The 288,358-nt window shown below is 36.6% G+C and overlaps 2 protein-coding genes across 3 annotated transcripts; one reads left to right on the forward strand and one right to left on the reverse strand.

Annotated features, from left to right (window-relative positions):
* The first annotated feature begins 8,181 nt into the window (after positions 1–8,181).
* On the forward strand, positions 8,182–9,487 carry LOC149553197 (uncharacterized). The gene is made up of 2 exons (XM_089789555.1): positions 8,182–8,799; positions 8,897–9,487. The coding sequence occupies exons 1-2, from the start codon at positions 8,458–8,460 to the stop codon at positions 9,485–9,487; spliced, it is 933 nt and encodes a 310-aa protein (XP_089645681.1). The 5' UTR covers positions 8,182–8,457.
* Positions 9,488–15,849: 6,362 nt separating this feature from the next.
* LCBK2 (Diacylglycerol kinase family protein) lies at positions 15,850–234,259 on the reverse strand. Of its 2 annotated transcripts, XM_089788686.1 has the most exons (12): positions 233,846–234,259; positions 233,642–233,718; positions 159,943–159,996; positions 159,695–159,754; positions 68,148–68,225; positions 67,918–67,964; positions 67,746–67,786; positions 67,518–67,602; positions 67,275–67,389; positions 66,996–67,118; positions 66,631–66,731; positions 15,850–16,578 (listed from the first exon to the last, which is right to left on the reverse strand). In XM_089788686.1, the coding sequence occupies exons 1-12, from the start codon at positions 233,958–233,960 to the stop codon at positions 16,434–16,436; spliced, it is 1,041 nt and encodes a 346-aa protein (XP_089644812.1). In that variant the 5' UTR covers positions 233,961–234,259; the 3' UTR covers positions 15,850–16,433. The 2 variants fall into 2 exon arrangements, with proteins under 2 accessions (XP_089644812.1, XP_089644814.1); XM_089788688.1 differs by lacking the exons at positions 159,695–159,754; positions 159,943–159,996 and having other exon boundaries at positions 233,846–234,234.
* Between the last annotated feature and the right edge of the window lie 54,099 nt (positions 234,260–288,358).

Consider the following 288,358-nt stretch of genomic DNA (forward strand, 5'->3'; position numbering starts at 1 on the left):
GCTAAGGATTAAGGATTATTGTCGAATGTGTCTCACATTGCCTAAAGCAATCCTAGATATACAGATTTCCTAAGGCCTAGAAGAAAGATGTCAAATGTATTGGGTCCTCTTTGCAATAGAGACAAGATATATAAAAGAGTGGTCACTAATTTCAAGGTGGATAAGCCAAAAAATGATGACATCCAATTCCAGGCCTAACAAGTAAAAGAATTGACAAAAGGGTGGTTTACTAAACCATTCCCTCTAGATCCACTATTGATTAGACAATCATTAGTTTCACCTTACCAGCCTAAGAAGGGGAAGGGAATTAAAGTAATCATTCCAACATGGAAGCTACTACATCAATCAAGCTCGGGACAGTTTTCAGACATGATAGAGAGGTTGCCTATGAACATTAAATGAAAAAGGGCAAAGAGAAGAAAAGAAAGTCTTTTACAATAGAGGAACCATCTATCTAGGAGCAAGTCACCCCCAAGAGACTAGTGTGAAAGAGGAAGTAAGTGGTCCCTATAATCACGAATCCATTAGGGCCCGTTTGGTTCGTGGATATCAACAGGAATTAGAATTGCGAATTCTTAAAAAATTCTAATCCACTGTTTGGGTTGACGAAATGAGAATTGGAATACGAAAAAATTAGAATCCCGTATCCTCATTTATCCCCCAATTCGAGGATTTGGTCTTCCTTCCAAATAGTTGGTATTGCTCAAATACCCGTTTTAATTCCAATTATGGAAAAAACAAGGATTGCAAGTTAATGAAAAGGAAACTTTCTTTCATGTCCGCAGACCTAATTTTTTTGGCGCTCAAACTTTTTGGCTACCAAAATATATTGCCGTTTGCTCATTTTTCTCGCCATTTTATCTCTGGTTTCTCTGTTGCTCCGCAGACAGGTATGGTTGCATTTTGGGTTTGCTATGGTTTATGTTTTTTACACATTTTGGTGTCTCATTGCAAGTTTTTCATGCCAGCAGCGATAGAGTTTCTTGGCTTCTTTTGTTTCGTGACTGCAACCAACGGTGGAAAGGTATGTTTTAAATGTGATTTCAGCTGTGTGTTTTGCCAAGTGCTGTGGTTTCTAATCTACATTTTTTTGTGGCGTGGGTTTCTACTCTGTGTTTGACTATCAGCAATACATTTGCGTGACTTGTACGCTTTGCTTGTCTTGAGTGGTGACTTTTCCTAAAAACTTCTTTTCAATTGCAAAGTTCGTTGTTTCTTTGCAGTGCCCGATAATTTTCTCACCCTCAAATAATCATTTTCTGTGTACTTTTTTTTATATATGCTGGTGTCAATATACACAGTGTGGCCCTAAATATGAGTAGGTGACTACACGACCATACTCCCTCGTAATTCATAGTATCATTTTGCCCTTGAATGGTTTGGACCAATAATGAGGTATGAATGGATTATATTCGCCTTCTTCAAGTTTTGAGCAATAAACACTGGAACATTGTGTTTTGAAATACGTATCCATTACTTGGAAGAGAACAAAAAAAATCTCCAAATTGCAGACATACGTAGACAAGCAATGGGTATCCGTCTAGATGCCTGCCTTCGCAATGGAATAGGGTGAAGCCCTATTGACCCCGAGAGGGTTACGGTGACTGCGACCAACCCCTCCTGCTCTTGTCCCACCTCTGAGTCCTCCTCTGCCTCTTTCGCCATTGAACTGTTGCTGCTGCTTATTGTTCTTTATCAGCTCGTCTAATGACATATACAAAGGAGTTTCCATCAAGAACCGATCTCTGATCTGGTGCTTAAAACGTAAATTAGAGCTTAGAGGATCCTTTACTGAGAGAAGTGAGAAGCTTGAAGATAATTATGATGCGTTGAAACTAAATACAGGAAGCAAGTGTTCAAAGATAGGGATTCCTATTAACCTAGTTTTAACCTACCTAAAAAAATGTTTTGGGTATTTCTCTGTTTTCAACATATCTGAGGCTGGTTTATAAGTTGGTTCCTCACATTCAAAGAGTCATTATTTCATCTTTCACTCCACTGTAATATCTGTATTGTCTCAAACCAAACATTTGACATTTAAGAAAAAGGATTCAGAGCCTTGATTCCTACGTGAGCATAACATCTCCTCATCTATTTCTCCTTTGAAATTAAAATCAAAAGAGATTCCAAGAATCAAACATTTATATCAACTTTGAGCAAATGAAAACTTAATTTTTTGCAATCTATCACCTGAATCAGTCGATGCTTGAAATTTCATTAACAAAGTGAAAATGATATCTCCAATAATTGCCAATTTAACACATTTCTTTGCAAACACAGCTGATTTAGTGGAATTTACTACAATCAAACATACGACCAAGCATACAGGACACATTCAAATGGCGATGAAGACTGCATCAAGCTTAACGTAACATATGAAAACCCTAATGCTAAGTAGTCTAATAAACATCAATGCAACAGGAACTTGATAGCTCCAAAAAAGAAATAAGAAAATAGCAAACCATCACCCCGTTCAGCATTATAATGACTAATTTCCAGTAGTCCTGTTTCAGAAACAGTGATTAAGACAGGAGCAACTACATAGTGCAAAGTTAAAATTTCAGTTGAAGAGATAAGGTGAGAATATTCTTATATTTAGCTATAATAACCAATTTTGTTAGTTATATATCAAATAGCAAACCATAAGAAAATAGCAAACCATCACCCCATTCAGCATTATAATGACTAATTTCCAGCAATCCTGTTTCAGAAACAGTGATTAAGACAGGAGCAACTACATAGTGCAAAGTTAAAATTTTAGTTGAAGAGATAAAGTGAGAATATTCTTATATTTAGCTATAATAACCGATTTTGTTAGTTATATATCAAACAACAAACCATAAGAAAACTGCAAACCATCACCCCGTTCAGCATTATAATGACTAATTTCCAACAATCCTGTTTCAGAAACAGTGATTAAGACAGGAGCAACTACATAGTGCAAAGTTAAAATTTCAGTTGAAGAGATAAGGTGAGAATATTCTTATATTTAGCTATAATAACAGATTTTGTTAGTTATATATCAAAAGCAGTGATAGCAACTACATAGTGTAAAAAAAATTCCACTTCATTTGAAACGTGTTTCAAATTACACAGCTTAATCAGAAATTCTCAAGTACTGTCACAAATCATACGGATCTTTCCAACATCCATAGTTGATTTTCTACATAAAAAGTTATAATCGAGCAGTTATACATTAGGCCCCTCCAGGGAGATTAAAAATTAAAGTTTTAAGTCTGACTGGAAATTCATGTTTACTTCTGGAAATGACTGGATTTTTAAACCGTGTTCATTATTCTCCTTTGAACGTATTTCAGGGTTGTTGCTAACTTGGACATACTAAGAATTAAGTCGAGCGACTCACACATGTTACAAACCCATTCATTCACCATTGTGGATAGGCAATATGAAAACTTAGCAATTAAGCTACTTTATTTCTAATCTTTCAAAAGTTGTGATATATAGATCTTATTCTGACTTCCATTGCTTTTTGTAACTATTTAGTGAGTGGAATCATTAAACAATTTAAATATTATGTATTAACATATTATTAGAGTGTTAAATAGTCAAAATTTCAATTCTAACATAAATTAATTTCAAATTTAGAAAAGATAAACCAACTTATATACCTAATGATAAACAAATCCCATGAGGCCCAAGTAAGGTACTCAGTTGTAGTGCAAATTTCATTATTTTCATCAAGCAAGATAATACAAGTGGCCAAGTAAATCCCAAGATTATTTTCAAATATGAAAAAAAATTTTGTTTTTTACATTCTTAAATAGATAGAAGATCACTTCAGTTAGATTCTGATTGCTGTAATACTCCTACAGCAGTGAATGATGCTCTTACCCAGTCCAAACTTCTAATTGCAATCTGTGACCTTCAAATGTTGTTTGCAACATGGTCTGGTAAATTTCTCTCCAACCACATTTCCTATAGAGCTATACTTATTACAATTTGATTGCAATTATACATGATCTTGAATAATATGATGCTGGATAATAGTATGATTTGTTCTTCTATATTGCTATTTTGAATCTTTTACATTTGTATGCAAGTTTAATTATCATAAAGTAAACTCATGGGTTTGTTTTGTGCAAGTTCCAAAACTTGCATTAAACTATTCAAACATTATGTTCATTTGGCTCTGTTAGACGTTCATAAGGTAGATTTCTTACCAGACCAGACCACAATTCCTCAATGTTTGAGCATTTAAAGGCTTTCTTTTTGTTAAAACCTTAGATATAACTCATTGTAAAGATGATGGGGGAATTGAAATGGGAAGTTTCCAAATTATCAACCAGTTATAGGGTCCCAGCTTCTTGGATAATTATTCAATGTTATCCTTTGGGTTATGCAGGTCAGCAACCTTATCTGTCAGTTCAATGATACTCTGGTAAATGCTAAATGTTGTGATTACATATTTGTGAACCTAGATGTCTCTTACTTTTGATGGGTAGATCTGATTTGGTTAATATCTTAATTGCTTCTTGCCTTTGTCACTATTTCTAATTTTTGTTGTCTGCTCTTATTCATTGTATAGGTCTTTATCATCTTTTTAGATCTGCTTATGTTTCTTCTAATGAATAGACATATTCAGAAACTTGTTTATCATCATATTTTTCCAAATCCATGGATCTAATGAAACATGTCTTTACATTGGTTTTAGGTTACTGATGGATCTAATGAAAGATAAAAACATTCTAGGGCACATTGCTAGGAAGAGAAGAGTCATTTGTGCTCTTGTAGTTGGTCTTGCAGCCTTTGCTGCATCTATTGCAGCGACCGCACAAGAAAGTAGAAGAGCAATATGTAAGCGCAAAAGAGGCGAGATTCCATTTTATAAACGTATTATCTATTCGAATGAGACTGATTGTCATGATCAAATTCGAATGAGTAAACAAGCCTTCTTTCATCTAGCTGATATTCTTAGGCAAGAAGGAAGCATCAAAAATACGATGCACTTATCGCTAGAAGAACAATTGGTGATGTTTCTCCATACTCTTGGCCACAATTTGAGGAATCGTAAGATTGCTCATAACTTCGGTCACTCAGGGGAGACAATTAGCTGATATTTTCACAAAGTTTTGACAGCAATCTTGGCACTTCATGGAAAATATTTTTTGCCACCTGGTCCAAACACTCCTCCAGAAATTAGTGGGAAGGACCGTTTTGATCCGTACTTCAAGGTACATACCCCTTTGGTACAATTTTTTTTCCTTGACTTTAGTTAGTTTATTCCATCCCTTTGATTATAAATTTTCCCAATGTAGGATTGTGTGGGAGCAATTGATGGAACTCATATTCCAGTCACAGTTGATGTCGACATGCAAGCTCCATATCGTGATAGAAAAGGCAATTTATCTCAAAATGTTATGGGTGTGGCTTCATTTGATTATAAGTTTCATTATGTCCTTGCTGGATGGGAAGGGTCCGCTGCAGATAGTCGTGTTCTATCTTCGGCCCTGTCAAGATCCGATCAATTGGTAGTTCCCCCTGGTATGTCTAGTATGTTTATATACTAATACATGTGACTTTCTTAAAAAGTTATATTAATAAACTTTTATTCTTATGTAGGAAAATATTATTTAGTGGATGCTGGATATCCCAATGTACCTGGATTTCTTGCGCCTTATCATTGCACACGTTACCACCTAAAAGAGTTCTCAAGGGCAAACCCAATAAACAACCCACAAGAGTTGTTTAACCACCGCCACTCATCCTTGAGGAATGCAATTGAACGTACCTTTGGCATTTTGAAGCAGCGCTTTCCTATCCTGAGACATGCGACATCATATCAAATCATGACCCAAATAAAGATTGTGTTGGCATGTTGCATACTACACAACTTCATTACCATAGAAGACGGCATTCCACCTGAAGTTGATGTAGAAGAGGAAGATGATCGTGAGGGGATAGATGTACCAATACTCGAGACATATGGGATGACTCAACGTGATAAAGATGACTGGGCAAAATTTAGAGATGATATAGCCAAAAGGATGTGGGATGATTATAGAACTCGATCTTAGTTGTTATTTGGCAATATGATGTTACAAATTATGGCCAATGATATGGAAAGATGATTCAAATGTTTTGTAGTTAATGCCATATGGAAAACATTGCTTTTGTCAAATGTTATTTCATGCCATATTTGTCTACATTTATTTAAGAGACAAACAAATTTGTTTTACATAATATGAAATCTTCCTTGCCAACAGTAATGTTTGGTTCAAATTCTCATTTGCTGGAAAATGTTTATCTATTCAAAAATAAATTGTACCTCTTCAGTTAATCTTTTGGTTAAATTTTGCTTACTTTTTAAATAGTTTTTTTTTGTATTAGATATCATAGGTTCAAATACATCAGGTAATTCTGATTTTGTCACTTCAACATATTAACTATAAACCTAACTTCAAAAATTATTCTTAAAAACCTGTTATTAACTATAGCAATGGAGCAGCACCAAAATGAATCAAACAGCTTATCTAGTCTTGAGCAGCAAAATTCCTTTTCACCAGCATAATAACCAAAATATATTAACACCCCAACAGAAATGGAATATCAGCTACAAGAACAGAACAATGCATGCTTAATGTGAGTATTTTTCTCTCTTTCTATGACTGTTCGGGACTTTTGGTAAAAAAATCTATTTTCATATTTGAGGAACTCTTTCTTCCTTTTGTAAATGCCACAATCTTGAGCATCATCATATTAAGAGCTGATTTCTATGGTTGCAGTTGTTGTCAGACCTGCTGCAGTAATGAGAGTGTAAGTAATAATTGATTTGAAGATCAAGATCAAATACATGCCCTGCTGAATCAATTGTTTGAAAATTAAGACCAGGAATACTGATATCTTCTATGCAACTGATAATGTCATTTTAAGTTTCCCAATTGAGAGGATTAGTAAGATGAGATTTGATAAGGTTGATTTATCCCCAAGACAACTGTGAGGTTTGAGCAAGGGCTTTTAGGGTGAGCATCAGCATATTGCATCATAGAAATAATTTTCTACATTTTGAGATGAGATTGCTAGATGTTCTGTTTGATCTAGTAAAAGGCCAAATATATAGTGAACCTTCATAATTTTTAGATTAATTTGTATTATAATTTTATACGGCTAATCAACTTTTAAGATTTTCTTATTTTGATTTCTTTTTCTATATATAATATAGATATCTTGTTGAAACTATAACTAATTACTGCAGAAAATTAATTGTGTATGGCTTGATTGGTTTGTTGCTTCCTGCAAAGAGCTTTCGATTTCTCAATGCAGATTTGAAGACAAAAGAAGGCACAATTATTAAAATGTTGTTGCAGATATCAGAAAAAAAAATGATACAGTTAAATGATCTGGGTAAAATTGTAACCTCCAATAAGACTATACATGTCAAGTGGAACCTTGTAAAGTATATGCTGATTTTAGTGCTGGTTGACTCATTGTAACTCAAGTCCTATAGAAGCTCTTTCATATTAATTCTGACTTGTTAATATTTGATTTAGATTTTTTCAAAGTTTTAGACTATGGGACATCATTTTACTGTAGGGAAGCTTTCAAATCTGTCACCCATTCTTTTTGTTTCCCGATTAGAGCTAGTTCAATTCTTATTTAAGCATGTCTTGCTATGAACTTTGGTAATGGCAGCCCAACATTGGTGGGTCTGCTAATTGCTTTTTGTCTTTATCCATTTCTCTTTACATTCTATGCGTAAAACAGATTGAGATCTTTTTAAACATGTTGCATGTGTTGGTAGTTTTCTTTTTGCCTGGGTTGTAATTTCCTAACGTAATTTTTCTGTTGATTTCTGTACTGTTGTTTGGCTTGGACACAAAGCGTTCTGCAAGATTGGTATCTGTATGCATTTTGGGGATTTGCCACAATACTCTGTCAAGTGAATTTGGCTGCTTATAGGCTAGATTTATCATATAAGAGTTAAATTTTATTTATATATTAATTTTGTCAACTGTTCCTATGGTAGGCATGGTTGTGTGCAGGACGTGAATATTACTACATGAGGTCTTTTCCACTATAATTGAAGGATCTAAGTTCATCACTTTAGATCAAGAGTTAATTTTAACATTGATCTATATTATCATCATTTTTGAAGATTTCTCCATTACATATCTTAGTCAATGCTTCAATAGCCAACCTAATTCATTCTTGCCAACGCCACCAACGGGCCCCATGAACTTTAACCTCAATATTACTTTGATGGGCATTAGCCTCTCTGGTTCGTGATTGATTTGAAATTATTTTTCTGTTCTCAGCATCCTTTTCAAGCTCTGATTCAGCTGAAACTAGATTTTCTTGCACCTTAGACAGAATGACCAGAGCCTAATTTGCAAGTATCCTCCTGTTACTTTCTACTAATATTTCAATTCTTTTACAATTGTAGATTGAAGTGCCTATTTTTGTTTAAACAGATCCTTGTCATACACAACGCTCTTGACCATGGACACTGCTGATGTTCAAGTTGTTGATACACCTTCTTCCAAGAAGGTATTTTGGAAGCCATGCATGGAGAGAAAGTTTTTAGACTTGCTGCATGAACAAGTTACTCTAGGCAGAAAAGGTGAGGGAGGGTTCAAAAAAGAGGCCTGGACAGCCATTGAACGGAAGTTCAATTTAGAGATGAACATGACCTTGACTAAGGATAATTTCAAGAACAAACTGAAAACTTGGAAACAGGGATATAGAATAATGAAAGAGCTAAAGAATACTAGTGGCTTTGCGTGGAATGAATCAACGCAATCAATGGATGCTGATGATACTGTTTGGGATGAGCTATTGAAGGTAACATGGCAATTCAAATGTTTAGTATTTATTTAACAAGTTATTAAGTCAGCAACGATAGTCAAATGAGTAATCCAATTTTTATGTCAACATGCAGAGGAGAGAATTCAAAAATGCCAAAGTGTTTAAAAGACAGTCATTTCAATACTATAATGACTTGGCTTTGATTGTGGGAAATGACATGGCAGATGGTGTCACATCTACAACAGCACAAGACACAGAAGAAGGGCATAATATGGATGTGACTGCAGATATTGATGATGACTATGAAGACATTCATACACCAATTTGGGCTGCTATTGATTTAGATGATGAAGATATGAGTATTCCCACGTCCAATCAGTGCAGTGCAGCAAGTGGAAAACATGGTCGTTCAGCATCATCAAATAAGAGGCAAAAGAGGAAGAAGGCTAGTATGGCTAGTTCTATGGACGGGATGTCTCATTCAATTGATAGGCTAAATGATACCCTTCTTAAGCCTCAAACTATTGAATTGGGTGAAGAACGTAAGCTAAAAGATCTACAAGAGGTCTATACTGCACTAAAAGCCACTGGTGAACTTAATATTAGTGCTTTGATTGGGGCATTTGACACCTTTGTATCTGATCTTGATAGAGCCAAAGGGTTCTTGATAATGAATGAAGAGGAGAGAGCAGAATATGTTCGGATAAAGTTTCTAGGGCTTTAGTAACTTTATTGTTGTTCACATACTTTTAAGATCGATTTTATAACTATTACATGTTTAATTTTGGTTGACCACATCCCATTTGGTGGATATGGGAAAGGATTTTCAGATGAATATTGCAGTAATATATAGTCACTAATATCAATCTGAAATTTATATAGTGGTTGTTTTTTATAATCTCCTACATATCTATATAAATTTGTTTTGTGTGACTGGCTGTATAAAATCATACAATTATTTTTTGTGTGGTTGATGTTTATTTGTTTCTACAATTCTGAATTGCATTTTATAAGAAGCTGGTTGTACAGATGAGGGCATGCGAAAGCCTACAGTCTAGATGAGGGTGCTTTGTGAACAGAAAAGCTGTCCAATGAGAAGCAACCAGACAGTAATTTTTTGTACTTTTGGAGTGCATTGTAATGCAATGCTGCCAGTAATATAGGAGTAGTGAGAAGAATGTGATTAGATTGAGGGGAGTAAATAGAATGAGTAGGCTAACAAACTTCAAGCCTAATAAATTGAGCAAGGAGGAAAAGAGGCTCACCAACAAATGGTTGAGCCTTATTATTGTTTCATTTTTGAGGAATATTTTAAAGAAATACCAAACCAATTGTTATTTCTTGCCGCATTTAATCTTATAACCAAAATAGACCATTTGATTATGTTGGTTATGTTGCTGAATAAATTTGCAAGGCTTTGATTATTGTAAAAAGGGATCTTGGTAGAGTATATTAAAAGTTGTACTCTTTGTTGTTATATGTCCTTTTTAATTCTGCTTTGAAAGTGTGGATACATCAATCTTTTTCATTTCAATACACAACAATAAGACTTGCTACAATAATTTTGAATTGGTGCATAGTGTTATACCTTAGATTGCTATAGCAGGTCTTTTTGAAAACCTTATGCAGTTAAAGTTTCATACAATAGCCAATTGCATATGCATACAAATTATTTTTAAATCCAAAACTTGAAATTTCAGATTTTTTACTAACTACAGGTTCAAAACAGTTTTTGAGGAACATTTATGTTAGCATCAATGATTTGATTACAATGGAGGGCAATCATGACAATGTTTTCTTGGAGCTTTTGTCTAGTTTTGTTTAAAACCTATTTGGTTTTCTATACTATGACATTTGATATGTTTTATGCTTTGTTCTTTGTCCAGTGCACTTGATACACTTTTTGCTTATGCTTGTCATTGTTTTTTGTTGTTTGCATGTATTTACTATTGTGTTGTAGATAGTTGATAAGATGACACAAATATTCTTGCATGTCATTCTGATAAGTTTTCACTTTACATTGTTTTTTGATATAGGATTCATGGCTTTGACAGATGTGGCAATTCATAATTGCCCATGTGGTGCTGGGTTGTGCCATTTAAAAGTGTCACGCACGAAGAAAAATCCTGGGCGCCAGTTTTGGTGTTGTCCCGAGGGGAAAAAGGTTATTAATGACATGCTTTATATTGAATGTTTTGTATTAATGACATATAATCTCTTTACTAATGTATATTTTGTATTGTAGGGGAATGATGGCTGTGGATATTTCATGTGGGTTGATGTTTTCTCTACAACTGCACATAATGAAGGAGATGAGTGGAAAATGTGTAAGACACGAGAGGTGGTCAGGGCTGACATTGGTTCAATGATGAAAGCTAAAAAATATGAAGGACATGAGTGTCAAATGTGTAAGGCACAACATGAGTGTAAAATGTATAAGGCGCAAGAGGCTGAAATAGTCTTTTTGCGTTGCCTTGTATGCTGCCTTCTCTGTGTAATTATTGGCATCCTATTCTGCATTGTATATCTGAACCTTATGCAACAATGAGCTCAATAAAGACAAAAGTTTACTACATGTTTTATGATTTACCTCGATATCATAATTTTGTATACAGAGATTTGACAAGTTTTAAGTAAATGTCACAACAATTTATAAATTAATGAAGTTTTTGGAGTACATATTTTCCATGTGTAGCATTGTTTTAGCGACAATAAATAAAATGACTCTAAAATCATGTCAAGTGCAAGATACATTTTTATCACATTTTAAATCATGCTAAAGTGATGGATAAAAAACATATTTCATTTATATTGAAATTTAAAAATTAAAAAAAATTGCTTATTCTAGTCGGTATTCCAATTCCAGAAATGTGCAACCAAACGGTGAAAATGTGTATTCTCATAATGAATTCTTGGTGAACCAAACGGTCCCAAATCAAATCCTCAAAATAGTAATCTGGATTTCAAGTTCCAGAATCCCAAATCAAGGTTTCAGAATGCCAATTCTCGAATCATATTCCAGCAACCAAACGGGCCCTTAGGGGGAGAGTATATAGAAGGAAGAAAGGGAGTTTCATTCCATCTTCTACAATAATTATTAATGTTAGAGAAGAAGAAGAGGATCCTGAGGACAATGTGCCTCTGATAAAAATAACTCAGACAAGTATAGCTACCAACAAGGACAGAATAAGAAAGAGCCAAATCCAAACTCCTCCCACTACCCTAGAGAAGCCTACACATATAGAAGAGTTAACGAGCCATGAAGATGGTAAAACTTTGAATGAGTGAATTTTCAAACGTATTCAATATAGAGGATTTCAATTTCATGACTAAGAAGCACGCAGAAGTAGATAGTAGTGTCCTTAGGGAGACCCCATTGGCAAGACAAAGAAGACTCGATGTTGTTGAGGAAGGAGAAATAAGGGTAAAATAGTTCACAGAGGAGCCTAAGGGTGATGATTCTTGTTAGAAGTTGTAATCTTTCCTTGGTGTATTTATAAACCAAGGTTAGAACTCCTTTATTTATTATTATAATATATTAGGATATAAGCCAAGGTATCCTAATATATTTCTTTTTTGTCCTTTTTCCACTACATCTTATTTTGTCATCTAGTGGAATATGTGAGGATAAATATGTATTGTAATTTCTAATTTTAGATTATTCCTCCTTAAGAGGAATCTCACACTTGGCCTCACACACATATGAATGGTGGCATTCATAGACATGGGAGTTACATTCTAACTCCTCTCTCTCATCTCTATTTAAGAGATGACCCTCTTCTCTCATTCAACAATGAGGTTTCTTCCTCTTCTCAAATATTGTATGAGCATTGCTCTCTATCTCTCTCTCTCTTCCTTCTTAGGCTTTTCATGCCTCATTCATAATGTCACAAGGGGTTTTCTTTGCTTTCCCCTTTCCAAATATCTTGTCTCATGGTGTTGGAGCTTGAAGCTTTCTCTCTCCTATTTTATGGTAATATCTTTTCATGCATTTACTCACTTAGATTCTTTCCTGGTATTGCTTATTTACAGATTTCTTTTTCCATTTCTAACAATTCTCATAATATTCTATCTACTGTAGAGAAATTGTAGCCTCCTCCCGAACAACAAATGGAAGTACCTCTGCCACCCCCCAACAAGCCAAATATTCCATTAACTCCTCTTATAGAGCATGTAGAGATAAGTCTGCCTCAACCTCCTATGGGTGAACAAGATCAAACAGTGGACAAAGGGGAGGCAAGTACTGAACCAACAACACAAATTCCACTTGAGTTTTAGATTCCTAATGTGTCATTACCACCTTCTTCACCCAAGTAGACAAAAGATGTATCAATGTTTATGACAGAATAACAAGAAGTTGAGGTGACTACTAAACAAATTATTGGGAGAGGAAAGGAAGCTACAACAACCTCTCTCACTTCGTTGAAATACCTACAATCTTTGTGGTTATCCAAGGCAATTCAACCAAGGAAAAGAAACTATACCACAATTGAGGATGTTGATGCAATTATTGTCCAAGAGACATTCCAAGTGCTAATCACCGCAATGGAACTTCAGTAGATGGTATTTGTGACTAGAGATTGATAGGACAATTGGAAAGCATAGATAGTTGTTCCTCCCAAACAAGGAGATGCATCCAACTTGACCCTAGAAGATCACAAAATTGAGGAAATTCACCTCAATATGCCCACCAGAGAGGGTGGAAAAGCATTGACTATGCTTGGTATAAGGCATTTGTTTCAAGAATTTGATAAAAATGAGGCGAAAATACAACCCTTAAGAAAATAAAGGAGGGAATTGAAAGAATTTGTAAATAAGATAGATGGTCCCATCGACCCTACTAATCCTGAGGTTGCATTGCAAATTGCACTCAAAAAGAGAGCCCCAACCTCAATTCATAATGATTGTTTCTTAGATGCATGCTATATATGGAAGCATAGTTTTGTAGAGCTAGGTGGTGAGTCTATAGAAGAGATCATGAGGTTATTACATTCTATTTTTCATAATGGAGCCAAATTAGCAAGCATGGCCAAAGGACCCAACAAGATAGTGGATCAAACTGATGATTGGATGATTGGCAAGCTTTGAGGTCGGTACTATGAAAAATAAAGAAGCAAAGTTATTAATTGTTGCTAACATTTTTTTATGGAGTCAAAATTGACAAGTTCGATGAATGGATTTTGAAGATTGGCACCAAGAGTAAAAGGAGGCTGGAAATTTTCATAGAAATCTAGAATATCATAGAAAGTGTGACCAACAAAATTAAAGTCCGACAAATATTTTAGTAGAGCAAGTCTGGAGATCTGAGGGATGAGTGCAAAAGGATTTATGCCCAGTCCCAATGGTGTGCTACAATTACACACCTCATTAGTGTCTATATCTATTGAGGATGACGTGAGAAGAGCATTTAATGGCAACGAAGCATTTGGGAGGTACGTAGAGAATTTTGAAGGAAAGTAGAGAATGAGTTAAGGCACTTGACATGTCGAATTCCTTTGGCATTATAGGGATTGTTGAAAGATTCAAATCAAAGTATGCGAGCAATGGATAACAAAAACCCAGATCTCCATCTTCTCAACTTTCAACATAGAAAGGTTGTTACAATTTTGACCTAGTTCTAGTCCACAGTTTTAAAAGTCAATGGATAGGTCTGCAAGTTTTGTTCACTCCACAGCTCTGTTCAATCCTATATAAACTTCCGACAATTTTGGGCTCCGTCGAAGAGTTTGCTTGTTTTTACTATTAGTACCTAATTTATAGGGTTTCTAAATGTGATTTCTCGTTTTTCGACTTTTCTAGGAGCTAACTACATGGTGTTCCACCAAAGTGACAAAGGATTGTATTTGTATAGGTTATTTTCTTGAAGGAGCAGTTCAAAAAGCAAATTCAAAGTCTATTTTAGCTAGAGTGTCTTTTTCTCTTTATCTTTTTCTACAGATTATCATGTCATGTTAAGGTCCATGCACATAAAATTAATGAAAAATACAAGTGTAGACCTAGCTAGCATCAAGTTGGGACATAATGCTTTAAGATAAAACATAATGCTTCATTAGTGTAGACCTAGCTAGTCAAAATTCTCAAATAATTCTTCAGACTACTTGGTATGATAAGCGGCAGTGTACAACTAGTAGTTCATTCTGTATTTCACATGATCCATGTAATATAATTAATTATATTAGCTATAGTCTTAAATCAAGACTGGAACAAAGCTTAGAAAATTAATCTCAAAACTACACACCCATCACAACAAACGACGTCCTGAAGATCCATTTGGCCCACGGGACATTTATGTTTATCTTAAAGCAAGCCTGCCTCTTCAAAATGAAAAAGTAATTAATCAAGGGAATGCAGTCAAAATTATGAATCAATTTTCAGTCATCCATTACAAATCATAAAGAGCAATAATATTTCTCAACTAATTATTCATAGACTACTTGGTATAATAAGCGGCAGTGTACGCCCAGTTGTTCATTTTGTATTTCACATGATATGTGTAATTTAGTAAATAATAAAATATATTAGCTCTAATCAAGAGTGGAACAAAGCTTAGAAATTAATTATAAAACTACCACACCCATCAGAACAATCTTTTCAACAAATGACGTCCTGAAGATCCATTTGGCCCACAGGACATTCAATTTCTCTATTTCTTCTCGACTGCTTTGAAAAGTACTTTCATAAAATAGACTTCAATTAAAGGTATATAGAATCAAGAGGACATTTTCTTCACTCAAAACAGACATTCCACAAAATTGAGCTTGATTACGTACTATCAAGGAAATCTGACAATGCATTTGTGCCAGAAATCCAATGCAATACACTGTAAAGTACAGGTCTGCAGTTCTTTTACTGTAGTTTGTCTGAGAACAAAAGAAACTTCTAATGCAGATTTCATGGATTACAAAATGTATACTAGAGTTGCCTTCAGTTTCTTTCTAGTTAACTTTTTTCTTCTGCTCCAAACATTTTTAAGTACCTACAATGTCTGATCTTAAATATAGATAGTAAAACCTAGCTTAGAAAATTTATCATAGAACTACACACCCATCGAAACAATCTTTTCAACAATTGAAGTTCTGAAGACAATTTGGCTTAGAGGGCATTCAATTTCTCTATTTCTTCTCAAACGTTTTCAAAGGGCCTTGCATAAGATGAGCTTCCCTAGAAGTTGTATAAAACCAAGAGGATATTTTCTTCACTCAAAAGAGAGAATCTACAAAATTGAGCTTGATTACATAGCAAACCTGTCAAAGCATTTGTGGCAGAAATCCAATACAATACACCATCAAGTGGAGGTGTCCAATTTTTTTTTACTTAATTCTTCTGTAAACCAAAGGAACTTTTAACACAGATTTGATGGATTACAAAATTTATACTAGAGCCAGCTCCAATTTCTTTCTAGTAAAGTTTAACACTGCAACCTGGCATAAAGAACATACACCAATGGCACGGTATTGATTTAGCCCTGTTAACATCTGTAAGAAAATCATCATCAAACCTCTGCAAGCACTCGTGGCAATATCTCTTACTTGTTGAAGAGGATGCTAGAATTATTATATGTTTATATTTGGCATTGTGACTCATTTGGATGGCTAGCTTGAAGCAGCTGTGAAGCTGAAAATTGTAGAAGCAAGGCATAAAAAGCACAACATTCATCTGGCTTAACAAATTCACATCAAAAAGTCAATGGCACCAGGTAAAATGGAAAATTTTCTTGGGAGGAATCCCTGGTGTTCACCATCAGCTTGAACGTAGATGTTATCTTTTGTATTATTTGCATGCTTGCTTAGCTCTTCCACTTCAATGTAACTAACACTACATAATGAAAATTCGGATATAGGTCAAAATCAAGCTAAACTTTATTCAAACTCATATATATATATAAATAAAATTTGAAGCACCAGATGACAAAATACCATGCCAAAAAAAATCAAGTGTGGATTACAAACTTTAAAAAAATGCCAAGTACAATATTTTTAAAGCTTCTTTGAAATTATTTAATTGTTTCCTCCAATGATAAATGCAAGTACAAAAAGAACTCTAGTCACTGAGAGCATCGAATCCACTACAGCCTATAACATATCCTGTTGACTTGATCCCTCTTCAAAACAAAGACCAACTTCGCAACTGATTAACAGTGAAAGACCCTACTGTTGATAATCCTATAATTCAGATAGTCATAATGCAACAATTCAAAATATTTGTAGATGGCTGTGCATTTATTGTCTATAAACAGTAACGTAAAGTACATAATTCAAAGTGAAGTGTTTTAATTCAACACATTTGTGGTTCAACAGACATGGTTAAGCATATAGATTAAAATATCACTTAAAATATCACCTAAAAACTCAATGCTTGAGTCTTCACAAGACAAATCATCTCCCAAAAAATTCATTGACAAACCATGTGTCCTATCTGAAGTCCACCAGTCATTTATCCACAAATTGCAACTAGTTCCGTTGTCAAAGTGTTTCATTATATGTCTGCCCGAAACCACAACCACATATGTAAATGGCTACCCCACGGCTGTAAGATGCCCTCATGACTACAAATAAATTATAGAACACTCATTATTACCACTAAAAAAACCCTTGTGAGTGCAAATAGAAGTGTTGCTGCAGTATTGTGACTCCACCATATATTTGGTGCACAAATGTGACAACTCCACCATGCTTTTGAGCTTGAGGGAAATTCTCAGTGATCTAGAAATCTGTTACTACGATCTGACTTGTGTATGGAATCAATGTTTCACTGTCAGAAATGAACAATAGGATAGAAAACTTACGTAAAGCAGCGCTTTCTATAATTTAGATATTGTGCTTATTTGCATAAAACATCAGTTAGGTTTTTGTGCTTTAAGTTAAAAACTTAAATGGTCAGAAATTTAGCCAGGTTTTGATGATTTTTTTTCTGAGTCAGCAGGTCCAAGTCAAATTTGGGCCTGCCGAATTTTGCCCACTTATAACTTTAGTCTTTTTCAACTATAGTCAAGCATGTGATGGCGAATTATCTTGGCCATGTAAAATGCTTGCAACCTATTTAACTCAAAATAATAAAATACTAAGAACTACACTAGTGCATAAATAAGTCGTAGAAAAATGTTTTAACTTCTATAAATCAATGTCTAAAACCTGTGGTTACATTAGAAAAGGAAGACAGAATTTCTGCCAAGAATTCTGCATAAAATTAAAAAGGTTGAGAACTGTAGTGCTTTAAGTGCCTTCTGCAATTCAAGTCACTAAGCTCTGTAAATAATTTGACAGCCTATAACCACCCTCAGGAATTCATTCAAATGAACTGTGACAAGTATGTTGATAATAGTAAACAGGAAAACTTCAAGAATCTAGTCCAAGGGATTTTAAAAGTATTTCGCACTGTATACTTGAATTTTGAACATTTACAGCTGTTAGAATGCCATATTAGATCTAAGAAATAGCTGCTAGCTTGCTAATTTGCACAACATTTTCTCTTGTAGAGCAGTATGTCGATATCCAAATCTCATAATGATAAGTGGGGGTCTAGCCCTGAGTGATTTGTTTTGTTGCTGTTCAACTCATAATTCTTCTATATATTTGCTGTAATTGTCCAGTTGTGGACCTCTGGTGACTGCAAAACTGTACGAATATTGTCTGTAGTCCTTTCTTATTTCAAGAAATGTTATTTATTTTCATGTTTCCATTATCACAACGATCTACTCTGAAATTTAGCTTTTCATTAGTCATACGACTATTCTAGGGTTACCCGAGGAAGTAGGGGAGTCCAGAAGTATTGGAAGAAAGGAAGCATTGGAGGTGGAGAGAGAAACTTAGTCATCTTGGAAATTTGGTGTTAAGTATAGGATGTGAATGACAGGGGAACACATCAGGACAGTGTGAAAGGATGACAATGTGGCCAATTTAGGCCATGCAATAGAATTCAACATGATGTAAGGAGATGGAAAGAAAAAATTGACTTTTGTAAGGTAAACAGTCAGAAGTGAAATCTTTGAAATATTGTGCCATGTCTGATGTGTGGCTGTAATAATAAAAGTAAAAGGGGGTGAGGAAATCACATCAGTGAAAGGACGTGCAGGTAGAAAATATTGGGTTGAGCTGTGTTAATGGTGGATATTTTTGTGAAAAGGAAACAAAGATTAGACTTTGATTGTCCCTTTGGTTTCTTGTGAAGAAACAATCCTTTGTAGATTGTACAATTCTACTTGAGGGGCATTTATTCATTGAGCATTCATCGGGTTATGAGCAATTGTAATGTATGACCTTGATGGTGTTAACTCAGAGCTCCAATGTCTCATCAACTTCAGTAGAGGCTTGTTTTGCTCAATTGTCTAACAATGAATTCAATTACCACCTTGTTAGCAAGTAATTTGTCACTGTGCTTTGTTCACCAAATCTGCCCAATGGAAATGACAAATTCTTGCAACATTGGGATAAATCACCATGAACAGGTGATTCTCCTCTTCTTGAAAAGGGGGCAACCCCTGGCCCGTTTGGTTCATGGAAGATGACAGGAATTGGATTTTTCATATTCCAGATTTGAAAAATTTTGCCTTTGTTTCAAAATTGGCAAAATGGAATTAGAATACCAGACTTCTAATTCTGTCTCAAAACCAGATTATCAAACTTCCCACTAGCAACTAGGAATGGAAAATCAAAACCTAGTTATGCTTTTTGAGGAGTGTAAAAAAATTAGATTGGACTATTTTTTGGAACCTATCTCTGACTTCAAGCTTATGTTAGAGTAATAAGATATCGCCTTATTAATCAAATCATTTTGATTTACTTATTAAGTCACTTATTATCTCTAGTTTACTTAAGCTAAACTTTATGCATATAATAATTAATTCTTTTATTAATTATTATCATGCAACCTAGGTTTTTCCTGTTAGGGTTTTGATCTCCTTTTATAAGGATTGATCTCTTTGTAATAACTCATTCATTCACTTTTCATAATAGCAATCTCTCTTTTTGCTCATCAAAAATCTCTCATTTGTGGATCTGGGAATTCCAGCCTCCGTAACTTTTGCTTATCTCTTTCTGTGACAGGTATTTGCATGTAGGTGATTCTTGGGAGCTGTGAGGTTGATCTTTCATCAACTTCAACATGGTATCAGAGCTCTAGATCTTCATGCCCATGTTTTATTTATGAAAGGTTTGGCATGGATTTCTTATCTGTGTTTTTCCTTTCACAGGGTTTCATTTTTCAAAGTTTTTTTGTATTGGATTTGGGGGTCACCTTTTTTAGGTACAATTTGAGCCCAAACGCGAACCTCACCATTAAGCTCAAAGCACCTAGTAACCCTTATTTTCATATAAAATTTGTCCAATTTGGACACAATTGGAATTTGAGGCTAAAAAATATTGCTCCTAGATGGGGCATGTTTCCCGATGCGGCAATTTTATGATTTTGGCATGAAAATCAAGATTTTTGGTACAAAAAATTGTGCTTTTGTGCATTTCCCAATGCAATTTTGGTACAAATCCTACACGCTTCATAAGACGATTTTGGAATAGAGCTTGCACGTTCCCTGAAATAGTTTATTGTATGAACTAGTGTGCTTCTCAAGTTAATTCCTTGTACAGGTGGGGATGAATTTTTTTTTTGCCCTTCTTACTCTTTTTTGACCTACCTATGGTTCTTTTGTTGTAACTTGCTTGTGTCTGGACTTTGTTTTTTGTAAACCAGATATCATCAGAAAGTTGATTCCGAGCATGTCATGATGGTCCAGTTTATTTGAAATTTTGATTCCGTTTGGTTGTCAATTTACGCATTCAAAGTCAGAGGTTCTATTTTGCACTCCGGAAGACATATCTTGAGACATTCGATTTTCCGGATTCTGCTCCAAGCACATCCCATTTAGTTTTTTTATTTTTTGCATTCTAGTGGATATCTCGATTTTTTCAGGTCCGAAGATCGATTTTGTTGCTTAAAAAGATTCATCATGGGTTGTACTATTTGTTGTATGAGCCTTATACCTTTTTTTATTCTTGTTGACATTCCTTTGTAGCATTTATGCAAACACACCAAGATAAAGTGTCACTCTATTGCATTTTTGGGATTAGCACATCTTTGTGTTTTGTTGTACTAGCACTACATTATAAAGTGTCTTGGGGGGTTTCATATTGGTCATATTCACCATCTTCCTTTGTCAAGTGAGTGTTCCTTCCACAACATTAGCCTCATGATGTGTTGATAACATGTGTCATTATAGATGTTTGTACTTCTTTTGCACTCGATGTTCCTAGTACTTCTTTTGCACTCAATGTTCCTAGTTCTTCTTTTTGCAAGAGATATTGCATTCAATTTCAGTGTTCATGTCTTACCTCTCAGCATTATAGGGGGGTTATGATGGTACTATTGCTTTCTTGGTTCGATGGAGTAAGCTATGTATTCAATATTTGATCCTATGTACTATGTGATTGCAGTGGTTGGATACCTATGCATTTTAATGAGATGGATCATTTACCATATAGACATTCTTTCATTCTTGCTTTTTGAGGCCATGAAGATACCTTCCATCTTTGATTGATCAGCTCTTTAGACTTTGTTTTCTCTACCTGGTTATGTTCTATACAATGGAGGTTCTTCAGATCAATAGTTTGACAATGTTTGCAGCTTCATGCTTCAGTGGTGTTCTTCATGATCATCTTTTGTTCCCATCTTCTAGGACATTTCCTAGTTTGGAGGCTTCTTTGTTCCTTCACTAGTTCTTTCAGCATTATTTCCATCTCTTTTTGGAGTAGGGTTTTTCCCATGTGGTTTTCTTTATTTCTCCTCTTATTGGAGACTGTACTTTGGTTCTTCATCAGGGTTTGTTGTCGGAACCCAAATTTATTTTCATTAGTAGTTTCAAAGTTCTTAGCTACTCCCTAAGTTTATCTTAGGGGGGGTGTTAGAGTAATAAGATATTGCTTTGTTAAATAATTCATTTTGATTTTATTATTAAGTCACTTATTATCTCTAGTTTACATTATTATCATGCAACCTAGGTTTTTCTTGTTAGGGTTTTGATCTCCTTTTATAAGGATTGATCTCTTTGTAATAATTCATTCATTCACTTTTGATAATAGCAATCTCTCTTTTTGCTTATCAAGAATGTCTCATCTGTGGATCTAGGAATTCTAGCCTCCATAGCTTTTGCTTCTCTCTTTCTGTAATAGGTGTTTGCATGCAGGTGATTCTTGGGAGCTGTGAAGTTGATCTTTCATCAACTTCAACAGCTTACGCATAAAAATGTATCTTTCCACACATCTTTCGAGTGAAACAAATGGTACAAGTAAAATCCCAAAAATAAGAATGAAGATTTGTAAAACCTTGATTTGGCTGAATCGAGATTTGTACAAATCTCAATTTCTACAATTCCACCAACCAAAAGGATACTTAATTCTTGATTTATTTATATTTGAAATAATTCTAAGTTTCCCTCTCCCTTGGATATTTGTAACCAAAATGAACTGTAATTGATTATCAATAGAACAAGGTGTCTATTAATTAATAATTTAATAGAGGAAATACATAGTGAATAGGTCTTTGCTGATAAAAAATAAGACTATATTTAGCACGCAGGCTATGTATATTCTTTCGTATCTGCAGATAATTAAGAAATATTGAAAGCGCAAAGATTAACAATACTCTTAAACCTACAAGTAAATAATTGAAAAAATATTGATGACACATAAACCACCATTAGCCCTCCAAAATAATGACACGTGGATCATTTTCATTCCAATAGCACACAGACCATTGAATGAAATAAATTCATGTGGAGAAAAAAAATTAAAAATACTCTCTATTTACCAACTCTTTATAGTAAATAAAATCTTTGAATTTTGGTTACAAAATTTTGTGTAGGAGGGAAGCCTTCAGCAAATAAGATTTCTCCCTTTTTAAAGAGTTCACCTTCAAGTAGTTCGTAACTAGCATAACACTTTTTCACCAAACTCATTTTTACTTCAATAAATTTTCTCCCAAATTTGATTCCCCAGTTGTAACTCCCTTTTACCCAAAATCTATACAGTTAAATGTAGTGTTACATGACTGATTTTATGTAGTTAAATGTACCTCCCTTTCACGCTTCTTGTCCAATGCTTATGCCATTGTGAAAGGATGATTTTATGAGGGTCTTGGACTAATTGAAGGAAAATTTTATTGTAGCAGCACTGTAGCACGGCATTATTCATATTACTATAGCAGCAAGATAGGAAGTCATTACTAGAAAATTATGTTATAATGTTGGAGTAATTAGTAAGTTGAAAAGTCTGCTATGTATTTGATTTTATTAGTTGAAAATTAATATTATTTTGGCAGTGGTTCAATCTTCAGTTTGCATATTATTATAAATTCCTTCTTGTTCATGTTATATGGCTTCAAATCTATGCAAAGACATAAAAACAAACAAACATTTTATTTCCGGAGGCATAAAAGGGTTTAAACATTTAATGGAGAAATTAAGAGTTTGATGCAAATTATTTGACTAAATTCCTATCAGCAGTTGGTTCAGTTTTTGGGCAATTCTAGGGTGTCCATTATAGTGGTATCAGAGCTTTAAGTCCTACCATCTTGTGAAAGCCTTACAAAGAATTTGGAACAGCCAAATAGAGGGAAAAGTGTTTGACGAAATGTCAAAACACTAAAATCAGAAATAAAACAATTTAAGAATGTATATTTGAGCATTCAACAGAGGCCATTTACTTCTACCATACAAGACCAATACAACAAAGATTCGGACTCACCAAGCGAGCAATCTAGCTCATCCGTGCAGGTGGACATAGAATCTAGTCATATAGACACAGAGGAGATATTCTTTGAACAAGACAACAGTTTGGGTGACCGAGATGACAGGAATACAAGACCAGGCAGAGGCAAGAATGTTGGTCCAGATCAGGAGGTCATGTTCAAACGATTTTTGGGTACGTTAGAAGAGGGGCAACGTATGCAACAGGAGCAAAATAAGTGAATGGATATGATGTTTCAGCTTATGGCTTGACAGATGTAATGTTCCCAATTTTAATTAATTTGGGCCCAAGTTATTAATGTTTGTAATTAGGGGTTCCGATTGATTTAGTATATCTTGGACCTATTTTTATTTAATTGTTCCGTAAGTGTTGGCCGTCAGCCATTTTTGTAAACCCTCGGGATGTTTATCCGAAGGGTATTTAAGCACGGCTTGTAAGTAGTAGTAGGTATGCTTTTGGATTATTTTCTATGTACTACGAATTCCTATTGGGATTCTTTGTTGTTCGCCATTTCGAAAGTGAAAGATCTTCCTATTTGGCTCTTACAGTTTCGGTGGGAATCAACCCTCACCCTATTCCGCCTGTGTATTACTGGACTCAGATTTGGCAAATTGGAGTGCCATTATTGTTTGCAAATATTTACATCTATATCAATCAGTAATTCTTATTCTATACGTGTATTGGTTATATTGATATCTCTGGCAAAGGCGATCGAACTTAATAGTGATTGTATTGAATTCATTCACCCGATTTCATTCGTACCACATCTCATCGGCTCCAGCCACCAAATACTACATGGCTCAACCAGCACCGTACGGCTCTCTGCAATCATCCATACAACCGGCTCATACTCACCGTATGGCCCTCTGATATCCTCCGTACGAGCCTACTGAATCAACCGTACAGCTTGTCCAAATACCATCCATACGGCCATCAAAACACTCCCTCAGCACAGTACGGACTACCCATTCACGTGTACGGTCATTCTCTTGTAAGAAAACACCATTATTTCATTGTTTGTTTATCTCAGAGGTGGAAAGGAACATTACAGTGGTATCAGAGCCTTTGGGCCGAGATTGCCTTCGAGTCGAGATCCCCTTCGAGTCAAAATCCCCTTTGGACCGAGATTCCCTTCAAGCCGAGATTGCCTTCGGATCCAAATCCCCTTCGGCCGAGATTGCCTTCGAGTTGAGATCCACTTCGGGCTGAGATTGCCTTCGAGTCGAGATCCCCTTCAGGCCGAGATTGCCTTCGAGCCGAGATTGCCTTCGAGCCGAGATTGCCTTCGGGTCAAGATTTTCGAGATCCACTTCGGGCCGAGATTGCCTTTGGGTCAAGATCCCCTTCAAACCGAGATTGCCTTCGGGTCAAGATCCCCTTCGGACCGAGATCACCTTCGGGCCGAGATCCCCTTCCAGTTGAGATGGCCTTCGGGTCGAGATCCCATTTGGACCAAGATTGCCTTCAGGTTGAGATCCCCTTCGAGCCAAGATCCCCTTCGGGCCAAGATTGCCTTCGGGTCGAGATCCCCTTCGGACCGAGATTGCTCTCGGGTCGAGATCCCCTTCGAGCCAAGATTGCCTTCAGGGCAAGATCCCCCTTCAAGCCAAGATCCCCTTCGAGCTGAGATCCACTTTGGGCCAAGTTTGCCTTCGGAACTTTACAATGGTATCAAAGCAGAAATCATCAGGAGCATTTCCGAAACCATTCAGGAAAGTGGTCACGCAACATAGGTTGTGACCGCGCAGCACAGGAACATCTCTGAAACCGTTCGAGAACATTACAACAGATGGGTGTCAATATTAATCCAGGTGATGCGAACAATAATAATGGAGGCGGAGGCAACAACAATGGTCTTGAGAATACCATTAATGGTAATAATAATGAACATGGCAACAAAAGGAATAAGGCTGATAACTCTAGATAGGTTGTACGCCCAACTCGGACAGCAAGCTTGAGACCTCTTCTACCCACCTTTCCACCCAGAGATCTAGTTCAACCAGTAAATGAATTGCAGATTACCAAGTTACAGGATCATCAAGAGGGATTGGGAGGCTAGTGGACAAAAGTTTCAAGTGGATATTTCCCTCAGAGATTATATGGACGTGAGGAATCAAAACTTTGAGTTGAGAAAGAAAGTTGGAAAACTTTCTCTACCTTATTATGATGCTTCAAGGAAGATGACTGCACGAGCTTGGGTGCAGAAGAGCGATACATACTTCCAGCTGAATCCTATGCTTGAGGAGAAGGCTATCAAGTATGCGGCTATTCATTTGGATGGTCCAGCGCATGAGTGGTGGCAACATGGCATGGTAAGCTTGGGCATAATCAGATCACATCTTATGAGGAGTTCACTAAGAAACTCAGAGAGATTTGATACCAAAGATCCCAAGTTACAATTTAAGGAGTTGGCACAGCTCAAGCAGTAGGGATCAGTTGAGACATACATCAGTGAATTTCAGAGGTTAGTTGTGTTGGTTACAGATATTTTAGAGAGAAGAATGGATGGACTCTCAAATCCCTTGAGGGGTTGGGTCAAAGGGCATGACTCGGCTACATTATAGGAGGCCACTAAGAAGGTCGTGACTTAGCACCTTCTTCTTTTAAAAGCAGATTTCAGCCTAGGGATTCACATATGAAGAAGGATAAGGATAAGGACAAAAAACTTTTTTACTAGGATGCACAACCAAAAGGGGATAATAGGAAGTTGGATAATGACACCCTAAATGAGTTGAGGAGGAAGTTGTGATTTCATTGTAGAGAGCCTTGGGACTTATCTCATAAGTGCCCTCTCAAGGCTAAGGCAAATCAAATGGAGTATTTTTCAGCGGAGGAGTCACAGTTAGAGGGGGAGGATCAGCACTTTGATTCGGATGAGTAGCACTCTAGAGGAGAATATCATTCCTAAGGATGATAGGTCGTTGGCACAATTGATAGGGGCTCAAAAGGCGATCAAGGTCAAGGGTACTATCTAGGAGCAGAAAGTGATCTCTCTCACTGACACTGCGGCTACACATAACTTCATAGATGCATGACTGGTAGCCATGAGAGGTTTTCAGACTGATGAACATGTTCGGTTTAGAGTCATGGTAGCTAATGGTGACAAATCATTATACACTCAAAAGATACCTAATCTTCACATCAGATTTGGAGATGGCTATGAGTTGGAGGATAAGTTTTATGTAGTAGACATGGGAGACTATGATGTCATCCTCGGAATGACATGGATGGCCTCGCTAATTGAGTTCACACTCAACCCAGCAAAATTGGAGATGAGATTGCAGCATGAGGGAAGAACTGTTGTACTTAGAGGACTTTCGGATGGGAGTTGCAGAGTAGTCTCCCTAAGGAGAATGCAGAGACTTATTCAGCATAACAACATAGTGTGGCCAGCAAAATGTTTCATTAAGCCAGCTCCACAAGAGCCGCAGGTAAAGAGTCATCTACCAAATATCTAGGAGATACTTGACAAGCATGCTAAAGTATATGGCGATATCCAACACTAGGTTCCTCCTGACAGGGAAATAGAGCATGTTATTGAGCTCGAGGAGGGAGCCAAACCGGTCATGATTACCCCCTATCATCCTAGGAAACACAAGGATGAAATAGAGAAGGCAATTAAGGAGCTATTGGAGAGGGGGCACATAAGGTCCAGCAAAAGCCCTTTTGCTTCAGCAGTACTTCTAGTGAAGAAGGATGGGACGATGCGCATGTGCATCGATTATAGGGCATTGAATAAAATAAAAATAAAAAACAAATATCCCATTCCTCGGATTGATGAGTTGATTGATGAGTTGCATGGTGCACGCTTCTTCACGAAAATCGATTTACAATCCAGATACCACCAAATCAAGATGAGAGCAAAGGACATCGAGAAGAGAGCCTTCCAATATCACTGTGGCCACTTTGAGTTTATGGTTATGCCATTTGGGCCAACCAATGCACCTACCACATTTCAAAGTTGTATGAACCAGGTGTTCAGGGGGCAATTAAAGAGATTCGTCTTGGTCTTCTTTGATGAGATCTTGGTCTTCAACAAGACCTGGAAGGAGCACTTGCAGCATCTAGAGGAGGTGTTATCTATTCTGGATAGAGAGTCATTGTATGCCAAGGAATCAAAAGTTGAGTTTGGCATGACCGAGCTCCTTTAGTGCCGATGGTGTTCAAGTTGATCCTGAAAATATTAGAGCTATTGTGGATTGGTCTACTCCCACAAACCTCACACATCTTAAGGGGTTCTTTGGTTTATCTAGTTTTTACATGAGGTTCATTAAGGGATTCTCACAGATTGCCACACCTTTGACAAATCTTACCAAAAAAGGAGCCTTCACATGGACAGAAGCAGCACAGAGATGTTTTGACCACTTCAAACAGGTGATGTCATCTTGTCCGATTCTAGCTCTACCTAATTTCACGAAGCCATTTGAGCTTCAATGTGATGCTTCAGGAGACGGGATAGGAGCAGTATTGATACAAGAGAGACACCCCATTGCATTTGAGAGTAGGATGCTTCGAGGAGTTAAGAGGAGTTATTCTATCTACGACAGGGAAATGTTGGCCATAATGCATGCATTGGCCAAAATCCGATCATATTTGGTAGGTAGGCATTTTGTAATCAAAACTGATCACAATAGTATTAAATACTTCATGAGCTAGCATGATCTTAATGACCAGCAACAAAAATGGGTTACTAAATCGCAAGCTTATGACTTTGATATAGAGTTCGTCAAAAGTAAGAAAAATGTGGTGGTTGATGCATTATCTCGGAGACCTCACTTATGTGCTCTAGCAGAGATTTCAGGAGATTGGAGAGATCAAATTCCAGTGGAGTATGTAGAAGATGATTAGGCTTTTGGCATAGTGGCGGGCACCATTCAGGATGACAAGTATGCGTTATTGGATGGGTTGATCAAATTTCAGGACACGGTTTATTTGATGCCTACATCACAGTTTAGAGAGGAGATTTTGAGGGCATTTCATGATTCACCTACAGCTAGGCATCTAGGGGTCTTCAAGACCTATAAGTAGATCCGACAGTGGTTCTCATAGAGAGGGCTCAAGGATGATGTTCAGAAGTATGTTAAGGAGTGTGTAGTTTGTCAGCAGAATAAGGGAGAGCACACGTTTCCTAGAGGTTTACTATAGCCCTTACCCATTCCGGACAGGAAATGGGAAAGTATTTCTATGGACTTCATCACTGGTTTACCACAAGTGCAGGGAAGAGAATTTACTTATGTAGTGGTAGACAGATTGACAAAATTTGCTCACTTCTTTGCTATTCCTTCTACTTATACAGCAGCTCAAGTGGCAGATTTATTCTTCAGATAGGTTTTCAGGTTGCATGGGATATCGAGATTTATTGTTAGTGACAGGGATAGCAAGTACATGAGCACCTTTTGGCAAGAGATGTTCAGGTTGTGTGGTACAGATTTTACACCTAGTATGAGTTACCACCCTTAGACAGATGGGCAGACGGAGATAGTAAATAAATGGGTGGAAGGCTATTTTGCGGAACTATGTGATTGCGTAGCAGAGCGTGGGTCAAGTGGTTATACATGAGGGAATATTGTTATAATACCACATATCACATGACCATCGGGATGACTCCATTTATGGCATTGTATGGGTATGAAGCACCCAGTTTCATGAATTTAGTTTTGGGGAATAGCCAAGTGCCCAAAGCTAAAGACCTGTTGCAGGATAGTCAAGATATCCTAAGAGTGCTCAAGGAGAACATACAACAAGCACAAAATCAGGTGAAGTTGTATGCTGATCAGCATAGGATAGAGCGCAGTTTCGAGATAGGGGATATGGTGTATTTGAGGCTACAACCATATTGGTAGTCATCACTCAAGAAGAGTGGAGCAGAGAAGCTGAAGCCTAAATTTTATGATCCCTACAGGGTGATTCGCACAGTGGGTGAAGTCGCCTATGAGCTTGAGCTTCTAGAGGGTGATCGGGTGCACAATGTATTTCATGTGTCGAGGCTTAAGAAAGCCATTGGTCAGAGTGTAGTTCCTTCTACAGATTTACCCCCTTCGGACAAGGAGGGAAAGCTCGTGTTAGTACCTGAGGCTATTCTAGACACCCGAGAAAGGAAACTCAGAACCAAGGTAGTGAAGGAGTATTTGGTCAGATGGAAAGACTTGTTGAATGAGGGTGCTACATGGGAGAGTGAGCAAGTTATTCAGTAGGCTGAACTGAGATTGCTTGAGGACAAGCAATTTCAAGGGGGGCGGATTGTAATGTCCCCACTTTAGCAATCGACCAAGTGTGTGTGCGTTAGCCTAGTTCTACATGGTCTCGAGGGCTAACGAAGGGTTTAAAAGGATCTTATAGTGTTTTGGCCTAGTCATCTCCAGTTTGGGCCAAAATGGAGTTGATTTATTCAGTTTTAGGCATACTTACTATTTATAGTAAGTCAGCAGGACTCAGGGGAGGCTATTTTTGGTGATTAAAATTGGTACTCCTCAGCGAGAGCTTTCTGACGAGCTATCACTCGTGTTGTTTGGAGTGCAATAGCTAATATATTTTTATGCTTGAAATATTATTAAAGTAACATTTAATTTAGTTGTAAAATATTAAAATGTTACTTTAATATTAAATTTTATGGGAATGTGTGCAAATCAAAGGGGGCACCTAAGGGAGACATAAGTGATTATTTTAATATGTTTTATATTGCACATCTTTTATCCCACATTACTCATCTGAGTTGAACCCTTGGAGAAAAAATAAAAGGGAGCATTAGTGGCTACATTCGGCAAGTGGAATATGAGAAGAAAATTGATGTGTGAGTTGCAGATCAGTTTTTGGCATTAGAGGACATCTATCCTCTCTTGTAACATTCTAGATGTCATTGCCTTGGGGTTTGACCTTTGGAATTCATTGCTATCAGCTTCATTAACAAGCAGATTGAGTGCATTTCCAGCTATAGGCAGATTGGGTGCTTGTTCATATCATTCACACTTCTTGTTCGATGCTTGTGCCATTGTGAAGGGATGATTTTATTAGGGTCTTGGACTGATTGAAGGCAGATTTTACTGTAGAAGCACTATAGCATGACACTATTCATATTATTGTAGCAGCAAGATGGGAAGTCATTACGGAAAAATTATGTTATAATGCTGGAGTAATTAGTGAGTTGAAACGTCTGCTATGTATTTGATTTTATTAGCTGAAAATTAGTATTATTTCAGCAGTAGTTCAATCTTCAGTTTGCATATTATTATAAATTCCTTCTTGTTCATGTTATGTGATTTCAAATCTATGCAAAGACATAAAAACAAACATTTTATTTCTCAAGATAAAAGGGTTTAGACATTTAATGAAGAAATTAAGAGTTGGATGCGAATTATTTGACTAAATTCTCATCAATAGTTAGTTCAATTTTTGGGCAATTCTAGGGTGTCCATTACAGCAAAGAAGGCAATTTATCCAAATGCAGAGGAAGAAAAGAAGAGGTTGCAACAAGCACATACGAAGTTGGAAAAACAAATGGAAGCCAAAACATTACAAACAAAAGATACTGTCGGCACCTCAAAGAGGAACCTCGCAGAAGAAAATATTATAAGGCAGGTAATGCAAATGGAAGTTCCTATGAAACTAAATGACCTTATAATGCCTCAGTTACAAACAGCGATACTACAGCAGACCTAATGCTACTGGCACTCACAACACGAAGAGATCCTGCAGTAGTAGAGATGGGTATCCTGGGAACCATACTCATGGACACAATCGTAAATGGAGGGTTAGGAGTAAACATACTACTAGAGGATATATGGAAAAAGTTGGGACAACCTACATTGTAGCCACCTACATTTCAACTACTCACTGCCGATCAGCACGGGATCAAGCCTTTAGGGACCCTAATGGTGCAACTTGTAACCATTGGAACGTAGCCATTCTTATTGGATTTCGTGGTCATCCCCTTAAAAAGAAAAGGGTATGATGCCATTCTCAGATAGGGTTGGCTGGTATAGGCCAAAGTGAAACATGATTGAAAACAGAATACCCTGTCCATAGAAGGCAAAGGCCAGAGATTTGTAATCGACTTACACACACAGATGGTAGGTGAGGAGGCAACATCGTCGGATTCTGAAGGCAAAGGCAGAGGGGAAGACAAGGGGAAGAAAAGAATGGAACCTAATGAAGAGGGAGTATTGAGATTGAAAGGAGGGTCTAACGATGATGACTTGGACTCGGTGAATGGCCTACTCCATTGGCAGATGGAGGACTACAAACTTTTTCCGAGTTGTAACATGTTAAGGGTTGAAGATGGAAAAAAGAATGAATTTCTAAAGGCGTATAGAGAAGTGAAGGAGGGGGAAGCACAGATCGATGTAACACCAGTGTATAAGTTTAGTAAAGACAAACCAATTAAGTACGAAGAGCCTACAGTAAAAACAATGAACTTAGGAGATGAAGCCAATCCAAAATATATATTTGTGGGAGATGAGTGGAATCCAGCTCTGAAGGCAACAGTGTTTATAAATATTCATGAAATATAAGGACGTATTTGTGTGGACGTATAAGGACATGCAAGGGGTGTCGCCAGAGTTATGTATCCACCGGATACCACTAATGGTGCAGTACCCGTCTGGAAGCAACCGTAATGGATGAACAAAAATTATGCCGCATGGGTCATTGATGAGATCGACCGAATGTTGGAAGCAAGAATTATTTTTAGGGTGCAAACGAGTGAGGGGGTATCACCGATTGTGATATCTCTGAAGGACACCACTCAGATAAGAATATGTGTGGACTTTTGATGACTAAATGTTGTAACAATCAAAGATCCGTTCCCAATACCATTTACCAATAGCATTCTGGAATAAGTTGTGAGGCACGAAATTTATTCATTTATGGATGGATTCTCCGGATACAACCAGATATCCATCGCCGAAGAAGATAGGCTTAAAACAATGTTCATTGTTGAAGATGTGGTCTATGTCGACAACAGGAGGATGTTCGGACTATGTAATGCTCCGCAACATTCCAAAGAATTATCTTGCACATATTTGATAAAATGTCAGTCGGGAATTTTAAGGCATTTCTAGACGATTGGTCAATTCTTAGCGCGGAGGACAGGCATATAACTGCACTCAAAGAATGCATGGAAAGATGCAGATGGGCAAGACTAGAACTGAATCCGAAGAAGTGTAGGTTCATGGTACCACAGGCAAAGCTAGTATGCAAAGCAGGGCTGAAGACGGATCCTAACATAGTTTGGGTAATCTTGGAAATGCCACCGCCAACAGATGTGACATAGGTAAAATCATTCATTGGACATATTGGATATTACTGAAGGTTCATTAAGGGCTTTGCGAAAGTATCCTACCCACTAGACAAACTAACCTGCAAAGGAGAACCGTATAAATGGGATGCAGAGCAGAATGAAGCCTTCGAAGGACTGAAAACCCAACTAGCTACAACACCTATCTTGGCTTATCTGAATTGGGATAAGGAGTTTAATGTTCATGTGGATGCATCGAACTATGCAATTGGAGCAACATTGGCACAGACAAGTGATCATGGACTGGATCATCCAATATACTTTGCGAGTAGATTGTTATCTAAAGCAGATAAAAATTACAGTACAACGAAGCGCAAGGCACTCGGAATGGTGTACGCAGTACAAAAACTTAGACATTATCTACTGGCGACGCCATTTGTATTTTATGTAGACCATCAAGCACTATTGTATATCGTAAACAAGTTGATCATTTAGGGAAGGATAAGCAGATCGCTATTACTATTGCAGGAATTTACATTCAAAATTCTAGTACGACCAAGAAAGAGTCATGTAAGTGTGGATCACTTATTAAGGATAAAATCAGGAGAGTCTCAACGATGATTTTCCTAATGCAAAGCTATTTCAGATTGTCGTACTACCATCCCAGTACACATGTATCGCAGAATATCTTTCGATGGGACAATTTTCCAGGGAGATGCCGCAAAATGAGAGAAGGAAACTAGTGCTAAGGAGTCGGATGTTTCGGTTGATTAACGGGTTACTATACAAGATGGGACCCGATCAAATTTTAAGACGGTGCGTTCTAGAAGAGGAAATCCCAAAGGTGTTGAAGGAAGTGCATGGAACAATAGGACACATGGGATCAGATACAACCGCCCAGAAGATACTTCTAGCAAGTTTGTGGTGGCCACTGTGCACAATGACACCAGGAAGTGGGTCGTGGCATGCGATACATGTCAGAGAGCTAGGAAACCACTGAAGAGGGACTTCATGCCTCTCAACCCTTCACAGGCACAGGAGCTATTTGAACGATGGGGGTTGGACTTTGTCAGACCCCTTAAGGTAAGTAAAACTAGAAGATGGAGGTACATCGTGGTAGCGATGGAGTGCCTTACCAAGTGGGTAGAGGCACGGGCCCTACCAGACAACTCTGCGGTAAGCACAACAAAATTTATCTATTAGCAAATAATCATAAGGTACGAGAACCTGATATAGTTGACAAGCAACCATGGGAGACACTTTGTCAATCACGTCATCCAACTGTTGACCACAGAGTTCAAGATTTACCATTCCCTGTCGAGCTCGTACTATCCGAGAGCCAACGGACAAGCAGAAGCTACGAATAAGATCCTAGTCATAGTGATTTATAAATCTTGTGCAGTTGAGAGAGAAGATTGGGAAGAAAGGCTACCATCAGTATTATGGGTGTACTGTACTTCATATAAGATAACCACAGGACACACCTAATTTCAATTGATGTATGGGTAGGAGGTCGTGGTATCGACGAAATTCATGGTACCAAGTTTAAGGATTGTGGTCGAAAACAAACTCGGAGATATGGAAAGTCTGAGGGAAAGATTGTATAATTTAAATAAACCTGATGAGTGACAATTGTAGGCACAATGGGCCATGGAGGTTACAAAGAACAAGTGGACAACATGGCATGATAAGCACTTGAAGTTGAACAAATTTCAACTAGGCCAATTAGTTTTAAAGTATAATGGGTGTAACAAGATCAGACCAAGAAAATTTAAAGTGAAATGAGTTGAGCCATACAAAATTCACGAAGTTGGCGATAATGGAGCAATAAAATTATGGCGCTAGACGGGAAGTGCCCAATGCAGTGAATGGGTCAAAGCTGGAAGCCTATCATAAGAGAAGTAACGCGCCCCTGGGGACCACCAACTAAGAGACAATATAAAAATAATAAGTATTGGTGTATATATGTAAAATAAGTGTAAATAATAATAAAGAATAAAAGATTTCATAGTAGACAAAATCAAGAATATAAAAGAATGCTCATAAAGCAATGACAAAAGGCACCATACAGCCATTGATAGCCTCGTATTGCCATACTGTACGGCCTAGAGAAGCCTGTGAATACCATACAGTCAACAACAAAAGGAAGAAGATACCATATGGCCAACATTAGAAGGAAGAAGATATCGTACGGACGGGAAACTGAAAGGGGAACATGGAGCTATAAGACCACCATATGGCTAAACACATAGCAGAGTGCAAGACCGTACGGCTTAATAAAATACGTGTGAGCACTCTAGATACAGTACAGCCTAGAGGCCATTAGAGGAAAAGTATTGTACGGTAACAATGAAGTCATAAAAGAGGCACGAAAACACCAATATACAGTCGACAATACAGGTGATAAGAAGCTGAATATCGTATGAATATTGTCATACAGGAGATTAGACCATATGGCTATTAGGTTAAAAGCAGATAAAATTCAAGATTGCACACTGTACGGCTTAGTAATTGCTACCGTATGGCCTTTGGATAGACAGGAGATAGGAGACCATGGCTTGAGGCAAATACTACCATATCGTACAACCATCTTTTGGAAGAATAAGCCACCCATATGGCCGTACAACTAAACATATAGAGAAGAACAAGAATAAATTTATAACACTGTAAGAACTTCTTGAAGGGAAGCATTCCGTACGGTCAAGAGCAATATAACATGAGGACGAAGAGTAAGACCATACGACCAGCACAAGTTACCGAGCATTACCTATACAGACCATACAAGTAACGAATGAGATTGAGGCTATCACCATACGGCCAAATAGAATAAACATAAGGAAGCTACATAATGCTACCATACATTGTACGAATGTAGCATTGAGGTCTAAGTCCAGAGGAGAAGTGCAGTCATTTGGATGATTTAATAAGTGAAGAGAGGCCAATATACATTTTAGAGGGGTATAAAAGGTATAAAACACATCTAGCCGTATTGCCAAATAGAGCAGGGACAAACTTAGCATTGAAGGGAGAAGTTGTACAGATCTGTATGGATGCCAACTTCAAAGTAAATTATACGGAGGGAAAATTACAACTAACCTAACCATTTGATTGTCTTCTTCAAGCAAAACGACAAGAGAGGTGACAGTTATGCATTCAGCCAAAAAGAGGGCTTGGAAAAAGAAATTGGAAGAAGATACAGCAAACACTGCAGCCATAAACGAAAGACTTTGTTGTCTGAAGTACATGTAGTAGGAGGAACAAGTGCAGGAACAAGCATAAAGAAAGGGAAGCAACCAACTACAATTGATAATCAAACAACACAAAATGTTTCATTTGAAGGGTTGAATGGAGCACAATGCAGGAAGTGGTGGAAAGAGACACTTGATAACCATCTGATGAAGGCCAACATTAGGAAGGCACAGGTTGAATGGGCAATATAAATGCCTATATTCTACATTCGAGACTATGAAGGGTTTTTGCGCATAATGATAGAAATGTATGATAGGTTCTCTCGAACCATACATTTGCCTATCTTGGATGCAACTTGGTAATATCATTCAGACCGGTAGACTTCACACTAGTATTCAGAATGCCTGGTCATCCACAAAGGGGAAGGAAAATCAACAACAAACCGAAAAAGTTGAGTCGAGAGGTAAAGGCACAACTGATACAGTTGGTATGTGGGGGTTTGACACAAATAGAGCAAGAGGCCCTCACGGACACATCGAAGGGTAGAGCACTGAAGAAGTCCAATGTTCAGGAAGGGCACTAGCGTTGTCTGATGGACATAGCAAAAAGTTGCCTCACAGGATCCAACTGCACTACAAACATTTCATTTCCACAAGTGGCAATGATGAACGGGATCTTATATGAAAGAGTGTACGATTGGGTTGCATAGTTGGCATAAAGGATGTACAAATTTATGACACTGCAGCATAAGACATTCTACATGCCGCACTATGCAATCGGGTTGTTCTTGGAGGCAACCACGTAGGTGATTCCCCACGATAGGCTGGAGGCTAAGCCTGTGCCACTCACTCCAGGCGAACTGCCCATCATGGAGTGGAGACACCTCAATACACTTGGCAATAGGACCATGGTCGAACAGAAATGATTGAGACCGGATAGAGGAGATACAGATAGTGGTCTCTAGGAGACTTCTTCGAAGGAGAGTGAGATCGACAGGGAGGACGAAGAAGAGGATGAGGAGGTGGAAGTGATTACGACAACATTAAGATTTCCACGTCCTACACTCTCGGCAATGACACACTTGGTTCCAGTGGGTACACACGTCATTCCAGGGTTTGATCAGTTCAGACCACCAGTGGTGATGACTCCAACCACAATTGCGATTCAGCTAGCTACAGAGGCACTACCCATTCCAACGGCATTAGCAGTGAGAGGGACAAAGACACATCCATCACCGACGATGACAACCATTCCGGAGGTAATGCTGGAGCTTGCTCCAGAGATTTTGCCAGCCATACCAGAGGCTAGGGTTGAGGTACTTGTACCTGATGAGACGGACACTCAGGAAGGAGTGATGGAGATACTGGCAGGCGAGGGTTTGAGGACGTCAAGTGTTCATTTGGATGTAATGGGTTCAAATGGTTATAGTAGATACAACATTGTTAGCATTGCCTGAGGACCCAGATAGGGAGAGTTGAGCTTAGAGGTTAAGCACATACTTGAGTACGAGGTTTCACTATACCAGCACCTTGAGCAACATGCCTTCTCACCTACACAAGAAGTAGCTCTGGAAGAAGATCCTCTACAGACATAGGTGGAGGAGAGTCACCCAACACAAACTGATGGGCTACCACATCGCGTTGTTGAGCGGATAGCGGAAGCAGTAGAGATAGCTATGGGTGCCCAGCAGCAGCCTCTGGTGGAATCAGAAACAACAATGAGAGAGGTTATGGAGACATTCTTCACTAATGTAGCGACTCGAGCTCACCAAGTGGTGGCCTCTACAAAGATGAATGCCTTGGATTCAGCAGTGAAGGAGTTGGAGAACGTTATATCTTTCATGGAGTGGGATGTCCAGTGGCCTTTACAGTTTGTTTTAAGAAGCGTGGATGGCCAAGTACAGAGACTGTCGAGATGCGCAACGATTGGGCCTCTACGAGAGAGACAGGTATGGAGACCCGCATTGAGGCTTTGACTCGAGATAGTCAGGATACACAGGGATGCTTATTATACGCTTAGGAGGAGCCAAGTAGATCGGGTAATGGTAGAGAGGGCTCGAGAGGAGTCAACTACCAGGGTAACAGCGATGAAGGCAACCTAGAAGTCAGAGAGAGCAGCCTGGGAATCTGAGAGGGCAGCATTGTTAGCCCGCAAAGTCAGCTATAGAAGATGGTAGCAGAGAAGGAACAATTGGCAGCAGAGGAGCAAGTGGCAGAGGGAAAGGAGAAAGAGCTTGGAGAGATTGCTGAAATGATGTAGTCAACATTGGAGCTTCAGATGGAGGCTGAAGCAAATTTGAAAGCACGAACAATGCAAGTGCATAAGCTACGAGCAGAGTTGAACGAGCTTAGAGCACAGACGGCTACTACACCAAGGACGCATCCCTCTTTGTAGTGTCAAAATCTTGATGTAATTAATTGTTGTTTTGTTGTAAGGATTGCTTTTATTTTGTCATCTAGAGACGACTTTACTTTTTGGGGGGGATGATGTTAGTAAATTCTATATTGTAGCCGACATGTAGAATTGTATCTGAAAGGGCACGTGACGGTTGAGTCACCCCTTTGGGAAAGTATATGTATATTGTCCATAGGGACTATTGAAACATAATAATCATTATCATTGTAAGCGTTGTACTTGGAGATCATATTGTGTATATGAATAAAGTATCTATTCTGTGTTACATCTTAATCTATTGAATGCGATAAGTATCCTTTTACCTTGTACGGTAAACAATTGTAAGCAACAAATTGCATGTATCTTCCTCTCATACTCTCTATCTCATCTCTTTACCAATATATCTTACCATCTATATCTCTTCATCTTTATGTCTCCCTCTCTATGACATCCTCTATTATCTCTTCATATATTTTTATCTCCTGATATAATTTCCTCCCATCCTCAAACTCTATATTCATCTCTATACTTCTAAATCTCTATATCTCCATATTTCTTCCATCATCTCCATCTCTATCTCTATCTGGTCATCTCTCTATCCCTCTTTATCCCTATATATCTGCTCAATTATACCACTCTATATCACTTTCTACCTCTCTCATTCTCTATTCTTTATATGTTTATATCTTCCATCTCTACTCACTCCCTCTATCTCACATTTTCTCTTCATATTGCTCTTTTTCTAAATCTCTATTTTCGTACCTCTCTCTATCTCACTTTTTCTTGCTCTTCCCTCTACACCTTCCCCTCTTTCTATCACTATATCTCCCTCTCTTCCTCCATATCTTTTTTCTTTGCAAAATCTCTCTCTCTTTCTCTCTCTCACACACACACACACAATCTATCCATCTTTCTCCATCTCTATAACCCTCCTTCACTCTCTCTCTCTCTCTATATATCACTTCCTATCTCTATTTTCATCTCTCTTTACTACCTCTATTTAACCCTTACCCCTCTCTTTATCACTCTTTTCTTTTCTCCATATCCCTCTTTTATATACATTCATATTCATACCTACCAAACATATGAATTCATTATACATGTCACTACTACAACATGATATACATATCAAGAAGTCATTATATAATTATATTATACAATAATAAAATTGGATTCAAAGGCTCATTAGAGGAAGAATTTAAAAAAAGACCTAAGTCATAATCATAAATTATTACAATGAGTTTAGCTCTTTGAACAAACAAAATGAAGAGAAATCTTTAAATGCTCAAAGTGTGAAAATAGCTAATAGCAAATCTAAAACCTAATAATGTTTCAAATGACAAATCGCATGAAATTACATGGAGATACACTTTTGCTCCGCTAAGAAAAATAAAACTAATAAAATGCGGCAAACCCAATTATCAATATTATGAGAAGACAATGATCAATATTATCTTCATGAAGTAAAAGTAGGTCATGATAAAATCCCTTTAGTGCTTTCATTTGGTTCAAATATTATAAACTTGTCTGGCTAAAAAGCATCCAAAAGTATGCATCATGTCTTGTAACACTTTGATCATCCTTATCCAATATAGATTAAATCCTTGCAGTATTCTCTTTCAATACACAGAAACCCCAAGTTTTGGACCTGTTTTGATTCAGTTGAAAAAATTCCACTAAATCAGCATACATAAGGTGGTCAATACACCATTGGATCCATATTACACCATATCTGCCTACTTCACTAATACAATTAAAAAAACATGACCTTTTATGCCTTTGTTTTGGAATGCTTGTCAATCTTCAAATTTTCTCGACGACTCTCCAGAAAGTGTGAAATTGGCTCTACCAGCTTGACCTCGTGAAAATGGATGAGAAGAAGATGCGCCTTGACATGAGATTCTTCTTATCTCCAGAATTAAAATGATGGCATGTGATGTTCAAAATCAAGCAAATCTAAAGCATACAATCGTTCATTTGTACTTGGTCCCCTAATATATCCTCTACATGTTTGCTAGCCACTTCTACGCTATTTCCATTCTCATCGGCTCATTCAACAACCTCTTGTGGCACCCCCATTCTTCTATTGTAATTATGGAGACACTTCCAACACCAACTCCAAAATCGATGGCACTTAGATGGGCTTCATCTCTTCGCATTCTTTGGTTAATTTGCACATCCTTGTGGTCATGAACGTCTCCATAGCCTCCCAAGATGCCATCTATAGGTGCTTCCACATTTACCCAATACCCAACTCCTTTCTTATACCATTTTTTTTTTTTTCGCCTCTGGTCTCCATTTGCCGCATTTCCATTGCAATACGATCCAGTGAACTCCAGAGTCTCGACATTACCAACTTCAATCCAGCGTTCATACATCTCATTTGATTGTCATAGCAAGTACTCCTTTTGGTTTTTTTTTTTTGCAGTGGATAGTAAAGGGGAAGAGTTTAAAAAAGGTTTGCATTTTGAGGCAGTCTTCTTGTAGTGACTTTGCTTTATTATGCAAAAATATAGTTGAGCATATGATTGTTGTTAAAGATGTCCAACTACAAGTATGGGAAACAGTGAGGGAGTGGACGCACATGTTGCGCTTTCACCGGATGCCAAATTTTGTTCAAACGGAGGTTTCCCTAATTCATTGCAATAGGAAGAAATTAGATGTGGATACTGGCCGTTTGTTTCATCCCCACTTACGTTTCTCTGTTCACACTTCAACTTCATAATGGATATCGTGAACAGTAATCATCAAGTTGTCTTGACAGCTGCCGATCCACGCTTTTCTAAAAAATAATACCGTGAACAACAATTTGAATGGGTTGGATGATTTCAATGGTTGTCCACCATTATCAAGCATTATTAACTCTCCATCATCCAAATAAGCTCCAGCATCTCATATAAGGAAATGCCTACGGTGTTAAAAATAGAATCTTCCTAACTAAATTATTTATATTATTCTTGACCATTAACTATAGAGACATTAGTCTAATGCATCTTGAGGCACAAGCTCGGATATTAGTCGTCCTTCGATGTGGAGGTGTTGTGAGGTTTTCACACCATCGCCCCAAAAATTTTGGGGACCCCCTTTTTTTCCGATCACCTTCGCAAAATTTTTGAAGTCCAAAATTTCTGATTTTAAAAAATTTTATATCTTGGACGCCTTCAGGCCAGAGAGGAGACGGTTAGATTTATTTTCACCCAGTTTCAACTTAATTTTCCTGAATGATCAATTTCATCTTTAGGTCGAACAAATTTCAAAGAACAACACTTGGTAGGATAAAATTGTAAATTTTGTACTTGGACGATTTTTTTATGAAAATTTGGATATAATTGTATAAACTTGAGTAATTTTCAAAAAATGAAATTTTTGTTAGAATTGGGTTTTTTGGAAAATCTTGAATTTTTTCGGTGAAAAAATAAATTAATTTTGTGATGGTAAAATCAAATTGCAAAATCGATTTTGGACTCTACAGATGATTTATTTCTGTTAAAAAATTAAAATCGCATAGCAAAATCGATTTGGATTAAATTGCAAAAAATGGCATTAAATGAATTAAATCTGCCTTAAAGATTTTAAAATATTTAAAGAAATTAGTAATTTAAAATTGAAAAAATCAATTTTGGCTGGCCAAAATCCAATTTTTAATGATATATTAATTACTAAATCATCATTAAATGAAAATATTTAGCATCTTCAAGGCTTTATTTACTTCATTTTTGCAATCTTGGTCTAACCGGCAATTTAAGAAAGTAAATTCCATCTTGGCAAAATTAATTTTTGGCTAAGCATTTAATTGGGGGCCAGATTTGTGTTCTAATTAATATTTTTTTTGCTCCCATGGTCCCAGTCGGCCAGCTAAGGAGGACAAGCAAATGGGGTATAAGAGGAAGCCCTTTCCCCTTATCTCCTCATTCCTCATTATCCTCTTCATGGTGTTTGGCGATTTAGACTAAGGAGCAAATTTCTTCTTCCTTGGATGATTTTTTTTTGCAAGAGCAGATCTGCACTTTTCTTACTTGGTGAATTTTGTGGGACCTGAATTTTGAGGGAGCCGAAATGTGTGGAAGACAAAATTCTGATTTTCAAGAGGGGCTGCAATTTTTCTCCTAGAGATAGGACGATTTTGTTGGTGAAGAAAACAAGTGAAAGTCTGATTTTTTTGGCACATGCATGGGCAATTTCAAGTGGGCCAAATTCTGATTTTTCTAGCTAAGGCATCAAGATTTGCAAGGGCTTTGAAATTCTTAAGTTTGATCCTAAATTCCAAAAGAAGACCCAGCCATTGGTAAAGGTAAGTTCAAATCATTTAGAGTTGAAAGGGGTCCTTAAGCGGATTTCTCTCTTTCATTCTTGTCTAGTTTTGTTTCTCTTGGTTCTTGCATTCATCATCCACCACTTCATCATCCCATCCTAGGTTGATAATTAGAGATTGATAAGAGTAGAATCCATGATAGGACATTTGAAGAGGCAGAAAAAAGCTAGACCACCCTAAGTTGAAGTTGGGATATATAAGTGTAGTCCATCCTAAGGTAATGGCGAGGCAGAAATAAGTGTTAGTCTCATCTTACGTTGAAGATTGGAGATTGATAAGTGTAGTGATAGGACTTGGCGAGGCAGAAATAAGTGTAGAATCCATCGATAGAAAGAAGGTTGGAGATCGATAAGGGTAGTCCATATCACTTAGAACGAAGGGGCAGAAATAAGTGTTTAGGATGGTAGATGTTAGTACAAGCAAGAACCCTAAGGGAACAAATACTAAGAAAGACAAATAGGATATAATGCCCAAAACAACTTTCTTCTCGAAAATGAGGCGAATAACTGATACCAATGTAGGTACAATAAATATGATACAAGTAAAGGATAGACTAAAAGAAGGACAATTCCCTGTGGCAAAGATCTACAAAGGCAGGATTGGCTACACAAAGGCAAGAGAGGAGTCACTAGGTCATCAAGGCTCACCGTGGCAGATTTCAAATCAGAGTATGGAGATCTCATTCCGCTTCTCAGCCAAATCATAGGCTTAGCTCAAGTATGCAATTTGAAAACTAGATGTACTTCTTTATTGATGAAATTGAAAAGGGAAAAGAAGATTTGATTGGGCTAGGATCATAAGCAAGAACCTAAAATTGCAACTTAGGACCATACAAAATCAAAAGCAATTCTACATGGGGTCCTACCTCTTTCATTTGATTTAGAGGCGATAAAAATTGAAAAGTGAATCTCAAAGAAGAGTGAATTTGAAGGAGAGCAAATTTGGACAAAGTGATTTGAAAATATTTGGGGCTAGAGGCCAAAGAGGTTAATTCAAGTGGACAAGAGGAGAACGTCAATGAGGCAGAATTTGGGTCAAGATTGGATGAGTTGGGGAAGGTTGCCATCAAGAAGAAACATTTGGGCACCCTTGCCTTCCTCGATGCCTTTATCGGATGTGCAAAAGAATATGAGAAGGATCATGAGAAGACATTGCAAGCAGCAAACAACATCATGAATTCAGCTGAGCTCAAGATGAAGTATACGCTTTGCCCTCCCATGAAGGAAGTCAACGACAAGCTAGCCAAGTTCATTGCTTCGGCTAAAAAGATGAAAGAAAGGGGTAGAACTATATTATAAGTGTTGTCCTGCATTTTGTCACCACAAAATGTTGGTAACAGCACGAAACTTTTCCAAGCCAGTTTCGTGTCTCTCTAAGCTTGAATTTGATATTCAATTGCTTAATGTTGATCGATTGATCCATTTCAATTCGAATATCAAATTGTTTTACTGAAGGCCTTCGTCAAGTCATTTTTGTTTTTCTTTCTGTCGAGCCTTTGCTTGATTTTTGAAGCCTTCAGAGTCCGTTCTTTGCTTTTGAGTTTGTGTTTGCTTGTTTTTGGTCCTTTGAATTCGCTCATCTTATGCCTTTCATTTTCCCCTTCAATTCGGTCTAACCTAGAGGTCAATCGGAGTTGTCAGTCAAGAGATATGGTCATTTTAGTGCCTCAAAAGTGGACATTTTAGGTGCAACAGCACAAATTAAAAATATGATGTTATATTTTCATTTTGACATTCACTTTTTGAAAATATAACATTTTATTCACTTTTTGTTATGTTTTGAAGTTACTTTTCATTTAAATTTATAACTTAAAGTGACTATAGTGCACTTTATGTTATAATTTTAAGTTGAGTTACTTTTAAATTTTTCACTTAAAGTGACTATAGAACTATATAGTTACTTTTTAAATTTTTTATTTTTAAATCAAATACTTATATAAATGTCACTTTAACTTAATGTTTATGACTTATATTGATTATTATAATACATAAATGTTATTTTTGACCCATATTGTTGACATTTTTATAAAAATAAGTGAAATGCATAACTTAAAAGTCTAAAAGTGGACATTTTATATGCATATGCATGTAAAAAAATTATGAAAAGTGGAAACTTTTCATGCTAATGCATATAAAAATCCATTTGAGGACCTTTTTCAAGTCATTACATCAAAAGCTTCTAAAAGTGAACCTTTTTTATGCAATGACATGAAAAGTTGAGTTTTCATGCTTGTGCATGAAAAAGGTGAGATATGTTTTTAAAATATGTAAGTGACTCCAAAAAGTGAGATTTTGGAGACTTGCACATTTTAAAATATGTAATGGGCTTCAAAAAGTGAGATTATAACCAAAGACATATTTTAAAACATGCAATTGCATCAAAAAGTTCCTATTTTACCTTATTACATGTTTTAAAATATGCAATGAACACAAAAATGTCCTATTATGTGAAGAAAACATGTTCTTCCTCCAAAAACCTCCTATTTTGATCATAACTTTTGATTCTCTTCATGGATTTGAATGAAATCAATTGCATTCATCATGTTTTGGAGAGGTGATCATTTTGCTCTCATCAAAAATCGAGTTATTGCACCCAAAAACATGTTTGAAACTTCAAGCTAGGGCACGTTTTTTGCATAAAAATCCATAAATCTGCCAAGTTTGATCACGTTTTTGCATAAGATCAAGTCGTTTTTACCTTTTTAGGTGATTACATTGGTTGAGGATCATTATTTTGGTGTTAAATCATCAAAATACTTTCCTTTGAAGATCACCTTTTTTGCTTGTTTTGATAAAAACGGCTCAAGAACTTTCAAATCTTTAAAACGTGGCAATGAGGAGCTAATTTAGGGCACGTTTTGTGATCTTGCATAATAATCTCCTTGTTTGCTGCCCTCTATCATTCAGATTTTGGAAATTCGACAAATTCTCATCATTTTTGAAGAAAATTTCAAAGAAAGAGCATATTTTCCTTCATTTTTGGCACATATTCATCAAGTAAGTGGACTTCTTCTTTCTTATGTTTTAATTCATGCTTATCCTTGCTGATTTGATGCTTGAAATCGTTGGATGGATGCCATTTGTGAAAATCTTTGCCTTAGAATGTGCATTTTTTCTTTAAATATGAAATTTTTTCTTCATTTTGATGTCTTTGGTTCTTCCCCAAATTCCAAATTCGAATTTCATCTTTGGGAATGCATTACATCTTGGCATGTTTTGAGTTATTTTCAAAAGTATGTTTTTCTCTTGTTTTGTTTTTGTGTGCTTGTTGCTGGTTTTTCTCCATTTTGGAGAAGTTGCAAGTTTTTTCCCAAAAACTTGTTTTTCCTTCACTACATGCGAAAGCATTATCATTTCATTTCACATTTCGTTTCCATGTCATTACATCTCACATTTCATCTAACAAATGCGATTACATGTTTTTCACTTCATTCGCCATCCGCACATGCATGTAATCCCATTTTCTGTTTCCATTTTCATCCATCTCATTTTTCGCTTTCATTCGCACGACACAATTACACAAAATGCTTTACGTGTAATTGCATCTAAAAGGTCCGATTTTGATCAAAAGTCATATTATGAAAAGACAATAAAGATGTTATTTTCACTTTCCATGAATTTTGACTTCTTTCTTTCTCCAAAAGTGACTATATAATTCATTATCTCACCTCCATTGTTTCATTTCCATCTTCATATACGCATTTGCAATTACATGAATAAATACATGTTTCCACCTCATAACATATTTTACATGTTACCCTCCATCCGCATCCGCATATACATATAAAGTATATACTTACACCTCTTTTCATTTTTTTTCACCTTCCGTTACATATTGCATTTACATATATGCATGCTTCATTCAATAAAGCTTTGAAAACATTTAAGTCGCTTTTGAAATCAGCAACTTTCACTTTGCACGCATTTCCATACGTTTCACCTTCACGTATTTTCATTCCATTCCATTTCACTTCACATTCCGTTGCATATGCATACGCTTCCTTTTCAAAAGTCACTCATTTTCGAATCTTCACTGCTGCTCTGGAATTTACTTACATGGAGATTCCTTTTGACGATGTATTTGTGTTTTGGAATTTTTGTGTTACAGTACAAGCACAAAAAATGTCCTCACCTTCCAAATCCAAGGGCAAGATGAAATACCAATATGATAAAGAATTGGCTCATGCAGTTCCTTCTTCAGTTACATCTATTCTGGATAACATACTAGACACCAAGATTGGTCACGTAGATGTAGCCGATTTTTTACAAAAGATTGAAACTCCAGCTACACATGAGATGAAACGTATTAAAAGAAGCAACATCCATTTGGTTTCTACATTTCCCATGGTGGCCATAGAACCTAATTTTGTCTACGGATGTGCTCGGCGCTTCACTTTTAAGACAAGGAATATCAAAGATGCTGGCGGCAAGGTTATTATTAGCCTTGACCCTAAAGTGATTGAACAAGTCTTCAAAGTTCCTCATAAGTCAGAATGTGTTGATTTGACCAAAGATTCCTCATTGGCTTGTTGGAATGAACAAAAAAGCAACTATCAGAAGTATGTCAACCTTTACTGGTTAGACAACAAAAGAAGTAATTTTTCCAGGTGGCCAAAGACTCTTCATCGGTCCAATTTTAAACAGGAATACAAAAACCTCATCATCCTTCTTAGCAGAATCTGTGGTCTTAAGGATTCTTCCGACTTTGAGCCATGGATGTACAAATTTATGTTTCAAATCATAGAGAACAAAGAACATATCTTTTGGGGAGAGCTTATTAGTATTGCACTCTGTCAGCAGATATGCAATGTAGGAACATCAGTACCTTTTTACATGAATTCATTTTTAGTTTACATTGCTGCTGCTATGGGGTCTTTTTTGGGGCTATCCACCAAAGGTGATCGTCTTCAAGTACCTGTTTGGGAATACTATGACCAAATTACTTTGGCTAACAGTAAGGATCATTACAGAAGAGTCCAAGATGCTTTCTTTGGACTATACAGGTGTCTGTTCGACAAACAATTGTGTATCAAAAGAGTATCTAATGCAGCATGGGAAAAGGTAAACCAGTACGGCTGCATTTTTCTTCAATTTCCCACTTTCACATACTTGAGAGTTGAGTATTTCAAAGGAGAGCCGTATACCTTACCTAGGTATGCTACAGATCGAATTATTCTAATAGAGTTAGCAAGACAACTCATGGACGTGCAGAATGATCAGCATGCATCACATAGGCCTGGATTTGGCATCACCTCAGCTAAGCCTTCATCTATTGGCAATTATTCAATTGTTTCTGTACCTAAAGCGAAGAATATGGAAGTAGAGTTGCAATTGATTACATTGAAGAGGTTCAAGGCTAGATTTGACTTTGATTATCGAGAGATGAACTCTCAGAGAAAGAGGGCTTATACTCATGTTCATCACATTGAAGATATTTGGATTGACATGAGAACAAAGCTTAATATTATGAAGATGGATTATTGCAGGTTAACCTTGCAACAAATAATCGATCTTAATATGTTGGAAATCCCTCCAGATTTCCAAGTTGAAGATGACGGCAACATCCTTGATCCGGAATTTCATCAAGCCGGTTTTGATAAAACGTGTCCTTTTCTTATTCAATGGCAACAAAAAGAAGATACATCTATTATGGACAGGTTTCAATCCATCTTAGCAAACACTAACAAGTGGTTGAAAAGTAAAGGCCTAGAAAGAGTAAATCCTAAAATGGGTTTGGATTGTGGAAGCTTTGGTCCTCCTGGCAGGAAGTCACAACTGGAAATTACAGGGAAAGATGGTGCTTCATCTTCAAATGTCAAGAATACTCTCAAAATCAAATTAAAGGGCAGAAAAGGGACTAAATCATCCCAAGTTCCTGAACCAATTCAAGAATCAGTGACAGAATCAGAAGAAGAATTGGAAACAGAATCCGAAAAAGAAGATTCAGATGAAGAAGGAGAAATAAGAATCATATCTCCTCCTAAGCCTACACAAGCTTATACATCTTCTCCACATGAAGTCCTTTTTGCATGAGGTTGATGATGATGTAGATTCATTTTCTACTATTTTCACTCACTCTATTCCCGTCTCAGAAATTAATACCATGGCTTTTCCAATTTCATCTGCTGCTCCTCGTGTTCCTACACATGATCAATTTGAACACTTAGCAAATGTGTTTGAAGATTTTCCGACTCTTACTAGTGGTCAAGTTTCCCAACTTGATACATCTTTGACAGGATTTGAACTTTTCATGGCAGAATCTTCACAACATGTTCCTATGCCTACAGCAGTGCAAACTGAATCTTGTTCAGTCACTACAGATATACAATCTGGATCAATGCCAATGGTCTCCACTATGCTTGCTTCTACAGATGAAAGTTTCAGCCTACCTGCATGGTTGAGTAGAATAACAACGAAGAGAAGGAAGGTGGTTGTTCCTCCTAACAATTTTCCTGTGAAGAAGACTAAATCCAAATCTCTGAAGGACAAGATTGTTTCTAGAATTTTGGTTGATTCTGACAAAACCAAGTATGTTGAGGTTGATGAGCCTTTAGTAGATAAACCTGTTGAAGAACTCACTAGCTCTGATTATAAATTTACTAAGGTTGAAGTTGGAAGGCAATCTCGTTTGAGTTCTTTGCAAGATGCTCATGATGCATTGGCAAATGTATCAAAAAGCAGTCATGAGCTTTGGGAAAAGAAGAATCAATTGAAACAGAAAATAGCTCGTTTGAATGAGATCATTCAGAAGCAATCTTCTCAGAATGTTGTTGCATCACAAACATCTAAAGAAAGAAGGGTGATTGAAGCAACTAAGTCTTGGATACAGGAAATCATTGTTGAAGGAGTTCGAGCTATCACAGAAACACTTGCACTTCTAAAGCGTATCAAAGAGATGAACAAAATGGAACTAAGCTTAATTTCTTCTTTGACTCAAGAAGCAGATAACCTGAAGGAAATCCTTGAGGATTGGGATGAATGATAAAATTTGATCTAAATGCTATGGTCTCATATGACGTTCTTCCGTCATGTGAAATGTTCTTCAGATTTCAAGGACTCATTGGTTACAAGGAAGAGACCTTAAGAAAGTTGATCACAAAATTGCAAGTGGCTCTTGAAGATTGTCAAGCAGTTGAAACAAGCCTTACTTGTGATTTGGAGCAATTGGGATGCCATGTTATTGATAATCTTGGTAATCTTTTGGCTGCAGAGAGAGTGAATTCAGAATATACAATCAGAATCAATGCTGATGTAGATTCTGAAAAATTTGGTTCGCACACAATGAACAAGTTCGTTTTGTACAAATCCTTGACAAAACACTTGTTGGATAATACAATAGCAAATTCTAAAGTTGTTCAATCAGCATATGAGAATGCAGTGAGGATCGAAGCCATATCAAAGACAATGGAGATTGCTGATCTTCCTACAGTGCGTGACGTCATTGTGAAATTCAAAGCATTAAGAAGCAATCTTTAAGATTGTTATGTAATTTCTACTTCATAGTTGTTTTAGATGCATTACATGATAAAGTGTAATTGCATGTAATGTGAATTGCATGTATGTAAAAGGTGTAATGCGAGTTGCATGTGCAGTTGCATGTAACCCTTTTAGTTTTTGTAGTTAGACTTGGTCAAAGTTGGTTGAGTTGCTCCCACTTTTTCCTCCCCCTTTTTCTCGACTTCTTTGCCTATATAAAGGAGTGCCCCCCTCATTGTAAAATCATCATTATCTTTATACAAGAGAGCTTTGGAGAAATTGTGCCAGCAGAACTTTGTTTGTGTAGCACTATTTAGTGAATACAAAAGAGCATTTGAGACTTAACTTTGATTAAGTGAAATTGTTATTTGTGTGCATTGTAAGCTGTGTCTATAATTCATTCAAGTTACCTTTGATGCGTATTATCTTTTGTTATTGATATTGTATCTTGTGATTGATAGAAAAGAGTTAAGAAACAATTGAATCTCAAGCTTTGACCAGGAACACTTGTGAAAATCCATAGCTAGAAGCTTTGTCTGTAGCTTGTATTTTCATCTTGATTCGCAAAATAGTTAGATTGTTGTTACTTTTAGGAGTCTTTGTGCCCTAATTGTAAACATTTTACCACATAGAAGTACAACAGGACTTAGAGCCAAACTGGTACATTTTGGCTAGCCTTTGAGTTAGTTAAAATTTATCGGTATCACTATTTCCAGCTCGTGATAGAAGTGTAATTAGAGATTCACCTTGCCCATTATTCGCCTTACAAATAAGTGGATCCTTTCTTGAAAGTTAAGAAGAAAGGATGATAGTAACACCCATTTTATAAATCTCTTAATTTCTTGCTTACCTTGAGTTGATCCAAGGAACAATGAGAAGGGGGAGCCTTCCCTTTAAGGTAGGAGAGACTCTGTCTCACACGTTGTGGTTGGTCATCCTATTTTGCGACTGAATTTTTACCCAAAACTGTCGGTTGCAAAATATCCACCCAACAATAAGATCATTTGATGTAAGCCCAAATGGCAATTTCTCTTTCTTCTAGGGTAGGACAAGTGTCTAATTTTGATTGGCTACTATTTTGGTGCCTTCTCATTGGTTGCCACTTTTTCTTTTTTTTCATTGGTCCATCGATGAGGTGGCATCTTCTCATTGGCCGAGGGGGTGGCAACCCTAATTAGGGTTCCTAGGATCTAATCTGGATCATTGATTTTGCTTTTGATCTCTACCGTCGGTTGTACATTTTGACCTCTATATAAGGCCATTTGCTCTCATTTGTAATGGTCTGAGAAAATTGTTGCAAAGATAATGCCAAAATCCGCTATTTCTTTCTCATTGTTGTGACTTGCATGGTGATTGAGAGCCTTTGGTATTACTGCACGGTTTCTACTTCCAAATAGTTATAGTAAAATTTCTTTTCAAGTTGTTAAAGTTGGTTGCATTTCAAGTTGTTAAAGTTGGTTGCATTTCAAGTTGTTAAGTAAGAGTAAAGTAGATGAATAGTTGCATGGTAGCATTAGTAGATGTTTGATAGGGATCAATAACTAGGCCACTAGCATCCTAGCGGCTTGTTGGGAAGCCTTGTGTGATAAACTAGTTTATTTTCCTTTGAATCATTGCATCTATGGAGGTGGAGCCACTGGTTAACTTTCATTAGATTCGATCCCCATCCATTGGCTAATCTTTCCATTCATAGGAGGAGTAAAATAGCAAGTAGTTGATTAATCGAGGTTTTGAAGAAGGTGGTTAAGAAAGCATAAGCCATTCGAACACTCATCCTCCATCACCATCAACATCATCTGGCACCTGTACTGAATCACCATTACCATCATCCCAAAATCCAAGTTGTCCTTGAAGGAATAACATAAGCCCACCTACGTGATTACCAGCAAATCACATTGATATACTGAGTTAGTATCCACAGGTGTAAGGGACATTGGAGTTATTGCTTATGTCTTTATACGTATTAACTTCTCAAGAGAGGAATTGTGTGTTTGATACTCTATATCAAGTATTCAATTGCTAATATGTTATTAGTGGTACAAAAACTGACATCAATAGGAGGGAAAAATCTCCCCTATAACTAGTTGTTGAACTGTTGCAATGTAGTATATATGTATCCAAGAGAAAATGTTGGCCTGTAGAATGGAAGCAATCAGCAGGACATTTAATAGCCATTTGGAAACCTATCTTATATAGTATTCTCAAGATCATCATCTTTGTGATCCCTAATATGAATATTCTTCAAACTTTTAGCCTACAAAGTAACAAAAGCAATTAAACAATTTGACAGATCTCCATTACATGAGGGTAATGAGTAGACGACATTTAACATAATAAATCTTAAACCTTCTCATAATAATTTCCATTCTCATCTCAGCTCCACAGGTACAAGATCAACAGATGAGTAACAACATAAGGGATGTCCTTTGGTTATATTCAAAGATGTGTTACACATTGCAATGAAAAACAATTGTGTTCATTGCTCATTGCTATGTAGACTCATATACAGACATTCACATCTGATGAAAGCTTCTATTAAAATAAGTTGTAAGGACTTTCACATCAAACGAATGTTTGTGTTACAATATGTTGTAGAGGAGATTGGTCTCATGCTGGTAAAACAAGTTTGTTGCTGACTCCTGCCTAGCGTTATTTAGTTATTTGTAGCACTGATAAAAACTACCCTTGGAATTTATGCATGTGCAAGCCATTTTATGAATACATCAATCAATTTTGCATACATGGCCTTAATCCCAAATATATGTTAAGTTTGTAGTTACTGTTAGATTGATATGATCATGAGATTCATTATTGATGGTAAATCATCATATTATATATATATATATATATGGTTATTTATATTATTAATATACTAACTAATGATGATTAACTATAGAACATGTATCTTCATGACACTTCTTTTCTTCTCATATTTATCAATCCTCAAATCTGCATTTGCAAAATACCAATAACAATGGCAGCATAGTTGAAAAACTCAATTTCAGCAATATCTCAGCTAGGCCAAATTTTATGAAAATATCGGAATTACCAAAAACTCGGCGAAAATTTCAGCAATAAATTGGCACTTTTATCGAACATTTGAAAATATACAATTTATTAAAATATGCTTAAAAACACATGCACACTAAATTTGTAGAACATATAATAATTTGAGATATTCACCATATGTTAATCAAAGTTTTAGTTAAATAGTATTCATTAGTTTAAGAAAATTTCATACCATATTTGTTAATTTAAAATTTTCAATAAATACAATTAATAAAATTTATAATTAGCAACTAATTGTATATTAAATATTTAGCAGTATAATTATAAATTAAATTCATTAATATAATAAAATTTCATATTATGATATTAATATAATTAATATAATTAATAAAAAATTATAAAAATCATAGTATTTACTAAATATTTAATAATTACTAATATACAATTACAAAATTACATGTATAAAATAAACAATATAAAATTATAAATTTTATAAATTGTATTTATTGAATTAAGAAATATTAAACATAGTATAAAATTTTATTAAATTAAACACATTATAAAAATTTATTAAATATTAAACACCTTAACACTATAATTTTCTATTAAATATTAAAGACAGTATGTATAAAATTTAATACGCATGCTATTCTCCAGGGTACTATGCCTAAAATATTGTTCTTCACAAAATGGTAATACAAATTCCAGAATACTTGGCAACCTGCGCTTGCAACCTGGTGACTGCAAAAATCTCGAATTTGGCAACCTATGTTCAATATTTTCCTTTGTGCTATGGTCAACTTGCTATTTCCCTTTGTGCAGCAAGGTTCATAAAATATGTTAAAAACAGAAATGATAAAAGATAAAACCTAATACTTCCGGAACAGACAGCTTCGGTGGATGAAAACCCTTCTTCACCAAATAGCGCGACTGTCGAAAACAGTGTGTGTTGAAAATAGCACGGGTGTTGGAAACAGCGCAGGTGTTGAAAATAGCGCAGGTGTTAAAAACAGCACAGGCATTGGAAACAGCGCAGGTGTGCAGAACAGCGCGGGTGTGAACAGTGTGGGTGTGCTGAACCGCATGGGTTTGCAGAACAGCGCGAGTATTTAGAATAGCGCGGGTGTGCAAAACAACGCGGGAGTGCAAAACAACGCAGGTACACAACAAAACCCACATCTAGTAATAATGGCAGGACCAAAAGAAAAGTTGCCTAAATTTGATGGTGAAGGAACCGCCGATCCGATTCGACATTATAAAACATGTGAAACGATCTAGAGGGCGAATGGCATAACAAATACAAACGAATGGGTCCGACAATTCCCCGCCACCCTACGGGGTGTTGCGATTGATTGGTTTACTGATACAGATCCACAAAAGTTAAACAGTTGGGATAACATTAAGGAGTTTATCGCAAAATTTCAAACATTGCGTGACGATAATGAGATTGTAGCAGAGATATTCAATACTAAACAGGGGAAGAATGAAACAGTCTGAGTCTTCGCCAAGAAGTTGAAGGACTTGATCAATAAGATGGAGAATAAGCCGGCTGACAGGTTACAGAAAAGATGGTTCATTGAAGGCCTTCAACCGAAGCTGCGAAAGAAGATGAAAATCGTGCCGCCATCGACATACACTAAAGCATACAACCGGGCAATAAACTTAGAAAGTGAACAGAAGACCAAAAAGAAAAAGAAGAATAGTTCATCCGATTCAGATGACGACACAACTTCAGGAGAAGAAAGAACCGACGATGAAGGCAACAGCAAGAAGGTCTGTGCCCTCCAAAAAGACATGATTCGGATGATGGAGTTCAAGAACATGCACAAGGAGATTAAGGGCAATGAGCTATGGTGCACGAAGTGCAAGAAAGAAGGCCATACGAAGGGATCCTGCCCAAAAGATCAATTTTGTGAGATTTGTCAAATTTTGGGACATTCGATAAAGGAATGCCCTTTGAACCTGAAAACAAGAGCACCCCAGCAAGTGTTCTTAACACAAGAGGCATCCGCATCAGGAGGGAGTGGGAACACCAGTACGGAGGGTGCCACGTCAGGAGGATACCGAAATAACCAACACAGTCAAAACAACAACAGCGGCAACAATAATAATGGTGGGAGGAGTTGAATTCAGTACGATGTGAACGGTCGGCCGATAGTTCAATGCTGCGCATGCAATCTATGGGGTCACTTCGCCTAAGAGTGCACAACTGCAAACACACTGAAGTCGTTATGCCAATGGTGTGGACCTGGCGATCATGACAATGTTAAGTGCCCAAAGTTTGGAGTAAACTTGATTACTGTCGGGACAGATGAGGAAGAGATTTTGGCAATCACTCGAAAGCAAGCAAAAGTGTATCCCGACCCGACGGAGGAAAAGAAGAGACTGGAGGAAGCGCGGGCAAAGATCCACAAAGCAACACAGGTAGAAATGGCACACCTGAAGGACACGCCTGGTACCTCCGTACGAAACTGTGCAGAACAGAACATTGTATGGCAAATATTGCAAACTGAGGTACCAGTCAAGATAAATGATCTATTACTCACTATGCCTCAACTCCGTACAGCACTCACGAATATAGCCCCAATTGCTAAGCAACCAGCAAAGCAAGGAAGGGAGAAAGAAGGTGGCACAAGTGCAGAAGATCCGATGCTATTAGCCCTTTCATCCGGACGCCATCCGACAGTCGTCGAAATGGGAATTCTCAGGATTGTGTTGACGGAAACAATTGTGGACAGAGGGTTCAGTGTCAATGTGCTACCAGAAGACACCTAGAAAAGGTTAGGACAGCCAACATTGTGGCCACCTACATTCCAACTGCTAACGGCCGATCAACATGGAATCAAGCCATTGGGAGTCCTGACAGTGCAACCAGAACACAATCGTTCCTGTTGGACTTTGTCGTAATCCCACTGAAGCGGAAAGGATACGATGCTATTCTAGGTCGGGGGTGGCTGATACAAGCCAAGGCGAAGCATGATTCGAAGAAAAATACCTTATCACTTGAAAGCAAAGGGTGGAAGTACATCATCGATCTACACACTCAAATGGTCGGGGAAGAAGCTCTGTCGTTAGATTCTAAAGAAGAGGATGAAAAGAAGCAACGTATGGAACCAGATCAAAGGGAGTCCTATGATTGGAAGGAGATGACGATTTGGATTCAGTGAATGGTCTTTACCATTGGCAGATAGAGGACTATCAACTGTTTCAAAGTTGCAACGTACTGACGATAGAGGAAGGACATAGCGCTAATGAATTTCCAAGGGAATTCACCGAGATAAAGGAAGGAGATGCGCCACTGGATGTGACACCCACACACACATTCACTGAAGGAGAACCCATCAAATATAATGAAGCCACGCTACAAACTATGAATTTGGGGGACGACGTCGAACCACGCAACATACTAGTGGTTGATAACTGGGATCCAGAATTGAAGACCGCAGCATTCAAGATATTTTTGGAATATAAGGATGTGTTTGCATGGACATACAAGGACCTGAAAGGAGTACCCCCAGAGTTGTGTGTGCACCGCATCTCGTTGATCGAAGGAGCAGTACCTGTACGGAAGCGGCCCTACAGGATGAACAAAAACTACGCGAAACGGGTTACGGAAGAAATCAATAGGATGCTACAGGTCGGCATTATTTTCAAGGTGCAGACCAGTGAATGGGTGTCACCAATAGTAATCTCACTAAAGAACTTCACCCAGATCCGGATATGCGTCGATTTCAGATGCCTGAATGCAGTCACCATCAAAGATCTGTTTCCAATTCCATTCACGGACAGCATTCTGGAGGTCGCGAGACATGAGATCTACTCATTCATGGATGGATTTTCCGGATACAATCAGATTTCAATTGCAAAGGAGGATAAACTAAAGACGACATTTGTCGTAGAAGATGGAGTATACGCATATAACCGGATGTCGTTCGGCTTGTGCAATGCGCCTGTGACATTCCAGCAGATCATACTGCACATCTTCGACAAGATTCCATCGAAAACTTTAAGTCACTTCTGGATGATTGGTCGGTCTTCAATGCTGAGGACAAACATCTGGCAGCTCTAGGTGAGTATGGAGAGATGCTGACGCGTGCGCCTAGCCTTGAACCTGAAGAAGTGCAGGTTTATGGTTCCGCAAGGACAGTTGCTCAGACACAGTTTGTAAGGAGGGATTTAAGACAAATCCGGATAAGGTGAGTCATAATGGAGATGCAGCCGTCCACCAATGTATTGGAGGTCAAATCTTTCCTCGGGCATATAGGCTATTACAAACACTTCATCAAAAATTTTGCCAAGATAGCATACCCATTGGACAAGTTAATGTGCAAAGGAGAATCATTCCGTTGGGAGAAGGAATAGGATGAAGCATTTGAAGGACTCAAAGTACGATTGGCTACAGCACCCATTCTGGCGTATCCAGATTGAAGCAAAGAATTTCATGTACATGTCGATGTGTCCAACTATGCGATCAGAGCAACTCTCGTGCAGACAGGAAGCCACGTGTTGGTTCACTCGATCTACTTTGCCAGTCGCCTGCTATCAAAAGCCGAACAAAATTACAGTACAACCGAATGGGAAGCGTTGGGCATGGTCTACGCCGTGCAGAAATTTCGTCATTACTTGCTGGCCACTCTGTTCGTGTTCTATGTCGACCATCAGGCTCTATTGTATATGATTAATAAACCGGTTATCCAAGGAAGAATTAGCCGCTGGTTACTTCTATTGCAGGAGTTTACCTTCAAGATTATTGTCTGGTCGGGGAAGAAACATGTCAACGCATACCACCTGTCGAGAACCAAAACAGGGGAAACGGCAAATGGAGTGAACGACGACTTTCCTAATGTGTAGTTGTTTCAGATCGCAGTATTGCCAGAATGGTACAAAAGCATTAGAGAGTACCTTTCGACAGGCCAGTTCCCGAGTGAAATGCAACCAAATGAAAGGCGTAAGTTAATAATCAGGAGTCGTACCTTCTAGTTGATCAACGGATTACTCTACAAAATGGGGCCGGATCACATTCTTCGACGGTGTGTGTTAGAGGAAGAAATACCATGGGTACTGAAGGAAGCACATGAGGGTCCAGCAGGACACATGGGACCTGATACCACGGCGCAGAAGATATTGCTTGCAGGACTATGGTGGCCAACAGTGTACAACGACGCACGGGAATGGGTCGTCAGGTGTGACACTTGCCAACGAGTCGGGAAACTGCTCAAGAGAGACTTCATGCCACTGTACCTGTCCCATGCTCACGAACTTTTTGAAAGATGGGGGTTGGATTTCATCAGACCTCTGAAGGCGAGCAAAACCAAAAAGTGTCGATACATCATCGTAACAATAGAGTACCTGACCAAATGGGTGGAGGCATGCGCAGCAAAATTTATTTACAAGCAAATTATTACCAGGTACGGTATTCCGTTGCAGTTAACAAGTGATAGAGGTGGACATTTTGTAAACCATGTTATCCGACTGCTCACCACAGAGTTCAAGATTTATCATTCGTTATCAAGCCTGTACTACCCAAGAACGAACAGATAGGCCGAGGCTACCAACAAAATCCTAGTGTCCATTATCTACAAATCTTGTGCTATCGAAGGCGAGGATTGGGAGGAAAAATTGCCCTTTGCCCTTTTGGCTTACCGCACGGCATATAAGGTCACAACAAGACACCATTTCAACTAATGTTCGGATAGGAGGCCGTAGTACCAGCGAAATTCATGATTCCGAGCCTAAGGATAGCACTAGAAAACAAGTTGGGCAACATGGCAAGCCTAAGGGAGCAGTTGTATAAATTGAACAAGCTCGAGGAGAAGCGATTGTTAGTGCAGTGGGCGACAGAGGTAAAACAAAATAGGCGTAAGGCGTAGCATGATAAACATCTAAAACTGAACAGGTTCCAACCAGGTCAGTGGGTGTTGAAATATGACGGAAAGAACGAAGTCAAGCCAGGCAAATTCAAAGTCAGATGGGTCGGGCCATACCAAATTCGGGAGGTAGGCGACAATGGTGCAATAAAATTGTGGACCTTGGACGAACAAGAAGTGCCTCAGGCAGTCAACGGGTCAAAGCTGAAGATGTACCATGCAAGGAAGAGCTCGTCGTCATTACAGAATGACCCAGCCCGACCATCTCCCTCACCGTCACAGGTTGGCGAAGTCGAGAGGGAAAACTGAGCAATTCTATTTATTTGTTCCAAAAAAATTGATTGTAAAAAAAAAAAATTGAAAAAATTGAAATAAAAAAAAAAGGTCACAAAGTTACCGTACGGTTTTTTTAGGCAGACACCGTACGGCTTTTTAATGGATGTCATCGTATGGGTTTTAAAAGGCTGTCACCGTACGACTTTGAAGGTCAGTAGCCGTACAGGCTTATAAGTTCATTTGTAGAGCACCAAATACTTAAACAACATACGGATTTGGAATTTCATTGCAAGCTGGTGTACAGATTTTGGGAGCCCGATCACCGTATGGTTTTTTTGAAGTCACCATACATGTTATAAAATCTGATTACTGTATGGCGTATGGATTTTGGAGGCCATTTGGGTTACAATTAACTGTATGGGTTTGAACTTCAAGTGCAAAACTGACGTACGAAAATTACAAAGCAGGATGCAGTGTACGGATTTTGAAGTCTAGATTGTGATGTACGGATTCCATAAGTGTATGAAGGGTCTAGTTCACCATACGGATTCTTATGATTCTAGTTCACCGTACGGATTTATAAGATTCATCTTGGCGTATGGATTTTAACATTGGCATACGGATTTGAGAAGACTGTCTGTAATTTGCGAATTACCATATGGCTTTTCCATACAATGCATGGTGTACGGATTTTATGGTCTTCATTAGATCCATCAAGGGGATATTGAGGCTATACGATTTCCATTGGTTATCAGGTTGCCGAGAGTGTCTTGAACAGTGAATCACTATCCATTGTCGTACGGATTCCAAGTTGCATTTGAAGGTTTCACTGTATGGAATTTGGAAGGTCATTTAATTGAAGGTTAATCCGTTGATTGAAGGTTAAGTTTGATTATTGGTGTGTACGGATTCAACTGTTGTACGTAAGAGAATAATTTTGCTGGACATTTGCCGTACGGATCCGTAAGCTTGCACGAACCCGTCCCCCTGCCTAGTATCTTGATTCTGGTTTGAGGTCAAATTTTGTTGTATTGTCGTCCAGAGACAACTATTCTTTTTGGGGGGGATGATGTAGTCGGTAAATAATTGTAAATGAGCCGACGGGTAGATTAGTATGCATTATTTGTTATGTAGCCAACTTGTGCCCGACAGGTTCCTTCGGGAACCTTCCAAAAGGCCCTTCGCTAAGTATAAATACCCCCTTCGGGAAGCATTGTATTCATCATTGAAGCATAATGTAATGTTTTGGCATACGCGAATAAAGGAAGAAGTTCTGTTGTTCTCATCTATTGTATGTATGCATTAATTTCTTTACCCAGTACGGTAAACACTCAACAATTTATTCTAGTAGAAAGTTGGAATTAAAAGAAGCTTGGGGATCAAGAAAAGTCCAGCTAATGTGTGGAAAGAAAAGTTTTCTGCCAATAAAGTAACCCAGCCTTTGTAGACAAGGATGTTGCTAAAGTTGACCACTTCCTTTGGAAATCCCAAAGCTCATCACAAGGAAACGGCCATGGGATTTCAGATTTCCTGCGCAAAGAATGAGTTGTGCATGCCAACATCTCCAATTGTCACTGCATAAGTCTGTGGCAATATATGCTGGAATGCATTTTCAGAAAGTACACGTGCACACAGATTTTTTTAATTGAATGGTCATCCTTGTCTTGTTTTTCTTACAATTTATAGCGAGACAAACCTCCAAAACAATCAAGGTTGTTAATGTTTATACCAGGGTCTAGAAATGAAGATAAGTAGCAGAAACAAAATAAATAACAACAAGAAACAGCAAATTATCCTAGGAAAACCCTCCAACTTGAGGGATAAAAATCCAGCCACAAATATATCACTTATATATTTAATGAAATAGCAAACGATTGCTTTACAATTTGCCCAAACACTAGCTAAACTGAAGTGATGATCACAGCACCTATCAATAAGTAGACAATAATAAATTATTGCTAAGTATCTACTATCAATCTCTCAAAAAACAAAAGATATCAATCTATAGTATCTACGAATTCGTCCCAAAAGAATGCATAAAATTGTCTTGACCCTTCATTCTCTTGATGTTACAAAGAGAAGACCATCCTCTTGACCCCTTATTGCCTTGACGTTACAAAAATAAGCATCACATCACTTGAGTTGGCCCTATAATTTATTTAATTATTTCAAATTTAGGAGGGAAGGAGAATTCCTAACGCTATAATATCAACACTCCCTCTTAGCTAGGGAGTTATCTTTCAAGATATCCATGTCATGGAGTCTCTCAAAATGACGCCCACAATGGCTACACCAATTTGTGGTAAATATTTTATCATGGAATCTCTCAACGTGATAACATCGAGCAGTCACTCAACATGACACAATGACTACAATCCATTTGAAAACTTATCACAGAATCTCTCATCGTGATAATGTCATGGAGTCACTTGACATCCACCACGTCTACTCCCATGTGTGGAAAGAAACATCTGCACAAGTACTCATCACGGAGTCACTCAACATGATGTCGTCATAGAATCTCTCAACATAACATCCACCATGGCTACTCCCATGTGTGGAAAGAAACATGTGCACAGGTTTTCATCACGTACTCACTCAACATAATGTCATCATGGAGCCTCTCAACATGGCGTCCATCATGGCTACTCCCAAGTGTGGAAACAAAAACATCTCAAAGGGCATTTACCTCATGTTTCTTTGTCTCAGAGAATAAGCATTTTAGCAAGTAGCAAGGATCATTGATTCTGAGACTCCCTCACACCAAGGGAAGCATTCTTTACAAAACCAAGCTTATCTCAAAAATGTGCATATTTCACTCTAATTCATTTCTATTGTTGGTGCACTCTTCCACCATTCTGAATTTTTCTCAAACACTTGCCATGCAACAACAATTAGTATCAATATATCATACATTTGAACAAGCCCATTAACCATGAACAAGGGAAGGGTCTCCCCAATTAATGCCCCAATGGCATGATCGTCCATGCAGAGTGGCAATTGATTAGTTCGTTGTCGCTCACTACACTATCCCCAACAGGGTGGGGGGAATGGTAGGGCACCCTTTGCATGCACCACATATGCTCTAAAGCTCATGATCGAATGAATAGGATTCTGCCGATTAGGCTCCCCATTCATCATCGTATGAGCATTCTGCCCCATAGCATACGATTCCCCTCTAAAGAGTATCCAATAGCCTTCCAGTGAACCCATGCACGGTTCTCTTCTCTCACTCTTTCTACCCCCTATCATAATATGCGTACATGGGTCAACCATTCTTCTCCATTCGAGTATCATGCATGTTGGGCATTGCTATGGTTCAGTCCAATCAATTAGGACAGTAGAGATCAAGGTCGTCATCATCTCTGCTCATACACGCAGGACCTCCTCTCGCAATAATAAGCACAAATTTTATTCTCTATATAGCTGGGGGAGGGCAAGCATTCGGCCAACAAGTGAACCCCATCCATTGGTCCACTTGAGTGGATTTCTTTTCGAACCCTAGGTCCCCATAGAATTGTAGGGCCATAATAGTTTTGTTCACCGTAGAGCTGATAGAAAGCTTGCCCCTCGCCCCTTACCTATTGTGGGGGTAGAGTGCCTAAAGAACCTGATCAGAGAACCTTGTACGAGTATGCGGCTTCTCATCCCTATTGCTTCTTTCTTCGAACGATAAATTCCACTTCCTCTCTTCAGCTTTTCTTTATTCTTCATCTGACTCTGGCATACTTCTGGCATGTAGTAGTGCCCTCTATTCTATTATATTCTTCCTCCAGTGGTTGAACTAGCATTGAAATCACCACCATCAAACAATTTTCCGGATATTTCTGCAATAAATTCTATCTGAAAAACAGCATCCTCATTTATACTTTCCATTTACAATAGCTCCTGAGGACCAACTTCACATGGTCAAAATTGATTAATCAACCCAAGATCATCATGGATATATCTAACCTCACATCAAAGATGGGTGTTGTCAACTTGAACCCTTGACATAGAACCATCTTTTTGGAGACCATTTATTTGGGTTGCCTGAACCCAAACACGCAAACCCTGTCTCTATCGCATGGGAATCAAGTAAAGTGTTTATGGGTTTGGCACAATGGAACAACCCCAACTCCTTCAAAATCTATAAGAGCTAACAACATTATCTTCCTTGAAGCTTAAGAGTAGCACTGCATCCAATTTTCTCCATGTGAGATCATTATTCACATCCCCTGTTCTCTACGTCAATTCACAAGAAGCTAAAACATTGTCTTAAGTTGTCTTGCTCCTAGCTTCCTCTTATGAATGCCAACCATATAAGTATTAATTACCAACGTCCAACACAAAGCGCCTCTTCATCTTCCTTGCATCATGTTGCACCTCTCTGGTCCCCTAAATCGTGTTGTGTGTCTAGTTTTCAACTTGTGTTGCAAGTTAGAGAATTTTGAAAACTAGTGCACTTCTATTCATAGAGCCCAACTCAAGATGATGCCTGACAACTTCTCCAGCATTAAAAGACACCATCCCCATGTAATATAACATTCCTCATATATAAATTGGAGATATGAACAAAAATACTACACGATGCTTCAAAATCACAGAGAGCATAAGCAATGTGAAGTTTTGCATAACCGTCTGGTTTCTCAACACCACCTAGCACGTGGTCACTCTTGCTTCTCTCATGCCTCAAGCGCGACAAGGACTGCCCCGGTAAAGATGGAGGTGATGAGAAGTTGTGTCAAATGCTTGACAGTAGGTTGTAGACATACATTTTTGTATCTTCTTTTCTTATGCACTTAACTTTGTTTCCTTTGGCTCCCTTAATCTTATTGAGCCTAAAGAAATCCTCCATCTCTAGCTCATCAAGCTCCCCTTTTATGTCGATATAGGAATCAGTTACAGATAACACTTGAATCCTCCAAGTGTGTCGCTTAACTTAGTTTTATAACCGCCAAGACCATTTCATGACTCAATTGTGTGGCTGATTATCCACATGAATATCTGCAATATACTCGAATTACATTCTATTGATAACACAATTTCCAAAAAAATCAAGGATGAATCTGTAATATTCTGTAAAAACCCCAAACTGGCTCCTCCTGTACAATTAATTGTTCTTTTGCAATTTTCCAATTTGCTATTTGTTTTTTAATTACAAATATCTATTTCAATTGGTTTATATTGAGATAATAAACTATCAAGGAAAAGATTGCAGAAATCCACAGCTTCAAAGTAACATATGGCAATTCATTCATCTGAGATAAGAGCAAATGCATACATATATTTCTAAATACAATTCCAATTAGCAAACTGAACCTGGCTTGACTGGTGTGGCAATGGTCGTCCCTCCTTGTATATGCTCACGGCTGAGAATGTGGGTGCACAATCACCTACAGCAGAAGGGTGATGTCTCCAACTGTTATTTCAATCAGCTGCTGTCAACTCCAGGCAAGGTGCAATAATTATATTCTGACTGCCACAATTCAACACAACGGTGTAAAGGTTGTCAACTCCACCAGGATGTCGTCTTCTTTACACTCTACTGATTATTACCACCCACGTCTATTTGTTGGATGTAATTGCAGTAACCACCAATCAGCAAGGAATGTCCAGAATGCATCCAAGTGACTCCAATATTCAGTGGCAGCTACCTTAACTCATAACGCCAGCAGAAACCCCAACGTCCAATGCTTAGTTAGATGAATCCGGCCCCAATAGTAACATCAGCAAGAGGAATTGACGTCTGATGTCAATTATGTTGCGCAAGCTTACTCACGTGATTCCTAGATGTATACTCGGTCTTTGCTGGCCGTAATTGCTGATCAGACCACTTGCATTATTTATTCAGTATTCAATCTGAAAATTCAGACCACTTGCATTATTTATTCAGTATTCAATCTGAAAATTCAATACTCCACGTGTTTTCAGAATACACCTTCAATTGTCACAATCACTAAATCGATCCCTCCTCAATTGCCCAACAATAGCAATTGATTAACCTCTAGGATGTTCGTCTCCTTAGCCACAATGAACACAATTGGAGAAAAACAACTAATCCAATATACTTCAGCAGTGGAATGAAAACACTTCTCGGGTACAGTGATGAACAGTAGAGAAGTTCGGCAATCTTAGCTATACATCAGTAGCTAAATTGCAAGTGCAATTCTTAGAATTACCAACCCTTATACAACAACAAGGGCATACAGTTATAAACCCAGGAAAAAGCCACAAAGGCACATAATCAAATGTATAATCAAGCGTGTTTTTCCCGATGAATGAGCTCTTATTTATAAGCTTTTCGTTGACCAAAGTTTCCTTAAAACTCCACTTTAGAAATTGTGAAAGCTTCCCAAAGAACTCAACACTAAAAACTTTCCAACTCACTTTTTAGAAACATCTCTTAAACTCATTATTATAATAATATAAACATTATTATGATAATGCAACTTAATGATTAATAAACAAATAAGAGCTCATGCAATTATTAACCTGATTAACTGCAGGTGACGACCAATTGTCAAGCCACCCACTATACTGCCAAAAATAACAACTACTAAAAATAGACTTGCTAAAAATAGTAAATCCACAACTGAGACCCCAAAATGTCATGTTAGCTCATGAGGGTCACTATGGTGAACTAACTTGGCCAACTATAGGAACCTACTAAAAATGGGGACATTACATATTCTTCCTGTTCTGAATTCTTCAGTTAATATTCAACCTGGCTCTGATACCATGTTAATGTTTATGCCAGAAATGAAGATAAGCAGCAGAACAAAATAACAAACAAATATACAACAAATTGTTAGCCGACTGGATGGGTCCGGCGGTGTTTCTGTAGCCGACGGATTGACTATCGTCGGTGTTTTGTATTTTGTAGCCGATGGGTAAATAGTTTTTAGCGGATGTAATGTTGTGGCCAACGGACTCCTTCAGGAAGGCTCGGCGGTAGTATTTATATTCCGTTTGGAATCATTGTAAATAATCAATAATCTACTATTGCAAATCTTAGGAAGCATAATGTATGTCTGGCGTATGCGAATATAATTCTGTCATTTTGTTCCATTGTCTGTACACGCTGATTTCTTTACCTGTACGGTAAACACAAATTACATTGGGACAAGCCTCAAACTTGAGGGAGAAAAACCCAGCCACACATATATCACATATACATTTAATGAAAGTGCAGAAGACCAGGTTAAAGTAAAGAGATGATCATAGCACCTGTCATTAAACAGATAATAATAAATTATTCCTTAGTATCAATCTCTCAGAAAATGAAAGATACAAAGAAATAGCAAAATTAATTGCATCTACTCATAGACATGAAGAAAACACTGAGAAAACAATTCAAAAATTTTAACTAGATTTCAGTTTGAATTTTAGATAGTACTACCTTATTCTAGAGACATTTCTCTCTGATAAATGTGTTCCCTTGTATAGCTTCTGAAGTTTCAAGATAAAGTCATTCCATTTGAAATCTTGAAGAATCACAACCTGAAAAATGAGTAACACACTTGTAAGTTACTAGGTGCTTCGATGGTCCTGATGACTCTAAAATATTGGCCAATATTTGAAACAAATTTTTCAGTCCAAACAAAACCTTTTAAATTTACATGGATTTGAGCAACATTAGTACATCGCTTTTGATTTCAATCAATTTCATTCTCCTTGGAAATAACAATCAGGACTCCAGCTCAAAAAAAAACATGCATATCATCAATAGGATAGAAAGCAACATGGTAGTTCTCTATCCTTCACCTCGAGCTTCCCACTCCATGGATCTGCTGTTGGAGTAATCTTCATTCCGCCACCAAAGTATTTTGCATTTCCTATACAGAGAGCTGTAACTTTAGGTAGATTTATCCAATCTTCTTTGTCTATCTGAGAAGAATGTAAATCTAGTAAAGTTAGATACATTAATATATATCACAGACAATTGCCAAAAAAAATTACAACGAATAAGAATCCTATGTGGCCATACAGGAAAACAGAGCTGACAGGTTAAAAAAACTCTATTGGGATGCTAATGTAGTTGACCTTGATCTTCATGTCCTGATTCCGATGGGTAAGAAATGCCTGTAAGGTACCAATAACATAGCATAGTTTTCCAAATCTCTTGAACTTGGAAGCATAGAACCCAGCCTTTGCACTTCTGTGAAGTTGTACAGATCAAACATTAAGTAATCCAATATATATATGATGCATGTTTTCAGAACCTAATGTGCCCTGAGAAGCCTAAATGTAAACAAAAGATTTAAATCAATGGTGTTTTATACTTACAAGTGAACATCTGCAACATTCAAAAAATAGTGCAACTCGTAATCCTCACCAGCCATGACACCAACATCAATCCTCTGTCTCTGCCCTGTTCAGTACCATCATAAGAGCACACATCCATATCCTATGAGGCAAACAAAATTTTCAAATTTGGGAACTGAGAAAATGTAATACACCAACAAACAAACAGAAATTATTTCCTCGTAGTGAAGAAAAGAGAAAGGAAATAACCTTTAGCTATTCGTTCAATGGCCTCATATGGATCATTCTTCCTACAATAACAAAAGATTTTTAAAAAGAATTTATTAATTTGTATTGAAGGTTATTCTTTGTGCAATCTATAATCATGGGTCATTCTAGATCTCCAATTGCATTTAGAAAGGCAAAATGAGTTTACACGAACCAGCCAAATGTTCTTGCAAAATCTGAGCCAGTCCCCAAAGGAATCAGCTGCAAACAAAATGGTCTTTACATTTCTGTCTATGCTTAAATTCTTAATACAGTTAATGCTAGCGGAAACAAAAAGAAATATATCTATAGAGACTCAACTTGTAGCTAGATAATGTTGTTTGAATTTTCTTAGATTTTTTTAAGGCAAATACATCCAACGGTGGAATATTTCCAGATGCTTACTCCAAGTGCTGTCATATTTGTAGCCCCTTTATCCTCAGCCTGAACAGGTTTTCCAGCTTCAAAGAAACCATTAACGACCTGTAAGGAAAATGGTGAGAAACTGGAAACAACAAATGAACATTTTAAAAGCAGAAAGCATATACAACTTGCAAATATTGATCTAACAGAAAGCAGGAAATGAACACCTAGTGGCTATGAAGCATGAAATTAAAATATAAATCAAAATTAACCCAACATTTACCCTTACTGATACATTTCTTGGAACTCGAAAACTGGTGTCTTAATATCTTATTTTCCTTAATGGATTGTGATGAATTTTACAATACAAACATCTAAAGGAAAACATCTTATAAATATTTGTGAACTTTCCATCAGATATTGTTCAGAAACTTTTCAATTATCATATTAACTTGGTACAGAGATTAAGCAACCAGATATACCTCATGAAAATGTAAGATATTTATGAAATTTTGCTGAAGTTCTAACCTCAAAGGATATGGGATGCTTAGGAGAGCGACATCAGCATTTACATATGGCTTGCACTGCTCCATCAGCAGCTCGGTCATCTATCACCTTCAGAATACAGGGTGGTATAACAACAGCCCTACTACTCTCCAAATCTGGCCGACAAATCTGATGGTATTTATTCTGGTATTCCTGTCCTACACAGACATTTCCAATGCCACTCCTAAATAATGACAGCATAGAATATCCTAATAAGAATTCAACAAAGCAGCAGACAGCATTGTAATTGTCACACCATCCATCATTCTTCTAAATGTACATTGAGCACCATTTGGTCTAACAAAACGTCTGTGAGTCAGTCAATCTGTGGTAAAACAGGATGATAGCTTAGGCATTCAGATATCTGATCTCAGATCTTTTACAGAACTATTGCATGATACAATTTTGCATATTACAGTTCTCATTGCAGTGTGTAGTTGTTCTGTTATTCATCTTAAACTTACTTTCTGCATTCTGATATAGTTCTCAACTTCTGTTATTCAAAGTATGCTTTGCCTATCACATTTAATCTGCCATCTGTCCTACAACTATCATCCTAGACCCTGAACCAATGGTGTCACATAACACATACTTCAAGTCATATCTAGTGGTATTTAAGTTCAGATCTACATCATGTTTCAGTTTATATGACCATGTATATAAGGCCAGATTATAAGCTAGGGCCCGAGAATTGTGGCCCTTTCACATATCTTCCAATCCAATAACCAATGATTGCAAACAAAGCTTCATACTCCATAGTACTATGGATATGCCCTAGAGAATAATAGTAGATAGGTTGATATGGTAGCATGAAGATTATGAACAGCAATGCACACATGATAGACGGTCAACAGTCACTCTACAAAACTTCTTGAGCATATGTAGCATCCTCTGAAGAGCTCAAACTTCAACAAACCCTTCAATAGTTGCACTCCATTAAAGGTACAAGTCAATCTAGACATACAAAAACATATGAAGTGTCATGCTGAAGCTCCAGGTCCTTTGTGTGAAAAGAAAAGAAGTGTCATGCTGAAGCTCCAGGTCGTTTGTGTGAAGATGAAGCTAGGAATCAATTTGCATTAAGGAAATTATGAAAGCAAAAAGATTAAAACGAACTCTTCCTTCTCCTTGCATTTTGTGAATTTGGTGAATTGTGTGTTATGTATGTGCCAAGAGTTTCAGTAATTGGGAGCTGGAAGAATTGAGAATTCTTTGAAGTCTATGCACTTTGAATTGGTTGTCTTTTGCGAGAAAATTATGCTAAATGGATGGCTTCATTTAGAGTCTATGTTTAGACTTAATAGGTGTAATTTGGAGCAGACATTCAATGTTTTATCTCTGCAATTTTTGCAAGTTTGGGTCTCAGAGTATTAGCAGGCTGCAACATTAATTTAAACTCTAGAGGTTGCAAATTATTCCTATTGGCTGCCGTGGCTTCCATCCAGGGTTCCACTTCACATTTTGGTGGCTGCAATATAATACCATGGCCAACATTTGAATGTAGAGGGCTTATTTTTGCTCTATGTGTGCTTGTGTTTCCAGATCCAGCACCCATGTCACAGAAATTTGCATTTCCAGGCAGCTGCAATCACTTATATGGAAATTATTGTAATAAGATGTGCAATTTTCTTTTGAATTTTAAATGTTGTTATTTCAATTTCATTATTATTCAGAAATTCAAAAAAAAGCACATCTCTCAAAAAACTCAAAAAACCAAAATACAAAACTCCAAAAAGCGAAAACATTGAACAGCAGTGGTCAGAGTTCAAATCCACAGAGGATTCTTACAGTGGTATCAGAGCAGTTTCCTTCCATCCTGCAGGGAATTGGGTTTATATCAAAGTAACAAGAATCGGAATCGGATCGGAATCGGCAAGGCCGAATCAAATCGTGAATCGGCCATGAATCGGAATCGAATCGGCCATGAATCGGAAAATTTAAAAAACCCTTGAAATTTAGTGAGTAACTTATTTCATAAACCCTTTATCACTGATTCGATTCACCGATTCACAAAAAATCGTTTGGCTTGAATCGAATCGCCGAATCGCGTGAATCGCATGAATCGCCGTGATTCTTGGAACTATGGTTTATATGCAACCACAAATATTCGCACCAGACAGATAGCACACACACAAAAATACAGCTCCACAGGGTTAAGAACCACCAGTCGATAATATGGGTGACAGGAGAGGGAGTAGCCCTCCTAGAAATACAGGGAATGAGGACAGGGAAGCAATGGATATATCAAGGGGACTGGCAACTGGACGGCAACCAGTGACCAATGTTCTACAGCAGCTTGCTACAGCCATTGAGTGAATACCACTTAGTGAGTGTCCAGTTCCATAAGTTGCTCACTTTTCTTACACTTTGTTCCATGTCTGAGGAGGATGCCATCAGATTTGTGTTAAATTTTATGAACCAGGATAACATAACAGATCACAGATGAAATAAGAACACAAACACACCAGATATTATCCTGGGAAAACCTCCCTACTCGAGGGAAAAACCCAGCCACACTCGAGATATATCCTTTATTGATAATCATAATATACAATACAGTGCTTCACAAGCTAGGTCCAATCAATGACTTCTTCACACAGGTATGCACAGGATCTTCAGAACTACAAGCATCTCACAGATACTTCTATCATAGAGAATGAATTGCACAAGCAAAATTTATCAAATACAGATCATACATAAATCTTTATCTAGTGGAGTACTTGCTGCAGAGCAGCAAAATCACATTCTTTAGAGACACAAAGTATGCACTAGTCACCTACAATAATTCACCAGAAATCATGATACAATCATCTCTACTTTTCTGGTTTTCCAAGCACTACATAATCTCCCACTTGAACAAATAACCTTTGTTGTCGATAAAATTATAAAACAGCCGACGGGTAGATTAGCATGTAGTAGGTGATTGTTATGTAGCCGACGGGCCCCTTCGGGAAGGTTCTTCGGAATAGTATATGTACAACTTCGGATTATCATTGTAATCATCATCGAAAGCACTATGTAATCTCTTCGGCATATATGCGAATAATAAAAGGAGCACTGTTGTTCTTGTTTATTGTCTGTATGCATTAAATTATTTACCCCACACGATAAACATTTGGCATCATTGCCCAATGGACCTAGAACGAAGGCAGAGGAATGAAGACTAATGCCGAATCAGCTTAACAAGGATAGAAATAAGATAAAAGGAAAAGATGGAATACACACCGCACAAGAAATTTTAATTTTGGCACAACAAGCCGAGCACAAACGGAGGTTTCAGCAGATTGCCGACAGACAACAAAGCACCGAGGAATGTTGGAAGAGAATCAACAACAGTTGGATTCGGTGGAAGAAACAAGAAAGGAATTTCTAAACCTATATATGTCGAGAGAAGAGAATCCAAATGGAAGGGAATCAACTCGCACAGCTCAAAGTACCGAGGGAGCACAAGCGTGGAGTGAACTCTTCGTCCGCGATACACTTCCAGAATGAGGAAAACCCTTTTTCACCAAGTAACACTGCTGTTGGACATAAGACGACTATCCGAAACAACACGGTTGTTCAGAACAGAGCAGGTGTGCAGAACAACATGAGTACACAAGTACCTCCAATTCGAATAGTAATGGCTAGACCAAAGGAAAAATTGTCAAAGTTTGATGGTGATGTAACGGCCGATCCAATCAGACACTATAAGACATGCAAAACAATTTGGACGGCAAATGGCATAACTGACACAGATGAATGGGTTCGACAATTTCCAGCAACCCTAAGGGGTGTAGCTGTTGATTGGTTTGCCGATGCCAATCCCCAAAAATTAACTACAGGGGTGGGAGTTAAAAAGGAGTTTATCACCGAGTTTCAATTGTTGTGAGATGACAATGAGATAGTAGCAGAAATCTACACCACAAAGTAGGGGAAAAATGAAACGGTCTGTGTATATGCCAGGAAACTAAAATAATTAATAAATGAAATAGAAAGTAAGCTCGCAGATGGGCTGAAAAAGCGATGGTTCATTGAAGGACTATGCCCGAAGTTAAGGAACAAAATGAAGATTGTGCTGCCATCATCATACACCGAAGCATACAATCGGGCGATGGACTTAGAGTGAATAGAAAACGAAAAAGAAGAAGAAAAGTAGCTCATCCGACTCAGATGATGTGTCTTCGGAAGAGGATAGCAATGGTGACAAAAAGGGCAGCAAGAAGGTTCGAGCTCTTCAGAAGGATATGATCAGAATGATGAAGAAATTTAAGAATATGCAAAAAGAGACGAAGGCAAACGAGCTATGGTGCACAGAATGCAAGACAAAAGGTCACACGAAGGGATCCTATCCGAAAAACTAGTTTTGTGAGATCTGCCAAATTATGGGACATTCCACAAAAAAATGCCCCTTCAATATGAAAACAAGACCTAAACAAGTGCTCCTGACACAGGAGGCTTCCACGTCAAGAGGGAGCGGAAATACCAGCAATGATGTTGCCACTTTGGGTGGGTACAGAAATAACAGAAGAGGGCCAAACAACAATACTAGCAATAATACCAACAATAATAATGGGGGTCGTAGCCGAATTTAGTACAATGCAAACGGACGCCCGATGGTTCAATACAGAGCATGCAATTTGTGGGGCCACTTTGCACAAAACTGTACATTAGCGAATACACCAAAGTTGTTATGTCGATGGTGTGGTCATGGAGATCATGAAGATGCCAAATGCCCAAAATCAGGAGTGAATCTAATCACCATTGGTGCGGACAAAGAAGAAATCTTAGCAATCACCCGTAAACAAGCAAAACTGTACCCCGACCCGACGGAAGAAAAGAAGAGATTGGAAGAAGCACGGGCAAAAATTGAGAAAGCAATGCAAGCAGAGAAATCACAATTGAAGGAAACTACCGGCACCTCAACGAGGAACTGCGCAGAACAAAACATCATACGGCAAATATTACAAATTGAAGTACCGGTAAAAATAAACAATCTGCTGCTCACAATGCCTCAACTTCGATCAACACTCACAAACATCGCTTCAACTGCCAAACCACAAGGAGAACATGGAAGAAAAAATGAAAGCGGAGCAAGTACAGTAGCCCCAATGCTGCTAGCCCTCACATCCAGATGGCATTTGGCGGTCATAGAGATGAGCATATTAAGAACGGTCCTTTCAAACACAATTGTGGACAAAGGATTAGGGGTAAACGACCTACCAGAAGATACCTGGAAGAAGTTGGGACAGCCGACATTGTGGCCACCTATGTTCCAATTACTAACGGCAGACCAACACAGCATTAAACCTCTCAGAGTCCTAATGGCAGAACCAGTGACTATTGAAACACAGCCATTCCTACTCAATTTCGTCGTTATCCCGCTGGAGAGGAGAGGATATGACATCATTCTAGGCCGAGGATGGCTCGTACAAGCAAAGCTTAAGCATGACTGGAAGAAGAATACTCACTAGAAAGCAAAGAATGGAAATTCATTATTGATTTACACACCCAAATGGTGGGCGAAGAAGCCCTATCATCTGATTCCAAAGAAGAGGATGAAGGAAAGCAGCAAATGGAACCAGATTAGGAGGGAGTCCTACGGTTGGAAGGTGGATCGACAGACGATAATTTAGATTCGGTAAATGGATTATTTCACTGGCAGATGGAGGATTATGAGCTATTCCAGAGCTGCAACATACTAACAATAGAGGAAGGGCACAACGGAGAAGAATTTTCAAAAGAATTCAGGGAAATAAAACAAGGGGATGCACTGCTAGATGGAACACCTGCACATGAATTCGATGAGAGAAAGCCGATAAAATATGACGAAGCTACACTACAGACCATGAATTTGGGAGCCGAGGCCGAACCAAAAAACATACTGGTGGGGGATAACAAGAATCCAGTACTAAAAGCAGCGGCATTTAAAATATTTTTGGAATACAAAGATGTATTCGCTTGGACATATAAGGATTTGAAAGGAGTACCGCCAGAGCTGTGTGTTCACCGCATTCCGTTGGTCGAAGATGCAGTGCCTGTACGAAAGTGACCTTATAGGATGAATAAAAACTACGTGGCATGGGTTACAGAAGAAATTAATCGAATGTTGGAGGCCAGTATTATTTTTAAGGTTCAAACAAGTGAATGGGTGTCGCTCATAGTAATATCCGTGAAGGATACCACCCAAATTAGGATGTGTCAACTTCAGATGTCTCAACGTAGTAACAATCAAGGACCCCTTCCCGATACCCTTCACAGATAATATATTGGAGGAAGTAGCTGGACATGAGATTTATTCATTTATGGACGGGTTTTCAAGATATAATCAAATTTGCATAGCAAAAGAGGACAAACTTAAAATGACATTTGTGGTAGAAGGCAAGGTGTATGCATCCAACCGAATACCATTCAACCTGTGCAATGCACCGGCTACGTTCCAAAGAATCATCTTGCACATATTATACAAAATGTCTGTCAAAAATTTCAAAACATTCTTGGATGATTGGTCTATATTCAGCACTGAAGACAAGCATCTGGCGGCGTCGGGCAAATGCATGGAAAGATGTCAAAGGGCGCAACTAGCCTTAAATCCAAAGAAATGCAGATTCATGGTTCTGCAAGGAAAATTACTGGGACATATAGTCTGTAAAGAGGGATTGAAAACAGATCCAGACAGAGTCAGAGTGATAATGGAAATGCAGCCATCTACAAATGTAATGGAGATAAAGTCATTCCTAGGACACACAGGATATTATAGAAGATTCATCAAGAATTTCGCCAAATTATCATACCCACTAGACAAATTGACATGCAAGGGGAACCGTTCAAATGGGAGAAAGAATAGGATGAGTCATTTGAAGGGTTGAAGGTACGATTGGCAACAGCACCTATATTGGCGTACCCAGATTGGAACGAGAAATTTCATGTTCACGTGGACACATCCAATTATGCAATAGGAGCAACTTTGGCACAAACAAGTAACCACGAGTTAGATCATCTGGTATATTTTGCCAGCCGACTACTGTCAAAAGCAGAACAGAACTACAGTACAACAAAATGGGAAGCCCTAGAAATGGTCTACACAGTGCAGAAGTTTCAACATTACTTGCTAGCAACACCGTTCGTGTTTTATGTAGACCATCAAGCTCTATTGTACCTAGTGAATAAACCTATCATCCAAGGCAGAATCAGCCGGTGGCTACTTTTTTTGCAGGAATTCACCTTCAAGATCATTGTATGGCCCGGGAAGAATCATGTCAACACAGACCACCTATCGAGAATTAAAATAGGTGAACCGATGGACGAAATGAATGATGATTTTCCTGATGCACAATTATTTCAAATTGCAGTATTGCCAAAATGGTACATGAGTATTGGGGAGTACCTTTCCACGGGACAGCCACCGAAGGAGATGCCACAAAATGAAAGGTGGAAATTAGCAATTAGGAGCCATGCATTTCAATTAATTAATGGATTACTGTACAAAATGGAGCCTAATCACATCCTACAACGGTGTGTGTTAGAGGAGGAAATACCGAAAGTGTTGAAAGAAGCACATGAGAGTCCAGCAGGAGGACACATGGGACCTGATACCACAGCGCAGAAAATATTGCTTGTAGGACTGTGGTGGCCAACAGTGTACAATGACGCACGCAAATGGGTCGTCCGGTGTGACACTTGCCAAAGGGCTGGAAAGCCACTAAAGAGAGACTTTATACTGCTTAACCCCTCACATGCACTAGAATCATTCGAACGATGGGGATTGGATTTCATGGGACCTTTGAAAGTAAGCCGAATGCACCGATGCCGATATATAGTCATCGCTATGGAATACTTAACAAAGTGGGTGGAAGCACGGGCTCTACCAGATAACTCAGTGGACAATACAGCAAAATTTATTTATGAACAAATAATCACTCGATACGGGATTCCACTTCAGATAACGAGTGATCGTGGAGGGCATTTTGTCAATCACATCATTAAACTATTAATGAAATTCAAGATATATCATTCCTTATCAAGCCTGTACTACCCACGAGCAAATGGACAGGCTGAGGCTACGAACAAGATCTTAGTAGTAATCATCTACAAGTAATGTGCGGTCGCAGGTGAAGACTAGGAGGAAAAATTGCCCTCTGCCCTCTGGGCATACCACACAGCATACAAGGTGACAACGGGACACACACCGTTCCAATTGATGTGTGGACAGGAGGCAGTGGTACCAATAGAATTTATGATACCGAGTTTGAGGACCGCGCTGGAGAATAAGTTGGGTGACATGGAAAGCCTAAGGGAAAGGTTGCATAATCTGAACAAACTCGAGGAGAAGCGGCTATTGGCACAATGGGCCACGGAGGTGACACAGAACAGGCGCAAAGCATGGCATAATAAACACCTGAAACTAAACAAGTTCCAACTAGGAAAGCTAGTGTTGAAATATGACAAACGGAACGAAATCAAACTGGGGAAGTTTAAAGTCAAATGGGTTGGGCCATACTAGATCCGGGAAGTAGGTGATAATGGAGCAATAAAATTATGGACATTGGACGAGCAGGATATTCCGAAAACGGTGAACGGTTCCAAGTTGAAAATATATCATGCGCAACATCTTCTGTCGTCCATGAATATCGAGCAATAAAATTCAGTTAAAAAAGAAGGGAAAAAAAACAAAACAAAAAAACGAGAAATTTTTTTAAAAGGGAAAAAAAAAATTTAAATAAATTGTTAAAAGTCGTGTTTTATATAGACCATCAAGCTCTGTTGTACCTAGTGAATAAACCTATCATCCAAGGCAGAATCATCCGGTGGCTACTTTTGTTGCAGGAATTCACCTTCAAGATCATTGTACGGCCCGGAAAGAATCATGTCAACGCAAACCACCTATCGCAAATTAAAATAGGTGAACTGATGGACGAAGTGAATGATGATTTTCCTAATGCACAATTATTTCAAATTGCAGTATTGCCAAAATGGTACACGAGTATTGGGGAGTACCTTTCCACGGGACAGCCACCGAAGGAGATGCCACAAAATGAAAGGCAGAAATTAGCAATTAGGAGCCGTGCATTTCAATTAATAATGGATTACTATACAAAATGGAGCCTAATCACATCCTACAACGGTGTGTGTTAGAGGAGGAAATACTGAAAGTGTTGAAAGAAGCACATGAGAGTCCAGCAAGAGTACACATGGGACCTGATACCACAGCGCGAAAAATATTGCTGGTAGGATGTGGTGGCCAACAGTGTACAACGATGCACGCGAATGGGTCCTCTAGTGTGACACTTGCCAAAGGGCTGGAAAGCCACTAAAGAGAGACTTTATGCCGCTTAACCCCTCACATGCACTAGAATTATTTGAACAATGGGGATTGGATTTCATGGGACCTCTGAAAGTAAGCCGAATGCACCGATGCCGATATATAGTCTTTGCTATGGAATACTTAACAAAGTGGGTGGAAGCACGGGCTCTACCGGATAACTCAGCGGTCAGTACAGCAAAATTTATTTATGAACAAATAATCACTCGGTACGAGATTCCACTTCAGATAACGAGTGATCGTGGAGGGCATTTTGTCAATCACATCATTAAACTGTTAACGGAATTCAAGATATATCGTTCCTTATCAAGCCTATACTACCCACGAGCAAACGGACAGGCTGAGGCTACGAACAAGATCCTAGTAGCAATCATCTACAAGTAATGTGCGGTCGAAGGTGAAGACTGGGAGGAAAAATTGCCCTCTGCCCTCTGGGCATACCACACGGCATACAAGGTGATAACGGGACACACACCGTTCCAGTTGATGTTTGGACAAGAGGCAATGGTACCAACAGAATTTATGATACCGAGTTTGACGATCACACTGGAGAATAAGTTGGGTGACATGGAAAGCCTAAGGGAAAATTTGCATAATTTGAACAAACTCAAGAAGCGGCTATTGGCACAATGGGCCACAAAGGTGACACAGAACAGGCGCAAAGCGTGGCATGATAAACACCTGAAACTGAACGAGTTCCAACCAGGACAGCTAGTGTTGAAGTATGACGGATGGAACGAAATCAAACCGCGGAAGTTTAAAGTCAAATGGGTCGGGCCATACTAGATCCGAGAAGTAGGTGATAACAGAGCAATAAAATTATGGACATTGGACGCGCAGGGAATTCCGGAAATGGTGAACGGTTCCAAGTTGAAAATATATCATGCGCAACCTGTTCCATCGTAGACGAATATCGAGTAGTAAAATTCAGTAAAAAAAGAAGGGAAAAAAAATAAAAATAAAAAAAGATTTTTTAAAAAGGGAAAAAAAAATTTTAAATAAATTATTAAAGGTCGTGTTTTATGTAGACCATCAAGCTCTATTGTAACTAGTGAATAAACCTATCATCCAAGGCAGAATCAGCAATCATCTACAAGTAATGTGCGGTCAAAGGTGAAGACTAGGAGGAAAAATTGCCCTCTGCCCTCTGGGCATACCACAAAGCATACAAGGTGACAACGAGACACACACCGTTCCAGTTGATGTTTGGACAAGAGGCAGTGGTACCAACAAAATTTATGATACCGAGTTTAAGGATCGCACTAGAGAATAAGTTGGGTGACATGGAAAGCCTAAGGGAAAGGTTGCATAATCTGAACAAACTCGAGGAGAAGCGGCTATTGGCACAATGGGCCACGGAGGTGACACAGAACAGGCACAAAGCGTGGCATGATAAACACCTAAAATTGAACAAGTTCCAACCAGGACAGCTAGTGTTGAAGTATGACGAACGGAACAAAATCAAACCGAGGAAGTTTAAAGTCAAATGGGCCAGGCCATACTAGATCCGAGAAGTAGGTGATAACGGAGCAATAAAATTATGGATATTGGACGGGCAGGAAATTCCAAAAACGGTGAATGGTTCCAAGTTGAAAATATATCATGCGCAACCTATTCCATCGTTGATGAATATCAAGCAGTAAAATCCAGTTAAAAAAGAAGGGAAAAAAAAACAAAAACAAAAAAAGAGAAATTTTTTTAAAAGGGAAAAAAAAATTTAAAATAAATTATTAAAGGTCGTCGTACGGCATCTTCAGCAGGTTAATGACCACCATATGAAAGAAGCAGTAGTGCTTTAAATATATGCACCGTACAACCCCTTTTATGTGCCCCCACTATAATCGTACAGCAAGGAGGAGTCGACACAAAATTTTGCCTTGTGGATTTTATATTGCCCCCATACGGCAATTGCTAAGGTGCATGTCTTATAAACACCATACAACCCCTGCATAGTAATGGCACCGTACGGCTTCTCTCAGGGAGATTAGTCCAAAGTAAATGAAAAAAACGGTACACTGTATGGAAATCTAAGGCACTCATAAAGAACTGTACGGCCCTCTTAGTGTTTTACTGTACGGAAAATTGGGAGAAAAACAGGTGAAAAAACATATGGTGGGAAAATGGATGGAAATATATTGCGTGAGCAATGAAAAATGTAATTATGCGGGCACAGGGAGACCTATGAATAAAAATATTTGGTAGAATTAATGGCCAGCATTTGACACAACTTTACGCTACACTTACTCCGTTCCTTTCATAATTTGGCCCTTCTATTTTCCCTCCAACGAACACTTTCAGGGCTCGATCAATTGCAAAATGCTTGAGGAGAGCATTTTAGATCCGTGCAAAGCTTCTTAGATCTGCTCGTAGGGGTGGAGAGGAAGATTGGCCAAGTGAAGCTTTGCAGAGGATTTTGAGGTTAATTTGTTGCATGTTGTGGAAGCTGGATTCGAACCCCAGGAGGTTCGTACCTGCATTCTTGTTTTGTTGAGCTTGTTTCGAGAGCGCGGCAAGGGATTTGAAGTGGTGAATACAAGTAGCACTTTCAACACATTCATGGCAACGACTTCCTCCTGAATTGCATCCTCGACAATGACGCCAAATGTTTACCATATGGGATAAATAGTTTAATGCATACAAACAATAAACAAGAACAGCAGTACTCATTTTATTATTCACATCATTTATTGTATGGGGTAAATAGTTTATTGCATACAGACAATAGACAAGAACATGTAACACAGCACTACTCCTGTTATTATTCGCATATATGCCGAAGAGATTACATAGTGATTAGAATGATGATTATAATGATAATCCAAAGTTGTACATATACTATTCTGAAGAACCTTCCCGAAGGGGCCCGTCGGCTACATAACAATTACCTACTACATGCTAATCTACCCGTCAGCTGTTTTATAATTTTACAGACATCATCCCCCCAAAAAGAAAAGTTGTCTCTGGACGACAATTACAAAACTCAACGGTAATGGCACCAAATGTTTACCGTACGAGGTAAATAGTTTATTGCATACAAACAATAAACAAGAACATGTAACACAACAGTACTCCTGTTATTATTCACATATATGCCGAAGAGATTACATAGTGCTTACAATGATGATTACAATGATAATCCAAAGTTGTACATATACTATTCCGAAGAACCTTCCCGAAGGGGCCCATCGGCTACATAACAATTACCTACTACATGCTAATCTACCCGTCGGCTATTTTATAATTTTACCGACAACCTTTCAAGGAATACGAGACATGCCCAATGTCATAATGAACCGCCAACTGTTTTTACATGCCACACGCATCAATGCAAAATATTAATGCATGCAATAGAGAGAAATGAAAAACAGGATGTCATGGCATCCGTACACTTAGTTGTTACCAAGGATGAGTCAACAATAGCAATGAGAAGACAGTAGGAATCCCCAAGCTATTTACCACATGCACCCCAACATGAAAGAGGAAGCCCATAATACCTGCACAACATGTCCACCTGATCTAAATGCTTATTGACACCAGTGCAATGTCTTTACTAAGGTGGTGCATTAGTAGTTACAGAAGAATACAAAACATCTCCATATGCGTAGGCTATTGAATGATATCTCTCACAGCTACATAAACATTAACAGTTTGCAGTTTTACATCTGGAAGTGCTAGCTCAAGATTGATGGTATCATGGTTTAGTTCCCCTACAGCATGATGGTACTACTTCCTACCAGGAGATTGTGGACAAGTTGCTTGAGCAATTTGATAGGAGAGACCCTAAGTTGTACATCAAGTACTTAGCTCAACTGAAGCGGACAAGTAGCCTAGAGACTTGCATCAGTGAGTTTCAGAAGATCTCAGTTATGGCTACAAAAATTTTATAGAGCTCGTTGGTTGTCTTCCTCAAGCTATTGTACATACCTGATATAGAGAGTGTCAATCCACACAATACTGGCTATACTAAGAGGGGGATGAATCAGTATAATACCAATCAATTCTATATTTTAACTTTTGCCAGTTTGTGGCAGTCTTGCCAGTTGGTTAAGCATTCATTAGATACACAACATAATCATGCAGGGCAGAAAGGTAATCACACATGACATTGATATATCTCATGGAAACCCGATTTGGGTGAAAACCACAATGTGAGGTGATGCTCACAAAGCTTACACCCTTCTAGAGTGTGCCTAGTCAAGAGCTTATCCTTGTTAGAAGATTACAAAGACACTGTCAAGTGCCATCGGGTTAAGGGATTTGAGAAAGACTTGTAAGAGTCTTTACCTAGTTAGAGGTAGCCTGATTAAATGACCTAGAACACAAGTGAAGATGTTACCCAATTAAGGGATCTTATACAAAAGACCTGTTCGAGTCCACCCTCAATGGGAATTGTTGTGGTACGTGTAAGAGAACAACATGAAAATTGACTTGTGGAAGATAGCTACTTATTTTAGCTTGATTCAGATCACTACGATGCTCATACACCAGTCTGCAACTTGCTCAACTCTCCTTGGCTCTACAACTCAGACTTCACCTCTTTTGTGCTCAACACCTCTTTGTTTCAGCAATTCTACTCACTATGTGTTAGGCTCCCCTAGCTTGATTCAACACACTTCATCTCCACTCTTGACACCTTCTCTTTTCTCTTCTTTCATATGATTGCAATAGCCTAGCACTTTGGCGTTCCAGCTTCTCAACTGTGCAATTCTATTGTTCATTAAAAAATTAACGACTATATACAATTCTTATTCAATCATTTCAAACAGTAATGCGAGAATTCAAATTTTGAATTCTCCTGCCTCTGTCATGTGTCGTTTTAACAAGTTGTGTCAGGTACTCTGACCCAAAAAGGAAAGTCATAGGTTTTGAGTGACTTCTCAAATTTACTCACTAACAAGATTTCAAATTTGAATTCTCCCACCTATCTTCCCATTGGAGCTTGATGTGACAGCTCCTTCATTCTTCGAGATGTCAAATGAATTACACCTACCCTTGTGACATATCCAGTCACGTGTTTCGTCCCTTTTCCCTTTGACCATGATGTTGCCTTAATCTCATCAATCATCCTTGAGGACTTCATTTCATCTTGTCTTGTTTGGCGACCAGTCTCCATTACCTGTCCATCTGTCCAGACTTCTGCCCATTGTTAACTTTGACTTAGCTCATTTTGTCTAAGTATGTTGTGAAGATCACTTATCTTCACCTATCTATATTTACCATACTCTCTGACTCGGATGCACTAGTGTTTTTCCCTGTCTCACTAGTTCCTTTCCCATACCGGTTGATACTTCAAGTTTTCCTTGAAATCAATGACAATAATATTATGACTAGTCTTTACCGATAAGCTCCTTCGGTCTCTATTCTTTACTCTGTTGACAGTTATGGCAACAATCTCCCCCTTGGCATTGATGTCAACCTCAACACCATTTATACTATTTAATGCCTTAGCACAATCTTCACAATGTCTAGTGGCAATTCTTTGACTACTACATGCTTAGAAAATAATAGCATGTTTCATTACCTTGCTCTTCTAGTCATGTTCTTGTTTAACATCTCTCCCTAAGATAGTTGACTTCTTTTGGTGCTCCATCACATTTCTTCTCTCTCTCTCTCTCTCTCTCTCTCTCTCTCTCTCTCTCATGTTTCTCCCCCTTTCTCTGCTCAAGGTGCATACTGCACATGGTGCTCTTCTTACTTCTCCCCTTTCTCGGCTCACTTCTTGGTTCTCATTTTCCCACTGGTCTTATTCCTCTTTCTTCTTTACCCATGGTGCTCACACATTTTCTTTGCTCTCCTTGTTGCTCCTTTTTCTCTAGTCACGGTGCTTACTGCTTACTTCTCCCCCTTTGAACTTTTGAGCATCAATCTAGTGTAAGTTGTAATCTTGAAAGATCATGGATTGATGTCCGATCTTTTGCTTTAGTTCGGGCATGATAGGGGTATGGCCCCTGACTTCCCGCTAAGATACTAAAATGTATCCTTTTGAAGAGTTTTGTAAAGATATGTAAAGATATCTACTAGATGTTCTTTAGTTGGAACATATTCCAACCTGGCATCTTTCTCTTGTACTTGCTCTCTCAGGAAGTCATACTTAATGGAAATGTGCTTTGCCTTTGAGTGCATTATCGAGTTCTTTGATATGTTAATGGCACTTGTATTATCACAATTTATTATCATCGGTTCGATTACCTTTTCCTGAATACTTTCTAGTAGTTGTTTGATCCATATTATCTATGTGCAGTTTATTGCTGCAACGACATATGCAGCTTTTGCAATTGATTGAGAAATGCAATTTCGCTTCTTGTTGGCCCATGCTACCAGTCTTCCTCCAAGAAAGAATGCACCACCAGTTGTGCTCTTTCTATCATCTACATTTCCTGCCCAATCAGCATGTGTGAAGACACTGAGTTCAAAGGTTCCTTTGTGAGGATACCATATCCATATTCTTCAGTACCATTCAAATATTTGAAGGTTCTTTCTACAGAAACCATGTGTGTTTCTTTAGGATCCTTTGTGAGGATACCATATCCATATTCTTCAGTGCCATTCAAATATTTGAAGGTTCTTTTTACAGAAACCATGTGTGTTTCTTTAGGATTGGCAGAGAATCTTACCACTATCCCTACTTGTAACAAACGGTTTTTTCATAACAAAAACATAGACAGATTATAAAGAGATTCATTGAACAGTTAACTGAATTCCATTTCATATGACATTAACTATTTTAACTATCAACAATTAACTGAATTATCCATGTTCAACTGAGATAACCATTTCAATGATCAACTGAAATAACTAGATTACCGTTTAACTGAAAATAACTAGATTAACGATTAACTGAAAATAGTTGTATCTATGATCGACTGAAAGTAACTAGATTAACGATTAATCGAAAATAACTGTCTCTAGGATCAACTGAAAATAACTAGATTTAATGATTAACTATCTTTTCTACATACAAGTAAGTAAATGCTTATCATGGAAAGAACAAAAGAAACATACAAGAATCATTCAGTGGGTCTTTAGCTGGTTGTGCAACCCTTGGCTTTCGGTAAGAGGAGAAGCATCGACTTAGGCTTAATCTCCCAACCTCGGACTATACTTATCCCCACACAATCGATTGAATTAGAAAGGCCCTCCCTACCTCAAGATCGGGCTTGGGATATTCTTAGTCCAGCTACCTGAGCATCCTAGTGTTTAGAATGTCCGCACAGTTATGGACGAACATGTCTACATAAACTAGTACCACTGACATCACCTTCTAACTACCTTGGCCAAGGTTTTCTGATGGGTTCACTGATCTAATCACCATCGCTCGACTTGAAAAAAGGAACATTAATAGGGACTAGCATGAGCTATTTAATAAAATGTTTTTAATTCATTATATCTTACTTTTATTCTTTGTCGTTGCAGGTTTCATGTCCACCTCTTCACCTTTTCCATGGCTATATAGCCGGTGAGTCCTAGGTGCTAAATCTTAGAGCAATATGCTCTGTCCATTGATTCTCAACTGTTTCATGAGTGATATATTCTTAAAGATTGCAAAAATTATTGTTTAATTCTAATCTCCAGTGGCATAATGATGTATGGATACATACTATGGTTACTTGGCTTTCACTTGCCATGAACAAAGCTAAATTAGAAAGAGGATCAAATCTGTAATATCAAACAAGATATCAACAAGATAACATCATGATAAATACTATAGCTTACTGCCATGAAATTCGATGTTATTGCACCTTTTGTTCAAGATAATCAAATTGGAAATATCGGTTTCGAGTGTTCCACATAACCTGGACAATTTGGAGATGATAACTTGCTGAACGTTCAGCTACTTGCCATACCTTTACTTGCAAAAAATCACATAGCTAACATAACAGTACTACATGATTTCTGGTAGAATATCTAGATGGGCATGAAATCGTGGGAAGGATTTATTAAAAGGGTATAGACTGGTATTAGCAGAGATATCGGCACTAAGAAGAATGAAACCAGGTGTTATGGAGAAGGCAGAAATGATTTCTGAAAAATCGTAAGCACAAACAAGGTAATCAGGTGTATGGAAAAAGATGTTTGCCTTCCTCTCACAACTTCAATAAAAAGGAAATGATGTGACTCCTTGGCTTCTGTAACATAAGAATATTTGTCAATTTAAAATGCCAAGTGTTTAATCGGTTACAAACAAGGAAGAAAATAAAAGATGGAAAAATAGTTGGAAGGTTATAATTCGAATATTATTATAATTTATATTTATATACATACATGTAAATATATTAGTGAGGTGGCGTAATTTTATTATAAGAAAATAATATGATGGCGTCACTTCATTTTTATATTTATGTCTACGTACATAAATATATATTATAATAATAAGGTGAAAGATCATTTGAGGTACGTATTGGATTTTAATTAAGTTATTTTATGTTTTTTGAATTATTTATTTAATAGCCCATGCGGGTCCTACAGATGTACAAGTCATTAGGTCCTTACCAAATAAGTTTTAAGGTCATACCTGCCAATCCTGTTGACTAGACTAAGCAAGTATCCCAGTCCGATGATCTTGTTTAGCAATGCTTCCCCCTTCATCTTCTCCTGCAATTACCTGTGAAAACACTTCCACCATAATAACAGTTCCATAATAATTTTCATATAAACATTTAAAAGATTTTAAATTATTAACCATAATTCCAAAATCAAGCAACTACTAAGCATCATATAACAAATAATGGTTAATGACCACCTCAATTGACAGTTAATACAACGGATATAAATAACTACCTACTTCACATGATCATGAAAGAAAAATCTGTTAAATCCAACGGCTATGAGCAATTTTAAAACTAGGTAAAAATTTGGGATGTAACAATACTGCCTGCGCAATGTTTGGTTTGTTGTACACCACATACTGTAGTTTACCGATCATAGACCAGTAAAGTGTTTCATTCACTTCTGGGCTCACATCTTCTTTTGAAAGTTTGCAACCAGTCCCCATTAGGGTGCCCACCGGTTTGGACTCCTCTAGTCCAAAGGTCTTCAAAATCTCCCTTACATACTTTGTTTGACTTATGAAGGTTCCACCTTTTAATTGAGACACTTGCAGTCCAGTGAAGAATTTTATCTCTCCAATAATGGACATCTCAAGTTCTTTCTTCATCTCCTCAGCAAAATCCTTGCTCATATTATCATCACCTCTCAAGATGATATCGTCTACAAATATTTTTTCTATTAGCACCCAACTCATTTTTTTTCTTCAAATAGATGTTACTATGGTCCCTTGTCCTCAGAAACCTATTTTTAATCAGTTATGAGTGGTTTCTCATACCATGCACAGGGTGCATGTTTCAGTCCATATAGGACTTTCTTCATCTTGCATTCTTTGTCCTTTCCATCTTCTGATACAAATCCATCAGGTTGATCTATGCACACCTCTTTTTCTAGGACTCCATTCAGAATGCAAACTTTACATTTATTTCATATACCTTGAATTTCTTGTACGCTGTGAATGCTAGAGTATCCCGACTCCTAGTCTGTCTACAGGTGCAAATGTTTCTCCATAATCAATTTTTTCTTGTGCATACCCTTGCAGACAAGTCCGGTCTTGTTCCTTATCACTTCCCCATCCCTGTTCATTTTGTTTCTATATACCCATTTTGGGCCAATCACATTTTTGTCCTTTGACCAGGGAACTAAGATCAGTGTCTCATTTTTCTCTATTTGCCCAGTTTCTTCCTCCATGGCCTCTAACAAATCTTCATCTTTTCAGGCTTCTCTTGTATGTAGCCTTGGGCTCAACTTGTGAGAGTAAAAAAGTACTCTCTCTTGCCTTTCTCCTTATCATCACTCCAACATCATTATCTCCAATGATTTGATCAGCTGACTGGTATCTCCTTAACGTATTTTGCTAGCACCAAATCTTCTCCAAGTGCTTCATTCACTGGCTCTTCAAGTTGAACTACTTCTTCCTGTACTTGTTCCTGTGCAACTTTTTCAGGTTCTACTATTGGTGCAATGAGAGGTATGTACATAAACTGCTTGTAGGCTTCTGGTTCTTTGTTTCTTCCTTTATCATTTTGCTCAAAGAACTCATCTGCTCTTACATTTGCAGACTTCGCTATTTTGTTTGTTTTAGTGTTCAAGCACAGGTAAGCTTTTCTCTTTGTGGAGTATCCTAAGAAGATTCCCTCATCACTCTTAGGTTCAAAATTTCCTTGGTACTCATCCCTTTTGATGTAGCATTTGCTTGCAAAAACTTTAAAACAACTCACCGATGGTGAGTGTCCAGACCATAGTTAGTAAGGAGTTTTGTGTGTACCTTTCTTTATCTGTACCCTATTCAAGGTATATATAGTGTTGTGCTCGCTGCTTCTCCCAGTAGACTTGTGTAATATTCTTCTATATCATGAGTTTTAGCACAATCTATGATTGTTCGATTTCTTCTATCAGCAACACCATTATGTTTCAGTGTTCTAGGTGCAAACATCTACCTTTTGATGTCATATTCTTAACAATAGCTTACAAAATCTTGTGACGTGAACTCACCTCCCTTGTCTGATCTCAGGCACTTCAAAGCCTTGCTTGTTACTCTTTCCACTTTCGCCTTGAACACCTTCAAAATGAAGAATGCCTTACACTTTTCTTTCAAGTAGACAACCCAGATCATTCTATGAGTAGCATAAAATATCTATCATAGGATACACACTTAGTCCTCATGCGACCAGAAAAATCAAAGTGCACTATCTCTAGAATGTGTTTAGAAGAAAAAGATTTACAAGAAAAACTTGATCTGGCTAGCTTACCCAGTTAACAATCTTTGCACATCGCATTATCAAGTTTAGTGATCACGGGCTGGCCTCTCACACATTTATTTCTATCATCCTTTACAATGCTCTCAAAATTTACATGGCATAGCCTTTTATGCCAGGGCCAACAACTTTCAGATTGGGCTACTAAGCAACTATTTATAGTAAAGTTAAGGTAAAACAAGTTACCTCTACTTTGCTCACCAATTGCTAACACGTTACTTATCTTGTCTAATATCTTGCAAGACCCTTTATCAAATTCAAATTTATAACCTTTGTTACTAAGTTGAGCTACGCTCAATAGGTTACACTATAGACCTTCCACCAAATATACATCATCACAATTGGTGGAATCATTTAGGGCTATAGAACCCTTACCTATTATAGCACATGGAGCATTTTTTGTCGAATGTAATTGTTCCTCCATCACCTTCCTCCAATTCAAGAAACTTGCTCTGGTCTCCACTCATATGATGAGAGCAGTCGTTTTCAATGATCTAATTTTTATTATGGCTTGTGCTCGACACCAGAGCTCTTTCTACCCGTTCTTCCTTCACTGCATGGAAGGCTATCTCCTCATCATCATCTGAATTGGTTGACTCTGCATAGTTGGCAAGATGGCAAAGTTTCTTGCCTTGGTCTTTGTAACTTTTCTACTTCTTGCTCTTCTCTTTCCTATCACTGTCGAGACATTTTGAAGCTATATGTCCTATCTTGCTACAATTGAAAATTTTCAAAGGACTTTACCTTTGTACTTACCTTTACCTCAAGGTATTCTCCTTACTAGCAACGCGTCTAGCTCTTCTTGTTTAACTTCTTTAGAGAAGAGACCTTCAAGATCTCTATTGGTTCTATAAGTGCTCTCCACTTCACTTCCTTTTCTAGGTGCATCATGTGCAACAGATGCTTTGAATGCAGATTCTCCCTTAGGAAGGTTGTTTACATAGTTGCTCAGCTCAAATGTTGTGAGCTTCCCTATCAAGGCATCAAGAGAGACCTCGCTTTTCTCTAGTGATCTGAGTTCTTGAATGGTTGATACCCTTATGGCATATTGTAGTTACAATGTCCTCAATATCTTGCTTACCACATCATCTTCCTCCAGTGTGCCTCTAGCACCTCTCATGCCAACCACTACATCTTTTATCCTCTTGTTGTACTGTTCAATGTCATGTCCCTCTTGCATCTTCATTTCATCATACTTTCCTCTTAAGCTATCAGCCTTTGCATTTTGGACATGCTTAGAGGTAGCCTAATTAGAGGACTTAGAACACAAGTCAATGCGTTACCCAGTTAGGGCACTTTATACAAAAGACTTGCCCTCAATGGGATTTATTGTTGCAATTGTAAGAGAGCAATAGGAGATTGACCTATGGAAGATAGCTACTTATCTTAGCTTGATTTAGATCACTACAGTGCTCATACACCAGTCTACAACTTGCTCGGCTCTACAACTCAGACTTCACCTCTTCTATGCTCAGCACTTTTGTCTGTTGTGTGTTTGGTTCCTTTTGTCATTCAATACAATTCACAGGTTTTGTGTGACCTCTCAAGTCTACTCGCTCATGAGAATTCAAATTTGAATTTGCCCGCCTATCTTTCCACTAGAGCATGATGTGCTAGCTCCTCCATTCTCCAAGATGTCAAATGAATTACACCTACATTTGCCCTTTGACCTTTGACCTTGATTTTGCCTTAATCTCAGCAATCGTCCTTGAGGACTTCATTTCATCCTATCTTATTTGGCAACCAATCTCCATTACCTGTCCATTTGTCTAGACTTCTGCCTGTTGTCAACTTGTACTTAGCTCATTTTGTCTAAGTATGTTGTGAAGACCACTTATCTTTACCTGTCCATTTTTACCATATTCTAGTCCTTCTCACTGGGATGCACTATAGTCCTTCCTTGTCTCCCCAGTTCCTTTCCCATATCAATTGACACTTCAACTTTTTTCTTGACATTAATCACAACTATATTATGACTAGTCTTTATCAATAAGCTCCACCGGTCTCTAATCTTTACTCTCTTGACAATTATGCCAATAGAGAAATGTATTATATATAATAATTTATGGTTTTACTTATAGACTAGATGTGCATTGTTGCTAAAGGAATGAATTGGTAATATTATTGAACATCCATTTAGACTTGAATGTCTTTCTTTATATTTTTCCATGGTGCGTCTCTTCCCCTTCTGTTGGTTCCCAAAACCGCAGATTGAAATCCTACGAGTCTTGCCAAGTCAATGCTGGGATATCTAACCGGTTATGGCCAACTTGACGAGATTGATCAATACGATCCAAATGCCCTGCACTTCTGGCTCTACAAAACCAAGGCGGTATTACAATAATAGATAAGTCGTCTATTATTAGTTAATGGTTACCTATTGTAAATATCTAATAAGCTTTAGTTTGCTTTAGTTTGCTTTCTTTTTTGCTTTATCTAGAATAGAATGTTTCTATTCTTTATGATCGTTTCCTAAGGAAACATCATCTCATTCTTTTGTCTAAATTAACCGTCTAGTCTTTGTTAATAATAAGCAAGTATTTTACTAATTACTTTTGGAATATGGTATCAAAGCTAATACTTAAATTTTTCGGAAAAATTTATAATTTCTTTTTGAAATTATTTTGTTTAAATTTTTTCAAAAATATTTCAGTTTATTTCTCTAAAACCCGCCTAGGGTTTTTTGCCTAGAGAAATCCAAATCAGATCACAATCTCGAGCTAGAGTTTCTGAGACTAGGTTTCTAGCAAGCACACGTTTTACATGTTTCAAACTCGTTTGAAAATCATGGATTCGTGACTAGAAAATTGTGTTTTCTTGGGGTCTATTTTTTGTCTGCAAAATCACGATTTTCGGCCGTGATTTCTTCTACCAAAACCGCAATTTCTCCCTCTGGATGGTCGGCCTACATCTGCAATTCAAAGGCATCATTCGAAACCTTCAAAAATCCTTGAAAAAACTTGTACATTTTGCGAACTCGCATTTTTTTAGAGGTCTAGCATCCATTATTTCTAGTCTAGAAACTTGCATTTTTGCATCCAAACATCATCTTTCAAGCCGCCTCAAATCAATGCTTCTCTCTGTTAAAAAAAAATCCATTTTTTACCTCCAAAACTCCATTATTCTACAAATCCAAGTTTTCATTGCTGTCAACTGTATTCTTTTTGAAAACCCTAATTTTTGGGTTCCAAAAAAAATTTTGATTGCAGATTCTTGGTGGATTGTCCATTTTTCTAGGTGCCTCAATTTTCATACCTCGATTTTTGAGCCAGTGGATTCAAAAACCCATAACATATTCCTTCTGGGTTTTTTGAGCTCTCATTTAGGTCACTCGCTGATTCTTCTAGGTCTTCCGTATTTTTGCCTCGAAAAATGTGTCTTCACAGTTTTTCATTGAAAAACGTGCCATGCAATCACTAATAAACATTATGCTCAAGCATAACTCCAAATTCAATAGTCAAAATTATAGCACGTGGAAGCAACGGAACATCACAATTTTTGAATATCGGAACACCGATCAACTTGTTCTGGGTGTTACGAAGTGTCCTACTTCTTTGGATCCTGATCAAGATATATGGGATCTGAATAATCGAGAGGCAGTGATGCTTCTCAAATTATCCGTGGCTGACGATCAGCTTTCTCGGATTCCATCCGACAAGACAGCTGCTAAGATGTGGACACATCTCAAAGGTCTTCATGAGACTTTTGACAAAAGTTGAGCGTTCTTTCTAAAAACCACTCTATTTTCTATTGTCATGGATGAGTGTACCTCGCTCTAGGCACACTTGAATCGCATTCAGGAAATCCGTGATCAATTACTTGCCATCGATCGCAAGATGAAGGAAGAGGATATTATGGTTATCACTCTTCAGAGTTTATCAAAATCCTATGAGCATTTTATCGAGACTCTCAACATCACATCTCGTGTTGATTTGAAGTTCACTGATCTCTGCACACTGCTGCTTCAGCAAGATCAGTGGAAACAACAGTTCGGTAGCAGCTCCAGTTCCACCTCCACAGAGCAAGCCTTCGCTACAAAATCCTTTCACAAGGATAAAGGCAAGTTTCAACAGCCATCTCAGCAGAAGTCTTCTACTCCAGCATCAGATGGTTCCAAAAAGAAGAACATTCAGTGCAACTACTGCCACAAGTTTGGACACATGAAGGTTGAATGTCGAAAATGCTTAGCTGCACAGTCTAAGCAATCAAGTTCGCAACCCAAAGCGAACAGTGCAGAGCATACTGAGCAAGTGGAATCTTCCTTTTACGCTTTCATGGATAAAAGATCTACAAATAATGTGAAGTCGTCTGCCTGGTACATTGATTCAGCTGCCTCTCATTTCACTCACTGCAGAGACTGATTTACTGACTACCAGCCTTATTCAAACTCTGTCATTTTTGGTGGCGAAGAAGAGTACATGGTTGTTGGTAAAGGCAACAATCAGCTTCAGTCTAGAGGAATCTCATATTCCTTGATGTGTACTACATTCCAAAAATGGAACTAAATTTACTCTCAGTCAGTCAGTTGCTGCAACATTCTCCACACTTGGCAGTCACCTTGAGTAAACATCAGTGCACCATCACTAATCAGGCGATTAAGTCTACTCTTGCAGTGGGTCTTGAGGATCGTAGTCTTTTCAAACTTACTGATTCTAGAGATTCTCAGGACTTAGCTATGACTGCTTGATGGTCTTTTGCTAGCACACTCTAGCATCAGCGATATGAGCAGTTAAATGTGCATTATCTCTCACTGCTTGCTTAGGATGAGCTTGTTCTTGGGTTTGCCAGAGATTCAGACTCAACACCTTGGAGTTTGTGACACATGTTAGGCTAGGAAGCAACATCGCACACCTTTCACCAATGGCGATTCATGGCGAGCTTCTCAAGTACTTCAGCTTGTTCATGCCGATATCTGTGGCCCTATGGCCACTCCTGTTCTTAGGTCCAAGTATTTTCTATTGTTTGTTAATGATTTTAGTAGAAAAATGTGGGTATATTTTCTTAAAAAGAAATCAGATGCATTTCCTGTATTTCAAAAGTTTAAACCTTTAGTTGAAGAAGAGTCTGGGAAATCTATTATTACTCTTAGATCAGACAATGGGGGTGAATTTTGTTCTAATGCTTTCTCCAACTTCTTGGATACACATGGCATCAAACGCCAGTTAACCACACCCCACACGCCACAATAGAACAGTGTAGTTGAACATTGGAACAAGACAATCACCGAGATGGCCTGTTCCATGCTCAAACAAAAACATGTTCCGCAGCAGTTTTGGGTAGAAGCAGTTAACACTGCAGTTTATCTGTTGAACTGGTCACCCACAGTGGCTGTAGAAGGTAAAACTCTGGAACAGGCCTGCTCAGGTGGCAAGCCCAGAATCAATCACCTAAAGGTTTTTGGCTCTCTTGCTTTTGTTTGGATCCCTAATGCATCACACACCAAGTTAGATGCCAAGAGTCAGAAACTCATGCTTGTTGGATATAGCAGTCTTCACAAAGCCTACCGCCTAATTGATGTTGAGACATCTCATCTCATCTACAATCGTGATGTAGTCTTTGATGCGCAGCGAGGACCGTTCATGCCTATTTCTCCTATTCATGATCCAGCAAACCAACCTATGCAGGCTCATGATTTGGGAGTTCGGCATCCATTATGTCCACCTGATGGAAGGGCTCCAGTATCTCCTGCAGCTCCAATTATACCAATGATACCTGTTTAGACACCTCCAGCTTCTCCTGCAAGATCACCTCGTTTTGTAGATGTTTTACCTGAGTTTGATCCAAATGCTTCTAATGAGGATCCTGCTAATCAAGCATCTTCTAGTACTATTGTTGGTCATTCTCCTATCCGGCCTAAGTGGTGGGCTAAGACACTTGTTGATCTTCATGATGATGAGCTCATTGATGGGAGAATTGCTCAAAAAAAGAGCAAAACTACAGATTCTGTTAACTTTGCTCTCATGGCCAACATTCACAATGTGTTTGAACATCAAACATATTCTGAGGCTAAAGGAATTCCAAAGTGAGAACAAGCCATGACATCTGAACACTAGAGCCTGCTGAAGAACAACACCTAGGTCCTTTCTGATCTTCCACTAGGGAAGAAACCCATTGGCTGCAAGTGGATCTATAAAATCATATACAAATCGGATGGTACTTTGGATAAGTATAAAGCTCGTTTAGTGGCGAAGGGCTTTTCTCAACGTCAAGGCATTGATTATGAGGAGACCTTTGCTCCTACTGCAAAGATGAGCACCATCAAATGGACATCAAGAGTGCTTTCCTGAATGGTGATCTCCATGAAGAAGTCTACATGATGCAGCCTCCTAGTTCCGAGGTTGCTGGTAAAGACCACCAGGTTCTCAGATTGGTAAAAGCTCTCTATGGTAAAGACCATCAAGTTCAAGAGGAGTTCTTCAAACTCATATCTGTACATCAAGACTACTGACAGTGACATCATCCTTCTGGTTATTATGTGGATAATCTGATCATCACTAGCAGTTCACCATCTTTGATTCAAGGAATCAAACAGAATTTATGCCAGTCTTTAGATATGACTAACCTTGGGCTCATGCATTATTGCCTAGGTATTCAAGTTTGGCAACCGTCTTCTGGTATATTCATCTCTCAGTCCAGATATGTCAGGGCCCTGTTAGACAAATTCCGAATGCAGGATTTCAAACCTGCATCTACACCTATGGAGAACGGTCTCAAGTTTTCAGCAAATTCTAATTCTCCTTCCGTTGATGATACTACATATAGGCAACTAGTAGGTAGCCTCATCTACCTCTCTACTACTAGGCCTAATATCAACTTCGCAGTCAGCTATATTTCACACTGTATGATAGCTCCTAAGGCTGATCATTGGATGGCAGCAAAGTGTGTGCTTCGTTATGTGAAGGGCACTTCAAATTATGGACTTCTGTACTCTCAAAGTTCTAATCCTAAACTCAATGGGTTCACAGATTCAAATTGGGGAGACTCTATTGATGATAAAATGTCAACATCTGGATATGTGTTTAATTTGGGATCCAGTGTAGTCACATGGACCAGTAAGAAGCAACAGGCAATTTATCTCCCTTCTACAGAGGTCGAATACAAAGGGACTGTTAAGGCAAGATGTGAAGTTGTTTGGCTTCGTCAGATGCTTGGGGATATGCAGATGTCACCAACAAGACCGACTACTCTGTTAGTTGATAACAAAGGCATTATCAAGTTAGCACGAAATCCAAACATCCGTGAAAGAACCAAGCATGTAGATGTTCACTGTCATTACATACGACAACTAGTTGAAGACAGGACTATAGAATTGCAATATGTTCCTACCGCAAATTAGACTGCAGACATTCTCACCAAGCCTCTTGGTCCTGATAAGTTTGTCAAATTCAAAGGACAACTTGGTGTGTTAGATTAACTATTAAGGGAGGGTATTACAATAATAGATAAGTCATCTATTATTAGTTAATGGTTATCTATTGTAAATATCTAATAAGCTTTAGTTTGCTTTCGTTTTTTGCTTTCTCTAAAATAGAATGTTTCTATTCTGTACGATTGTTTCCTAAGGAAACATCGTCTCATTCTTTTGTATAAATTGACCATCTGGTCTCTATTAATAATAAGCAAGTATTTTACCAATTACTTTTGTAATAGGCAGGTGAACCTAATCCTAAAAAACACACTTAAGCCCGGGATGCTTATAGGAGATCAATTAGAATGGGATGTGATGAAAGTTTTCCTAATGGCAAGAAATACAGAAAACTTTAAACTTGCAAATAATGAATTAAGAATAACAAATAAATGATTGTATAAATTGTTTTGAAATAAGGATAAGTATGAATTAATGCAACAAATGAACATATTAATCTTCAAAGGAAAGATATGAAATAATTGCTAGTAAATGGATTGTGAATTATGAAAAATATAAAGACCAATGTCAAAGGGCGATAGAGTCAGTATTATAAGTTTAAAACATACAACTTTATAAAATTCTACGCACATATATTATAAACAATTTAGTAATCAAGATGCGACAGATCAAATATATAGACACAATTTTGAAACAGTCCGGAATGTACTTTAACTCTTGTGGTTCGAAGACAAACCAGACAAAGATTCGGAAATAATTAAATATTTCACATTGTCTATGATGTTCAATTTTAAACTGCTATTATTGATCTTTATCTATCATATAAATTATTTATAAAATTAAAATAGTAATTATAAAGGATGAAACTATATAATATTTTAACTCTAAAGCTTCATGCAAATAAAATAAATATTTCTTACTAATCATGCAAGAAATAAAATTGCATTGGAGACACTCCTTACGGATGATCTATCCAATATAATTTCACTCCAGAATCGCATATGAATTTTCTGAGTAATCCAGAATCTACGAGCTTAGTTCAAAAATTCATTCCTATACCAATGAAAGAATAAAATATATCATAGAGCATATATATAACTTGGGTATATAAAAATTTGTAGGAATATCAATTTGTATGATTTTACATCTTATATTTATAAATGTGAAAAGGTGCATGGGTGAATAGACACACCCATTCGGCACCAAATCTTTTCAAAATGATGTAACTCTTCATGACTAAAAACTAATCGAGAATTCTCCCTATTATGGTGTGCAAACTAGGTGAATACATACAGATTATGTATTCTCTAACATGTTTTAAAACCATAAGCCTTTAGGCTTCTTTTAATACCATATCCATCTCCAAGAAGGGACCCCATACTTTCACGGGTATTCTCCTAGGCTTTGTGTTGCAATTTTGTAACAATGTGGAAGACATTAGCACTGAAAGGGAACATCCTCAATGCCCTTAAAAACCACCTTTTCCAAACTTAGTTCTTGCCAATTTGTTGATCATCATTTGTTGCACATATTCCCGTGTTCATCTCTTATTTTTCTCTCTGCTTAGCATCACACAAGTGTGAAATGACCTTTAGCTGCTTTGAAGCATATTGTTTGATATTCCTCACACACATTCGAGGCCTTCCCTTCTATAAGTAGTGGGTAAGGTCTAAACATTTCATCTTTTCCAAGGTGCTTGGGACTCTAAATTTTGCCAAAATTTAGAGTTCCATCACCTTCATTGTTGACTCCTTATATCCATTTCATTTAAGGTATGCACCCTTTGCAAGTGTGGTCACATCTATTCGAACTAGTGGTATTAACGTCAGAAGAGGATCAATAAATAAATAAAATACAATTTATTAAACAACCACATATTATTGATGGTTCTGAATGATGTGATTAATCATTGTTTTGATGTTAGTCTTTGATGGAATAGTGTCTATGTGGAGGAGAAGTCGTCAACTTTGAATGATGGTATTCAAAGATATGTTGTAGTTTACGAGAGCCAATGTTGTATAGAATACATTAATTTATTGACTTTGTTTTATTAACGACTATGAGTGATAGATATATCATTGATATATACAACTTATTAATATTTATTGTAATTATATATTAATCAATTGACAATTATTTATTTTAATGACCAGTATATAAATTATTATGCAATTATATTTTTAATTGATATATTCAATTGATACATACATACATATATATATAATTAATTTTTTTGTTACCCCCACTTGATGATGAAGGTAAACTCATCCTAGTTTTACATGTCTTAATAATAAATTAACAAAAATTATATAAATTAATTGAATATATCAATTAAATAAATATTGAATAATAATTTATATGTTGATCATTAAAATAAATAAATAATTAGCAATTAATAATATATAATTATAATAAATTTTAACAAGTCAAATATATCAACAATCCAATCATAGGCAAGTGTGAATTAAACGAAGTCAACAAATTAATGCATTGGATGGAGCATTGGTTGTTGTCAACTACAACATACCTTTGAATATCACCACTCCAGGTCGACGGCTAACCCGCCATGTAAACACCGTTCCGTTAATTACTAACATCAAAACAATGATTAATTGCATTCTTTGGAAGCATCACTAATACGTGGTTGTTTAATAAATTGTATTTATTTTATTTAGTTGATTAAATGAATGAGTAATTCTTTTACTTTGTTTGAAATGCTATATCTTGTCCATTTAGCTTAGGTCATAAATATCAGATTTATGTTAAATCGATAATAAGTAAGTCTAAAGCCACCAAATGTCACTGCAATTGGTATCAAAGCCTCTTTCCTTCCATCTTGTGCAAAGTAGTTAATGCAAACTAGCCAAAGGGCATTGCAAAGAGAAAGGAGGAAAATAGTAACAAAATCTAACTCAAAATCAAAAAATAAATGGGAGAACCAACCGGTGAAAGGATGAGGTCTTTCACAGAAATAACTATAGAGCACTTTATGTTATATTTTCATGTTGAGTTGCTTTTTTAAATTTTTTGCTTAAGTGACTTTATTAGTTATATAGTTTAATTCATTTTTGAGTTACTTTATGTTTTATTTAAAACATCTAAGTTAAATAAAAAATTTTGAAATGATATTTGCACATAATATATTAATTATAGTGTAAATGTTATTTTTTACCCAATTAAGTGATATTTCCTCAAAAATTAATTAGACATGTGCTTAATTTATCACTTAAGTTGTGCATATACATATTTTTCAATCCATTTACATGTTTATATGCCATGGAGCTTGAAGAGTGTGTTTTGCACTAAAAATGCATGCAATGGATTTCCTAGAGTGCATTTTGCATAAAAAACCTCATTTACATATAATCCACTTTACATGTAATTGCATCTAGAGTCCACATTTTTGTCTTCCAAGGTCAAATTTGTCAAATGGATGTTACATGTTAAATATTTTTTAAATATGTAATGAGGGTCCAAGAGTGTGTTTTGCATAGGGTAGCACTTACATGCATTTTAAAACATGTATTTTTGCCTCTTGCCTCCATATACATGTTATTTAAAACATGCAAAAACACTTGGAGAGTGTGTTTTCATAAAGGAGCAAATAACTTACATTCTAGAACATGCAAAGCCTCTTATAGAGTGTGTTTTTGCATTCCATCTCATGCATTTGTTCCTTGAAACCACATTTTTGCTCCAAGAACACAAAAAATATTAAGTTTGTGAATAATGTAAAATCTTATGCATGATTTGCCATATGAATAAGTTTAAGTTTGTGAATAATGTCAAATCTTATGCTACCAAGTGTGCAGCCCACTAGTGTTGTTTGTAGATCTCTCTCTACCAAAAGATATTTGCCATTATGTTTTGATGACATTCATGGTTTCCCAAATGTTGTTTGATATGATCTTAGAGAGCATTTGCCAAAGTTTGGTGGGAAACATTTTGATTCAGCCAATCATCATATTCAGTTGTTTAGTGATTTGATGGGTGACTTTGAGATTACTCATGAGGATGTTCACATGAAATTTGTTCAATCTTTGGAGGATGATTGTAGGGACTGGTTTTCTTTTTTACTAACATGTTCTATCTCGTCTTGGAATGAGTTATATTAGCCTTCATGGAGCAATTTAGAGAAAGAGTAAGCATATCTAATTGTTTTGGTAAATTGTTGAAGAATCATATTAAAAATGGTGAACTTGTTCCTGATTTTACTATCAGATTTGCAAAAGCTTTGAATGAGATCCTTGAGAATTGTAGACCCGATGATCAAGTGTGTTTAGTTGTTTGCTTTGATGCATTTGATGGGAAAATAAACTACTTATTGAGGGATAAAGAACCTAAAACATTGCATCAAGCATTCATGACTGCAATGAAGACTGAAAACAACATGAAGTATGGGTTGACTAAATGTCACTTTTCTAGAAGTGTTTGCAGCAAGATGCATTTCAGATTGGAAATCAATATTATTCTGATGTTTCAAATCTAGGTCAACATGTGGGTGCCCCTGCTGTAGCGACTAATCAAGTTGTAAATCCAGATTTAAGTGTATGTGTGATAAGGACGCCTTGCTTCAAAATAAGGTTGTTTCTAGTGTTGAGGAAGATGCATAGATTCAAAATATTACAACAGTAAAAAGTGTTTCCAATCCTTATATGTATGACCCACATAATGAGTTTCGAATGCACGAAGTGGTTGCAGCAGTTGTTTCTCCATCTAATAATTATAATTATATTGAGGTAGTTTACAGCATATACATCACAGTCCCATGTGGTTGAAGAAGCTAAAAGCTACTTTCAAGTGATAAAAATAAGCATACCAATCCATTATGGCATGAGGAAGTATCATGTGAAGAAAGGAGTGACTCACATGTTTCACAATCTTATGATGAAGAGGAGGCTGAAACTCGCCATTCAAGTGAGATTGATGACATAGATGGTGCTGATTTGTCTTCACATGAGTTGGATGCAATGTGGGAAGAAGAAAGTAATGACGAGAGTGAATGTTCCTTTATAAGAGAAGATATGGACTGTTCTCCCAAATCTGAAAAAAAATTTCAATCTTTGCATTCCACAAATCAGTTTGACTGTGAAGATCTTGAGAGTGGAAGATAAGGAAATAATAACTCAATGCATTACTTATGAAGTTGAGTGTAAAGATCAGAATGAAGAATTGGAGAGTGGGCTCACATTAAATTGTGAAGTTGCAGCATATAGTGATAAGTCTAATTATAATTGGTGATCTTTTCCCATTTGTCACATTAAGCAAGATAATGAAAAAATTATTGATATGAATGCTATATGTTTGATAGACGAAGTAGACAATGCATCTTCATGTAGTTATGATTTTGCATCATATGTTGAAAGTTTCCATGATAGTAGGATGGGTAGAGAGTTTAAAGTGTTCCATAACACTTTATATGATGAGGATTTTGATACTGATCAGCCCATTCTTTGTTATAACATTCATAGGTGAGCATTGCATGGAATTATTAACCTACTCTTTGAGGAGCACGTTGAAGTTTCAGATTTGGTTAATCTTGATTTTAATGATGATACATTGTCATACTGTTGTAAAAAATCAGATTGCTCTTCTTCCAAGATTGACAGTGACAATGATGATGTTGCATTCTGTGCACTTCGTAATGAAGTATTTGAAAAAGTTGTTCTTGTGGATCAGCCAGCTCTTTGCAATAACTTGTATGATGAACATTTTCATGATGTTTCTAATCAGTTGTTATGGTGTGAAGATTCATTGGAGCACATTGAGGTGGTTTCAGATTTTGATGCTGATGGTATTTGTGAGTACAAATCAGATTGCTTATTCAAATGCCAGCCAGTTACACAAGAAATTTTACAGGCTCATGGTATGTCTAATTTCATTCATGAAGTTGAGAATGAATCGTTTTCTTTTCAATTGGGTAGCATGCATGAATCATATGAAGAAGACGAGTTTCAGATTGGTTTTGAAATTCACAAGCATGCTGATCTATTCTTTCATAGTGAGCAAGATTTTGGAGTTATTTCTAGTTTGTCCATGCACCATGAAAGTGAAAATGAAGAGGCTGTTTTTTTTTGCCTAATGGAGTGATTGAAAGTGCTAATGTTATTGATGAAACTAATGAGATTGACACTTTCAACTTACCTCAAGAAGAAAGGAATGAAAATCAGATCTATGACAGAGGTAAGAAGTTTCATTGAAGTTTTGGTGGCCCAGAGCCATCATTTGTACAGTTAGTAGTGTTTCTTGCTTTCAATAAAGTGATGTTCATGGAGTGGTCTGCTTCTTTCACAGATTTGAATTCTTGCCATGCCCGCAAAGATAATACATCCCTAGCCAGAGCCACTCTTGGGACTCACAATTGGAAGTGGATTTTGAATACCATATTAGAAAACTTTGCTAGAAATAACCCTATAAATGCTTTTTGTGCCTATGTGACCGATTGTCGTTTTGAGTCTCATGATGTGTTCCAGGTATTCCACACCTTGCATTCAAGGTATTCATCCACCTCAGGTCATTAGTTTGAAGTTTTGAGTCATTTGGTGAGGTGGTGTTTTGAGCACTCATCAAATGTGCATTTTTTTTCTAAGTGTCAAATAGTGGTTGAAAGACTAGTTTGCATTTGAATATCTATCTTGCACCAAGTTCTATCATGACTCACCACTTTGGGAATGTTTAGCATGCATATTGGAGAGCCTATGTTTGAGATTTAGAGCCATTTCAACAAGATTTGATAAGATTTTGAATTGCCTAAAGTTGGTTGTTAATCTATATCTCGCTGATGTATTTTACCCAAAAAATTAGGGAAGCCTTGTTTGACCAGTTATAACTTTGACCCAATTGACCATAATGAGAAATTTTCTTTACCTCTGCATTCTAGGAGTTAGAGACATGCTATGTTCCATTTTTAAGCTTATGACAAATCCATTTCACTAGTTTTCAAATGCAATTTCTAAGGCTTTACTAGTAATCAAATGTGCAGATTGATTGGAAGCCCTATTTGTGATAATATAACTTTGAATCCATGATAGATGACCTAACCTGATTGTACCATTGTGTTCCATATTGAAAATACTCCAAGTGTGTCAACTCTCAAATCTTGACAAATCCATTTGCCCACTTTCCCAAATCCATTCCGTATGCAAAAATCACTATTTTATCAGCATACCCAGCTCTACAAACTTTGGAACCCAACTTTGCATGCTTGCCAATTGCGCCCACATTATTGTCATGAGCCAAAAATGCACCCTCATATTCTCCAAATAGAAGTTTACAAATGCCCCAAGTTGCAGATTTCCATATGACTGTTTGACTTGTTTTTGAAGTCAAATCCATATGGGATTTCTCATTTCTAACAAGTTGGTTGTAGGATGTATTTCAGAGAGGCAATTTCAGAGGCTAATATTTTTTGATCCAGAAATCGACATGAGATGAAATCTAGTAGGGTGAGAATATTCGGACCAGAGAACCAATGTGTCAAATGGCAGGGTCATATCAGGTGTTTTCATCAATTTTACAGTCGGTTTTTAGGCCTCTCAGCATAAAGGTGACACTTGCAGAAAGTAAAAATGGGCTTTTAATAAATGAACCAATGATCAATTTTGGTTTCAGTTAGTGTAAGGATGTCAGTGGATCAATTTTCTGAGATGGATTGGAAATGGTTAGTTCGAGATGGTATCAAAGGAGTATTGATGCAAGGCCTAAAAAAATTTCAGAGATATTAGAATGATGGACTAATATGCATAAGAATGTAGTGGATACATTGAATAACCCTTTAAAATATGATTTTTTATAAGCTTTTGACCACATGTCAGAGTGAGACTTGATTAAATCTTTCAAGAGGCCCAATCACCGCCAGATATTGGGATATGTTTCAAAGAGGTTTTGGTTTTATGTCTGATGCGGAAAAGTTTGAATCATAACGATGACTACTAAATTATAGCATCAAACAAGAGTGTCTTGTGGCGTTGAATTTTGGAATTGGGAGTTATTTGTTTCAACATGCATGTGTTTTTGGAGCATTTATTTGCAAAGGGCCTGCAATCACAGGCAACTTCGTATGGAATCATGCAATTGGTCAAGTCTCCTTTTACATGTTGAGAAGGGTGAATGGAAGTGGCTTTTACATTTTGAGATCCATGTTAGACTCTCTCTGTGAAATGAGCAGTCAAAGTGAAATGATGCACCAAAGTTAAGAGCTCCCATCATTGAGTTATTTTCCGAACATGCATGCAAGCATGAGAGAACAAATGATTGTTTCAACTCTCATCCACTATATTGTTCGAGGCAGCCCTGCACAAATTTCGCCTAATGCCACGCAAGTGTTACGAATTTTGATATTTTGGTTGTGAGGGGTGTTATTCTAATGTCATGCACGAGTATATCCGTTTTATTTGCTAGCAAGAAGGCCAAAATCTTCCATGCGCAGGAAGACCGCCAAATTGGATGTGTGAGAAGTCACAAATCAAAGATAAATGCAATGGATTTGAAATCGCTGTTTTAAAATTCTCTCCCGCAATGTGCGCTGTGAGTTCTTTGCCAGCGAATGAAGTGACGTTCATTGGAGATATATGCATTCCCCTTATCAATGACTACCACCAATGTTAAATGACTCCATCATTTGCATCCTCTTCCAGATTGCTCACAAAGAAACGTAAGGAAGCAAAAGATTGCTTCAACCATTCTCCACAATATCGGCCAAGCGATGAAATTTTTAGGAATAACCACCATATCGTTTCAAATGCATAGCATGGTTCAAACACATAACAAATTTTAACACAGGGGTCGATGTCTTGACCAAGCATGGACTAATCATGTTCAGAGTTTTGCGTGGGGGAATGGACTTGCACATCATTATCATGGGGAGTTTTAAGGGCGAATGTCTTGGATGCACCGTTCTGCAAACAAATGTGTTGGAACACTAATCATGAGTGTTGTCTTGTTCTGCAACAGGAGGGAGCTACGCAATATAGAAGCTCTGATTTGGGTTTGATTTTGCAAACAAGTAGCAGCAAATAGACCCGTTTTTGGCCTGCACAGATGGCATGTGTTTACAAAGGCTTGGAGATCCACCATTGACAAGCACCTGTGCAAAAAAGGTCCAAATTATTATCCCAAGTTGCTTGTGTGTCAGAATCTAAAGTTGTTTGTATATCAAAGCACTCAAAGAGAATGTCTTAAATGCTTTGAAGCATGCTTTTAGCACAGGCTTTTTAAACTTTGAAAATTGGCCCAATGGGAAGAATCTCTAAATCATCCTGGTGTTTTAGTTAATTTTTACTACTAATGATGATTTTATAGATTGTGACTTGTGAAGAAGACAGTGTTTTAGGGATATGTCGAACCTGAACTTTGAACCTCGAAGTTTAGAGGTTCAAGTTCAAAGTTCAAAATTGAGAATGCAGATTCAGAATTGCAAGTATGTAAGTACCAATTCAAATCCAATGATTTGAAGTTCAAGGATTGAAATGCAGAAGCAAAGTTCTAGATTCAGAATTCAACATGCAAATCATCTTTCCAAGTGCAAGCTCCCTAGTGTAGATTCAATTCAAAATGGTAATGTTCGGTGGTCAAGTTCCAATTTTGGTGTTCAAAACATTGGTATGAGAGTCCAAATCAAGTTTTCAAAGTGTGAAGCCCACAAGGTTTATTTCAACTTCAGATTCAAATACACAAATAGCCCCTAAATACAACTTCAAGATTCAAAGTTCCGAGGTTCAAATACCTACTTAAGAACTTCAATAGTTGGATGGTTTAAGTTTTGTATGATCAAAGGCTCAAGGCCAAATATTCAGCATTTCAAAACCGGTGATTGATTCATATTCAGGGACTCGAAAGGCATGAGTTAAAATGTTAAAAGTTCAAAGCTATACCAATTCATCTACGAGCGGGATTATTTACAACCCTCATAAAGCCGATTCTCATAAGGGGGGCACTCTATCGCTTTAGCTCAAGTTGGAATTGGAGAAGTAAAGGTTGGTCTATAATCTCCCTCACTGAGGAATTCAACGCCAATCACGAAGTTAGAAGCTATCCTAGCCACAAATTGACTCATGGACCAACGGTGCAATGTCTTGTTTTTCATTGACCTATGAAGAGAAGGAACGAGAGTTAAGAAGAAAATGGGCGCGATTGCTAATTCAAGACCCAAAGTGAAACAATGGCAACTCGATACATGTAAGTGCTATATGAAAAAGCTCGAGCCATGTAAAGAACATGTCGGGTTATGAACCTCAAGAAATAGGTACCCGATGGCAGAATAGAGGAGTTATCTCACAACTTTTTGACAAAATTATTAAAGGTATTTCCAATATGCAGAGACATAATGATCGGCACAGGCATGAATTAAGACAAAAACATTGGGTAACCCGACCACATGACAATCTTCTAGTTGTTTGGCAATTTAAAACATTCGGCATGAATGAAGGATAAGGAACAGTGGAAAGTATCTTGACTCAAGGAACCGCACTAATTGTTTGACAGAATGCTCGCAACCGGCTCTATAGTAATGAATTTGAAATATCGAGCACACACAATGATCTTGGGCGATAGTCATTTGATAAATAGTTGGAAATCTTGTAAACTCCACATTATACTTGGCGACATGAAAGTTGGAGAAGCCTTCGATGTAATTCTTGAATGCAAATGTCATCAAAGCATTGTGTCAAAGAAGCCTCCTCGATGTCGCCCAGAAGTCACAGGTAAGGAACCAACTATAATTTCACGTCATTGGCAATATAAGCTTGAACCATTACCAAGACAAATGAGAAATTCAAAGCTGAGAAAGATGAAGTAATGTTGCTATTGCCGATTATGACTCCAAATCTAGATTGGAACCTTCTAATGAATAATACCCTTGTCAAAACAAAAAATCCACCATGTTCATGATAGAAGAGCCTGTTTTAGGATGCATTCACTTCAAATATTGGTGGTGTGTAGGAGATAGCTTGGTAACATGTATCATCTTAATGACACTAGTTAGAATTTGAGTATCATTACTAACTTATATTCTTAGAAGGTATTAAGTCCAATGTTTATAAAGGAAAAAGTTAATTTCTTTATACGGGGACTTTGGCCTACAATACAAAGCTTTGATTTATCAAAGAAGAAAGGGTATATACACTTTTCCAAGAATTAGTTTTAATAACTGAAAGGGAAGACGGATTGGGCAAGGTAAAGATAAATATGGGAAAAAAGAGATGTGAAAGGTTCTTCTTTCTGGTCTGCAAATCTTGAGGGTGCCACAAGGAAGAAAGATTTTCCAACTATAATAGTGGTTAGGGGATTAATTTTATTTTTTGTAGTTCATTTGTAATCGCAGGGACAAAATAATCTTTTGATTTTTCTTGTTATATATTCAAAATGAATAGAAATTTGTATTTGCCAGATCCTATGGTTTGAAAACCCATTTCTTGGGCTAAAGTCAATCATACGATTACTTCTTTCACGTTTTGAATGCAGTCCTATGGTTATTCACAATTTTTGAATAAAACAATCTTCTTCTATATTTTCTCTATGATGTGAAGTGGATTGAATAAATGGTCTTATGGCTATTAGTTGTTCCTTCCCTCATTATGTTAGTTTTAATCTTCATAATCGCATTCGTCCCATGGTGATGAGCGAATGTTAGAAAACCCTTCGTGCCTTCAGCTTAAAGACATAATCAGTTTATCATATTCATTGAATATCTTTATGAGGGAGTTGTACCTCTTAATTCAGAGGAGAGTTATCAATCAATGATAACTCATCCAACTTTTAGTACACTTTGTTCTTCTTTTCGAGCATATCGAGTCATTGTTTACATTTCTTTGCAAAGGACAAATTTGTTCACTAACACACTCCATGTTTAAAGACAAGCTGAAACCTACGCATAGGGCCCATGGGGTCAAATTGGTGATAATCTATAAATTTTGACCAACACAAACTCAGCAAACAACTAATGATGATGCGGATGGTGACGTGGAACCCGGATGGGCAAATGGAAAACCGACACGTGGCACATATTTTGAGACGACCAAGTTAAAGCAAAGCGACATGTGACAAATCCAAAATTTAGTTGCGACGTTGCGACAAGCTGACAAGTGGCAAAGCGGTTCCAGAGAAGATGCAAGGAGATATCAACATGTGGCACCAGATGGATGGTCATCGCTATGTCGCAAAGGGAAAGTGCTCAGTAGTTAACCATTGCGACATCGTGACAAATTGACACGTGTCTGCGGGCTCGGGTGACAGAGCAACAATGAGGTGGCCAGATCGAGCAAATCAGAATCTGCCACGTGGTAGTGAGGTGGCAAGCGCTTGGGTGAGTAGTGAGTGGTCAATGATGAGGATAGGACAAGCTAATGGGAGATTGCTATGTATCATCAGGTAGTTGACCCAGTTTGACCATGAGCATGAGAGTTGGAGGGAAGATAAATGAGATTTCAAATTTCATAGTGGCAAGTTGAACGTCCAAGTAAAAGTAAAGAACGGGCTTACATTTTTTGAAGTTTGCATTTTAGGATAAAGTGAAATATTTTCAAAGTTTTAGGAGAGTATCTTCTGTATAATGATCTACAACTTAAGATGGACGCCTAGGGCATGTTTTTGATCCAAATATAGGACTATCATATACCAATAGAAAGGTCTTGGAGCGAACTTTCCAATTTAGAAATCAAATCAAGTGCAGGTGTTAATGGGTAATAGGTATTCTAAGATTGTTACCACTGGGGTCTCAACTATTTATCTTCTTAGCAGTTTCATGGTTTCCTGTGGAAGTTGGAGACAATATCAACCAAAAACTTCAATTGGGTTGTCTCCAAATTTCAAAAGGAAGGTGTCATCACCATTATTTTACCATTTGATCTATTTGGTGGGCATTTTGGTGTGATTTTTATCATGAGATTGATCTTCTCTCAAAAGGGTTTTTTTCTCATCATTTCATTTGAGAGATATTTGCAAGAGTTTGTTATGCCAAATGATGGGATTTGATTTGGTTTTCAGTAGGGGAGAGATAAGAGAGGCTTTGCACCAGCAGCAGATGGAAAGTGGAAGTGACATTTGGCATCCAAAGATCAGATACAACCAGATTCATCTTCCTATATCTTCCTCTCTCTTCTTATTGTACAGGGTTGGTTCCCAGCTGTTTGACCAAGTGCTAAACCTGGTTTTCAACCATTCTTCAACATTTCCTTGTTTGGAAAAGTCTATTGTACATTTCTTTCAGCAGATTTATCGATCTATGTTGAATCTATGTTAGTTTTTAGTTTATTGAACCATTTTCTTGCATTGTATACCAGAGATAGCAAAGAGATTAATGGAAATAAAGTTTTGTTTGAGATCTCTCCTATGTGTTTTTTATTTTATTTCAAGTGGATGAACCAACGGTTTAGCCCATTTGTTGTCTTCTTGTGAGATACGCACATTCTATTTATGCTTTGATTCAATGAATCAATTAATGTTTTTAATAGGAGTTGTAGATAAATCAGGCTTGCACAAGGATTTTGATAAGAAGGTTAATTCAAGATATCTAATGTGGGAATGTTGCAAAGGAATCTTTCTTAGAATTGGGTTATTTGATAAAATCTGATATGCTATGTGAAGGGTTTCATGACTTAGTGGCCCAATGTGCATAAGGCATTGATCTCAGCTAGTAGTTTACATGTTCATGTTGTTTTACATCTGGTCCTTTTTGAATCTTTATAATCAAAATCCATTTCCCTTTCTATTTAGGAGGTGAAAGGATAACCCCCACTTAGCTTGTGGGTTTCTAGTTTGTGTAATTAGCTACTACACATCTAGTTTGTTGCATAAGTGTACAAGATTAAAGGGTTTTATCTACTTTGTTAGGATTCTAAGAACATGTTTTAGCATTGCTTATGTTTGTGAGAATCCAGGGTCTACTCAACTAGGTTTTGCAGAGCCTGAAGTGTAGAAGGATAGTTGCCTTATAGTTGGCCCAAGTTCTTTTCATGTGTGTTCATCATCGGAAACAACTACCCTTAGATGCATTTTGTTTCAGCTACCTAGTTATTCAAACACTGCTAAATCAAGAGCCACCAAAAAGTTATTCTGAGTTTATATTTGGACACCATCAAGAAGGTTTTCAAAGTATCAAAGACTCCAAAATGTGCAAATCTACAAAGGAGAATTCATGACAACTTGAACGAGAAAAAGCTCGATCATATTAAGTTTTCAAATGACAACGAGCAATTCATCAAAGGGAGTCAGAGGTTATCAAAAGACGCAACACCATGATTATCAAGGTAAATGCAATGGCACGAAATACAGGATTCCCCGATCCCCCAAGCATCGCCATGTACAAGGCCCTTCAAAACAATCCCTAGGATTGTTTGAACTCTCTTTCGTCTACTTCCTTCTTTAGTTTTCATGTTTGTAGTTGAGAGAATGAATTGCATGAAAATATGTAATTACATGTAATTCGATTGCATATACTTATGACATATAATCCAATAATTTCTGTCACTTAGTTTGACCGGGTCAAAGTTGGTTGAGTTGCTCCCACTTTTTTCTCAACTCCTTTGCCTATATAAAGGAATGCCCTCTTGTTGTAAAAATCATCTTATGTTGTATGCAAGAAAGCTCTACCAAACTTGTGCAAGCATAACTTTGATTGTGTAATACAAATTTGGGAGAAAAGTGATTATAACAAGCAATTGGATTCGAAGCTTTGACTGGAAGCAATTGTAATAGAGAAAATTAGAAGCTTTGACTATAGTTTGTGCCTATTGTCTTTCATTGATTTTATTATTGTGTGTTCAATAATAGAGCATAGTGAGTAAAGAAGCAATTGGAGCCAAGGCTAACTGGAAGTGGTTGTGGTAATACATAGACTAGCAGCTTTCACTGTAGCTTGTGTTACCATCTCAAATTCATAACAAATAGTTAGAATTTCTCTAACTCTAGAAGTCTATGGTAGAGGTTTTCCTGATAGAATAGAATAAAACTAAAAATAAGTTATAGAATAGAGATATCTACTCCTAGAAGTCTTTGAGTCCGAATGGTAGTGATTTTTCTTATAAATTAGACAAACAAGACTTAGAGCCAAATTGGTACGCCTTTGAGTTAGTGTTGGTTTATCAGTATCACCATTCACAACTTTAGATAAAAGTGCGGTTAGAGATTTCATCTTCCCCATTGCTCTCTCCATGGGTAAGTGGGTTCTTTTCTAAAAGATAAACAGGAAAGAATACTGGTAATGCCCTTTCAAATCTCTCAACTTCTTGCTTACCTTGAGTTGATACAAGGAACGGTGAGAAGGGGGAGCCTTCCTTTTCAGGTAGGAGAGATTGTCTCACACACTGTGACTAGTCTACCTATTTTGTGACAAAAATTTATCCAAACTGTTGGTTTCAAAATATCCGCCCTCTGCCCAACAAAACACAATCCAAAAATTATGCTTCGAATCCCTGCATGTTTGGTTGTCGGTTCCCTGTAATGTTGGCCACTAATCTATATCAAATCGCAGAACATAGTAATTATCATTGCAGCCGCTTATAAGTATGTCACCTCCTAAATTCCCAATAACATGCACAAATCATGCACACCTAGGCCAAAAAAACCCTGTTGTCACTCCCAATTCTTATCATAGGTAGATTGGTAGACCTTAGCCCTCCAAATATGAATCAAGTGCTAAATAGATCACATCCAACCCTCTAGAATGACATCCAAGCTTTGGCTATTGGTTGCAGACATTTATAGAGCCAAAACGAGGCTCCTCCAATGAGCACAATGAACAGGAATGCATTATCAGACCTCAAGAGTGAAATCTCGGGTGGATGAGAGAAATTTGAAACGAAAACCCTTCACACTTCCACTGACAATCTCCAATGGCAAAACTTCTTCATAGCAACAGGAAAAAATATAGGAGACAAAAACTTCCTAACTAATCAGCACAATAAATACATAAGGGAAAAAATAACAATTGCAATACGTCAACTGCAATTACACTGGTGAATCAAAGAGAATCAATCTCCCAGCCAGATCACAAACCCTTATACCTCAGCAAGGGCACAAAATAGAATAACTCAGAAAAGTCACAAAGACACAAAAGAAAAAAATACTCAACCGATGCTTTTTCCAAAGAAATGAGCTCATATTTATAATCCCTTGTTGGCAAAAATTTCCCAAGATAACTCCAGAAACTGCAAAGCTTACCAAAAGAACTCCACTCCTAAAACTTTCGAACACAACTCTTTTAGTAATATCTCTTTATGACATTATTGTAATAGAAAATTATTATTATTATAACATGACTTCAATAATTAACTTATAAATAAGAGCTCACGCAAATAATAACCACATCCAATGCAAGTGACAACCAACTGCTAGAGCCACCTACTGCACTAACAAAAATGACGACTACCAACAAAGCACATCCTAAAAATAGCAAGTCCGCAACTAGGACCCCCTAATCACCCTGTCAGCTCACAAGGGTCGTTGTAATGAATTGGCTCAATCATCTGTAGAACATCACCAAAAATGGGGACATTATGGTCCTCCCTCCCCAACATTGCTTGTCCTCAAGCAATCCGTCATCACATTGTAACCTATGCTAAGCATATAACCTGATAATCTCTAGGTCTGGAAGTGCAGGTCGCACTTAATTTCTCATTCTAAATGTCTACAAATGGCTTTATATACACTCCTTGTTTTCCTATTGTGAGGCGGCAACTTTCTAGATTGATTTGGTATTAACACTAACCTAACACAATGTGTTAGTGACTGATTATAATTAACTTGAAATCGCTGATTCATGAGAAGGTATAATAAAGCCGACTAAGGAAAGGGGTATGCCCTTTGAGGGTGACGTCTTTTGGTCTAGATATTTAGAGCAATGGTGATGCAGTTTTAAAGGACACACAAACACAATTCACTCTGCTCCTTCAAGCATTTATATCCAGTGATAATATTGCAGAGAAACTCCCATTTAATATCAGATCAAGATTGATTATTCCTTGTTATATTAGAGTTAGAGAAGTACAGTCTTAACCTCCTAAGATAGTTGATAAAGTCTGATCAAAGCATAGAATTTGCAAATTATTTACATGGTATCAGAGCTTTGGTAGTCGAACCTAGGCTCTGCAAAATTCAATTCTCAGACTTCATATACATCTAGCAACTATCTCCTATCTTCAATGGCATACACAATCAGACCCGAGGAAAAGTTTGATGGGAACGAACACTTTGAAGCCTAGAAATTCAGAATCATGATGATTCTTGAAGAGAATGATGTAAAACAATTCGTTGACAAAGCATCCAAACAACCATCAGTTGAACCTCATAAATCGATCTAGAGCAGAGGAAATAGAAAAGCAAAATGATATAGTACCTATGCTTACAAAATATCAAACTGCCTTTGATAAAGAAAGAAGAATCGATAAATTCTTACTTCCTAAGAGTTGTCGGCATTAGAGATGAACTATCAACTATAGGAACCACTATTAGTGATACAGAATTAACACTAATGGCTATATATGGATTGCCAGATTCATGGGACACATTTGCACAAGGAATAAGTGCCAGAGATAATCTTCTGGACTTTAACAGACTCAAGAACGATTGCCTTCAAGAGGAATCCAGAAAACTAAAGAAAGGAGGGAAACCGAAAACAGAAGATGAAGAACTACATGTTCTTAATACAAACTCCTATAAGGGCAAGAAGAGGCATTTCAAGAAGAAAAAGGGAAATCAAAAGAATGGAAAACTCAAGAAAGATCTATCTAAAATAAAGTGTTTCAAATGTGAAAAATTTGGACACTACAGATCTAATTGTCCTGAAAATTCCACACAACAAGCAAACTGTACTAATGTTACTAGAGAAGAAGATGCCTATGATCCTGAGAATCGGGTATTGTACTCATCACTATCAAATGAAATTTCAAGTAAAGCGTGGGTAATTGATAGTGGATGTTCTAGACATATAACAGGATACAAAGAAACACTAGACTCTTTATCAAAAAAGGTAAACGGTGAAGTTACCATTGGTGATAATTCAGCACACTCCATTGAAGGAATTGGAAATTGCACTTTGAAACTAAAAACAGGAAATACTCTTCTTCTCAAAGGTGTACTCTACGTACCAGGGATTAAAAGAAATCTAATCTCAATTACAGCACTTCAAGATGATGGGCATAATGTTACATTCGTGGATGGCAAAGTATTAACTTGAGAAAAGAACTCCTCAATCAAGAAAGCGAAGTTGATTTGTCAAAGAAAAGGATTCTTGTATGAATTGAATATAGAATCTAGTCGACCTATTCAAGCCTTAGTTCATGAAGCTGCAGACGTAAATGAAATATAGCACAGAAGATTAGGGAATCTAAATTTCAAAACCTTATCAACTATGGAGAAGATGGTTATTGGATTACCTAAACTAAATAAAGACCACTCAAGCATATGTAAAGGGTGCGCTCTGGGTAAGAATACCAGAAGTCCATATCATGATAGCACTAAGAAAACAAATAATGTTTTGGAATTAATTCATTTAGATTTATGTGGACCTATGTCTGTTTATTCTCTTGGAGGATTTTGGTATTATATTTTGTTCACAAATGACTTCTCTAGGAAAACATGGATTTACTTCTTAAAATGCAAAGAATCAGAAGAAATCCTAAAGAGGTTTAAAGAATTCAAAACATTAACTAAAAATCTTTCAAGACATAAAATTAAAACTCTTAGAACTGATAACGGAGGAGAATATACCTCAGACTTGTTTAAAAGGTTTTGTAAAGAATCAGGGATTAAGAGGGAGTACATTGTTCCTTATAATCCAGAACAAAACGGGGTGGCAGAAAGAAAGAATAGGACTATTATAAAAGCTGCTAGCGCTATGATTTTTGATCAAAATCTAGAATATTATCTTTGGGCAGAAGCCTCTTGTACTGCTGTATATATTCAAAATAGAAGCCCTTACTCTTACCCTAGAGATAAAACTCCTAAAGAAGTATTTACCAAGGTCAAACCCAATATAAGTCATCTTAGGATTTTTGGGTGCCCCATATATATCCATATTCCAAAAGAAAAGAGAACCAAGTTGGAACCCTCTAAGAGGAAACATATTTTTGTAGGGTATAGTGAAACATCTAAGGCATATAGAATTTTCATACCTAGACAGAAAAGTATTGAACTGAGTAGGGATGTGATTTTTGAAAAAGATCATGCCTTCAAAAGAGCCCTAAGTTTTGAAGAACCTTCCCTTTGTCTAGTTATGAAAGAAATAGTGAATCTGGGTCACAGAGGGAGAACTTAGAAGAAATTGAGGATGAAATTCAAAATCTAAATCTAAAAGAAACTCAAAATTCAAAGAAAAGACCACTTTGGGCCACTAAAATAGTCGAGGCAACTCAAGACTTTGTTGCACCTTCTAGAACAGTCAAAGAAAGCAAAAGACCTAAAAGATTCTATAGTCATACAGCAAACATGAGTGATTTATCCAAAATAAAACCAACCAATTCTTTTGATGCTATTAAACATACAACTTGGAAAGAAGCTATGACAGAAGAATACGAATCTATTATAAAAAATGATCTTTGGGAAATTCTTCCAAGACCTAATGGAAAATCTATCGTTTCTTCCAAGTGGATATATAAAATAAAGCATGCTGCTGATGGTAGTATTGAGAAGTATAAAGCTAGATTTGTAGCCAGAGGATTTTCTCAGAAAGAAGGGATTGATTATGAAAAAACCTTTTCTCATGTTTCCAGATATACCTCTGTAAGAGTAGTCTTAGCAATTGTCACATCAAAGGGATGGAAGGTACATCAGATGGATGTAAAAACAGCATTTCTAAATGGAAAGATTTCAAAAGAAGAATATATGGAGCAACCTAAAGGATTTGAAACTGATGATCCTAAAGCTTTTGTTTTCAAGCTCAAGAAAGCTCTCTATGGGCTTAAACAGGTTCCCAGGGCCCGGTATGAAAGAATTGATAAGTATCTCACCAGCTTAGGATTCTCCAAGAATGAAGCTGATCCAAATTTATATTATAAAAGAGATAAAGATGATATAGTAATTTTGATAATGTATTTCAATGATTTACTAATATCAGGTGATAATTATCTCATAGATCAATACAAGAAAGATCTAACTAGAGAATTCAAGATGAAAGATTTGGGACTCCTTCATTACTTCCTAAGACTGGAAGTATGGCAGAATTATAACAGTATCATACTTAATCAAGGGAAGTATACATCAAACATTTTAAAGAGGTTTGGAATGTGGAATTGCAAACCTATGTCTTCTCCAATGGAGACTAGTCTACATAAACTTAAGGAAGCAGCAGTAGAATCACCTTACATAGATTCTAGTCACTACAGACAGATGATTGGGTCCCTTATGTACTTAGTAAATACAAAACCAGATATTTGCTATGCAGTTAATGCCTTAAGTCAGTTTATGTGTGAACCAAAAGAGATTCACGTAGTTGTGATTAAACACATTATGAGATACTTACAAGGCACTCTAAATTTTGGACTCAAATATGAGAAGGTTGATTTAGATTTGCATGGACTCACTGACTCAGATTGGGGTGGAAGTGTTAAAGACAGAAAAAAGTACTTCAAGATGTTTTTTCAGTTTGGGATCAGCTATGATATCTTGGATATGCAAAAAGCAGTCTTCGGTAACCCAGAGCTCCACAGAAGCCGAATACATTGCAGCAACGATGGCCTCTCGAGAAGCAATCTAGCTAAGGAAGTTATTTGTAGGGTTATTTGGACAAGCCATGAATCCTACGATTATTCATTGTGATAATCAGAGTTCCATCAAGCTTTCAGTGAATCCAGTTTTCCATGACAGGTCCAAGCATATTGAAATTCCTTTCCATTATGTAAGAGATAGACAGGAATTCTGTAAAATTAGAATACATTTGTAAAATTAGAATACATTTGCACTGTAGATCAGACAACAAATATTCTTACCAAACCTCTATCTAGAGTAAAGATAGACCACTTCAAGAGAAGACTTGGTATGGTTGAATTGTAATTCATTTGTATTATTCAAATCATTAATAAAATAATTTTGTTTGTCAAGTTATTGACTATTATGGGCTCCACCATTTGTATTCATTATTTTAGAGGTGACGATCTCTAAAATAATGAACACTTATGTAAAAACATTATGAGAGGTGACAATCTCTTAGATAATGTGCTAAAACAGTAGAGTTCTATTGTAAGATCTACATGAGTTTAAGATCATACTGTGATGTAGACATTGCTATGTCTATGAGTCACAATTTGGATAAAGGAAAAATTTTAGTATTCTTCGGGTTTATCCTGTATTCTGGTAGATCGTAAACTCAGGATCTTGTTGTGATATAGAAATACTAGCTTCTATGAGTCACAACTTGGATAAATGAAGAAATTAAATTACTCTTCATATTTATCCTGTATCTTATCACTAGTAGTAGTGATTTGTCATATCATAGGTTTGGTAATATGACATCATATTATGTGTTCTATGATACCACATACTAAGAAGATTCAAACAAATATAGAGTATTAATTCTTGCTTATTCGTCTGTATTGATGTTGCTAGATATAATATCTCTCTATATGATTATCAAGTTAAGAGGGAGTGTTAAGTATATAACCTGATAATCTCCAGGTTTGGAAGTGCAGGTCGCACTTAATCTTCTCATTCTAAATCTCTACAAATGGCTTTATATACACTCCTTGTTTTCCTATTGTGAGGCGGCAACTTTCCAGATTGATTTGGTATTAACTCTAACCTAACACGATGTGTTAGTTAGTGACTGATTATAATTAACTTGAAATCGCTGATTCATTAGAAGGTATAATAAAGCCAACTAAGGAAAGGGACATCCCCTTTGAGGGTGACGTCTTTTGGTCTAGATATTTAGAGGGATGGTGATGCAATTTTGAAGGACACACAAACATAATTCACTCTGCTCCTTCAAGCATTTATATCCAGCGATAATATGGCAGAGAGACTCCCATTTACTATTAGATCAAGATTGATTATTCCCTGTTATATCAGAGTTAGAGAAGTACAATCAAAACCTCCTCAGATAGTTGATAAAGTCTGATCAAAGCATAGAATTTGCAGATTATTTACAACCTCCACCAGGATCCCATAAGAAGCATGTGACATGCCTAACATTACTGAACCAATTGCATGCCAAAACTATCATCAGAGCCAATAACATGACATGCATTATAACACCTAACACTTGCACTAATGATGTTGAAATCAGGACATCACTAGATGACAAGCCCAAAGGAGATCTCAACACACACTTCACCATTGTACCAACCCAATCATCCTGCAGACAATCCAGGTTAAGCACAAACCAACTCTACACTTGATGCAAATCCTGAACATTTGAGTCAAACACAAGACGGTACACACTCATCATAGTATAAACTCTACTACCACTATGATCATCCCCATCATCATCTTCATGTTGTTGTAATGACCCATCCTCAACCACATCACTATGGACCCACTTCCCACAGTTTTCTGCCCCTTTCAACCTCAACACGCAAGTATGATCTAGAGAAAGGCCCCTTGCACCAATAGAAAAGTTGTCTCCTCCTCAGATCCTCTCTAGAAGTATCATCAGACTTCCCCACTGATTTACCCTTGTTCTCAACAATTAAAGGGGACTCCTCATCAATAGGCGGAGGGACAAAAGATTTCAAAGCAACCTTGTTTCAAGAAGATAACTCTGAGTCTCGTGCCTTCCTCATCGCTACCTACAAAGAAGATGGGTCCAATGACTTCACCCATCCATGGAGTGACTCGATCAATCCCTACATTAATAGCATCACTCCTCTATGCCCTAAAATATTGTAAACCATGACTGAGAACCTCTAAAACTTACTAATGTATCCCTCTAAACCACCAAATCATTTCAACTAAGCCAACTCACAGAAGTACACCTTTTGATCCTTCCTATCAAATATCTCAATCAAGCAATCCACAAACTCCTAATAGGAAGTGATCTAATCGTGTTGCAAAGAAACTACCCCATGGTACCACGAGTCATGGGAAACTCCATCCAAACATAACACTCCAAACCTGATACTGTCCACCTCAAACATAAGACACAAAGCTAAATATATGGCGAGCTTATGGATCTAAGCTCGAGCTGCAACTCTCCTGTTATAACTGTGATCAAGTTATGGGAACTATCTCCTAAAATGTCCGGATAATATGAGTACTATAAATAATTGAGGAAGCACTATAATGTCCCCATTTTTGGCAAGTTTTTGCAGATGATTGAGTCAGTTCATTAGAGCGACCCTCGTGGGCTGACACGGTGATTAGAGGGTCCTAGCTACAGACTTTCTATTTTTAGTAAGTCTATTTTTTGTCATTGTCATTTTCACAGTGTAGTACGTGGCTCTAGCAATTGGTTGTCACCCACAGTAGATGTGGTTATTGTGTAAGCTCTTATTTGTTAATTAATTATTAAAGTTGCATTATTATAATAATAATTTATTATTATAAGAATGTCATTAAGAGATACTACTAAAAGAGTTGTATTGGAAAGTTTCACGAGTTGAGTTCTTTTGGGAAACTTTGCAATTTCTAGAGTTGAGTTCTTTTGGGAAATTTTGCAATTTCTGGATTCAAGTTCTTTTGGGAAACTTTTGCCTACAAGGGATTATAAATATAAGCTCATTTCTTTGGAAAAAGCATTGATTGAACATTATTTGTTTTTTTGTCTTTGTGACTTTTCTAAGATACTAGATTTTGTGCCCTTGCTAAGCTATAAGGGTTTATGGTTTGGCCACGAGACTGATTCTCCATGATTCACCAGTGCAATTGCAGCTGAAGTATTGCAATTGTTATTTTTTACATTTTGTATTTACTGTGGTTGGGGATATTTGATTGGTTAGGACTATATTGTTCCTCTTGCTATGGAGAAGTTTTTCCATTGGAGATTGTTATTGAAATGTAACATAAGGTTCTTCTACAACTACAAAATCAGCTGAATTTTATATTCTAATTATCTGATGAGATATATCTAAACTAAAACTGAAGTTAATCTAAATTTAAACTGAAATTTAACTCTAATCTAAATTATTGTAAAGAAAAACTACATCTAACATTCTAAAAAGAATCAATTTATGATACATCTAATTACGGGAAAGAATCTTTCAGTTATTTACATATATTGCATAAAAGAAATAATGGAAACTTAAATAAAACAAAGATACGTACTAATTTGCTTGAGAGACTTTTCCAATTAATTGACCAAGCTTTGACTTTGGTGAGAGGAGAAGCATTAACGAAGGCTTAACCTCCCAACCGCGGACCTTTTTACTTATCCCCACAAGTTCTAAATAAACAGAACGGCCCTCCCTACCCTGAGGTCAGGCTTGGGATGTTCATCGATCCAGTCATCGGAGTACTCAGGTGGGTTGAGGTCCCAACAGCTATTCGATTGAATAGCTGAAGTATCAGGACAACAACGCGATCATTTTGTTGTGGCATGTTTGCCCTTTTATCGCCCCGGCTAGGGATTTCAGAGGTGGGTTTTTATAACCCGATCTCTACCGCTCAGCTTGACAATTGATTATCAAAGTGGATTTACATGAGCTTTTCAGATTATTTTGTATATTATCAATTACTGATGTCTTTCTTGTTTTTTTCTTTTTGTCAGATTCATCTACACCTCGCACCATCAATAGATCTTTTGATCGGTGATTCCTCGATGCCTGAATCTGTTGCATCTTATACTTTTTCATAAGATTATGATTCTGCATGCTCCGAATTTCCTTGGTACTTAGACTTGATCATTATTACTGATTTTGGTTGTTTGAGACAGAACAGTTCATAAAACAATATTTCAGATTTATGACACAGGTTGAATGAAGTGGTAATATCAGACAAAATAAGATGAGACAAAAGTTTTGTTACGTCCTTTATTGACACTATTATAAGCATCAACTACTTTCATTATTAATCATATGAACAAGCTCTGTTGGCATTTTCTAATATAAAGAGCACAAGGTAACAGCAGGATTCTATTCAAAGCACACAACTCCTACATTTAGTATCAACCCGACCCAGAAATGACAAAGGAAACACGAGTGGAAGAAGTTAAAAGATTTATCATATCCTTACTTGGCCACGGATTTCAATGTGCCTTGCTTTATAAACTCTTCAAACTACCTGCTAAATCCGCTGCACAGTGATACGCAAATATGATTTCCATTTTTACTCAGCGATATGATATCACGCTGAACAAGATAAGGCTGCAGGTGTTAACGTCTTTCAGCATAGACGTCGATTCTTAGCAGGGGTTAAATGTATATGCCAAATAAGAATTTTAGTCGGATATATCAGGATTCAAAAGCATAAAGACAAACTCAGGTTGCAGAATATAGCGGCTCTAAGACTACAGCGGAAACATGAACAGATGGAAATTGTTGTTGCTCCCGAAAATGACAAAGGCAACATATAAATTGATCTTGAACGGCTGTACAACTTCTTCCGTTACAAGACTATAATGCGATTCGAATTTCCATCGATTGGAAATACGAATCGTTGGAACAAAGTTGGAAAAAGTTTAATTAATATAATTTAATGTTATATTATTATTTTGGTTAAATTATGATTAAGTATATACAAGGTGACATTATTGTATTATAAATCCTAATGTAATAGTGCCACTTTGCAAATATTTAATTGTGATTTTAATCAAAGTAATGGTATAATATTAAATGATATTATTATTTAACAAAATAGAGGTAAGAATTTTTATTTAATTTTTTTAAATCTTATATTATTTTTAGCTCATGTAACTTTCCACTTTGAAATTTGTTGTCAACCTTTAACAATCCTGCCATGGCGACTTTTGATCAAACCTGATATTCCTAATAACTAGGTCATATAATCATCCCATTTCCGTATGACCTCATTTCGTAATGCTTCCCCTCCTTCTCGAGTCTTTATCCTGCAACCTTTAAAACAATCATTCTCGCCAAAATCATTAATTTCACAATTTCATAATTTGTTCAATAATATCGTTAGGAATTTCATCATAAATAATAGCTGATTGAGCAACAGCTAAAAACTATTTTCATGAACACAACGGCTAGAAACTATATTCACTTCACATGAACACAACAGCTAAAAACCATATTCACTTCACATGAACACAACTGCTAACAAAAAACTATATATTCATTTAGTACTTTAAGTCGATGCAACGCCTTAAGATAACTGCTTCCATTTCACATGAACATGAATAAATAAAACAACGGCTACCATGATGGTACAACGACTAACTTCACTTGAACATGAAAATTTATTCTGGTTCAACGGCTATTTTTAACTAAAGAGAAATCAGGGCAAAAATTGGGATGTAACATACCCACCCCTTAGGTTTTTCATCGTCCACGATGAAATAGTATCAAAGAAAAACTAAAAATTAAAAAAATAAGAGAATATTCAGTTCCCAGTTTCTGAAAATAGACAAGGGTGTCTTTGAAAGATATCATGATAGGCTTCCCACATAGCATTATTCTCTGAATACAGGTCCCACTGAACCTTGCACAGAGTTACTTCTCGATTTCGTAAGCGCAACTTACGCACCTCGAGTATTCTGGTTGGCCTTACCTCTACCACTCCTGGCTCTTGTACCTGCAACATCTTCCAATCAATCATGTGTTCATGATGACTAACAAACTTTTTAAGGTAAGACACATGGAAGACGTTATGCATCCTGGCAAGGGCTGGAGGTAAAGCAATCTTGTAGGCTACTAGGTTAACTACCTCCAAAACTTCAAAGGGTCCCACATATCTGGGGGCCAATTTAGCATTTTTGCCGAATTTAATAGTACTTTTCTGGGGCTTAATTCTTAATAACACCTTGTCCCCTACAGTAAATTCTCTGGGTGTTCTTTTCGCATCAGCATAACTTTTTTGCCTGTCATTAGCTTCCTTCAATCTCTGGCGGATCTGAAGTACTTGTTCTTCCATTTCTAGAAGCATTTCCTAACCAACTATAACTCTGTCTTCTAGTCGATTCTAGCTTACTAGGGTTCTGCACTTACGGCCATACAAGGCTTCAAAAGGTGTCATTTTAATCGAAGACTGATAGGAGTTATTGTATGCAAATTCAACCAAAGGCAGATACGTTTCCCATTGATATTGTCGATCCATGCAATAAACCCTTAGAAGATCCTCTAATACCTAATTAACTCGCTCTGTTTGACCATCTGTCTCAGGATGATACGCTGAACTTATATTCAATTTAGTGCCCAAGGCTGAGAATAATGTCTGCCAGAATCTGGAAGTTATTCTTGTATCACGATCTGAAATAATTTTCTCTGGTACTCCATGTAATCTTAAAATTTCTTTTATGAATTTATGGGCTATCTCGGATATTCCATCTGATAAATTTCCTGGAATAAAATGTGCTACCTTAGTCAATCTATCAACCATGACCAAAATAGTGTTATGTCGATTTCAAGCCATAGGCAACCCTTGTACAAAGTCCATGGATACTACTTGCCATTTCCATTCAAGTACCTCATTTGGATGTAACAATCCTACTGGATATCTATGTTCTGCTTTCACCTTTTGACACTCTAAGCAACTTGCTACAAATTCAATTATCTCTTTTTTCATTCCCTTCCAATAGTATGAAGGTTTTATATCTGATAATATTTTCGTGACTCTTGGGTGTCCTGAATATGGAGCTGAATGATACTCCCCTAGAATTAATCTACGTAACTCAGGTTGATTGGGCAGATAAATCCTATGGCGATATCTCAACAGTCCATCCTCCTCTAAGTTAAAATCTGAATATTTAGGGTCATGTGGATCTCTAATAAATGTCAAACTGATTTCTGCATACAAAACATCATTCTCCAAATGCTGTAAAATTTGAGCTCTCAATTGAAATTTTACCCTAGTCATTGCTGAAATGTGCCTCCTTCGACTTAAGGCATCGGCAACCTTGTTTTCCTTTCTCTTAATGTAGCTTATGTCAAATTCATAATCTGCTAAGAACTCTAACCATCTTCTTTGTCTAGCATTCAAATTTTGCTAAATAAAAATATATTTTAAGCTTTGATGATCAGATCGAAGTTCAAAGGGTTTTTCCAATTAGATAATGTCTCCACATTTGTAAAGCGTGGACTATGGCTGCTAATTTCGGATCGTGTGGTGCATATTTTTGTTCATAATTCTTCAATTTTCTAGACTCATAGGCAATGACTTGTCCCTCTTGCATTAACACAACCCCTAATCCTTCACCTGAAGCATCAGTGATTACCACGAATGGTTTTTGTGGATCGGGTACTCTTAAAAAAGGTGCAGTAGTCAGTTTTTCCTTCAGGAACTCAAAAGTTGATTGACATTTTTCTGTCCAAATAAATTTCTTTCCCTTTCTTTGAAGTGTTGTGATTGGATAAGCTATTCTAGAAAAGTCTCTGACAAATTTCCTGTAAAATCCAGCTAACCCCATAAAACTCCTGACTTCGGACACGTTTTTGGGTATGGGCCATTCTTTGATTGCTTTAATCTTAGATGGATCTACTGCTATGCCTTGTGCTGAAATTATGTGTCCTAGATACTGAATTTCCTTCTAGTAGAAAGCACACTTTGATAATTTCCCATATAATTTATGTTCTCTAAGTCTCTGTAGTACTTTCTCTAAATGCTTCTGATGTTCTTCTTCATTTCTAGAATAAATAAGGATATCATCTATGAATACCAATACAAATTTGTCTAGGCAATCGTGAAATATACTGTTCATTAAATTCATGAAGGCTGCAGGGGCATTAGTTAATCCAAACGGTAAGACTGTAAACTCATAATGTCCATATCTAGTCTTGAAGGCAGTTTTATGTATGTCTGCTTCCTTAATTCGCAACTGATGATATCCTGATCTCAGATCGATTTTCGAAAACACAGTCGCACCCTTCATTTGATCAAATAGATCATCTATCCTGGGTAACGGATACCGATTTTTGATGGTGACCTTATTAAGCATCTGATAATCTATACATAGCCTCATGGTTCCATCCTTCTTTTTACGAATAATACAGGGGCTCCCCATGGTGAGACACTGGGTCGAATCATTTTCTTATCTAACATATTCTGCAATTGAATCTGTAATTCCATAAGTTATGTGGTGGTCATCCTGTATGGGGCTCTGGGTATAGGTTCTGCTCCTGGTACTAAATCTATGGAGAAGTGAAATATCCGGGAAGGGGGTAATCTAGGAAGTTCCTCAAGAAATACATCTTGATAGTTCTTCAGATAGGGATATTTTTCTTCAAATGATTCCTTTAATTTTTGTTTAATTTCCCCATCTTCATAAATATAGTCATCTCCGAGTGTAGTTTCCCTTAAATCTTCAACTTTTACTGCGAATATCTCACAACCTTTTCTTCCATACCTCTTAAGCTGCATTGCTGAAATCTGTTATGCTCTTATTTTATGTTTGACCCCTGAAATACTTGTAGGCCTGCCTCGATCATCCACACAACTTACTGTTTTGGCAAGACAATCTATCTTAGCTTTGTGCTTGCTGAGCCAATTTATTCCTATAATAATGTCATAAGATCCTAATGTTGCTACGTATAAATTTAGTTCTGTAGAGAAGTTTGGAAAGTCAACCTGGGCTTCGAACAAACATTGCTCTACCTTAGCCCTTGTCTGGTTTGCATATTTGACTGTCCACAATTTTGCCATAAAGCCAGATCTTTTTGGAAATTTACTTAATAATATAGGTGAAATAAAACATTTTGTTGCTCCAGTATCAATAAGAATAGTTACGGGGTTACCATAAATCTTACCCGGTGTTTCAATGGGGCCTATTTGTTGCTCTACCTGTTGATTATCCAAGGCTGCATGAATTCTTTGTTGAAAAACCTGTTGTTGCTGCGGCAAGGATGGGCGTGGTTGCTGATTGAGGTTAGGGCATTGTCTTTTAAAATGACTTCCTTTACAAATGAAACAACCTCCTGGTGGTCCTCTTTTTTCATTGTTCCTGTCATTTTTGTTTATATGAACATTTCCCTAATTATCTCTGGCTCCACTACTTCTATTATCAGGTTTATTATTCTTAAAGTCCTTAAACTATTTCCTTGGTGGTCCAGATTCAATACTTTCTGAATTCCAATTGGTTTTTCTCTTGCTGTCCCTAATAGAATCATCCTTTTTGACTTTATGCTCTTGACGCACAGCTTCTTCCATGGTTCATGGTGCTAAAACATCTACGGCTCCCCCTATTCTATTATTCAATCCCATGATAAACTTTCTTACTTTTAGATTGGTATTTTGCTGGTAAGGGGGTACGTACTTAAGTAATCTGGTAAATTTCTCTCAGTATTTATGAACTGTCATCTCCCCCTGTTTCAAATTCTGAAATTCCATGAGTTTCTGGTCATAGAAAGTTTGAGGTAGCCACCATGTTCTAAATATGTTGACAAACTTTTCCCAAGTTATGTCGGTAGATCTAATGTTCAATTCTACCTTAGTGTTTCCCCACCAAGTTGCTGCTTCCCCGGTGAATTGGTATATACCCCTGTCATGTCCCCTTTTCAAATAATTAAAAAATAATACTCTTTGCTAACGCAGGAAGGCCCAAGAAAGTGAAGTTTCAGAAAAAGGGGTTTAATATTTGGAAACCGTTGGACTAATAAATGAAAATTATTATTAAAATATGTTTTATTAACCCCTCTTGGACGTGAGTTAGGGTTATGCCCTCTTTTAAGGGGTTTGGAGGCATTCTGGGCTCATTCCAGAACTTGATTTTTGCTGATTTTCTTGTTGTTCTTCAGAGGCTGCCAAACCTGTGGAGAAGGAGACCCAAGAACGGGAGTTTGCAGGTTTCCAGGAAGGCTAAGGACAGGAGTTTGAAGCCATTCCATGTGCATGCTCATACGGAGTTTGCCTTTGTGCTGAATAGTGCCGATTTGTGAGTTTTCGGGGTTGTTTTTGGTTTGAGTTTGGTATTTTCAGTTGAGTGTTTCATATCAGTTTAGATTGCTGTTGTATTTCAGACTTTAAGATGTTAAAATAGAGTTGAATATATGTATTGGGTCATGATTAAACTTCTGAGATAGTTTATGAGTGTTTTGTGGTGTTTTCGGGCATTTTTGTGTTAATTTCGGGAGCCTGATTGAGTATAGTTTTGTCCTACATTTGTGAGCTGTTGTGTAAAGGTTGTACAAATCTGGAAATGTCATTTTGTAGGCTGTTATGCTGCTGAAATTTCTGTAAAAATGTCCATTATCAGATTTATTAATAATTTGTGAAGTTGTGAAGTTTTTTGGCACTAATTTGGACATACCCGATTCGGGTTTTATTGAGAAATTGGCGGATCTTTGTAATATTGGTTGTTTGATTTTAAAGATCTGATAAGAGGTTGGAAATATCATATAAAATCAGAGAAAGAGACATTTCAGTGGTATCAGAGCCATGATCTTGCCAGCCTGAGGGTTTGTAGAAGCTTGCATGTTAGTTTTGATAACTACCCAAATCTTGCATGTCATAATTTATAGTTGCATGTTGCTTCCAATCAGCTGAATGTAAAAATTTATGGTTGCATTCTACTTCTAATCATTTGCATGTTAGTTCTTGGTGAATTTGGTGGTTGCATGTTGCTTCTAATCAGCTGCATGTCAAAATTTATGGTTGCATGCAACTAAGTGAAAGAGAAAAAAGACATTTGCAGCGAGAAAAGAATAAAGAAATTTTGATCAAACCTCTAGTTGAAAGTAAAAGTACAAAATCCAAGGAAGGGAAAAGTATGGCTGATCCAGATGAGATGGCAAAGAAATTCTTTTAAGACATCCAAAATACTCAGAAGCAAACAGTGGATAGTTTGGCAGAAACTAGAGAGGCTTTGCGAATATTGACAGAAAAACTACAAGGAGTTGCATCTATTAATGAGAAAGGGAGCACTTCAGAGGAGCCAAGAAATCTGAAATCCACACCATCTAAATCAACCAAAATTATTTTCTTGCCTGCAGATGAGCCACCAGTACCAAATCCAGTCATTAATCCTGTAGAAGAGGTTACAAGTAACTTGATTACATTAAGAGCAACTTACAATGGCTTAGATGATGACTTTTGTAGTTCGATTCCTTTTAGAGAATATGTGGATATGATGAACACTTTGATGCCCAAGAAAGAGTATAGAAGGGAGCATGACATAAGTGGAAGAGAGCTCAAAAATAAAATAAGCAAGTTTATAGCACCTACTTTTGATGGAACAAATAAAATTTCAGCTAGAGCATGGCTACAAAAATTACAGACCTTCTTCACACTTAACCCCATGAAGGAGAGTGATGTTATTCAAATTGCAAGTCTACACTTGGAAGATGCAGCCTATGATTGGTGGTATCATGGAATGACTACTCAAGGTCATGATCAGGTAACTACATTTGATGATTTTAGTCAAAGAGTGATAGATAGATTTGACCTCAAGGATGATGATTATGAGGATGTTGTTGTGCATGATCGTGAGATACTTGGTAGAGATGATGGTGAGATACTTGGTAGAGATGAGCAGACATTGAGCATTCATGACTTTTCTGAGAGAGAGTACCAAGCACAGTTAGATGCTTCGTCGCATGAGGTTGAGGCTAGTAGTACTTCCAATGATTTATCCCGCCAGCTGAAGGTGAGTGAAGACAGTATTGTGACTACATTATCTCATCATGGCAGGTATGTGAAATTAGTTGGTATTGGTCATATTACTCAAGTGAAGATTTTGCTTGAGTTACCAGCTGATTATAGTTTACGGATATGGACTCGAGATTGTTATATTGGCATTTGGGATTCAGTTGACTGGAGATCTTTAACACTTTTTGGTAGCAGTGTTTGTTTGGGTGCTATCATGGATTTGATTAGCAGATTACACGGTGTTGTCTTTTCTTGTGCCAGTATCTTGTCTGATGTTGGTATTAGTTTTTATACACTGATGTTGGGCTTTGTTCATATATCCAGTCGACCATACTTGCTAGAATGTGTTGATGATATTTCATATTTGGCAGTGTGTATAGATGAGTCCCGGGATCATATTGGCATTGATGACATCCAGAAGGATGCAATGGGCAGTTTTGAAGACTTGGTTTCCTTGGGTATAGAGGAGTTGGACAACAATGCTAATGTTTTTGATACTCTGTATGTTGATATGAGCTTTAGATTTGATTCACGGGACATGGATGGTAATACTCTAGAGACTAGTAACTTTGAGGATACTCCTTTAGACAGTGCATTAGAGGAGGTTTGTAGGAGACAGTCAAGCCAGTGCCATCATGTGTCTAATCAGTTGAGAGTTAGTGACCGAGACATTGCTATCACTTGCCAACATTTCGATGCTGCTTGTCAGTTGTTAGCAGTTTATGGATGGGGTTCTCCTACTAGTGATGAGCAGGGAGGTAGTTATCTTTCCTTGACAGAGTTCCACTCTTTATGGGAGGCTATTCTAATTTTGAGACAGAAATATATGTAGTTGGTAGCTGACAGAGATTATCTTATGGAGTGGGGCAGTACAACATATGATGCATTGTTGGCCAAGGAAGATGAGGTGAGTGAGCTTACTGAGCAGCTTGAGGTAACTTCTGAGATTCTTGAGAGTACACAGTTGGCTTTCAAGGAGTCACAGTTTCATTTGGCTAAGGTGACCATGGAGTTAGAGCGACTACAGTCTTTACCTGATTCTATACAGTCACAAGCTGTGGTGTTTGGTGATCCGAGGATGTCCATGGCCAAGATTGTCAAAGATAGTAGAGATGGGGATGCATCCATCCTTGATACTAACGTTGGCATATCGGGTTTGTCCCCACTAGAGTTAGGTTCAGTTGAGTTGGGTGCTGTAGCAGATTGTTGTGGTATGCCTGACATGGTGGTGAGCTCTAGTACTAATGGCACGAAGACTAGAGAGGTTGTACCAAAGATCATGTGTGATATTGGTGAGCTGACAGTTGGCATGGTTCCTGCTAGTCATACTACTCCCTTGGCGATGTCTTCAGAGGTAGTAGTCAGTTCCAACTTGGTTAGTGATCGATTGCAGTTAGTTACATATGGATTGCAGTCTGAGCCACTGAGTGAGATTGGTGCATTCTATCGGCATTACACTGTGAGGTATGCTCATCAATCTACCTTGGATGATCATATTGATGAGATAATGATACAGAGATGTACTTTGGTTCCTAGTGCTTATCATCAGTTATGGGACAGTTTGATGCCTCAAGATGAGAGTTGTGATGAGCATGACATGGTGACAGGTTTTGCAGTTGACAGCTTGATAATATGTGACTTAAAGCAGGAGTTTGGGAGTGATGCTTCAGTGGGTGTTGTTATTGATTCTACTCCTTTGGCTATGACATCTCTTGACTTAGCTAGTGATCAGTCACAGTGGGTTGTATCACTTGTTCATGGTGAGGTGTTGACTGAGATTGGTTTTTTTAATCAACATTATATTGCAGGGTATGTACATCAGTTAGCAATTGATCCTTGTGTTGAGGAGTTGATGGCAGGAAAATTTGGTTTGGGTTCCATTTCTTGTTGTTTATCTTGTGATGGCTTTTCATCATCATGGGTGCATGGGAGTTATGGTTATGAGATAGTGGCCGATGATCTACAGAGTTGTGTTGACTGCAGGAGTTGTACAGTGTGTGGATTCTCCATACTTGGTATAGTTTCATTTGAGAGCATTCACCATTGTTGCAGAGTTGGATTCTACATTCCGTATAGGCCAGTGGGATGCGTTGATGGTATTTATTATGTTGGCAGTTTGATTTGTCCACTTTACTTGGGTTCTAATGTTCTAAGAGTTTGTGTCTCATGGGTTTTTGATTGTGGTAGTGGTGATTTTGGAGTTTGGTTGAGCTGTAATTGTCAGTTTGATTATGGATTCCTCTTGCTCATATTACAGAGGATATTGCAGGAGCCTATGTTATTTGGCAGTAGTATAGTTCATGACTACATTTGGGATCCAGGTGGATTGATTAGTTTATTGTTCAGCCATTGCTTGAGGACAAGCAATGTTTGGGAGGGGAGGACTTGTCATGTCCCCTTTTCAAATAATTAAAAAATAATAATCTTTGCTAAGGCAAGAAGGCCAAAGAAAGTGAAGTTTCAGAAAAAGGGGTTTAATATTTGGAAACCGTTGGACTAATAAATGAAAATTATTATTAAAATATGTTTTATTAACCCCTCTTGGACGTGAGTTAGGGTTATGCCCTCTTTTAAGGGGTTTGGAGGCATTCTGGGCTCATTCCAGAACTTGATTTTTGCTGATTTTCTTGTTGTTCTTCAGAGGCTGCCAAACCTGTGGAGAAGGAGACCCAAGAACGGGAGTTTGCAGGTTTTCAGGAAGGCTAAGGACGGGAGTTTGAAGCCATTCCATGTGCATGCTCATACGGAGTTTGCCTTTGTGCTGAATAGTGCCGATTTGTGAGTTTTCGGGGTTGTTTTTGGTTTGAGTTTGGTATTTTCAGTTGAGTGTTTCATATCAGTTTGGGTTGCTGCTGTATTTCAGACTTTAAGATGTTAAAATAGAGTTGAATATATGTATTGGGTCATGATTAAACTTCTGAGATAGTTTATGAGTGTTTTGTGGTGTTTCCGGGCATTTTTGTGTTAATTTTGGAGCCCGATTGAGCATAGTTTTGTCTTACATTTGTGAGCTGTTGTGTAAAGGCTGTACAAATCTGGAAATGTCATTTTGTAGGCTGTTATGCTGCTGAAATTTCTGTAAAAATGTCCATTATCAGATTTATTAATAATTTGTGAAGTTGTGAAGTTTTTTGGCACTAATTTGGACATAACCAATTCAGGTTTTATTGAGAAATTGGCGGATCTTTGTAATATTGGTTGTTTGATTTTAAAGATCTGATAAGAGGTTGGAAATATCATATAAAATCAGAGAAGAGACATTTCAACCCCAAACAGCCTTAGAAGTTTTTGAAAAATTATGGATCTCAAAGTATTGTTCCATCTCCATCAGCCATGCCTCAGCTTCTTCCCCAAATTCAGTACCACAGAATTTTGGAGGTTTAATTTTCTTAATATAAGCTGATAAATCAGCTACAATCTCCTTTTTCTTCTGTTTATCAGTTTGCTTAGGGAGGGAGTCTTATTATGTTCCAAGACTTCAGTCTCAACTCTGGATATCTCTTGCATTTCCTCACGTTGTTGCCCCATCTGGGCTGCCATCTCACTCATTCTTTTATCCATTGCTTCTAGTTTTAATTGTGTTTCTTGAAGGATTTGAAGTAATACTTTGCCTGTATGTAGTATCATCAATAGAAGGAGAATGAGACTTTGCGTATAACTTGAGACCTTTCTCCATAGGTGTAGATGCAGGCTTGCAATCCTGCATACAGAACTTGTCTAGCAAAGCCCTAGCATATTTGGACTAAGAGACGAATATACCAGAAGACTGTTGCCAAACCTCAACACCTAGGCAATAATGCATGAGCCCAAGGTCAGTCATATCAAATCCCTGAATCAAAGATGTCGAACTGCCACTGATGATCAAATCATTCAGATAAATAACCAGAAGGATAATGTCACTATCAGTAGTCTTGATGTACATATTTGAGTCTGAAGAACTCCTCTCGAAGCCTTGATCACTGAGGTACTTATCAATTTTTATGCAACATGCCTGAGGGGCCTGCTTCAAGCCATAGAGAGCTTTTACCAATCTGAGAACCTGATGGTGTTTACCAACAACCTTGAAACTAGGAGGCTGCATCATGTAGACCTCTTCATGTAGATCACCATTCAAGAAAGCACTCTTGATGTCCATCTGATGGACTTTCCAACCAAACTATGTTGTCATGGCTAAGACTACTCTGATGGTGCTCATCTTTGCAGTAGGAGCAAAGGTATCCTCATAATCAATGCCCTGACATTGAGAAAAGCCCTTCGCAACTAAACAAGCTTTGTACTTATCCAAAGTACCATCCAATTTCTATTTAATTTTGTAAAACCATTTGCAACCAATGGGTTTCTTTCTTGGTGGAAGATGGGAAAGGAACCAGGTGTTATACTTCGATAGGATCTGGTGTTCAGATGTCATGGCCTATTCCCACTTTGGAATTCCTTTGGCCTTGGAATATGTTTGTGGTTCAAACACACTATGAATGTTGGCCATGAGAGCAAAGTTAACAGACATTGTAGGTTTGCTCCTTTTTTTAGCAGTTCTCCCATCAATGAGCTCATCATCACGAAGATCAACGTCTTAGCCCACCAATTAAGGTCGAAGAGGAGAATGACCAACATTAGTATCAGGAGATGCTTGGTGCTCAAGTTACTCATCAGAAGAATTTGGATCAAACTCAAGCAAAGCATCTACAAATCAAGGTGATCCTGCAATAGAAGTTGGAGGTGTCTATACTGGTATAACTGGAGCTACAGGAGCTACTAGAGCCCTCCCATCAGGTGGACCTAATGGAAGCTGAACTCCCAAATCATGAGCCTTCATAGGCTAGTCTGCGGGACCAGGAACAGGAGAAACGGACATGAATGGTCCTCGTTGCTCATCAAAGACTACATCACCACTGTAGATGAGACAAGATGTCTCAAAACCGATCAAGCCATAGGCTTTGTGAGGAGTATTGTATCCAACAAGCATGGGTTTCTGACTCTTGGCATCCAACTTGGTGCATGACGCATCAAGGATCCAAACAAAAGCAAGGGAGCCAAAAACCTTCAGGTGACTGATTCTAGGCTTGCGTCCTGACCAAGCCTCTTCCGGAGTTCTACCTATGACTATCACTGTGGGTGACTAATTCAACAAATAAACTTGAGTGTTAACTGCTTCTACCCAAAACTTCTTTGGAACATGCCTATTTTCGAGCATGGATCGAGCCATCTCGATGATTGTCCAGTTCCAACATTCAACTACACTATTTTGTTGTGGCATGTGGAGTGTGGTTAGCTAGTGTTTGATGCCATGTATATCCAAGAAGCTAGAGATAACTTGAGAAATTCCAATTTTCATTAAGTTTTCACCAATTCTTCCTCACAAATCAGATGTTTGGCATTTTGTCAAACATTTGGCACATAGCTGGTCAATGCTATATTTATGGTATTTCGAATGTACTTTTTTGAGTTTGGCATATGTGATTTTTTTTAAATAACAAGAAGAAGAAGTAATTGTAAGGAAAGCACAATTCAGGAAATTTATTTGCCTATTTGTTATAACACAGTTTGTTGATGTTTGTAAATGAATTTCAAACAATTCACAAATAACAAGGAAGCTGAATTATATTGTGTGGATCCTTGCCTCACAGTTGGCCTGTTCAAATGCAATGCCAATTAACAAAAAGAATTTCCAAAGCTCAAAGTAAATCATAGCACCTACAATATGTTTCACCACCTTTAAAATTCAATCACAAGCTTAGAGAATTTAAAACCCAGGTCTGCAACCATGTACCATCCCTCAAAGTCAAAATTTGGAGGTGAGAAACTGAACCGCAGGCCCTAAAATGCAAATCGCAGGCCAAAGTAAATGTTGCAGATTTAAATTCCATCAAACACAGCCCCCTTCAATACTCACACAGCCTGTGACTTGATCTCCAATACTCTGAAATATAAATCGCAGCTGCAGATAAATATGCCACCCAACCTCCAAGTGAAATTTGGCTCAGAGACTCGCCCAAGAACATGAAACGCTGCCTCCAGTGCCACAATTTGAAATCACAATTTGCAATCTCACCAATGCTAGATGGTAATTCGATCCTCTTCACCAATCAGTCAATATTTCAGCCAACCTCCAAGACACAGGATGAACAATAGGAGGAAAATAGACAAATTGTTTATCAGCACAATTTGCAATAGAAATTATCAGGAGAAACCCTTATACTTCAGCAAGGGCACCCAATTCAGAAAACTCAGAAAAGTCACAAAGGCATCAAAAGCTAATAAAATATGCCAGCATGTTTTTTCCCAATGAAATGAGCTCATATTTATAATGCCTTTTTTGACAAAAGTTTCCAAAAGAACTCAAACCTCTAAAATTGTGAAAGTTTTCCAAAAGAACTCAACTCTTGAAACTTTCCAACTGAACTCTTTTGGCAACATTTAATACTTGGCTCAACATAATATTAATAAAATAAATGGCCCCTTCCAATGATTACTCAACCCTCAAGTGATATTATAAAGTTAAATTATAACTTTATAATAAGTTATTTAATGATTTAATAATAATGTGGCAACTAAAGATATTATAACTCCCAAAATACTCATAATTTAAATATGTCGTTTGAAATAAGAGTCATGTCTATTATTTCTTCATATAACCAAATAAACTTTCCAAAAATAGAAAGGGTCTATCTCAATCAACACCCAACTTACCACAAATAGAATGTACACAAAACTAAGCCCAAATGAAGTTCGATTTAAACCAAACGAAGACCAACTTGTAACTTACTGAATTGTGGAGAAGATAAGACCCTTCCAAGCCAAGCCACTGCCTCAGAAAACCCTCTATCCACAATAATTAGCCTACGAGGATCACAATAATAGGCTAATCTCAAACTCTGATACTGGCAAAAATGGGGACATTACAGGTGTGGTTAACGAGCGTTTGATGTCTTGTATATCCAAGAAGCTAGAGAATACATTAAAACAAAATTCCCCCCATTGTCTAATCTAAGAGTAATAATAGATTTCCCAGACTCTTTTTCAACTATAGGTTTAAATTTTTGAAATATAGGAAATGCATCTGATTTCTTTTTAAGGAAATACACCCACATTTTTCTACTAAAATATCAACAATCAACATAAAATACCTAGACCCAAAAACAGGAGTGGACATAGGGCCTCAAATATCAGCATGAACAAGTTGAAGTCCCTGAGAAGCGTGCCATGAATCGCCATCGGTGAAAGGTGTGCGATGTTACTTCCCAACTTGGCATGCATCACAAACTCCAAGTTGTTGAGTCTGAATCTCTGCCAATCCAAGAACAAGCTCATCCTAAGCAAGTTGTGAGAGACATTTAAGTACCCATATTGCTGATGCCAAGTGTGCTAACAGAAGACTGTCGAGCAGCCATAGCTAAGTCCCGAGAATCACCAGAATCAGTAAGTCTGAAAAGACCATGATCCTCAAGACCCACTACAAGCAACAGTAGACTGAATCACCTGATCAGTGATGGTGCACTAATGTAAACTGAAGGTGACATCAAAGTGTGGAGAATCTCGCAACAGCTGACTAACTGGGAGTAGATTTAGTTTCATCCCTGGAACGTAGTACACATCGAGGAAAATGAGATTCCTCCTAGTAGACTGAATCTAAATGTTGCCTTTGTCGACAACCGCATACTCTTCTCTGCCACCAAAAATAACAAAGTGTGAATAAGGTTAATAGTCAGTAAACCAACCTCTGCGATGAGTGAAGTGACAAGAGGTACCTGAATCAATGTACCAAGTAGACGACTTCACATGATCTGCAGGTCTTTTAGCCATGAAGGCGTAAAAGGCAGACTCTGTCTGCGCAATGTGCTCTACACTGTTCGCTTTGGGCTGCGAACCTAATTGCTTAGATTGTGCAGCTAAGCGTTTCTGAAATTCAACCTTCATGTGTCCAAACTTGTGGCAGTAGTTGCATTGAATGTTCTTCTTTTGAGAAAAATGTGATGTTGGAGCAGAAGACTTCTACTGAGATGGTTGTTGAAACTTGCGTTTATCCTTCTGAAAAAATTTAGCAGCAAAGGCTTGCTTTGTGCAGCTAGAGTTGGAGCTACTACTGAACTGTTGTTTCCACCGATCCTACTGAAGCAGGAATGTGCTGAGATCAATGAACTTCAAATCCACACCAAAAGACGTGATGTTGAGAGTCTCGATAAAATGCTCATAGGACTTTGGTAAACTCTAAAGAGTGATAACCACAATATCCTCTTCATCCATCTTACGATCGATTGCAAGGAACTAATCACGGATTTCCTGAATCCTATTTAGGTGTGCCTAGAGCGAGGTTCGCTCATCCATGACAACAGAAAACAGAGTGTTCTTCAGAAAGAAAGCTTTGCTTTTCTCAGAAGTCTCATGAAGACCTTTAAGATGTGTCCAAATCTCGGCAGCTGTCTTGTGGATGGAATCTGAGAAAGCTGATCATCAGCCATCATCTCTCGATTATTCAAATCCCACGTATCTTGATCACGACCAAGAGTAGTCAGACACTTCATAATACCTAGAACAAGTTGATCGGTGTTCTAATATTGTGATTATCCGCTGCTTCCAAGTGCCATAATTTCAACTGTTGAATTTGGTGTTGTGCTCGAGCAGAATGTTTGTCAGAGATGCCATGGCACGTTTTTCAATGAAAAATGTGAAAATCTTAAGGCACCTTTTTTGAGGCAAAAAAATTGAAGACCTAGAAAATTTGGAGAGTGACCCAGAAAGAGAGCTCAAAAAATCCAAAAGGAATATGTTGGCATTTTTTGGATCTGCTGGCTCAAAAATCGAGGTACCAAGAAAAAGAACAACCTAGTTGAGGTTTCGAAAAACCCACCAAGAATCTGTGATCAGAAAAAATTCAGGTCAAAATCTAGGGTTTCGAGCAAAAAAGCAGTTCGACGTCCAAAGGGGAAAAATTACAGAAAAATGGTGTTTGCAAGCCAAAAAACTAATGATTTTTGGTAATAGCAGATTGTCTCTAGTCGTTCCTGACTTTGATGTCTAAAAACAGCGGCCAACCAAAGAATGGCGACCAATAAATGATCTGTAGATGTTTGTTCTAAACACAGAAAAAATGCCCAAATCCGAGCTGCTCAGACACGGGGATCTGAACAAAAACACGGTTGTGAAAAGCGGCGACCAAACACGAGAATCAGTGGTCTAATAACACGAGTAGGAAAAAGGACCAATCGCTAATGGAAATCACTTTTTTTTACAGTCAATTGGCAGAGAACAAAACACGTGATTTTTCACAGAGGGTTCAAACCCTAGCTCAAGATTGAGATCTAATTTTCATTCGAATTTTTCAAGGCAGAAACCTTAGGTGTGTTGTAGAGAAATTGACTGAAAATGATTTCAAAAAATTTTAACAAATAATTTCAAAAAAGAAATTATAAATTGTCAAAAAAAAAAATTGAAGTATTGGCTCTGATACCATATTATGAAGTAATTTGTAAATACTTGCTTGTTATTAACAAAGACCGAAAGGTCATTATATACAAAAGAATAAAACGATGCTTCCTTAGGAAACGATTGTAAAGAATAGAAACATTTTGTTCTAGCTAAGAAAGCTTAAGAAAGCTACAGCTAACTAAAGCTAACTAGATATTTACAATAGATTACCATTAACTAATAATAGACGATTATCTACTATTGTAATAGTATGAATTGGCATTGACAATTGATATGTTATTAGGGAGTTTGAATTAATTGACATAATTGCTCTCTAAAGTTTTATGAAACAATTGATGCAGTAGCTTGAATTGGTATGAAGGTAAACCTGCAAAGTGTTTGACAAAATACCTAACCTATAAATTAAGAAAGAAAATTGTTGCCAAATTAGCTCAACCAAACTCAAGGTTATTACACTGTAAAGACCCTATATTAACACCACTGATATGCTGATAGAAAATAGCTTGATTTTTGTAGTTTTGTTGTTTTTCTGATTTTTTTTGTGATTTTTGGAATATATGTTTTTTTTTTGTATTTTGTATATATATCAACTTTGGAAGAATGTAAATGAATTGCACATAGGAAAATTGGAAAACAAGAATAATTGGAATTGAAATAGCTATTGGTGAAATTGAAAGAATTTTTGCAAATATAAATTGATATTTATATTGTTCATTCAAAAGAACCTGGAACTTGAAATTCCCAATGAGAAATACCCTGAATTCCAACCACAGGCATAACTAGACTCAACTCCAAAGGCACTCCATGGCTGAGTTCTCAAAATCGCAGGTCTGAATGCATAGACAGTTGCAGGAAATCATTTGTGTTGAAGATACAAGTTAAACTCGCCTCCAGATCCAATGTGCAGGCCCCTAATTTCCAAATCATAGGCCCAAAGTCTGAACGCATGCATTGTTCGAGAAATCTCAGGTAATTGTTGCCTGATCACAGCCCTTTTTGGGTGATCAGTGGACCTGTAGAATACTTCTCCTAGCCTCTATGATGCCACAGATAGCTCCCAAAATTTTATTCCCTTATTGTAGATGTTGTAACACTGCTAGAGAGTGCTAATGGGAAATAAAAACACTAGAGATTGCACCACCAAGTTGAAATGCATGTATGCAATAGATTTGTAATTCCTCTCCAAAATAAATCACTTGTTTCCAGCACAAACACTCCTTAGACACAGTGAGAACAGTAGGAGATAAGGCAAGTTGTTTATTTCAGCACAATTTGCCGAATGAATTCTCAGAAGAATTTCCAGAATATCAAAGCCCTCAGCCAATCTAGAACAGACCTTCTGAATATAGTCTCAGGTCAATATAAGAAACCTTCGATAAATTCCAAATGCAATTACCAACAAGATTATTCTCCTTCACCACAGCAAAAAATAGTTGGAGAAATGGCCAATTGTATACCTCAGCACAATTGCCAATCCAATCTTAGATCACAATCTTCAGAATTCAAAAAAGCCACAAAGGCAACAAAAGAAAATAAATATTCAAGCAAATTTTTTCCATTGAAATGAGCTCATATTTATAATCCCTTGTTGACAAGAAGTTTCCCAAAATAGCTCAACTTCAAGAATTGCGAAAGCTACAACACTTTTAGTAATATCTCTTAATATCATCATTATAATAAAATATTAGTATTCTAATAATGCGACTTTAATAATTAATTAATAAATAAGAGCTCGTGCAATTAATAACCACATCCACTGCAGGTGACGACCAACTATTAGAGCCACCCACTACACTACAAAAAGTAAATTTACTAAAAATAGTAAGTCCACAAGTGGGAACCCCCAATCACCTTTGTCAGCTCACGAGGGTCGCTCTAATGAACTGGCATGGTCATCTGCAATATCTCACCAAAAATGGGGACATTACAGTCCACCCTCCCCAAGATTGCTTGTCCTCAAGCAATCCGACATCACACTAAAACCTCCACCAGAATCCCATAAGAAGCAAGTGATAGCCCTGTCATCACTGTGCCAACTATATGCCAACATCATCACCAGGACCAACAACATAACCTACAACACAAAACCTAATATCTGTGTTGATGATGTATAAGTCAGGATATACATAGAAGGCAACTCAACAAGAGATCCCAACATACTCCTTCACTGAACCTATCTAATAATGTTGCAAACAATCCAATGTAGGTATAGACCAACTCTGTACTCGATGCAAATCCTAAACATGTGAGTCAAATACCAAATTGTAAACACTCATCACTGTATAAACTCTATCACCACTATAATCATCCCCATCCTCATCCTCGTGCATGTGATGACTCATCCTCAACCACATTAGTACAACCCAACATACCACGGTTTGCTGCGCCTTTGGCCTCATCGTGCAAGTATGACATTTAGAGAAATGCCCCTTGCACAAATAGCAGAGTTGTCTCCTCCTCAGATCATCTCTAGAAGTATCATCAAACTTCCCCACTTATTTACCAAATCAATACAAACCCACATACCATGGTTTGTTGTGATTTTCGGCCTTGACATACAAGTATCTTAGTATGACCTTTAGAGAAATACCCCTTGCACCAATAGCAAAGTTATCTCCTCGTCAATCCTCACTGGAAGTATCATCAGACTTCCCCACTATTTACCTTGTCCTCAACAACTGGTGGGGACTCCTTATCATCAGTCAAAGGAACAGAAGATTTTGAAGCAACCTTGCTTCGAGAAGATGACTACAAGTCTCATGCCTTCCTCATTTAGAGAAATGCCTCTTGCACCAATAGCAGAGTTGTCTCCTCCTCGGATCCTCTCTAGAAGTATCATCAGACTTCCCTACTAATTTACCTTGTCCTTAACAACTAGTGGGGGCTCCTCATCATTGGTCGAACGAATAGAAGATTTTGAAGCAACCTTGCTTCGAGAAGATGACTCCAAGTCTTGTGCCTTCCTCATCACTACTTGTAAAAAAGATGGGTCCAATGACTTCACCCATCCACAAAGTGGCTCAATCAATCCTTCCATAAAATACATCGCTTTCATGTGCTCCAAAATATCAAAAACCATGACTAAGAGCCTCTAGAACTCATGGAAGTACACCTCCAAATCATGCCTATCAAATCTCTTGATTACATGATCCACAAACTCATGATAGGAAGTGATCTAATCATGCCACAAAGAGACTAACCCATAGTACCACCAGTCATGGGCAAACACCATCCAAATGCAACACCCTGAACCTAATAGCATCCACATCTGACACAGGATGCAAAGCCAAGTATCGAGCTTATAGATCCAAGCTCAAGGTGTAACTGGTAACTTGTTGTAACTCTGCCTGTCAAAGCCTCTATCTCTCAAGTGTCGGCCTTGCCCTGGAATGCTCCCACTTCTAAGTCAAAAACCTATCAAAATTTAGATGCTCTTTAATTACCTGTGGTAAAGGATGCCACTCTACAAAGTGTGCCACCATGTCATCAGCAAAAGGAGCGGCCTCAAACTCAACACTGGTCACATCCACCTCAGGTCTCAGAAATGTGGGCCTTTGTAGCCTATCATGAGTACCAGTATGTATGTCAGCCCTATCAACTAACCCACCTCGATCCTCAACTCGAACCCAATCTGCATCTTTGTACCTATCGCCATCTTGGGTTATATCCTTGACTCAAGATATATGAGAACCAACAGAAACATCTCGAGCTCTCTCCCTGCCATGTCCCCAAGGAAGTGCTATCTACTGCAGAGTGTTAGACAGTTGTTGCAAAACTCATGTCATCTGTTGATGTCTTGCTACCAAGTTCTTGACTGTCTACATAGCCTCTCTGCCAATTTCTACATCAACATCTCTAACTCCTGGACCACCCGAACTACCAACAAACCCAAACTGTATCTCAAGCTCACCTTCCCTAGGTGCAGTGGCGCAGCCTCTATAAGTATAGTGCATATCCAGTACAAATCTTCTATCATCTCTCATGATATTGATTTGTGAACTTAGTCTCCTGCCAATTCGATCTACTTGGCAGTATAATCGTAGATCACCACAAAATACAAGCCGCCAGTCAAAGGATAAATCGCAGCTCACTCAAGAAGTCCCTACTACTAATAAACTCCCACATGTGCCCAAGAATACACCATATAGGTCTTAGAAATAATCTAGTCACCCTACAAATCTAGATCGTTGGTCTGAGAGATGATTGGAGACCTCCATTATACCAATGCAAGTCCTGAAGAAATAACCCCAAGGCTTATATTGATAGTTCCCAGGCCTGAAAACACTAATATAACTCCCAAAACCGATCGCAGAAATGATGGGTAATGGCAGCCCTCCAAATATTTATCGTAGGTTTTGAGGGAATCATGTCTAGTATTTACAGAATTTCACCCCAACTTCAGCAGTTAGTTGTAGATGAATATATAGCCAAAATGTTGCCTCCCAAGTGGTGTACGATGAACTCCAATGAGAAATTGTATCTCCCGTATGCAATGTAGGTTGATATCCAACCTTCAATTGAATCACCCTCAGCCAATCTAAACCAGACCCTAATCACCCTGTTAGCTCATGAGGGTTGCTATGATGAATTGGTTCAATCATCTGCAGAATCTCGCCAAAAATGGAGACATTACACCAAGAAGGGATTCTCTGAGGGATGAAGAGGGAAACAATTACCTCCTAGTAGAGAACAAAAGGATTAGTGGAGGCTTACACAAAGTTGAGTCCTAAAATAAGCAGAAATACATATTTCAGGGATTGCTGTAAAGAAAAGAAATTAGAAGCTTCTAGTAGAGAAAGGAGACATCCTAATAAGGACTTGAAACATGAGGCAAATAAGGTCACTGTCATGAGTTTTGACAGATCTAATAGAATCACAGCCCATGGATGCTTACAAAAATTAAACGCTCACTTGAACCTCAATCCCATGACAAAAGAAGATACAACTCAATTTGCAATCCTACACTTGGAAGACTCAGCCCATGATTGGTGGCACTATGGTATCCTCACCCAATGGAACCAAAAAATAACCTCTTATGACAAATTCTCACAGAAATTGATTAAAAGGTTTGATCATAAACATCCCCGAAAGGATTTTAAAAATTCACTCAGCGAAATAAACAGGGCAGTAGATGAATATATCCGTTGATTCCAAAGAGCTTCAACAAGAGTCACAGGGTTAGATAATAGATGAGCAAAAAGTACCCTATCTCTTCGTGGATGGGTTAAAAGAAAGAATAAAAAGAATGATGGTTACCTTCAAACCAACTACTTTAGATGATGCAACAGCTCTAAACGTGGAGACATCATCCTCAAATAACAAAGATCCAAGTAATCATGTAAAGAATTTTCATAAGAGGGAAAATCACCACAGGGCACACCTAGGTAGGGATGAGCTTAAAAGAAAGAACTTATGCTATAAATATCAAGAACCATAGGGAAGAGGGCTCATCTATCATAAGAAAGGTTTAGATAATAAAAAATCATGTTATAGATGCAAAGAAAGATGGCAGCCCGGCCACAAAAGTAAAACCAAGTCCACCAATTGGAAGCAACTTACGAGTATGAGAGGAAGAAAAATTCCAACAAGAAGGCCAAGCATGATAATGATCAAGAACAAGTACCCTTTGCCACTATCACTACTCAAAATTTCAAACAACATCCCTTCCATATTAAGGCACCCTTAAAGGACAAAAAGTCATCACCTTAGTGGATAGCGGAGCTTCTCTTAATTTCATAAGTGAGAAATTGGTGGCAAAAGGAAAGGTTTTTCGCAACAACGGCAACAAGAGCTTTGGTCAAGTGCACAAAAAAGGCACCCCAATTGGAAATGCTTAGGGGAATGCACCTCATTAAGGAAAACAGTTATGTGGTATTGTTAAGATTCTGACATATTATTGGGCACCCCTTGGATATATTCCTTGGGACACTCTATATTTGATCTACCAAATTTAACAATTTGTTTGCAACATAAAGGAGGAAGATAGAATAGGAACCAGATAAGAAGTAATACAAAGCTAAGTCTTAAGATACTCCGAATTTCATCCATGAGGTTCGAATTTCAACGAGTTTTTATCATTTCCGGACTTCATCCGAATTTTATGATATTTAATATAATATTGTTCTTTATAATATTATTATTTTATTTTAAAATAATATTGAGTTATCTAGTTTGATTATTTAGCAATGTCAAAACTATTTTGACAATTTTGTGGATATATTACTTATATTTAAAAATAAATAAATTTATATAAGTTAAATTTAATGTCGATTTTTATCCAAATTTTTACCCTTGTCAAATTTCATCTGAATTTTATGATTGACGAACTTGAATTTGAGTTCGAACCTAGTGACTTAGATACAAAGTAATAATAATTACTAGTGACTGCTGATAGACCCAGACTGCAGGAAGATTTCAGAATATGTATATAGTCTGAAACCAGCAGCAATATAACCTATAAGTGGGTAAGTATAACATTCTGATTTATGGGCATGGTTGTAAATTCATAATAACAGAACACATACAATTAATCTAAGTTACAATATTCGCTCAAGAAACTTGAAAGTCGACATTCGATTCGCCAAAATTCAAAGTCGGTTCTCATTCGTGTCAAATTCGTCATTTTCCTGTTGAATTCCTTGCGGATTCTGTATTTCAAACCCTGGACAAATTTTGCAGAATTTATAACGAATGTCGTGGTCGATGGAGGAGCCCGAGAAGAATGTCAATGACTTTGAAGTGACTTTGGGCGGGCGCCAAAAAGCATTGACTTTTTTTAATATTTTAATAATAATAAAATGCGTTTAAACTTTACTTCATTTTTTTCACTTTGTGTAATCAACCCAACCCTAAAGCATTTATTTGCTACACCTGTGTTTTCTTGCGCCATCAGTATGGAGAGATTTTTGCTTTGAAACGGAGAGGAGTATGCTTTGAAACAGAGAGGAAGAAGAAGACCCATGATTTGAGGCGGAGAGCATTGAGGCAACGATTTTTGAGGAAGACCCCTGATTACTTCTGCTTTTGCCAGCAATAAGCAAATATAATATATTCGCGTTGTTGGCGACTTGTTTATCCATCATAGTTTCAGACTTTCGATTTGATAGTTAATAGTTCATAGTTGTTTATTGATGATAGTTTCATATTTGATATTTAATTTTATTATTTGAATTTCTCTTAAATTGTTCTTGAATCTTAGCATATTGATATTATATATATTATATTTAAGAGAAATTATTATTAACTATGAATCTATGATAGTAGAAATTTAAGAGAAATTGTTCATTGTTTTGAGATTGTTGGATTTGAAAGGGTCTTAGTTTTTCATTCTGAAGTTACTGATAGATACTAAGAATCCAATACAGCTTGACAATAGTTTCTTTTCTTTTTTAATTTAATTTTGTGTTTTATTTGTTGTGTATTTTTTTGTAGATTCCATCATGGCTGCAAGTGCATCTGCTGTCAACAAACCCAACTTCAAAATCGACAAATGTTCCCCACTTTGGAGACATGTGCAAATGATTCGACAGATCCCAGGTGGAGGAGGTTATGTGTGGATTTACAGCCACTGCAGAGAAGAATTTAGTAGCTCTTATAGTAGAGTAAATGCACATTTGTGCTTTATTCCTCAAAAAGACATCAAATTTTGTACCGGGAAGCCAAGAGTAAATGGAGTGCTACGTAAAACTTTCCTTCCAAATCACATTGTAAACAAATATATTCAAGAACAGAAGCAAGCAAAGGAAGCTGCTGGGAGGGCAAATTCTTCACATCCATTAGAAAGCGGTAGGCCTCTAAAGAAAGGAAAAACATCATCTATGTCTTCAACTACTGCTCCTAGTGAACCACCTGTAGAAGGCCATCCATTCTTGCGTCCTCCTCAACAACAGATTGTAAGTAAAAGAGTAGCGGGACCCTTGGAATCATCATTCCAAAATGAAGCTAGAGACATTGTTGATCAAGCCATAGCCAAATGCATTTATGCAAATGGATTGCCATTTAATGTTGTTCGCTCACCGTATTGGCAATACATGGTGAGGGCAATTAATGTGGCTCCAAATGGGTTTAAGGGCCCTGGGTATGAGAAGGTACGCACAACTTTATTGGATGATGAGGTGGCACGTGTAGAGAATGCCATGTTGCCCATCAAGGATGCATGGGTTGAAACAGGTGTGACAATAGTATCAGATGGATGGAAAGATGCAAGGAATCGTCCTTTGGTTAATGTTCTTGCAGTGTCTACAAGAGGTGCAATGTTTCTAAAAGCAGTGGATTGTGAAGGAGAGGTAAAGGATGATCCTTTCATTGCAAACATTCTCATCCAAGCTATCGAGCAAGTTGGCCCTCAGAATGTTGTTCAAGTAATAACCGACAATGCGAAGAATTGTAGGGCTGTTGACCTATTGGTTGAGAAACAGTATGAACACATTTTTTGGACACCTTGTGCGGTGCACTCACTCAACCTAATGCTCAAAAAAATTGGCACTAAGGTTGAGTGGATAAAAACAATGTATGAAGAGGCACAAGAGATCCAAATGTTTGTCATGAACCACCATATGACACAAGCCATATTCAGACAATTCTCGAAATTGGAGCTCTTGAAGGTAAGTTGAATTGTTTAAAATTTAAACATGTTTTAGAAATCTAGCCACTTTAGTAAACTTTCTATGTTTTCAAATTTTTAATCTATTACTATTTTGATTTTAAAATAGGTCGTTGAGACCTGCTTTGCCTCCAACACTATTGTTTTGAGGCGCCTTATCAAGGTTAAAGACACATTGACTAGAATGGTAACTAGTGCTAATTGGACCGAATGGAGGCAATCTAATAGTGATAGAGCAACTACCATAAGGGGATTGATACTAAGTGAATCTTGGTGGGATCGTGTTGAGTACCTTCTAAAGATCATCGAGCCTATATTGAGCATGATCCGATACACTAACATGGATAGGCCTTGCTTGGGTGAGGTATATGATGGCATTGACTCCATGATTGAGGACCTTAGAAATATCATAAATGAGAAAGAGCAAGATCCTGATGAAAAGTTCTTCAAGGAGCTAAAATTAATCATGATAGAAAGATGGAACAAAATGGCTGCCCCTTTGCATCTACTTACCTTTCCATTGAGCCCCAAGTTCTACAGCCAATCGGTCCTCAAGGGGAGTACCACTAGAGTTCCCCCATACAGAGATCCTGAAGTTGCTCAAGGGTCCAAAGCAGCCCTTCAAAGACTCCTTCCTAAGCACCTACGACCTACAGTGAGGTCTGAATTTATGAGTTTTGCAAGCACCAATGATTGTGGTACTCAGGCTCTTGAAGACAAGAACAATGCTAATGCTCATAAATGGTGGTACTTCTATAGTCAAAAATACCAACACCTGCAGCCCATTGCCATCAAAACTTTATCACAGGTTAGTTTTTTAATCTTAACATTCTAATTACTAGGTTCTTGTTGGTAAATACTAAATATACAAAACTCTAATTTCTAGTTTATTGTTGGTAAATTTGCAAATCTTGATAGGTTGATAGTTCATCATCAGTTATCCAAGGTCCAAATGTACAAATAAAACTTTTCACAACTTAATGAACCCATATCAATAAAAACTTAATATGCATGCATCCATTAGATCATACAATGCTTAAACTTTGTAGGTTACTGTCCCAGGTCAAAATGACTTTGCAAAAATGTAAACATGAAACATAATAGATTCAATAACACATTTGACACATGGATTTTACGTGTAAACCCAATTTGGGAAAAACCACCAGTAATATACTACTAATTCTCACTCTTCTGAAGTGATTGCTACGCCCTTAATATTATTGTATATAGGGTTATGAATAGTCAACTTCTGGCTATCTTAATCCTTAATTAAGTCATGTTATCATTATTATATTATAATTTAGGTACGTAGGTCGGCCTAGATGTTATGAAGGGTTGTGTCTATTCAACCTAAGCATAATTAGGTATATATAGGAGCTTGTGAGTCTTATTTCATCATCATATTGCGAAGTGTGTTCTCATTGGAGATATTCGGAAGTTGCCCCCTTGAAGTGGCCTATTACTCTTAACTATTATCAAGTATTTATATAATATTTCATATTACTTCTTCTAGTGGGCAATTTATTTTATTACAAGTGGTATCAAAGCATGATCTTGGCACCATAGAGGCAAGATTTTTTCTCAACATTGGGGTGATTTTGGGAAGAGCATAACTTTCAAATTTTAGCAAATTTTTCAAAGATTTTTAAACGGTTTTTGAAGAACATATTAAAGAAGCTATATTCCAAAATTTAGAGGAATTGGAGCAAACTTGAGGAAATTATTGCAAAATTACTATTTCTATACAATTTTTTGAAATCTTCATATCTCTCACATCCTGCCAAATTGGAGCATAACTTGTATTGGATTTTTCAATACATTGTAGAGGAGCCTAAATTCAAAGCTTGGAGAAATTGAAAAACAAAAATAAGCAAGATATTGTAAAATTAGGAAAATTCTCTCTCAAGGCAGCAAATTTGCTGATATTTTGCGGATTTTTTCCGAGTAAGATTTCTTGGCCCTAGTAAGTTACAATAAAAAATAAATAAATCAAAGAATTTACATTTCATTTGTGTGATTTATTTCAAAAACATTGGTTTCAATAATGACGGGGCCTCCAACAAGAGGCAAAAAGAATTCTACCACACCTAGGAAAACCTCTGATCAAGAGTGGGAAGCAATAGAGGATAGTAATCCCAATGAGGAACTTAGTAAGTTCAAGGAAGAGGTTAAGAAGGATATGTGTGACCTATGAGAAGATATATCAAATATACGAAGCATGTTAAGCACATATATGAATGAAACAAGGAAGGAGCTCTCAAGCAATCAAGGTGAAACCTTCAAGTCGACTAATAATGACACATTTTATTTATCCTACAAACTATAGGAATTTTTTTCCAAAGGTGGATATGCGCAAATTTGATGACAAAGACCCTTTACCATGGATAAATCAAATGGAGAATTTTTTTGAAATACATTAAATCCCATATGGACAAAAGTTTACAATGGCTTCCTTATATCTAGAACCAGATCAATTCATTTGGTATCGTTGGCTTTGTACTCATAGGAGGAAAAGGGGTCTCACTGTATCATGGTCAATTTTTACAGAAGAACTCCAAGCACAATATAGCAATAGTGTGATAGAAAACTTCCTTAGCCAACTTGTTAAGCTTCAACAAATAGGATCAGTTAAGGATTACATTCAACAATTCCAAAATCTATCCTTAAGAGTGGATACAATTACAGAGGAGAACTTGAATGATTTATTCTTGGGTGGTCTCAAGGATCACATGCAACATGAGGTATGCATGTTTTGTCCCAGTTCAGTAATTGAGTCTTTTATATTGGCACATAGGGTAGAGGAGAAGTTCTTGACTCCTAGAAAGCAACGGGCTAATGTGACAAGAGACAAAGGATATTCAACACCTTATCTTCCTCAACCTACTAGGTTGACTCCATGACAAATTGAGGAGAAAAGAGCAAAAGGGTTGTGTTTCAATTCTGATAGCAAATATAGTCGAGGACATAAATGTAGTGAAAAGAAATTGTTCTATATTGAAGGTCCAAGTGAGGAAGAAGAGGATGAGCCCATATCAGAGGAGGAGAGAGAGTCAAGTGAGGAATCACATGATTCTCAACCAATCATTTCTTGTCACGCACTTTCAGGTTTCAGTGCACCACAAACTCTCAAGGTAGTGGGTTTCTTAAAGAAGGAGAACGTAACAGTGTTGATCGACTCAGGTAGTACTCATTATTTCATCAACAAAAAGTTGGCAACTCTTCTAAATTGTTTTATATATCCAACCCCAGAGTTTTAGGTTTTGATTGCAGATGGGGGCACAGTTAGTTGTTCAGGAAAGTGTCATTGCATCAAATTATCCATGGGAGATTATCAACTTGATGCCCCAATGTATGCGATATCCATGGGTGCAACAGATATTGTTTTGGGAGTACAATGGCTTATTACATTAGGAACAATTGAGATGAACTTCCAAGAACTATTCATGTGATTTCAATCACAAGGAAAGGTAGTGGAGCTAAGGGGATTGAAGGCAAAGTCCCCACAAATGGTAAGCTCTCATCAAATGCAAAAACTTCTTAAGAAAGGATGCAGATGGATTTGTGGCCCAGCTATGTTCATTAGAAGTATCTCAATCTAATGCTCTTACTCATCCAGATTTACAAGCAATAACTGATCGTCACTTAGTGATTCTTGGAGATATGCCTAAAGGACTTCCTCCTAAGAGGGATCATGACCATGCCATACAATTGGTTTCACGGAATCAGCCACCGAACATTAGGCCTTATAGGTACCCACACATACAAAAAAGTGAGATAAAAAAAATTGTTGAGGAAATGCTAGAGGAAGGAATTATCAGGCATAGCCAAAGCGCTTACTACTCACCTGTTGTGCTGGTGCATAAGAAGGATGAAACTTGGCGCATGTGTCCAAATTATAGAGTGCTCAACAAGTACACCATTAAAGATAAGTTTCCTATTCCGGTCATTGATGATCTTCTAGATGAATTAAATGGAGCTATGTGTTTTGCCAAGTTAGATCTTAGATCGGGTTATCACCAAATTCGGATTAAGGAGGAAGATATTTGTAAGACAGCATTTTGAACTCATGAAAGTCATTATGAATTTTTGGTGATGCCATTCGGTCTTACCGATGCACCATCTACATTCCAAAGGTTGATGAATTCCATTTTTAAGAAGTTCTTGAGAAAGTTTGTGTTAGTGTTTTTTGATAATATATTAATTTATAGCAAGACTTGGGAAGAACATTTGCAACATGTAGATCAAGAGTTACAATTACTCGAAAATCATCAACTCTATGCTAAGCCATCCAAGTGTGATTTTGGTCTTAAGGAGGTGGACTATTTGGGACACATAGTTTTACATGAAGGAGTAAAGGTGGATCCTAACAAAATTAAAGCTATTATGGAATGGCCTATTCCAAAAACTATTAAGAAGTTAAGGGGTTTCTTGGGATTGACAGGATACTATAGAAGATTTGTGAAGAATTATGGTCGTATAGCAGCACCCCTTACAACTCTATTGAAGAAGGATTCTTTTCATTGGAATGAATCTGCTAATGTATCATTTGAGCAATTGAAGAAGGCTATGTGTACAACTCCAGTGCTTGCCATTCCAGACTTCACCAAGGAATTCATTGTGGAATGTGATGCTTCTGGAAATGGGATAGGAGCAGTTCTCATGCAAAAAGGTCGACCAATTGCTTTTGAGAGTCATCAATCAAAAGGTAAAAATCAACTCAAACCTATTTACGAGAAGGAAATGTGAGCAATCCTTCATGCAGTTAAAAAATGGAGGCCTTATTTAATGGGTCGACACTTCAAGGTTAAGACAAATCATGATAGCCTAAAATTTTTTTTGGAACAAAGATTATCACAGAAGAGCAACAAAATAGGTCACTAAGATGTTGGGATATGACTTTGAAATTTTATACAAGAAAGGGAAGGAAAATATTGTGGCCGACGCAATGTCCAGGAAGGATGGAAAAAATGAATCCTTATTGTGTGCCCTTTCAATATTACAAGAAAATTGGATGGTAGAAGCCAAAGAAGAGTGGAAAAATAATGTTGCAACAAGCAATCTCATCCAGCAAATAAAAAGTGACCCTAGTAGTTTAGATTAGTTTTGTTTAAAGGGGGATATTCTTTGGTATAAAGAGTGTTTGTATCTCTGCAAGAATTCCACTCTTAAACACAAGATTCTCAAAGAACTACATTAGTCCCCAATTGGTGGTCATTCAGGATTTTTGAAGACATATCACAGGGTCAAGCCAGATTTTTTTGGGAAACGGCTAAAAGGTGATGTTCAAAAGTTTGTGGCTGAATGTTTGGTTTGTCAAAGAAATAAGGGGGAAACAATTAACACACCAGGTCTCTTGCATCCTTTATCTATTCCTAGCCAACGTTGGAAAGAGGTATCCATGGACTTCATCACAAGGCTCCCGAAATCTAAAGGTCATAATGTCATCATGGTAGTAGTTGATCGCCTCACTAAATATGCACATTTTATTGCATTATCACATCCTTTTACAACAAGTATAGTGGCAAAAGTTTTCTTGGAGAATATCCAAAAGCTACATGGTACACCTAAGGTTATTGTTAGTGATCATGATCCTATCTTTACTAGTCACTTTTCAAAAGATTTATTCTCATGTTTGGGTACTCAATTGGCTCATAATTCTTCATACCATCTGCAATCAGATGGGCAAACTGGGGAGGTTAATAAATCTTTGGAAGGATATCTACATTGTTTCACTTCAGAAAAACAATCTCAATGGGTAGATTGGCTACCTCTTGCAGAATGGTGGTACAATACTTTTTTTCATAGCTCATCAAAAATGTCTCCATTTTTTGCACTTTATGGATATCATCCTCCTTCCATCACATCATCATTAAAGGTGTCACCAAGAGTTCAAGCAGTAGAGGATCACTTGCTTCATCAACAACAGGTACTTTCAAGACTCAAGGAGAATTTAGCTATGGCACAAAATCGAATGAAACAAGAAGCGGACCAACATCGTAGTGAAAGAAATTTTGAGGTTGGGGACTGGGTCTTCTTGAGATTGCAGCTTTATAAACAAATCTCAATGAAGCAACAAAAAAAGAATAATAAGTTGCCTCTAAGATATTATGGACCGTACCAAATCATGCAAAAGATTAGTAGTGTGGCCTACAAGCTTGAGTTGCCACCAATAACAAAGATACATCCAATTTTTCATGTCGCTTGTTTGAAGAAAGTAATTGGGCAGAATATTCCTACTGAAACAGTACAACCATAAGTTGATGAAGGAAGAATAATTTTGGAACCAGAGTGCATTCTTCAAACACACACGAAGAAGCTGAGGAACAAAACCCTGACTCAGTATCTCATCCAATGGAAGAATTTACTAGTTAAAGAGGCCACAAGGGAGGATGAGAAGTTCATTCAAAAGAATCCACACTTGGTTAGCATTGAGGACAATGCTTCTTTCAAGAAGGGGGGGCATGCTACGTCCTTAATATTATTGTATATAGGGTTATGAATAGTCAACTTCTAGCTATCTTAATCCTTAATTAAGTCATGTTATCATTATTATATTATAATTTAGGTAGGTAGGTCGGTCTAGGTGTTATGAAGAGTTGTGTCTATTCAACCTAAGCATAATTAGGTATATATAGGAGGTTGTGAGTCTTATTTCATCATCGTATTGTGAAGTGTGTTCTCATTGGAGATATTTGGAGGTTGCCCCCTCGAAGTGGCCTATTACTCTCAACTATTATCAAGTATTTATATAATATTTCATATTACTTCTTCTATTGTGCAACTTATTTCATTACAGTGATGCCCTGTGAAAGGCCAACCTTGTTAAAAGTACAATACACACTACTAAACGTGACTTGGTTAGAGGATTTCAATCACCCTATTAGGAGTAAGCCTTGTTAGAGGACTTTAGATCATTCACTTGGAATGTCACTCGGTTAAAGGATTTACAAAGGACTGTTAGGTCAACCTTAATCCAAAGGATTTACCCTAGACTGATACAATGATTAGAAAGTAACAATAAGGCTTGATCTAATAACAATTTACAGCTCACTTGCAAATTACAAATATTTGTTTCAGTCTTCCATTCTGCTTGGCTTTCAGACACTTCAGCTTTGATAGCTTGTTCACCCTTCAAGCATTCATACTCTTAAGCCTTCTTGCTTTTCTTGCCAATAGCAGTCTTTTTTGTTCGGCCGCTAAATGAAGCAATACCCTAGACTCCTTGTCTTCCTTAGGGTCTCGCACATGACAACCTTTGCTTCTAACCAGCTCTCTCTGTAAATAGAGATTTAAGATCTTTCGTCGTTCAACCTCCATCATCCATTTTAGGGTTAGGTAGGATTAGGTAGGATTCAATGAATCTACCCACTTTTCCATTTAGTTCCTCTAGAAACTTCTCCCCCAATGCTCTTGAATTCATCTCAAAATGGTTTACCTTGAATTTTGTGCCAACAGCTCATCATAGTTATCTTCCACACGCTTCACACAATTCAAGAAAACAAAATAGTCAACTCAGATTTGTCAAATCTACGATTTAACATGAATACTAGCACTCAGCATCAATATGTTGTCACTCAGCTTTCATATTGTTCTTCCACTCATCTTCAACTGGTTAACTCACCAAACAATAAAGCTTACTGGTGTTGGGCATCAACTCAACTTTACTCGGCTTATACTAAGTTCACTCAACATACACTAAAACTTCACTTTACTCGGCTCCAATTGATTTTCTGCTCAGCTTGCACCAACTTTGTTGGGCACCTACTGTCCACTCGGTCAAGCTTGGCAGACTCAATTCTTCTTACTTGTTCTTCTAGACTTAATCAATGTATCCATCCTTTGCCGCCTTAAGTAGATAATCAATACACTATGTCATCACTGTCTTCACTAATTTTTGTACTCCTTTTACATACCATAACTCAACCTTTCCTCTAGGTGTTTTTGTTATCATATTTGATCAAAACCTCCTTATCAATCAAACAAATGATAGTACTCAAATCAACTAAGCAGTTGTCTTACCAGCAAGTAGCAAGTTTGCCATTAGTGACAAAATAATGATTGAAACATTACAATCTCATACTTGTATCAACCTTTTCTCAACTATATATATATATATATATACACACACTTTTTTTTGGGCAAAAGTGGCAAGTCACTATGTGTATACTTACTCAAGTCCTATTATTATTTTAATTTGAGAAGGGTGACACATGTGTCCAAGGAGGGGCTTGTTTAAATCCAAGCAATGGCATCAGTCCCAAGACAGGGTAGGGGTAATATCCCAAAAGCCTTGAGGGAAAGTTCCAAGATAGGATACAGGCTTGGACCTGTAAACTTTGAGGGATTCCATTGTATTTGGTATCTACACACCTTCATTATACATGTAATCCTTCCTTCCACAAGTGAGAATAGTAATAAGGTCAGTATAGATGTCAACAAATATACATAGACAACTTAGTTGGATTAAATGAATGAATAATTCTTTTACTTTGATTGAATTGTTGTATCTTTATCCATTTGGATTGGACCTAAATATTAGAATTGTGTTAATTGGTAATAACTAAGCCTATGCCCAACAAGGAACATTACATTGTCATTGATGTCTCTTGTTATCCATTGAATCTTTTAATTCAATTGTGAATCAGCCAAGTGTCATGTTGTTGTACCGCCTGCACTGCCTTTGCTATTATAGTTCTGAGAGATAGCTTAATTGTTGTGTATTAATAAATGGTTGGAAACCTTATAAATACTGGTATAAGTGGCTTTCACTTCTATCTTTCATTTTCCAAAATATTCATTTTCCAAAATACAAATAGATTCATTTGGATGAGCATCCTAATTGCTCCAATTATTTAGGACTGCTTGCTAATATCTCCTCTACTCCACTAAGCCATTCTTTACTTAGGTCTCTTTTCCTTAAATGTCTTTGTTTAACAAATTAACAGCCTATAGATGTTATTTATATATGCTGAAAGTACAAAGAAACTCATATTCACCAGAATATGTTTATCATTCAGGCAATAGCCAGTCAGTGTTTGTTGTTGCTATGAGTGTTTCCAATATATACATTGTAGGGCATCTTGTTCCTTGAAGATAATTTCACTTCTTTTTGTTGCAAAGACACAAACCACCGATTTTAGTAGATCCACATGGTCTAATTTAATTACAAGCAACTGCTTCACCCCAAATATCATAAAATGCAATTATGATGACACGTTGGTACAACATCCCAGCTGTTGGAGCAAACATCTTTCCACAACCAATCCTCAGAACAATAGAAATTTAATAATACTGCTGACACCGACAAGATTCCTTTTGTACTAGCAAAAGAACAATGGATTTCTGCTTTTTATTGCACATAATGTACATACTCATCTCTAACACTTGATAGACTTAGAATACTACTGACAGCAACAAGCTTCCTTTTGTACTAACAACAGAATGTACATACTCATCTCCAAATCTCGAAAAACTTCTGATGCATTAGCCATAGCTTTATTCCTAGAATAGAATGACTTTTCTTCATTGTGTCTTCATGCAGTCATTTTCTGGTTTCAGACCAAAAAATAAATCTATTTTTTCTTTCTATGTTTGTCCCACTTTTGGGGTAAATTATCCTTTCTATGTTTATCCCAATTTGGGGGTTCGTATTTCATACAAACAAAAACAAATTATGGGCAACATTCCTGCTCCTAGTATATGAAACATATGTTGTCATGCTACATATAACAAGTCTTGCTGATTTCCGTTCAATACTGGACTAGATCGCCAAAACTAACATATAAATATTTTTTTCAATTGCTATGAATATAAATTGAGTAAAGATAAAAATTACTCTGTGCAACTTTTCCTTTTAAAGTAAGTACTGCCTAGTGGACAGCTCCCATAATATAAATCCCAAAACAAATGTTGAATGTGTGCCCTTGCCACAAGGAATGCAAAACATACCAGCAAATAGTTGTGTTGCAATACTAAATGCAACTTTGGCTATAACTACTATTGTTGTTACCTGAACATAGTCTTAATGGCGCTTTGCGGCTATTTGAAACCTTTTGGTGTGGGGGCTAGGGTTTCATTCCACCTTCCCAATAATAGGGTCAAGTTTTCAAATGCTTCCTGGCCTGGTGGTGCATTCCCGATATGGAAATGGAATTGCAGCCATGAAATGTTGAAAGACGATGGGTTGTTGCAGAGAATGAGAAGAAACAAATGCATTTTTTAGGATGGTGGCCCTTCTTGTCCAGTCTTGGCTCAAATGTTTGAGTCAAATACATTGGTGAAGGATGACGCCGAGCTTCTGGTGATTGGGGACACTGGGGCGAAGGTGCCATAGTTCACTTGGCACGACACCCAAAGGAGCGACTGCTGACCCCAGCACAAATATGGGCTGCCAAAGAGTGGCAAGACATGAGTTTTGAGCTCGAAGCCTAGGAAAAGGATATTTCATGGCTGCGGGGGTAAACTGCAGCCTTCAACGCGTTAAGGGTTTCAGGGGCTTGATCAACATTCGACAACTATTTCACATAGGTCTCTTCCTTCAAATGCCGAAGAGGAAGTCACCCATAATGTAGCAGTTTTTTTTGAGTTGGGTTTAATCAGCCATTTCAGGGGATTCTGGCCAAGCTTGCATGATTTACCTGTTTGGATTTGTGATCAATGGGAGCCAATGCTTGTAGGTCATGTCCAGATTTTAACCTGCAGCAAGAGGGTTCTTTATTGTTTTTTTTGAGAATATTGAAGACAGGAACAAGATTTTGTGTGAACAATTCTTGTGCTAGGAGGAAAGGTATGCCCTTATACTGAAACCTTGGCATCAAATTTTAATTTGAATTCTGAAGACTTTGATAGAATCCACTTTGGGTTATGCTTCCTTATTTCCCTCTACATTTATGGTCTGAATCTTGTCTTGACGCAGTTGGGTATTCTTTGGGAAGTTTTTTATGTGTGCTACATCCTACCTTTGACCAGGTCTTGGTTGAAATGAATATTTCTGAAGGGCTTCCCGTAAAAGTTACGATCAAAACCTCAAAGGGCTACTGGGTGCACTTTTGAATTATGAAGGGGTTCCATTCAGGGGCCGAAGATGATTCCAAACAGGGCATATGGCTGTAAAATTCACTTAAGGGAATCCAAAAGAAAGTGTTGTGGTGGAAAGATATGACACGACAACATTATATAGTTGAAAAGAAAAGGGAGGATGGAGAGAAACACGAGAGTTTCTTGTAATGTCCCCATCTTTTTAGCATCTCAGTAGAGTTCTTAGCCTTTACGTTCTCCAAAGGGTAAGTGGAGAAATAAGAAGAAATTGATTAAATTAATTTCTTATAAAGCCATTAAATAAATTAAAATTAAAAAGGTGACTTTATATTTAATTAATTTAATTTTCTAGAAGCACAACTAATTATTGTTATGGAAAGGGGGAAGCTTCTAGAGAGTGCATTTTCTAGAAGTACAACTAATTATTGCCTTGGAAAGGGAGAAGCTTCTAGAAAGTGCAGTTAAATAATATTTTATTTCCTTCTAGAAGGGTGAAGAAAAAGAATAAAAAGGGAAGGCAGCCTCATTGTTGAGCATCGAATGTGTTGCCATCTACTCTTCCAGATAGCTTGTGGAGCCAAGGGTTTCTGCAGTTCTTATATTGATCGTTGGGAACGAACACTCTCATTGATTTGCATAACTAAGGTGGTGAGATATCTTCTGAAGGGTTGCGACTGTTGGAGAAGACAAATCAGTCTTTTCATTGTTCCAAATTTGTGGCCGAGGGCCAGCTTTGTGGAGTAAGGAATAAGTTGGAATTTGCTACAGTGATTTGCTACAGGAAAATTTATGTTTTTGGATCAATTCCAGAGTTTTATCTACTACATTTTGCATTGTTTGAGAGTAGATATTTAGGGCATTGGTAGGGTTTGTAAAATCTATTGTAATCTGATTTATATCAGAGTTTTATATCAGAATTTGTTGCCCTAATGTCTTATTGATGTAGATGCATATTTTCCTATTTATAATTAGTGTTATTCAAAAACAATTGCATCTTCATTGTTAGTTGTTTGGTGTGTTCTTTGGAAGCATATTTAAGTTTGGCATTTAGAAAGCAATCAGAATTTACATATGCAATATATCTCTTGCTTTCAAAGTGTTTGACGAAATGTCAAACAACTGAAGTATAAAAGAGTTTGGTGTTTGAAGAAGTTATAACCTGTTGGGGTTATTACATTTCTCTCAAGTAGTGGCTGAAGAGGGGTCTAGAAGCCTTAGGATTCGGCACCTCAGATTTTGCAATCAGCAATGAACAAATATAGGTCTGTGGAGGATGGGGTTGTTAGGGAGCTCCAACTGAGTAATGATGCAGCTACATGGGAGGGAAAAGAAAAGTGCATGTCTCAAGACGCTTATGAACCAATGGAGGATCTGTTAGATGATACCCATCTGCATACTGGGTTTTCAGACATAGAGGACAAGATTAGATTGGGCAGGCAAAGTGAGGTTGTAAGAATGGAAGGCGGATGGCAGGTCGTGAAATCAAAGAAAAATAGGAAATCGAAGAAAGAATCCTTTGATATGATCCCACATTCCTATTCCAAGGGAAGACACAAATCTGTAGATTGATTCTTCAGTGACTCTTAGTTGCTTATGGCTGCTAACATCTTATAGTGCTCTGTTACTGGTTTTCATTGTTATGTTCTGGACGGTAGTATCCCTTCCTGTTACTACCCCTGGTCTGGGCCAAGTTATTCCCAGTTAATATAAATAAATAAACTTGTTAATTATCAAAAAAATACTAAATGCAACTTTTTATAAATACAATTTTCCTATTTGTGAAAGTTTGAGCATCACAAAGGAATCATCATTATACCATATTTCTATTCTTATGTCAAGTAAGTGCAAACAAGCCAAAATTGAGTGCTCTCAAGCAGATATAAAAATGTAGACCTCGTGAAGGGTGCCATCACCCCCAACAGCTATCACAGCAGCTGCTCCTCCCTTTATGGCCTGTAGAAAACAACTTTCAGGTATATGAGAAATGCAATATGATTTTCTGTGATAGCATGCATGTGCTTTTCTTCCAGTTGGTTCACACGATATTATCTGAATTTTCCAAAGAATTTTTCCAAAAAGATTCAACTCCAAAATACAATTCAACAGTTAATTACAAATAATAATTAGAACTTCAGCCTTACCTCTCTCGTAATATCTATTGCATGGAAAGGACCTGTAGTCCGCGACTCGTGCACCTGAAAACTAGAATATCAGATTAAATATTCCTTTCAATAAGTAAATTTGCAAATCCAATTTCCTTTGACATGACCACTAAAAGCTTTCGATGAGGTGCATTGCAAAATGATGAGACCAAATACTCATCCAACTTATGATCTCAAAAGGCAATATTCCAGGAATTGTTTTTAAGGAAAGAATCTATATAACACAGATGCTCAAACAGAAAACATGCTCACAAGCCCTTTAAAGGAACAAAATCGTAATTTTCTCCCGAATCTAACATAAATGCTACACAATAAAAGCATTTGAATAGATAAAGAAAGTATGAACATTTAAAAATGAAAGAATTAACTGATACTTTTCAATACATTGGATATCTGTGTGATGAGCCCATTTGATAGTTAAATACATCATAGAGATGCATTTGCTGTATTTATATGGACAGTAATAGAGATTTAGCTCCCCAGTTTCTAAAGCTAATTATTTATATGATGCTATTTCTGAATGTAGTTATTTGTTTTATATAAATTGGTTCTAATTTTGCTCAGTTTAATTTCAGTTACTTCTGCCAAATTTTCTTCAGCACTCCCAATGCTAATGCATTACTAAGCCTATCTGTATTTAGCATTTACATAGCTCTGTGACTCTTAGTTTGAGACTAGCTAGTCTGTATGTTCAAATTCATTTGCTGAAGCACTCCAGAGATAGTTTTCATACCCTAGTACTAAATAATATTCAGATTTGATGTATTAACAGTTTCAAATAACATCAGATTCTCTTTCATTGGTAAAGGCTTTTAAGCACCAGTGAAATTTAACCATATTTATGTAGCTTAAGAAATAACAAATTTACATTCAAAGATCTAATTTGGGCAGTGCTTGACTTAATCAACACAGCATCGCACAAAGTTTATACCAAACCCAATACTGAGTTATTCTTGCAACAAATAGGTAACTTTTTTTGCATCACCACATAAGTTTGTACTATTTTGAAAGCTCTACACATTTTGAGATACTTTTCAAGGAGCTTTACACTTTTTTTTCAAATAGAAACTAAATTTTATGGGTCAGTGCAACACTAAGATATTTTAAATTTTTCTATAGAGCTCTGGAGCTTAAGGTCAAGTAGAAGAGATAAAATCTAATGAGTTTTTTTATATTGATAATAGTATACAAAAACGGTTACTATGTACAGAATGTCTGCTTCATCAGATCAACTAGATCACCAAAAACACTGAAACCATGTATGAAGTAGCTATTAAACCTCTAGAATAAGACAGACAACATTTTTATAAATAATTAAATATAGACAAAAGGAGACATAGTGATAATAGTATCCATCCACATCAAACAACATAGCCATCCAGATCATACTACCCCATGACCCTATAATATTGTTACTGCACTCAGCCTTTTCACAGCCAAAGAGGGGCTCAATCTGGGGATCAGCGGAGACATCCCATTTCTGTCCAACTCGCTTGGTGCACTGTTCACAGCCTCAATCTGATCTCTAGTAATCTCATTTTCCTTGAGAAAATGGTTCAGCTTGTCCAGTTCATATTGATTCATCTTGTCTTTCCCTTGGGCAAAGAAATGAGCAGATTGAATATCAGCTTTGTAAGCTAACATTACCCCATCATATCATAACAGCATAAATCTGTCTATGGGAACACCCAGCCCAGCTGAGACATGCAACATTATCATCATATATGTGAGTTTACTGCTAAAATCAGAAAGATGCCTCTTTTTGGACTGTTAAATTCCTTCATTTCTCCTCTTCCTTAGCACCAAATAACTTCACAAGAAAAAACTGACCAAAAACTATTCAACTTCACATCAAGTATCAGGATACCCAGTCAGAACTTCAAACCAAGCAAATTCAAAATTCATAATCCAAAGTTCCAAACAACAGGCGGGCCTAAGAAGATGGACCAAATAGCAGTGTGAATTGGCACTCAAAGAAACGATGCTCAGTAGTTTCAGGTTGAAGTCACACAAGTTTAAATATACAGAGTCCAAACCATTGGTAGTCGGAAAATTTCCAACAACAACCTTTTTTCAGAAGAACAAACCAACAATAGCAAGATTTCTTCAGTTCAGTGGGATTGTGCAAAAAAAATTTAAAATTTATATGCCATTTGGAGTCCAGCCAATCTGTACCATGATAAATTCCCACGTTCAATTAAACCATTAACTTAAATGTAAAGCCATTATAATCACAACCAAAGGAAGGAGAGAAGTAGTTATCTTAGGTACTCTTCACATTCCCTAGAAAGGGATTAACAAACTTAACTATGTCTTGCATTTGTATAACTGAAAAATAACATTCCTATTTCAGATTCATATGAATTACAGTTAAAACTACCACATCTATAGCATTTCCATCTCACGATTATTCGATGTAACTTAATTCTAATAACCAATTTTATAGAAATAACAGAACCAAAATACATGTCTAAGAGATATCAAAGAAAATGCAGAAAATAGAAATAAATACCCGAGAAAAATGCAGATAAGTCTTTGTGTTGTGCAAGCCTTGGCATCTGGAACAGAGGACAAGCATTGCCATTGGCTTAACCTCCCAATGGCAGACCTCCCCACACAATCTCTAATGAGAAAGGCCTTGCCTATCCTGGAATTAGGCTTGGGACACCTCTGTCCTGCCACTGAGCATCTTGGTGTAAGAGTGTCAGCTAGTCAGTTGACAAGGCTGTGAACACCTTCCATCAACCTAACTTCTAACTGCTAGCACTCTGAGCTCTAGTAATCACAGCAGCAATCATAACGCTAACCCACCGCTCAACTTGACAATAAGAAATTATACAATGGACTACCATGAGCTGACTTAGTTATTAGATATTATTATTTGTTACTGATTTATGTTTACGTTATCATGTAAAAGTATTTCCATTCTCACCCTTCATCTCAACCATGCTGGTCCTCATGGATGAATTTCTGGATAGTTCCATAAGTGGAAATTGGTTATTGATTATAAAATACTGCCATCTCGTTATACCCAATTCTAGCCTACGGCATATATGATGAGAAATATTATTCTTTCGAAGCAGATGCATTATCATATGGTTGTCGTACTTATCTCAGAGGTATATTGGCAATGCATCTGTACAAGCCAGCATCTCTTGAGAGAGATTAAAATTACTCATGCATACTCGCAGAAAACACTTTTAACAACACAGATAAAAAGAAATAAAGGAAGATATTTGCAGGACAATAAATCATTCTGATTCCTGGATTGAATAAAGATATTATTTCCTTCATTTAATTGACTGAATCTAATTAATCTATGCTCGAATTCGAAAGAAGCGTAAGGCATATATAAAACATGACCTGAAAAATAGTAAGGCTCGTCAAGCATGAATCTGGAAACATCAAGGCTGGATATGATGCCAGCAATCCCGCGCAAAAAGAATAGCTCCACCCTGGTATTGGATGCTAGAAGTATGGCCCATAAATCACACTCAGGATTTAACTGTGTAGTTTTTGAGTCAAACTCTTTGACCCATCTGCTAGATCCAATGAGTGCTAAGTTTTCCATTTATTCTCATGAGATATGGATTCATGTCTGAATCACTACTCATGAAACATGGGTGAATGAGTTTGACTCAAAAACACCACAATGAAATCCTGATAGCAAAATCACAATTTGACTTGCTGTGGAAATATCTCCCACTTATCAAATCACACTCAATTCAGCTGATAGGAATGAATAAGTTCCAACTTCGATTAAAACAGTAGCTCTGCATTCAAAGGCTTCACGGCAAGAAGTGTCAAGGAACAACAAATAGAAAATGGGAGAAGTATGAATCTTGTGAGTGTAGAATAAAACGCTAAACTAATGCATGCGCAATTACGAAAGAAAATCTGAGGTGGCAAGGAGTTTGAAAAGGTCGTTGATTCAAATTAAAATAAAAGAATTAGAAGTATGAAAGGTGGCCGCTTAAGGAAAAGTAATAAACCTATCACCAAGGTCCAAAATAATAAAGATAGCAATAATAATGTTCATACTCACGCCTTAATATAATGATATCGTCCCTTGTGCTTATGCTTATATGGATAGTCTTATATACATGTGTGTGTGTGTGTGTACATATACATATATATGCATATGTACATTTATATATATGTATATGTATATGTACATTTATATATATGTGTGTGTGTGTATGCTTTATTAGAGATTACGCATATATATATACCCGCACAAGTATGAGTACAGCCACGGTATTATTATACAAAGACATGATAGAATTTGCAAGATGTTTAGAGATCAATCACATTATAAAGGTGATCCTTTTCTTTATATATTTTGGTGTTATAATTTCAACTAGTTAGTTCACGATAGTCCGTTGTACACTCTTGCTTGTCTAGCCATTTTCATTGTCAAGGTAGTTAGGTTTCAAACCTAATGGTTTGACAATGGACTTGGTGCCCCATTCCTAACTCCCATTTTGGCAATAATCCCCCCTTCGTTGCGCTTCTAGAAGAGAAAAGGTCCCAGAGTAACAACATATTTCCATTATTTGAAATATCAATAAATTTCAAAATATCACATAATATTTTTCAATTTCTATAATATTCATTTTCAATTCCTATCATAATGACTAACTAACATGTCATATGAAATAATAACTAATAACCAAAATTCCATTTCACATGAACAAATACTTCAACCATAGTTGGAAAACTCGCCAAAGGCAAAAACTCGGCGATTTAAAAAAAAAACTCAAGAAAACTTGGGAACCTTAATAAACTACTGAAATTTAATTAAAAATAGATTTTTTTGCAAAATTTAATGAGAAGATGCAATCAGCTAAGAATGCCTCAAAACCAGCTTCTCTCCACACCTCAAGGCTCTAGAGAACACAAATGCAACAAACAATGCAAAACAATGAGTTTTTTGCCCTATTATGCCATCATAGCGCATGGGTTACAAGATCCACGACATTTTGATTAAAACTCGCCGAGTAATCGGCGATTAATCGGCGATTTTTTGCATGTGCCGAGTTTTTGACCCTATGAGTTAAACTGGGAAAAACTCGCCGAGTACTCGGCAAGTGTTCCATCTATGACTTCAACAACTTTGGAACAACTGACTTCACATGAATTCTCAACAGCTAAGAGATTATTATAAATTAGGCAAAAATTTGGGATGTAACATAATCTAATGCCCAATACTTTTAGATCCACTTTAGAATACCATGACTGTCTCTAAGCATTTCATATATGTTTTTGGCCAAAATATCAAGAAATCTAGAGCCATTCTTCCATTTGACCTCCTCTATGAATTTTTTAAAACACAAAATATAGCCAGGGAAGTAAGGGCCCACAGCTTTAGAGATCAAAGTATAAGTTTTCATTAAGTTCAGGGACTCGAATATTTGCCCATCAAAACGTCCCAAGCTTCCATCCTTCCCTCAATGAGTAAGTCAAAAATATATTTTATACCTAGCTCATTCTAGCATTTAGGAGAATAAGATTAAAACCAAGGGGCTTGTTATTAATATGGATCCCCCACACTTTAAACAACTTCCTACCCAACTACGGATCTCATTTACAAACCTTAAACTTGCATAGATAGGTAAATTGAAAAGTAATACCATGCACAACATGAAGAAAACCGTAACACCAGATTTTGTTAACTAAGGAAACCCTGGCCAAGTGAAACCCCGGTGGGGGTGGTATTCACAAAATGATCTACTAATTAAAGTATCTTGTATAAGATATTGGCCTTATTAGGAGTCTATTACATGCAGCCTTGTTAGAAGCCTCAACCCTATTAGGAGTTGTAAGTACAATATACAAAATACAAGTTGAGCTCATCACCCAAACAAGCATATACAACTTTATATAGATAAGTACCAAAACCTTGGTTGTGCTGATATCTCTAATATCTGATTAGTCCTTGAAGTTCCTTGCATACAAAACTTGCATACAACAGTCAGCTCTACTCTGATCATCAATTTCACATCTATCTACCATTAGCAAAGTACACATAATACAATTATATCATTGCAATACAATTGCATACATCACTTAATCAAAAAGTTATTCCTTTATACCAAATTCTTTAATCTGTCAGCCTTACACATCTTCGCACGTTACCAATATTCAAAATTAAAATCTGCCATGTGAGGGTTAACATCTAGGATATCGTCCCTACCTTGTCAAGTTCTTGTTTTGACAAGTCTAAACAGTTCCTTGACCAAAATGCCAATGATCTGCCAACTGCTCTATTTCTGCGATATCAAACCTATTACTGGAAAACTTATCAAAACATATTCAAAACTCAATATAATGTTTAGTAGCCTTGCATACATCTTCTAAGGTGTCCAAACTATCTTCCCTTAAGCTCGCAAGTCTATATCTTCTCCCTGTAAACCTCACCAAACAAAATAGTCTTCCTGTGCAATGTATTCTTGCTTCATACTTATACAATTTTCTTGCTTGGTGAATATTGAACTTAACCTTTATCCTTAGCAGGCTTAACACATCATAATGTTGCCATTAATGACAACTCCTACTAACCTATCTTAACCAAATTTCCAACAGCTTGTTCATGACTTAGTAAGTAGGATCCCAAAACATCAGTACTAGATAACATCTCCCTAACCTAAGCCCAAACTTTCCAGAAAGAGGCAAAGATTACATAGCCAAAGACTTCAACTTCGAATCTCCCTGAGAGTATGTCAAAGATATCCAAAGTCCATGTTTTTCTCTTTTCAGTCTGGATAACAAAAAGGTATTTTTAATTAAGAAATTTTATGGTTCCTTGCCATTAATTGCCTTAAAGATCCATTTGGAAGCTAGAGTCACTCCTTGAGTTTTGAAGTCTCTAAGTCCCAATCCTCAAAGCTCCCATGGGCTGCAACACTAATCCCAAGAGACATAATGTCTTTTAAGTACTCATACCATCTAACCAAAGGGAATCCCTAAGAATCTTTTCAAACTTATTAATTTGATATCAATGAAAGAGCCATACAAAAGATAAACGGTATGAGAATACAACACCTTTTGAACAATTTGTATGCTCTCAAAAAAGTTGGAGTTAGTGAAATCCAACTCCGAAGACGCCCAAGATCACCTGCATGCGAAAACCTGTCAAAGAGAAGCCAAGGAAGGAAAAGCGTGGAGCAATGGAAAAACCCTAAGCGGACATGAGAGAGAATATGCAAACACAAGAAAATATGTATTTACAATATGCGTTGATGAGAAAATACAATGGGGGAGCCCGAATATAAAGAGCTCCAAGAATCTCCTAGAAGAAGCTAGAAGACACTAGGAGATAAGTGTGACAACTAAGCATATATCCACATTAGGTGGAAAGTCCTCGAACAATGTGAGAGGATAAGTATGACTTAGGAGAGAACAAACTCCCATATTGTCAACAACTTATAACTAACTCCTAGGCTACAACTAAATAAATAAATGCATTTACCTAAGTAAGCTTAAGTAAATAGAATAAATAATTAATAATTAATTATTTACTCTAACACCCCCCCATAAGTGCAACTTAGGGAAATTCCTTAAGCTCACAAAACTAAGAAATGCAGAATGGGTCCCGGCAACGAGGCCATGTTAGGTACCCATGTACAAATGCAAAAGATGCAACCTCTGAAAACGAGGAAAGAGAGAAAACCACATGGGAAAAACCCTCCCCCAAAAAGAGGTAAAAACCTAGTGAAGAACTAAAGAAGCCTCCAACTAGGGAAATGTCCCCTAAAACAGGAACAAGAAGTGATCATGAAAAAGCATCACTGAAGCATGTAGAAGCCGCAAAATCTGCCATCAGAAAGAAAATTGCAACTACTGATCTAAAGTACCTCCAAGGAAGAAGAAGGCACGAACCGAGCGTGTCTATATGGTAGATGATCCATCTCACCGAAATGCATAGGTAGCCAGCCACTGCAATCGCCTTGTATATAGGATCAACCACTAAATACATAGTTCACACTATCGAACCACGAATGCATTAGAACAACAGAACAACCCCCCCTTAATGTAGACGGGGTGAGATGACAAGCAACTGAGAAGGTGGGCCAAAGTCTCCTGCAGACGAACCAAGAACGACGAAAGAGGAAGAGGTACAAACACCTATAAAGACACAGTCAAACTAACTCTGCATGGGCTAATGTTGTGGAAGGGACACTCACTTGACAAAGGGAGAATGCCTAAAACAACAAACAACTATCCCCCCCATGGTGCTTTATGAAAATAGTGTAAGTACAACTGACTCAAAAAAACATTCATGACCCCCAGAATGCAAGAGTGACACTTTATCTCAGTACGATACATAAAAGTATTTCAAAATGATAGCTACAATGATCAAAACCAAAAACAAGCTGATACAAAACAAAGTACAGCTCAAAACAAAAGAAACCATGTCAAGAAAACGATCCTCGGGCCTAAAACACTCAAGATATCCACCATATAGCAAAAATGCTAAAAACATGATAGAAAGAGCATGGGCCAAAAACTAAAAAAAGGGACCACATTTCTGAAAAGGTGACAGAACCAACTTTCCAAAAATATAAAGTTTTCAAAAAACTAACATGGGATGCAAAAGATATGCATGTCGAAGTCAAAAACATAACTTCGGACTTTGACTAAAAAATTGAGCAATAAAAAAGCATCAAAACCTAAAAATAACTACACCAATGTCTCCATCTCGGAACCAACTTTTCGGCGCTTCTTTCGGATCGGAAAAATACCTCCGTATGCTCAAGTTATGGCCAAAAAACCGAAGGTAAGTCCAAAATTGACCTAGGAGGAGAGGTGCAAGCAAGGATGATGATGCAGTGCTGACGTCAACATTTCTAGAACTTAAATTTGACGGCTAAACCGCCGTCGCAGCAAAAAACGATGCCACATGGCAAGAAGATGACGTGGCGGGTGACGTGGCAGTGGCCAGGTGGCGCACGTGCCATGTGTCACCCCCACGTGGTGCCAAGTGTCTGCAAAACGCTGACGTGTACCTCGGGCTAACTATGCAAACAACGTCCACGTGGCAGCTTCAGGAACGGACACGCAGGCTAGCGGAGCGGAAGCTGCGACTCGGCAGAACCACCAACTAAGGTTTGGAGGGGGCGGTGGATCTAGGCGGAGAACGGAATTCACCACCGGCGGAGCTCTGCGGAGGAGGTCGGGTAGAGCAAGGGTGGCCCGCCGGACTACGGTAGAGCGCAAGCGGGGCGCAAGCAGCTCCACGGTGGCCGTTGGGCAGGGCACGGCCTACACTGCCTTTTCTCTTCTTTTTTTTAAAACCGCAAATCATTTGTACAGTCCGTACGGCAGGGCCTGAAAATTAAAAAAAATTGCCTCCCGAAGCCCTGTCTCCAAAATCGACAAGTTTTATATGAATCCTAACTGCAAACGGCCTTCCGGATCCAATGGTAGCATCCGTTTGGGCTGAAAGTGCTCCGAAAATTCACTCTACCCTGGATTTGAAGAAAAAATGCACAAACAAACTAGGGTTTGAGACTCCAAATCACTGCTTCAAAAATTCTTCAACGAAGCAGCAGCAGGGAAGCTCTGATACCATGTTGGAGTTGATGAAATCCAACTCCGAAGACGCCCAAGATCACCTGCATGCGAAAACCTGTCAAAGAGAAGCCAAGGAAGGAAGAGCGTGGAACAAGGGAAAAACCCTAAGCAGACATGAGAGAAAAAATATGCAAACACAAGAAAATATGTACTTACAATATGCGTTGATGAGAAAATACAATGAGGGAGCCCGAATATAAAGAGCTCCAAGAATCTCCTAGAAGAAGCTAGAAGACGTTAGGAGATAAGTGTGACAACTAAGCATACATCCACATTAGGTGGAAAGTCCTCGAACAATGTGAGAGGATAAGTATGACTTAGGAGAGAACAAACTCTCGTATTGTCAACAACTTATAACTAACTCCTAGGCTACAACTAAATAAATAAATGCATTTACCTAAGTAAGCTTAAGTAAATAGAATAAATAATTAATAATTAATTATTTACTCTAACAAAAAAGAGAGAGAAGATGGGTTTGTCATCTCACATGCTGATTTTCAATTTTCATGTACACCCAATCCCACGTCCTTGATTGAGGGTTCAATTGCAAGGGGAATTCCCAAGTATCTAACAATCTTTTAAGGGTTTAATGAGTTTGACTCAAATATTACACAGTTAAATCCTGATAACAATATCATAATTTGATTTGTTATGGAAAAAATCTCCTACTTATCAATTGATGAGCTTAAGGGGCTTTCAAATGAATGGTTCATAAGGCACAAACTTGGTGAAGGTTTGCAAGTAGAGTGGGTTTAACCATGGAGGAAACTTCATAGTTAAGTGACTCGAGCTTGAGCAATACTAAGATGGGTGACCAACTGGGAAGTCTCCATGCTTCACCTTTGTGAACTTCACCCATATCCAATGAGTTCTAAGTGTTCCATTCATTCTCATGAGAGATGAGTTCGTGTGAACCACTAATCATGAAATTTGAGTTAATGAGTTTCACTCAAAAATTACACAACTAAATCCTCATAGCAATATCATAATCTTTGAAGGGTCAAATCACCCAAAACCCTTAAGGGTTAACCAAGGAGGAGCCAAATCAATCCACCCAAACACAACGGACTTGTGAGAGGAAAACTTGGACCTAAAGCCTCACAACAAAATTTGAGTCCTTTTAACAACATTGTCAAAATCAGCCCACATGAGTAGTGGAGTTTTCTTCAATCGTGGGTTTGCTCCCCATTGGTCTTGGATTTGACTTTGACCCTCCGGACTTACCTAATGCATATTTTGTGGCCAATTGTGTGCATCAACAAAGTATTAGTCTCACCCCAACTCACCCCTTCCCAACCCAAACTTGGCAGCAAGACCAAGGTAAGGTGGGTTGAGCATTGAGTTGGGTCGCAAGATACCTCTAGTGCACCAAAAAATAATGTCAAAATCACCCTCAAACAGTTCAATGTAAAGAGGTACTGTTAACTCCAAAATTTGCACCAAAATGCCAAGGTCCTGAAACTTAAGCAATTTTGGAGTACCATTGGAACAATCATGAGCTTGTGGGTAAACTACAAAAATGATTGAACCTTCGGGTTCTAGGCAGGCTCCTATATGATGTCAACTTTATATATCACCTATTCTAATGAAAACTGTAAACTTGATGGAAAAGGGAAGAAGAATGAATTTTAATGGAAACTATAATGAAATGCAGAAAACGTAGGTGATACACCAATAATACTATTTGAAGACCATAATTTCCTTAACACATTTAGAGCATATACAGCTATCCCAAGAAAGCATGATCTTGATGAATACCCTATTCGTATAAGTATTTCATAACTAGGCTTTGCAGGAAAACATCACAAGACAATGAATTACAAATGACATTTTTAAACTTTACACAAGTTATGACCTACAAACAAAGCTCACTGTAATTCCAAGATGCAGAATGGGACATATAAATGCTAAAGATCTCAAGGGACGAAATACAATAAACCCTTAATATCAATCACTATGATGCATACAAAAAACTCACAAGATATACCCAAAATGATGTATTATTACTCTCAAAGATCCTGAAATGATATACTTCAGTCTGATACAATCCTTGAAATAATCACAATGCACTGCCAGAAAGCAAAGGCTCCACCAAAAAAACTGCACCCCCATACCATCAAAATGAGAAGTATATATCCTACACTGATACCTAACCAAATCCTGCAAAATAGGAGTTGTGAACTCGAATTTGGAAACAATCAGTCAAAAACAAAACTCTAAAGACTCCAAAAAGGTGACAAATGTCTCCAAAACTCCATCTTTGCCATCTGTCTGTGATGACAACTCAAAGAATGCTTCAAGAAACTACTAAAAACTCTCCGAGGACTCAACAAGTCGCAAAGCATAAGTCAAAATCCTCCATGTGTTCACAAATTTTGAAACTTCTCTTCCCCTCAAAACTTGGTACTTAGGAATGTTACCTCTCCTTAACAATTAAAAACTTGAAAATCAGTTTATATGATTACCGATTGTCAAGCTTCAAAGACCTTTTACATAGATATGGATACATTTTTAAAATAAATAATTATAATAATAATTAATAATTCAAAGAAATTTCTTTTTAATGTTATTTTACTAGATAATATTAATAATTTACTTTAATAGACATAATTATAAATAATGTCTAATCAAGTAATTTATCAATACATCTAATAAAATAATAATAAAAATAAATATACTTGAACTATTAACTTTATTTATTTGAAAATGGCACAATATATATAACTCCATTTAACAAAGCTGCCACGGACCTAAAAACTTATGAAGGAGAACATAATGTTTGAAAAAGCAAAAGAGAAATGCCAAAACACATTGCTCATTACACCTTTGGTCGATAATTTTGCTCTCGAGGGTTAGAGAAACTCTAGCCACAGTTTGTGAAGAAAATCTGGAATTTAATGGCTGAAAGCACTATTTTTTCTGCTGCTATCATGGCACCTTGACATGGAGTTGTGCTGGGGCGATTTTGGCCATTTCTGGAGCTCAACATGCCTGATTTTATGGCACTTTCACACGCCATTCTGGAGCCTATTTTTCAGCTGCAACTGGGTCTTGCATTTTGAATCTGATCTTCTTGCTTTTGTAGCCATGACTGGGAACAATTGGCTGACTGGATCTTAGCAAAACATGGCTCCATTTTCTAAGGTGATTCAGCCTCTTACTGAGTTTCTAATGCCTGATTTCTGGGAATTCACAAAATTGAACTGGGTCTTCTTCTTCAGCAAAGTGTATTCTTCTACAGTCGCAAGTTGTTTGATTGATGAACTTGGAGTTTTTGTGTTTTTTCCTGCCATGAATCACTGCTTGCTTGTCATAACAGCCTTAATTTTCTGCATTGAAGAAATCTATTAGTTGAAGGGATTGAGACCACTTTTGATGACGTTTTTCTTTTCCTCCTCTCTTGCATTAACATTCTATTTGTTAAAATCCCTTTGCCATTAGAGTCACTATCAGTTTTTTGCAGAGATCTCCAACTCGAACCCATGTTATAATCTTTTTGTGTCTAGGCATCTACCATTTTTTTTTTGCCACTGTCATAAGGCTTGAGGGTTTATCTGCAGACTGTGTTTGCCATTTACAAAGCCTGGATGGTTTTCCTCAGTCACCGTTTTCTCCCCTTGATCTCTGACAGCGTCTCTTATTTGTTGTACAGTATCTTGTTTAGGTTGGGGCTTTGAAGAAATCAACAATTTTGTACTAGAATCTCTTCACAAGTGTACTCTGTGAGCTCCAAGAAACTATCAGCAAATACAATAGGATTGCCAGCAAGTCTTGGGTCTTGTGATAACAAAATTTTCCTCAATGTACTAGCAACAATCTTCCAGATTTACTTTGCTTTTTGTCTGGCATCACCCACATTCGCTGATATCACTTACACTTCTCTTATGCTAGTAGCTTGTGAAGTACCTAGACTTGACCTTTATAAACACCATTGCTGCTATTTCTGTATGTTATAAGCTTTTCCAGACATTACTCTTGAATCGAATAACAACAATTCACATTCTTCTCCTCTTACTTTATACCTTCCTCTCATGCTGATTGCCATTGAAGTCCTCTATCTGCTGCTTACAAAAATTATGAAGGCTTGTTTGTTTGAAACTTGGGAATACTAAATTTTCCTGTTTGATATTACATTGGTCCATTTCATGAATCTGAACACACCTGGTGTAAAAACTCAGACCTGCATTTTGTTCAATCAACAATTATTTGTAACAGAACTTTTGTTATTCTGAATTTAAAGGTTGAAAAATCAGCTTCAATTCTCTTTATTAGCACTTGCAGGTATGGACAAATGCAGTTGAGTGCCTCAATTCCATTCCATTTCCTTCATTTGGATTTGATTTTCTTCTGTTAGTATGATCACTACTGTGAAATTCATCTCATTGATTCCTGTAGCATCCTGATTTTGGACCGTACATTTCTCACTTTTCCTTCTCCTAAACGGACATATTGCTTATCTACTGCTCTCTTATTTTAGCATTACTGTTACTTATCATTCTGCTTTGCATTCCTCAGCTCACAATTACTATGCATGTCTTTTCCACTTCCTTCTGTATCATGCTGTTTCCCTTGCTGCCTCACATCATTTGTTCATTCTTTTATTACTTCAGCATACTTTGTGAACATATTGTGGCTGTCTAATACATTCAAGATCCTGAAGCTCTGTCTTATTCTTTGTACTTGGGCATACTGCAATGGCTGATATATCTCTTGATATTCTTACACTTGCTTACACATTGAAGCAAAAGGTTTCAAAACTGATGGAAATGCCCCTTTTATACTTTATGTATTATTCTGATCAGCTTTTAGGATCCTATCTCATATAGGCATGCCGGGCTCAATTACCCTCATGGAAGCCTACTGTTATATCCACGTACCAGTAAGAAATAAGATTTTGTACAATAAGCAAAAACGTTAGCAATAAAAATTTGATGTGATCATGATTGCCTCTTTATATCAGTATATGTTTCTGTTTTATGCAAGTGCATGATATGACAGTAGTATAGAATATTTATGCATGAGGTAAGGTGTTTCCACCATTGCTTAGATCGATTAGATCTAGCACATTCTCTTATGTATGCAGGACTCAGACACTTGGAGGATATGCAGTTCGGGGCAGCAGACAAGCCAGATTGGAGCAATGCAGCACAACCAGTCATTAAAGGCAATGACTGGTTTCCTATGACCCTCTCTCATTTATGTTTTTTTTCTTTCATGTTATGCACTTTCATAGAATAGAGATATGTATTAGCAGATTTAGAGGCTACCCTTACGGCCAATTGTGTGAGAGGCATTTACTTTCAGCATTTCATTTCATTTTGCCAGTTGTAAATATCAATTGTATCATTTGATGAATACAAAGGACATTTTTGGTTTTATAGTCTTGCTCAGAATGAAACATGATTTGTAGTATAGGCTAAAAGCAAATATACAAGAAATGTGTACCTTATATGAACACTTGCAATGTTTAAAACTAAATTTTAACATGTGTAAAAATTTAGTAACAGTTACGTCATCAGCAAATTGAGCATTTAGCAATGAATCTTCATTAGGCAGTCTAATTCTCCTCACTAGCCTAGTTCTTTTGCCCTAAGAATAAAGAATAAAGCATCCACTGCAATGATAAACAGTGCAAGGGTAATTGAACATCTGTGCCTAAATAATCTTTGGAGCTCAATGAGTTTGGAAAGTTTACATTCACATCTATAGTTGTGGATGACTCCTTAAAGATCTAAATCTGCCTACAAAATATTTGGGAGAAATGAAAAGCTTTTAGCATTCTATGAATGAATGGCTATTCAATGCTATCATAGGCCTTCTCAATATCTAGTAAGACAATGACAGAATCTTGTGAATCATGCTTAGCCCAAAGAAGGGCCTCCCAACTTTAAATCAAGCTATCAAGAATGCATCTTGCTTTTGCTTATGTTTTAGCCATAATCTTATAAGAGAGATTGAGGGTAATAGATCTCCAATTCTTCATTTGTGTTTTGTCTCCCTCTTTAGGAACCAACTTAATGACACCTCTATGTATATCCTTCCGTAACGACCCCTACTCAAAGGTAGCTTTATATACCTCAAGCAGTTCAAGACTAATCCATTTATTGTCGAATCTATAAAACTCAGCATGTAGACCAATCCTTCATGGTCCCACATTGTGTTCAATTTCCTCAATAAACTATCTTTTCTCTTTGCCCTAATCAATTTGAAGAAATAATTGGATCTTTATCCCCGTCTTTGAGCCATTTTGGCTCTAGCTTTCTAGCCTTGGAACTTATACTCCTGACTTTTCCTCAATAAGGACTTAGTCCTAATCAATTTAGCCTTGCATTTCTCATCATGACCCACCTCTTGAAGTTCTGCCTCTATATCAACAAACTCAAGTTGTAGAATGCCTTCAAGCTTATTCCAGTCTATTGCTTTCTTTTTTTCCCACAAACCCCAATAGATTCCTCCACAAAAGAACCATAGAACTGCATCTATGAATAGGACTGAGATCTTTATTGCAGAAGTTGGATGAGCAAGAAGTAATCCAAATGGCCTCCAAGTAACCCTTGTCATCTAGGTGAGAGAAATTGGCCTTGAAAAGTGTATGCATCCTATAAGTCAAGGAGGGGGAAGATATTGCACCATAATTGAGGCTGAAATAGGAGAATTATCAGACATTGGGGCAGGGATAACCGACACATCATGGTCCCCCCCAGACTTAAAGAGAGAACACTGGAGGATCCACAAAAATCTTATCAAGTTTGCAATAAACCCTCTACCTAGAAGTTTGTGTTAGATTGTGGTGACTAATCAGGAAAGTACTGTACATACTTCATAAATTCTTTGGGGATGGAAAAAAAATTTGGGCCGTGGCCGACATTGTGGCCGACATGTTGTAACCCTAAAGCGGCATAAAATTACTTGCATAAAAGGGCTTAGGGTTAGGTATTTTCATTAAGTTGTGATGTGAAATTGGTTCTTGCGGCGGTATTGAGCTGTAAGGGATTACAGATTGTAATCAAGTTGTAATCACTGGAACATAAAATATCAGACTTGCTGTTTGGTGGACGTAGCCCAAGGATTGGGTGAACCGCGTTAAATCTTGGTGCCTTGTGTTCTTTTCTGTGTGATCTATTATTTTCTATTATTGGTTATATTTGCATGTAATTGTTATTTCTATCTGTGGTTTAATCCTAACAGTTTGATTGTTACACCAAGTATACCAAATAGATGAAGAGAGATTTTTTCTAATTGACAAGAGGAACCACAACATGGAGGTTCTCTTAGCTTTAGGCCAACAAAAGAATTCATTTCCTTTTCAATATAAGGTGTTTCCTCCCCTCTTGTCATCTTTATTTTCAATCATATTAAAGTCACCAATGATGAATCCAAATGGCCTCCAAGTAGCCCTAGTCATTTAGGTGGGAGAAATTGGCCTTGAAAAGTGTATGCATCCTATAAGTCGATGAGGCAGAAGATATTCGACCATAATTGAGGCTGCAATAGGAGAATGATTAAACATTGAGGCAAGGATAACCAACACAACATGTTACCCCGCAGACTTAAAAAAGAGAACACTGGAGGAACCACATAAATCTTATCAAGTCTGCAATAAACCCTCTGCCTAGAGGCTCGATTGTTACGCCAAGTATACCAAATAGATGAAAAGAGATTTTTCTAATTGACAAGAGGAACCACAACGTGGAGGGTTCTCTTAGCTTTAGGCCAATAAAAGAATTCATTTCCTTCTCAATATAAGGTGTTTCCTCCCTTCTTGTCATCCTTATTTTCAACCATATTAGAGTCACCAATGATGATCTACCGAGCTTTTGGGAGTGATGTAGACATCCAGCTCTATAAATTGGCTCTTTCTCTATAGTCATTGGAGGCATACAAAGAATACCAACACTAGTTTCTTGCAACTATATAGTAACACAATAGTGTTTGTTGCATGGAGGAAGCCTAAGTGAGAAATCTAGTGAGCCCATTCGAGTTGATCAAAATAGTTGTCGCACCCTTGCCTTTATCATGTTGGATAATGAATGCTTTGGCTTGGTTCCAAATGATCTTCAAGGTGTTAATAGCATCAAAATCGACAACCTTGATCTCTTGGAGATGGTAAATGCAAGTTGTCATTTTTCTTGCACCAATTTCTAACCACATATGTCATGTCGCTCATATTTAATACTCTAACATTTTGACTTGATATATTAATTTTCATTTATTAAAGGATTGGGGAAGAGACTTTTGGTTCCTATACAATTCATCAAAGAATTTGGGGATTTTCTCTCCTTTTTTTGAGGGTTTCGTCTCTAATCCAGCATGGGATAAAGATTGCCTATCACTCAATTTCCTCTTTTTTTATCCCCTTTACCTAAAAAAAGCTCAAACTAATCTGTAACATGCTAATTTTCCAAACATAATTTAACAATTAATATAAAGGAAAATACGCCACTTTCCATAATTTATATGCATGGAAGTTAGTTATAATAATTTCTTTACATAATCATGTGAAAGGGATAAACAGTTACAACAGAAACTGACTGCCTTCTAGTGAACTTCTCATTTTATTGGAATGAAAAACGGATTAATTCATTTACTTAATTAAACAAATTGGATATAAGATTTTTAACAATAACAACTAACTAATCACAATCTAAGTTGAACTTTGAAAATATAAACAAAAATAAAACACCCGATAAGAGATGGTAACATGAAAGCAGATCCTTTTGTGTTGAGCAAGTCTTGGCATCAGGTGAGGAGAAGCATTGTCAAATGCTTAACCTCTCAACCACAGACCCTAAGTATCCCCACATAATCTCTACTGAGTGTTAATGTATAGCATCAATAGAACTAATGATGCTCGTCTGATATATACAAATTTGTATTTAGGTTCTCAGATAAATGTTCATTATTGTTACTTATATGTGTGTGTGTGTGTGTGTGCGCGCACATGTGTGTTGTTTAGATTAATATACAATCAATGATATTATCGGCAGATAGAACATCGGCAAACTATATTATATATCACCAACCCTTTTTGTATCGGCAATGTTGTATCAGCGAACATTGTAAGCATCGGTAGTATTAAATTATAACACCGACTACTTTGTGTATATGTTGTGTTACACTAGCAAATAGTTGTTAGCCATGCCACCATAGAGGCATGACTCTTCGTGGCCAAAGGCCATGTAGAGTCATGACTCTACGGGGGTCGTGACCCTTTACCAATATATATAAATGAATAGGCAGATTGTTGAGGACAATATCAATACAAGGCATTATAAGTCCCAGTGATTTGCACTATAGACACAGGATCATTCTTAGCCTTCTCCTCTACACTCTTTGCTGAAAGACAATTATTGTATTCACTCTACAGTATGGGATTATCAGCAGTCTTCGTTGGAAGATCTTTGTCATCTCAACAATCATAGAATAGTCATCATTTAAGAATCAAATTGATTCTGCAGTAATTCAAGTAAGAGTATTTATCCATATTAATTGTAATAGTTTTATCTATCAGAGATCTCTAAAACTAACATGGTACCAAAGCCATTCTGATAAGAAAAGCTATTACTCAGAATTAAAATCTAAAAAGTCTCAGATTTTTCAAAAGCTAAATTATATATTAATTAAGTCAAAATGGTGAATCATGTGAGACTAGAAGATAGGCTTGAGGGTGCATCTAATTTCTCATCATGGAAAATTAGAGGCATGATAATATTAAGGGAAATGGAATTAGAGTAATATATTAAAACAAACATATCCATGCCTGAAAATGAACCAGAGAAAGTAACATGGAAAAGACATAATAATAAAGCAATGAAAATTATAATAGATTCTGTAACAGATCATATTCTTCCATCTATATCCAATGTCAAGACTGCATTTGAGATGTTCTCCACTATACGAGATACATTTGAAATCAACAATACTAGTAGATTATTAACCCTAAAACAAGATCTACTATATATAAAGATGAAAAATGGAGAATCTATTACGTCCTACTTTCTAAGGATTTTTGAATTAAAAGATCAACTTGCAACAATGTAAAATTGAGTTGATGACAAAGAACTCAGCATGATAGCACTAAGAGGTCTTCCTCTATCATGGGAAACATTTATTCGAGGTTTAAGCTCTCGACCCGAACTCCCCAAATTTGAATTATTAAAGAATGAATGCACACAAGAAAAATCAAGATTAGTCTCAAGAGGACTAAGTACAAATCAAGAGAGAGACATTCAAGCACTCCATGTAAATTCAAACAAAAAAAGAAAATTCAAACATAACAAAAAGGAATCTAACAAATTATATAAGCAACATGATTGGTCCAAAGATGTTTCAAGTGTGATAAAATTGGTCACTCCCATAACTTTTGCCCTGAAAAGAAGAGAATTCAAGCAACCTTAGCAGAAATCAAAGGAGAGGAAGTAGAAAAAGAAGAAAGAGAAAACTATGCTTTTTACTTAGCCCTTTCAAGTGAATTAAACTCAAGCCACAACACTTGGATCATAGACAGTGGAGCATCCCGGCACACCACCGATTTTAAAGACAAATTTGAAACTTTCTTTGAACAATCCTTAGAAGAAGTTACCATTGGAGATAACTCTCTCATCCTATCAAAGGCATTGGTTTCTATTCAATTTACCTAAATTCAGGAATTACTCTACAACTCAAAAATGTTTTATATGTACCAGGAATAAAAAGAAACCTAGTCTCTATTTCTGGTCTTGCTGATCAAGGATTCAGAATCACTTTCCAAGAGGACAAAGTTCTATCTTGGCCAAAGAACTCTAATATCAAGAAAGCCATTTCCATCGGATTTAGAGATGGAAGTCTATATAAACTTTGTAATAATCAAAACCTAACTCTTAGTCATGAAACTTCAAATTCCACCGAAATTTGGCATAGAAGGATGCGTCACCTTCACTATCGTGCATTATAATCCATAGGAAAAATTGTAAAAGGTTTACCTAGTCTCAAAACTAATCACTTAAGTATTTACAAAGGGTGTGTTTTAGGCAAAAATACTAAGCAATCATTTTCTAAAAATGTTCACAAATCAAAATTCATTCTTGAAGTGATTCACACTGACCTTGGTGGTCCTATGTTTGTACCTTCTCTTAACGAGTGCTTCTCTTATGTAATTTTTATTGATGATTACTCTAGAAGAACTTGGATCTACTTTCTGAAACAGAAAGAATCAGCTAAAGTTTTATCAAAATTCATAGAGTTCAAAGCCCTAGTTGAAAATTAGTCAGGACAAAAAATAAAAGTTCTAAGGTCAGATAATGGAGGTGAATACATCTATGATATTTTTAAAAACTTTTGTATTGTTGTTGGGATTAAGAGGGAGCTTTATTTACCATATAATCCTCAATAGAATGGAGTCGTTGAACGTAAAAATAGATCAATTGTTGAATTAGCCAGAGCAATGATGCACGATCAAAACCTCCATACTTCCTTCTGGGCAGAAGCATCTAACACTGCAATCTACATTCAAAACAGATGTCCACACTCAGTATTAGAGAACACCACTTCGGAAGAAGTATTTACAGGCATTAAACCTGATCTAAGTCATCTCAGAATATTTGGATGTCCTCTTTATATCCACATTCCTAAAGAGTAAAGAACAAAACTAGAACCATCTAAAAAGAAGGGGATACTTATTGGATACAGTGAAATAACAAGAGTATATAGGGTCTTCATTCCAGGTCAAAGAACAATTGAGATTAGCAGAGATGTGAAATTTGAAGAAGATATCACCTTTAATATTTCTAGAAACAGTGATGAATCCATTACTGAATCTATTCCTAAAGTAGATGAAAATCACCAAGCAAAAATTGAGAGGGAGAATGATATTGAACCATCCTCTTCCACTATGTCTAATCATGAAGATTCTAAAAATGTCAACAATAAAAAAAGGCTACTTTGGGCTAGGAAAATGATAGAAGAAAATCAGGTTGAACCTAATGAAGTGATTCAGAAAGCAAAAGAACGAGAAATCAATCATGTTATTTTGCATCATTAACTGAACTTATAAAAACTGAACCTTCTAATGTTAAAGAAGCACTTTCAAATCAGTCTTGGAAAGAAGCAATGATTGAAGAATATAACTCTATACTAAAATGATGTATGGGATGTTGTACCAAGACCTAAAAACAAATCAGTTGTTTCTTCAAAATGGTTGTTTAAAATTAAGCATGCATCTGATGGCAGCATTGAAAAGTACAAAGCCAGGTTTGTAGCATGGGGTTTCTAATAGAAAAAAGGCATTGATTATGAAGAAACATTTGCACCAGTCGCTAGATATACTTCAGTTAGAACCATCTTGGCTATTGCAACATCCAAGGGATGGAAGGTTCATTAAATGGATGTCAAAACAGCGTTCCTAAATGGCAAAATTGAAGAAGTTTATATCGAGCAACTAGAAGGATTCATCACTCATGACAGAAAAATTCACATTTGTAAATTAAAGAAAGCTCTTTATGGTCTCAAACAGGCTCCTAGAGCGTGGTATGAAAGGATAGACAACTATCTAATGAAGTTAGGATATTCTAAAAATGAAGTTGATTCTAACTTATACTTCAAAATAGATGGCGATGATATGATTATTCTTGTGTTATATATTGATGATTTGTTAATAACAGGTGAAGAACATCTTATAAAGAAATGCAAACAAGAACTCACAACAGAGTTTGAAATGAAAGACTTAGGTCTACTTCACTACTTTCTTGGATTAGAAGTCTAGCAACAGGATAACTACATTCTTCTGAATCAAAGAAAATATACAATTGACATTTTAACAAAATTTGGAATAATGGAATGTAAACCAGCTACTACTGCTATGGAAGTCAATCTACACAAGTTGAAGGATGATATGATCAAATCAGAACCTACAGATTCTACTTACTACAGGCAGATTATTGGATCTTTAATGTATTTGGTGAATACTCGTCCTTACATATGTTATGCTATTAACACCTTGAGTCATTTTATGTGTGCACCAAAGAAGATACATCTACATGCAGCTAAATACATTTTGAGATATCTAAAGGGGTACTATTGGAATGGGAATCAAATATGATGAAGTCAATATCGAACATGGATATTTTGATTCCGATTGGGCAGGCAGTCCTATTAAACGTAAGAATACTTCTAGATGTTGCTTCAGTCTAGGATCTAGTCACTAATACATTAGGGGTCAATTTGCGACGTCAATTTGCGACGGCAAGAAAATCTAATGTGTTTTCGGTTTTTTTTTTCAATTTTAGCCCGATGCCATCGCAATTGCGACGCCACCAGGATATAAGAGAAAAAAAAATCGAAAAACCTCATTTGAAAGAAATCGACACAGAGTTCTTCGGAAAGGAAAGGCGCGCGGGAGACTTCAGCAACATTGAGAGGGGCATTGAGGTGCTAACTCGAGGCATTGAGAGGCGCTAATTCGAGGCATTGAGAGGCGCTAACTCGAGGCATCTGCTAACTGCTTGTTTGACCTACTATATTCGATGGAGATCTCTGCGGCGAAAGGTCCAAGGGCAACATTCAGAGGAGGAGGATGGCAAGGTGCAAAACAAACAAACCCATTACTGTTAGAATCCTTTGTTCTCCAATCATTATTATTATTATATATATGAAGTAGAAAATGGGAGGAGACACAACCATACTAGACGTAAATTATCTCTTGGCCGCCAAAAATGCAGTGGGCTCAAGCTATTTGCAATTTATCTTGCCATGTCCCGCAGATGGTCATGCATTCTCATTATAACTGTTAATGTTCTCATGAATGCCCTTTCATTTCTTGAACAAGACACTTGTTTTTAAGTGTTTCCATTGCATGCCGAGAGCTCCATGCTGATGCCTCCCATACTTCCATGGCAGTGTGCTTGGATTTGTCAACAAAAAGACATGCGAAATCCATGAAAATTTGTTGTTCCTCATAGTCCAATGCATCAAAGCTTATTTTATTTTGCATAGCCTTGGGTGGTAAGATCTCACTCCCCAAGCCCATTATGGTAGGATGGTAGCAATAGATTTACGACTATATATTAAAAATATGGGATACAAGTTGGAAAATTGTTACAAGTATCCCATTACATGAGATCAAGATTCAAGTTTAAACGTTCATATAATGAATAAAATTCAAAAATCCTTGCTCAATATTCATTAATTCAAGTATAAAAGTAATAATAGAACATTATTTTCATTGGAAATGAAAGGCCCTAAGTCCACAAAATGGCCAGTAATAAAAAGTACATTTGGTTGCATGTATCTTACACAGAAATGCAGTGGTATTATATATCTGGCATAGTTATGAAAGTATGGCCCTCATTGCCAAGGTCTATAGTATCTACCATAGTAGTAAAAATCTTCTTAGTAAAAAAAAGGCAAACCAAAAGATTCAGAAATTATCGAACTATCACGAATCAATCAAGAAAAAATCATATTTTCAAAACACGTAAAATAAAAATGAAAAAATTAACAAAACATGGTTTTATAGAATAGAGATACAAAAAGAAAATAAAATGAAAGCTTATTCCATAAACTATGAGATACATTTTTTCTTATTTATGTTCATATTGTATTTGATTAAATTGTATTGCACAATACATACAACACACTGCATAAATGATAACTAATTGTTGATAGTTTTCAATTACAATTTCCTTTGTATGAAGTCAACCTAAAAACTAAGTACAAAGTTGCAAAAAATTCTATGTTCCTTTAGAGTCTTGAGAAGGGTTGGACCTAGGATCTTGATTTGGGGATGGTGGTTAGCAAGGGTTGATTTGGGGACAATCATTGGCACAGGTTTAGGGATGGAGCACCTAAAAGGGTCAAGAGGCAATGTCCCCTATAGGGATTTGGGGTTAGTACCCTCAGCAAGATTGACAAGCAACATCCCTTTTGTAATACATTGTAGAGTCAAGGGGCAAGTACCTTGCCATCAAGACCAAATTGAGCCCTTTGAAACCACACACACCCTCAGGGTACATGCCATTCATTATTTCATCACTACTTTGTTCAAAATTGAGTTCTCAATATTTCATTAGTCCTAACCAATATATTTATTCTTCAAAGAACTAATATTAAAGTTGAAGAATCTGATTGGATTTAATGATGGGGGTTGAAGGTTCTAATGATGGAGCTCGAGTCAAGATCTTTTGAGTTGTTCAACCACGTCACTATCATAGTTGCACTCCCTGAGGAGATAAAGATCATGATCATCAGGAACATCATCATTTGTAATCCACATAGGCTTCATCAACACATTCCTCGCAGCATCATATGAAGTTCCTTACACAGTTGGCAAATGTGGGCTTAGTAAAAACTTTGGTAAATTAAAAATTGCTTAAGTTTATTTAAAAACAACTTTCTGTTATACATAACAATTTTTCTACTATCCAAGATTTTACTTGATGTTGTTTCTAGAAGAGATTGTATATGTTTTTTGAATCACAATGTTTCAGATCTCACTCTATGATCTATCATCTAGATGTTAGAGAGCAGAAGGAATAGAAAAATATATTTTTTACAAAATTAAATGATAAAATATATCTAATGAGTCCAAAAATGAGTACAAAAGTGTTTTCTATCAAGGTTGACTCAGTTGAATTTAATTGAGAAGACTAAATCCAAAAATGCATCAATGCATTCCTTGCAGCATCATACAAAGTTCCTTGCATGGCTGGCATACTTAGGACTCAACCAAAATTAGGATTGTCTTTATAGTGATTATCTTTAAAAATCATCATCATGATTCATAAACTGCATTACAACATTTTAAATCTTCATCTTCCCTAGTCTACTAAAAACTTGGGGAGAGGTTCTAATCCTTGCACTCTATTGCAGCTCCTCACTTCACATTAAAGGTTGTATTTTTGGCACTGAGTTGGCCAAATAATATGTGACAACTAATCATGCTCTTTTCTCTTTCTCGTTTAACTCGGTACCAAAAACATAATATAGAGCACTTGTGCTAATTTAGAAGCATTAGCAGTGATGGCAGTGAGTTGATTGGCATCCTTGTATTGAGTTGATATTGTCATTATTAAACTAAGTATGAAAATATGAACAATCACATTATATCTATCTCTTGGATCGGGTAGTATATCCCTAATCAAGATGGATTGAATGACAATCATATGGGATCGAGTTATGATCCTCTATATTCATATTAGAGGCTTTGATGTTGAAATTGGCTTAGCAAATAATCATGACGATGACCATAGGGTCTCTTGATAATTTGTTTGGTGACTAATCATAATCGATAACCTTTGGATTTGTTGGCTAATTAAGTTTATGCCTATGTGTCTCGTCAAGGAGACATGTAGTTGAACAGTTACAACCGCCCCTCATATGCCTCTTGATTGCACTAAATAAGATGACCGATCACAAGAGATGGATTATCGAGATTCATAAATGATTCTATCTCTTCAGATTGGGAATTCTAATAAGTGATCTAATTATATATTCAAACCTGGCAAACATTTTTCAATATTGAATTAATTCATATCCATTCTATATTGATTATCACCTAGAGAGATCCATTACATTTACAAAGATCCTTCATTATTTAACATGGTATCAGAGCCAGGTTAATAAAGGTATCACTTTAAGAGAGGAAGGCTGCCAGCTATGAAATCAATACCATATGCCTTCGCAATTTTGTGCCCAAGATGGTGAGAGATTTCAAGTCACCTCATTTTCGTCCTCTCTAATGTCTGCAACAAAAGAGTATCTGTAAATTTGTATGATGTTCTGCACAGATTTAGTTTCGATAACACTCGTTGAGTAGCATTTGGCCATGAAAGAGAAGAGGCGAAAATCAAAAAATCAGTGTTTAGGTTGCTGTGCTTGCTGGCACGTTTTGGCATGAGGGAGCAAGTACCAAAGTGTTGGGCCTATCATTCTCGCAGAGGGTGCTCCTGAGCTTCCCATTTCTACAAATGATGTAACACTTGTTTAATTGCATGTTTAGTTTGGCATGCAGATGAACATGTGTAATATTTTTCTTGTAGATCTATTTATTTTTCTTGCAGGGAGACATAGCATAATAAAAGGAAATATGGTTAAAAGTATTTGTTCAGAGCTCATTTTCAAATTGTTTGAAAGATCACTCAAGTCATTCTTTAAATGTATGGATTTGTGGTTTTTTCTGTCAATGCAAATCATGCTGTTGTTAGTAGGCTTAATTCCTTTTGATTACTATCTATGGCATTTTTTCATCTTCTTCACAGGGGCAGGAAAAGCCATACAAAAAGTTTCAAGCAGTCAGCGTAGCTTCTGTTATTGCTCAACTAGTTAACAATATGAATATACCAAACAAATGCATCATTTATCCATCTGTATATTTTTACTATTTTTCTTAAGTTGACAATGCTTCCTTTTGAATCTATTTATGTTAAAGCAGGATGTATCAGCATTGACTGTAGCAAAAAAACAAGTTACACAGATGAAAACTTGCATTGTTGCACTTACAGCTCACATTTGACACTTGGAGTTGATATGCACGTTTCTTTGCGGTGGGTGATAACAAAGAGCTCATCAATTTTCACTGTGTTATCTTCTGGCTACAAGTCTACACCATTCTTCACTGTTTTTTATTTATACCTAATACAATTTTATTTTTCAAAATGTTTGTCATTGCCACAGTTTTTGACAGTTGGCTTCTTTGTATTAATGCCTATAAGGAGCCATTGGATATTGGAAGATAAAGGTTATAAATCTCAGGTAGTTTGTCTGCGAGATTTCTTTTGGATTTGGCTGTGTTACATGAAATGCTGAAGTAAGATGCATATCAAATATATAGTTGTGGCTTTTGTGTTATGTCCAACTCAAACATGGGCATTTCTGCCTGCAGTTACGATTCTGTGCATGATGAGCTTGACTTCATTTTTCATGCCTGGCAATGGGAATTGTTGTATGTGCCTCATAGCCTAAATTTATATCTGGTTTAGGAGTTTGACAAGAGAATTGTGCAAAATATTACAACTTTTGAGTCTGCTGTACTTGGCCTCGCTAAGGCTGATAAGCTTATGAGATCTAGGCCCTAGTGCCCCAAACTTCGGGTCCAAGACTTCGGGTCCAAGATTCTGAATCATTTTCCAAACAGTAATACTAATTAGGGTTTTGTTGATGGATTTTTTGTAAAATATTTCAACGGCAACATGTAGAAATTTTCAGGTGGCTGGAGACGAGCAATTAATCAATTCTTGTTTTATTGCATGTTTTCTCTCCTGCTAGTTGGGATTTATTTCTCAATAGATAATATTGTGTTTTTCAATTCATATTTGATATTACTCTTCATCTTTCTTCATATATCAATTTCTCACAGTCTTTTTTAAGTTGTTGCTTGAATTCCTATTTATCTGTTCGTAAGTTGCCTTTGCCTTTCAATTATGTAACACTTTTTCTACCTTTTCATTTAGTTATAATAAACTGGAATGTCTCCTATGGACTTTATATTCAAGCCTCAATAAAAGAACACATTAAAATAATTTTCATGCCACTGACATGACATATAAGTGACCTGAAACTAATTATAATTTAAAACAAGAATCCGTGGTTGCCCTTCTCTTTTATGTACTCCCTCAGTTTTCCATTATTAATAGTCATATTAAGTTCCTTGGGATCCTAGCAGGGTATCTTCAAAAATGACCCGTATTTTCACAACAATATGCCAGCTAACTGATTCGATTATAAGTTCTAAGGAGAACGGGAGAAGAATATATAATCCAACAAGGAAAGCTTAAAGGAAACTAAAAACTTTGGCAAAAATAAAATAAAAAAATCATCTGAGTTCATCCAATTTCTAGATTTCTTGGGAATTTGGTAGAAGCTCCTCTATTGTCTTGAGTATTTCATGCCAAATTATTGGCTCTCTTGTTAAATGAGCATACACAGTTTAAATGGTATACTCTTACAAACTATTAGCTCTTTTATTGCTCGCTTAGCTAATTTCCCTACAGCTACGAGCAGAAATTAACAATAAATATTTGACATATTATCAGTGTTGATCTTCTTAAGTTGGGCACTGATTTCAACCCATTCTGATTGATTTGTACAAATTCTTATAACCAGTTCCATATATTTAATTACATTTAGACACTATCTTTTAATGCTTTATTTCAGTGTGCTACATATTCTATTTCATATTTGTGATATATGATGAAAGTATTATAACATATGGAGGAACAGTCCATGAGTGGCATGGCCAATTGAAATGGTTCTAGTTTCAATTTTACACCATTTGATACAAATAATCAGTTTACCAATCGACCCCTAGTTTCATTCCATTTGCAGTCAAATCTTCATTACATAGAAAATGTTCACAAAATCTATGTCAATGCTCACACATCTTCTTGGACTTACGCAAATCTATGTCAATCCTCACACATTTTCTTGGACTTACGCAGGAACTAGGCTGCCCTGCAGCTCTTGTTAAATATGTTATCAACTTGACTTTTCTATTAAAGGCTCTCATGCTGAATTGAAAGCCAGGTAAAGAAAAAGATATTATACACTATTTTGTTGGTAACCTGTGCAGCACAACAAACTTGTTCTTACTATAAGAAAATTTTCTTTTATTTTCTTTCATTGCAGATCTTCTGCTCGCACGGAGGTCTCTCCCCATCATTGGACACACTTGATAACATTCGAGCTTTGGATCGCATACAGGAAGTGCGTCTATACACATAAGTATAATGTTTTGTGCTGCATAGATTTGAAAAGAAGATCACAACCATAACATTCAGTTCTATGCATGATAGTGTCTTAGATCTGGTTCTATGTAGTGTTCTCTATTAGAAGAATTTTCTGTCCTGGTTACTAAATAGTTTCTATTTGAAAGTATTTTGGTTGTACTGGCTATGTAGTGCCCCACCAAGGAACCCTTGGAACTAAGCGTAAAACATGCAGGGGATTTTGTTAAAGCAATTGCATCATTACACACTTAAATTAGGACAACAATGCTAACAACATGAACAAAAATGAACAACAAATCACTATCACTTTGTGCTTGTGCACAAACAGTTGTAAACACCAGCATCTACATGTGAAAATCTGTGATCTCACTTGTTGCCTGTTAGAAGAGCCTCCTATACATTCACCATACCCTTGATGGTGTGTTAAATTTTGTGCAATGATGATGAAATCACTGGAAAAAAGAAGCTGAAACAGTGGCCTAGAGATGATATGTAAATCTTTGGGTCATGCAATAATAAATGTGGCATGGATGAGCACCGATTTTTCTTCGACTTCATGCCAACCACATAAAGGACAATTTTCTTGGAGCCTTCAAATTGAATCTAGTAGTTGTAGGGTCAAATCAAACTATCAATGAAGCTCTAAGTTGTTTAAGAGGATAGGTGGGACCTGTAGTGAAAAATGTCACAATTCTAGGTACATTGGTGCATTTGGGAACTTTCTGCATGCTGAAATGAAGACTTGAGGGATTTTGGAGTGCATTCAGACCTTTGTGGGTGAACATAATACAGACATCAACACCAATCAATATAATCAAATGGAACTCAGATGCAATCGATGAATAATGCAGATGCTGAAGTTCTAAACCATCCAAATAGCCGTAATAATTGTTGGACCTAATTTATTGCCAACCACTATAGTGTTCAGCATTTAAGGTTTGATTCTTCACAAATGGCCATTCACATCAATGCATTTTAAAAAATATATCACGCCTCCAAGAGTCTACCTTCGATAAAATGTGGCTGAAATGTTTCTCCAAATAATAGTATCTCCAATGTTGTCAGACGTTGACTATAATTTTAGGCTACTAAAGTTATCAAACAATATACTGATTAAGAGAATGTTAGAGATTCATGATTAAATATTGCTACTAATGTCAAAAGTGTGAGCCAGATCACAAGTGTCAACATCAATGTCAAAATGAGGACTAGAAGAGATGCAATTCCTATATTACAACTAAGCATAATTAACGATGGAGGATTCATGTTAAGTTTTTCAAGGGGTGGTCTACTGAAACATATGTACCAGCATAGTATGGCAACATATTATGCAATTCTTCATACAAATCAAATTCACCAAAGGAACTATTAACACATAGTTAGATATTGGAAAGAGAGAAACTTAAGGAAGAAGATTGTGAACTTCCATTTTGGTATGGAAAAACTGGCAGCATGAAATTACATGCTCAGCATCTCTTACACTACAGTCAGCGAATATGGGAGTTCAGTTTGTCATTTGACTTTAATTCAATCAATTCTAAAAATTCAAGTGGACATACATATAAAAGTGTGTAAAAGTCTTAGATGATACTCATCAATGGCAAGTTAAAGCAATGTAAAGTTCTTCTTTTCCTACAACACATATAACAGCAATGTAAACTTATCTTGAAACTTCTTCTTTTCCTGCAACACATATAACAGCAATTTTAAGTGCTTGCAAGGTATATACTTATGAATAAATATTACATCCTGATTTAAATGTATGAAAACAATTTTGATTCCTTTTAAGCTTCATTCATCTCGAGGTGCAATTCACAAACTCAAGAATAGTGGCTTTTGTTCTTCAGGATACCTTTAGGGGAAGAGTATGTGAATGCCCCCTTGTGTCTGGAGTCCAGTTTAGAGGAGATGGCTATTTACACTGCTAAGGTTTGTTGAATCTAATTCTGAATAACATTGCTTGCTATTGTTGAGTCTAATCTAATGTATATTTTAACTACACTTGTAGCTTATATGTTTTGAAATTGTTGTTAGGCCTTGTAGTTTGTATAATTTGATTGTTGGAGAGCTTCTACAGCTAAGCAAGAAGGCCGTTGCACGAGTTATAACCGCACGCTCGGGTATGAAAATTGTATATTTTTTATTCTAATGTATATTTTAACTAGACTTTTAGCTTATATGTTTTGAAATTGCTTTTAGTGGCTTAATGTTGTAAGGTCTCTTGAAATAAGACCTTCAGGCGGTTGGTCAAAGTTTTACAAATAATCTTAGGAATAAAGTCAAATAAAGTATTTTTAAAATATTAAAGTATTAGCTAGGTCTAAGAAGATTTGTGTACTTTCGACAGTTTTGCTTAGTTTGTGAAAGTTGTAGACCAAAGTTTTCATAGCCCGATTTTTGCTTCCTGCAAAGAACGATCATGTCAGATAATATAAGTGAAGAACAAAATAGGGAGACAATCGCTAGATTGTGGTCTAACTTGAAAAGAAAAGGTGATGGAAAATGTTATTGTCCTTGCAATATTTATAAGGGCTTAAACCGTAGAAGACTGCTAATCAAAACAGTTAAGAGACATTGTAGGGAGAATGGTCACATTGAAGGGGGGCATGACTATCATCCACCGGTAAGTCGTTCATTATATCATTTTAACAATTTATATACATATGAAATCACTTGATGATGAGTTGATGATCATGGTTTATTTATGTTAATCAATTTTATATAGGTTGATCTTCACAGGGAAGTACATGATATGAACCACAACAATCCGAAGAATATGGTTTTCGAAGTGGAGGAACATGGAGGTGCAAATATCCAAGGTGAAGATAATGATCCCATGGAAGATGACGATCATGCGCCAGAAAACACAATTGAAGAGGATGGTATAAATACATTGATCCATGACACATCTAGTCCAAGCGTATCTGATCATGATGATGATGATAGCCTCGATGTACCTCTACTTCAAAAGGCATACGAGCCCCTATACAAAGACTCCCGAACAACTCTTCTCTCTGCTGTATTGTTGTTGTTGAACTTGAAAGTTATGAATGGTTTATCCAACATAACAATGTCACGTATGTTAAGGTATGTCATATATGTCTTTATAGTTAACAAAGGGTGAATAATGTACCACTAATATTGTTTATATTAACAACTTATATTTTTTGCTATAGATTGATAGGCAAGTTTCTGTTACCATCATCAAATATTCTACCTCGCTCATATCGAGAATTAACTGTTGTTATGAAAGATATTGGAATGGAGTATGAAGCAATACATGCTTGTCCCAATGATCATATTATATATTATAAAGAACATGAATTTGCAACACAATGCCCTGTATGTCATACGAGTAGATATCGAACAGATCGACTAACAAAAAAGGTGCCTCAAAAGGTTCTTCGTTACATCCCCATTATTCCACGGATGCGACAATTATTCAGGTGTAGTAGCTTGGCTCAATTTATGGATTATCATGCACGCAATAGAAGTCGATATGACATTATTCAAATCCCTACGGATGGTTCGGCATTTATGCACATAGAGGAAAAGTGGCAACACTTCAAAGAAGAACCTCGTAATCTCAGGTTTCATTGGCAACGGACGGTGTCAATCCATTTGGAGAGATGAGATCTATTTACTCGGTGTGGCCTGTTTTTGTTATCAACAATAACATTCCTCCGTGGATGTCAATAAAGAGGGAGCACATTATGTTGGCAATGATTGTTCCAGGTATCTTATCATTTGATAGTTATTAATTTACATGTACTTACAAATCTTGCAGTAAAACGGTCACAATAATTATGTAATGTTACTGTTCATTCAAGTAGGTAAATATCAAGTAAAAGATATGAATGTATATATTGAGCCTCTTATCGATGAGTTGGTGGAGTTATGGAACGGTGTCACTATGTATGACGTGTCTAGACCAATAGGACAAAGACAATTTCAATTCCATGCAATACTTGCATGGACAAAACATGATGCCCCAGGGCTAACACATTTTTGTGGTATGTTATAGTGAATTCAAGTTGCGCACAATACTTCTAATTATAAAAATCAACATATTTAATAATCCAATTATATCATTATCTTGTAGGTCTTCAAACAAAGGGAAAATTTGCATGTCCAGTTTGTGGTCCAAAGATGAAATCTCGTCATTCAAAAAGTTCAGGAAAGCAGGTGTTTGATGAGTGTAGACACTTCCTCCACAGGAATCATAAATATCGAAGTACGGAAAAACATCTTTTCAATGGGAAAGAAGAGACTACATCAAAGCCACGAAGAATGACACCTCGCCTATGGAAGTTGGAATATAATAGAATTAATCATCGAGGTAATGCCGTTCCACCTAATGGTTTATGTTTGTAATTTATATATTTCTATTGTGATTTTTGTTTACTAATTGTGTAATTGATGATCATGAAGGTCGTCAAGGCAATACTGACAACCTTCCAAAGGGACTAAAAAGCTATCCCAGACAATTTAGTAGGTTGCCCTACTACGAGCACTTACAAATTGTGCATTTGTTTGATACTATGCATATTGGAAAGAATATAACAGAGACATTGTGGAAAATATTGGATGGAAGGCGTGACAAAGAAAAAATTGTCAAAATTTGTAATGACATACATGAATCCAATCATGCATTGAAGAATTTCATTCACTCAAATAGCAACAGAGATCAGATTAATATAAGTGCCCTTTCATGGTCATTAACGGAGCAGCAAAGTGATGCCATAAAAGAAGTCATACGAAAAATTCGATTTCCCACAGGATTTGTCGCGAACATAAACAATCTCATATCAAAAAAAAGCGAATTTGGGCCAGGGCTCAAAACGCATGATTGGCATACTTTCGTCAAGGTAAGTTATGTTCTTCTGTATTTACAATATATTCATAAACTACGTGTACTGTTCGTTATCTTATGTTAGAAAACAATGAAATGATTGGTTTATAATTACTGCAGTATGTGCTTCCTCTATCTCTCCCAGAGCACTTCAACAATAACATCAAACAAGTGATATACGATCTTGGAAAATATATGAGGTAAGCAGTAATATCTGTTCAATTTGTTGTATATATTTATTATATTCGCGATTTGTTTTTCTTGCTATGTAATCTATTGTATATTATTTTGTAAAGTCTCATATCTATATATTTTTTGTGACTTGAATCTCTTAATGTAGGTGGTTGTCATCTAAAGAAATCCATAAAGAAGATATAAACTATTGGAAGAGAAGAATTCCTCATTTACTGTGTGAAATGCAAAAGTGTCTACCTCCAACTTTTTTCAATGCACAAGAACACTACCTCATACACCTAGTTGAGGAGATTGAATTGTGTGGACCTGTACACACTAGGTCAATGTGGATGGTTGAGAGGCATTTGAAATCTTTGAAGGCTTTGGTTCGACAAAGAGCACATCCTGAGGGTTCTATGGTAGAGGGATATATGGTATACCAGACTATGGTGTACATTACTGAATATCTTCCTAAGTTTGCATCAAATATCCATGTAGATCGCATTTAAGATCTCGAGCCTTTTAAAAAATTAGAAGGGGAGTACTTGATGGGGAAAGGTACATTGAGGAAAGTGAGAGGTAATAAATTATAAGATGTTATTGTAATAAATTATTTCTTAATCTTCAAAATAAATCGGTTGTAAGTTGTCTATTTTTTTTTTGTACAGGTGCTCGAGAGTGGGATGCACCACATTTGTATATTGCAAACAATCTTGATTGGATGACGGTATGGATTGAACGATGTCAACATTCTGGTCGCACATTAACATGGGAAGGTGTATCTTCATTGGTTAAAGAAGCTCATCGTAATGGAGATTCCAATGTTGTGCAAAGGGAAATAGATTTAGCACGTGGTTCAAGAGATTTCTAGGTACATACAAATTTATTAATAACCCGTATGTTTATCAACTCACGATACAATAATTTTGACATGTTTCACATATTATTGCAAGTTAAACACCACAAGGCTATGTTCTGTAATGGTCAAAAATTTCGCGTCAAAGTGTTGGATGACACGAAGAAAACTTGTGATTCAGGAATAACTGCAGTCTTTCAAGTGACTAATATTTCATCTAGAAACGACTTACATCCTCAAGAGTCTGAAAATCGATACTATGGCATTTTGGATGAGATACTTGAGTGTGACTTTAGTTCCTTCATATTAGTACTCTTCGTTGTCAAATGGTACAGGCTACGACTTAATCCAAATGATCCTAATAGAACTGTTATTGAACATGATAATGGATTTACAATAGTTAATACAAGGTCGTTTGAGCCAGTTGGGGATGAGCCTTATGTTCTTCCAAGCCAATGTGAGCAGGTATTTTACTCAGAGGTTCCACATAAACTGGGTTGGTCATTTGTTGTTAGACATGAACCGAGAGGAAGGCCAATAAAGTATAATGCAATGGAAGAAGAAGATACCGAAAAAGTAGAAGATGATGTAGATGGTGATCACGATCGACAGTTACTGGATGATGTTCCTGACACAAATTTTCATGAAGAAGAAGAAGATGATGACGATGATGCTGCTACTGATGATGATGATGAAGATGATGTTGATGTTGATGTTGATGTTGATGATGATGTTGATGAGGACAACGACGACAACGACGACGATGATGGCGAGGATGATGATGATGACGACGACGATGATGATGATGATGATGAGGACGACGACGATGATGATGATGACAACGAGGATGATGATGATGGAATTTAGAGGTATGCCATCAATCCTTAATCTATTTAATATTCATTTCTTGATAGAAATATATTTGTCTTATATATATGGTTACATAGTTTATTCATTATCTATTTAAAAGCTACAAGTTTCAACTACAAATAGAATACTACTAATCTAAATTAACTATTAATCTAAATTAATTAAATAAAACTATTTAAAACACATGTTAATGCGTGAATGTATTGAGCCTTATTTTCTTTCAGGTCAAAAGCATTTGTAAGTGTTTAGTTTAGAAAAGGGAATTCATTAAATATCTATAAAAGGGAGTTGTACCTAGAATAAAATTCATAGGGAAAACATAATATAAGTGCTTACCCAATTTGTTGGTTAATAATTCTGCCTCTGTAGGTGATGCAGAGACCCTAGGTGGACTTGCAATCATTCATAACAAGAGGGACTTCCATAGTGTTCTCACAACACCAACCAAGCATCTTCATAAGATCCCTCTCCTTGATCCAAGCCAACTCCGTAACCTATCAGAGTGCACACCAAATCCTTATGCCACCTTAGGTTCTACATCTTTGGAATAATCCCATGAATGTCCCTCAATCCATCCAATGGATTCATCCAAGCAATCTAATCAACAAACTATCAAATGCTCACAATGCCTCAATAGGCGCCAAACTTGACTTCACCTTAACTAGGTGTTTCCTCCACCTCCACACACATCAAACAACTTCAAATAGCATGTCCCCAAGGTGACTAAGCCCTCAACTCATCAACTGATACAAAAACCCAGTTTTAGCCCTTCACTAGGCCTACTTCCCTAGTAGGCTTATAATGTGAGCCTAATTTAAGTGCTTTATTGTGTACCTTTTAATTTTTTTAATTTTTATGTGATGCTAATGATAGATGTGATTATGATTATGATGTGATTATGCTCACGATAATTGAATTACATTTGCAAGAAACTGAACCCTTTTCAGAAGCATCCCGCACAGTCTCATGGATCGACAGGTATAAGTCAATACTCCTTATAGACAATCTATTTAATACACTTATCAATAGTAAGATTGATGTCTTCTAAGATCTCTCCCATTTGTAGGTACCAACGAATAGGTATTTGTCAGAAGTGTCTTCCTCGAGTGAGGGAAATATAGGAATAGAAGAGGAAAGTGAGACATGCAGTTTATCTAGAACAAGGAGATTAACTAGAGGTCAAAGGACTAGAAGGAAATTCAATAAACGCATGAAATTTTTCCTTGCTCAAGGGGGGTCATGTTCTTATGATGATGAGATGGAAGGAGACATCGAGGTGCCCTTGAGGTACCAACATCTACAAAAACATTGGGTACCCAAGGAACTTCCTCTAATAAACACTGATTTTTGTGTTAACGAGAGGATATATTGCATAGCACCATCATCACTACACGGTTTGGGCCTATTTTCTATGGACGGCATAAAGGTGTCTTACAACAAAGTTTCTAAATTGATGGAGTAGGTTGGACCATGTTACGATTACAAAAGTTGGATGCATATTGTTCAATATAAAAAAAGTATGCGTAGGTATGCCCTCTCAGCAAATTATATACAACAGCAAGACAATAATCAAAGTAAAAGTGTGGCTATATACATTGATGGAAGGTCAAAAGCAATAGGGAATATTGCGGGTTTTATAAATAGTACACGACCTAGGTCAACTATAAAGCAACCCAATTGCATATTTGAGGCGTGCAAGGGAAATCGTGTATTCATCTGTGCGATAAAATCAATACGTGCAGGGGAAGAGCTTCTTATTGATTACAATTTGAACCGCATAAATACAAACGAGGCTACTATCATGGGGGTGGTACATACTATTAAACCAACTTCTAATCAATGACTCCAACATACCATTTAGTCAATAAATTTTTGGCTAACATTTTTATACTTGATCTTTGACACAGGGGCACAATATGGAGCAACTGCCCGGAGGGGATGCCGGCGATGTTCCCGACTCATCTACACACGAGCAGGTAAAACTCATCGTAATTGTGCAAACTAGATAGAAGCAAAATGTTATTTTTTTAATGTTGTTTTCTTCATTGTTTTGGAGTAATTTTGATAATACTAATACTATTGTTGTCACAGAGGGCCAGTGGTCGGAGGGAGGGAAAGGAACCTGCAGTCCCTGATCAGCAGCCCCCCCTTGAGGAGGACGCTTTTTATATTGATTTAGCAGACACCGATGACCCGATCGGTTCGACTAGAAAGTTGCTAAAGAAAATTGGCAAAGAAATTTTACATTTGGCAACCATAAAGCCTACTACTCAGGAAATAAGAGAAAGGGGATCTGAATTGATGCACACCTCTGAAATCTTAAAAGTAAGTATTAATGAAATTTTTAATTATAACAAGAGTTCAATAATGGTTTTTATGTTATGCTCTTTTATGGCATTAATTAAAATATGGATGCGTTGTCTTTACAAAGTTTTTTGCGTGATTTCGAGCCCCGTTCCCATGATGAGGGTGTTGCAGGTGGTTCAGGTAGATCGCACGTTCCATTCCCCACTTCTGTTTTCCACTGAATATATATAGGAATGATCATAATCATTGACAATACATGCTCGAACAATCCTTTTTTTTAATGCTCTAACAATCTTATCCATGCTAGTCCACGCGTTCTATATTTATGCATGCTCTAACAATTTTATTCTTCAGCTTCACATCAATTGAATCCTATGATGACGCCGCCTCCATCCAGGACAACCACAAATCTCTTTCCGACTGCTGAGTCAGCAACACGCAGCTTACAGGCATTGACTATTGCACCATTTGTTGGTACACAAATCCCTCTTTTTCTCTCTTATGACAGCAACAAACAGTTTTTTATTTACAACTTTTTAACATCAATTATCATTTGTTCTTTTATACTTCGTGACAAAGACTTATGAAACTTATGAAACTTTTTGCAATAGGAGCTGCAGCATCATTTCCTGGATGTTCCTATGTTCCTAGTACGGGAACGGTGAAGGATGTCATATTGATCGTCAGCGACGATGAAGGCATTCTATTAAAAGTAGCCAAAGTTCCAGGTACTTTAAAGTTATTATTATTCTATAGTGATATAATAGTAATTTAGTTTTTGATCACTCTTCATCGACTAATGATCCCATGATTGTTTTGTATGGAATGATGTTTTTTGGAGAAAACTTAGTGATGAGTGTTTGCGAATATTCGGGCCCACCCTGCGTACCTGGTGGAACATCATATCCTAACTAAAACCCCAAACCACTATTTTGATTTCATATCATTGCTATAATAGTTTTCCTTTTCATCCATTTCTTGAACTATATTAAAGGTAGCTTCACTTCATTTATGAGTCTAACATGTTTTTTTTTACTTAAAAGGTGGAATAACCAACGCAAACCGTTGAAGGATGATCTTATAGAGAGCATGACCCAACTCTTTGGACCTCGTGCATTCGAGAGAAACAAGCTCCTTGAAAAAGCTAGTTTATGTTTGAAGTATATTAGGGACCAATACAAAAAAAAAAATTACGGGATAACCCCAAGTACGAGTGTCCGCCCTATGTTCTCGAGGCTGAGTGGCAGGCTCTGATTTTGGATGGAAAGTATAAAGCTGACAAGAAAAATAATATTACACCAGTGGAGAGTACAGCAAGGTATGTGATACTATTGAGAATCTAATTATGTACTAATTAACCTCTATATTTATACTATCTAACATATTTCAAACTTTTCCTAGATTGCCTAACACATCAAAGGCAACAAAGGCAAGACTAGAAAAGCACGGGACACACAAGCTCAGCTCTGGTGGTTTTTCGAAACTTCAAGCAAGAGTTGTAAGTATTAGTAAATGAAAAATTGTATCAAATTTTTTATATAATGTGATGGGAAATGCTAGGATAGACTAGCTTGTCTATGCTCCTGATCCTCAACTTGGATCTTAGTGTTCCTCCACACCAATATATGATGCAGAGTAACACGCTTTGGAAGCACTGGTGTAAGATAAAACTCCTAGGCTTAGTTTTCCACTTCCACCAAGAGATTTCTCTTATCTCCTAGTATCCTATGCTTCTATAAGATCTCCTAATAGGATTAGATCATTAACTAAATCCTATTCACTCTTTACTACAAGAGTCACACCTTGAAAACTCCACCTTGGATGATCCACACTTTAATTTTGGTTCTCTTTCTCACTTTCACTTAGATGGATCTAAGTGCCAAATCCACTAAAACATCACAAGTTTCAAACTTCATTGTGGGGACCTTCTTCACATTGAATTCATTCAGATTCCATTCCATTTTACTGATTTGGGAAGGTTCTTGGCTCTTAGGTTTATCATATTCAAGATTTCATCCAAACCCTTAACACATAACATGAAAAAGTCTTCAAAATGACTATAGAACACGTCTCAACCACTGTATCAACACGTTTTAGGCTTCAAGTATGACTGTTCCTTCAAAAACCGAAATATCACTTCAAAAATAGAGTTTTCCAGCCACTTCATCAACTCAAACTTTTTACAATATGCAACCAATGCTTGGAGATTCAAGACATCACTCCATTAGGTGTCTTCTCCACCATTCTAGGGCCTATTTGGTCGAAAATAACCTCCCACAATCAAAGGAATCCAAGGCTATCCATGTTGCATGGAATATTTGCAATAAGTGCAAAATGTTGTTATGACAACATTCTTACAACACTTGGCAACTTTGATAGATGTCCTAATCCTATATTATAGGCTTCTTATCCTCACATATTTTGAGGATCCAAGATCATTCATGATCATCATATTAATTTAATAACCATTAACCATTCTTAGGCCTAAGAACTAATCTGCTGTTACAACGTCTGCTCCTTTAATTCATGGACCCAACTCATCACATAAGGCTGCATACTAGTTACTTCTCCCTTGTACCATTCAAGGCCTCATACACCCAACCTTGACACCAAGTGTTTTGGACAATTCCAACATAAATGGAAAGCAAAACAAACATCAACACAACCCAAAACAAATCAGGTCTAAGGCAAACTTGCTGTTACCAGTGACAGGGCAGATTGCAGCACTTGACCTTTATTCTACACACCCAACCAAGAGTGAAATTGGATCCTCTAGGACTCCCAAAGACCAAAGACAGTTTAGAGCAACACCAACATGACCAAAATAAGGTGTAACAAGGGTTGGAAACCCTGCTAACTATTTACCATTTCCTTTTGATATTTTAACTACCCTCCATTGGTTGATGAAACAATGCAAGTAAAATTCACCATACCACGCAAAAATGCAGGGCTCAGAGTTCAAGAGATGGCTCACAGAAGAGGATAAGAGAATTGGCTTCCAACAAGGCTATAGAGCCGTGGCTGAACGGCTACGAGCTGAAATCAGTGTGGAAGGTTCTAATAATGATGCATCTGAGCCACAGGTAAATAAGCTAAATGAAATTTATTTCAAATTGAATACTTTACCAATTAGTCTATTTGATGTTAAGTTCCAATATAAAGTGAGTATATCTGTTCTAAGCAAGCAATGATAACAATGTGTAGGATGTTGGAATGCAGCCTGACAATCCTTCTACACAATCTGTGGATGCCAAAGGTTCGCATGATGTGCATCCCAGTGGTGGAGGTATACATTTGCTATTAAAAATTTTATATGTAATTGCAATTGGTGTTTGGATTAACGTAACATTTTGTATAGCAGTTGTAGAGGATCGAGGGGTCGATGTTCATGACCGTGTTGACATTGAGTCCAGACAAAATGATGTGGTCAGATCAAGTAAAGAGCGCCACAGTTATGTTATTTAAAATAATTAAATACTTGTAACAATTATAATAAATTATTTTTAATTTAACTCTTTTATTTGTTATTGCAAAGGACCCCCCTTTGCAACAGCATAAGAATTTGAGATCATCAAGAACAGAGAACAGAATAACTGATGAGGGGGGAATTGATGATGACACTGATGCTCCTCTTAGAGCTTACATAGAAAAAAGAAATAGAAAGAAAAAAAAGAAATGATTGTCATCTACATACCTTAATTGATAATGACTAAATTTTATGTCTCAATGAATTTAATTATGTGCTAATGAATGTTCATGAATTATGTGTTAATGCAGAATATTGATGAATGTTGCATGTTAACGAATCTAATGTGTTAATGAATGTTATCATGTGATATTGATTGAATGTTACATTTTATTAATGGTTGAAAGAATAAATGAATGTTAGATGTTAACGGGGAATGTAGAGTGATGTTAGGGGGAGGGGCGTGGGGCCAAATGAGCTTCCACCTTCACGTGGTTGGCCCTATTTAGTAGAGACTATTAAACTATTCTCGAAACAAAGTGAAGCTCAATAAGATACTAAATATTTCTCTATTACATCCTATGTTTAGACTGTTGTCCTATGCATATAAAGCTTCATGCTTTGACAAGCTAGACAAAGCTTACAGCTAATTGAGTATAAAGATGCCTTGAACAAATAATATACCAATTTTCAATGGAACCAAAGAAATATCAGCCAGGCCGTGGGTTCATAAAAAAGAACCTTTCTTGGCACTCAAGCCTATAGAAGAGAAGGCAATACAATTTTCTACCATGCTCTTGATGTTGAAGTCACACCTCCTTCTGAGCAATACAATAAGAACTTCAGGAATCAAAAATCAGATGATGAATCAGATGTGAAGGCTCCTAATCAGCCTAAAGTCACATCTCCTAAGTTAGGAAAAGAATCAAGTAATGAGTTAAGAAGAACGAATCTTTGTTTTCATTGCAAAGAAAATTGGAAACCAGACATAGGTCTCTTGGTAAGGGTAAGGCATACCTTATTGAGGTGAATTCTGATGCGGGCAGCGATGAGGATAAATGGGTGGTTTTATTGGCTTCATTGTCATGGAAAACCTTTGGTCATTGAGTTTCTCCTAGATTCCAAGTGAATTTAGACATTCCTATTATTTGATGGTAAATATATGTAGACATAGCAGATAATAAGTCAAGTTAGTTCAATTCATATGTATCTACAAATGGCCTTTTTGATGAAATGATTGCTCCTCTAAATGTCTCTTCACTTGTTGAGAAGTGGTGGCGAGCCCATGATTTGTGAGAGGACTAGACAAAAGGAATTTCTGTGCCAATTTGGAGAACTTCTTGGAAGCTGTCAAGGATGAATGATATCTTAAAGATGTCTATGATGCTTGCTACATTCAATGGTGCAACTGCAATAAGAACATTACTAGCTGACCTGTGTGTGAAGTTGGGCGCATTTGAGTTAGAGCAGTTGGTAGTTCTCAAATGTTCCAGCTGCTTGTTCCCATTCATTCGATTAAAATTAAAGTTATGCTATAGATTATCATTGAGGAGTCAACACTTTTGGGCAAACAAGACAAATTTACTCATGCCAAATATTGGTAAGTGGTGTAAAAAGTACAAATCTAACTGCCACTCCAATGCATAGTGCTATGTACAAAAGACCGATTCGTGCATATGTAGAAGCAAAGGGTTTCCATGAGCTAGAGGTGGAGAATTTAAATCCTAAAGCTACTTGTCTCCATACAACAACCACAACATTTAAACCGAGAAAGAGGAAAAACCGAAGCCTCACTTGAAAAAGGAAGAACGAGAAAAAACCAAGTTAGGAAGTGAATGGGAGGAAGATTTTCAGAATATAACCTTAATAGACCACCAAAAATAGTGGTAACAAGATACAAGGAGAGAAAATAGTTTTTGACACTTGGAAGGAATAGAAGCAGTTAATTTTTTTTTGAGTCCTTCTTCTGTCACAAATGAAATGAGTACATGGATTGATGATGATTATGAGATTGTTCTTACTGCATCTCAACGTCAAAAAAATTCATGGAGGGGAAATAGACTTTGCTGAGTATTTATTTATGAAATTCAGGCATGATTGAGTGAATGTTGTAAGTCTATCCATCAACACTAGAATATGAGATATTGATCTTCTACAGAATGAGATGCATGATGTAGAATTACATTTTTATACATTTGCTAAACAATTATTTACTCAGACGCCAGGTTAATTTCATTTCTCAGGTTGAACTAACATATTTTTGTTTTTATAATTTCACTTTTACGCGTGTACTTATTAAAATTAGTAAAAGGCTATTGAAATATCCCAGAAATTGCACTTTTTTTTTAGAATTACAGGCTTATATTATTTGTCCCTTCTTTTTCATTATGCCAGGCCGGCTCAATTCTGTATTACAACATTACATTTGTTATATGCCCAGCTAAATTTTTGAAGCGGTGGAATTTCATCTCTTTAGCCATTTTGTTTCTTAAATGATTAATCTGGATTGCTCTGTATCCTAACATATTACATATGATAAGAGGAAGCTTTGTGAAAGCTTTATATACTAATAGAAGTCAAGTCACAGAGTTTGCTGTATATTCTAGTTCAACACTGGAAACAATTTTTATGACTGGTAACAATATTCACTTTGTTTTCACCAATCAGAATCATCCACAAATAGAATGACGCACTACATGATAAACAAAATAAAAAGATGTTAGAAAATGATTGATTATGGTGTTCTTGTTCATGATGGCTGGAGCACACATTCTAGTCATTATTTCTGCTTTTTTGAGTCACTTAAACCTTTCAAAATTATTTTTATGCTGGGAACTCTAGGTTAAAGTCTTAGAAAAGTATTTTATTCATTAACAATTGCTTCAACCTGGCTTGTAGGTGAAGTGCACACAATGTTCTGATTGCTCAAATAAATTTGATCCTTTCTTAGATTTGAACCTAGAGATCATTCGAGCAGATTCCTTGTTGAAAGCATTATCCCATTACACGGCAATGGAGCAGTTAGATGGGGGTGTGAAAAGATATCAATGTGAACGATGCAAAGTAAAAGTGAAGGCTCTAGAACAACTCAAAATTGATAAAGCACCACATGTTCTTGCAATTCATCTCAAGCGCTTCAGTGTAGTTGGATCTGGAGGAAAAATTGACAAAAAAGTAGACTTTGGTTGTACGTTGGATCTCAAACCATTTGTTAGCAGTTCACATGTAAGTAGCCCTTACAATATTATTTGCCAGTGGATCACATTTTCAGTGGAATCTAATAATATAGTTTTTGTAATATCTACTGGTTTTTTAATAAATTTTGCACATTTGAATGATATTCTAGTTTCTCTGTCTATTGATCAATCACAGGAGGGCAATTTTAAGAACACTCTTTATGGTGTTCTTGTTCATGATAGCTAGAGCACACATTCTGGTCATTATTTCTGCCTTATTCGTTCATCCACAGGCATCTGGCATGCTTTAGATGATAATCGGGTATACATTTGCTACAGTTGTGAAGACATGTTTAATTTTGTGGAGCAAGCTCATTATAATTTGTGTATAACAGAATACACAAAAGAACTACAATTTTATGTAGAACCTTTTCTTTATATGGTAACACTAATTATACTGAAGTTGCTTAGACTGATTGAAGTTATTCTTATGACATTTTGTACTCTAGGTCTATTCAATCAGTGAGAAAAGTGTGCTTTCCCAGAAAGCTTACATGCTATTCTATATACGAGATAAGAAAACTAGCATTCAAACAGCAGGTGGGTCTGAATCTCAATATAATGGCTCTAAACTAAAGAAGAGGGTGTCATTGAACATTGGACATCCAAAGGAAAACCACTTACAAGATTCATATGCCCCCCAGGTGACAGAAAACATGCATTCTTTCCAAACGACAGCAATCTCTTTTAGTGTTGCAGGTGTAAACAAGATATCCCAATAGGTAGAAAATTTGTCAAATGTCAATTTCATTTCAAAAAGTCTAGAAAAGAACACAAGTTCTGGCCAGTCATGCAGTAAATCCAGATCATCAGCAGATCATGATGCTACATTACAGATGGTGCCTCCAAGAACCAATGGTATTCAAACAAATAATGTCTTCTAGTCAAGTCATACCATAAGTAATGGATGCACATCGAATGGGTCTAGTAATAATGTTAAGAAGCAGGAATCTGAAATAAAGGGAACTGATTCTATAGGTAATTTTAATATTATGGTTGTTAGACATTCTCGGAACTGTGATGTGAGCAATGATAATGAGAACTATATTGGTAGAAATTCGGAAGCTTATTCAAAAATTAATGCTAACAGATCATGAGAATGTCAAACATTCTACAAATGGTTTGACAGGTATTATTACTCGGCATCATGCTACTAAACTTCCAAAAAATGATTCAAATGGTAAACTTGTAGCTGGTCAGCATCTAGAGAATGGTAGTGTGGTCCACAATTCTATAGATAATAAGAGTGAGGCTGCTAAGCTCCTATCTCTGGAAGATGGTTCCTTATTTCAAGTGCTTGTTTTTTGTATTAATGCTGCAATGTATATGTTTGTTTTTGAGAAAATTGCTTTTAGTCCTAATGAATCTTGCTATGTTCCTTTTGGCAAAGAGGCAAAAATGGTACTTTGCTCTGTAAGGGAAGGGAAATGAATGGGTCATGTGTAAAAGCTATGCATCCACATAGGTTGCAAAAATATAGTCAAGAAACTAAATGTATTTCCAGCCAAAAGTACCAAAAACACCATGGCTGAAGGCGCAGCAGGCTGAATATGCTTGCGGCAGGGTCGCTGTAGCGGCGACGGCAGTTGGCGTCGCCCCCACAGCGGCCCCACCCCAGTGCTAGCCGCCGACGTCGCAATTGCGACGGCCAAAAACCCATTGCGACAAAGAGTGCGTTGCAGACATAGCGTCACCGTCGCAATTCTTACATGGACGTCACAATTGCGACGCCATTGGAAGAATTGCGACGGCCGGTGGCGGCGACGCCACAACTACCGCACCGCCGAATGTCGTCGCGTCCTCGTCGCAATTTGAAATGGACGACGCAATTGCGACGTCCAGGGAAGTAATGGGAAGGCTGCCACCAGAGCGACCTCATGGCAGGATGCCGACACGACCCCATCGCAATGCTTGGGGAGGACGTCGGAATTGCGACGGTGGCCGCATGCAGTGCGACGGGATACGTGCCGGAATAGAATGGTTAAATTGCGACGGACTAGCGTCGAAATTGCAACGTCAGAGGATAGACGTCGTAATTTGCGACTAAAAAACTACGACGTCTATTGCCGTCGCAGTGGCAACACATTGCCGTCGTAATTGCGACACTTAGCCGTCGCAAATCGATGCCAAATGTATTAGTGAGTATGGTTTCTTGGTTCAGCCGAAAACAGTCTTCAATTGCATTAAGTTCTACCGAAGCAGAATACATTGCATCTCCCTTGAGTGCTAAAGAAGCGATATGGCTACAGAAGTTGTTAGCAGACTTGTTCAAAAGACCTTTGAAGCCCACTGTGATAATCAAAGTTGCATCAAGCTTTCAACCAATCCGGTTTTCCACAATCGCTTCAAACATATTGAAATTCCTTACCACTACATTCAAGATATGGTGAATCGAGGAATGATTCAACTAGAGGACATCAGTATTAATGAGCAAACAACTGATATATTTACTAAGCCTCTTGCTAAAGTGAAGTTGAGATACTTCAGAGAAAAACTTGGTATGATTAATTTGTAATATTGAATACAGAATTTAAATTTTCAATTCATGTGAGTTTATGCTTCTATTCTTGGTTAGTCACATCAGATATGTAATGAAAGGTGACGATCCTTCATGGACATATTTATTCAGAAGGTAATTGTTTGTAGGGTGACGATCTTGCAAATGATAAGCCTATTATCATGGACATCTCTAGATATTGTTTCGAACAATTAGAGATCATAGATAACGAACCCATTATGTTACCACGGGCATCTCTAGATATTGTTCGAACAATTAGAGATCATGGGTAACGAATTTATTATGTTATTATGGACATCTCTAGATATTGTTTCGGCCAATTAGAGATCATAGATAACATATTCATTATAATTACTCTAGATATTGTTTCGGACAATTGGAGATCATAATGTACGTTATGATAGTGATCATAGCATGGTGATTTTTATTATTTGACTAGTCATTGTTTCAGAGCGTTAAGATCAGATAAAGTGTTCAAATATTCTATTCTGAAATCTAAAGGCGTATTACTTCTCCCTTGCTAAGAGGGAGTGTTAATGTATAGCATCAGTAGAAGTAATGATGCTCGTCTGATATATACAAATCTATATTTAGGTTCTCAGATAAATGTTCATTATTGCTACTTATATGTGTGTGTGTATGTGTGTGTTGTTTAGATTAATATACAATCAATGACATTATTGGCAGATAGAACATCGGCAGACTATTATATATCACCGACCCTTTTTGTATCGGCAATGTTGTATCAACGAACATTGTAAGCATCGGCAATATTAAATTATAACACCGACTGCTTTGTGTATATGTTGTGTTACACTAACAAATAGTTGTTAGTCATGCCACCATAGAGGCATGACTCTTCGTGGCCAAAGGTCACGTAGAGTCATGACTCTACGGGGGTCATGACCCTTTACCAATATATATAAATGAATAGGCAAACCGCTGAAGACAATATCAATACAAGGCATTATAAGTCCCAGCGATCTGCACTATAGTCACAGGATCATTTTAAGCCATCTCCTCTGCACTCTTTGCTGAAAGACAAATATTGTATTCACTCTACAGTAAGAGATTATCAGCAGTCTTCATTGGAAGATCTTTGTCATCTCAGCAATCATAGAATAGTCATCATTTGAGAATCAAATCAGTTCTGCAATAATTCAAGTAAGAGTATTTATCCATATTAATTGTAATAGTTTTATCTATCAAAGATCTCTAAAACTAACACTAAGAAAGGCCCTCCCTGCACAGGATTAGGCATGGGACACCCTTGTCCTACCACTAAGAATCTTGGTAGTGTCAACTCACAACCGGTTGGGTTGTGAATACCTTTCATCAACCTATCCATCCAGCTGCAAGCTATCCTAACATCCAATGATCATTACAGCATATTAAGCCACTAAGACCTGCCTTGGCCCAATTTACATGACCAATCACCCACCGCTCGACTTGACAACAAGAATTCTGCCCTTAGACCCCCATGAGCTGACTTGGTTCGGTTTACTTTCTTATTTTCATTTCCTATTTAGTTAAGTATTGCTTATCCACCTTTTATCTTGCAGGTTATATTCACATAAATCACTTGTTATCTACCTACACCCTTCATCTCGACCTTGTTGGTCATCCTTGATGAATCTCGATGTGGCTGTCCATTAAACTCTAATTACGGCAAACAAGTTTTTCTTTGCCCAACCTGGGTTTATAACAGAAGTATAAAGAAAGGTTCATCGGCATTTCATAAACTTTTACCTTTTAACTCTTTCTGAGGGTGTCTCTCCTTATCTCAAAGACATATGTATTATGCCCCTGTATAAGAATTGCACAATATTGAATTGTTCCTCTTTAATTTTAAAATTCTGAAAAAGAAATCATATAAAGCAAAAAAAAATAGATTGATTTTGTGTACTTAAACAATCAACAGTGAAGTCATAGCAGCCAACTTCGAACCCTAGTTCATCTGGCTCTATTCGTGGCATTAACATTTATCCATGCTACGTGCTCAAACTCATAGCCTATAAACAGAAATGAAGAAGAGAGATATGCAGAGAGAATGCATGACCTGGCTTGCAAACAGAGGTTTGTCACTCTTAAATGATGGTATAAACTTGTAATGCTCGACACAACTCCTTGACTGCAGAATATCAAGCCTCTAGCAATTACAGGTATGATAACAATTACCAATAAGGAATCGCAGCTAGAACCCATACCTAATGGTCTAACGATGGACTAAATTGGTGCCCCATTCCTTAAATCCTGTTTGCTTTCCCCCCTTCGTCTGCTCCTACAACCAAAAATGCATATTTCCACAGTAATATGTTCCTCCATTTAAGTTGAAATATCAAAAAAACACAACAACTGATAACTGTCACAACGGCTAACCACCACTAACATTTATCTTAAAATATAAGCACTCATTTTTATTCGAAATAACAATAATCAACTAATGCTAATGTTTGGTAGCTTTAGTTGGATAAACTATAGTATAAATATATGAGTGAGATATTATATATATATATTTTTATATGAGATATTATATAATTTGTTATTTTATTAATTATAATGGATAGACATGTCTCAGGAGGAGACATGTCTCTCCATGTGTCATTTGCAATATATATAACAGGAGATTGATGCATTTGAAAAGTACATACTGAAAAGGCAATGCTATTACATTTGCAACAGTCCTCACAAAAACAACATGGTATCAGAGCCAGGTTGCACATGTGAGAAGCATTTAGAATTATAACAAAGTCACATTGAAAGCACTAATATGAGCAAGTCAACATAGAGAAGTCAACGTGGACTTGTAAAATTGCTTTGATTCTACAAAGATCAGATTACCCATTATCAAATCTTAAGGTGGTTGGGCCCTATTAGAGAAAGTTGGATCCGATTTGGCTGGGCTCATGTGGAGATATAAATGTCACGTTGTAGAGGATGCTCGCCTGTGGTTTGTGGATAACAGTGGCACGAGGCCATGATGAGTAGAGGAAATGATAGCTTTAATCTTTTCGTTGACAAATCTAATGAAAAGTACGATTTGTAATACAAACAAACAAAATAATATACAATAATGAATGTGGTATATAATAAAAACACCGAAAAAGAGAGTACCAAATAACAATGGACATCAGTCTTAATCAAGTGGGAAACAAAGATGTCCAATAGATATATATATACCGCACAGTACCATCGCCAATTCAATGAGTCAACAACCATGTAGGATACAATCGGTAAAACTACGGACATCCACGGCCAAGACATAGTCTTTTGATATGGAGAATATTCCATGGAGATGTCACCTCTTTGAAAAAGTTTCAAAGTCCATCGATACTTTTAGAAGTCTCGATAAGTATGGTGACAAAATAATCCACTCAGCATCTTAGCAGCTCAATAGTGACAGCATCCAACTTGGGTGGTAGTTACTCCTCAACACATTCAAAACCATCGATGCAAATGCTAAGTCAACAAGAAGCAAGTTGGGTTCACTTTTATGTTTCCAATGTGATAGATAGAGAAGAGATAACATTATTTATGGGTGTTCACTATACATAGAAGGAATATCAAACAAGAATAAAACCAGATCGATCGTGGACACACCATCAAGAAAAGACATTGTTGAGTCAACATATAAGAGAGCAAAATTCATCCAATCACATGTAAGTACGAACATTGCAGGAAGGTGCAACACGAATACATCACCTTAATACTCTATCAACAAGTCAAGGTATTACCCATTGGGAAGAACATGGACACATAAAATCATGGGAGCAAAAAGTCTACTCACTAGTTGAGATTTGCGAAAGGATGGAGCACAAAATAAAGAGGAAGTCTTAGAGGGTGCTAGGTGGCAATTCAATGTTTTATATACCAAGCAACATCCATGTGTAAAACAACACACATTTTGGTATAAGCGAAGGCCACAAGTATTGGAGTAAATAGGCATCGGACCCACAAACAAGCTAGGAAAGTGTGTCACTTATAAAGGACAACTGATAAGAGACAAGGAGAAAGGTAAGGTAAATTTGCTTTACATTGTCATCACTATGGTATAAGGTAATGTATATTTCTTTCTACATTAGCATCGTCATATCCCCATTTTTATTAAATATGATTTTTTGATAAATATTAAATTTATAATAATGTGCCAAGGTATTGATAAGATATAGAAATATTCTTTCATAATTATTCTTATTGAATGGTACAATATAAATGTGATCATTATATAAAGGGGGATAAATTTGTATATATATATATATATATATATATATAATATGTATTAATGATCTATTATTGGATAATTATGGAAATTTTATTACTATAAGAGCTATGTGCCTTGATTTTTTTTCTAAGGATGTCTTGCAAGAAGAGGGAGATTAATATTAAGAGGGAGACTTAACACTTCATCAAGGAAATCTTGAAAGAGAGGGAGAAAATAGAGGATATGTTTTAGTCAACCTTCGCTGCTCTCAAACATATTGACTTAGAGGGAGTAGATCATGTTGAGAAGGATTCTCCAATGATCAATAAATTGTAAACAATTAAGAGGACTACGATTATGAATATTGTTCATAACTATATGGGCATATCCTCTGTGTGCATCATGAGGAAGTGACGACTTCCAAATGATTATCACTTGTATCTACAGAAGTTATTGTAAGGTGACGATCTTACAATAACTTCATTCAAATTTCAAAAGAGTTGACATTCAAGACACTAGAAAGTCAAATGAGTTGGAATTTGCCAAATGAGTTGGTATTCAATAAACTAGAAAGTCAAATGAGTTGACATTCTAGAAACCATTTGTATGTTGACGAAATATATTATTCATATTGTGTATGAATCTTGTTTATCCTCCCTAGCTAAAGGGAGTGTTAATGTTTGGTAGCTTTAGTTGGATAAACTATAGTGTATATATATATATATATATATATATAAGTGTGAGATATTATATATATATATCACACACACACACACACACACACACACATATATATATATATATATATATATATATTTAATATATAAATATTTAATATATGAGATATTATATAATTTGTTATTTTATTAATTATAATGGATAGACATGTCTAATGAGGAGACATGTCTCTCCATGTGTCATTTGCAATATATATAAGAGGTGATTGATGCATTTGAATACCGAAAAGGCAATTCTATTACATTTGCAATGGTCCTCACAAAAACAACAACTAACAAGTCATTTTCACATGAATCAATTCAAATAATCATAGCTTCCATTTCACAATATCATGATATCCAAGAGTTTTTAACTAACCATTACAACAGCTACAAGATTATCCTAAAAGATCAAAAATTTGGGATGTAACACCTCAAGCCACAATAAGAATAGTATGAGGAAACCAACTACAAACTAAAATAACAAACCCTTATACCTCAGCAAGGGCAAATAAATCATCAGCCACAGAAAAACTCTTCACAAGCATCAAAAGCAAATAAACAATCAGATGATTCTTCCATAGCAATGAGCTCATATTTATAATCTCCAAATGCCCTTTTGTTTCCAAATTGTAACTTCACTTATGAAGCTTCTCCAACACAACATTACTTTATAACATTTAATACTCAGCTTAGCTTCGAATTAATTAATAAATGGCACCTTCCACTAATGACTCAACCCTCAAGTGAAATTATAAAGTTTAATTCTAACTTTATAATAAGTCATTTAATGATTTCATAATAACCTCGCCACCAAAATGATAATAACTCCCAAACTACTTATCATTTAAATATGTCGTCTGAAATAGGAGTCGCTCCTATTATTTCCCCATGTGACCAAATGAACTTTCCAAAAATAGAAAGGGTCCATCTCACTCAACACCCGACTTACCACAAATAATAAGTACACAAAACTAAGCCCGAACAAAGTCGAATCTGAGCCAAACGAAGAGCAACCTGTAGCTTACTGAATTGTGGAGAAGACAAGACCCTCCCAAGCCAAGCCTCTGCCTCAAAAGACCCTCTATCCACAATATTTAGCCAACAAGGATCACAATAATAGGCTAACCCCTCAAACTTTGATGCTAGTAGAAATGGGGGCATTACAAGTACACATTATGAGAATGCTTGTGCACATACCTTATAAACATTTTTTAGTACATGGTGAATGTTATACAAATTGATGGTTTGGAGGTCATTACACAGAGTACTTGATGAATATCATGCAACTTGATGTTCTAGAGGCTATTACTCACAGTACTTGGTGAATATCTTGCATCTCGACATTCTGATGCTCATGATATAAGATGCGATATCAAACCTTATTTGAGTAATTGGTGAATATCATGTTTTGATATTTTGGAAGACCAATACTCATGATATCAAATGTGATATCAAAATGTTGAATATCTGCTGATTAAAGATATTCTTATATTACATTGAGGTAATATATGGTCATGTGTTTATCATTCCTAGCTAAGAGGGAGTGTTAATGTTTTGTGGCTTTAGTCAGATAAACCTATGAATAATTATATATGAGATATAATGTGTTCATTATATATGATATAAGGTTATTATTGTATGAGATAAATTAATTAATGATATATTTATATAAATTTGTTATTATTATATTTATTATGCAATTAATAAATAGGCATATCCCATGAAGGGACATGTCTCTTCATAGCCTTATTCTCAATATAAATACAAGGAGATTGCTGCATTTGAAAAATACATACCAAGATAAATGGCAGCCTTATTACAAATGCAACAATCCTCATTATACCTTAACATGGTATCAGAGTTAGGCTGGGTGCAATAATAAGACAAGTAGAAAAATAGCCAAGACTGCTTTGAATTGGTAGCTAAAGATGTAAACAGAAACACCAGCACTCTGAATGGCACGCTCCTCAACATCGATATCCAAGACTCCACACAAGATCCACATGCAGGGGCTTTTGCAACAATAGAAATGTTGAGGAGAGGATGTGTAACCATAGTCGGCCCACAAACATCCATGGCTGAGTTTGTGGCAAATTTGGGTCCAGTGTTGCACGTTCCAATTGTAACATTTGCTGCAATGAATCCTTCTCTTTCCATGCATCAATATTACATTGAGGTAATATCCTAATCTTGTGCTTATAACTTTATCCTCCCTAGCTAAGAGGGAGTGTTGATGTTTTGTAGCTTCAATTGGATAAATACTATTGAGTCAAAACTAGTAAAGATATATATATATATATATGAGATGTATATATATACTTAAATATATATTATAAATATAAATCCAAGAGATCACTGCCTTTGAAAAACACATACCGTACAGGCAGTGCTGATACATTTGCAGTGATCCTAAAATTCAACAAAAAGCAAAATAGACACATAATTGCTACATACCTAACTATTAAGCTGATTCAACAAGTTACAATATGCAAAAAAAAAAAAGTTAAGTTGCATTAGGACATAACCCAAAAAAAAGGGGTAGCTGAAGTAGAAAAACATTTCATTTGTTTTCCTAATTCATTGTAGGTTTTGTTTATACAAAAAAAATTATAAAAAATAAATACATGTTTAAAGCTTTTCCAATTAAGTTTAGGTCACGAAAACTCAGGTCAAATGATAAAAGAAATCAAATCTCATAGAATTAGACATGGTTGGAAACTCAAGGTGTTTTGGGCATATTTGAATATGGTACGTGAAGCACATCCATGCCATATTGTATCCATATCTAATATGGATACAAGGATAAGCATGTTGGATATATAGATTTGTTTGTCTCTTGCCATTGATATCAAACACTGTATATCTATTATGTCTGCCTTAAGTCTGCCTTAAATCACCTTTAAGGTCTGCTACAAATCTGTTGACGGGGAATATACTCTACTCTAAATCTGAAAGATATTTTGTTAATTACATCTTACCTCAACTCATCGTTTATTTATACTCCAATAATGCCTTTTCACCCAAGAGGCTGGCCTCCTTTTAAAATAATTATTTTTGTCTTTCACCAAGGTGGTCAACCAGCTTTTTGCACATTAGTTAATTTATTTTAATTTCCCACCTGTTTATTTTACCAAGGAGGTCAGACAGTTTTGCACAAAAACAGTTTTATTTTATTATTAAAAAATCAGGTCAGCCAATCCTTATGATTCAAGTATTTATCTTTGAAGCTCAATAAATATTTTCTGAATAAACCTTCTTTAAAATCAATAAAAAATCATCTTCACATTTCCAACATCATATTGCCGAAATCTAGTCGTAAAGAATCAGCAGCAAACATTCTAGCACCATTAGCTTTTGTAAACTCAGCTCAAGGTGGATGAAAGGAAACATTAATAATAACTGTCAAAAAATACAATAGAAAGATAGCAAAATAAATAATGGCAAATTAAGCAAGCAGATGGAATGACCTAGGAGCATGATAACAATCTTGCATTAGATTTCAAATATTTGAGTTAATATGGCAATATCTGAAAATGTTGACACATTGCCCAATCACATGCCTCTACTCCTTGCCTTGCACTGCATTATATCAAAAGATCTCCATGCTGAATATCAACAACAAAGCCTACAATGATATTAAAAAAAAGGGTCACTATGAGGAAGAAGAATCAAAGGATCAAACAACACAAATCCCTAAAGGTTCAAATACAGTTGACTCTAAATAAAAAAAGCAAAAAGGAGAAATTCCAGTGAGGGCAAGGACCAGACCTTTTTCTCGTCTATTCAATTACTCAAACCATAGTTCACAGATATCAACGTGAATACCCTAAAACTTTTGACTCAGGAAAAACTCAACAACATTGACAGTACTAAATTAGGCAAGAGCCTGCAATGCATCAGGAAATTGCGAGCCTCTCATCGGGGAGGTATTGGGTTCGAATCTACTAGAGATTAGCACATAGTAATAATTAATTTAAGAATAATAATAAAATGAATAATAAATAATCTAGGCTTCAGCCAATTACCTATCAAAAAAAACATTGACAGTACTAAAAAAATTAATTTCATTAAAAATCAATTTTTTCGCAAAATTCAAGTACAAAATGCATTGAATTATAAAAACTGAAATCTCAAAATAGAGAAAGCATTGTTTTCTAGCATAAGAATGTGTGGAAAACACATTTTAACCAGTATTTTACCCACGTAAGCATTTTTACCAAAAAAATTCGTGTCTACAAAAATTCATAAGTCAAACTTGAAGAGACTTGCAGAGCAAAAAAATATATACTCACAGAATTTGCAAACTATGACTCAAACAGCAAGACAGAAGGCAGGGGCTGCAATAGGTGGCATACTTTAGAAAGTGAAGGCCACTAGTACAAGACATTAGCACAAGTTAAAATGGAAGCCAAGGCAAAAGCATGAGAAAGGGCTAGAGCTGCAGCCAAAACAAATAAGTCTTCAGCCAATACTAGAACAATAGGAAACACTTGCACGTGCCAAGAGGATTGAGATCACACAGCACTCGCCCCTTCCAAAGCAAAGAGCTGTTGATCTTGCAAATAGGGTAAGGCTGGCCAGATTAAAACACTGTTAATCTTCATAAAGAACCAACAGAATCCTTCCCTTTGGTGGGACATCTTGACCTCGAAGAAAAGTTGAACACTCATTTCTTTACAAAAGAGGTACAAGGTACTCGTGAAAAAAATATATGGATGATAGAGGTACTGCTAATTAAATATCTATATATCTATAGCCAGTAACACAAAGGCAAGCTGAACCAATAGTAGCAGGGAATCATCAAGAAGGAACCTAAAGTTGACCAAGACAACGTACATATTGCTGCTAAAGACTCAAGTATAGGAACACATCTAAAAATGGTAAGAAACATTTATGTTCTATATAATGATTGTCTTTGGAGGGTCAATCAAAGAAATTCCACAAGTAATATGTTAAGAAACAGAAGTTGTGGAAGTTTATAGACAATGAATCTAAAGATCCTATCTGACATTGTAGTACATACATTACCAGATGGACTGTCAATTGGTAGATGGACCACCAACACTAGCTCAAATATTCTACAGCCAAACTTTGAGGAATGGCGCTTGATTGTTATATTGATATCCCAAATCTTGAGAAGGCCACATGGGACAAACTTAGGAAGACATTCAAGAAAGAATTCAAAGTATTGAGGGACAACAAACAAGCTAAACATGTGAATGTGCAAGTCTACATGAGGATGCTCAAAAAACTATTTAAGTAAACTTGGGGATGAGCTAGCCAATTGTCTAAAAATGTGGTGGTTCATTAAAGGCTTGAAACCTTCATATGAAAGAAGATGAAAGGAGTTCTATTACATCCCAAATTTTTGTCTCTTAAAGTAATCATGTAGCCACATACATTTCATGTGACTGGTAGTTAGTTAAAACTTAAAATCAGTTGAATGTTATGATCATGGGAAATGAACAATTTTGGTTGATTGTTTGATTCTCATGAAGATGACCTGTTAGTTGTTAGTTAAAAGATAATTGAGAATGATTATTATTGTTAATTTCTTTTGTAGTTATAAAAATAAGTTGTCAATGGTATTGGTGGTTAGCTGTTATAATAATTATGAAATACTTTTGGTTATAACTGAGAAATATGTTATTATTGTGGAAATATTCTTTTGAATGCAAGAGCAGAGGAAGGGGGAAGGATTGCTAAAAATGGGATTTAACGAATAGGGCACCAATTAGGTCCATCGTCAAACCATCAAGTATGGGTTCTAAGTCCTAACTATCTTGGTGAAGGATTTAACGGCTACGCAATAGAATATACCTTGGACAATCATGAGCTATCCGATCAGTTCTTAAAAATAAGAGAAACATTAAACATTTAATAACATACGATAAACTATTACCATCATTTTATTTTGAATCTGTGGAGCGGTCATCAGATGTAACTATATCTATTGACACCATGTTATTTTTGCCAACATCTATAATTTGCACCTACATGAATATATACGTACATGCGTGCATGCAAGATCAGTAAATTGATAAAATGAATTATATGTCCTCTCAAAATTACACACGCATATATATATGTATATGTGTACGTACAATAATAGGTACTATCAAATAGGATGATGCCAATATATATATATAACCTTGAGAAAATATAATCTTTTAGTCTTTATTTTGGCTCCATGTCATTGAGGAAATGCCACTTTTATATCAGCCTTATTCTTTTTAAATCTTTAAATGATTTGAAGAGTTTCTTGTAACCGATGTTGGCCTTGCTCGTCACCCCTTCCTTGTAACTGATGAAGTGTATGGGAGGTATTATTACACTTCCCGCAGCTAAGGAAAAGCTCTCGGTGATTCCATTTTCTTCGCACATGATTGCTCTGAGTAAGGGAGCAAGAGATCTTCCATTTTACAACTCATTTTGGAGACTCGATATCATTCATGTTTCATATCACAATACCACAACTGCAGTATCAATCACGCCATTGTCAACAGTACAAGAAGCTCATTCACATGTTGAAATTGTGTTGTCAATAATACAAGAATGATGGTACAACTAATCTTAACCATCATTCTCTTGTCATGAAATCATTACTCAAGTTTCCTTTCATATTTATATATGCTATGTCTTTTTCAAAATGTTTAAAGATTGTTTCCACTTTGGAAATGAATGAATGTTATGATAATGTACATTTGCAATCATGGATAAGCATGTTAGCCGTAACCAAGGCTCAAGAGTATATTGGTACTAAAAAACATAAGAACTGTTTCCATCTTATTATAGTTTCTTTTATCCATTCATATCGGGTGCTAGTACAGACCCATACAATCAGGCTCGGAATGAGTCAATTGTAATTGTTAAGAAAACACTTGAGGACGATATACATAGAGATGGTTCCTTTATATTTCATGAGGCATATGTCTAACTTATACAGTGTTAATATCCATATACCAATTGAGATAAGAATCAGATTGGAGTAAATAAATTTTGACTGATAAACTGAATGCATATATACCAAAAAAGTCTCCCAGGATGCACCCAAGAGCAGCAGAGTCAAGCATAAATGGGTGAAGAGGAGAGGTATCCTAGCAAGAACAAATTGAATGTCAATAACGAAAGTATATGAACACTTAAAACTGCTTAGACCAAGTCAGCTCATGGTTGTCCAAAATATATTTAGTTGTCAAGTCGAGCGGTGGTGATCAAGCTATTCATTTACCCATCTAAATCCTTGGCCAAGGTAGATTAGTGGTATGCTTTCCACAATTGATCGCTAGAGGTCAGGGTGCTAGCTGACAGAGGCGAGGTTGATGAAGGAATTCCACACCCTTTTCTACTACTTAGTTGACACTCTAACACTAGAATGCTTGGGTGTTAGGACTATGGTGCCCCAAGCCTAACCCCATGGTAGGGAGGGTTTTTCTCATATGAAACTGTGTGGCGATATGTTAAGGTCCGTGGTTGGGAGGTAAGCCTAAGTCAATGCTTCTCCTCTTCACCAGATGTCAAGGCTTGCACAACACATTGATAGTTATTTTGTTACATGTATGATTCCTAATCTTTGCTCGTACTTACGTTACATGTTGCTTTTGAGATGCATGTTTGTATATATGGTTTATTATTAAGTTTCTATCAAGTGTAATTGTAGAAGTTAGCTATGGGAGTTAAATTAGTTTCCTTCATGTGAATTTGAAATCGAATGTTTTCTCGTGTGAAATGAAATCTATTAATAGTTTTCTTTGAAGGAAGTAATGCATAAAACAACTTTATGTCATTTTGTTATGAGATCAGTTATTCTTAGATTATGATCTCTAAATTCCAGCCTATGAAAAATGGTATGTTACATATGGTATTAGAGCATTGGGTTCAACTCTAAACCTTGGGTTCATCACTTAATCACTAGGAGAAACTAAATTTCAGATTAAAAATGTTAGCAGGATGTATATCTAGAGGACTCCTCGCAACAAACCCAGGCACCCCACATTCTTTTATCTAATAAAAAGCATGCCGAAGCATGATTACTCCTATTGTTCCACACCCCAAGATGATGAAACCCTAGCGCAAGCTATGCAGAGAATAAATAAAGAAAGAAAGAAAGGGTCAGATGGACTCCTACCAAGAAGTCAATATTGAGAAATAAACTTATCGAGGCATGGAATGCCCGACAAACTAATCCTCACATGATTTTTCATAAAACATGTATAGGGCAAGACAAGCCCAAGATCGAAACTGAACAAAATGCCCAAGATTAGGGTACTTGAATTGTAATTAATAACTCCTTTTTGTACCCTCGTATCAGTAGGATAAGAACTTAAAAGTTAGAAAGATTGTTATGGGTCTAAACAATAGGATCGGGGGAGCAGTGGATATCCTCGCTTCATGAACTATGGAAGAAGCTCTTGAGAGAGTCGTTCATTAGGAACACAAAATAAAAAGGGATGACTCTATCTGGGATAACATGAGGAAAGCTAGCTAAAAAACATAGGGTTTTGATTCAGGGTCACATAAGAAGCATTTTAAGAACTTCAAGACCAATAAACTAGAACACAAGGGAAATAATGGTAAACAGTTCAAGAGTAACTCCAATATTAAGAGGGTAATAAGGGAAATGAAACGAAAGGACTGCCTTCTGGGTGTTTCACATGTGGTGGGGGCCACTATGCCAACAAGTGCCCTAGCAAGCCAAATACCAATCAACCACCTCGAACCCCACTACCACCACAATAAGTCATCTATCAGCAGATGATTCATGCAGCATTAGATAATCGATAGGCAGAGCAGCAACTGGGTCCAATAGAAACTTCGGATAAGATCTATGAAAACCATATTTCTATATTGGTTGATACAAGGGCAACTAAATGTTTTATATCCCCAAAATTGTTGAGTAGATTTCCTAAGAGAACTAGTTTTATGGCAAAACCATGGATTGTTGAGTATGCGAACTAGTTGAGGGCCAAGGTAGAGCAGTGCCTATTTGAGGCTCAGCTTGACTTTCCAAACTTCTCTACAGATGTAAATCTGTATGTAGCACCTCTTGGGCCCTATGACATCATCATGGGTATAAATTGGCTTAGTGAACATAAGGCTAATTATTTTGCTAGGACAATAGAATGTCTAGATGATCAGGAAAATTCTGTGAGCATTAAAGGAATTTTACATAAAATTAAACCTCGTCAGATCTCAACTATGCAACTTAAGAGATGTAGTAGAAGGGGGTGTGAGATCTTCGCAGTTAAGATAGAAAATTCAATGGAATCATAAAAGAATATTTACCCGAGTTTCAACACTCCAAAGAATGGTGAAATTTGAGGGAACTTGAAGGAATCCTTCGAGAACAAGTATCCATACCTCACGGAATTTCAAGATGTGTTTCCAAGAGAGCTCCTAGGTCTACCACCATTTAGGGTGTTCAATTTTACTATAGATCTGGTACCTAGGGCAGAACCTATATATAGAGCACCCTATTGGATGACCACTACCAAATTAATGGAACTTCAAATGCAGCTTTGAGAACTATTAGATAAGAAACTTATTCGACACAGTGTCTCACCTTTGGGAGCTCCAGTATTGTTTGTCAAGAAGAAGGATGGGACCATGAGGTTGTGCATAGATTATAGGATGCCCAACAAAGTTACCATCAAGAATAGGTATCCGCTTCCCAAAATTGATGATTTATTTGATCAAATGAGAGGTGCAATTGTATTCTCCAAGATTGATTTAAGATCTGGATCATCAACTCCACATCAAGGGTGAAGACATCCATAAAGCTGTTTTTACAACTCGATATGGCCATTACGAATACACCGTACTTCCTTTTGGGCTAACCAACGCCCCAGCAGCGTTCATAAACCTTATGAATAGTATTTTTCAGCATTGCCTGGATAAATTTGTAGTAGTCTTCATTGATGACATTCTCATCTACTCTCAAAATGAGGAAGAACATCAAAAAAATACTGGAAATAGTTTTGCAAAAATTGTGAGAACATAAATTGTATGGAAAACAATCCAAATGCTCTTTTTACCAAAAGGAAATTCAGTGTCTGGGACACATTATATCAACTCAAGGAATAGTCATAGACCCCGCTAAGATCAAGGCAATCAGAGATTGGTCTGTAACTAGAAACGTGACATAGGTCAAAAGCTTTATGGGCCTAGTGGGATTTTATAGAAAATTCGTTAGAGATTTTTCCAAGATAGCATACCCCATCACTTCACTCCAAAGGAAAGGAAAGAAGTTCATGTGTACTAAAAAATGTCAAGCAGCTTTTGAATATATGAAGGAGAAATTAACAACTGCACCAATACTCTGAGTACCTAACCACGGGGCCAATTCGTAGTTATAACAGATGCATCAGGGGAGGGGTTAGGAGGTATATTGATGCAGGAAGATCAAGTTATTACTTATGAATCCAGGAAGCTGAAAAATTATGAACGAAATTATGCCCCACATGATTTGGAATTAGCAACCATTGTTCATGCCCTCTAGATGTGGAGGCACTATTTGATAGGAAGACCATTTGAACTCCAGTCAAATCACCATGGCCTAAAATATATATTTTTCTAGCCTAACCTTAACGCTCAACAAAGGAGATGGCTAGAATTTCTGGCAGATTATGATTTTGAGATCATTCATTTTAAGGGCAGGGAAAACAAGGTAGCAAATGCTTTGAGCTGGCGAAGGCATATATTAGCTATAATAGCAATAAATATTGGGCTAAGGGAACAAGTATTGCAGCATCTATTCCGAGACAACTTCTATAGTGAGGTTAGCCAATCACTTCATAAAAATCGTCAAGACCCCAAGTATGGAGATCACAAATTGGAAGAGGCTAGACTTTTCAGATACAAAGGTAGGATGTATATACCTAAGGTTTCAGAAGTCCGAAGGATGATTTTAGGAGAATTCCACACAACCCCATATTCTGGACATCCTGGGGTGACCAAGATGATAGCGGATTATAAACCCTTGTAATTTTGGAAAAGGATGAAGAGAAAAGTAGCAGAATACGTGACAGGGTGCCTCAAGTGTAAGAGGGTCAAAGCAGAACATCATTATCCAGCAGGTTTACTACATCCGAATGAGGTTCCAGAATGGAAGTGGCAGATAATTACCATGGATTTTATTCAAGGGCTACCCATTACTCGAAATAGACACAACACCATTTTAGTAGTTGTAGATAGATTAACCAAAGTAGCCCACTTCATACTAGGTAATCTAATAGATGGAGCACCAAAGATCACTCAGAAATTTGTCAGAGAAATTTTCAGGCTTCATGGAGTTCTAGAGAAGATCATATTTGACGAAGATGCTAGTATAACATCTAAGTTTTGGCAAACTTTATTTTCAGCTTTGGGAACCAAGCTAAATGTTAGTTTTACTTACCATCTAGAAACCAATGGCCAAACGGAAAGAGTAAATCATGTTTTGGAAGATCTCCTACAAGTATATTGTATGGATTGACAATACCAGTGGGAAATGTATCTTCTCTTAGTAGAATTTGCCTATAACAACTCTTATCAATCCGCTATCAAGATGGAACCCTTTGAGGCCCTATATGGTTGTAAATGCAGAACTCGTGTAAGTTAGAACCGAATTGAGGATTGAATTATCATTGGGCCAGAAATGTTATTAGAGATAGAAGAACAGCTAGTTCAGATCCATCAGAGACTAAAAGAAGCAAATGACAGATAGCAAAATTATACAGATGCTAAAAGAATACCTAGAGAGTTCTCAATGGGGGAAAAGGTTCTATTAAAGGTGAAACCACAAAAGAGCACTATCAAGTTTAGAAAGAATGCCAAGTTGGCCCCAAGATATGTGGGACCCTTTGAGGTGTTACAAGTTGTAAACCAGTGGCCTACAAGATTGCACTGCCTCCAGCCCTTGCCAGGATGCATGGTGTATTCCATGTATCGTATCTTAAGAAGTATATCACCCATGATGAGCATATAATTGATTGGAATCTTTTGCAAGTACAAGGCCCAGAGGTGGTGGAAATAGAGTCGCTCAAAATATTCGTGTGTAAGCTCTGCTTACAAAATCAAAACATAACCCAATGCAAGGTCCAGTGGGACCAGTATACTGAGGAAAATGCTACCTGGGCAGATTTTGATGAGATCTTCCAAAAAATTTCCCATCTTTTCTCTAGGACAAAAACATAAAATTTTGTTGGTTATCATCTAAAACTATGCTTTGTTTACTTAAGTAGTATTGTTCTTGTAAAGTTCATCGGGGACAATGAAACACAAGGGAGAGGGTATATATCCCAATTTTTTGTCTCTTAAAGTAATCATGTAGCCACATACATTTCATGTGACTAGTTGTTAGTTAGTTAAAATCAGTTGACTGTTATGATCATGAGAAATGGATAATTTTGGGTTGATTGTTTGATTCTCATGAAGATAACTTGTTAGTTGTTAGTTACAAGATAATTGAGAATGATTATTATTGTTAATTTCTTTTGAAGTTATAAAAATAAGTTGTCAATGGTATTGGTGGTTAGCTGCTATGATAATTATGAAATACTTTCGGTTATAATTGAGAAATATGTTATTATCGTGGAAATATTATTTTGTATGCAGGAGCAGATGAAGGGGGAAGCATTGTTAAATGGGATTTAAGAAATGGGGCACCAATTAGGTCCATCATCACACCATCAAGTATGGGTTCTATCTATCTTGGTAAAGATTTAACAGCTAGGCAACAGAATATACCTTGGACAGTCATGAGCTACTCGGTCAGATCTTAAAATAAGAGAAACATTAAACATTTAATAAAATAAGAGAAACTATTACCTTCATTTTATTTTAAGACCATGGAGTGGTCGTCAAATCTCTCTCTCTCTCTCTCTCTCTCTCTCTCTCTCTCTCTCTATATATATATATATATTGACACCATATTATTTTTGCCAACATATATAATTTGCACCTACATGTATATATACATATATGCGTGCGTGCAAGATCAATATATTGATAAAAGGAATTATATGTGCTCTCAAAATTATGCACGCATATATATATGTATGTGTACATACAATTATAGGTAATATCAAATAGCATGATGCCAATATGTATTTATATATGTATTTGTTATATAACCTTGAGAAATATAATCTTTAGTCGTTATTTTGGCTCCATGTCATTGAGCAAATGCCACCTTTATATCAGCCTTATTCTTTTTAAACTTTTTAATGATTTGATGTAATAACCCCTGCCGGTTATGACCACAACAATTCTAATTTTCTTCACTATTCGGTCGCTTGACATTATGTCAAACACTTGGCAAGCAAACTTATTACCACTGGATTTGCTGATAGATTTCAGATTTCATACATCTATTTTGCTTGTGTTAATACTTTGGATTTTTGCATACATAAATATAAGAATGAAATGACAGTGCTGAAAATATGTTACCAATCAAATTCAATGTGCTCAATTCATAAATGATCGTCAATTTTTGCCAACTACATTATGACAATTCTGCACAGAGTAAATAGCAGCCAGTTCTGAAATGAAATTCAAGTGCAATCTTATTCATATGATTTTAATAACCTTACACGAGTCTTAACAAGTAATATGAAACCTGAAATTCCCAGCTATAGTCAACTTGCAGCAATAATTCCAATGCCAGTCTCACGGATCCAATTTCGAACTCAATCAATTTCTACAACAGTTCACAAAAATTCCTCTTCTATAGATCCACAGGATACCTCCAACAAACAATCTCCTTAGACACGTATTAAACAATAGGAGAATTAGCAAATAGTTAAACCACAGCAACTATTTGCAAAGCAAATCCAGACTAAAATCTCAGATTCGAATCTACAATAATTCAGTTGTAGATCCAATGGAACAACTCAGAATTCAGACCCTCATACTCCAGCAAGGGCACAAAAATCAGAACTTAGAAAAAACCACAAAGGCATCGAAAGCAAATAAAATATCCAAACATGCTTTTCCCAATGAAATGAGCTCCTATTTATGATCCTTTGTTGGCCAAAGTTTCCTAAAAAACTCCACTTCAAAAATTGTGGAAGTTTCCCAAAACAACTCAACACTTGAAACTTTCCAACACACTTTTTAGAAATATCTCTTAATGCCATTATTATAATAATACAACTTAATAATTGATGAATAAATTAGAGCTCATGCAATTATTAACTTTATTTACTGCAAGTGATGACCAATTGCCAAAGCCACCCACTGCACTACCAAAAATTACAACTGCCAAAAATAGACTTACTAAAAATAGTAAGTCCACAACTGGGCCCCCAAAACACCTTGTTAGCTCACGAGGGTTGCTATGATGAGCTAACCCCATCAACTGCACAGACTTGCCAAAAACGGGGACATTACATTTGAAGAGTTTCTTGTAACCAATGTTGGCCTTGCTCATCACCCCTTCCTTGTAACCGCTGGTGCATGCGTGAGGTATTATTACACTTCCTACGGCTAAAGAAAAGCTCTCGGTGATTCGATTTTCTTCGCATATGATTGCTCGAGTTAGGGAGCAAGAGATCTTCCATTTTACAACTCCTTTCAGAGACTTCATATCACAATACCATAACTGCAGTATCAGCCATGCCATTGTCAATAGTACACGAAGCTCATTTACGTGTTAAAGTTGTGTTGTCACACCATGACAATTGATCTTAACCATCATTCTCAAATCATGAAATCATTACTCAACTTTCCTTTTAGATTTATGTATGCTATGTCTTTTTCGAAATATTTAAATATGATTTCCACTTTGGAAATGAATGAATGTTATGATAATGTATATTCACGATCATGGATAAGCATGCTAACCGTAACCAAGGCTCAAGAGTATATTGGTACTGAAAAATATAAGCATTGGTTCCATCTTATTATAGTTTCTTTTATCCATGCATATCAAGTGCTAGTACAAACTCATACAATCAAGCTCAAAATGAATCCATTGTAATTGTTAAGTAAACACTTGTAAAGTACATAATCATGTACGTTATATATAGAGATGGTTCTTTTATATTTCATGAGGCATATGTCTGACTTATACATTGGTAATATCCATATACCAATTGAGATAAAAATCAGATTGGTGTCGATAAATTTTGACCAATAAACTGAATGCATATATACCAGAAAAATCTCCCAGGATGCACCCAAGACTAGTAGCGTCAAGCATAAATGGGTGAAGAGTAGAGATATCCTCGCAAGAACAAATTGAATGTCAGTAACGAAAGTATATGAACACTTAAAACTGCTTCGACCAAGTCAACTCATGGTTGTCCAAAGTAAATTCAGTTGTCAAGTCGAGCAATGGTGATCGAGCTATTCATTTGCCCATCTAAATCCTTGGTCAAGGTAGATTAGAGGCATGCTTTCCGCAATTGATCACCAAAGGTCAAGGTGCTAGCTGACAGAGGGGACGTTGGAGGAATTCCACAACCTTGTTTGTTGCTTAGCTAACATTCTAACATCGGAATGCTCCGATGGCAGGGCTATGGTGCCCCAAGCCTAACCTCGGGGTAAGGAGGGTCTTTCTCACATGAGATTGTGTAAGGATATGTTAAAGTCCACAGGTGGGAGGTTAAGCCTAAGTCAATGCTTCTCCTCTTCACCAAATGTCGAGGCTTGCACAACACGTTGACAGTTATTTTGTTACATGTATGATTACTAATCTCTGCTCGTACTTACATTACATGTTACGTTTGAGATGCACATATGTATATATGGTTTATTATTAAGTTTCTATCAAGTGTAATTGTAGAAGTTAGCTATGGGAGTTAAATTAGTTTCCTTCAAGTGAATTTGAAATCAGTTGTTTTCTCTTGTGAAATGAAATCCGTTAATAGTTTTCTTTGAAGGAAGTATCACATATAAGCACTTTATGTCATTTGTTATAAGATTAGTTATTCTTAGATTATAATCTCTAAATTCCAGCCTATGAAAAATGGTATGTTACAAGTTCACCTTCATATTATGAGGATGCATATAACCATGTAATGGATATTGAAAGTGAAAAATTGGACATCCTCGACTCAAAAGCAAAGATATTCAACATGAAAGGACATGTTCAACATGATGAAAGAGCTAATCAAAGACAAAAAGAGAAGAGGTAAGACCTTTTGCATACAAAACACAATCCGAGTCATACTGAAATTGAATATACAAAGAGGACAGCTTTTGAAATATGATAGGTCCAAAGCCAGGCAGTTTGGGGTTGCCCATACTATGTAAAGAATAAATGTGCCCAAGTACTCTTTACTCAATGAAAGTCCTCACCACCCATCATCCCAATAAAGCAAAAAAAGAAAAGGATGCATTCCCTAGTGCATCCCTTGGTAGATACCAAAATCACATCTATCATAGCTGTTAAATATGGGTGGAAGTAGAAGACAAATTCAATAAAATGGAAAGAGCCAACATATACACCATAGGTGTAAAACTCTAACTTGGTAAAAAATCACCAATCCCAAAAAACACGACTTGGAAAAAATTCAACAACTTTTAAAAATACTTAATTTTATTAAAAATATAACTTTTTTGCAAAATTCAATAATTAGATGTATCCAATGAGTCCACTTATACAATTTCAAAAGGTTTATAAGTCGGTTCATTTCACAAATGATTACATCTTACCCTACTAAACATAGTACTCCAAGTCTTCTTGATCTATGGCATGGACTTGAGAATCATGGCAAAGATAATTGTCTAAAAAAAGTGAATGTCAAAACAATTGGGGTAACTAGTGAGGGGAAATTACTATACCCCAAAGAAAAATAGCTAACTACTTGCACCCACCCACAAAAAAGGAAAAAGGTTCAATGAAGAAAGATACAATGTTGGAAGAGATAAGGATGTCTAGAAAGCAAGTTTTGCAAATCACAATGCCTATAAAGGTGATAGATTTATCAAATAGCATATGGAACTAAAGGAGTCTATAACTACAATGTACAGATCTCTAGCCACAAAAGGGAGTGTACCACAACACACACACACACACACACACTTGCTAAAAAATGGTACTTTATAAATCATGGAAGAGTAGATAAGGTGAAAGGAACCAATTGATCCCATATTTATGAAGATAACCTAGCCCAATGACCTACAGTTATACACATAGAGATGCTAGGGGGCAAATCAAATAATACTATTGCCAGATATGGATCTGAGATTCTAAAGTGAATATGGTTATTTGTCATGTCCCCTTTTCAAATAATTAAAAATAATAATCTTTTCTAAGGAAGGCAGGCCCAAAAAGGTGAAGTTTTGGAAAAAGGGGATAATCTTTGGAAGTTAATGGACTAATAAATGAAGATTATTATTAAAATATGTTTTATTAACCCCTCTTGGACGTGAGTTAGGGTTATGCCCTCTTTTAAGGGGTTTGGAGGCATTTTGGGCGGATTCCAGAACTTGATTTTTGCTCATTTCTTTGTTATTCTTCAGAGGCTGCCAAACCTGTGGAGAAGGAGACCCAAGAACGGGAGTTTGCAGGTTTCCAGGGAGACCCAAGAACGGGAGTTTGCAGGTTTCCAGGAAGGCTAAGGACGGGAGTTTGAAGCCATTCCATGTGCATGCTCATACAGAGTTTGCCTTTGTGCTGAACAGTGCAGATTTGTGGGTTTTCAGGTGTGTTTTTTGTATGAGTTTGGTGTTTTCAGTTGAGTATTTCATATCAGTTTGGGTTGCTGCTGTATTTCAAACTTTTAAATATTAAAATAGAGCTGAATATATGTATTGGGACGTGATTAAACTTCTGAGATAGATTATTAGTGTTTTGTGGTGTTTCCGGGCATTTTTGTGTTAATTTCGGGAGCCCAATGAGCATAGTTTTTGTCCTACATTTGTGAACTGTTGTGTAAAGGCTATACAGATCTGGAAATGTCATTTTGTAGGCTGTTATGCTGCTGAAATTTCTGTAAAAATGTCCATCTTCAGATTTACTAATAATTTGTGAAGTTGTGAAGCTCTTGGCACTATTTCGATCATACCCGATTTGGGTTTTATTGAAAAATTGGTGGATCTTTGTAATATTGGTTGTTTAATCTTAAAGATCTTATTAGAGGTTGGAAATATCATACAAAATCAGTAAAGGGACATTTCATTATTCTAAAGCAAAAATCGTTACAGAGAAAACTAGGAGCAATCCCCTCAAAATTTACTATCTAGCCAACAGCTTCCCCATTGGTAGGAACAAATTCATAGAATGTAAAGGTGCTGGGAATTCTCATTGTACAAAAGGTAATCATTGGCATTCAACAATTTGTTCTGAATTTTTTAATCTCTTCGAAGGAGGCCTATAATGCATCATTGGATACAGGTTGGCTAATAAAAGCAAATGTTGACCATTACTAGAAAAAAGAATTATTTGTTCATTCTAAATAAAGGCTGAGTATATGAAAGATTGTCAGTGATGTAGAAGGAATTGGAAGTTAACATAGTTATCAAAGGTGAGAATGTATTAGTTAAGACCGTTGAAATGTTGTCATTGATGTCACAAGTGAAAAGTGTCATTGTCATTAATGTCAAAGTACATAAGCAAGAATAATGTCATAAGTGGTGCCATTAATGTCAAAGAAATCATAATAGAGATATTTGTGAATAATGGCTCATGAGGGAAATAAAACTCTTAGAATGAAGCATCAATCTAGGTGGTGGATAGCACAGAGTAATGTTTGTTTAATGCAGAATGTACATATATAATGAACATCAAACAGTGGATTATTATTAAAATAAACAGCAATGAATTTGTTTATGTTAAAAGCTGGCAGAATCATTACTAATGCTCAAAGTAGTCTCAATCATAGGAGAGTGAATAAGGGTGGCATGATGAAAAGGAATGTTTATAGGATTCCTCAGTAGGTACACTACCTCATATGTGATAGTGGAAGGTCACATGAGGCCAAGGGTAGACAATTTCATGGACACCCTATCATGTCTCTTTATCCAAACTCCACTATGGTTGAAGCCTAATAACAAATTAGATATGTTATATGATTGAATTGAATATCCAGACACTAGTAATGGTTGTTCTTATAAATTGTACCTTGAATATTTGTCTGACATGATTGCAAGATCTCAACAAGGACTTATCTTGTTTTATATCCTTTCAGGTAAACTTATATCTCTAGCTGTATTATAATCCTGGTTTATTAGAATTTATGGTTCTGGGGAAAATTATAGGATAATCCCAAAAGGGGGCATTACAATTGGAAACAGAGCCAAGTTCCTTCTAACCTTGCGGGTAAAGATAAAACAATAAATGCATTCTCGTCAATTGGCTCAGTCCTAAAATGATAGATCAAAATCTCTATTGATCATATGATTTACAGTGACTAAATGACAATGGCAAGATTCTGGTAAAATAGGAGGTTGTTGAATATGGCTATACCTGTATTCGTGTATATGCTCCATGTCATGTGTATTTATATGTAAGCTTCACATCTTGCATATGTTTGTGTGCATGTCTGTGTCTTGTGTATACTTATATGTATGCTTAGCATCTTCTGTGTATGTATGTGTGTTCACCATGTCTTTTGTGTGTGTGTGTGTGTGTGTGTGTGTGTGCGCTTTGCATCTTACATGTATTTCTTTCATGCCTGATGTGATTCTAGCATGTCTACTTTATGTGTAATTATGAATACTTTATGTTTAACAATTAAGTAAATATTAAAGATCGCTTTCTGTGTACAGTAAGTTGTCTACCAATTGCTTTTGGTGTTGAAGATATGAGTCCTCGATATGTTGCATACATAAAGACACTACACAATCAACAAAGTCCCAAGGCTGCAATATGGGAAAGCTGCAATATGAATGATGAAATGTCAATTCCACTCGTACGAAACATTATAACAAACACAAATTCTGAACAAATACTGAGCTACTGTGGTCTATCAAAAAGACACATGTAAACTTCAGAAACAAATCACTTGGATCTTGTGAAAATCCATAGAGCATACATACTAGTAAGTTAAGCAAACTAGTTGCAGGTATAACCAAACTCATCTTTGGAATGTCACCAAAATCCCAATTCGGCATGCCCACATTAAACATTCATGCAAACATTGTGATACAAAACTCTATATTGTGTATTACAATAACTATCCACAACTGATTAGATTCAGTTATATCCTAAAAGAATCAGAACCTCAAGATTTTGAAACACTCATACAATTAATAAGACTGACGTCAAATTTTGAAATGTATCAGACAGAAACTTTCCAATCAAGTGAAAGGAAACAATAAACATCTTCGTAGAACATTACACAGATATGTGCCATGCTTCTAATCCTCTTCTCAATATATGAGAAGCTCTCCCTTGCTTTGTCTCAGAGAGATATCCATACGACCAACCAACACAATTTCTTACGATTACAATTGAATGGAGAAAATTTGTCTTAAATTACAAACCTAGCAAATTTTAATCATTGGTTGTGATAAATCACACCTGAATTAAAGATGGAAATATATGCCTTGAGTTAATATCAGAGTGAAGCAGAAGCTACTTATATCCCATGGAGGACCTAAGGGTGACAAATCTCCAAGAATTAGTTTAGGGAGCCTCGCATTAAAAGATTTGGATAAAACTGGCATTGCTTGACGACAAGCAATTTCAAAAAGGGCGGACTATCATGCCCTTGCCATAAAGGATATGGCAATGCCATAGGAATTCATCATTCCTCAAGACGTAGCAATTTTACTAGAGGAATGTTCAGAATGTATGATTACAAGATCAGCGATTGGATTGATTAATGAACAGCAATTAGATTATTATTTTAAAAAAACAGTAATGAATTTGTTTATGTTAACAGCAAGCAGTGATCATTATTAATGTCTATAACAGCGATCATTATCAATGACTATAGAAGCAATCATTATTCGACTATACTTGTCTAAGGACACCCTCCTTCAAGAGGAACTATACTTGTCCAAGGATGCACTATACTTAACGGTAATGTATTTGGTGTTAATCACAACGAGCATCGTTGACCACGTGTAGGCATTAAAATCGAAATTAAATGAACTACTAGTGAGAAATGAGAAAGAAAGACTCGGGACAGTAACAAACCATTTAATATTTCTCATAATAAATCAGAAATTGATTACCACAGAAACAAATCAGATATCAACTGTTCCAAACAATCAAAAAAGAATTATTTTGCAAACTTCATTTGCATAGTAATATAATGTAGAAGCGTACTCACGTTCCAATCTTTACCAAGTCGGACATTTAGCTTGGGGAATATCTTTTCCCAGTCCCTCCCAGTACGCCCATTTGCACCTAAAGAACAATGTTTGTCAAAATGATGCCCTAATTTCCACGCGCCGATCGTTTCAACTCAGGAACATTTAGCTGCCCAATTAATGAAGGGTATTTTTAACCTTATAAATAAATAATATTAGTATACCGTTGGGATTGACGACAAAAACGAAATCACGCTTGGTGACTGATTTGCAGTGAGGAATGGCCGCCCCGATCTCTAGACTGCTACAGATCGATATGCCACTTGAAATCGTCCTCATAGTCGAACCTCCAACGTACCGCTCTCTACTCACTCAACGCGAAGAGTAATTTATCATTTATAACGTTTTTTCCCCCTTTTATCGGGAACACCTGCGAAAATGCAAGCAACGGGTCTCTGTGGCTTCTGCTTGTAGCTTTAGTTTGTAATGTTCATTTCTGAGCGTAACATTGCTTCTGTATATTATAAAGTATTGTCGAATATTGTTTCGTGCCTTGGTAAAATCGAACAAGGGCGAACACGTACAAAAGAAACGTTTGTCAAATCCAATGGACGACAAAATTCTAGATATTCGGCCTCTTTTGTATCTTCATGTTAAAAGCCTGTTTGTGTGTTGTTTGCGAAAATGAAAGTTTGAAATCTTAAAATCTGTCTTTATGAAGACGTTTGAGGGTACCTGATACGTGTGTGGGGTATTATACGAATAGGAATGGGGTTGTTACAAATTGTATAGTTGATTAATTTTAAAAAATTGAAAACATCATGGGATTGTTTTTTTAAATTTCAGCATTTGACTTTCATGATCTACATTGTTTGTAGTCTAAAATAATAACAAAATTGGGAAAAAATTATTATGTTTTTGTGAATGTGGAAAAAAAAAGTTTGACTTTATTTTGTCTTTAGTACATTTTGTCTGGAGATTAGCCTGTCCCGTTGCGGATGGGGTTGTTACGGGTCTAGGGTGGTGCAATTAAGTATTTAGTATGAATGTAAAAAGTAATAGTAATAATCAATTTAATCATAAATCATATATAAATGTGTCATTATTATTAGTTTTACTTTTTCTATGTTTGAGAGTGGTTGATATGTGTGTGGGGTATTATACAAGTAGGAATGGGGTTGTTACAAGTCTAGGGCGGTGCAATTAAGTATTTAGTATGTGGCAATTCTAAATGTGAAAAGTAATAATAATAATCAATTTAATCATAAATCATATATGAATGTGTCATTATTATTTGCTTTACTCTTTCTATTAATTATAAAGCATTAAACAAGTCTAGTATATCATAATCTTAGTTGAGTGTTTATTGGATACCATAACATACACACAGTTTTCGATTTGTGGTTCGAATAGATCTACAATACCAAAACATTGAGCTTTATCAAAATAAACACTATATTAATTTATGCTCTAATTTTCATCTTTGAACCGTGCAATCCATGGCATTGGTCTATTTGTCCATTAGAGCCTTACACCCTCTTGTCAAATAATGTAGTGAGGGTTGTTGAATAGAGCTTTCCAAGGGAGAGCAGGGGGCGGGGTAGTGCACCCATTAAGATGAATGGGGTGTTATTATTGATATCAAATCTTTCTTTAATGGCCTCTTTCACATTATCTTTGTTGTTGTTGGTTGTTTCTACATTGGTTTGATGAGTAGTCTATGTCGCTCTGTTGAGCTTGTAGCTTTCTTCTTTATAATGATTTGGTCTAAGAGTTCCTTCAATGTGTAGTAAAAATCAATTTCAGTTTGCTCTTTGGTTTTCAAATTGAATGCCCTCCTTTCTAAGAACATTGGTGCGTTCTTTGACAACCTTGATCAATTGATGCTCCTTCACTGAGAAACTTAGTATGATTTATATGTGTTAATTATGGCTTGTTAATCAACCACACTTCAACATGATCATTACATGTGAAACCATTCTGGAATGAACATTGAGTTGTTCATCCAAAATAATTTGACAAATTGATTTGTTGCCTTCTAACTAGAAGGATTATGATATTGCTCTCTGAATGAGAAGTTAGCAACCAAACCTCTAGTACGAAGGATTTTTGTAAAGCAATATGAGAATGTAGTATTATACTAGATGAGATGCAATTAATCTAAGAACAAAAGAAAGAAAATTATACTATATGTATGCATATTAAGCTAATATGATATTATAATGCAAGAAATTAAAGTATGTATGTATGAGCAAACGAGTAGATATTTCAGCATAAATTCGATGCAAATTCAATTCAACCTTTTTTAATGAGGAATTAAAGGCTCCTTAAATAGAATCCCAGGATGGATTGATGGTCGAGATCAATTGGAATGAACAGTCAAGATTGGAGATGGGACTTAGTTAAAATGGCAAATTTCTTATGCAAGTGAAGTTGACTAATTTAGATCTGAGTGTGATGGAGAGTTAACTAAGTTTCACCTGAGTGTGAGAAAGAGTTAACTAAGTTAATTCCATTTCGAGTTCTAGTTCACTCAGAATTCCCATTTCTGAACTGAAGAGAAGAATTTAGAGAAGATATTTAATTTAATTTAATAGAATATGACCTCATAAATGCATAATCTTAATTAATTGAATAATTAAACTCAATAATTAAAATAAGGACCTTATCTTATTAAATTAAATACACATTTAATTCCTTTATACATTAGCTAAAGAAGTAATTTTAATTTAATTAAATTATGAACACTTATAATTAAATTAAACTTAATCAATAGGTTTAATGTAGCTAATTTGACTCAATAATTAGGAATTAAATAAAGAGTGTGATTAATGCAAATTAGGGTTTTCTGCATTTGACACTTAGTTCAAGTAGCAATAATCAGAATTGCCTAGTCAAATAGGACTTAGGATTGATCAAATAGACCAAAATTCATTAACATGGCAATGTGCCAATTTTGGGGTATTACATTTACCCCTCTTTGAATAAATGTGTGAGCAACACGTTCAATTCGAAGAAATCAGAAGTATGAAGCACAGATCAAGAAATGAGATTAATTCTGAAATTGATGATACATAGACCAATTGATAAGCTTTTTAAGGTTATCTCCAGAACGAAGCTTAACCTTAGGAGATCTAGATAGAATACCTAGATACCAAGATTGATAGAGCAAAGATTGTCAAACTTTCTTAGAATTGTTCCCAGAATGAGACTCAATTCTCAAGATTCGAGGTTTAGACTGTCTTGATACCTATCCATTAGGAGATTACAAGATTAATCGTGATCCATAGAATTATCCCCAAAACGAGGCTTAATCCTCAAGAGTCGAGGTTTAGACTATCTTGATACCTGTCCATTGAATATTGATTGAAAGCAAGAGCTTAAAATCATCCCCAGAATGAGGCTTAGTTCGCAACAAGAGTTGGGATTATCTCTAGAACGAAGCTTAATCCTTAGCAAGAATTTGAAATTATCTCCAAAATGGAGCTTAACCCCCTAGAGTCCAAATAGAACACATGGATACTGGTCCATAAAAGATAACAATATCTAATCATGAGTCATAGAATCATCCCCAGATCGAGGCTTGATCCTCAGGAGTTAGGGTTTAGATTGTCTTGATACCTATCCATTGAACTCTTGACAAGAACTGTTATAAGATTGATCAGTTCATCAAAAGATAAGATAGATGACATAGATGCTAGATAGAAGGGAACAAGATGCCCCAAGTGATGAGATTCCCTAAGCAATGAGAACATAAGATTTAGATTGAATCGAAACCAGTTTTGAAAGATTCAATAATGTAATCATCCTGCCCTCTCAAGAGCAAAATTGAAAGACGACACACCAAAATAGTGATGTAGAGCAATAGATTGAGAGATACTGAAGAAATCAGAGATTCAAAAGAATGTAGAATAGATCAGAAGAATCTAAAGAAAATTTGGAGTTGATTCAGAGTGATTTTGAGGTTGAAAAGACCAAGTTTGGCCAAAGTTAACAAGAGTTGACTTGAGTTGACTTTTTCCAGAAATTTTTAAAATTTTGAAGAAATGGTGATTCAAAGAGATTCTAAGATGCACAAAGTATCAGAAAAATGGACTACACAAGCATTCAATCGCATCGATCCCAAAATTTTAAGATGTGATTTTGAGTTGTTTAAGTGTGTTAGATCTCGAATGCGATCTTGAAAGTAAGTTCAGAGCAGCCAAATTAGCTAGGGGGTGATTTTCACGCCAAGTAGAGCACTTTGAAAAATTAGGTCAACACTTATATAAGGGCCTAAAGGGTCATTTTCAATTCATTTGGGCTTTTGTCTTTTGTGAAGAAGAGAGCTCTGAGGAGAAAGATGGTGGTCTATGTGCACTCACATCGATTCGAGCACTCTTGATGACACAACTTGCCGACAGAGTATGGGCATCCAATGAGTTATCAATAATCCCACTTTACATTTGAAATTTCACGTGTTTCGAGGTGTTTTTAGCATGTTTTAGGGCATTTTAAATTTTGTTGTGTTGGTTCTCGTGTGAGGATGTCTCTCCTCGCTCAAAGCCAATCGTCCTTCACACGAAGAAGTACTAGGCCAGTACTTCTTAGCCTAGCTCTTTGGGTTTCCTTGCACAAAAGATGCCCATGTTTCACACAAGAAACCTTAGAAATGGTAATTTTTTCACTTATACTTTGATCATATTTCGTGCAACGAAGTGTGTACTCGCATGAAGATGTGCAATCTCCTACGAGAACATAAAGTTTCGCACAAAATTCGAGTGGACAGTGACAATTTAAATCTTTGAAATTTGATTTTTGTCATTGTATTTTGTAGTTTCTTTCATCGTTTCGCCTATCTAAGGCTGATCATTTGCCTATTGTTTTTGTTTGTGCAGGTTATCTTTCCTGATGTCAGATTCAGATCTCATTATCCACCTTACAAAGCTTTGTTGCGATAGTTAGATGATGTTGATATGGCTCACATTGATGTGCTTGAATTATCATACCTTTGCTCGATCCCAGCATTGTTGGTGAATCATGACCTTTTGACTACACTAGTAGAGCATTTAAAATTGACTTAAATTTTGAATTCAAAATTCCTACTTGGTGGGACTTCACAAGATGTCTCCAAACAAGGGGATTAACTTAGGCTCCTAATTAAGTTCAGTTTAAGGTTAAGGGTCACATTGCCAACCCTAATTGACATGTCATTTTATACATAGACACTGTTGTGATGTGGAGCCTAATCAAACTCAGAGGTTTATTTGGCATGATTTCCCTCTAGATTATTTCTACGGAGGTTTGGGGGCAATGCCCTAGGTGCGCTCTGTGTTGCAGTACAGGCTGGGGTCAAGGGGCAACACCTCCGTGGGGGTTTTCGAAGCCAAAAATGCCCTTATATTGTAAAAGACATTGACTACTATTTTTCTATTATTCTAGCCCTAATTTTGTAAGTGGAAAAAACTTTTATAAAAAGGCTTAGGGTTAGGGATTTCATTATGAATGGTGATATTGTAGTTTCTTGTGGTGGTATTGAGCTGTAAAGGATTACATATTGTAATTAGGTTGTAATCACTGGATAATAATAATATTGGACTTGTTGTTGGTGGACATAGCCCAAGGATTGGGTGAACCATGTTAAATCTTTGTGTCTTGTGCTCTCTTTTATGCGATCTACTATTTTTTAGTATTGGTTATATTTGCTTGTAACTATTATTTCTATCTGAGATTAATCCTAACAAGTGGTATCAGAGCCAAATGGTTGTTATTTTTTTTAAGCCAGACTATCGTCATTTTTTTAATGATGCTCTATAGGAAGGTCTCACAGTTGAGTGGGAGGAATGATAGACGAGGGTAAGCTGAGGGTTGACAAGTTTAATGGGCAGAACTTTCAATTATGGGCAGAACTATCTTTATCAGAAAGATTTATGGAAGTCATTGGAAGGAAAAACCAAGAATTAGGGATCTATGACAAATGATGACTGGGATCTTTTGGACAGAAAGTTGCTTGGAAGCATTCGATTATGCCTGGCACCATCGGTGGCATTTAATATTACAAAAGCGAAAACAACAGAAGAGTTGATGCAAACCCTAGCAAAACTATATGAAAAGCCCTCCACTTCAAACAAGGTATTTCTCATGAAGCATTTATTTAATATGAAAATGACAGAAGGTGGATCTGTTGCGGATCATTTAAATGAGTTTAATACTATTACTAGTCAGTTATCTTTTGTGGGTATCAATTTTGATGAAGAAATTAGGGCTCTCTTGATTTTTTGTTCTTTGGTTGAAAGCTAGAATGGCTTGGTAATGGCTGTTAGTAAATTTTTTTCTAGATCTAGTACCCTAAAATATGATGATGTGATTGGTGTTATTTTGAGTGAGGAAACTCATAGGAAAACCTCAGGTGGATCTACATCAGGAAGTGCTTTGAACAAACAAAGCATAGGCAAAACGACTAAGAGAGGAAATAATTTTAGAAACCATGGGAAATCAAGAGGAAAGTCAAAGGGGAAGAGATCTCAATCTAAAGGACGGAGAGATTGCTGGTACTGCAGAAAATTAGGACATAAGAAGAAAGATTGTTGGACTCGAAAGAATAATGAAGGAGATAAATCAGAAGGGAACAAGGAGGAAAATATGGTAAGTAACAAATCAGAAGAGGATGCTTTGCTTCTGTCTTTAGAAAGTGTTGATGATTCATGGGTTTTAAATTATGGTGCTTCATTACATGCTACACCTCATAGAGGTTATTTCATTGATTATGGCCAAGGGGATTTTGGGCTTCTTTATTTGGGGGATGATGAACCCTATTAGATTGTTGGAAAGGGAAAAGTTAAGATTAAGTTGCAAAATGGGAATCATTGGCTACTACATGAGTTAAGACATGTTCCAAGGCTGAGTAGGAATTTAATTTTAGCAGGGCAACTTAGTGGTGAGGGTTGTGTAGTTACTTTTAATGATAAAAATTGGAAGGTTTCAAAAAGTTCCGTTGTAGTAGCAAAAGGTGTGAAAATAGGCACCTTATATCTTTGTATAGGTCATATTATTCCTTCTACTTTGATTGTTTCAAAGAAAAATGAATGTTTAGGAACAATTGTTACAGTTGAGTAGGGAGAACAAATAGTTGTTGTAGATTTTGATACAGTGTTGTGGCACAACAGACTTGGGCACATGAGTGAGAAAGGTATGAAAGTACTTCATTCAAAGAAAGCTTTACCAGGTCTGGAATGTGTTAATATGGATGTTTGTGAAAGCTATGTGTATGAAAAATAAAAGAGAGTGAGTTTTGTGAAGACTGGGAAGGAAATTAAAAGCGAGAAATTAGAGCTTGTGCATATAGATGTATGGGGACCAGCTCAGGTATCTTCCCTTGGTGGCTCTCATTATTATGTTACATTTATTGATGATGCAACTAGAAAAGTATGGGTTTATTTCCTTAGATAGAAATATGATGTATTTCAAACTTTTAAGAAATGGAAATGCTTGGTTGAAAATGAGATTGGAAAGAAATTAAAGTGTCTCAGAACTGATAATGGTGGTGAGTATTCTAGTCATGAATTTGAAGATTATTGCTTCGCTAATGATATTCATAGACAGAAAATTGTTCCAAGGACTCCACAGAAAAATGGAGTGGTTGAATGCATGAACATGACTATAATGGAGTGTGCAAGAAGCATGAGGTTGCATGCAGGGTTGTCGTTAAACATGTGGGTGGAGGCTATTAATACTATTGTATATTTGATTAATAAAGGTCCCTTTACTCCTTTGGGTTGTTATTTCCAAAGGAAGCATGGACTAGTAAGAAGGTGACTTATTCTTTTCTCAAAACCTTTGGTTGTGAAGCATTTGCTCATATAGATTCTGAAAATTGAACCATACCAGAAGCTAAGTCAAAGAAATGTGTATTTGTTGAATATGTCATTAATGAATTTAGTTATAGACTTTGGAATTTTGAAAATTGTAAAATTTTAAGAAGCATGAATGCCATATTCAATGATAAAGTGTTATACAAAGATTAGTTGAAACAACATATGAAGAAAGAAAATGATTATGTATTGTTGAATGATACTCCAAAAGTTGATGTTCTAGTAATTCCTCATGATGTACAACAACAAATACCTCATGCCCTAGTGAATGTTAGACAATCAACAAGGATGAGTAGACCTCCAAAAATCTTTTCTCCTTCCTTGTATTCTATTTTACTTACTGATGTTGGTGAACCTGAATGTTATGATGAAGTTGTGCAAGTGGATATAAAGATTAAGTGGAATTTTGCAATGAAAGAAGAAATAGACTCTTTTCTGAAAAATAAGATATGGCATTTATGCAAGTTAACCGTAGGTAAAAAGGCTTTACAACATAAGTGGGTTTACAGGTTGAAAGAAGATGATGGAGGTAAGAAAAGATTTAAAGCTAGGTTAGTTGTAAAAGGATTTGCATAGAAAAAAGGCATCAATTTTGATGAGATATTCTCTTTTGTAGTTAAAATGACTTCTATTCGCACTATATTTAAGTATTGTGGCTACTAAAGATTTGCATTTGAAGTAGCTTGATGTTAAAATAGCCTTCCTTCATGATGATTTGGGTGAAGAGATATATATGGCTTAGCTACAAGGGTTTGAGGTCAAAGGTGAAGAGAACTTGGTGTGCAGATTGAAGAAAAGTTTATATGGCTTGAAGCAAGCACCTCAGCAATGGTATCTAAAATTTGACAGTTTTATGCATGAGCATAGATATAGCAGGTGTCATTTAGATCATTTTTTTTATTTTAAGAGGTTGGATGATGACAACTACATTGTTTTATGTTTATATGTTGATGATATGCTTGTAGCTAGGTCTAACATGGATTACATTAAGGGGTTGAAACGTCAGTTAGCACATGCATTTGCTATGAAGGTTTTGGGGGTAGCAAAATAAATCCTTGTTATGAAGATGTGCAGGGATAGGAAGAACAAGAAATTGACATTATCTCAAACTGATTATATTAAGAAGGTGTTGCAATGTTTCTCTATGGAGAATGTTAAAGCTATCAGCACACCTTTACCTGGTCATTTGAAGTTGACTAAGGAGATGTGTCCCAAGACATAAGAAGAGGAGGACAAGATGTCTAAGGTACCTTATGCTTCAGTTGTAGGAAGCTTGATGCATGTTATGGCATGTACTAGGCTAGATATTGCACATGCAGTGGGAGTTGTTAGCAAGTATATGAGTCATCCAGGGCTTAAGCATTGGAATGCAGTTAAATGGATTCTTACATATTTGAGAGGAACATCTAGTAAGTGTTTACACTTTGGGGGATCTACTACTGATTTATAGGGCTATATTGACTTAGATTTGGTAGGGGATATCAATACTAGGCGGAGTACTACAGGTTATGTGTTTACTATTGGTGGGGTAGCCGTGAGCTAGGTTTCTAGGTTACTAAAGGTTAATGTTTTATCCACTACAGAGGCAAAGTATGTTACTACTACAGAGCTAGCTAAGGAGATGATATGGCTTTAATTCTTGTTGGAAGAATTGGGACACCCTTAGAAGGATAATTATTTGTTTACAAATAGTCAAAGTGCCATTCATCTTGCAAAGAATTCAGTTCTACATTCAAAGACAAAACACATACAGTTGTGGTACAATTTCATTCAATCAGTTTTGGATGATGGATAGTTAAAGTTGGAGAAGATACATACAAATGACAATCTAATGAATATGTTTACAAAGGTAGTGATAAGGGAGAAGTTGAATTCCTCTTTGGCTTTGATTAGTCTTCTAGACTGAACATAATACAAGAATAACAGAGGCTAGGGTGGTTTACATATTCTAGTGGGAACTATAGGTTTAGTAGTGCTATGATCAGTCTCCAACTGGGAGGTTATTATTATGGATTTTGATCGGTCTCCATGTGGGATATTGTTGTGATGTGGATCCTAATCAGACTCAAAGGTTTATTCGGCATGATTTCCCTCCAAATTATTTTTACAGCGGTTCAAGGGTAGTGCCCTCAAGATGGGGTCAAGGGGCAGCACCCCTGCAAGGTCCCAGGGCAGCATCCCAGGTGCACTCCCTATCGCAGTACAAGGTGGAGTCAAGGGGCAATGCCCCCGTGGGGGTTTTTGGGGCAGTGCCCTTGAAGCCAAAAATGCCTTTATATTGTAAAAGGTGTCGGGTACTATTTTTCTATTATTCTAGCCCTAATTTTGTAAGCGGCAAAAGCTTGTATAAAAACGCTTAGGGTTAGGGATTTCAAGATGAATGGTGATATTATAGCTTCTTGCAATAGTATTGAGTTGTAAGGGATTATAGATTGTAATCACTAGATAATAATAATATTGGACTTGTTGTTGGTGGACGTAGCCCAGGGATTGGGTGAACCATGTTAAATCTTGGTGTCTTGTGTTCTTTTTTATGCGATCTACTATTTTTTGGTATTGATTGTATTTGCATGTATTTATTATTTTTGTCTGAGGTTAATCCTAATATGTGTGACTTAGTGAACACTATGAAACTTGGCATATACTAAATCACTTGGTTGACACTCCATGGCTCTGTCAACACAAGATTCACATTGCTAACACTACGATCTTGGTAGACACTGGAGAACATGGTTAACACTATGTAACTTAGTTGACATTATGAAACTCGATTAACACTAGATCTTCCATCACTTGCATTGAACTTCTTGGTAGATACTACTATATTTGGCATGAACTGTACATAGGTTTTGAAGCTTGGTAGTGACTAAGAAACTCGATAGCATTTGAATATTGACTAAGTGTGAGTCATTAATAGAAAATTTGACCTTAATGTCAACAACAACTCTATTCTATTTTCCTTTAGATAGGTGCTCACATCTTTAACAAGTAATACATTGGTTGGGAGGGAGGATAGGGTTCCTATCATATTTTTCTCATCTATAGTTTTCATGATCAATTCATAGATTGGTGGTTCACTCTCCTTTCCATCTACTAGTTCAACTCTGTATAGTTTAAAATATTGTTCCTTTGATATTAGTAGATTGATGCATTGATTAGATATATTTCACACACTCATTTGCACTTGCCTAGTTCTAGGGTTTCTTAGCTCTTCTTTCTTAGTTTCACATGAAAGTCACATTTTTTATATCTAGGGTTTTGTGAATATGAAAGATCTTGAGATATCAGGTTTACAAAATGGTATTCACTATATGATGTGCCAATTTATATATCGAATAGAAAAAGTAACATTAAGGTTCTAATAGTAAACTCATCTCTTACCTACCTCTGCCTTTATGTAATAAATTATTTTGGATGACACATCCAACAGTCAAGTTTTGGGGATAACCTGTCTTGTCTTTACATGTCAAGCATTTTGGACTAATGACCACTTTTTTAGAATCCCAAGGCATCACTCTTTGTGACCTACCATTTTGAATGTGGGGATAGTACAAGAATTACTTTACGTGCATAACCCCTTAAGCTTTTAAAGCTTAACTTGATTGGGAATTCTCAACATTCACCGGTGAGATTGTAGTTGCTCTAGGTTTGGCTTCATATTCTTCTAATTTATTCTTGGTCCATACCTTGGAAAAGTCTTTGCTGAGTTGCACATGTTGGAAATATAAGAGGAGTAACTGAGAGGTGAGGGGTGAATTAGTCACCACAAAGAAAATCCAAGCTCCCTTAAGACATCAATATAATACAAAACCAAAACTCTGCTAAAATTGAAATGTTGTTGTAACTCGGTTAACACAACAACACTCAATTTACACTAAGAATTATTGTCACACAGTAAACATTGAAATAATCACTTCTTAAGATGTTTAGTGTGTTTAACCTTAATTAACTTAGTTTTAGAATCATAAATCAAATAACATGAACACAAGAGACACCAAAATTTAATGTAGAAACCCAATTTAGGAAAACCATCGATTGCAACTAGTTACTATTTTTCACTCTTCTGAAGTGAGCCATGCTAGGAGCCAACCCTTTTAAAGGTTACAAAAAACATATTTAGGTGTGCCCCTATTAAAGGATTTAGCTCACCCTCTTAGGAGTTGCCTTGTTAGAGGTCTTTAAACACTTCAAGCTAGAAATGCGATCTTGTTAGATGATTTGGCAAATAGTTGTTAGGATAATGTTGTTAGGAGATTTGATTCACTGCTACAATTATTAGAAAGTAATAATGACTTGACCTGATTGCTGATGCAACTATCTTTTCTGATTTTAGATCTTTGTTTTAGCTTGAATACTTGATCCTCCTTGATTAGAATGTTCTTTGCAGCTTTGTCAACTCGAATACTCTAATATCCTTCCAATTTGATTCCTTGATTTATCTTTTCAATCCTATGCTTCTTCATAATTCAGTTCTCAACTTGACCTTATATTTATGTGATTTACCTTGTCAAGTTGGCTTGAATACACTTTCTAACAAACAAAATTCATCCCATGAGTTGAATAGAACTAACCAACAAAATCGTCAGATCAAATACACTGATACAGGAAAATCCTTCATTATCTGACCCAACTCGATCAACAGTAACTGAAAAATGACTTTCCTTCAAAATTCCTTTGGTAACCAAGTGAGTTCGGTTAACATTGGTTCCATGCCAACTTCCTTTAGTAATTGAGTGAACTCAGTTAACACTGGTTATGTGTTATCTTTCCTAGAATGCTCGACATACGCATGCAACTTCCTTCAACACCCAAGTGTGCTCGGTTGACACTAATTTCTTGGTAAAGAATTGGAATTTGTGTAACATCAAAGATACCATATAAGTAAATAATTGTATTCAACAATCTCCCTCTTTGGCATTGATGACAACACAACATGTCATGATACAAAGAAATTTTTAGAGGAAAAATAGAAGTAAGGATAATATCCTTAGTTTCATTCTGATTCTCATTCATGAGAACTCCCTTTATTAGTGTGAACTCCCTCTAACATTAATCTCTCTAATTTATTTGATTTTTCTTAGTATAATTTCTCCCTCTGACAATAAACTCTTCTTTAAATGACATCTAACTCAAAAATTTTGATTTCTTATATGACAAACTCTCCCTCTTTTCTGATACAAAAATTTCTCTTATATGACAAACTACCCCTCTTTGACATCTCATGCCAAATAAAACAATCATTATTTTATCCATGTACCTAATGTATTGATTCATATACAATCTGCTCTGTCAATACTATGTATCAACTTATTTGATCTTTAAAGTGCTCGGTTGATGCATCACTAAAACCTAATTAGTGAGATTCACATAGGGGAATGACCCCTAATTTACCTCTTAGATACAAAAATGCATCCTTAGGTAATGGCTTGGTGAATATGTTACAATCTATTCTATTGTGTTCACATATTCTAATCTCACCTCCTTGTCTTGCACCAATTCTCTCAAGAAATAATATTTTATTGCAATGTGCTTGGTCTTGGTATGCATCACTAGATTCTTGGATATGTTGATTGCACTAGTGTTATTACAAAATATAACAACTGGGTCCTTGATCTCCTCCTTTATACCTGACAAGAGTTGTTTAAACCAAACAATTTTGGAACAATTGACTGCTGCTGCAACATATTCTGCTTCCATTATAGAGTGAAAGATATAGTTATGCTTCTTGCTTGTCCAAGATACCAACCTATTTCCAAGAAAGAATGCTCTGCCACTAGTGCTCTTCTTGTCATCAACACTTCCTGCCCAATCAAAATTAGTGAATACTTTCAATTCAAAGTTGTCTCCTTTCTTATGCCACAAACCATAATCTTCAATACCTTTCAAATATCTCATGATTCTTTTTATTGCCATCATATGATTTTCTTTAGGATTAGTAGAGAATCTAACCACCATACCAACTATTAATGTAGTATTAGGTCTTTTGTGCACTACATACTGAAGTTTTCCAATCATTGATCTATTCGTAGTTTGGTCTACCTCCTTGAAATCATCATTTTTGGAAAGCTTATGTCCAATAGACATAGGTGTTCTAATTGGTCTAGAATCTTTCGTTCCAATTTTTTTTCAATATCTCCTTGATGTATTTTGATTGAGTAATGTAGATACCATCCTTCATCTATTGAATATGCAAGCCAAAAAAGAATTCAATCTCTCCAAACATTAAAATTTTAGATTATTTACTCATTTCCATAGAAAATTATTTACACAAGTCATCATTTCGTGTAAATAATGTATCATCCACATAGATTTTTGCCAACACTATCTTCTTATCTAGTCCTTCTTTGATGTATAAGCTACTATTATCATTGGTCCTTTAAAAACTAATCTTTATGAGATAATTATGTAATCTTTCACACCAGGATTAAGGGGCTTGTTTGAGACCATACAAGGCTTTGTGTAATATGCAAACCATATCCCTTTTGTTAAGATCACTAAAACCTTCTGGCTGCTTAATGTAGACTTCCTCTTCTAAGATTCCATTCAAGAATGTTGATTCACATCCATTTGATATACTTTGAATCCTTTGTGTGCTACACATGCAAGTAGTTTTCTAACACCTTTAGTCTAACAATAGGAGAAAAAGTCTCTTCATAATCAATACCTTCTTCTTGAGCATAACCCTTACAAACTAACCTTTCTTTTTTTGATGAAACTTCACCATTCTCATTCAACTTGTTTCTAAATACCCATTTTGTGCCAATTACAATATTGTCCTTGAGTCTAGGAACAAGAGTCCAAGTTTTGTTCCTTTCAATATGATCAATCTCCATTCATAGCCTCAATCCAACTTTTATTTTCTAATGCATCTTTAGCAATTCTAGGTTCAAACTCAGTAAGAAAACATGTACCTTTTGATTTGTTCCTTGTCATTAATCTCCAATGATTTTTTTAGGTGCGTGATGCCTTTTGATATATCCAAGAAGTCCAGGCTCTCTTTTTTCCACTTGGTTCACCATGATCTTTTGAATCATGATCGGGTCCCACTATCTATGACTCGGGTCCATTAGATGATTCAGTTTGCATTGGTTGAAACTCGAGTCATTTTGAGTGAGACTCAGGTCCTTTTGACTATGACTTGGGTTGCACTAGCTACAACTTAGGTTGAACTAGGGATTTTAGGGACTCAGGTGGTGAAGACTGTTGATTTGCTTGAACTTTAGGTAAAGTATTAGGTTCATAGTAAACAAATTTTCTATAGTGTTGTTCTTCACACTATTATGCAAATTCATCAATCTTTACATGTGCACTTTCTATAACTTTTGTGAGTAGATAGATTCAAATATTTTGATACAAAATCTTATTAGAGTATCCCAAGAATATGCCTTCATCACTTTTCACATAAAATTTTCCTTTTCTTGACTTCTTCAAGATATAAAATTTGCTTCCAAATACTTTGACATAAAAAACATTAGGTTTATAGCCATACCATAATTCATAAGGAGTTTGATCTGAGTCTTTATTTAGTTGAACTCAGTTCAAGGTATGAACTATTGTACTAATTGCATCTTTCCAGTATTTGATAGAAAAATCTTCTCTATCATTAGTGTCCTTACATAATCCATAAATTATATATTCCCTCTCTCAACTATGTCATTCTACTCAGGTGTACCAGGTGCAGATACTTATCTTTTGATTCCTCTTTCATTGATAAATTCATTGAATTCATTTGAGATGAATTCACCGTTAATCTTATATTGGTTTTGACACAAGTGTGGCAATACACTTAAGTCATTTATTAGATAGAACTTAGTTCATATCGAACAAGTAATGTATGTCGAGCATAAGTTATCATATAGTATATACTAAGAGAGATATATAATGTGCAGAGTAACTAGTAAGTGCGGAGCAGACAATTGATGTTGATTGATTTAGATGTCGAGTGATCAATGGATGCTGAGCCATTCAGAGGTTGAGTTATAACATTGAAGATATAGTGGATACTGAGCATCAAAGATTTCAAGTGCCAAGTAAAAGAGTTTTGGACATAGTTGTTTGTAATGGCACAAACTTCTATGCAAACCATTTTTGAGCCAACTTAAGGATTGTTTTGTGATTCTAAATGATAAGAAAGAATCTATATTGAGGATCCCTATGCAGTACATGCAACCAATTAGTTAAAGGGATCGATTAAGCGAAAAAAATGGATGAATCACAATCATTGATTCATACCTTATCCTAAGTTAATTAGGTCTTCTTCGGGAAGGCAAACTCTAAACATTGTATGCGTGAAGAGAGAAGTTTGCATATGCAGACAAAGCATTCATGGTGGTTGAGTGGTGAATCAAGTTATACATTACAAAATCAGTTAACTAAAAATAGAGGAAAGAAGTGACACATCTTATTAAAGAGGATTAAGGATACATGCAAAGAGGTGATCTATTATCTAGCAACAAAGTGCTAACCACAAGATCATTGCTGAGACATTCTAACAGGTGAATCAATTAAATATATTAATAAATACTTAGTCCTAATAGACCATTGTAAATCCTTTAACATAATGCTTACTTCATTGTAAGTTTAAGTCCTTCAATCAAGCACACTTCTAACAGGGTGTTGAAATCCTTAAATAGGGTAAGATCTAACAATCTTGTAAGCCTTTGATAAGGCAAACCTTTCATAGGATAGATCATAGTTTATGATCAAACATTGTAACCTTCATTAGATACACTTTACAAATGCAGTAGTAAATATTTTTGAGTGTCATCCCCAACCCAATTTTATCTTCTCATTGTAGGGTTTCTGGGTAACCAAATATATTGTTTCATAAATGTTTGAATTTTATTTTCTTTCATGCTATGGATGCATATGTTTAGCTAGCTATTTTAATTTATATGAAAATTGTGATATAGATGTGTGGTGAATGATTTTATGGTTAAAGTTTTGAAGGAATAATTCACCACCCACCCCCCCACTCTCAGAGTTTACTTTCCCTATTGTATTCCCAACAATTGGTATCAAATCTTAGCTCTCTAGAAATGAAAGCTTTGCAGCTTTGAGGAAAGGTCTTGAAGATGAAAGTCTACAAGTTGGTAAAGACTATTAAGAATTAGAAGATTGAAATCTAGCTTGCACTACATCAATTGAATGAAGAAAGAGAAGATTTAAAGTGCTCATTGAAGAGAAGGAAAGAGATAGCTATTGAAGAGAATGGCACACATTACCAAGAGGGAGACACTACTGAATTGTTTGTAGATGGAAACACATGTGAATTTGATGTAGCAGTTGTAGATCTAATGGAAAAGAATGGTGCCCTAACTGAATAGGTCAAAAATATTAAGATAGAATAAGAAGTCCAATCAATATTGCTATGTGAGGTGACTAAGTAGAAAAAGAAAGCTAAGGAAGACAGAGTCATGATTGAAGATGACAAAAGGATATTGATCAATAGAGTAGAAGAAAAGACATCATAAGTGAATAGGAGTTCTCACATGCAACTGGAAATAATGAATCAAATAATTATTGCCAATCATGAATTGAATGGAAAGGATATTGAGATCACAACCCTAAAGTTGCAGAATGAATAACTAAGAAATTATCTAAAAAGAGAAAAAAGAATTTGCTAAAAGTTTCAATAGACCTAGTGAAGCCCTCAAGTATTTTGAGCAATTGATGCGATCTCCTAGATCAAAAAGTGATACTACTAGATTGGGTTACACCAACAATGAAGAAGAAGAACCATCTAAAAATGGTGAACAAAGAAGCAACAAAGGTGAGAACTACAAACCTACTTGTCGTAATTGTGAAAAGATAGGTCATACAACAAATGTTTGCAAGAGCAACAATGCAAATCCAAACCCTAAGAAAAAATTCATGAGTAACTATCATAAGTGCAATAATCAAGGACATCATGTTGGAAATATAAGAGGATTAACTAGGAGGGAGGGGTGGACTAGTTATTACAAAAATAAATCCCAGATCTCTTAGATGTTAGTACAAAATAATTTCTAAAAATTGAACTTTGTTGTGGCTTCGTAAACACATTAAAAATGTTGTAACTCAATAAATATTGAGAATGCTAGGCAAACACTTAACATGAAAATATTAAGATGTTATCTATGATTACTTATTACTTTAACTTAGTTGCAAACACATAAAAGAAATAGCATGAACACATTTGACACTAAGATTTAATGTGGAAACCCCATTTGGGAAAAACCACCAATTGCAACTAGTTACTATTTTTCACTCTTTTAAAGTGAGCCTTGTTAGGAGTCAACCTCGTTAATGGTTACAAAACACATTGTTAGATGTGACCCTGTTAGAGGATTTAATCACCCTATTAGGATTGGCCTTGTTAGAGGTTTTTGGACAATTCAATAGAAATGCCACCTTGTTAGAAGATTTACAAATAGTTGTTAAACCAACTCTATTAAGAGATTTAGATCATTGCTATAATGGTTAGAGAGTAACAACAACATGACCTAACTCTTGATGTAACTAAATTGTTGATTATAGATCTCAATTCTGGCTTGTATACTTGATCCTTCCTGATCAAATATATCTTTTCAGCTTCTCAAGGATATTTTGCTTATCCTTCTTGATTCACTTCCTCTTAGCATCATTAAATCTTCAATTATCCATGCATTCACACACTTCTAATCTTCAACTTGACCTTATATTTATATCTTTCATATTGTCAAGTCAACTAGAATACAACTTAGAATAATCAATATTAATCTTCTTAGTTGGCTAGAACCAATAGGTAAATCAATTGAACTCAATATGCCAAAACAAGAAAATCCTTCTTTAGCCGACCCTGTTTGGTAGACACTAACTCAGAAATGATTTTTCTGTGTTAACCAAATGAACTTGGTCAACACTACATATTTGCAAAGTTCCTTTGGTAACTGAGTGAGCTTGGTTAACATTGGTTCCATCCAACATTTCCTTCATTAACTGAGTGAGCTCAGTTAACACTCATCTTCCATAGACTTTCCTTTGTTGCCCTAGTGAATTTGGAAGATACTAACTTCTAAACTAGACAAACTTTGGAATGCTCGATAAACACAAAAAATTGTCTTCAATTCTCGAGTGAGCTCGGTATACATTGACTGGTAATGACATGACATTTTGTGTAACATCAAAGATAATACATAATTAATCAATTGTTTCAATAATATCCCTCTTTGGCATTGATGGCAACACAACATGTCATAATACAATAAAATTTTGGAGCAAGAATAAAGTAAGGAACATATCCTTAGTTTCATTCTGATTCTCATCCATGAGAACTCCCTCTATCAATGTGAATTATTTTTGCCTTTAGTTTCTCCCTCTGTCATTTTTTTTTTTGTCTACTAGAACTTCTTCTAGCAGCAAACTCTACTTTTGATATTAGACCAAGTTCATTCTCCCTTTTTGACAACTCTTTCTTTTTATAGAATTTCTATGTGATATGACAACAAACTTCTCCCTCTTTGACATCTCATGCCAAAGACAATAACTGGTTAATATCAATGTACCTCAAGTACTGATTCATTTACAATATGCCCTTGTCAATAGTGCACCAACTAATTGATCTTCAATAATGCTCTGGTTGATGCATCACTAAACTTCATTTAGTGAGCTTTAGATAGGGGAATGACCCCTTGCTTACCTCTTAGATACAGAAATGCATCCTTAGGTAATGGCTTGGTGAATATGTCTACAATCTGTTCTTTTGTATTCACATATTCCAACCTTATTTCTTTATCTTGTACCAATTCTCTTAAGAAATGATATTTTATAGCAATGTGTTTCATTTTGGTATGCATCACTAGATTCTTTGATATATTGATTGCACTAGTATTGTCACAATATATAACTAGTGGATCCTTGATCTTTATCTTCATTCCTGCCATCAATTGTTTGAACCAAATAATATTAGAATAATTAAATGCTACTGCCACATATTCTACCACTGTTGTGGACTGAGAGATACAATTATGTTTCTTGCTTGTCCAAGTCATTAGTCTTTTACCAAGAAAGAATGCTTCACCACTAGTGTTTTTTTTGTCATCAATACTTCCTGGCCAATCAACATCTGTGAATACTATTAAATCCAAATTTCTTCCTATTTTGTACCATAAACCATATTCTTTAGTATATTTAGATATCTCATGACTCTTTTGACTGTCGTCATGTGATTTTCTTTGAGATTTACTGAGAATCTTGCCACCATATTGACTGCTAATGCAATATTAGGCCTTGTGTGTACTACATATTGTAATTTTCCAATCATTGATCTGTATTGGTCTAATCTACCTCTTTGGAATCATCATTTTTGGAAATTTAATGTCTAGTAGACATAGGGGTTCCAACTGGTCTTGTGTCTTCCATTCCAAATTTCTTTGGTATCTCCTTGATATATTTAGATTGAGTAATGTAGATACCATCTCTAATCTATTGAATCTGTAATCCAACAAAGAATTTTATCTCTCCAAACATAGACATCTTAAATTCTTTACTCGTTTCTTTTGAAAATGCCTTGCACAAATCATCATTTCCTATGAATAAAGTATCATCAACAAATATTTTTGCCAAAACAATCTTTTTTTCTGGTCCTTCATTGATATACAGACTGTTGTTATCATTAGTTCTTTGAAAACCAATATGTATCAAGTAGTTATGAAGTCTTTTATACCAAGCTCTAGGAGCTTGCTTGAGACCATATAATGCCTTGCGTAATTTGCAAACCATGTCCTTTTTACTAGGATCTACAAAACCTTCAGGTTGCTCAATGTAGGCTTCCTCATTAAGAATTTCATTCAAGAATGTAGATTTTACATCCATTTGATAAACTTTAAATCCTTCGTGAGCTGTATATGCTAGTAAAGTTCTAACACCTTCTAATCGTATAATAGGAGCAAAATTTTCACCATAATCAATACCTTCTTCTTGAGAATAGCCTTTACATACCAACCTTTCTTTATTTCTGAAAACTTTTCCATCTTCATTTAGCTTGTTTCTAAATATCCACTTTGTGCCAATTACATTTTTATCCTTGGGTCTAGGAACAAGAGTCCAACTTTTGTTCTTCTCTATCTGTTCTATTTTTTCATTCATTGCTTCAATCCAAATTTCATTATCCAAAGCATCTTTAAAATTTCTAGGTTCAAATTCAAAAAGTAAACATGTACCTTTCAATTTTCTTCTTGCCATTGTTCCATTTGATTTGTCTCCAATGATTTGATTATGTGCATGATGCCTTTTGACATTTCTTGCTAACATAGGTTCTTTGAATTTGGAATGAGTTTCACTGATTTCATCATGAACTTTAGTATCAACCTCAGGTCCCACCATCTGTTACTCGGGTCCATCAGACTCAATTCGCTCTTGTAGTAGCTTGATAACCTTTGACTATGACTCAGGTCCTTCAGACTATGACTTGGGTTGCACTATTTGCAACTCGGTAGCTGGTGGAGATTTTGGGGACTCGAGAGGTGAAGCCTCCTATCTATCACATAGATTTGGCAAAGTATCAGGTTCATAGTAAACAAATCTTCTATAATCCTCAGGCTCTTCGTTGCTTTCTTCTTTATTCTTTTCTACAAACTCATCGATTCTCACATGTGCACTTTCTATGATTTTATGAGTAGACAATTTCAAACATTTGTATGCTTTACTTCTCAGGGATATCTTAGGAATATACTTTCATCACCTTTGACATCAAACTTTCCTTTCCTAGATTCCTTCAAGATATAAAATTTGCTACCAAATACTTTAAAATAACTTACATTAGGTTTGTATCCATACCATAGTTCATAAGTAGTTTGATTTGAGTCTTTCTTTAGTTGTACTCTATTCAAAGTATGAACTATAGTTTTGATTACTTCCTTCTACTATTTGATTGCAACATTCTTCTCTATCATCAATGTTCTTGCACAATCCATGATGGATCTGTTCCTTCTTTTAGCTATACCATTCCGTTGAGGTGTACCAAGAGATGATACTTGTCTTTTAATTCCTTTTTCAATGTAGAATTCATTGAATTCATTGGAGATGAATTCACCACCTCTATTTGATCTTAAACATTTCAACTTCTTTCCAGTTTCTTTGTCTACTCTTGCCAAATACCACTTGAATTTTTGAAAAGCTTCTAATTTTTCTTTTAGATACATTACAGTCATCATTCTAGAATAGTCATCAACAAAAATAATGAAAAACTTTTCCTCATTGTAACTCTTTATTCCACTAGGTCCATATAAGTCTATATGCACAAGCTCTAAGACTTCTTCATAATGATAATTCTTTCTTTTGAAATTAGTCTTTCCCATCTTACTAATTTACAATTTTTGCATAGATCCATATCAAGTTTTCTCAAGCTATGAATACCTCGTACTCTTCTATGTTTTCTTATCTTAACTAGGTTATCAAAGTTTACATGACATAATCTTTTGTGCCATAACCAAATTTCTTCTCTTCAAGCAATAAAACACGAACTTTCACTAAGATCAAGATATAATAGGTTATCTTTTGTTTGTTTGCTTGATCCAACTAGATTTCCTTTTCCATCCAACAATTTGGCCTTCCCATTGATAAATTCTACCTTGAATCCAATGTTATTCAACTATGCTACACTTACTAGATTATGCTTTAGTCCTTCAACCCAATAAGCATTATCACATATAAGTTCATTGGTTAATGAAATACATCCTTTTCCTTTTATTCAACAAGATTCATTATTTTCAAATCTCATACTACCACCATCATTATATTCCATGTCTTCAAACTTTGTTTTGTCTCCAGTCATATGATGTGAGTGGCCATAGTCAATAATTCATGTATTTTTTTTGCTAACATGAGAGATAAGCATCATCTCATCTCCTTCATTATCAGATTCATCTTTTATAGTAATATATACCATTTCATCTTCACTATTATCAAAATCTTTAGCCATAAAACACTATTTCTTACCTTTGTCTTTGTAGTTCTCGAATTCCTTCTTGCCTTTGTACTTATTACTTCTTTTTTCATCCTTGATTTCTCTATTTGGGCATCTTGCAGCAATGTGACCAACTTCTTCACAAGAAAAATAGATTAGAGGAATCTTACCTTTGTACTTTCCTCTGCCTTTGGAATATTTTCTTACAAGTAGGGCTTCAACAACTTCAAAATCACTATCATAACTTTCTTTTGTTTCTCCTTCACTTCCTAATTGATTGGCCTTTGATTTCTTACTCCTTTTCTTGAGTGAGAGTTTGGCTTCAAATGCAGATTCAATACCTTTGGAGCTAGGAACATAGTTATCATAGTTATCCAACTCAAAAGATGTCAATCTTCCAACTAGAGCATCCAAAGCTATATTGCTATTTGGATCACATCTCATCTCTTTAATATCATACACTCTAATTGCATAAATAGGAAGAAGAGTTTTGAGTAACTTGCTTATATTTTTTTTTGTCATCAATGTCTCCTCTAGATGCTTTGATTGCACTCATACTTGCTTTGATTCTTTCCACCTATTTTGCAATATTTTCATCTTCTCTCATTGTCATCTAATGAAATTGTCCTCTCAAACTTTTTGCTTTAATTCTTCTTATATTGTCATCTCCTCCATAGATGTCTTTCAGTTTAATCCACATTGCATGAGTTGTAGTGCAATCTTTTACTTCATCAAATTCAACATAATTAAGAGCAAATGCAATATCAATCATCATGATGTTATGATTTTTCTTTTTAGCAATATCTTCAACTAATAATGTTCCAGTAGGAGTCTTGTATTCAATATCAAGACACTTACAACTTGAATCACTAATAGTTGCTAGATGTAACCTCATAAGTCCTTGCCATACTGCAAAGTTGTTTCAGTTCAACTTGAGAATCTCTCTTCTGTAAGACATCCTAATCTTTAGCTTAGGTCCTTAAAACCTTTCCTATAAGCACCAAATGCTCTGATACCAATTGCTAGAAATATAAGAGGAGTAACTAAGAGGGGAGTGGTGAATCAGTTACTACAAAAATAAATCCCAGATCCCTTAGATGTGAGTACAAAATGATCTCTAAAAATTGAACTAAGTTGTGGCTCGGTAAACAAATTGAAAATATTGTAACTCAGTAAATACTGAGAATACTTGACAAACACTTAACATGAAAATCTTAAGATATTTTTGATTAGAAAAGTAGGTTTTACAGGGATCCTAAAACCAAAGAGTTAAAACATATCAAAAGGTTGATAATAAGCAACAAAAGTCCAACCACAGTCTCTACATATCAAAAGGCTGATAATAAGCACTAAAGCCCAACCATAGTACTACAGCCAACCAAAAGGCCAGAACATCAAACAGGCAAAAAGCCAAAAACCAAAAACTACAGAAACCAGTCAGACCAAAGGATAGGAAATGAAAAACCTATGTTATTCCTTTGTCTTTCTTTCCAGCTCTTGCATCGTTTCTATTGCTTCATAGGCCTTCTAGATCTCCTCAGCCATATGCTCCTGCTTCTTCTGACCTGTTTGATCCAAGTTGCTAATGATGATGTCTATGGTCATGTCCTCATCCATCCTATCTCTAGCTCTGTCCTTTTCCTCATTATCCTCCCTAAAGCCCCTGGCTTTCAACTTTCCAGCAAGAGAAGATATATTTTCATTAAGAGAATTCAGTATTGAAATCATCTAGTTTACCAAATTATGATTGTAATTTTCCAAATTCTAAATTCTTTTTTCCACCAATCTGAGGCCATCCCCTTGATCTGTCAAATTTCCATGTTCTAAATTCTTCTCTTGGTTTTCTAGTTGACCTATTCTTTCTCTGACTTCCTCCAATTCATGGTAGAGCCATTCAATTGTCTTGAAATTGTCTATCATACTATTTCTAGCATTATTTATCAAATTCATGCCAATTCCTTGCATTATCAATAATAGCCACTAGGGCTACATCGATGAGTTCCTCTATCTGGAGCTTTCCCTCTTTACCTTCAAGGATTTGAGGGTTCATGGTTTCTCTCACTATTCCCATTTTTGATGTTGTAACATTAAACTTTTTATAGACAATGTGCTTATCCTTTATAACCATCTCTCCATCTCATCCTTTGTCTTCTCCTTATCATGTTCCTAAGGAGGGGAAATTGGGGAAAGAGGAATAGCTATGATCTCTAGCCCAGGATCCGTTTTCCCCACTAGGGGCACATCCTCCTCCTTAGACCTCCTTTTTTTTTAGCTACCAACTCCTCCCTCTTAACATCCTCCTTTTCCTTTTTCTCTTTGTCAGTATCCATCCCATCCCCTTCCTCATTATACTCCTCATCTCTTTGTCCAGCAATTTTAAACCTTAACCCCCTAGGACTTTTCCTGCATGGGGTTTTAGTTGATGAAGGCAATTTCTTCTCAAAAGCCTTATCCTTCTTTCCAAATGAAAGGGTTACATCTTCATCCTCTAAACTTATACTCTTAACATCATCTGTGTCAGATGAGAAGTTTGAACTCCTCGTCTCCTCAGATGCTGCAATAGCTTGGGTGGGGTTTTGCTTTGAGATTGAGCCTTGAAATGCTCATATATCAAAAGTAGCAAACCCTCATGCAGGGTCGAATTCAAAGTCAGCTTTTTCTTGTGCATTGAAATATTCTTATGCATAGAAGTATATAAATAAAAAGGAAAAAAGACCTTAATCCCATAACGAAAACGATTGAGCAGAACAAAATGGTGTGTCCGAACTCTATCAAATCTTGTGTCTAAGGATATATATTCAATAATAGCCCTCAAAACATACCTCCATAGTTTCTTTATCAAATCCATCTCGTAATATGTTTTGCTCTTGACTAGTTCCTTCTTTTCTTCTGTATTTTTTGTGAAATCTTTCATAGCATTCGCAAACACCTTCTTGTCCTTGTAAAACTTTAGTCCTTCATCCATAATTTTAGTTATATGAGCAATGATGTCCACAGTCACCTAATATGAAACCCCATCGACTTTAACCCTCCCATCTTTCGACAAATTTATCATTAGGTCCATAATTGTCATAACCATGGAGCTTGGCTATATAATTGGAAATTCCTCCCTTTTCTAACTTCTCCCACACTTTAGTTCTTTGCTTCCATTTATCAGCCTCACCTAGTGGTTCTTTCCTGCTTCTTTCCCCCATCATCTCTATAGTCTCAACACTAACTATTCTCATAAACTCCTTCCTCTTAAACCCTTTCTCAACCCTCTGAATGCTCTTATGGAAACCATTTTGATTTTCACAGCTATGTCTTTCAATACCACTAAAATGGTATATACAAAAAATGACCCATAAAATGTGTTGATTTGACATTGATAATATCATCCACCTGCTCCATTTGTATATACCATTATGACACTTCCTTAAACCCATATTCAAATTAATATCCATAATTATCTTTGGATTTCCCCCGTACATCCTTGGATTTTTTTTCCAATTCAATTAGACTTTTGGCATCTACCAAAATAATCCCACTGGTATTCTAGGTCATTGCCATGTCATTCTTTGCTACTTCATTGGCTAACCAATCAGCCACCGAGTTTGCCTCTTGATATTCATGACTGATGTGGATGCTATCAAATTTACCAAATGTTAAAAAGATTTATTCAATGATGTTAGCTATTTTCCATGATGGTCGGGTATCCCCTTTAATACATCTAATGATGTTGTTTGAGTCCCCCTCCAACCATAGATTTTTAACTCCCTTATTCAAAGCTAATTTCATTATGTGTAGAGATGCATTGGCTTCGGCATAATGATTTGTCTGATGGCCCAGAGGGTAGGATAAAGAAATAATCCTTCCACCATAGTAGTTTCTTATAATATATCCACATCCTAAGGGACCAAGATTCCCTTTTGCTGCACTATCAAAGTTAACTTTATGCCATCCCTCAGGTGGGAGCTTCCATTTCACTTCCTATCTTTTAGAGCTCCTATCCTTTTCCTTCTCCTTTTTCTTACCACCATCTTCAATGTCTCCCCCCTTTCTAATTAGGTAATTTTCCTTCATATGTCTATTGATTTTATCTGCTAGGACATAAGCAGGTTCCTCCCTATCTCTAAATATCCTAATATTTCTTTCCTTCCAAACTCCCCAATAGAAGTCAAGCAAAGACCAGGTGCTAAAATCTTGCAAGTTTGAGCCTTTATACATACTATTCCATTGATAAAAGAAATCCAACACATTGCCCGACTTGCACTAACTGACTCCCAAATTCTTAGTAGAAGATCCCAAACTTCCTTGGAATAAGGATAATGGATGAACATATGATTAACCAACTCCTCTTGTTGTTTACACAAAATACATATATTAGGGATATGGTGACCTTTTTTCTTCAATTTTTCTAGTGTAAGAATTTTATCTTGTAATGGTAGCCAAAAAAACATATTTATCTTTGGAGTAAGGCTAGGAACTCAGGCCCTAGCCCAAGGAGGTTTCTCCTTCAAGCTCTAGAGAGAATTATATCCTGAAGCAACTGAGTAAGAACCATTAGGATTATCCTCCCATATTAGTTCATCCCTATTATTGTTAAGAATCATTGAGTTCAACACTAACATTAATGGTTTGAGGTCAATCAAGATAGAAGACATGTCTCTCCATCCCTGGTCAGTTCTGTAGTCCCTAACTTTTAATCCAAATTGCCTAATACGAACATTTTCTCAATTCCCATAAATAAGATTATTAATTAGAGGATCCTAAATCAACCAATTATCATGCCAGAAGAGAATGTCATCACCATTGCCCACTTTCCACTTAGTCTTGGCTTTGGCCAAATCTCTAGCCTTAAGGATACCATTCCAAATGATAGAACCATTCAGAATATCATCATTATTAAGCAAGAACTTTAGAGAAGGCCTTCTAATATACTTCTCCACTAACACATCTCTCCATTCCCTCTTACTGTTGATAATGCACCATATCTGTTTGGCTGGGAGAGCCTTATTGAGAGGTTTTAATTTCCTTCATCCCTTTGGCCTCATTAATAGAAGATTCCCCTCCCATAATAGTGTCATCCACAAACTATTGATGAGAAAAAGAAACATTCCCAGAGGAGGGCCTAATCCCTCTTAATCTCCCTTCCTGTCTTTTCTTCCCTATCATTCTACCAATACACTCAACTATAATAATGAATAGAATAAGAGAGAGAGGGTCACCCTATCTTAAACCTCTCAAAGGTTTGAAGAAATTAGAAGGAGCCCGATTGACCATAATGGCAAGCAAAGAATTAGGAATAAGCTGAGAAATAAGCTTGCGAACATGTTGATCAAAGCCAAAAGTCTAGAGGACAAAATCAAGAAAAGTCTAGTCCACCCAATCATAGGCCTTTGAAAGGTCCATCTTGAGTAGTAACCCTTCCCTTTTACCTACTTCAAGGGAGTAAATAACTTCATGAATCATCATGATAGAATCCAAAATATGCCTACCAGGGACAAAACCAGTCTATTGTTGAGAAATGATTAAAGGAAGAATCTTTAGAATTATAATAGTTAACACCTTCGAAATGATCTTGTAAAAGGAATTAGAGAGACTAATAGGCCTAAATTGTTCCATAGAATCAATCCTTGGAACTTTGGGAATTAGAACTAGGAAAGTAGAATTGACTTCTTTAAGAAGACTTCTAGCCCCAAAAAATTCTTGAATAGACTTAACCACCTCTTCCATAACCACCTCCCAATAAACTTGAAAAAAGAACGGAGGAAAGCCATCCAACCCAGGGGCTTTATCAACTGGTAATGAAAACAAAGATTGTTTCACCTCTTGAGAATTAGGAATTTCCCTCAACATTTTATTGTGATGAGGCTATTAATTTGAGGGAGACAAGACATAATTTCATTTTGATCCACCATTGATAACAAGGGGTCCCATGAAAGAAGAGAAGAGAAAAAAGAAACAACTTCAGCCAAAATATCATTTTCCTTAGGAAAAGTCTCCTGGCCCTTTTTAATTCTTGATATCCTATTATTAGCTCTATGCTTGAGAGTGGAAAGGTGAAAAAACCTGGTGTTCTGATCACCCTCTTTAAGCCAGTTAATCCTTGATTTCTGCCTCCAAGAATTCTCTTCTTTACTTATAATATTATGCAAATCAGTTAAAATAGACATCTCAATATTCCTATACTATTCATTAGACCCATCATGTTAAATTAAATCCTGAATAGAACAAAGCTTGTCTGAGATCTCCACTTTCTCCTGAAAGATATGGGCAAAATCTATCTTATTCCAAATTTTAGTCATCCACTTCACATTACTCAGCTTCTTGGAAACTCTAAACATAGTAGTTTCATCCACTTCCATATTCCACCAATTAAATATCCTATTGAATAGATCTAGATGAGAAATCCACATCTTTTCAAATCAAAAAGGATAATTCCTCCTGGGCTCGAGAGAAACAACCAAGAGAGAAATGGGGGAGTGATCTAATCCCACTCTAGGGAGAAGAGATAGCCTACAAGACAAAGAATTCAACCAATCCAGAGAAATGAGAGCTCTATATAATCTAACTTGAATACACTCACTCCCAATTATTTTATTGAACCAAGTGTAGACTCCACCCACGAGATTAATATCCAAAAGAGCCAAATTATTTATGAAATTAGAAAGTTTCAACTTACTTTCCAGCTTGAGAGCCAAACCTCCTAATTTTTCCTCATCAATGGGAGGAGTATTGAAATCCTCCATAATAATACCTTTATTAAGATTATTGTTCTAGACTAAAGCCCCAAGCTTAGTCCAATAATGCTTCCTTTCTCTTTTAGTATTTGGGGCATAAACATTTAATAGAAACCAAGTATCATTGCTATTAATATGAAACACCTTACACAATAGAATATTACCTTCATTATACAAGGGAGTAACTTTAAACTACTTATTACTAAAAAGAGTAAGCAAACCTCCTGATGCCCCCTTAGAATCTATAGCCTCACTAGCCATAATATTACTAAAGGATATCTTGCCCACATCCTCCTTCTTCATCTTTGTCTCTTGAATCAGCATTATATCAGGTGTTTGATCTCTTATCATATTCCTGAGAACTTCCTATTTATGGACCCCATTTACTCCCCTACTATTCCAAGATATTATTGTACACGATGTGAACGCGTATTCATGAAACTTTAGTGTAGAATGCAAATGGACTGACGACGAACTATACTAGACCCAAGATATCATCATCAAAATTTAGTCTCTACAAGCATCTCATGTTTCCCTAACTACAACTACTAAAATAGCTCTCAGACCGGCATCTTAGTGATAGTTCTAGAATGAGATTATGCTAAAAATGTAGATCTACAATGAAAACATGCAAAATCTATGACTAAAATGTAGATTATATGTGAAATACAACTCCTAGAAATGCTCTTAAAATGATCATGCCATGAACTAATATGCAACAAATGATGCTAAATTATACAAAATGATGCTAAAATGCTATGAACTTGCTACAATGGAAATGCTAAAATGATGAGTCTAAATATGCCTATAGTGTAGATGCATGGAAACTTGGGTCCCTTGCCTCTTAGATTTCCCTCCTATTTATAGGATTTTGGAAGGGGTTGGGGTAAGAATCGTGATTTTCACCTTTGACTAGGGGTAAAAGTGAAACTAAAAATATCTCATAAGAGACCAGGAGGAAGAGTCCAACAAACTTGATTTTGAGGATAATTGAGGATATCTCTAATTATTTTAAAATGAAAAAGGGAGATTTTCAATCTTGTGAGGATAAATGATTTTATTGATTTAATAAATTTCTTATTTATTCTCAACACTTTGTCTTTTTCTTCCTCCTTTTTTGAATTTCATTTTAATGAATTTGAATTGTTTTCTTCCTCTTTTAAATTTAATTTAGGTCTTGTCGATTTGATAGGTGATTAACGACCTGATGTGATTTTTGATTTGAAAAGTCTACCGTGTTTCTTCTAATTTTCTCTTTAATTTGCACTATTTGGTCAAAATAGTGTGATTTAGGTCTTTGCCAATTTTTGGGTGTCTACAAATACCCCTCTTTGAGCTAATATGCGAAGCATATTGGTTCAAAGATTGTCTTGATTTTTCTAATTTTAGGTCAAATTCTAATGATTGAATGTCTATTCATTGATGAATTGGTGTTTTAATTGTTGATGGTTTGATGATTGGATTGTGATGTTGATTTGATAATTTAATGACAATGTTGATGTGGTGTTGCAATAGTTTTGTTTGGATACCTTAGTTTTGGTAAGCTTGATGTTTGAATTTTTTTGGCTGGGGTAGGACATTTTTTATGTTTAAGAAAATTTTAATGCCCCAGCTTGGATGCCCCAATTTGATATAGAAATTGGAAGAAAGTATGAAAGTGCAAAAGTTGAGTAGGTTCCAATTTTATTTCTAACATGGTGGGAGATTGGCAGAAAAGATAGTTAGATTGGTTTGATACAATACCAAAGTCGGTTTTGGTGAGAAAAAAGATGCCATTAGGGGGTAAATAATTTGAAAAGGTGATATAAATGCCACTTGGGGGGGTTAAATAGGTCAAAAAGACCTTTTAACCTTGTCATTTTCACTTTTTCCTTTTGCATTTGATGATTTAGAGCTCTAATTTAGCAAGGATGGTGGTTCTGTTGCAAGAGCATAGATTCAAGAGGGGTCATCAGTATGAGCATCCAATAGACTACGATACCCTGGTAAGTTGTCGAGATCCTCTATATTTGAGATTTAGCATTTTTCCCTATATTTTTGAAGTTTTGCGTGTATTTGTAGGGTAAATGTGTAGTTGTAGCATTGTAGCACATTTAAAGGGGTTTTCAGCGCATATGAATTGATTTAGTGCATTCATAGGGCTATTTAGTGCATCTAAAACCCTAGTTTTGTGGTAGATTAGTGCATATGGTAGGCTTGTAGTGCATATAGGAAATATAATAGCGCATATGAACCAAACAGTGCATACGAATGGTTCTATAGCGCATACGCACAATGTTTTAGTGCATATTAATATAATAACACATTTGATGGATAAAATAGTGCACATGGCCAATGTTGTAGCACATACAAATGGAATAGCACATATGAGAGGTTTTTTGGTGCATGTGTATAACGTGTCAGTGCATTCAAATACAATAGCACATTTGCATGATATAATAGTGCATATGAGTATTGTGTGAGTGCATATGTATTTTATAGCACATATGATATAGAGAATGGTGCCTTTGAATGTTGTGGTAGCACATTTGAATTTTGTAATGCATTTGATTGATTTTTTAGTGCACGTGGCATAGGAAATGATGCAAAAGATTATTAGAGGGTGAAAATTGGGTGTAGGTCCTCTGTTAAGTGTAAGATAATGCCAAAGACTAGATTCTTGGTCTGCCAACCGGGGATGGGCATAACAAGTAAACATTAGTAGTCAAGTATTTGTGAAGTGATGTTGTAGGATCAGTCTGATAATAGATAGGTGATGCCACAACGCACGATATAGTGTAGGGGAGACAAGCAAGTCTGACTCAGGATAGAGAAATACGAGCAATAGGTCCAAGATAGAACTAGTAGCTAGGTAGCAAGATAGGGATATGAGATTGATTTTTGAGGATCACTTTGTGATGAAAAATTGATGCATTGTGTTTGTTTGATGAATAATAGGTGCGTGGGCAAAAGCTCATGGTACGAGGACTCTATCCATGGCCATTAGAGGCAGTAGGTCACTTGTCCAACGTAGATAGGTAGGTGATAGGCAAATGTGGTTTCACCTATTTATTACAGATGCCCCAGTTCTGAGTGAATAGGGGATTACTAACAGTGGTGGCCAAGTGGTAGCACTTAGACCACAACACATTTCGTTTACCGATGGGGGAGATGACAGTGACTCTTGAGGATGAATACAGGATTTTTTGGATCCCGATCATAGGGGATTTGGTTTATTATGATCAGACTGTTGATGGGGCTACTTTTCAAGATTTTTTCAGAGATGACAGTATTGGTGATGACAGCGTGTCCTAGTTTCAGATGTTACAGTATGATGCATTGCCAGTAGTGTTGGTGGGGTTGATAGGAGGGTTTATGTTGCTAGATTGCTGAGGGTGAGGGTGTCCAGTAGGATGGGGTCAGCTGATTCAGGAGATGATCGATGAACCACAGAGATTTGCATGGGGTAGCTATATTTTGGCTCATTTGTATCATGATTTATGCTAAGTTGTATATTTCAGGGCCTCGTTGTTATCAGTAGGGGTCATTTTGTTATAGGTATGGACATGGGAGCATTTTCCCATTACTCGTCTAGTGTATGTACGACAATAGTCACAAGGCATGCCACATATGTATACATATTCTGGTTTGATCATGCAACCCCATTTGGGCAAGACAGAGTACTGGCATTGGATTCTAGAATATTGATGAGGTCATATGAAGACCTTACAGGTTTATAGAGCCATGGGCAGAGGATGATGATGACATGGTGTATTTCTTCAACCCAAGGTATTTACTTGGTTGGATTCCTTCTATAATAGAGCAGTTTTACTTTAGGTAAGTGGTGAGATAGTTTAGTCAGCGACAGGGCATGCCACAGGGGACTACACATTATGCCTAGGTTAAATTAGAGAGAGCAGTGTGGGGGCCGACTCTAAAGTATGACGCATATTTGGAGACCTTTTTACAGATGATAGACACACCATAGCCTTGGGCCTTGTGAGATGGCGTAGCAGATGCAGGGATGAAGGGGGATTATACACGGTGATTTCAGGATCATTCCTTCCCTAGATACATAGATCTGACCAAGCTGATGCTAGGGATTGATGAGTCATCGAGTGGGGGAGAGGATGATGATGAGGATGGTTCAGGGAGAGACAGAGGTAGATGATGAGCCAAGGTTAGAGTGGGTAGAGCACAAGGGAGACAAGGGTAGGTAGCTATGGTGTTACCATAGAGGGGAGTGGCACGTGGCCCAGTGCAGGGACCTGTGGGTATAGCGAGGGTCAGAGTTATCCATAGCCAGGGTGGTGCATGAGTGAGAGGAGGGATGGTTGGTCAGCATGATGGAGTAGAGCAGGTGAGGGAAAGATTGCCAGAGGATGTATAGTTTGTCTGTCAATAGAGGCCACGAGTGCATGGTCCTATCAGAGATCCACCAGTGCATAACTGTAGGTACCACTAGAGGCAAGCCACCATCAGAGAGGCCTAGAGGATCGACTAATTTGGAGGCTTGGATGAGTTCCATAGAGGCTGAGATGGGTAAGGTGTTGAGTACCTTACAGACATTCATAGCGATGATGACACCAAGGCCACCACTACCACCGAGGACAGATGGGGCATCGTCGAGTCAGACTGCTATGATTGGACTGGTTGCACCATCGATAGATGTGATAGAGCAGGCACGACAAGAGGATATAGGTGCCCCCAGTGAGTAGGGACCATTAAATCAGGCACCTGCACATGGATGAGTGTATATTATGTACTATGGCCTCATTCTTCATTATGTATGATTATTCGTGTGATGTTCACTAGACATTTATGTTGGTGTACTTAGTTGATCCTTGATTTATGTACTTTCATGTTATATGATCATGTGATGTCCATGTTGATGTATTGTATCTGATATTCATGTGATTTTAGCCTCTTGATGGATCATCTGATTGTCATGTTGCTTTATGAGATATTCGAGCTTATTGATGTTGTAGATGTATGTACTTGTTATATCATGGACTTACATATGCATGTGATTGTTTGGTTTGATGATTATGGTAGCAATGGATGCGAATGTGTATATAGTTGTGGATGATGAATGTGGATAGATCATGAGTTAGAATAGATGGTATGTCATTGATGATGTGATGAAAATGTGATGTGGTACTATGCACGTAATGACAGGAAATGAAATGTGGTGAAATAGAATGTGATGTAATGAAATTGGATGAAATGAAATAATAAAATGTGATAACATGAGGTAATGAAAATGATTTGTAATGTAATGTAACAGAATGAAAATGGAAAATGAATTGTAATGAGGTGAATATCGTGGTAATGGAATTGTTACTAAAATTTTGCACATGTGTAAAATTTTAAGTATACATGCAGTGAAAATACAAAAGTGCTTTTCATTTCATTCAAGCAATAGAAATGTCTTTTATACATTGATGTTTTCAAACAATGAAATGAAATGATATACTGAACAGGAAAAAGTCTCACACAAGCCGTGAGAATAGCTCACTGTATTAAATCTCTTTCATAAGGAAATATACAAACAGATACATATGAATGAAAGAAAAGAGAAGTAGAGATAACCAGTCATTGCCTGTTGCTTTGATTGGTTATAAACCCTCTGTTTGGCGCACTCATCTAGCTCCGAGCTCCATGATATCCAGCATCTGCAAAAAAACATGGAAGCAACTGATGTTAGATCCCGAAGGATCTAAGAAATGACTAACTATCTCTACAACGACATATTCTATCTATTGATGCATTCCAAATAGAAAATAAGCTGAAAGAAAGAAATAAAAGTCATTATGAGTGTCACGAGCCCGTGCTCGAACCTCACATAATAATATGCTACATGGAATCCAGTAAGAAAAATAAAAGAATGCAAATGAATTAGTTAGTTCATGCAATGGTGAAAGCAGATTGATAATCTAATACAACTACAGTAAAGCAGTTAAGGCATCTTAATGCTGGAATAGATGTAACAATAAGGAAAAAATAAAAATCCTTAATCTATCGAAATGAGAAGAAATTTTAGAGCAGCAAGGTCATTATGCTTGTCACACACCCACCCCTGCCCAATTTCCTACTCAACCTGAGAAATTCCAAATCCAACAAGTATTTCAAAATTATCAAAATGATCAACAACACCTAGGAAGTCTAGTGCTAGATTTAGCCAAGCAATTGGCTGGTTTCAAAAGACAACAGGAGGTTGATCTTCAACAGAAGGAGTTGGCTCACCAAGCTTATCTCTAACAGTAGGAGATAGATGCTGAAAGGTATGAGTGAGAGTTATTTGCACAACAAGATGCAGAAAAAGAAGAGCAAATGAGGCAATTAATTGCGAGACATCAAGATCAAAAGGCTCATGAAGTTTCTCATACCCCAAATCAATTTGCAATAGAGACCAAGCTTCAATGGCAACATCAATGGACTCAACAGTCTGATTATCAGATGCAAAATCTTACCAAAGATACCCCTTGTGCACCAGTCCAAGGTCAGGAAGTTGAAATTCACATTGTTGTTTTAAATTCAATTGAACAGGAGGCTAGTAGAAGAGTATGAGCAGCAAAGGAGAAAATTTGAAGAAAATCTTGATTGCCAAATTGCTGCAAAGACAAAGAAGCTTGTAAATGAAGAACCTTCCAAGCTTTCAACCCCAAGATTTACTGATATTCTTCTAGCACAGCTTATTATAGAGCATTCGCAGTCTTGTTGTGATTTAAAAAAAAATGAGGATTATCAGAGAAGGCTAGTTGCAAATGAGCAACAAATAAGTGAATATGATTAGTTGGGGCAGCCAGTTCAAGATATATCAGAGAAGGTTGGTACAGAGGAAGAGTCTATGTTTTTGTTTGATGAGCTTCCTGATTTGTTTAAGTAAGAAGAAGAGGATATGGTCATGACCACATCGGAAACAAGTTTGCAGTAGCAAGAGGATGTGGATTATCATGATGACTTTCTATTCCATGAGGTTACAATTATAAAAGAGGCAACCCATATAACGACCTGGGAATAGTTGCATTCAACACCATGGTATTCAGTTGAGCTAGTTTGGCAAGGTCTATTCCTTTTCTTGCATCCATGTGGCATCTTTCTATCATCGTGATGGAGAAAGGGAGAAAGCCTCACGGATTCTGGATATGGGTTTGATAATGGATGGTCCACTTATGTTATTGATTCAGCAGAACATGCTTCTACAGCTAAGAAAAAAATGACTTAGGTATGTCAACTGCTGTTGTGTAAGAAGAAAACATCATATTAGCAAGAGCAAAGATGTGATACAGGAGTCAAAAGATACATCGCCATTATTGCAAAAAAATGTTAGACAACAAGGGAAATCTGTGTGTTGACAAAACCCAAAAAATGTGATAGCTATAAATCTACATGAAAGCCGCACACTAGATTATCAAGAAACTCGAAAAGTCATGGCATGGAGTCCAAAAACATATCTTCAAGCAGCTATGATGGCTGAATTAAACATGTTCAAGAAATTTAAAAAAAAAAACCTCATATACTTGTGGATTTTTGCTGAAAGAATGAAGAAATTCTAGCCTTGTCTCTGATACCAGCAAGTACAAGGAAGAGAGAAACGTTTTGCTATACCTCTCTATGAATGCAACAAATACTCCAAGTCATTATCTTCAAATGACAGTGAAGCATTACGAGAAGACTGAGCAGCTACAAATGCCAGCAAACTCCAACAACAAATCACCAAGGTGGCATGTATAGAACCTTAGCTGTAGCTCTTCTCCTATTCCAAAGTGCAAATGCAAAAAAAAAAGGATATGTCTTTATGATATAATAGTTTTGAAACCCTAGCCGCAACCCCAAATCATAATTCATAACATTTGGAATCCGATGGAAGTGGAGTATATCGGGTTTTATTAACCCATAACAGTATTCATAAATTCATGTAATGTTATTTGTTACTTTACTTAACATTAAGTAATATAAGAATATATCACTTGAAACTAAAATGATATATTGTTTTGTTACTTAATGTTAATGCATTTTTTTTTTTTTGAATTTGCAAACATTGTAAATAATAATAATTAGTTGATGCCATTATAAATCAATTAATTATTATTAATTTGTGCAAATTTAAATTCAAATGCTGAAGTCCATTTTCGGATTTGGGGAAATAAGGAGTTGAAAAGTCAAAATGTGACCAGGGCTATGAAGGTGAGGTGTCTTTTTGATAGTTGAAGGGTATTTATTGACTGTTGGAGCATTTTTAGGGCAATTTTGAGTGAGTTATTGGATTCATTATGAGGTAGTGGAGTTTTCTCAGGGGTAGGACTTAATTTTGTGAGTTATTGAGTCCTTGTTTTTAGGCTATCCTTTTGCATTCGACCCAAGGGGGTAGAAAATTGTACTTAATGATTTTTCCAACTCAGTTTTTATGAGTTATGATTTCATGACTGAGTTTTGAGACATCTTTGGAGTCTTGAGCTTTGTTACAGAGTCTATAATTCAACATTTTGAAGAAATAATGCCAGTGACAGTAGTGTGATTATGCCTATGAAGTAAGCTGTCAAGTTCTTTTTCCTTTCTACAAATTCTATGTGTGTTTTGAATGATTTGATAAGTTAACTTGTGAATGTTTACATTATTCCTTGTTTTCTGTCTCATTCCAGCACCTTTTTGTGGAAAAGTAAGTCTGCTTGCAGGTTATGATATGTGTTATAGTTGAAATTAGTTAAAGTGAGATAATAATTTATCCTCTTTTATAGTTTCAATTTTTTGAAACCTTATCATAAATCACTTGTGCAAGCCTTTACAGGAAAATGTGCTTCATTTGTATTTCATAGAATTATAATCCTCTTTGTTACATGTGTGTTACGTCTTCATAGTAACTTTTGGTGTATTACCTCTTTTCTTAGTTTAAGTTTTAGGTTTTAGGTTTATTTTCTGCACTTTCTTACCTTTTCCCTCTAAGTTTTCATTAAGTTTTAGAGTGTTTCACTGAAAGATATAATAGGAGCCGGCCTAGAATTCAGAGGTTTCATTTCATTATCTAGTCTCACGTAATGAAATGATTCCCATGTTAAGTAAGGATTACTGAACATTGCCAGTTCAGTAGGGTGCAAATCCTGAAACTTAACAGGAATGAAATGTGTGGAAAAGAAATGATATGTGATGAAATACAATGTGATTTAATGAGATGAAATAAAATAAAATGAAATAGGGAATGTAATGAAAATGCAATGAAATGAGTAATGAAATGAAATGGAATATGTAACGAAATGAAATGAAATGAAATATGTAATGAAAGGAAATGAAATGAGTAATGAAGTGAAATGAAATGTAATATGTAATGAAATGAAAATGAAGTGAAATGAAATGTAATATGTAACTAAATGAAATGAAATGAGTAAGGAAATGAAAATGAAATGGAATATGTTAATGAAATGAAATGATAAGTAAGGACATGATAGTTAAGGAAATGAAATAAAATGAAAATATAGTGAAGTGAAATGATACGATATGAAATATAATAAAATGAAATGATGAGTAATGGATTGAAATGGGGAACGAAATGAAAATGAAATGAGATTAAATGAGGAATGAAATGGATTATATTATGAAACAAAATGAGATAAGTAATGAAATGAGATAAGTAACAAAATGAAATGAAATGGAATATGTAATGAAATGAGAATGAAATGAAATGATACGATATGAAATGTAATGAAATGAAATGATATGATATGAAATGTAATGAAATAAAATGATAAGTGAGAGGTGATGGATTGAAATAGGGAACGAAATGAAAATGAAATGATATGATATGTGAGGCCATGGTAGGTAATGAAATGAAATGAAAGGGGTATTGAAATGAAATGAAATGTGATAGGTAATGGATTCAAATAGGTAACAGGATGAAAATGAAATGACGTGACATGTAATCCAACGAGATGGATAGTGAAAGGGAATGGAATGTCTAAGGAATAAAATGATATATGATGAAATGAATAGAAGTAATGAAATGTCGAAGGAACAAAATGACATATGATAGGATGACATGGAATAATGAAATGGAAAGAAATGTCTAAGTGTGGGGGTGGGATGAAAGGAGATGAAAAGATAAATGGAAATGTGAGAAAAAGGGACATGAAAAATGAGGTGTGAGTGAAGGTGAAAAATGAAAGGAAATAAAATTGTTTGAGATTCAAAGGCTCTAAGGTGGAGTGTCAACTTTTGAGATTCAAAAGCCACAAAATGAATGGATGAAATGGTGAAATGAAGGAGATGGAGGATGAGAAAAGAAGATGCAATGAATTAGATGAAATGGAAGGTGGTTAAACGAGATTGTTTGAGATTCAAAAGCCACACAAGGTAGCAGATGAGGTGGTGCAATCTGATAGTGATGAAAGGTGTCGGAGAGTCAAAGGCCACATAACAAAATGAGGGGAATGAAATGGTGAATTAATGAAGTGTAATGCTGACATGGATGGGATGAAGAAACAAAGTCCATGATAGTTGAGTGCTTAGAAGCTCACTTTGAGGTTGATGTTGATGTTGTTGTCTATTTTGTTGATAACTAGTCATAGAGTTGCTGACTAATGTTGGTGAATTGTATCCTAATTTATGTGCCAACCATTTGTTTTGCAAGGAACCCAAGATGAAAAATGCAAACTAGATGAATGCAACTAATTGTCACTTTTTTAAAGAGATGCAAACTAATTGTCATCATATAGCATGTGATAAAAGGTGCCTAAGTACAATCACTACTAGCTCAGCTATACTGATATGAATACTATGTCACGTTGAGAAGTACTAGCAAGGAGGAACAATGTACAAGAAAACATGACAACCAATAAGAAACATAAGCTATAACTATAGGATAATAAAAATTGACATGCCAACCAGTCACATGTCAAAGAAAAGACCTCACCTAAGGTAGCACACAAAATTGGTCAAGGTACACATGGCACTCCATCCGAGAGGAGACACTTATAAGTGGACACCAATAATGTGAAAAACCAAAGGATCATAAGAATTAAATAGTGCAAAACCAATAAAAATATTATGACTTCATCCTGGTAGCTCTAGTCAAACACATCATCGAGGTACTAAAAGTGCATGATAGCATAGAAAACCATTATGTGTGAACTAGGTGTGCTTCTAGTTGTGTGTAATAATGTCAAGTTTGTTCAAGTCTGCCAAGGAGTAACTTGTTGTACTAGGCAAATGGGAAGGCATGGGATGTGTCAGTAGTGATTTAGCAATAGAATCTAGTCGTTAGTGTGCATCGACAAAAATTTAGGTGGTTGAATGTTGAAGCCAAGGGTCAAGTGTACTAGGTACTAGTGTGACAGGATGCAGAGAGTGGACACGTGGAAGACTAGTTCAGAATGAGGCTTGGGTGAATGACGACTATAAGGAAGCAAATAATATGGTAATGAATCAAGGTGAAGTGAGGAGTAGAATGTGATTATTGGATGAATTGAGAAGTTGTGGGAATCGTGCAAGTGAAAGTATGTCGGGCTCACTAGATCAATCACAACAAGAGGGTGATGCTAGCCAGGGAAGGTGGATGAGGCAAGGGAAGAGAGGGAAATGTGTTAAGCAAACTTCCAAGGAGTGGGTGGATTAGTCAAAACTCCAAGAGTTGGCTTCGGATTTGGGTGAGGCAAGCTAGCCAGGACAAGGGCCAACACAACCCAAAGAGGTGGGGATGGAGGTAGAAGAAATTCCCTTGTCAGCTTTAATGATGTTATCAGTGACTATAGTGCAATAGGCATTGTAGGTGATAGTAGATGACAAGCCAATGACATAGGTGGAGGATAGTCTGCTTGAGAAGACGAAGAGTATGTCAGGAGTGGAGGAGGAAGTGGGGGAAATAAAATCTCCTGAAAAGTCCATGGGAGAAACTTTGAAGGATGTGGGAGGTGTTAGTGGTGGTGAAGTAATGAGTGGGATGCATAAGTGGATTAGCCTCGAGACACCGAGATGAGGGTTGATAGAAGGGGGAACGAGCGGTGTAAATGTGGGGGAGCCACAACTAGAGGTGGGAGGCAGAGATTAATCATCACGGGATGTGGAGGGATTATGGAGACTGTTAGTTGTAGAGAGAGAGTTTGAGTGGAGAACATAGAATAGGAGGTTCCATTTTTGCTAGGATTGATGGAGGTGGTGCATGATGATGGGGCACAAATAGAGGCAAGAGGACTGTAGGCAGTGGTGGATACAGAGTAGGCACAGGTGCAATCGCTAGAGATAGAGCTACATGTGGAACACACATGAGCAAAGGGAAGTGATGTAGGAATGTAGATTGAATGGTTGCCAACTCAGTAGTTGCAAGAATCATTGAAAATGGTGTAGGTGTGTTTAGAGAGCGCTCATAATGAGCTAGTGTTATTGTAGTCACAATCTGAGTCATTTAGGGAAGCAATTGTGAAGGCGAACTCCTTGGCATTGAAGTTGCAGAAGTGGTTAGCATTAAGTGAGGGAAAGGTGAGGCAACTGCAATAGAATTTGGGTGAGGCAAAAGTAGACATGGAGTGGTGACGAATGATGACTGATCAAATGCAACAAGAGTGGGATGCAGCCCAATGAACGATCACTACACAGGGGGTAAGCAAGTTGGTGGAGAATGTGTTCATGGAAATGCACTAGATGACAAAGGTACATCGGGAAGCCACTTACTGGATGGGACGTTATTATTAGGCATTCTCAAATGAGGATCAATGAGAGGTGTAATTTATAGATAGGGAATTCACACATTTGTTGAACACACAATTACACAGTGGAAGGTTTCCAATTCCTATGGATGCAGCATGGAAATGTAGGGTGTTGACACTAGAGGCTTCTTCATCTAGAGCTAGGCCAGAAGAGACACCATTGATCGAACACTCTATTGTGCCACCTCCGCCAGGAGGCCAAAATAAATAATATGCTAGACACTATTGAAATGTAAGGTTGTCATTACCATCGTAGGAAAATAAAAAGTTTGTGCTTGTTGTTGTGGCAATCAAAGGGACAACTAATGTTGATTGTAATGCATTGTCATGTGTATTTTTGATATTTTCGAAACATATTTGGATGTTTTTGTGATTTTGTCAAATATTTAAATGTTTTTGGGATGTTTGGTAGATATTTTAATGTTTTGTGATAAATGTTGGAACGGTTTGACTCTTGTAAAAGTGGGAACAATACAATCCATAGAGTGAGGATAACCGTGACTGGTAGGTGAGAATGTCTATGTGTATATTAAGAACCAGTACAGACAATAATAAAGCCAACGTGGGGGCATTTCTCTAGGTGTGTGATGAGAAGAACATTTTTGAGGCTTATGAAAAGGCATTTGGGGCCCAAAAGAGGACACTTGGGTCTCAAGTAGGCAAAATAGGGCCTTGAAAAGGCACTTTAACCTGAAAAAGGTGTGTTGGGGGCCCAAAAGACATCAGGGGTCCTGAAAAATGGTGAAATGGGGCCTATAAAAAAGGTGTTTGGGCCAAAGAAGTCATTTAAGGGGCCTAAAAGGGTGCTTTGGGCCTAAAAAGGCACTGGAGGGGTCTGAAAAGGATGCGTGGGCCTTGAAATAGGTGCTAGAGGGGCCTAAAAAGGTGCTTTAGGCCTAAAAAGGCACTTGAGGGGTCCAAAAAGGACATGTAGGCCTTGAAAAAGGTGCTAAAGGGGCCTAAAAAGGGGCTTTGGGTCTTAAAAGGAATTGGAGGGGTCCAAAAAAGACACTTGGACCTTGAAAAAGGCATTTGAGGGGCCTAAAAAGGCGCTTTGGGCCTAAAAAGGTGCTAGAGAGGTGAGCCAAGCTCGCATGCTTACACTTACTTATTTTGTGCCTTTGGTTGAGTGGGGATGAAAGAGTCTGATGGATATCTAGGTTTTTGAGATAACATTGATATATTTGTTGAAGGGAGCTAGACTAATCTTGGCTACTGCAACTTAAATAAGACTAATGATCCATGGGGAATTGTTGCTCTTGACAAGAGGAAGGAAATGAGGGAACCTCTTGCACTATCCTCGTTGTGCCAAATTTTCCAAAGTCTCGTGAAATGGTTTATGACATTACTATGCTGGTTCTTAATATCAGCAAGGCATGTTGTGTTCAAATATCTGATGTCCTATTATATAGCCTAATTGAGCTAAAGTGAGCTAGGAATTGATAGGAATTTTGGGGTGTTGTTAATGTTTCAAGCTTTCATAGCCATGTTTAGTAATTATGACCCCTTTTTTGAATGCTTTGGGCTGTTTGTGAATTTTTTTGCTATTTTTAGATGATTTTTGATAATTTTTTGATATTTTTGGTAATCTTTGAATTTTTTTGGTATTTTAAAGCATTTTTTTTTTTGTTTGGTATTTGGAGGTAATTTTTGATTTTTTTTGGTATTTTTGGATAATTTTTGTTTTTTTTTGGTATTTGGAGGCAATTTTTGAATTTTTTTTTTGGTATTTTTTTATGATTTTTGGGTTTGTGGGGTGAAACGGAGGATGTGAGTGAGATTTGTTGGAATACGGGGACAACTAGGACCATGTGAGGTACCTATAGAGGCAATGAAGGGAGTTTATGACATCAAATGGGTCATCTGAGGGCTAAAATAAACATTGGAGATCATTGGCCAAGGTGGATAATAGAGATGTGCATTGATTTTCCTACAATTCATGTCTATGGTATCTCAATACATAATCAGACTCCTTGTTTTGTTGAATTTGTTCTGCTCCCCTTTGTTGTTGTCATACTGCCTATTTGTGCTACTGTGAACCATATTTGATGCCAAAAGACTTAGGAACTGTAACCCACAAGTGTTTCTCGATTACTACCACTCCACTTCTAGTTCTAGTTTAGTCTTTGCTTTGTGGTATGGGTAGGGGCGGTTGCATGAACATAAAGAGTTGTGGGTGTACATTCGATCAAGGAAAAGGGCTTTGATTTACTCTTGTTATTGTTATTGTTATTGCTATTATGGGCTCTATTTCCCTTGCTTTATTGTTGCTGTCATACTGGCTATTTCTACTGCTGTGAACCATATTTGATACCAAAAGACCTAAAAAATGTAACCCACGAGTGTTTCTCAATTGGCTATGTTTGAAATTAACTCGGCGGTGTTTGAAACAAGCAAAATTTGTCCAGAGACAGTTGCTTGAGGGTTGTCTTGACTATTTTTCAGCATTGAAGGACTTGTGTTGTTTAGGGAAGTTCAAAAGTGTTGTCTCTTGCCCCTTTTCAAACCAAAGGTGGCGTTCTCACTTCCTTTGTACCATTTGTTTTTGGTATTTTTGACGTTTCTTGATTTTTTTGGTATTTCGAATGTGTTTCTCAAAGCTTTTAGATATAAAACCGTTTGAGATGGATGTTATTGATAGGTTTTGCTAATTTTGTACCATCACAATCTAAAAGTCTATAAGTACCAATCCCAAAGTATTCTGTGATAAGGTAACGACAAATCCAATTGGCCTCCCATTTTCCTTTCTTTTCCCTTGTTGCTTGGTTCTTATGGTTTGCTTTGAGCACTGGGTCATTAATCTAAAAGACACGGGGTTTGACATTTTTGTTGTAATGTCTTGATAATCTATTCTAATACACTTTGAGATGTTCATGTGTTGTACGCTGATGTTCTTCTAACAACTCTAGCTATTCTAGATGGGACACTATGTAGTCCTCATCTGATAGGATGTGTTGAAGAGCAACTTTAAGGATGGGATCTCAACCTCTAAAGGGAGAATAGCTTCACAGCTGTAAACCAAGGAGAAAGGTATTGCACCTATAGGAATCCTAACACTCATCCTATAGGCCCAAAGGGTGGGGTTCAACTGTAAATGCCAATCCCTACCAATATCATTGATGGTTCTTTTGAGGATGTTGATAATGGTTTCATTGGTGGCCTCTGCTTGGCCATTGCCTTGGGGATAATAAATTGATGAAGAGTGGTGTATAATGTAATTTTTTTCACATAATTCATAGGGCATTATCTATGAGAATGGCATGAGGTATGCCAAACTGAAAAATGATATGGTTGAGAATAAAAGAGATCTATTTGCTTGTAGAGTTGACAATGGCACTGCTTCAACCCACTTGGTGAACTATTCGGTGGTGGTGATAATCCATTTATGCCCATCGAAGGAGGGTAGATGGATGGCTCCAATCAAATCAAAGCCCCACTGATAAAAAGGCCATGGTGTGGCCAAAGGGTTGAGCTTTTGGGATGGTGTGTGAATAAGATTACAATGGATTTGACATTTTTTGCTCGTTTTGACTTAGTTGATAGAATCCTTTTCCATGGTTGGCTAGAAATAGCCCATTCTAAGAATCTTCTTTGCTAATGTGAACCCATTGGAGTGTGACCTACAAATCCCTGCATGGACTTCTTGCAAAGAAACTCTAGACTCATCCTTTTGGAGAGATCTAAATAAAGTACAGTCAAGACCTTTCCTATACATCGTATCGGCCACCAAGGTGTAACGAGAGGTTTGTCGAATGAAATTTCACCTTTGGTTACATGAGAGGTCATATGGGATGGTGTTATCATGAAGATAGGTAATGATGGGGTTATACCAAAGGAAATAAGGAGCATTTAAGTGGAAAATGATAATGGAGTTGAGTTGAGTAAATACGGGTTGAACCACATCTTCTACTAGGAATTCATACTACTTGTGCTGCACCGGGAGTTAGAGTAAAGAGGCCAAAGTGGCCATAACATTTGCTACTCTGTTCTTCTCTTCAAGAATTTATTCGAAAATAATGTGAACAAAACACGCCTTAAGTGTGTCAACCATATGTTTATAAGGCAATAATTTTTCATCCTTGGTTTGGTAAGTGTCGATGACCTGATTGATGATTAACTGGGAGTCTCCATAAACCTCTAGTGCTATCAGTTTCCATTCCAAAACAAGCTTGAGACCCAAGACCAAAGCTTTATATTTAGCCATGTTGTTGGTGTAGGGGAAGAGCAGTTTGTAAGATTTAGGGATGGTAACACCAAGTGGCGCGATGAACAAAATATCGATGCCTGATCCATGGTGTGTGTAGGAACTATCAAAATAAAATTTCCATGTTACTGGCTCTGTTTGAAGAATGTGCATATCAAGGAATTCAACTAAGATAGGATTGAAACTCTCTATAGGTGCATCTACCAATTGATCGAAAATGGCCTGTCCTTTTATTGCCTTTCTATCAACATACTCAATGCCAAATTCACTTAGGATCATCACCCATTTGGCCAATCTACCTGTTAATGCTGCCTTGCTGAGAAGGTATTGTTGGAAATATAGATGGAGTAACCGAGAAGGGGGGGGGAACCAGTTACCACAAAAATAAATCCATAGATCCCCTAGATGTCTTATAAAACTAGTTACTGCTGTCACTCGAAAGCTACACAAAAAAATGTTGTAACTCGGTAGATGCAATGTATGTTATCTTTAACAATTCTTAAACATTCACAGTGATTAACATGCATGCATAAAAGAAATAACATGAACACATGAGACACCAAATTTAACGTGGAAACTCAATACGGGAAAAACCACTAAGTAACTAGCTACTGATTTTTACTCTTCTGAAGTGAGCTCTGTTAGGAGCCAACCTTGTTAAAGGTTACAAAACACATTGTTAGGTGTGACCTTGTTAAAGGATTTAAACAAATTTCTAGGAGTGGCCTCGCTAAAGGAATTTAGAATAATTCAATAGAATTGTCACCTTGTTAGAGGATTTACAAAATGGCTGTTAAACCAACTCTGTTAAGAGATTTAGAAATCACTTCTACAATGGTGAGAAAGTAACAATGACTTGACTTGAATGAGATGCAATTGAATTGCTGATACAGATCATTGTTCTACTTCACTAGATCCTCTCTGATCGAATACAACTTTGCTGCTCCTCAAGGATATCTGATCCTTCTTCAAAATTCGCTCACACTTTCCTCTTCACATAATCAACACACTTGCATACTTTCTCATTACCCTTTAGAATTCATAACTTGACCTTTTATTTATACCTTACAAATTGTCAAGTCAACTCATTTACAAGTTACAATTACCAATAATCATTACCTTAGTCATCTACAATCATTACATAAAACAATTAAACTTTATTTTCCAAAACAATGAAATCTTTCTTTGGGATTTCCAATGTTAACCAACTAAAGCTCGGTGAACACTACGAACTCTGCAAAATCCTTTGGAGATGGAGTGAACTCGATAAACACTGACTTTCCTAAAATAACCTTGCGAGCTCAGTTACCACTGACTTTTGCCACAGAATCCTTCGATGCTAGAGTGAGCTCCTTAGACACATTTTCCATAGAGTAATTTCCAAGAATGCTAGGTAGACTCTGTTATTTTCTTTGCTGACCAACTGAGCTCCATAGACTCTATCTACTGACTGATATGACATTTGTGTAACATCAAAGACAACACACAATTGAACAATTGTATCCAACAATCTCCCTCTTTGGCATTGATGGCAACACAACATGTCATAGTAGATGAAATTTGAAAACAAGTCTTTTTCTCACAGAACATTTCTCCCTCTTATATTTTATGCCACAAACTTCTCTAATGTAGTAATCTCCCTCTGTGAAGGAATTACATAGCTTCTTTTCAAAGAAAAACTCTCCACAAACAAATTCAAATTTTAGAAAGATATGACAGTACACTCTCCCTCTTTGACAACACATGCCAAAGATAACACATACCAAATGAGTAACAATGTACCTTGAGTACTGATTCATATGCAATGTTCCCATGACTATGATGCATCAATTGAAAGATCTTCAACTTGGTTCCTGTTGATGTATGACTAAAAATTCATTTTAGTGAGCTTTAGATAGGGGAATGACCCCTAGCTTACCTCTTAGATACAAGAATGCATCCTTAGGTAATGGCTTGGTGAATATGTTAGCAATCTATTCCTTTGTATGGAAATATTCCAATTTGATCTCCTTATCTTGCACCAATTCTCTGACAAAGTGATACTTTATTGCAATGTGCTTGGTTTTGGAATGTATTATTGGATTCTTTGATATGTTGATTGCACTTGTATTATCACAAAACATAACAACTAGTTCTTTGATCTCAACCTTCATGCCTTCCAATAACTACTTAAACCAAACAATATTAGAAAAATTTACTGTTGTTGCAACATACTCTACTTCTGCTGTAGATTGGGATGTACAATTTTGCTTTTTACTTGTCCAAGAAACCAACCTCTTTCCAAGAAAGAATGCTCCACCACTTGTACTTTTTTTGTCATTAGTGTTTCCTATCTAATCATCATTAGTAAACACTTTCAATCCCAAATTTCCTCCAAATTTGTACCACAATCCATAATCTTCAGTGCCTTTCAAGTATCTCAAGATGCTTTTGATTGCCATCATGTGATTTTCTCTGGGTTTTGCTAAAAATCTTGCTACTATACCAACTGCAAGAGCAGTATTAGGCCTTGTATGAATTACATACTATAGTTTTCTAATCATTGATCTATATAAGGTCTGATCTACCTCTTTTGATTCATCATCCTTGGTAAGCTTTAATCTAGTACACATGGGTGTTCCAACTAGTTTACAATCTTCCATACCAGACTTATTGAGTATCTCCTTGATGTAATTATACTAAGTAATGTAGATACCATTCTTGCTTTGCTAAATTTGAAGACCAAGAAAGAATTTAATCTCACCAAACATAGACATTTCAAACTCCTTGTTCATTTTCTCTAAAAAATCTTTGCATAGATCATCATTCCCTGTAAAAAAAAGTATCATCCACAAATATTTCTACCAAAACAATCTTGTTATCTGGTCCTTTCTTGATATACAAGCTACTATTATTGTTAGTTTTTTGAAAACCAATCTGAATAAGATAGTTATGCAATCTTTCATACCATGCTCTAGGGGCTTGTTTCAGACCATACAATGCTTTGTATAATTTTTAGACCATGTCCTTTTTGTCTAGATCAAAAAAACCTTTAGGTTGCTCAATGTAGACTTCTTCATCAAGAATACCATTGAGAAATTCTGATTTGACATCCATTGATATACCTTAAATCCTTTGTATGTAGCATATGCAAGTAAGGTCCTAACACCTTCCAATCTTGCAATAGGAGCAAAAGTCTCTCCATAATCAATTCCTTCTTCTTGAGAGTATCCTTTACATACTAGTCTAATTTTTTTCCTAGTTACCTTACCATCTTCATTCAACTTATTTATGAATATCCACTTAGTTCCAATCACATTTTTATCTTTAGGCCTGGGTACAAGAGTCCATGTTTTGTTCTTCTCTATTTTCTCTATCTCTTCATTCATAGCCTTAATCAAACTTTCATTTTCCAATGCATCTTTGACATTTCTAGGTTTAAAATCAGCAAGTAAACAAGTACCTTTTAGCTTGCTTCTTGCCATAGTACCTTCAAATTTGTCTCCAATAATCTGATTTGGTGCATGATGTCTCCTGACATGCTTGGCCAATACAGGTTCCTTGCCTTTTGACTGAGTTCCATTGTCTTCATTTTGAGTTTCAACTTCTAGCTCTGGTTGATCTGACTACTACTCAGGTCCTTGAGACTCAGTAGGCATTGGTTCGATAGCATCTGAATGTGACTCGAGTTCCTGCAACTCAGTTTGAACTTCTTGCAACTTGGTGACTAAAGACTCAGGAGTAGAAGTTTCATGATTGACAGGTGTATCTGGCACCGTATTAGGTTCAATGAAAACAAATCTCCTATAATCTTCTGGTTCCTTTTCGCTTTCTTTTTCAATCCTTTTTGCAAACTCATCAACTTTCACATGTGCACTTTCTATGATTTTGTGAGTAGATAAATTCAAACATCTATATGCATTACTCTTGCAAGAATATCCTAAAAATATGCCTTCATCACCCTTCACATCAAATTTGCCTTTTCTAGATTCTTTCAAAATATAAAATTTGCTTCCAAATACTTTTAGGTAACTTACATTGGGTATATAGCCATACCATAACTCATAGTGAGTCTTGAATGAGTCCTTCTTCAACTGTACTTGATTCAAGGTATAAACTACAGTGCTGATAGCTTCCTTCTAGCATTTGATAGCAATGTTCTTTTGAATCATTAGAGTTCTTGCACAATCCATGATATATCTGTTCCTTCTTTTAGCTATTCCACATAACAAAGACAATTTTTCCATCCTTGATATCATCAAATTCTTTATAGCTTAGGGCTGATGCAATGTCTATCATCATAGTGTTATGAGCCTTCTTCTCAGCAATGTCATTGACAGATAATGTACTAGGAGTTACATATTCTTCATCAAGATATTTCAATCTTGTATCTCCAATGGAAGCCAGATGGAGTCTCATGAGACCTTGCCATGATAAAAATTTATCCTTGTTAAGCCTTGGAATTTTCCTCTTGTAAGACATCCTGATCTTTAGCTTAAATCCTTGAAATCCTTCTTGCAAGCACCAAATGCTCTGATACCAATTATTGGAAATATAGATGGAGTAACTGAGGGGGGGGGGGGGGGGGGGTGTGAATCAGTTACCACAAAAACAAATCCATAGATCCCTTAGATGTCTTATAAAACTAGTTACTGCTGTCATTCGAAAGCTACACAAAAAATTTTTGTAGCTCGGTAGATGTAGTGTATGTTATCTTTAACAGATCTTAAACATTCATAGTGATTAACATGCATGCATAAAAGAAATAACGTGAACACATGAGACACCAGATTTAACGTGGAAACCCAATATGGAAAAAACCACCAAGTCACTAGCTATTGATTTTCACTCTTCTGAAGCGAGCCCTGTTAGGAGCCAACCTTGTTAAAGGTTACAAAACACATTGTTAGGTGTGACCTTGTTAAAGGATTTAAACACCCTACTAGGAGTGGCCTTGCTAGAGGACTTTAGAATAATTCAATAGAATTGTCACCTTGTTAGAGGATTTACAAAATGGCTTTTAAACCAACTCTGTTAAGAGATTTAGAAATCACTGCTACAATGGTGAGAAAGTAACAATGGCTTGACCAGAATGAGATGCAACTGAATTGTTTATACAAATCTCTATTCTGCTTCACTAGATCCTCTCTGATCAAATACAACTTTGCTACTCCTCAAGGATATCTGATCCTTCTTCAAAATTCACTCACACTTTCCTTTTCACATAATCAACACACTTGCATGCTTTCTCATTACACTTTAGAATTCATAACTTGACCTTTTATTTATACCTTACAAATTGTCAAGTCAGCTCATTTACAAGTTACAATTACCAATAATTATTACCTTAGTCGGCTACAATCATCACATCAAACAATTAAACTTTATTTTTCAAAACAATGAAATCCTTCATCGGTCGACCCTGTTTGGTAAACTTTGCTCTAGAAATGATTTCCAGTGTTAACCAATTGAAGCTCAGTGAACACTGTGAACTTTGCACAATTATTTGGAGACCAAGTGAACTTGGTAAATACTGACTTTCCTTCGATAACCTTGTGAGCTCAGTTACCATTGAATTCTGCCACATAATCCTTCAATGCTCGAGTGAGCTTGATAGACATAGTTTCCATAGAGTAATTTCTAGGAATGCTCGATAGACTCTGTACTTTTCTTTGTTGACCAACTAAGCTTGGTAGACTTTGTCTACTGACTGATATGACATTTGTTTAACATCAAAGACAACACACAATTGAACAATTGTATGCAACAATCTCCTTCTTTGGCATTGGTGGCAACACAACATGTCAGAGCAGATGAAATTTGAAAACAAGTCTTTTTCTGATAGAACATTTCTCCCTCTTAGATTTTATGCCACAAACTTCTCTAATTTAGTAATCTCCCTTTGTGAAGGAATTACATAACTTCTTTTCAAACAAAAAACTCTCCACAAACAAATTCAAATTTATAAAAGATATTATAGTACACTCTCTCTCTTTGACAACACATGCCAAAGATAACACATACCAAATGAGTAACAATTTAACTTGTGTACTGATTCATATGCAATGTTCCCATGACTATGTTGCATTGATTGAAAGATCTTCAACTTGGTTCCTGTTGATGCGTGACTAAAACTTAATTTTAGTGAGCTTTAGATAGGGGAATGACCCCTAGCTTACCTCTTAGATACAAGAATGCATCCTTAGGTAATGGCTTGGTGAATATGTCAATAATCTATTCCTTTGTATGGACATATTTCAATCTGATCTCCTTATCTTGCACCAATTATCTGACAAAGTGATACTTTATTGCAATGTGCTTAGTTTTGGAATGCATTACTGGATTCTTTGATATGTTGATTGCACTTCTATTATCACAAAACATAACAACTGGTTCTTTGATCTCAACCTTCATACCTTCCAATAACTGCTTAAACCAAACAATATTAGAACAATTTACTGTTGCTGCAACATACTCTACTTCTACTGTAGATTGGGATGTACAATTTTGCTTTTTACTTGTCTAAGAAACCAACCTCTTTCCAAAAAAGAATGCTCCACCACTTGTACTCTTTTTGTCATCAATGTTTCTTTCCCAATCAGCATTAGTAAACACTTTCAAGTTCAAATTTCCTCCGAATTTGTACCACAATCCACAATCTTTAGTGCCTTTCAAGTATCTCAAGATCCTTTTGATTGCCATCATGTGATTTTCTCTTGATTTTGCTGAAAATCTTGCTACTATACCAACTGCAAGAGCAATATTAGGCCTTGTATGAACTACATACTACAATTTTCTAATCATTGATCTATATAAGGTCTGATCTACCTGTTTTGATTCATCATCCTTGGTAAGCTTTAATCTAGTACACGTCGGTGTTCCAACTAGTTTACAATCTTCCATACCAAACTTCTTGAGTATCTCCTTGATGTACTTATACTAAGTAATGCAGATATCATTCTTGCTTTACTGAATTTGAAGACCAACAAAGAATTTAATCTCACCAAACATAGACATTTCAAACTCCTTATTCATTTGCTCTAAAAAATCTTTGCATAGATCATCATTCCCTGTAAACAAAGTATCATCCACAAATATTTCTACTAAAACAATCTTGTTATCTGGTCCTTCCTTGATATACTATCTACTATTATCATTAGTTTTCCAAAAACCAATCTGAATAAGATAGTTATGCAATCTTTCATACCATGCTCTAGGGGCTTGTTTTAGACCATACAATGCTTTGTGTAATTTGCAGACCATGTCCTTTTTGTTTGGATCAACAAAACCATTAGGTTGCTCAATGTAGACTTCATCAAGAATACCATTGAGAAATGCTGATTTGACATCCATCTTATAAACCTTAAATCCTTTGTATGGAGCATATGCAAGTAAGGTCTTGAAACCTTCCAATCTTGCAATAGGAGCAAAAGTCTCTCCATAATCAATTCCTTCTTCTTGAGAGTAGCCTTTACATACCAGTCTAGCTTTGTTCCTAGTTACCTTACCATCTTCATTCAACTTATTTATGAATACTCACTTAGTTCCAATCACATTTTTATCTTTAGGCCTGGGTACAAGAGTCCATGTTTTGTTCTTCTCTATTTTCTCTATCTTTTCATTCATAGCCTCAATCCAACTTTCATTTTCCAATGCATCTTTAACATTTGTAGGTTCAAAATCAGCAAGTAAACAAGTACATTTTAGCTTGCTTCTTGGCATAGTACCTTTAGATTTGTCTCCAATAATTTGATCTAGTGCATGATGTCTCCTGACATGCTTGGCCAATACAGGTTCCTTGCCTTTTGACTATGTTCCACTATCTTCATTTTGAGTTTCAACTTCTAGCTCTGGTTGATATGACTACTGCTTGGGTCCTTGAGACTCAATAGGCATTGGTTTTATAGCATCTAAATGTGACTTAGGTTCTTGCAACTCAGTTTAAACTTTTTGCAACTTGGTGACTAAAGACTCGGGAGTAGAAGTTTCCTTATTTATAGATGTATCTGGCACTATATCAGGTTCAATGAAAACAAATCTCCTGTAATCTTTTGGTTCCTTTTTGCTTTCTCTTTCAGTCCTTTCTGTAAACTCATCAACTTCCATGGGTGCACTTTTTATGAATTTGTGAGTAGATAAATTCAAACATCTATATGCCTTACTCTTGCAAGAATATCCTAAAAATATGCCTTCATCACCCTTCACATCAAATTTTCCTTTTCTAGATTCTTTCAAAATATAACATTTGCTTCCAAATACTTTTAGGTAACTTACATTGGGTTTATAGCCATACCATAACTCATAGGGAGTCTTGAATGAGTCCTCCTTCAATTGTACTTGATTCAAGGTATAAACTGTAGTGCTAATAGCTTCCTTCTAGCA

The sequence above is a fragment of the Cupressus sempervirens genome, chromosome 6 (genome assembly GCF_028749045.1).
Source record: "Cupressus sempervirens isolate cs-2001-9-10 chromosome 6, ASM2874904v1, whole genome shotgun sequence".
Lineage (NCBI taxonomy): Eukaryota > Viridiplantae > Streptophyta > Pinopsida > Cupressales > Cupressaceae > Cupressus > Cupressus sempervirens.

Bases quoted from the DNA above. Each gene is read 5' to 3' on its own strand.
- LCBK2 (XM_089788686.1), bottom strand. From the start codon at position 233,960: ATGAGGACGATTTCAAGTGGCATATCGATCTGTAGCAGTCTAGAGATC. The intron at 233,719-233,845 runs GTATACTAATAT...ATTGTTCTTTAG, and splicing joins TTTTGTCGTCAATCCCAACG to GTGCAAATGGGCGTACTGGG. The intron at 67,787-67,917 runs GTTCGTGTAAAC...TTGTTATTGTAG, and splicing joins TTTGCAAGAACATTTGGCTG to GAAGAATGATCCATATGAGG.
- LOC149553197 (XM_089789555.1), top strand. From the start codon at position 8,458: ATGGACACTGCTGATGTTCAAGTTGTTGATACACCTTCTTCCAAGAAG. The intron at 8,800-8,896 runs GTAACATGGCAA...GTCAACATGCAG, and splicing joins TTTGGGATGAGCTATTGAAG to AGGAGAGAATTCAAAAATGC.